Source organism: Fringilla coelebs (genome assembly GCF_963513975.1).
Source record: "Fringilla coelebs genome assembly, chromosome: 7".
Taxonomy (NCBI): Eukaryota; Metazoa; Chordata; class Aves; order Passeriformes; family Fringillidae; genus Fringilla; species Fringilla coelebs.
The window spans coordinates 16,714,240-16,958,032 of NC_140035.1; the positions used below are offsets into that span (position 1 = coordinate 16,714,240).

The window sequence follows — 243,793 nt, forward strand, 5'->3', positions numbered from 1 at the left end:
TTAAATAAACTGTCTCTCACAGAGTAGCACCTTTGCAATTGCCAGGGACACAAACCCACTTCTCTGTTTCCTCATAAAAATTTTCCATAGACACCCCCAACACAAGCATTTCCAGCAAGACTGATTTTTTTTCTTGGCCTTATCTTCTCCAGATGGTTTGTAGATAGTTCTCACAACTCAGCCATCACTTTAAATAGACTTAAAAAGACAAAAGTCCAGTTTCCTTTAGGACTGCATGTGAAACTTGTGGTTGGTGAAATTTCCAATATAAACAAAATATTTTGGCACCAGCTGGAGGGGGGCTGGGGCTGTTTGTGGCTCACTGTAAGGAATGTTTGCTTTCTTAATATCCTCTCCCTTCTTAACTGGGATGGATTATATCCAAATACATTGTTACCATTATTCTCACTCAAACTGACTTTATACTTGTCATACTTTAATGGGCAGGTCTGTGCTCTGAAAGAGATGCAAATAGTTTTGTTTGCAGGTTTTCAATAATCATATGTTTCATGATTAATGAAGCCTCTTTCAAGGCTCTAACAGCCTTCTGCAGCTGATTGTAGAATTGTTGAGGAGTCTAAAAAAAGTAATCTCACTCATATACTATCTTTAACTGATCCTGTAAAATTGTATTCATTGTTTGTGACAAGACTTGCTATTACTCTGCATGCAGCAAGGAGTTGATCAAGCATTGTACAAGCTGTTGGGGATGTCACAGAGGTCACCATCAGCACTTCTAACAGAGTGAGTGCTTGCCAAGGATAACAGAAGAAACCATTTCCCCATTTACAGGTTTGCCAAGACAGACTTCCAGTCCATTCCCAGGGTGAAAGGCTGCAGTTTAAAACACTATTATTCCTTCATTACTTTTTCATTGTATAACTACCAAACATAATTCTAAATCAATCAATAAAATAGTGTGATTCTGGCTCTATTACCCTCTCACAAACATGATGTCAGCTCTTGTACTCCTTGAAGTATAGTCCTTTCCCATGCTCTGTTCTACATGTTTAAACATAGAAAACAAAAATATCCACAAGTTTTGTTCAACCCACAGCGCATCAGGTATTCTAACACCAGGCTTTCTGAAACTGTATCTTCTGTTGGGTTTGTTTGCGGTTTTTGGTATAGATGATTTTGGTTTTTTTAATATTATAACTCGGTCTTGGAGAATTCCTTATGTCCTAGCACAAACAGCACTCTCTACATAAATGATTTGCCAGAAAATTGTGTCTAATATCTTGGTGCATTCTTCACATTCTACACACCATTACGCCATTCTTAAATTTTGCCACTTAGGCATGTAAAATTGAATTATTTAATTACAGAGCCTCAGAAATATTGCTGCTTTAATCTAATCACAGAGAGATTTGAAGGGAAAATTATATACCAGTAGATATGAAAAAAATTATGTGATCTCTTAGCAAGTCAGATCCCTGTTGATCACTTCACTACAAACAAGGATAGATTAGCATGGGGAAACCAGGAAAAATGTAAGAGTCCAATCAAAGCTAGTTTTTACCACTTATGAGAGCCATCCAAGTAATAAAAAAGGGAACAAACCTTGAACATTTTCTTGCACTGCATTACTGCAAATCAATAAATAAAATCTTCTATAGATTAGCACTGGTTAGACCAAAACAATGAGGGATTCGGTAGCATGCAAGAGAGTGCCCTTCAGATTAAACGACAATTTGGAAGTGTTTAACAACATATGGTCTCTTTTCTTTGACATATACAATTAAGAATATATCATTTTTATATAAAAATATAAAATACCATCTGTCATAAGTTCCAACCATGATACTGCCTTTATATATCCAATTAATTCACTATACTTTTTAGTGTAAATATTTCTCCTATTTTTTCATTTTTTCTTTTTCTGTAACTATATTTATTTATAAAATTTCAATAAATGTATATATTTAAAAAGTCAATACTATGACTTGAAATGTAATTAGGAATAACAATGAAAGTCTGTTTCACTTTGTATTTCAAAGAAGGGCCAAATCTTCAAATGGTTTGAAATGCCATTGCTCATTTAAGTCAGTGGGTATAGGCATATTACAAAGATTTAGCAATGTTGTTTTTCCTTATTATACACATTAACCATGAGAAATGCTCACTTTTCACAAATAAATATTTGTGTTTCTTTCTTTTTTCAGAAATGCAGGGTACTTTAAAGACACATGACTGCAGAATGAGAACCCAAATATAATGGGTATTGCTCCTTAAGGCGTCAGAATTCCAGTGAACATGGAGGAATAAATGGATTGCTCTCAAAATCACGGCAAAAGCCAGCAAAATATATAATGCATTTCAATCCAGTGAATTAATACTTTGCCTCATTAATTTAATCCAAAAGAAAAATCTTTGACCACATAGTTATTGTAATGACTTCTGAGAACATTAAGACCTGCACAAGTCTCAAAATACAGTCTCAAGACTATAGGAGCTAAGCTTTGCCAGGGTGAAAGAGGAAGGACTGTAACAGCCTGTTTGAAGCAGGATGCAAGATTTCTCCAGTTTGAAACAAGCACACCCAGATAAACATACACATATAGACAGACACACATAGGTTTTACTCCTTGTTTCTGGAGTCATTTGGCTGTGAGTGCACCAATAAATTACACTAATAGGTTTTGCATTAGTAACGTGAGAAAGAAATTACTGACCCACAATTTAAACCACATTTTAAATCTTTAGCTTTTTAAGAATCTTTTGGAAATTTTGGCTCTTGAGACTCCCTCAGCCTAGCCCAAAAACAAAATAAAAGAGAAAATTATTTTGCTTTTCAAAAACATTGCCCCTCTTAAAAAGCAGAATACCATATAATGGTAATTCCCTTTCTCTTTCTTGGGATTAATTTTGTACTTCGTGGTATAAAAAACTAAGATTTCTGTGTCTGCTGCAGTGTTGTGGAAGTGGTGACTATAGCTGTCTGAGGTTATTCCCATGTAATTTACAACCTGCTTCATGTAGCTGGTCTGTGAGCAGAAAATGCTGATCATCTTCTAATATTACCTTCTTGGTCTTTAAAGAAGCTTTCAAGTAAACCGTGACGTTCTTCTTGGTCATTCATGGCAGAAATTCTGTATAGAGTCCTAATGAATTGCTTGTGTAGGTTCTTAAGCTGTCCCAATACTTTCTAAAATACTTGCAGTATTCCAGTAACTACGTATAAATCAACTTCTAAGAATTTTTATTGTGTTAGCCATAATACGTTCACAAGGGGTACTGAGATCTCTAACGTGCTCACATGCTGTCTGGTAATGTACTCCTTTGGCTTTGGGTTTTCTCTTTTAATTTACAACAGAGTTTTTGATCCAGGGTTAACATACGGGTAATAGAAATTCCAATCTCCTTCTCTGCACCAGAAAAGTTTGCACCATTCATCAGCATGCATGCTTTAATGTGATTACGTCCCTATTGTTTGGCCACAATTCCCATGCTTTTCCATTTCTGCTTGTGCTGGTTTTACACACATGGTCACTCATATTTCTCTTCTCTAAAACCTCGTATTTTCTGTAACACTGTTTTTGAAAGGAGTGCATGTGATACTGTTCCTATTACAGTATTCATTCTTTTATTGATTTGCTGACTCGGTTGTTGGTTCTGCCATCTTATCGTGTCATTGTTTCAGCACTGGTGACATCCGGCTGCAAAGGGACAAAGTTAACCCACAGCACTTTACAGCAGAGCAGCTCACTGCGTTCCACTCCGGCCCGTTCCACCCGCAGGCCGCGCCTCCCCGGCGCTCTCCCCTCTCAGAAGCTCCTCCCCGCCGGCCGCGGGGCCGGAAGCCGCCGCCGGGTGCCCTGTGAACCGGGAAGGGCTCGGTTTGAATGAGATCCGGCTGATTCACCGCGGCCCGACCGGCTCCGGCCCAGGTGAGGGCCCGGCCTTCTCCGCGCCAGGGCGCTGAGGGGCCCCGCGGCGGCCTCTGCGCGGCGGCGGCGGGAACGCGGCCCGGGGAGTCGGCCCGAGCGCCGGGCAGGGCCGCGGACGGGAGCGGGACGGGACGGGACGGGGCGGGGCGGAGCGGGTCCGGCGGGCGGCACCGGCCCGGACGGGGAGCGCGCTGGGCCCCTGGCCTTTCCGCTGGGAAGTCCGAGCGCTTCGGGGCAGCGGGGACAGCTGCGAACGGGCTGGGAAAGGCGGCGAGAGGGGCCGGGGAGCGGCGCAGGGCGGGGGCCCGGCCGCTGGAGCCGGACGGGCCTCGGCGCCGCACGGGCCCCAGGGCCCGGCCGCCTCCGCCCGGCCCGCTGCGGCCGCTCGTGTTGGGCAGCGGCCGGCGCGCGTTCGTGCTGCGGGCAGCAGCGGTGCCCTGTGCCCTGTCAGAGGCGCCTCACGGACGGCAGCGCTGCTGCTCCCCGAGTGCAGCACTGCCCCGATCCCCGGCAGTGCCGCTGAAGTTAGAGGGGCGCGGGGGGAAGTGGAGGCAAAGCGCTGGCTGGGATACCTGAAGGGGAAGGAAGCAGAATTAAGTAGAGAAGAAGCGATAATCAAAAATTATCACCGCTATTTCTAGTATGCAGCTGACTTAAGTAATGTTTCTGTAACAAATTTGTGTCATATAGTTGGATACTTGTAAACAGTGTGCTGGCGTCATGTCTTAAAGTTGCAGCTGTTTTCGGTATGCTGTGGAAAAACAGAAAGCCAACAGGGATTGAGAGTTTTATGCAATAAAAATAGGTTTTATGCAAATGTATCTCAAAGCTATATAGAACTGAAATGGTACTAGGCAAGCTGAAAAGTCTCACAGATTTGTGTTCATCTAAAAGCTGTCAGCCCTGGGAGTCAGAGGTATCCTGTATGCCTCCGGTGGGGAGTAAACTTGGAAGAAGATTCTGTGGAGCAGCATTCACTGTTTGTGACCATATTGAGACAATGAAAAATATCTATTTGTGAAGAAATTCAGAAATTGGCTAGCATATGAATTGCTTCTGAATCACTTAGTGTGACTTGAATGGCAGGGTTTAGCCTGTAGTTTAATGGGAAATGTTGTGATCCATTATCTGTTGTGACGTGCCATTTCAGTGATATTCATTTGAAAACTATAATTTAGAACATTATAAGTTAAAGAATAATTTTAAAATAGTATTTAATCATACCAGTGTATAAATTAATTTGTAAATAATACCAGTATATAAATTAGTTTGTCAACTTTCTTGGAAGTGATTCACTCCTGACAAAAATTATGGAGTATAAACTAATGGTACCTCTAAGTACCTTGTAACATCTAGAATGATGGGAAAGGGCAGGTGTTAAGGACATTTTGAATAATAGAGAGCTGGTATGATGATTACTTGCTGGACTACTGCATAGTTCCACAATAGTTGTGTGTCTGCTTGCCTTTCTGCAGATTTCAGAGAAGGCCATTACTTCGTGTACTACATAAAATTAAAATTAATTCTGTCGGTTTCTGTGGTGGTGCAGTGGTGTTAGTGAATCTTTGGTTGTCTGTAAGTTTTATGTGAATGTACTTCAGTAGCTTTAAAGCAGTCTGTTTGTATCTGTGTTACTGAAGTAACTCCAGCTCAGCAATATATGTAGTAGAATTAGGTTTGCTGTACTTCTGGAAGTCAGAAAGCAGAGTCTAGGAAGCTGACCTGCAAACTACCTAGTCTAGCTTGGGTCTATTGAGATTCAGGTCTATGTGATCTAGAAACAGGGTACAGAACTGAGCGTGTTATGGAAGCAAAGCGAGAGTCATGTAACTCTGGACTTGCACTACTGAGACTGCATTCATGCATGACATGATTAAACTCTAGCTTTAATGAACAGATTACTTAGAATTGATGGTAACATGTGTATTTTTTTCTTCTTTTTGTACAAAATGTATAGGAAGATAGATGAGGCCTCCCCCACCTTTTCACATGTGAAGTCTCTGTTCAGCTTTGATGACTTTAACTGCAGTGAGGGTTTTTTTGGGGTTTTTTTTTGGTGAAGTAGTATTTTTCTGCAATGTGCACTTTCTCAGTTGATTTACCTGTCTAGCTGTTTGTCATCCCTAGTGAAGCTGAAATGGTTGCAGTTGCACCAAAAACCTTGAGCCACTTCTGAGCACTGTTAATAAAATTGTTGATGATCTGCTGCGTGTAACTCCTCAACAGGAGATGTGGAAGTGCTTGTACAAAGCTTGTTATGTAGTCTCAGGTGGAGAAACTGAGTTACTGAAGATGAAATGATTTGCATCAAGTCTCTCAGTGTACAAATTGCAAAGTAAATTGCTGTCACCTGTGTGTTGCCTGATACTCCCTCCACTAATAGGGCAGTTTAGTAGCCATTGTTTTCTATGTATGTCAAAGCTGATTTTGATATTTATTTCTCTACTAACTCAAAAGTTGCCAAACCAGGAGAACCCTCTTTCATTGAGGGATCACATTGCGGAGTGTTAATGCTAGATAAAAATAGTGCACTGTAGTGTGAAACTCATGTGTCTCATGCAAGGAGATAGAGTAATTTAAGACTATTTCAAGTTGATTTCAAAATACATGTTGCAACATGCCAAGTATAAACACAGTAGCTATTGGTTTATACCTATTTGTGCATACACATTTGTACATGATCCTTTTATATAACTTCATCCTTATGCTACCTAAGAAAAAATGTTTTCATTATTAAAAGTCAGAATTTAAGTGACTAGAAAATACCAGTGAACAACTGAGTGGTGAACCAGAGCTCTCCAAAATGGGCAATTCTTTCCAATTATTGCAGTTACCTAAGAGTAGTTTTAGGAGCAAATCTTAGACGTGGGTTTTAAGATTTCTGTTTTCAGATCAGTGTTGAGATGCTCTGTGTATACTCTCACTGCATTATTAATATTAACTATTTTTCCCTTTTGAGGTAAGGACAATTAAATAAAAATCGCAGTAATGGAAGTTTGGATTTTTAAATAACATCCAGTGACCAAGCTTATTTTATGATGTTTCCAATCATGGACATACATACACAGAGAAGCTATTTAATTCTCTTTTTAAGCCATTAGTGATCATATTGATTTCAGTGATGAGTTCATGTCATCCAAATCCTGCAATGCGCCAAAATGCAAGTTTATTATGATAATTGTCCTTCTGCATTTTTTATGATACAGAACTATTTGATACATTTACTTCCTTAAAGTTATGCTTTAAACAGAGACTGTTAACTCTTCCTTGCAGACAGAAGAAAACAATCAAAATACGTTTTGCCAACTTTGGAAGGAAAAGAGGTGAGATTTACTGTGAACTGTTTGTTTACTTTTCTGGCTTTTATTTCTAAGTATATATAATGTAAGTATATGTGTGTGTGTGAGAATACAGGGTAAAAACCAACAGAGAAGTTGCTAATCAGCCCAGCTTTTTGTGCTTTGTAGCAGAGGTAAGATTCTCAGCTTCTTTTGTGTCTCACTGGGGAACAGACCAAGCTCACAGAGATTTGTTTCTTTCATATCTTTGTAGTAAGTGGGGAAGGGAATGCAAGACCACTGGGTGGTCAGGTGGCAAAAGCTGAATAACTCGGGCCCAGTTGAAGAAATAGCTGCAGTTCTGTTGTAGCCTGTGTTACTGGCTCTTGTGGTCTCTCCTGCATCATTTCCTTCTGCAAAGCTGGCAGGAGGATAGTAACTTTGCATTCAACTTGTCAGTGATTTCCACCCCAGCCTGTCAGCACTGAGAAACTCTGACTTGCTCTGTCTCTTCCAACTTTCCTCCTTTGCTCTTGTACTACTTTGAGATAAGCTTCAAAAGGGTCTCTGTTAAATTGCCTCAGTTACTAAGAAAGAAAACAACCCCCCCCACCCAAACAAAAACCCGAAACAAACCCCCAAAACCCACAGACATTCTCTGAGCAGCTTTAGCTTAAAGAATGATTTGACAGAAATGTCTTCTGGAGCCTGTATTAGTGTTACAAGCAATCAGCTTTTCCAAGACCTCTTTTTCTGTTATGCCAAGATAACTATTTCTGGGATGCAGCATGAAGCCTCTCAGAGAAGTGAACAGGGTTAAACCCAGTGTTTTTGATAGCCTCTCAGTTTGCTGCAGGGCTGCACAAATGGCTGTCCTGGCAGTACTGAGAAAGCAGCATCAAGTTGGTGAGCAGCAGCAGCTTCCTCATTGCTCCTTATGTTAACACTGACATTGAAAAAAAGTCTATCAAATCACAGCTACAGATCATTTCACAGATCTGTTTCAAAACACTGCTCTGTGAATGATTGAGTGGAGGCAATTAATGGGCAGTGTTCTCAGGGAGGAGGATAACATGAATTTTACCTCCTAAATTGAATGTGAAGCAGCCTTTCTCTACCTGAATTCAGGCAAACCTAAAGATCGTTGTCACTTTTCCAATCACACCAACCACTCTTGCAGAAATAAACAGGAAAGCTTTCTGCACCCACAGACTGCTCTTACCCTTGGTGCTTAGGGCATCTTAGCTACAGCAAGAGCTTCTAAAGTAGTAAAAAAAAGACCATGGTTTCAGTTTAAAATGATCAATTAGCTTTAAGTTGCTTAAATTAATTATTAAAATATTTTGAGAATTTAATATTAAAAAATGTTGAGAAAATTGGAAGCTTCTTGCAGTATTATGGATACTTGAGTGAGATCACTTCAAGGAATTGTATGGTAAAAGGAAAAAAAAAAGCCCAGTAAACATTCTTTGGGTTTTTCTTCAATGATGCCTTGTCCTTTTTCAGCTTATCAATGTCACATATCTTTTTTACATGTGCCACGGTTTCTGAATTTTACTAGGTTTCTGCCTTTCTCCTTTCTATTTCCTTCTACAGGAAAGAGACCTACTGGTGTGATCCTTACAGTCAAAAAGTGGGAGCTGCTGCCAGATTTGTTCTGTGAGCACTTCTTGCTGAGCACCAGGTTAGAAATGTATAGTTGTTTTATTTGTAAAGGCTAAAGTTAGCTTCATTAATGTCTTAAAATTTCTCTTAAGCTGTTTTAAGGTTTACAAAAGCATTGTTTGAGAAATGGAATTTATGGCTGAAATAATAGATGTATTAGATGTATTAATAAAAATTAAAATCTGTTTTGGCGAATGTATTTTATTAACTTAAATTTTTCAGGTATTTATACATCTCAATAGACAAACATGTTTAGGTCCATATAGTCTATAGCCTACTAAAGCATATTCAGTTGCACATAGGCAAGTAAAGCATTAGCTGCCAAAACTCTAACCAGAATCATGTCATGGAGCTAATGAAATAATTTGCAGTTCATCTAGAACTGTGTTTTGGAGATTTTCTGTTTGTGCTGCTATCTTGAAAATCTGAATATCTCAGTTCAATGACTGTTCTGTGGGAAACGTTAGGTGTCTGTAATACAGTGAGATTTTGTTGTAAAGTTATGCTGATAAGTAGTCAGTTTGTTTAACACTTTAGTCTAATCCAACTCTGATATGGCAAAATATATGGCTTTTATAAATGATGTACTATACTGTTGGGTTAGAAACTGGAATAAACTGTGTAAATGAAATATTAATTAATTAGTACAAGCTATTGCTTTTCACTTCTTTTATAGGATTTGTTATTTATTTATTATTTCTTAAATGTACATAGGCAATGTACCTCATCAGTTCATGGAAGTTGCTGTAGTTGTCAGAACTACCAGTTTTAGGGTTACCAGTTTAGAGACTAAAAGTTTCTTAAAATAAATGAACAACCATGATGGATTAAAATAATAGTTTTAGGAGCTTAAATATACTTCTCAGTTACTCTTCAGCCCTCTTTAGTCACAGAAGATGAATCATTGTGGGTTTCAATGGAGGAGTATCTTCCACAGAGGGGTAACATGAACTGTAGTTGGCGTTAATTTGTGGTAACATTGTGACTGTTTTATTGAAGCCATTTAACATACGCTTACATAATATCTTTAAACAGCAACTTGACCTTTCCAAGGAAATCCTCCAACTTGATTTGGAATTTATTGTAGTTCAGGATAGAAAAGCATATACACTGTGTGCAGCTTTTGCCTCTAAAAAAGAAGCTTGGTGTCAATGGCTTAGTGAAGAAGTGAACCATAACCACTGACCCTTCAGTAAACTCCTTTTAAATTTATATGGTGCCAGTGGAGCTTTAAGAAAGTACTTACTGCTAGCTGAGGCTGCATTTGTTGGATTTGCAGGTTCTACAAAATCAAGAGAGTGAATCATATTAAACTAATAACCTGATAGTTCACTGAACTGGGAAAGTGAATTTAGCAAAACGGGCAGGTATTTCTGATCAATGTATCTTGGCTATTGTTAAGAAGTTATTAAAGCAGGAAGTAAAATGCTGCTTCTTTATGTGTTTAGAAACTTAAACTATTTGTTTTAAGTTTATACTGGAAATAAAACTTGTTAGTCTAGCAAATATCAGAAGAAATTCTGAACATGGTGGTGACATTCACCTTCAGCATGAAGGTTTTTTCATGTACAAAGCAAATATATTTTTGAAGTTCTTTTGCATAATTATTTCAGAAGAAGGCTATTAAATAAGTATTATTAGTGTAATCTGAAATCATGTATATGATTCTCTTATGTGTAATGTGACATCTGCTTGGAGGGTGAATGTATTTTGGTAATCATATTTGATGTTCTCAATTGATTTCAAATCCTGAACAGGCTTTATTGTGTTGTATTAAAACTTGTCCAGTTAAGACCATAATTTTTGATGCTGTGCTTTATATCTTCTATTTCTCAAATAATATAAGCCAGTAAAATTTTCTGATTTCTGTAGGCCTTGGAAATTGCTTGATTTGATGAAAACAGATGTTTAAAAATTAATATTCAGTAGGCCTTTTTAAAATTTTATGGATCAGTTTGTTGTATAGAGTTAAGAAGTTGAAAAAGCCAAGTAAGTGTGGTAAACTTCTGTTAAAGCTGGGGCAGAACCTATACCTAGGTATCCACCATGAAATTGTAAATGTCTTTTCAACAACAGAAAGTGAAGAAACTGTAGAGAAAGAAACAGCAGTGTAATTTTTTAGGTTGGGCAGCTTAGCAGCCTTTATTCCTGGGGATCACCCCCTTGAAAGTTACAAGATACAAAAACTGATGCTTTTTATTTTTTTTTTAAGGAAAACGTTTCATTGATTGGAATAATCTTGCACTAAAGCAATGGCACATGCAAGACTGGGAATGTATTAAATGACTGTACTGTCACTAGTCTTCTAACTATATACACATTAAATGTTTACTTTACAGTATTTCTTTTAGTATAATGAGTTCATTAAAAAAAAGCTTTTGATGCTAATTCAGGGATCCATAATCTGCTTGGTGTCTTTCACATGTAGTTTTGATGATAACTGACAAGCTGTAAGTTAATTAGCACGGAACTTACTAATGAGGATGCTAAAATCCTTACTTTAAGATTTTTATTGATGATTTCTGAGCAAATGAAAGTAAATTCAATTGTATATCTAGTAAGTTTTAGGAACTTTCTGGCTGTAGGTACTGATCATAAGTAACAAAAATCCCCCAATTAATTGACTGATGGGAAAGTTTTGAGAAGTTTGACAAGAGTGTTCGTCTTCAGAAATGGGGATAACCCAAAACCAAAGCAATAAAGCAAAGTCTGTTAATTAGCATGGAAGACAGCTTCTTGAATTAATATGTGGTGTTAATTAACAGGAAGTCTGATGTTGTGTTGTAATTACCACCAATATTTTTGACATACTGAGTGACTGAAGGTGAATTATATAGATAACAATTTAGTAAACATTTCGAGCTTGGGAACATTTTTCCTTTGTTTCTGTTTTTCTAGAAATATGGATAGACTTCTGCGACTGGGAGGAGGTATGCCTGGGCTGGGACAGGTTAGTATATGGCTTGTCAATCTTTTCTTTAAAATTAATAAATTTTGGAGTATTTCTTCTATTATGCTATCATATTTTAAAACAGCATTGAAAAAACATTGTTCATAGTAATAGTCTTTGACTCGAGAGATTTTATGTGTGTATGCATGTCTTTGTTACAACCTGGCCTTTTTTTTTTTGTGAATGAGTACATGTGTTGGCACTAAGTTTACAGAATGTTTACAAACCTTTCTTTTTGTGTCTGAGCATTTTAAAATTTGTATTGAAAATCATTTGAAACACATAACACATTTTTTTAAAAAAACAGTTTCCAATAATATGGAATTTCAGAACATGAAGAGTATTTATTCTAAAGGGCCAAGCACATCCACTGCTCTTTCATAAATTACATATTTCAGTTCTTGGATCACATTGTGAATGGGGCATTATAAGATACTGAAGTATATGTAAATTTCAAGAGGTAATTTGAATGGAGTTTATCACTTGTGGGTAGTTGTAGCTACCTGTGTGTTTTATTGTGTCTCCTCTTGTTGATTGTTCTTACTTCTGTAACTACTCACAGCAAGAAGGCCCCCCTGGCAGCTGTCCTATTCACACTGTATGGCTTCTTCCTCCTCTACAGCAAGTGCTTTTTTCCTTGATCAACTGTAATGACCAGCAGTCTTCAAAAATAAAATCAAATTAATCTTGTTACATTGTGCTGATTGCTGTGGATAGAGGTGAAAAAATAATTAGGAACTTCTTTACTTCTTTGTTTGAGATCTGTAGGAAGAATTATTTCCTTAAGGAATGGGCTCGATTGTAATTTCCTTTGTAGTCCTTTCCTTTGGTTGGCTGTGGTAGCTGGCCTTTCTCTGTTTCCTCATCTGCCTCGTGGTCTCTTTTCAAGTTGAGAATCCAGACTCTTGGTTCTGGAGGACTCAGTTCTCTGTGTCTTGAGCTTCAGGATGTGTGTCCAGGGTTTCTTCTGGGATGGTTGAAATTGCTAGACCCAAAGCTTCTTTTGGTTGTATATAGTGTGTTTGTGTCCAGTGTAACTACAGGAGTAGTTTAATACTGAAGCATTTGGTGAAATATTCTAGGCTGATCTACAGACTCTAGATGTTTCGCCAAATAAGCTGTAACTTTTGGTGCATAATTTTTTTCCCCCTTTTTATAGCTAAAATTCTATTCACGTTCTCTTAGTGAATCTTCAAGCCGCCCTCAGTTATTTTTAGTTTCACTTTCTTAAACAGTTATTTCTCTTGTTCCTCTGAGCTGCCAGCCTGCTTCATGACTCTTCATTTTTTTAACATCTGTGCAGTCTAATCTCTCAAGCTTTCACTTCTTAGTCCTCTCTGAACTTGACGCTTATCAAAGCTGTTTTTCAAATTTACTGTTAACTCTCTGCTGTTTTCTGAATTTTACATCTTTAACTTGAAGCTTGCTAGAAAATTGTGGCAGACAATAGAACATAACATTCAGAGGAAGCTTGCTGAACTCCTCTGGTAGCTTTGGCCTGCAAAGCTGCTCTGTGTTTGTTTAAATATGGAATTGTCTCTTAAATGAGTTGATGAGTATATGTTAGATGGAAAAAAAGGCATAAAACTGAATTGCTCTTTACTCAAGCTGCTGCTTGCACTGGATGTCTTGACTACATTTGCAGTCTTTTGGTTTATTGAATCAGCGGGAAGGCTTTTCAAATAGAATATTTTTATGTCCTTAAAATAATGTGTTTCAAAGGACCTTGAAAGGTCACTTATATTCTGGGTATCTATTGTTGATAATTGAGATTGAGAGAAAATCCAGAGTGAATCAGGTGTCTTTGAGATGGAAGAGAGGAGAAAGGTATTTCTTGGATATATTTTGCAATGCTAGAAAGCAAAATTATTACCATTTGTTTGCACTAGAGTGTTTTAAGCAACAGAACTTTTTGTTCTTATTGCTGTGTCACAGTTGTTCTAAAGGTTGAACATAGTAAAAACATCTGACTGAGTCATTCTTGCCAGCATGAGAATCATCTGTATAGTCTGGTAGAAAAAGAGGCATTTTCAAAGTAATTTTATCACATAGTTTGGAGATTGCTTTTTCTTGTAGCTTGGGGTCTGCTTAGCAAGAGGAATGCATCACATAAAGTCTGCTAAGAGTCTTTTTGGTTTGTTTTGTAATTGATGTTAAAGCACTGGCAGATGCTTGGTGAGCACAGTTTCTGTTTGATCTCTGCCAAGGGATTCCTTCTTAGTGACCTGCCTGAGCTTCTTCAGCAGCAGTTACTTTGCTCTTTCCCCTTGGCAAAATTACCTCTTCTGGTTATTGTCTCATTGAGGTTCTCTTGGTCTTCTTAATTTCCAAACTCAGATACATTGTCCCAAATGCGCTTTAAGTTCACGTGTTTGCAATATGCTTTGCAAGTCTTTTGGTGTAGTGTATGACACTTGAGAACTGTTCTCACTGAATTTGTGGTTCTCTTTCCTTACTTCTTGCTCCTTCCTGCTATTGAGTTGTTGATTGGCCTTCAGGGGTCCAGAGCTGGTCAGTGCTGAATCCCATCTACCTTAAGCCTGTCTTCAAATGGCTACTAAACAAATCTTTAAGGAAGTAATCTTAAACTGATACTTCAGCAATAAACTTTCCTTCCAGTGACATGTGGCTTAGAAATCTTGAGGCATTTCTTCTCTTTTAATCATAGGTGGACAAAGAGCTGTCTTAGTAGGGCAGGAGGTGGACAAGAGAGGAGAAGGGGAGAGAATCTTGCAACTTTTGGCAATACATGAGCCGTTGACAGTGTTTTCTGACAGTGTGCTTGGTCATTAACTGTGTATTCTTTTTATGGTAGGGTACCTGTGTTCAGTTTTGAACTTGATGCCAGAAGTATGACCACCTTTGGGACACTGCTTCATGCAGGAATTGTGTCTTACACGACTGGTGTTGTACCTGGTCCATAAGTTTGTTTTGTCTTGAGTTTATGTTCTTGTGATAAATGCATAAGATGAGTGAATACATGAATGAATGAAGCCTTTTAGAAAAGATGTAAAAGATTGAAAGGGCTGTGATGTCTCAAAGAAAATCTTATGAACTTCAAATTCGCTCCTGTATTTCATGGGAATACAGATTTTGGCAACGCCCTTGTTCTTCTTCACTTACATAGTCTCCTTTCTCTCTCCTTCTGCCCCTTGTCATGTTGGGTTTTTCTACTTATCTTCTCTTTCCTGAATCATTCTTTTCTGTTTGTCCCTCTGGAATACTGCCTACCACAGAATTTCGCTAGTGGTTTAGTACTTTGATTTGCATTGTACATTTGCTGCAGACAAATGAACAGGTTTGTGGGGTACGTAAAAGCATTCTGCTTATGTAGCAGGCAGGAATTTGGAGCAACACTTCTCTTCATTTTGTATGCTGAACTATTGTTTGCTGGTGAAATCAATTCCACATATGCCTCTATTAGGCAATCCCACTGCAAAGGATGTGAGCAAATTAAGTGCATTTGTAGCCAAGCTTTTCTCTCCATCACTTACAGACTAGTAATTCAAGTTAAGCAAGTTCTTGTCCACACTAGCACATGCTGGTTTTCTGAATCCAGATGTGATAGAAAGCAGTGAAATAGTGACACTTTTGAAAGAGGCCTTTAAAGTAATTTTTCATTGCTTGTTAGATTTTTGAAAATATTCATTTACATTGCTCTGTTAGTGCAGGCAACTGTTCTAGTACAATAAATGAAAAATAAAACTGATTCTGTATTTTTGAATTAACGTATTTGATGACAGAGGGGAAGAGGAAAAATTCCAATGGGAAGGAGGGGGACACAGAGAACTGACCTGTGTCTTGTTAGGAGTGTTTACACCTTGACTTGGAATATAGAAAAAGAAGTGCAGATAGCTATTTTATTTGAATCATGGACTTGCCAATTAGCCATCAAGTGCTTCCATCTGTGAAATAGTTGATCAGATGGGTTAGCTGGGATGTTTCCAGATTAGGGCATTGTAAATGGCACTTGAAAACTGTCACTTTGATTAGGAGGTTTCAAATACTGCACTGCTTGGTGCTGTGGAACCTTTTTCCCCTCATAGGATCTTGGGTTTTTTAGAGCATGCTTTCCCTGTTTAGTAAATCTGTGGCACCATTGGAACTTGGGAGACCTGCTGCTGATCTAAAGTTCTGCTTTGTGTGCTGATCTAGTCAGGGTGGCTGTTGGAGGACAGCACAGTGCACTCTTTTGTGGGGCTTCCAAAGAGGAGTTGACGGTCTGGCAGACAGAGGAGGGTCAAGCTCTGTGTAGATCATTCCCAATTAACAATTAGATGCAAATTTCCTTGAGTTACTTCATTAACCTGATGTGTCATTTGAGTACATGCCTTTTTCTTGCATCTTACATCTTCCATATGTAAACAAAAACATCCAACAACAATAAAAACCTCAAACCCAAAACAAACCCAGACACCGCCATTCCTCCTCTCCAAAAAAACCCAAAAAACAAAACAATAAAACAACCCAAAACCAGGCCAACCCAAACAGGAAAAACTGCAACACCTTACCATCTTACTGAAAATTATTTTGGTTCATTGATTCTTGAAACAGCTTGTGTTTTAATTTGAAGGGTGTAAATGTGTTGTCTTTAATTAAGTACCTTTTTCATTGTAAAGCTGTAGAGTGTTCTGGTATCTCAGTATCTGTTTAGCTGTATGACTTTCTCCTTTCTGTGTCTCCTGGGTATGTGGTATGTATGCTTTATGTGGTTTGAATTGTGGTGGTACACTGTTGTCTGCTTCTCATGTGTCATTGAAGCTTCAGATACCCCTTTTGAGATTATTTTGCCAGGGGAATAAGTCTGAATTATAGCTCGTAAAATTATGCATCATTTCTGTGCCATTGCTTCTGAGACATTTTCCAGCAAAGTTCTCAAGTACGAAGAATGTTACTATTTCTAGAACTCAAATGTAATTCCCAGTAGATGAGATGGTGTACAATTTGGATGGGTTATTCCAGTTCTACTTTTTTTCCCCTGGAAGCTGTCAGCCCATTTAAGGAATGAAAGAATTTTCTCAATGACAAACATTTTTCATTTTACCCATTAAAAATATCTAGCATGAAATCCCATAGAAAGTTCAGAACACTTAATTGCCTGCATTATCTTCCACAGAAAGTCTCAGCGTCAGTTTTTCTATACAAAATATATGATTTTGTTTTAAGGAGAAGAAAACCACCTTAGAGATAATAAACTTTGCTGTTTCACTTACTTTCACTGTCTGGTATGAATGTTTTACTGCGTTGATAGATGTTTTAGTACAGGGCTGTTCAATGAAAGCTTCATATCACATTTAGGATCCAGGTGTGGCCTGGGTCACAGGCCAGGGTCTGGTTTTACTGGAAATGGTAACTCCATGGGTCATGTTAGGCTTTTTTAAAAGTTGCTGGGGATGTCAAAGCAGAGTATAGTTCTCATACATTTGAAGTACAGTTGAGTCATTGTAATGTGATTTGTCTTCTAAGGAGCTCATTGGGAGAGGAAAAGAGAAACCTGCTGGAATTGGTTTAGGAGGAACCATAATGTTACTTAAAAACCCTGTGTGTAATTTGTGTTATAAAGGCTGTCTTTAAAGTAGGATGGCTTCACTACAGACATGTCTTACATATTAATCACAAACAGACATAAAGCTAAAACTAAAAAAGCCAGTGGGTTGTGTCTGAGTATTGCAGTTTCCTCTGATCTGCTGTTTTACTCTGGAGAACATTTTTAGCTGCCTCTTCTTGGCCTCAGATCTTAAACTTCCATATTTGTAATAATTAGGCAATTAGATTCACTCTTCTCAATTTAATTGCCAGTGTAGTCCAGCTGACTTTTGACTTTCTCCAAAAGAGACAAAGGAGCTTGGGCAAGGAAATGAGTGTGGCCATAATGAGAAAGAACATAGGGAAGAAAGGGTAAAGAAGAATAAATATGTTTGCGCATTTGGCATTGCACCTATTCTCTCTAACGTTCCTTTCTGCAAGCAGGAAACAGCCGCCCTATAGCGATCAATTTAACTTATTTCTCTTGGAAATTGCATCTTCTTTGTGAAATCCCATGCAATTGAATATTCAAGTTGCAATGCTACTATGCAGCACTTTTGAGTGAGGGTCTTCCTGCTGTGTAGAAGAGTCCTCTTTAAGTTTTCCTATGACGTTGAAAGTGTTTTTGTGTTATAATGGTGTGGTTTGGAGGGGCAGTGGCTGTTGGTTGATTGGTTTGTTTTTCAAGTGTTGCAAACAATTGACCTTGCTGCATCTTGCCACTGAGTCTCCCAGTTGACCTGCTTGTATCCAGAGGACCAGCTCTTCACAACACTGAACCTACAGGCATCTAGAACCCAGTGCATTCTTCATATTGAGGAGCTATCTCTAACTGCTTTGCCTCACAAAGTGTACTTTAGGGCGAGCTTAGGCAGAACCTGCTGAGGCCTACCCTGCCTTCTTGGCAGAACTGTGTTTAGAATAAGGTAATTAAAAATCTGCATTGAAGCAAAACTACAGGAGGCAGACAAAATTACAGGTGCTGACTCGTCATCTGCCTTGAGACTCTCAGTTCTAAATCCCAATACCTTCTGTAATGCTGATGGGAGTAGATTACAGGTTAGTCCTGGCTTTTCTCTAGAATGAAATTGACGTCTGTATTTTCTTTTTATTTCCAGTAGATTGAGGCTGTGAAAAACAAATAGCTCTTTTCAAAAACTTGCACAGTGTTACTGAGAACTTGTCTTGTGTCCCTAATATTATGGCTTTTTTCTATGATGTTGTAATAGAATCATAGAATGGTTTGTGTTGGAAGGGACATTTAAAGGTCATTTAGTCTAAAGTGTCCTTATGCTTGATAAGGAATACTGACTGCAGTAATACAGAACACCTACCCCTTTGAGTTAGGTGTCTTAATGACTGTGTAGATTAAATGGGGTAAAGACAGATGAAACACTGACCCAGGGAAGATTACACTTAAGCCACCGTTGCATGCAGCAGTTGTGTTGGGAACATCGTGGCAAGTCTGGCTATTGCAAATTGAATCAAGGTTATATATCTAAGTAATTTTATATCATGAATACATGTTAATATTGAGTAGTAAATGTTTATTTCTAATAACAGTGTTCTGTAAGCGTCTCATTAAACTAGAGACTGTTTTTGTTTGAAGTTCTGCTTAGTTAAAAACAATCAAATAACAAACAAAAAAAAAACAAAAGACAAAAAAACAACCAAAAAAGCAGAAGCAGCCCCCCTACCAAAACCATAGCAAAACACCAAACCAAAACCCACCCCACACACCCTAAAAAAGAAAACCACAGAACACCGCCCCACAGAAACTAAAATCCTAAATAAGCAGAAAGCTAAGCAGTAAAATTCTGGCTCTGCACCAAAGAGGTGTTGGCAAATTTATGATCCCAACCCGTTTAACCAACTGCTCAATGCTATACAAAGTTCTGTGTTTGTAATTTTGGTTTTGAAGAGGAAGGGAGATGGGAAATGTTATATTTTTCAAGTCCATCTATATTGCTGTTCGTGGAGTTCTGTTGTAAATGTGAACCTGGGTAAACTTTTTTTAGGAGACAGAATTTTGTAAAACATACTGAGACAGTTTTTATGTAGCCTGTTAAGGTGGGGTTTTTTTCAGAGATTTTTCATTTTAAGGTAGCAGTTGATGCCACTTCCTTAGTATCCCTACTCCATTTTGGAGTCTCTGAGACTAAACATATTACTGCAATTTTTATTTCATCTGACATATGGTGTAACAAGACAATGTGATCCTTCAAGAAATCTAGGCTGTTTGTTGAGACTTATGGTATTTTGTGGTCTGTTATGCATGCTTGTTGATAATTGGTATAAAAATGGACCTAAACATACAAACTGTTTAGACATAATGGTACCTTCAAAATGTAATGCTGTTGATGTGGAACTAACTACAAAATTGTGTGTGTAATAGCTTGAAAATAGCAATAAAATTTCAAATTGCTACTAATTTTAGTGTGTGATTCAGAATGCAAAGTTATATATTTTTCCCTTTTTTATTGAGCTTACTGATTTTTTAATATTTTTGTATGACCACAATAATTTTCTCTGTCATGACTGATCATGTTAACTTCCTTTACTGCAGAAAATGCGATACATGATTTCTAGTGCTTGTCATGACAAAGTTGTTGGAACCATTGAGATCCCAGAATATGCCTCACTCCCTTTGCCACTTCCACTGTTGGAACATGAGTTGGGTAATTTCCCAAAGTTAATTGTCTCAGTCCAGGAAGAAAATGCTTCCACAATCCCAACTCTGCTTAGATTTTTAGGCTTAGCAATGTGTAGAAAACACTGTGCTGATCTAAGAAATTTCTTATTCTTTATATCAATATATCAGCAGGTTGTGCCACTTAGTGGCAAGAATTAAAGAGCAGTGGTACTCTGAACTTCTAAGGCCTTACTGTCATTAATGCCTCCTTTGCACACTTGCTCATGTTTGTCCTCTCTGCAGCTAGTATTTTGTAGTGGTTTATTCCCTTGTACCAAGTTATACACGCAAAGTTGAATTTGCCTCCACAAAATAGAAGACTTAAGCTCACTTTAGGTGTCTCATCCTTCCATGCATCTTTTCATATGATAAATTATTATTTTATAATGATTGTCATTGTATTGATACCTCAGTTGCCTTTCTCCCCCTTAGCTATATAATAAAATGTCATCTTTACCTGTAACGCTTGTTCTGGAGGAGGTAGAGAAGGGTAGTGAAGAAAAATTGTGGGATGAATAAATTCAAAAGTAATCCAAGGGGGGTTTTTGTCTTTTTTTTTTTTTTTTTCTTTTTTTAGCTAATCTTTCTCAATTGTCTTTGGATATAACAGCTGAAAATATGTAGTGAAAGGGTTAAGTCGGCATGAAAGAATTCATTTCCACTTTAATGACCTAGCCTTGCTGGGTTAGGACGATGGGGAACATGCTTCTGACTTGTACTCCTATTGCCAATTAACACCTCCTATAACAGGTTGCCTCAGCTAGTCATTGAAGCAGAGGCAGTAGAAATAGTTTACATGCAGCTTGTTTTTCACACTAGTTGTTTAATACTCACGAAATTAAACTATTAAAAGGTTCTTTTTTAGCTTACTGGGAAAGAAATAAAACAGGATAGCAATCATTGTTTGCTTGTGTGTCCTGTGTTTGTGCTTAAATTGTTCCAGTTACAAAAATAAATAGAAGTAGTAATGATTCTTTTATTTTACACAGCAATATGTTGTTTGGTGCGTTAAAGCTGAGATGTGCTTTACAGCACTTAAGTTCACTGCCTTTGGATTTTTATTACTGCAAAACTGGATTTTTTTTGAAACAGGTATGATGTATTTCAAAATCATCTTTTGTGCTATTAGCATAAAACCAGAGCACTGTTTAAGATCCATTTAAACAGTGGAAAGTGTATCCATTTGTAGAATATTTCTCAGTTCCTTGTGTAATTAATCAAGTCTGCTTTCACTAACTATTTGAGTAAATCTAAAATAATACAAATAAAGAGCAGTGCTCTAAAATGACACCTTAGTTCACATTTAATAATAAAATTGGCTAAATAATTTATATCGGTTCACACTAAGAGAAAGGTGAAGTAATATACCTAAAAGTGTTAACAAATTTGCTAAAAGGCCTGAGTAGGTAACACTTCAAGGCGTTAGTTTTTATCCTGTAAGAATGGCAAATGCCTTTAACACTTCGTCAACAAGGGTTACCCAAGTAAAGGACTGCTTTTTATATTGGATCATCTCTTTAACTATTTGAAACAAAAATAGTAACATGCATAATTTAATATTACAATGTAATTTTCTGTCCATAACTTGCATGCGATTCTTTTCCCCTTACAAGTCTTACTAAAAAAAAAAAAAAAATTATTTGAGTAGTGGTAGCCTAATTTTATCAATTATTATTGACCTTGGAATTCTGCCATTCTAAACAAAAACAATCCTAATGCTTGGTTGGGTTTTATGAGGTGGCCATCAGGCAGCTCATTTCAGTGACTGGGAGCATAGAGTTGATTCAGAAGAAGCATCAGTTTTTCAGTAACACATAACAGTATTTTTTACAGCAGTTATTTAATAATTACTGTATCCAGCTTATATATGCATAGTTGGGGAAAAGAATGTTCAGTATTCCTTGCAGTTTTCAAATCTAATTTTTCTCCAGTTCTCCAAGAAAGAATCCAATAAAGCTGTAGGTACGCAATATTCACTGGTTTGCAGTGAGATGGACAGTCTTCCAAAACGACGTGATGAGATAGCTGTCCTTTGATTATGATAATGTAACCAAAAACACCAGCAGCTCTTTTGCATTGCAGACACAAGTGCTTTCTTGTCTGGGTTCCTGATACCAGCTAATTTAATTTGGTGCTCTGCTTCGTAAGGCTGGTGCTTCTTTGTTAAAGTTGGCAGGCAGTGAAGTTTATGAACAGTGGTAATAGCACATGCTGTGGAGGGTCAGTGTAAAATATTTGCCTCCATGTAGAGATTAGCTAATAAAATCTTTCTTCTTCTTTGCTTGATGAAAGAAATGCATAAACTTTTGTGAAAGACTACCAGAAACAGGCCAAAGAGATCTCAAAACACATAACTCCTAGGTGGCTCCCACATACTGTGTAACTAACACACAGAAGCTGGGGCTGTCACTCCAGGGCTGTGTTATGTTATCAGCCATTTGTGGAAATGGAGGTGCTCAGAGATGGAAGAAATTGGTTCCAGTTTCCAAATGTCTCTGTTTTCAAATCATCTAAAGTCAAGTAAACTACTTGGATAATCCAAGTTCCATTTGGCTTTATCTGTTAAATCTTTGAAGGTTTTATGTTAAGAATTTGATGAACTTTGGTTTAGAATTTTCTGTAGAAATACAAATGTGGGACAGTTTATCTTTGATAGAAAAATAATGTGAAACTCGACCTATGGATCATTTCCTCCTCAGGATTCCTGAATTTCAGTACTCTTTTGAGCAGTTTGTTGTAATTGATATTCAAAACAAAAGAAGGAATATTAACATGAAAATTAATACACATAATTGGTATGGTGCAATGAGGACTTAAATTTTCCCATAATCTAGCTGGTAATTAAAATCTATAAGAAGAACAGAGCAGATGGAAAGGAGATAGTGAGGTCACACAAAGAAGCATCAATGACCAAGGAAATACTTGGTATGTGCTGTGTATTTATAAGATGACTGAGAGTTAACAAACCTGCCTTGTGTACTACCATTAGCTAATTTTTACAAGTTCAGGTAAATTGGTTGAACTGCACAGTAAGAGTGGAAACTCATGTTTGATATTTTTACTATGTCTTGCATGTGCTTAAAATGAAGCAGTGAAGTATGCTGTTGATCCCTCTGTAATGTAGTAATTTTTATATCTATTTAAACACATTTAGAATGTAAAATCCTTCACAGTGAATACTATGGCTTTTAAAAAAATAGCAGAAGTTAAGCAAGTTGGCTTGCACCAATGAAGAATTCCTTTATGAATTAGCAGTTTCCTATGCTGAAAATAAATTGTTGACTATGGGTGCTGGCAATGGGAATTCGGTGTAAGTTTTGGAAAAACCCCTATTTTATCTTAGAATGCCTAAAGATTTGATGAAGTATCATATTAGGTATGCTCTCTTCTGCACCATCATCAAGGTAAATGAGCATTTGGACATTCCAAGGAATATAGAAATCATAAGGAAAAATAAGGAAAAAAAAACTGCTTTAGTTCCTAGCTTCTCTTAAACTAAAGGTGATTCATTTGCCTTGTTACAGAAAGAAAATGTATTAATATTGTTTCCTCCCTGTAAGTGGTGAATCTACTGGCTGATCTCTAAAATGAGAAAAGTTTTGAATAATAAGCTTTTATAAGTTGAGGGCACAGACAGCTATAGAGGACAGAGCTTTGATTAATGCCCCAGCTGCAGGACAGGTGTCAGTGTGATTTTAACAATCACTAGAAATTTCATAGAGGAGGACTCATCCAAGAGCCATAGTCTGTGGTGTAATTTTCAGTTCAAGCCTCCTGATTTTTGAGAAGCTAGTCTCAGTCAAACAGCAAGATTAGCCTTCCAGAAATCATGGAACTATTTGTGCTTATCTGGGGGAGATTTTTATTACTCTAGTCTTTATTTTAAAAATTACTGAATGGTGTAATGGGATGGTTGCTTACAGTGAAATGTTAAGCAAAATCTGGAACAAATGTAGAATGCATTTGGTGATCACAGCATGGGTATTAGGGCTCTTCCTAAAGCACAAGGTTACTAGTTATTTTTATCTTCCCTTCAGACCATCTCTGGTCTACAACTGGTGGAAAATTGGAAGACCGTTATGTTTGATAAAAGGGGTTTTGTTAACAAACAAGTAAGTTACTTTTAAAATTAAAACTCGGGTTACCTGGCCTTTTTTCTTTGCATTGAATAATTGGAAACATGAGTCTTTGTGCTTTCCAAATTCTAAGCGGACACTCCTAAGTTAATAGACTTAAAGTAGAAGAGATAGAGTTTAAAAAGTAAACTGACATGTTTATGGAGAAAAAAACATGGGAAAAGCATTGCAAAATGATTGGGCATTTGAAGCTTTGCCAGTCAATTTAATTGCAGAATATTCGGAATAAGTGATGCAGGTGCTCTGTCCATCTGGTTCTGGGAAATGTTCTGAAGAACTGCTTTTACAGTGTTTCAGTGTGGATGCTAGAGGAGCACATCTCAACTGGAGCATCTCGCTTTTGGGCTGGGGCTAGGCCAGGGAAATACTTGATGAAGGGGTGAAGTTGGTGAAAAATGGACTTCTGGTGAGAATACTATAGAAGGTGAAAACTAGGGAAACCTTCTGGAATATTGCTGATGAAAAGACTAGAGTGACAGAAGAATTAGGAGTGAGTAGTAAGAAGTGAGGAAAGGCAGGTATTGAGAGATGATGGTCAGCAGTATCAAAGCTGGAAATAGAGGTTTTAAGCTTTTAGGAAGTGGGTATGGTTGATAGATCCATGCATATATGTGAGTTTCAAAATACAAAGGTTGGATTCACAATACAAAGATTGGATGTAGAACTCATAGATTCATTGACTTTAGAGGCAAAAACCCCACAACTGAATTTTCTTACTTTCTTTAAGGCTTGATTCTGAAGACTGATGTTTTTGTGTGTGTGTGAAAATCAGAGTATGCAGAAAGGATAATTCCTGTACAAATGTAATGTGTTGATTACTTAAGTATCCAGTTTCATCTTCAGGAAGTAATGGCTTGTGTTGATTGCTGTGTCTTGTTTGATGTCATGAGGATGCATGTTGTGTTGAATTTTTTCACTGGAAGTGAAAAATGAAGAATTTATTCAGAAGGGTTTTTTTCCCCAGTTTTTCTTATAACTGTGGACTCAAAGTTCTAAATTTGTAAAGTGTTCAGCAAAGGCGCCGTTTTTCCTTTATTAATTTGGTATGGAGTATCTTTTTTTTTTCTCATAGTTGCTTTGTTGCCCTTCTAAGTTTGTATCACCTCATGCAGAAGTAAGCTATGTCTTTTCAGTGAAATTTGGTATTAAAGTAATGAATGTGCTGTAATTGGCTGTAATGAGGGACGCTCATATGGAATTTTGTATATAACAGCAATATTTCTCTTGTTCCTCAAGAAAGGGACATTTAAACTGCTACCTCCTGTGTTTTTCAATTTCAACAGTACACAGAACCTGTTTCAACCAATCATTCTCACCTGGGACAGTTGTGCTAATTTTTGAATAACTACTCATAAGGCAAAGAGCAAAGTATTTTGTTCACAGCTTTTCCACCTAGGGATCAGAGGTCCGTTTTTTCTCTCACTGTACCAGTGTATCTGCAAAGTACTCCCATAGCCTTTGTCTGCAAGTCCTCTTTAGCTGAAAGCTGATGAAGCAAAGGGAAATTGCTGTTTGTGTTGGTGCCAGTTAATCATGCTAGCCCAGCAGCATTTACATTCACACCACTGTAAGAAACACATAGTTAATTGGAGAACTGGCCATATTTTACAGCTGATGAAGGTTAGCATTGCAGCAAGGCTGACTAATGGAAACTTATCTGACTCTTAGCCTGAATGGCTTGTAACAGGTTTGTATCCAGTGTAACACTTGCCTGCTTTGTATTTGACTGGCTCTGATAAGATTGCTCTTTGGACTGTGTTGTTTGGGGTGGGGGGGTGACAGGATGATGGCTGGGTGACCTATTACAAAATAATGTTAGTGACAAAAAGTGCTGTAAAGAAGGGTTTGGGGATTGGGTGTGCGATTTTTTGTTTTGTTTGTAACAACCACATCTAACTCATTAAGTCACAATTACATATGCATTTTTCTATAAGTTCTGCAATATGCAAAACAAAAGAAAATGTTTAGAAACTGCAGAATAACAATGATGGTGAAAATAATTGTTTATTCTTTTTATAGGGGCCACCAACAGATGCTCCTGCAGTCGATACAGCAGAACAGGTTTATATCTCTTCCCTTGCACTGCTGAAAGTAAGTGTTCTGTGTACATACTACGTCTGAATATAATGCTGGAGTTAGAGCACCTGGCAGCAGTCCAGAGTTAATGGACTTGTGTTGCCTAAGTGCTGGCCAGACTTATTTGAAAAATAAATTAATACTGATTGGAATACTCAGAAACTTATTTTAATTAGTTCTCTTTTGTTGGGTTTGTTTTTGCTATTTTATAGTTTGTTACAGTTTCCAAAAGTGCTACAAGTTGCAAATTAGAGATCAACAAAGGCTGAAAAAACTACTTCAAATCAGACTTGAGCCTTCTGTTAAACATACGGTGTCATTTGGTCTTAATTCCAGATGTTGAAGCATGGTCGTGCTGGTGTCCCTATGGAAGTTATGGGTCTGATGCTGGGGGAATTTGTTGATGATTATACTGTGAGAGTGATTGATGTTTTTGCAATGCCACAGTCTGGAACGGTGAGTTCTTCACATCTGGACCTTGATAATTTTATTTGCCTGGTTTTTTTTTTTTCCTTAAGGTAAATTTATTTTTTAAAAGGTTTTTGTGCTTTACCTCATTGAAGCAATCTGAAGGCATAAGCTGTGAGTTATAATACAAACAAGTCTAATGGTTAAAGGGTTTCAGCAAAAGAAATGTAGTCAACACTTCTTTTTGAGTGAAGGCTAGTACTTAAGTGTGTATAGCAATATATGCAGATATTGTGTCCTTTTTTTATGTATAAATATAGTGTATTACATGACTTGTAAGACTTATAAATTGATAACTTTCAAAACTCATATACTGTGAGCCAGCAGAAATATTCAAAATGTAAGAGGTTTGATTAGAAGTGTATCATGCCCTTAATTGTGGTGGTGCTATATACGTCAAACTTGCTCTCTTTGACAGATCTTAGTTACATGTCTCTTAAATTATAGTTCTGTGATTTGAAAAAAAAAGTGTTTAAATTTTGAGTAAGAATATCCATTTTATGAAAAGATTAAAGAGTTGAAGAGTCAAGGGGTATAATTGGAATTTATGGTGCTTTATTTTGTGTAACTGGAATGAAATGTTTTTGAAACAGGCATGGGATAATTCCTCTGTAACTCAGAGCTGCACTCCATGAAATTTTAAAATTCTTTTGTCCTGAGTTTATTCATGTGCATAATATAAAATTCTGCAAAAAGTCAATATGTGATATTTATGTTGAATAAAACGTGTAGACAAACAACTTGGGACAAACAACGGGCCACTGTTTGCAGCCAAACAGAGGAGAAAAAGGTGAATTCCTATGCCTCTTTAATCATGTTTACTCATAGTGAAGATTACTTAAATAGCAATTCAAAATATTCTTTCAGCATTTAAAAAATCACATTGAAATACATTTCTAAAAAATCTATTTTGTGTTTAAGGGTGTTCTGTCATGTAGTACTAAAGTATTCAGGTTGCCTTTTTAAACAGATGCTTATGAATATTTTTGTTTGTGTGAAGTTACAAGTTAAAAGATAATATTGCTTCATGTACAGCTACTATGATTTTTGTCTGTCTTTTAATAATATTGCTTCATGTACAGCTACTATGATTTTTGTCTGTTTTTTAAATCAGGGTGTCAGTGTGGAGGCAGTTGATCCTGTATTTCAAGCAAAAATGCTGGATATGCTGAAACAGACGGGAAGGTAAGGCACTGTAAAGAGGGCTGACAGTCACAAGTACTCCCTCCACGATTTTTAGAAGAAACGGCCGGCTTTCTGCAAAACTTGTGATCTAAGGGCTGTTAATAATGTTTAAAAATAAATAATCGCCCCAAAAATTAGGTGAGTAGCATAGCATGTAATTCAGTCCCCCTCATGCATTTCAATTGTCAGGAGATTGTCACTCCTGTTAAACCTACAGCTTTGATTATCACCCAGAAAGATTAGAATGCTGCTCAGTTTAACATTTGCGATTACTACACAGCACCTGCTTAAAAAATTGATTTTTTTGATTTAACCCTTTAAATAAATTTTTTTAAATTTTTGAAGTTATAGCTTACTGATGAGCAATTTTAATGAAAAGAAACGGAAAAGAATTTTGCGAAAGATCCTAGTATTTAAACAAATTTTTATTTCACTCCTACCTCTCAACAGTTGTCGTCTGCTTGCTCAAATTCTTTTACTGTGGGAAAAACTTCAAAATTAATGTTAGCAAAAGGCTCAGCAGCTGAACAGAACAGTGCAAATTGCTTTTTGACTGAGTTCCTAGTTCTACTGCTGGTTTAATTGATATTTAATCCTTTCCCACCGTTGGTTCCCGTAGTCCATGTCTGAAATGGACTTTCTGCCGTGAAAATTCAACCTTCGATGCCAAGGAGTTAAAGAGTAGATATTTACTCAAGTGCTGAAAGGGTAAAAACTGGTTCAGGGAAGGTGTGGTAACAGGGTGAAAAACTGAAAGCATGATCTACCACTGCTAATGTGTATCCCTTAATGATAGCCCTCTTTTGTCGCATTTATTCATGTCCATGTTTTCACCATACTATGGTGAGTAATTTAAATATTACTAATGGTGTTTTTTTCACAGCTCATCGTAATTTATGCCCTGATATGTTCCTGTTTCTTCTTGTGATAAGTGTTTATATTTTTAAAAATCTCAATGTCCTCTTTGTTTCAGACCTGAGATGGTAGTTGGTTGGTATCACAGTCATCCTGGCTTTGGCTGTTGGTTGTCTGGTGTAGATATCAATACTCAGCAGAGCTTTGAAGCCTTATCAGAAAGAGCTGTTGCTGTGGTGGTGGATCCCATTCAGAGTGTAAAAGGAAAGGTATAGTAGGCTTGCTTTTTATTTTCAAGGTACTTCAGTAAGATTTAATACAGAAGCACTGTAAATATGTGTAAGTACTTGATTTTTGGAGGCCCATACTGTATATTAAAAAAAAAAAGAAATTAAAACCAGAATCTCCTTGTAAATGAAAAGATCACTTCCAGTTTGTTCTACAGCTTACATAAGTAGTCCTTAAACAGGCTGGAAGTCTTTGATATTGTCAGTACACGTAAATCATCATAATCCTCTCTTAATATTTTGCTATTCAGGTGTCGCTCAACAGGTTTACAACTAATAATCCAAGTATACATTGTTTTATATTTTAAATTTTAGCTAGAAGTTCTGAGATCAATTACTAACAGATTGGAATAAGTTCAGCCCCTTGACACGGTTACTAAGATTGCATTGATTTGCAGGCATTGCATATGATGATTTTTATTAAAATTTCTATTCCAAATGTTTTGGGCAATAAAACTTTAACGAGAAGTTGATATCAAGCATTTGAATTTTTGAGAAATGTGAGATAAATGATTAAATTATTATGAAAAGAGATTTTAACTTGCAAAGCATATTGGGTTATAGTTGTCCTTTGTTGAAATCTCTTTTGTTCTTGTTTAGTTCTCTTTTTATTTCTTTCTAGCCCCATATGCCATTTTCCTATTTCCTGCCTCATGACAGCAGGGAGCAGCTCTATTATCACCTTCACAGAGCTGTCTGCAAATGTGAGAGGCAATTCGATTTTGCTCAACCACGGGGAGAGTGGATTAGAAAAACTACAGAACATACAGAAATTGGCTAGGTGGTTTACTGCTTTAAAATACTGCTGAGGTGTTTTGTTTGAGCATGCACTCCCATTGTACTGTAGAATAATTATTGAAATACATCATGGTATATATGGATGATATTCATGTAAATTTATAAATATTTCAAAAGTGTTCATCTTCTATAAAACCGTAGTATCGTATTTCCTGTGAGGCAGATCTTATTAAAGATACCAAACACTATGAGTTCACTTAATTTCATAGCAGAATGTTCTGAAGCTACAGTTGCTGTTTCAGTTGTTTTGTTTTTTTTAATTCTGAATTTTATAGCAAATACGTTTATGTAACAGGCAATTGAAAAATTACTAGCTTCTGGTTGTTTGGAACGTATTAGACATCTGTATAAATGTTGTATCTTTTTAAATTGCTTAAAGAGTAGAAGAAAATACGGGTAGTATTGTGGTTGGGGTAAGATGCAGTAGGACACTTAATTATTCCAAACTTATTTTTCCTAGAACTTTAATTTTTCCACTCCAATAGAAATGTTGAAATAGGACTCTTTTTGTTTTGTCAAAAAATAATTGTCAAGACTATTACTAGTAATTAATTTAGACCTCACTAGCTATTAAATCTATTAAGAAGAAAAGCCTCCCAATAAGTCACACTGCACACTTGCTCACTAAGTGCTTCTTTTTATAATCATTTTATTGCCACTGTTGTTTGACATAGATGTCTAGTTTTGAAATCTTTGAGATCTTCAATGAAGTAATCTTTGGCATATTTATTTTGAATGTGAATAAATTTTTGTCCATCTAAGCATTTCTCATTTACAGCTGCTCTTATGGCATTGCTGCCAGTACTTGAGATTACTGGAAGTCTTGTAATGTTTGTTTTTCATACACATTTTTAGCTGCTACAGTCAGATTAAATTACGTTCTCAGGTTTCATGTTAAAAAAAATTTACATCTGTCATGTTTCTGGCAAGTGCATACTTTAAAGCTTAGAAATAAAAAGAATCTCCCAAATTATGAATACCACTTGTAATTAACTCCTTGATTTGGAAGATGTGGAATGTGTTTGACTTTTATGATCCTGGTTGGCAAGATCACTTACACTAAAAAGTGTTTGGAATGTACATGAACTGAGAGAAGTACAGCTATGTTATTGTTCAAGGGGGGTTCTCAGGTGAGGTTCCGGTGCTTCATGTGCTTGGCTAACTTATCATGGCACCCAGAGCCTCTTTGTGTGCAACAGAGCTCGGGCTCGGCCTATTTCAGGAAAATATCTGCATTTGCCAGCCTGAAGAGCCACTTGCAGAGGTAATTTTGCTGGTGTAGTAACCATTATACTGGTGAGCTTTAGCTACATGAGTCCAAGATCATTACTCATTATACCTTATACTAGCAGGACTGCCTGGCAAAAAAATATAGTGAACATGTGGCATAGAAGATTTTAATATGGCATGTTTTGTCTGAGATTAGATGTATTTAAAAGCAAAGCCCAAAATAGCACATTAGCTAATTTTAAAGCTGCCTCAGGGCAGGTCCATGCCCATATAAATTGCCATAGTTTATGGTCAGTGAAGCAGTCATGGCTGTGCCAGTGGAGAATAACTGGGGCAGAGGTTATTTTCATGTGTCAGGAAGTTGCAGTGAATTCTGATGAGGAATCTCAGGTTCACCCTGACTAGCTAAAACATTAAAAAGCAGTTTGCCCTGTTACTGTAGAAAATGAAAACTTGTTAACTTCTTTGTTAACTGCCTTGTCTCCATACACATTTTCTACGTAGCGCAAGGATGTATGATTGCAGTTTAAAAATAAATATACCTGTAATTCTCATCAGTTAAAAAAACCCAGTCATTTTATGTCTTAAAGCCAATGAGCAAAAATAAAAAGTCATATAAAATCCTTATATAAAAATAAACCCCCTGATATAGATCTGTGGATTAAATGCCAACTGCTTTAATGACCATTTTAGGACTGGGATATTTTTGCATAAATATAATAGGACACATGAAGGACAAGTAATTCTAAATACCTATCTTACTACTCTACATACATATTCTTGCACACAAATTAGGTTTTTTTCATGTCTGTGTAGCATATTTTGCAATATTTAGGCTAATAGTGCTCTAGTTGTCTGTAAAATAAACTTGCAACAGAGCAGTGAGTTTTAACTGAAGGTCAGTGGTCTCAGAACCCAGAAAGGAAAAGGGTTTTTTTGTTTTGTTTTTTACTTTTTTTTTAAGCTTGATTTCTTTGAATGAGGTCAAAGTAAGCATGCTGAAATATGGCTAGTGGGACAACCTGGTTAGCTGTTGTTTCATTTTATACTTATTAATAAACTTTTCTTTTATCCCCTACAGTTTTCCAATCTGTGCAATGGAAGCCGTAATACATATTTAGAAGTAATACATATTTCACAGAAGCAGTAATTTCATTAAAGATCTGGAATAAAGCTAAATATTGACATTTCATATTTATTTCCAACATACACTTTGAAATGTCTGTACAGAGAACCATAAACCTTTGCCAAATGTTAAAAATAAATGTGGATTTTTGGACCTTAACTTAGCAGCTGTTCATCACCTCTTAAGGAAAATGTAACTACACTAAACCCACTGTTACATAGTAGCTTTAACTCCAAAAGCATTAATTTACTGCATTGCACTCACTGTATTGTTAAATTAATATTTAAAAAAAAAAGAGTGATGTTTTCTTTTTTGACCTGTTTTAAACTTTGGATCTTTATTATAATGAAGTCTCCATTTAAAATGTTTTGTTCTTCTGAGAGAGTTAACTGGTTTCCCTTGATTAATAATTACTTGCATAAGGATTGATAAAATATCCAAAATTGTCAGAAGTCCATTTTGTGCATCTGAGAAACTTGTTGGCACTTATGGTGTTTAGCAGGGCTGGTGGCAAAATCTCTTACTCATACAGTGAACTTTCATTTCTTTAAGCCATATTTTTTTCTAGCAAGGCACTGTCTGAAGTATTTGTAGGAAGATCTGTTGGTTTATGGCAAAATTCTTTTTTTAATTGTTTGCTGAGGAAAATAGTTGTCTTTGCAATAACTTTTTTATAAATTCTGTTTGTCACCTTAGACAGATAGAAACAAATATACTATGCATCTTAATCTTGTGCTTAAAACCAGATCCTGCCACATTTATGAGACGATTTTGCTGTGGTACTTTATCCTTATCTTAAACTCATTCAGATGGTAAGAGAAAATAAATATGTACATTTGGGTAGCATAGTAAATCAAAGTAATTCTATTTGATCTCTGTAGATCATCTAGCCCAACTTTGTGATGAGCACAGTTTCAACATTGAGTTCAGAGCAGCTCACTTAGTGTTTTGTCCACTTGAGTCTTGAGATTCAACAGCCTCATGCCAATTCCTGCTCCAGTATTTTATTTTTCTTGCAGTTGTTTTTTGCAGTTTTTTTTTTCCCTTTGTATGCATATGGTCAGCAGGTGCTCTTTTCAGTTTATTACTACTGTCTCCTGCCACATACATCATTGAAGAACCTTGTCCTGTGGCCCAAGCAACCTCTTCAGGAACTGGAAGGGTTTTTACTTCAAAGGGACAGAATGTGGGCTGAAGTCTGAAACCATTTTGTGCAGGCAGTTTCCTTTTATTGGTAGTTGAAAATTGCTTTATTTTGTTCAGCTTATGAGATCTTAAGTATTTTATTCAAAAAGGAGTAAAAATGTGCTGAACTTTATAATGTGTTATTTTAGTAATTTTTGAAGTATGAAAAAAGTTACTCTTATCGTGCTGGAGACAGAGAAAGATACATGCTTGTTTTGTCCTCCTTATACCAATGAAAACCCTGAGGAGAGCTGGAGGACTTGTTTTAGCAACCTCTTTCCCCTTTTTTGTCCATTGGTACTTGTAAATCTAAGTGACAACCCATGCATAATTAGTGATGTGTATGAGCATTACGGGTCTGTTAATGCCTGGTTTCAATTTTTTTACTCTTCAGAGTAATAGATGGTCATTTTGCTACATGCTGACCATAAAAATAGTGATTTCCAAGTAGTTTTAGTCTCTTGCTACTTTTTATGTTCCAGTTTAGATTAAATTGCCTGTGTATTACACTGTTTTAGATTGGTGACTTCCATTTTTGTGCTGCAAATCTTCCCTGTTTATCAAGACAAATGTGTGTGTGAATGGTTTCATAATTTAGTAATTACTTGTTAGTCTAAAACACTGAAACCAATAGCAGACAGAGATTTAACAATTAATTTCCTGAATATTAGAATTACCATCTAGCTACAAGATTTTCTTCATCTGAGCATGTTTTACACCAGTTTTTTGAAATATTGCATGGTTTTAAAACTCCACTCTTTTATCAAAGTGCTGTTATTTTTCCTTTGAACTTCTCTTTTTCCTTTCTTTGTTTGAATTAACCACAGGATTTAAAGAGGCTTTGTTTTTTAAGAAGGCAGAAAAAGAGCAATCCTTGAAACAAGATGTGTGGAGACGCTAGTGTAGTGCCTGAAATTTAAGATAGCCCATTAAGAATTAAGTTTGTGAGAAGTGTAAGTGGATTGGAGCCACCTAGCAGGACTTTTTTAATATACCTAACTCCTCCCCACTTCATGCACTTGTCTTGATCTTTAGTTTGACTTAGTCTTCCCTAGACACAAATGAATTCAACAGTCTTCAGTGTACAGTTAAAAATAAGTAACACAGTTGAAATTAGTAATTAAAAACAACTAAACAAAACAGTGAATTGACTGTATTGTCACTGCTTTGGAGATGTGTCTATTTATGGTGAATCATTATGCAGATTGCATGTAGAGGAAAATGTATTTTAAACATGATGCCTACAGTTTTGTCAGAATCTTTTATACCTGGAACAATTTCCATTGTTAGAACTGGATTTGCTAATACTTTCCTATTGTAAATGGAAAAATTCTAAAATGGATAACATAACTTTGCAGTATGTAATTTTGATTGATGTATCACGAGTACCTTTCTGGACGTTATGCAGAGTGTGTAATACATTTAGATACTCTCACAGTAACCTGCTGTTTCTTGCCATTGACTGGACAGAAACTTTATGATTTGATCTAGGCAAGAACTAAGTTTCAAAAGGAGCCTGGATTGGAGAGTAAGGAAGTTGTATGTTTGTGCTGGGTTTGATCACTGCTGATTCAGTAAAGATTGATGTTCTTTTGCTCAGAGAAGCATATTTGTGGGAGATGAATTGTGTCTGCATCACAGTATGGGCCACTTGGCATTTTCAGTTCAGGCTGTGTAAACCTAGGCATAAACGACATAGTTTCATTACTGCCAGTGCACCACTGTTTTCTTACATTTTCTGGAGTGGTTATGCATATCCAGATTAACATATTGTGCATATTTTGCCTGCTGTTTTTTTAATGGAGTGGTGAAATTGTTAGTATCAATCCTAATGTTCCAAAATTTGTCCTTTGGACTTATGATTTAATTAAGTCATGTATGTTTACCTACTAAACTATTTACATAGGTTACTTGAGTTCATGCCCTTCCCTAAAACAGAAAGTTCTAAGACTTAATTGAAGAGTATTAAATGTTTAATTTCCTTTTGCTGTGGTAGATGTAGAATAGTCCATTTATCTTCATTAAAGCATATAGCTTTAAAACTTGTGGCTCAGCTACATGGGAGTTATGGATGCATGCCCTCACTTGTCAAGATAAATGTATTATGCTGTAGTTCTCTTCCCCTTCCAGTATGGATATTGAAGTTGTACTGCAGATTTGACCACAAGTAAATAATTCTCCAAGGATTGAGAAGGAAAATGCACATACTCCTAGGAATATGTTTTCCAGAGCTAAAATTGACATTTTATAAATAATTTCCATGTTGCAAACTTCAAACTCACAATCACAGCAATTCAGTGATATGCATTTGGCATGAGTCAGTTTCAGTTCTTAGTGCTTTTCATTGGAAATGGCATAAAAAGTACGATTTCTTTGAATTTTTTATGTTGTGTGCTTGCAGGGGACAGAAGATGTTCTTCACTTGTAGTTGTCTAACAGTGCATGGCAGCATAAATAACGAAATGGTCATAAACCTCAGCTGCACTTCTCTGGTCACGTGTTCCATTTCATTTTTAAAGAATCTAGAAACAAACTAAGCAGTTGATAACAGGTCAGTTGCAGGTGATAAAAGAGGTTTTAGATGGGACATTGCTTCTTTTTCCACACCTGGCAGAACCACACTCTATCCTTTGCAGTTGTCTTTAAGCACTGGTATGTTTGTTCATAAACATATGGCATAAACAATACATCACTATTTGAATTCCAAGGATACAATGCATTTTTAAAGATAGTCACCATATGCCATAGATTCTTCACTGGAAAAATATTGATGTTAGATTTTTTTTTTAATTTAAACAATAAAGACTGACTTACGCCTATCTGAAGTTTATCACTAAAATATAGTGGGACTTGAAAAAACAAAGCTATTTCATTCAGCATTGTTTGGATATTTGATATTGGAGTGATTTAAGAATCAAGTGTGTAAAGTAGTCTTGAATTAATCTTTTTTTTTAAATACCCCACAAAGTTATGACGACTGTTTTAGAGTAACTGATAATATTCAGTAAGTATTATCAGTATCTGATAGTAAGAAACTAAAGAGTGATAGCATTCATACTTTCAGGAGAAGCAAAAAATTTCTGGCTACTAAATACCCTTAATTTTCATCTAACCATTATTTTTAATAACTGTGTGGAGACTATAAGAGGCAAGATTTTTGTGTAGCTAGGAGTTGAGGTGTCCAGTGCTCATCTTAGATTGTGAGTAAATTTTAATCATATTAATTATAGCTGTCCTGAGATTTACACAGAACATAATTGTAAATTTTCTTCCTAAAAATACTTTCTATGGACTGTAGTGTGGGCTGTTGACCCCAGGCAAATGCTAAAAAAATGCTGCATAGTTATTGTTTTTTAGATTATTATGCATTTTGAAGCTAAGACAGATGTACAAAAAGATGCAGTTTTTTATTTTGTATTGGCAGCTTCCAAATATTTAGTATCTATTTCCAAGAACTGCAATTAGTAAAGCATCCATGGTACTGAAATCCACACATCCCACAAGCTAATTATATTTGCAAGGTCAGATTGAATACATATTTTCAGAAAAATAAAGGGTTATATAAATGTGTCTTCTACTTGGCTGTTATATCACAGTTTGTTGATCTGGAGTATAATGTGTACAATTCACAAATTTGTCTGATAACAGAAAGTGGTGTGTGATTGTGTTTATTTTACTAACCAGTATATTCACAGCAATCACTTCCAAATATCTCTCCAGTAAAGATGTGTTAATTACAAAACAGACAAGGTCTTCTATTATATTAAAGCTACTAACAAGAAGACAGCAGGAATCACACATGTAAATAGCATCATCAACCCCTATTTTAGTCCTCTGTTTTGATCTGTGAGTTGCGCATAGACCAAAGGTGCTATTAAAGACTCAGTATATGAAATAGGCAGCATTATATGAACAAAATTTATTCAACAAGAAAACAGACCTTTAACATGAATTTAACAAGCCTGAGAAATTATAAACTCTCATATGCTGCAGATTCATGCAGTGATAATAAACAAAAAAGGAAAGTAAGAGGTTTCCTTAAGCTAGCCAAACTGCTAATGGTTTTGTTATAAGCTGTCTGCTGTTGAAATGACCTCTGAAAAGTCTGGAGACACTTACACAAGGAAAAATTAAATGGTCAAAGTGGTGAAAGAGTTGCACTATGGAAGTGCATTTTAAAAAAAATTACCTTCAAATTCCTGGAAAACATCCCAATAACACAGACTTCTGGTTAACTTTTTAATGTCTTTTTAGGAAAGGAATTTAGCGTGAAGCTTGCAAACAAATTTTTACTAGAAGAGTACATGCTGTATCGTATTATGTAGGTAATATAAGTACAATGAAGGCTTAAAATTTTTAGTTGGGAAATACTGACTTTTTACAACAAAAATCTAAGGAACAGAGTGGTGGTTTGTGCTGGGTTTAATTAATCCTTAGAAGTTCTTGGTTCAAAATATTGTGTCTAAAGATTCCATCATAGAATAGGGGGTGACCATGTTTCTGTCATCAGTCTGCATCATTCTGTACTTCGAAATACACAAATATAGAGAGGAGACTTCAACTTGTACACACCTCCAAGTGCTCACTGGGGCTTTTTTCTTGGATCTTACTGTGGCATAATTAACACCTACTTCACCCATTGCTCATTAGTGCACTGGACATTAATGAGTCTATTTATTTTTATGTAATCCTCTAAAGGCAGGACTGATATATGCTCACTATGAAAAAAGCAGCTACATTTCATAGAAATGAATATGTGAATTTATTGTTATATTTATGTTTTTATTGTGTATTAGGTCTAAATTTAGCCTCCAGGTTGCTGAGCATGTTAGTTTCTTTAAGATGGTTGCTATAGTGATAGCAGCAAATTCCTTTAATCTTAGTGTAGTTAAACTATTTGGTTACCATTGGTCATCAGAGTGCAACTAAGATGAAAAATAGCATTTGCATATCTACTTTTTGTACCCCTCTGAGATTGTAGGAATTGTAATTTTATCCTTTTTAAAAGCATAATATTTGGTGTTTGTGATTTCAATTTTTCATATTGCTTTCTCTTAGATTTATATTTTTTCTACTTAGGAAATGCTTGCATGTCATTCCTTCAGGAGGAGAGATAGAGAGTGCAGTGTATTCCCATGCTGCTTGTACCCAAAATATAATGAAAGTTACTTCTGGTCAGAATTAAGATGTTTGAGCAATATTCAGAAATAATTCAGGAACTTGTTCTCATATTTTAATGTGAAATTTAACTAATCTGAAAACTCTAACCAAAATGTTGAATTTTCTTTTTAAAAATGTTTATTAATTTTTTTTTATTTTGCATGGCTCAAGCCCTAGAACAAATCTATGCAGGACAATGCCATTCTTTCTGGATAAGCTCAGTATTGTCTAGTGAAGTTCTCAGTTAAATTCAGGCCTAGAAGCGGGGCTGTTAGTAAGCTACAAAGCAACTCCTTGTCATTCTAGTATACTGCCAAGTTCATGTTTCTTGCTCCTCAGGGTAAATTCTTACATGCTTAGGTTTTTTTCCATTATCTAGCTGGTCTCTGGAGAACTGCTGGTGTGCTTTTTTTGGGTTTTTTTTTTTGCCTTGCTTTGCTTGACTTTTTAATTTATACTGCCTGTTTGTTATGGTTGGGCATTTCCAGATGTTGATAAATTAGAGCATCTGGTTAAAATGGAATACAAAGATACATAGAAAAGCTTGTCACAAGTGTTCCAAGATAGAGAAAAATTCTAAGATAGGGAAAAATTGTAAAAAAATTGAGAAAAAAACCCAGTTACTTCTTATGTTATGAGAAGGAATGTATAGATATATAGTAACTGTTTTAGATATTTTTGAGAATTATTCTAAATGTAATTCCTTTTTTTGTAGCATTGGTATCAGATGGCATACTTCTGCTGCATTCTAAATGTGAATTGTGGGTTTTTTTGTTGTCAAGAAAAAAAAAATCACTGGTAACTCACTTTAATTGGGTCACAACTGAACATTGTTAATAAAGGAGATCTTTTTTGGAAGGATTTCTGCAAGCACTTTGAAAACATGGCATATGCAGGTGGATCTGGCCAGCAGCTGAGAGACCAAGCAATAGTCCTGAGTGGCACTCAGTCAACACCACTGTCTCACTTGGGTCTCAAAAGTAAATCACAACTGGTGATGTTTGTGGTTTTTTTCTGTTTATACCTGATGATTTTTTTTTTTTGCTATAAATACTTTCCAATTAATTTCATTTCCACAGTAAGGACCTCAATGTTTTTTTCTTCTAATCCTAAAAACTACACATTATTTAGTTATTAATATTTGTGTAAATGGAGAGGAAAATGCTGGAACAAGATGGGAGACTGTCACTTTCTCTGCAGACTTTCAGTGACAGTGGTTGATTTCTTGTTTGTTCAGCATAAACAAGGTTCAAGTCTAATTCCTCAAAATATCAAACCAGCCATGTAAATGCATCTGTTGTCCAACTCACAGTACAGAGAAGAAAAGAATAAAAATTATTATAGAAAAGCAATTAAAAGGAGACTTAAGTTAATAACTCTCCAAACATATGCAGACAAGATGCTTGCAGTGTCTGCCTGGTACTGTTTTAGTGGACATGCAAGGCTGTACCTGCTCTGGTCCAGTTAAAAGACTTGAACCTAAACAAGAATTATTCTTGCAGTTACAAACCTGTGCTGGTCAGCACACAGTCAGAGTGGGTTTGAGTGTATTGTTGGTAGGTTCTTAGGTCTGTCTCAGCTCCTATAGGTTTTGGACAGGGGTGGGAGTTTAATTGCGTGGGACCATGAATTTCCCTTTGCAAAAATTTTCATAGACAAATTTAGCACAAGACAGAGTAAGAATCAGTGATGGGTTTACATTATTTGCAATAAAATAGCACTGAATACTGCCTACCATGTACCTTTAAATCATAAATGACCTTGGTTTTCTTTTACTCTATTTTTTACTCCTGAGCATGACACTGACAAGGACTTTTTAATCCATCAGACAGTTTATAGACCCTTTCGTAGTCACAAGAAGCAAAAAGCATCTGACTAGAAGGGAATACATGGGGCAAGTTCCTTGCTGGCTATAATTTTGTTGTCATTTCAAGTATTGTGGTAGTATAATTGATGTGACAGGACTGGGCTTTAGACTTGGTCCCTTAGCTTGTGCTCACTTTCAGTTTTAGTCTCTCTCTGTCATTCATTTTGATTGGATAAGATCTAGGTGACAAACATATGCATAGTTTTGAGGCTTAGAGTAAGTGTACATAAAATTCAATATTATATGGTGATATAATGTATATAAAACTTAGAGTTCCATGGAAAAGGTAATAATTGGTGTCGCCTTACAATACAAGGCAGTGTAGTGTGCTGATCACATAGCCAGCAGGAGGTTCTTTTTTATTAATATTATAATTAAATGATTTTCTGGATAAAGGCCAAAAACAGATGAGAGTTGATTGTGCCTTGTCCACTGTTGCTTGGCTCTATTAGTTGCATTTTCTAAAAAGAATTGACTTGACATCTTGTTTTTACAGGTTGTTATTGATGCCTTCAGATTGATCAATGCTAATATGATGGTCTTAGGACATGAACCACGACAAACAACTTCAAATCTGGGTCACCTAAACAAGCCATCTATCCAGGTAAACCTGGGGCTGCTAGTCCTGTAAATTGCAAGATTTATTTATAAATTTTTGGACAGGTACTTAAAACAGGTTACAAATTATTTACTGTTCTCTCTGTTGCATTTTTCCACATGCATTTATACTTGATGTGATTCATCAATGGACATATGTATGTGAGGGGTTTAAAATTGAGCCCTAAATTAGCTAAGTGTGAATGCATGTATTTAATGCATACAGCAAAGATTGAAGTATAAATTTATGGAAATGCAAACGTTTTAAAGTGACAATAGATGACATAACGTGATGCAAGACGAGTGCTGTTTTCAGTCCTGCTGAAAAACTGCTGCTTATCAACACCTCATCTTTCTTCAAGTTAAGCTACTCACAAATAAATTATGGAAAAAGTTCTTTCTTTTCTTTTTACTGTAAGTTTATAGAGGTTCTTGCTTATTATGTAATCTAGATTAAACCTTGTGTCTTAAATAATTAATCCCTGATTTTTATGTAATGCAGTAATTTGCTGAAAAAATAGTGGAGGAGGATATTCAATGCATAAAATGGATGCTTGATTGGCTTCTACTGTAATGTTGCTTTTGAATACACATTTGTGAAACTTAAATATTCAGAGTTTGATTTCTGAAGTTGACTTTCACTAAAAAGACAAAAGTTTTGGTCTTCACTGAAGCAAGCCTTTATTTTGAGAAATAGCTTCTATCCTGAAGCAAGTATCCTTTGGAGTGATTAATGCTTTTATCCCTGTCGTTCTTCTGCCTCACTGTTTTTTCTTTTAAAAAACTTTTCTCCCTTACTGTGTATTCTAAAGGCATATGTCCTTGAAACCATGAAGCCCAGTTCCTGCTTGTGTTTCCATTACTGGAACAATAGAAGTAATATCTTGCTAGGTAAACATCCAAGAAAAAGACCATCCACTAGTCAGAGCAGACCTGAAATAATGGCTGAATTTGTGCTCTGAGAGAGCCATCCTTTGAGAGGTCCTAGACCACCATCCCCTTATCTGGCGAAAGATAAGTTTATTTTTTGTTACTACTACACTGAAACTCTAAAAATGCTAGCAAAAAGGCATCTTAAAATTAAAGAGTGTCTGCTTCAGGAGGCTGTGTTTACTTTTGAATTTTGAATTGGTCAAAACTGCGAACAATAATGAGCATGAAATAAGCAGCTAATACTCTTGATTGGATGTAGGCAAGCCCATGCTTCCATGTTTCAGGGCTTTTCTAACTGAGCTTTTCTAGACCATGTGTAATGCTTTCCCTTGGAAACCCCTGCAGTATTGTTCAGCTTCATTATTTTAAGATCACTGTCACTACAGCGTGGCATATTTTGGCCATGCGATTTTGGGTTTCTGTTATTGAAATGGATAGTTTTTGTTTGTGTTGATTTTTTGCAAGCTGGCAGTGAGCTGTTGCAAATGTCACTGTTATGATAAAAATCATTATTTTAAATGGTACTCTGTTCCTAAAGCTGCAAGAGCTCTTGCAGTGTTGTATTACTTTTATTTTAAGCCTTAAATAAAATTCTGACCCAGTTGAGGACAGAAGCAAACTAAATACTGATTTCAGCTGGACTAGAAGCAGGAATTACAAGACATTACTTAAAATTTCAGGAAGAAGAATAATAGAGTAGTACATGCTTTGGCTTCACTCCCTTTTTGTGTGTGTGTTTTTTCCTTGAGTTCCCTTATAACAGCCTTTTTAACAGTTGTTTACCTTTTACATTTGCCCACTCTTTTGAAGGGTAGTTTCTGGAAGAGGGGAGGAAAGAGAGAGGATAGTGGGAGAAGGCAAACCTGTTTGTCAAAGTTTAAGAACTTGAGAAAATTTCCTAAATATCTACACATGAGTTTATACACAAACACCAAAACCTCATATGCAGTCATTTTGAATGGGATAAGAAAATGGCAGTGGAAATTACTTACTGTTAATAGTTTAAACTATAAATTCTGTTATTGATAATAAAACCTGTATTTTACAAGCTTAATTAAAATATGTTGCACAAGTAATGGTTTTATGTAAGTGCTAATTCTCGTAACTTTTCAAGTAGTTTTTTATCCTTGTATATGTGGTTGCAATAGAAATCTGTTTAAAATGTATGTATGAAAACATTCAGCTTTCATACAGATAATTTTGTAATGCTGAAATATTAAGTTGCATAGGATGCAAATACATGTTCATTTTGTATAGCTCTAAATATATATTTAAACTTAAATAGATGGAATGCTTGAAAGAGATTTATCACTAATTCAGCGTACTTTATCTATGATTTATTCTATCTTGTTTATAAATGTAAGCTTCATATGTGAAATTCTATTTGAAAATAGACTCTATTAGTTGTGATGAGGATTGATCATAGAATTTTACCTCCCCAAATATTCATACAATTCACCCTTAAGTCGTAAATGTAAAAGGAAATATCTAATGCGAGTGAGCAAAACAGAAATACATGCATACAGCTATCACTAAAACTAATCTCAGTTGATCAGATTGTATTTGCAGAGGGCATACTTGTAGTGGAAAAGGTGGGGGTTTTTTCCTTCATTTACAGTTAAAAAATAAAATTAGTTTCAATATCCAAGGTTAGTTTGATACACATTGTCTAACTGAGGTTTTTGCTTGCTTCAGTTATTCCCTCTTCATGTTGTACCCTGGAGAATGAACTCAGGAATGTTGACAGTGATTATAAATAAATAGATAGCAAATAGTCTTTTGTTTGTAACAGAATATTTTAATAGGAATGATAACCAAATTTATTGAGAGAGGAAGGATTTGAGATAAATATGTTTGTGCATATGTATCAGTCAAATGTTTGAAGGCAGTTACCATTTTTTCTTATTATAGTTGCTACTGTGTGAAAAAAAAATTGTGGTTTAGAAATAGAAAACATAACAGTCAGTTAATGAACACAAAAAGAGAAATAGAACCAGGTATAGTTACTTCATATCTCTTTGTAATCTCTTTTTTTTTTCTTGGTGTTTCTTCCCTTTATTTGAGTGGTGTTTAAAGATGTTTATATTGAGATAAGCTTTCTCCTTCTGATATTTGTTCTTTTCAGTGATGGGTGATTTTAATTCAGTTTTTCCCCTAAATTTTGCAGGCACTAATCCATGGACTAAACAGGCATTACTATTCCATCACCATCAACTACAGAAAGAATGAACTAGAACAGAAGGTAATTGTTTCAGCTTTAATTCAGAGTACCACAAGCATTATACAAAATTTTGTGGCAATATTCTGATTTCAATGGCCATTACTTTCAGTAATTGTTGTAATTCTCCTGGGATAGGTGGCTTCTCTTCCAGAAAGCACTTGAATGAACAGTCATTGTTATAAAACCGTCCAAAACCACATTCCAATGACCATATGAATAGTTTGACAACATTTTTGTCCGCCTCATGGAAAGTTTTCATGCTGTTCTCTGTAGCTAAGTTTGTAAAAGTTTCAAGTTTTCATTGATGAAGCTGAAAGACATACTAGCTGCCTTCAGTTTTCACAGGCTGGAATTCCTGAAGCTAGGAGAATTTTTAACTGTGTTTTCTAAAATGGAATGTATAACCAAGAGATGTTGGGATTTTATTTGCTGTAATCCCTTTGACAGAAGGTACTTCCAGTTGGTATGATTGCAACTCCCCAAGACATCACTGAGTGTCAGGAAGTAGTGATGTCCTGCATTTACAGAAGAAACATTATGGAGTTACTGACAACAAATGTTTTTTGCTGCTTTTGCATCAAACTTCTTCAGGTTACATGCAAAAAATGTGGCTTGAGTCTCAACCAGGAAAACAAAAAGGAAGAAAAAAAGGCTTATGCATCATCTACAGAAGTTAATTCTTGAAAAGTCAGATTTTATCCTCTGTGTATGTTCTCTGATATGTCTGTGCATTTTCATGGCCTTTTTAGGGTTATAAATTAATCTCAAAGCTTATCATTAAATGGTCAGAACAGTTTCTCACAGAATTCAGACTTTCTGAGTAGCAAGTAATAACAAAAAGACCCCGTTTCAAATAGCGGAGGAATATATGTGCAAATTAAGGAGTTGGAAGAAATGTGTGAAATGCACAACCATTTTTAGTGCAGTATCAGACTTCCAAGACCTCACTGCTACTGAAAAGAGTAACAGCTCTCTCAGGAAACGTTCATGAGGCTTCCAGGGGTTATTGTTTCCAGTCAAATGCAACAATTGGCCAAATCCAGTCTTGTCTGAAGTTCCAAGTGTGTATTTCTGTCAATGGCTTTATATAAGTGAGTTATTACCTTTGCAAGTAGGAGAATAATCTTGACCAAGTTAGAGAGACTTTAATCTGTGAGGTAACAACTCTCTCACATCTTTCATGAGGCAGCTTCATACATATCTCAACCCCCCTCATGGTGGTGGTGATCTGTTATCTCCATCTGTAGTAAGAAGAGTACATGCTTCATGTATTAGATTAGGAGCTTATCACACCAAACCTTAATTTTAAAATCAAGATAGCCTAGCTAAACTGTCCATATGCAGTTTGCCTACGACTCCTTCTGTCAGCAGCTAAGATCTTGCTAACACAAATTATGACACAAACTTTCTACTCAGTTCACATGTTCCAACGCCAGGTTGTTTTGGAAGCTCTACATAGGATGAAACAGGTACTTTTATTCAGGTGATTGCAATTACAGGGATTACCAGTTCTCAGAAATGCTAGTAAATGTTCACAAATGGAAGGCAAGCTGAAACTCTCTGCTGAAAGGGTCCTCCCTATAGTCATCAAGTGTGCAGGAGGTCCACAAAATACACTTCCTTTATTCATGAAAAGAAAGAAATTGCTATTGTAGCTGTTCCTTTGCTCTTTCAAGATGACATGAAAGTGTCAAGTAAAACCTTTCAAATATATGTAATAGTGCCTGCATTTATCACCATCAAATCTCTGCACGTTTTATCCTATGTTTTTATGCTCACTTATTCTGTATGAGGCAAAGACACACAAGTCATGCTTTGGTCACTTTCAAAGTCTGTTTTATCATAACTGTCAGTTGCTTGCATACAGATCAGATAATCATTGAAGCTTGTGTAACTACTTTATGAATTTAATCCAAGCGTTGAAATATTTTTCAACTTCGTCAGAGGCCAAAAGCTTCAACTATTAAACTATATGGCAGCTAAAGTATTCCATTTTCTCTTAGCCCTGCTACAAGGCCATTGTGCATTTTTAACCTGCAGCAAAAGTAACAAATGACAGAAAACGAATCTACATATTCCTGTCAAAGTAAATGTGACCCATGTTTTCATGCCTCACTTTCATATTTAGGATTCAAGAAGTTCAATCTTTAAAAAGTATGCAAATCTATCTTTTACTCTAGTAGAGTAGTTTACTATTGTATTTCCTCTATTTAAACACTGACATTGTAAGATCTATTTTTTTTTATATTCTTCTTACAATAAATGGTTTGCCTGTCAAAGAGATCTTCATAGTATTCTGAAAGGATTTTGTGGTGAATGCTCTAAAGAGGTTTTGTCTTGCAGATGCTGCTAAATTTGCATAAGAAGAGTTGGATGGAAGGTTTGACACTTCAGGACTACAGTGAACATTGCAAACTCAATGAAACAGTAGTGAAGGAGATGTTAGAATTAGCTAAGAATTATAACAAGGTATTCATATCCCATAATGATAGTATAAGTGTAGCTGTGTTTATGAAGTGAAGAAATTAGTTACCTAATTTCAGAAGGAATTGATTGTCACAAGCTTTGTTCAGAATGACTGTAGTTCGTACTAATCAGCTGGGTGTGGTTTCTGTGGGAAGTTGCCAGATTAGCTCCTCTGGCACTGCCGCCAGAATTTTGCCCTAAACTTTTGTCAAAGTGTTTAGTTACATGCTTTGCTTTGAAATGTGAGTAATCATAGTGATTTTGTGGTTTTACTTAGTGACAAGAATATAAGATTTCTGTAGATCAAAATGAGCAGTTAGTCAAATTTTTCAATCCTTCAGTCAAGGACTGTTTGATCACTGTGGCAGAGTAAAGGTTATTAATCTGTATCAGTCTAGTAGATAGGCTGTAAGTATTTAGAATGCATTCCAGAGCCCAACTCAATGTTCTGTTTATATAATAAATTTGTTATTGGTGTTGTAAGTAAGAGGAATCACAGCTGCTTGTACTGTTTTAATACTGACACACTTAGAAATATTTCTCACAAATACCAGATCTCAACAAGCATTCAATTAGTAGTAATCATGTCAGTATTTCTTAGCAAGTGTTATTTTTTTAACTCCTTACAAGTTCTTACAACCAAAATTCAGTATTACATTCACTAGTTAAGTTAGTGGATGAACTTTATGAAGACACTGTATTTGAAGGCAACATAACAGTATCAAAATATATTCAAATAAATTACTTTAAACAGTACAAAAATTGAGATCAAATCTCCAGTAGTTGAAACCATATAGAAATGCTGGGTTAGGTTCTGTTTTTATTATTTTAACTGTTTTCAACTATCTTTAACTATTGATACTGCTCATTTAAGATTTTTGCTTACTAACGTTTTGGTAAATATGTGACAATAAAACCATTCATAAGTATTTGCCTTGATCTTTTGCACTAACACTCAGTAATTAAAACCACGTCTGCTGAAAACCTGAAGTACCTTTCCTTTTGACTTTCTGAAATGTGTTGCTGTTTGATATTTTTTTCCTTTTTCTTTTTTTTTTTTTTTTAAGGAACAGAATTGTATTTTGAGAATCTGTGGCTTGGGGGAAAAGTAAATGAAATCTGAAACACTGACCTTTTCTGTGTTTCTTTCACAGGCTGTTGAAGAAGAAGATAAGATGACACCTGAACAGCTGGCAATAAAAAATGTTGGCAAGCAGGTGAGGTGTGATGAATTAGAGTGAGGTGGAATGATATGCATCGTTCATTCTAAATACTAATTCTTTACATGTGCTGAGGTGGTTTTAGTTCTACATGCATGATATTCTCAATGCTTCAAATAATAAATTTGTTTTTGTTGGGGGTCATGCAAGGAACAGGGCCATTGACTGTAGGTAATTGGCAGAATATCTGCAAGCTGTGTTCTATATGTGTTTTTATTATATGCTGAGGAACAGTGTCCAAATTTAGTAGTTTTCCCTTTTCCATCTTCATTTGTTTTAACTTCTTCTAAGAGACATAAAGATATCCAAGTCTGTGTCAGGGAGACCCAAACTGTGGAGACACTTAAAAGATGGTGAGCATGGAAACAGGGGTGAGGGTGGTGTGTTTGTACATTATCATGTAAAGAGCCAGCTCACCCCTGTCTTCAGTTCATGAACACACTGTCAGTGCTTAGCTCTCAGGCACACTTGGCAGGTAGGCTGAGTTCCTTTGTATTGGTGTTTGAGGAAAACTGTTTAGTACCACAGCTGAAACCAAACACATCCACTCAATTAATTCCATCCCTTTGCAATGTTAGGATATAATGTCTTTTTAAAGACTCAACAAAAAACTATTCCTACATTTGATTTCAACATAAAGGTAAAGGAAATGTGCTCTTGTGAGCAAGGAGAGAGCAAAGGAAATTTGTAAGAGCTTGTGTTCAAGAAGGGCAATGAAAACAAGAAATAGCTTTTAAAATATCTAGTGTGTCCTTAAAGAACCAGTACTTATTGTATTGCTAGTAGCAGTAGAAGAATTTAAAAGATTCTGGATTGCTCTTATGTGTCAGCTTCTAGCAGCAATGTCATAACACATCTGCACTATTGTTCAGTCACTCATGTATTTCTGTAGCATTCAGAACAATGGAGTTTATGCACACCTACACATACATAAATATATACATATAAAATATGTAAGAAGGGTTGTATTTTAAGGGTTATGATGTCATCTCAAACAGAACTTGAGCCTCACTAGTTGTTACGCATACGTGAAAAAAAACTCTATTTTGATACGGTTCTTCAAAAAGAAAAGAATTCTTTTCCTGATAAAATGTTTAAGTTTCCTTTAAATTTAAAATTGGTTTAATGAAGTAATTTTCAAGTGGGGTTTTCTACGCAGCTTAGATGAAAAGCTTTGTAAAAAAGCAGCCACTCACAGTATAGGGATATTATGTTATTAGGTGTATAATTTGTTAGGAACCAAAAGAATATTAGAGAACTATCTGATCTTTGAAAAGGAGTTATTTTAAAAGGGCAGCATACACAGGTTCAGTGGCACTCTTCTGTATAAATTTAGATGGGTTCATTACATTTTGACATAATTCCATCTTTAAAGAAGTTACAATTCCCATGCATGATTGTCTTCCATATTTTAATTTCTTTACACACAAGAATTACTACAGTAACACTATAATAAAGTTTAGACATCTTTTTGAGGTATGCCTGATATTTTTGCAGTATTTGGAGATTAATTATTTCATATCAGTGGTGAAACTGAAGAACTGCATGGGTATGATTTTCAACCAGAAATAATCTTATTGTTGCATGCAGATGCCCACAAATGCCTACATCAGTTGAGTAATAGTGTGTAAAAATATGTATTTTCAGAAAACTGCTCAGGCTTAACATTCAATTCCTAAGAGCACTTGACAGGGCATTGTTCATGTTTCATGTTTCTGTGGGTATAGATACACTAATTTTCTTGCAGTCAACACAACTATTCAAAGACTGTGTTAGATGATGCCTGAATCTTCACAGGATTAGAACACACATTTGCAAAGATATGAAAACAAATTGCAATGTACCAGAACTAAGATTAAAATATTGGCCTGAGTGAGATGTATAGTAAAATTCACATGTTGTGTGTTGTCCTTAAAACTAACTCACAGCTGCCACGGTTACTCTTGATATGCTGGATAGAAATTTACCTCCTAAGCCTATCCTCAACTTAACTGTTAGTATGAATTAATAAAATTTTGTTCATGGAAATTTAGTAGCATTACTGGCCTATGTTCATTAACTCACAGACATCTTAAACAGACTTGAAGTAAATTAAATCTTTCAGAGATGTGTTTCAGTCATTCCTCTCATGGCATCCTTTGTATTTCAGGACCCTAAACGTCATTTAGAAGAGCATGTGGATGTGCTGATGACCTCAAACATTGTCCAGTGTTTAGCTGCTATGTTGGATACAGTTGTATTTAAATAACTGATTTCCTGTTGGTGATACTTCCTGTGTATATTTGTTTATTGTTTCTAATATAAAACAGAGACTGTTGAGGCTCTATTTGATTAAACGGAGACATCTGACTTCATTTGCAATGTAAGTGCAGCACTATAACACCTCTCAGTCTCTAATTGTGCATTTGCTTCAGTTTCTTTATGTCGAGGTCCTCACAGATTCCAAAGCATTCAAGAACACAAGGTGGGAAAAAAATGGAGTATGTTTTCATTTAATATTTGGGGGGGAAAATCAGTAGTACATATATATTTTGATTGTTACAACATAATAAAAATACATTTACAAATCTGTCTTAAGTTCTGGACAGTGTTTTTTGAGAAAGGACAGCAGGAATTAACAAACTACAAAAAGTGTTAGTAAACATTTGTTACCCTCCACTGTAAAACTACTGAGACACTAATTGATAGGAAAGCAAAAATTCTGTACTGGAATTTGGCTCCCATTGATTACCAGTTAGTCTCAAGGAGATTAAAACAAAAAAAATTATAGTGCTGAATTCTGAGGATGTACAAAACCAAAAATGCTGAAAATTCTCTGTCAGTTCCCTTTAAATATTATTCAAACCCTAATATCTACACAAGACAACTGACCTTAAGGAAATTAATTCAGTTGCTGATAACTGAATCACAGAACTCTCACAAGCGGTGTCATAAATAGCAGTATTCTGAGAATAAACATTAAAGTGACAGAGGCTGTTCTAGGTTGCATGAACCCATCCTCCTGTGAGAGAACATACATGAGATGTCCATATATATAAATATGTGGAAAGAGTTCCAACGAGAATACGACATTTAAAACCATTTCTTACCGACTGGAGGGGGAAACAGTTGCAGGAAGGCAGGTGGTTTGCTTGGTTTGAAGCAGGCAAAGCCAAATATCTGGGTTTGGGGAGTGACTCTGAGTTTTGGGCAGGGACAAATTGGAATTTTTCATTAGGATTCTTTTTTTCATGTTGGATGTTGCTTAGGCTGATTTGATTCTTTTGTCTAGGCAGAAGTTTTCTTTTTCTCTTTACTATTGGTTTGGGGTTTTTTTTAATGAAGAGCAACAGTAGTGGTAGGCAAAAATTTCTAAACTATCTGCATCTCTTGTTGAAGATAATTCTTTTAAAATTGACTTCTTATTTGCATACTAAGGAAATAACCTTTAAATTGTCTTTTTTTCTGGCTTATGCCCATATTTACTTCCACCTTACTATTCAAAGATTTTTCTTTTGTTTGAAATTTCTTATTGAGGCCTTTTAATTTACTATTTTAGACTAACTCTCTCTCAAAGTATATTTAGCATGCACTTCAGAGGGAAACATGCAGATTTTTGCAGCTGCCCTCCTTATGGCCTTCCCTCTGCCCCCACAGTAGGCAGTGGAATATCAGACTGGGAAAATGGAGACATACCAAACCACATTTGCCTGCGTGTAGTTAAATGGAAGTTCTTTCAGGAGATTCCCACCGCAAACCTGCGGGTGGTTGTGGAGGGCTGCATTCAGGCCTCGCCTTGCCGGCTGCGCGCGCCCGGGGTGAGATGGGGCAGGAGCGGATCGAGGAACCTGCCCCGGGGCTCGTCTGCCAGGGGGGCTCTGCATCCCTGCCGCTCTCTACTCCCACACACACGTGTAACACCACGAGGGAAGGGAGACAGAGTTTGGCAGGTCGTGGGTAACATGGCACTGCAGAACAGGAGAGGAGCTAGCGCAGTGCTGCAGTGTATACATGCGTGAGAGGCTGGTGTAAGCAGGGAGACAAACCAGTGAGTCTTACATATTCTAAATTAATTTTGACAAATGTACATCTTGCTGAGGGTAGCTGAAGGGAGTCTGTTGGAGACGCAGCTCTCCCGTAGTATAAGCTTGTGCTGTGGTACCCTGCTTTCTATTCGCTCCTCAGTTTAACTTGGAGACACTATTTTCCATTTACCAAGATGTTACATGAATAATAAAAAGGCAGGTTTTTGGGGCATCCTTCCTTATTTTTGTCCAGGGCTTTAGGAGCTACACAGAGGATTTGGAAGAATTGTGTGTACGCCGCAACCTGAAAAGCAGCAGCCCATATATGATGTTGGAGGAAGAAAGAGATTTTCAAGCAGCCACCTTCTGAGCCTCCAGCCGCAATGGAGCAGACCTTCATTAGCAGCATGACCCCTTGTCACCTGTCAGCGTGAAGGACGGGCATATTGTATTATCAAACCTCACTCCATTCTATGACGATTCTGTAACACCACCTGCCATTGCATATCCCCCCCTATTATACCAGTTTAGGAGTTGTGCACTGTAGATTTTTGGCATATATTAGCACTTCCATGTGATTGGCAGTATACCACTGAATTCATTGCAGCTCTGCATCTATGGCTGTAGCTCTGTAATTCAGGGCAGCGTTTCCGAGGGTTTATCTGCATTTTGGTCCATCTCCTCCCTGTATAAGTCCATTACCGTTTTGTTGTTGCAAACGGGGAAAGGGAAGGGTGAGCACTGGTGAAACAAGTGTTGGAAACATTAGTTAGAACTGATAATAATGAAACTGTTTTCTTAACACTGAAAGAAGGTGTGTATAGAAAGTTGCATGTGCTGAACCACTCCAGTAGAACAGTGAACTGCTTGCTTTTTGCGTCATAAATTGTCTTATTAGAATAATTTCCTTGCAGAGAGTGTGTGAATGTCGGCATCTATGAAACACCAAATAACCAAAGTAGCTCACAGTTAAGAAACAGAAAATTAAATGGCCACGGGATTTGAAAGCATTGAAATACACATTCTGTCAAGTCATCCCGGTTCTAGTCTTCTCTGGATTTGAGTTTGCAAAGTTTCAGTCTGGCTTCAGGCAGTTATGCCGTGGTTCAGTTTCTTATGAGGTGGTTCAGGCTGCATTATCTGTCAGTGAAATTTGAAGCCGGCTGCTGATGTCACCTGGGAAGAGATGCGGTCTGTAAAATACCTGAAGTCCAAACCTCTAAGGGGACAACACTAAGAAAAATGGAACAGGAGAGCTCCTGCCCAGTCAAAAAAACCCAAACCTCAAACCCACAAAAAAACCGAAAAACAAACCCCATGCTTTTAAACTCTCGGGCAGGGGCTTCCCTAGGAAGGGAAATTGAGACTGGTGCTTGGCAAAGGCGGGGTGGCGAGCGGGCCCCCTGAACTCTTCAGGCGCATCTCAGCGCCTTGGAGGGTCCCGCTCTCAATAGGCGGGGGCTCGGCCGCGCACAGCGCGGGGCCCGCGGCCGGTCCCTCCGGTCCTGGCAGCGCCCGCGGCCCCCGCCCGCCTGGCAGTGCCGCCCGAGCCCCCCGCGGCTCCCGCGGAGACCCCCCTGGGCAGAGGGTGCCGGCGGCTGCCGCAGCACCAGCAAGGTTGGGGTTTCGCAGCTCCGATCGACCCCGCGGCCGGGGCGGGCCGCGGCCCCTGGCAAGGGTGCTCCCAGAAATCTGCCCCTCCCGAGAGCTGCCCGCGGGACTGAGTCACTGAGGGAAAGCAGGCACCGAGAGGAACGAAATCCGGAGACGGATGGGGAGGTGGACGCCCTCCACGCTGTTTTGCTGATAATCTCAGGCATTACGGCTTCCAGATAAAATATTTATTTACTAAAGAACCCGTAAACATCGCGGCAAATACATTAGGGCACTTCGGCTGTGGGGCTTATGATTATTTCAGAAGTTAAAAGAGATGATACGCGGCCACTGTCAGCGGGGACGGAGGGTGTATTTTCCCCCGCGAAACAGGCACGGGTGGGAAGGGTGGGGGCGATGCGCCGGGGAATCGCTCAGAAGAGCTGGGGGAGAGGGACTGCGCCCCGCCGGGGACAAACCGCGGGGGTGAGCTGAGGGCAGCGGCCGCCGAGCCCCGCGCTCCCTCGCGATCGCTCCCCAAAGTGCCCAGGACCCGCTCTTCTCCCTGACGCACAAAGGTGGGGTACACGCGCGCAATATTTGGGGAATCGCAGGGCTCGGATTTATTTTCCAGCCGTAGTCAAAAAAAAAAAAAAAAAAAAAAAGCTAGAAAGGTCACATAATAATGAGCTCTCACAGCAAACACACTATTCCCTTCCCCCTTTTCCTTCCTTCTATCTCACAATAAAATCATCTCCTTCAATTTGCCATGATCGTCGCGACCAGGAGCCAGGTGATTATCCTAATTAATGTCTATCTAATTAAATTACTGTCAGCGGTTAACCAATGGCAGAAGCCGTTTCATCCTCTCCACAAGCAGCAAGATCAAAAGTGAGTCTTTCCTGATTGCTGCATAGTGTCAATTGGCCAATCTCTTCTCCCTGGGAAGGAAGGAAAAAAAAAAAAAAAAAAAAAAAAAAAAAAAAAAAAAAAAGTAAATCAAACGTTTGGGAAGCATTTGGTAGATGAAGTGCTTTCTGCCTAGTGTGGGTCCCAGGATGTCTAGCTTCTGATACTAGGAAGCCCTTTCAGATCCAGGGACTGAAGGGTTATTACTGTGGTGCTAGAGCTATGCAGCTGGAGCATTGTCTTTCTCCCTCTATCATGCTCTCCAAGAAATTTCTCAATGTGAGCAGCAGTTACCCACATGCAGGCGGATCTGAGCTTGCCTTGCATGATCATCCCATTATCTCGACCACTGACAACCTGGAGAGAAGTTCACCTTTGAAAAAAATTACCAGGGGGATGACGAATCAGTCAGATACAGACAATTTTCCTGACTCCAAGGACACACCAGGGGACGTCCAGAGAAATAAACTCTCTCCCGTCTTGGACGGGGTCTCTGAGCTTCGTCACAGTTTCGATGGATCTGCTGCAGATCGCTATCTGCTCTCTCAGTCCAGCCAGCCCCAGTCTGCTGCCTCTGCTCCTAGTACCATGTTCCCTTATCCCAGCCAGCATGGACCTGCTCACCCAGCCTTCTCCATCGCCAGCCCCAGCCGCTACATGGCTCATCATCCTGTGATCACCAACGGAGCTTATAACAGCCTCTTGTCCAACTCTTCTCCGCAAGGCTACCCCACGGCGGGCTACCCGTACCCCCAGCAGTATGGCCATTCCTACCAAGGGGCACCTTTCTACCAGTTCTCCTCCACCCAGCCGGGGCTGGTTCCCGGCAAGGCTCAGGTCTACCTGTGCAACAGGCCACTCTGGCTGAAATTTCACCGGCACCAGACGGAGATGATCATCACGAAGCAGGGAAGGTAAGCCACCGCGCGGACCTTTCCGGGTGTCGGGGCTGAGCCGCGGACTTCGCCGGGAGAGCCGCCCGGAGCCTCCGCCGCCCCGGCGGAGCCGTCCCCCCGTCACCGGGGCCCCTGCCCTGGTCGCCGGGAGCTCCGGTGCGGGTTCCCGCCGGAGTCGGTTCCCGCCGGAGCCGGTCCCCGCCGGGGCAGCCCTCTCTGCCTCCCCGCAAGTTCCCGCGCCCGCTGCACTCAGCCCTTCCCCGCGGAAAGCTCGGCACTCCGGGAAGGGGGCTTCTTTGGATTTTTATTTCCCAGTCGCTATCGGGAGCCGAGAGGATAAAGCACAACGGCTGGGTGCTCCGCGTGTGCCTGTCGCTGCCGATTGCTTGCTTTCCTTCTTCCCTTTATTTTTCTTTTTTTTCCCCTTTTCTTTTTTTTCCTTTTTTTTTTTTTTTATAGGCGCATGTTCCCTTTCCTAAGCTTTAATATTTCTGGTCTCGACCCTACGGCTCACTACAATATTTTTGTGGATGTAATTTTGGCGGACCCCAATCACTGGAGATTTCAGGGAGGCAAATGGGTTCCTTGCGGCAAGGCGGACACCAATGTACAAGGCAAGTTCCTCCAATTAACACTTTTCCCGACACATATGTAGGTGAGAATGATTAATTAATGCCTTTGCGGACTGGCTCTGGCGACTTCTTAAACGCAAATGGGCCAACGATGTTTTTTTTTTTTTTTAATAGAAAATAAAGAGGGTGGAGGAGAAAGTAAAAGGTGTTCGGAAAAAGCTGTTTTAATCCTTTTCGTTTAAAATGAAGGGAGTTTTGGCAGAAAAATATTGTCCACTTAACGGGGTTCTTCACCTTCGTGTGCGGATGTAGCAGCAGAACCGGGGTACAGGCGAGAACTGTGATGTGGTTGTGTTTTTTGTTGTTTTGCTTAGGAAACCGAGTGTATATGCATCCCGACTCCCCCAACACGGGAGCCCACTGGATGCGTCAGGAAATCTCCTTTGGGAAACTAAAACTTACAAACAATAAAGGAGCATCAAACAACAACGGGCAGGTCAGTGGGGGAGCGCAGACGCTGCCAGAATTATTTTTATTTCTTCAGTTAAAATCCTACCGTTTTCGAAAGGACGTGTATTTTTTTTTTTTTTTTTAGATCGTGTCGTTAGGTGAAAATAAAAGGGGGGTGGTGGTGAGAAAGTCCTCCCATTTCATTTTGCCACGGGCCTCGTCGGCCCTGAGCGCGTTGCCCGAGCTGACACTGCTGTCCGGTGCGGCCGGGGAAGTCCGCAACCGTCCCGGGGAGGCGGCGGCCAGCGGGTATCGCTCTCCTCGTCCTTCTCGCTCTAATTTCTTCTTTTCTCCCCGCGTCCCCCTCCCTCCTTTTGCCATGCCTGACAGATGGTGGTTTTGCAGTCCCTTCACAAGTACCAACCTCGCTTGCATGTGGTGGAGGTGAACGAAGACGGGACGGAGGATACCAACCAGCCGGGCAGAGTGCAGACATTCACGTTCCCCGAGACGCAGTTCATTGCCGTCACCGCCTACCAAAACACCGATGTAAAGATCTCCCTGGTTTATTCCCCTCGCGGTCCCCCCGCTCCCTGCAAGGCAGCCCACCAGGGATGGCCCGGCTGCTGCCCACCCTATCCCGGGTCTCCGGCGCCGGGAGATGGGGCTCCCTGTTCCCCACTCTGTGCCAGCCCTCCCTGGCCATCCCGAGGGCGGCCGCAGCCGCTCGGGCCGCCTTCGCCTCAGGAGCCCCCTCCGGGCGCCCGCAGCGGCATCGCCCTCCCTGCCAGGATGGGCGCGATCCTGCCCCTCTGCCCGGGGCTGGGCGCTGGCCCGCAGCGTTTATCTCCCAGTCGGAAACAGCTTAGTTAGCTGTTAAGCTGTTAGCTTAAGCTTTAAGTCTGCAAAGATCAATTAACATCCTCATTGATTGCGCCGGGGGTGACGGAGCAACTTCCTCAAATTAAAAGCTCGTTAATGCCTGGTTGCGTTTCGGAGTGGTCTGGCTTTGCTACAGACTGGTGCCCCCTTTTCAAATGACATATGTTCAGTCCACATTCTCGCTTTAATTATTTTGCTGGATGCAAATGCAAACTCCTAGTTACCGTTCTGCGGTACGTTTTGCCTAATTTCTGGATTTCAGTATATTCATACCCATGCACTAGGAATGCTGAACACGTCTCAAAATATGGGGTTAAATATTGATTTTTTTCGTACTTTTTACAACAACCTAAATCATAAAATTAGACTGTGATGTCTATAAGCATGCCAGAGCTGATTTTTCATGGTTTAAAGGCAGGATGATTGACTAGAGTAAAGCTTGGTCCTTCAAAAACATGTTGGCTGCAGTAGGGTATATTTTTCAGGCTTTCACAACGTGTGCTCTGCTTCTCTCTTTCCCTAGATCACACAGCTGAAAATAGATCACAACCCTTTCGCAAAAGGATTCCGAGACAATTATGACACGTAAGTAAACCGGATTTTTACTACCCTTCTGCCGGCTGCACACACATGTCAAAGGGGGGAGATTTAGAATGAGGGCTGGCTCATTTCACACCGAGATGTGTAATGTCAGGCTTTGCTAGAGCCCTCCGGGCGTGAAGCACACGCCCGCTCCCGCACAGGGGCTGTCCCTGCGGCGGGGCCCTGCGCAGCCCTGAGGCCGCTGCCGCGCCTGGGGCCGCGCTGCCCGCACCCGAGTCCGCATCTCGCTTTGGCACTTGCGGCGGTTTTGTTGTTGGTTTTTCCTGGCACGTATCTTGGCGCCTCTTTCCAAGCTTCCGTTTCACTTGCGCGTAAGGGCTCCGAAAGAAGCACCGGAGCAGCAGGGGCTCGGTCCCCGGCAGCCCGCCGGGTCTGCATCATTCCGAGGTCCACAGAGCCGGGGTCCAGAGGGAAATGTCTTCGTCTCGTTCTGTTCTTCGCCGGAGTTGATTTTTTTCCCCCCTTCTCCCTTCTGGGTGGAGCTAAGGCCTCGGAAGTTTTAATCGCGGTTCTGCCTCTGCCCGTCCTCCTCCGAGGCGTCCCCAGCAGTCTGACCCCCGGCCTTGACGGCCGCGCCGCAGGCGGCTGGTGCCCCTCCGACTGCGGCTTCGGGGCGGCATCAAAGCTCGGCCACCGCCTTTCGCGGCCCTGGGGACAGAAATGGGGGTACCCGGCCTGCAGGCCCTGCAGGCAGCCTTCCCCTGGCCCGGGGTACGACCCGCCCGGCATCTCCCTGCCCAGCTTGGGGCAGCGGGAGGTGGCGGCCTCAGGGCTGCCCATACAACCCGGAGGAGCAGACGACAGGGATTTCTCCCGTCCCGCTGCAAGCTCCGGTCTGTGGGACGGGCCCCCGGCTTTGAGGAGGAAAACCATTTTCCTCTCCAAATTGTGGCGGGGAGCGGCCTCACTTGGCCTCGAGCGCCTCACCTCTGGGCGTATTTTAGGCGCCCACTTCAGCCTCTGCGCTGGACCGCGGTCCGGCAGCCGCCAGCCGCAGGCTTGCAGGGAAAGAGCGCAAACGACGGCCAGAGCTGAATTAGTGCGAGAGGGGCCCGGGGCCGAGCTCCAGCCCTCCCCAGGGAGCAGCCTAGGGTGCGGTCGCTTTCTCCAAGGGGCGGGGGTCGCCGAGGCTCTGGCGGGGAGCAGGTCCGCCACGGGGAGGGCGGCGGCGGTCCCTGGTGCCACAGAGGGCGGCAGCCGAGCCTGCCTGCTCTCCGGCAGCTCTGCGAGAGTATGTGCGGCCTTGGGAAAGGCCTTCGGCCCCAGCCAAAAGTGCTTTTCCCTCTTTGATAGGAAAAAAACTTTATAGGGCGTCACTTGAAAGGAGACGGGGGGGAGGGGGAAGCTTCAATGTTGTCTAGCACGTTGAATTTGTTTAAGGGCCAAGTTTATTTTGGATAAGAAATTCCAGGAGGCGTGGAGGGTTAATTAAAGCACAGTTTTAGCCTGAATTAAATACAGATAGTAGTTATTCATCCATTAAAGTTTTTATAATCGCAAATTGCAGCCCAGCATGGGAGAATTATATATAGGCCAAGCAGGGAACACTGGAAGTGTCTGGCTTTACATTTCCTACAGTAGGTGTTTAAAGATTAGCTTAATTTAAACTCAGTAAAATGTTGATGGTTCGTCTGTGACTCCCAATAATAAGTGTTAAACAGCCGATAGAATTCCGTAGTCTGCCACTCATGCAGCTCGCGGCAAATGACCGGGCTGGCTGCCTGTTGCACGTGTGGTGGGACCGGTCAACGTGTCACCGCGCGGGACTCCACGCTTTTGGGTTGTGGGTTCGGACCGGAGACAGGGATCTCAGCCCCGTCAAGGAATGGCCAACCGGTTCCGAAAGATTTGTTCTCCATGCTTGCCCCCGTCTTTCCTCTTCCCCGTTAAAGGCCCTCGGCGCTGCTGATGCCAGAGGCCAAGCCCGGAGAGGAGCTCAGGCTCCCGGGCAGGGCCGGAGCGCGCTGGGACCGCGCCGTCCCGTTCGTCCCCCGAGGGCCGCGTTCGGCCGGGTGCCGCGCCGAGGAGGGCGCCGGGCTGCGGCGGACACCCAGCTCTCTCCCCTTCTCTTGGGCAGGATCTACACGGGCTGCGACATGGACCGGCTGACGCCTTCCCCCAACGACTCGCCCCGCTCGCAGATCGTGCCCGGGGCCCGCTACGCCATGGCCGGCTCCTTCCTCCAGGACCAGTTCGTGAGTAACTACGCCAAGTCCCGCTTCCATCCCGGGGCAGGAGCCGGCCCGGGGCCCGGCGCCGACCGCAGCGTGCCCCACACCAACGGGCTGCTCTCCCCACAGCAAGCCGAGGACCCGGGGGCCCCCTCGCCGCAGCGCTGGTTCGTCGCCCCCGCCAACAACCGCCTCGACTTCGCCGCCTCCGCCTACGACACGGCCACCGACTTCGCCGGCAACGCGGCCACGCTGCTGTCCTACGCGGCCGCGGGCGTCAAGGCGCTGCCGCTGCAGGCGGCCGGCTGCGCCGGGCGGCCGCTGGGCTACTACGCCGACCCCTCGGGCTGGGGGGCCCGCAGCCCCCCGCAGTACTGCAGCAAGTCGGGCTCCGTGCTCTCCTGCTGGCCCAACAGCGCGGCGGCGGCGCGCATGGCCGCCGGCAACCCCTACCTGGGGGAGGAGGCGGAGAGCCTGGCCCCCGAGCGGTCCCCCTTGCCGGGCGCCGAGGACTCCAAGCCCAAAGATTTGTCCGACTCCAGCTGGATCGAGACGCCGTCGTCCATTAAGTCCATCGACTCATCCGATTCTGGGATTTACGAGCAGGCCAAAAGGAGGCGGATCTCCCCCTCGGACACCCCGGTGTCCGAGAGCTCCTCGCCCCTCAAGAGCGAGGTGCTTACCCAGCGGGACTGCGAAAAGACCTGCGCCAAGGACATCGGCTATTACGGCTTCTACTCGCACAGCTAGGCGCGGCCGCTGGCCCGCCGTCCTTTTGCACAATAACTCCTCCGCGTTAGCGCACTGACCCCCGCCCCTAGCTGCCCCATCCGTGCCCCGGCCCGGCAGGGAGGCAGGCAGGCAGGCTGAGCCGCGGCCGCCGCCGCCGCCTCCCCGCCCCGCTCCCCGCCCGGCCCGGTCCGGCGGCGCCCCGGGGGCGCGGGGGGCACTGCCGCACCGAAACCCACTGATCAGTAGGATGCTTAGACTCTCAAACCGTTCAGCGCTTCCTTCCTTTTACCACGGATGGATTCTAGGGGAAACAGTAATAGTGGGGAAAACAGCCTGTGAAATGCCTGTACATAGTATTTATTTTATTGTAACAGATTACCTTTCTTTGATTCGGTTTATTTATTTGTTTGGATTTTTTTTTGTTTTGTTTTCATCGTTAAGTCACAAAACTTAGATCCTGTTTAAATTTCTTTATCCCATTCCCTGCTCTTTGCTCCCTCTTCCTCGTGCCCCTCCCCAGGTAAACACTCTTCCTAAATGCCTCTGGAAATGTCAGTGGTCCATAGCTGTAGCAGCGGGTAATGGGTTTCTCACTTTCTCTCCAATTCCTCGCATGAAATAATTACGTGGTGCCCTGGGCTAACACAGCTAAGGAATAGCTCAGCTTCCCCTTCAAAAGAACAGAAATACGTCTCATAGGAAAGTCGATTAAAGGAGCATAACGCCTTCCGGAACCAAAATTAACTGCCTCTTATTTTTTCTTTGAAAGGAATAGCTCGAGATCAGCAATATTATTATTTTTGTGGAATCCCCTTTCCCCTGCCCCCAAGTGCCAAATCCATTACTGGTCCCTGCAGGTGCCAAATATGCTAACAAACTATTTTCAAATTTCTTTGCAGTTCCCCCGTCTTTCTTTATATTGCTGTAAATCTTTGTAATGAATAATCTAAAAAAAAAAAAAAAAAAAAGAAAAAAAAATGAAAAAAAGATATAGACGACTGAATTGTTGGTAACCATAGTGTAGTCCAGTGAAGATGAGTTGTGAGTTGTATATTTTACTGCATTTAGTTTTGGAATTGACTTTTTCATAAAGTAGCTAACCGAGATCTGACTTCCTGGGGAATCAAATGCACATCGAAAGAGTGATCATTCTTGTAAATCTCTTATTATACTATTGAAGGAGAAGTAATATCCCTCCAGGACTCCCTCCCCGGCGAAGCAGAATAATAAGTCTTCGAATTTTGAGTAGCAAATCTATACAATTAACGCATTTTTATATGGAAGAAAAAAAAAACCAATTACGAACTGAAATATGCATCGGGCTAAATATTCAGTCTAGATTACACTCGACGGGGAAATTTCCTAATAGAAATTCAGGGTCATAAACGTGTGTATATTTTTGACTCTTCTGTAAATCGAATGTTGTGATTTTTATATTTGTTCTGTTACGTCTGTGGAACTGAATAATTTATACCAGTACATGCTCCATTGAGAAATGTTTCGGTTTTTGCCCGTTTGTATCGTCTGTGTATAACAAGTAAAATAAACCTGGCAAAACGTTAACGTCGTGTTGGAAAAAGCACTTCGCCGATCTGCAAGTCAGGGATCGGGTGGCACCGCGGGGAAGGGGCTGGCGGGCTCGCTCGCTCTGGGCCCACCGCGAGGCTCTGGAGCGGGACTCCCGCCGCTGCTCTCCCTGACGGAGCCGGTCCGCTCGCCCCGCGTTTGTCCTTTTTTGGGGGGTGTGGAAAAGCGTAGGGGACAGCGCTTATACCGCGTGGCCAAGGGTGGAGGTTTGCAGTGGGTGAAAGAGGGAGATGAAACCCCGTCGGTTTTCAGAGGTTTATAATTATCCCTGTGTTTGACGCCTAAAAACCCTGACAGCACTTTGCAGGCGGGAGAGGCGGCTGGCGCGGGGCGGGAGAGGTGCCATCGCTGGCGGAGCAGAGGCGAGGGACGCAATGCTGCCCGCCTGCAGCCTCCCCTCGCCTTCCCAGGTCGGGGGCTGCCCTGGCGGAGCCCCACAGTGCCCCCAAGGCGGGGCCCCTTTCGGGGGAGCAGCTTGCCCCATGCGCGGGAGCGGAGCCCCCTTGCCTGCAGCACCACCTCTCCCTCTGCGACCTTCCCGGGACCCTGACCCCTGTAGAGACAACCACCTGTGGGCTTTAGGACAGGCGCCGGCCCGGCACCAGCGTGGACCGAGTCCGCAGGGGCTGGAGGGTAACAGGCCGGGCTTACTCTTGGTTCCGCGGTGCGGAGCTGTTCAGAGGTATTCTGTCCTGCCGCGGTATTGACGGGGGGCACCTGAGCACCCCAATTGCGTTCCGTCCCCTCCACGCCCGCCACGGTGCGGGCCCCGAGCGGGGCTCTGCGCGCCCAGCGCCTCCGCCGCCCTCGAGGGCCCGGGCGGCCGCCGACGTGTGCCGGCTGCGGGGAGCGGTGCCCGCCCCGCGGTGCCGTGGGGCTCAAGGCCCTGCCCCGGGACGCCCCGCGGAGAGAGGCCGTGGGGGCACTGCCCCCAGGACCGCCCCTCGGAGAAGCGCGGGCGGTGCGCCCCTTTCCCCGGCCGCCTCTTCCCAAGCGGCGGGGGCCGAGGCGCCGCACGCGTCCCCCCGCGCAGCGCCCGCACCTCTCCGCCTCCGGCGGGCCCCAGCCGCCCCCTCAGCGGCGCCCTGAGGGGCTGCCCGGCGCCCTCCCCGGGGCTTCCGCACCCTTAATAACCCATGGCATGTTCCCGACCCTTCTTCCCCGCTCTCGGCCAGCAAAAGCCGCCCCTTCTCTCCCGGCCGCTGCCAGTCCCGCTGCGCTGCCCCCCGAGAGGGCAGAGGGAGCGGCCCGAGGCACCGCGGCGTTCCCCGCCCGCTTCCCCTCTGCCGCCGCCGTGCCGGGGCTGCTGCCCGCCGGGCGGTCACCCCGGACGGACCGCTCTTCAGGGAGCCTCCGCCGGGTTTTATTTAGCTGGGGTTATCCAGCGAGTCTGGAATAAATACGTAACGTGTGACAGGTCTGAACCAAATTCTTTCCTGTGCGTGAGTGGCTGATGTTATTCCATAACTATTTCGACAGGATAATTCCATAACTATTTGTGCAAGAGACTGGAAGAGATAAGGGCTGCAGAAGTTAAACAGGCTATTTCCTGTCGGTAGGTCACTTTATTACTATTATAATTTTTTAGAATAACATTTTTAGAGGTGCACCTGTATATCTGCTAAACATGTTTACCAACCCGTTAAATTGTTTGCGTCCACTGAGGAGCGAATGCGCGGGTTCTGACCCGGCACGTTTAAATTGAAGCGTGTGCAGTTTTGTTGAAGCAAACTCCCGTGTATGAATTTGTTAGAACAGCAATTAATTGCACGAATTTTACGTGTAGTTTGTATTATTATTCTAGGCATGTTGAATGGGTTTTAATTTAATTATTGTGTGGAATAATCTATTCAATTGCCCTTCCTTTATTTAATATAACACAAAATCAAGCTTCAATCTGTAGAAAGTAATTCAAAGTTCCTATTGATAATACTTTCTATGATGTTTCACATTAATACTATATCAAATGTAATACATTGATTTACGCTCTACAGATTTTGCACGAGTACGCTATGCATATTTGATGACACATTGCATATTTTAACAAGGTTTTTAATGACTGATTGAAATGTTTGCTAAGATATTTTTTAAGAGCTGGAGGAGAAACACTTGTGGAAAATGTGTGTAATAGAATAGTGATAAGGATGGGAGGGTTTTGATTGACAGTATGAGGAAGCAGATGGATGACTAGGTAGGTCAGAGGTAAAGATGCCTTTGACAGCTTTTTAAGTTCCTTTGGCCATTTTGGTCCAATGAATCATGCAAAACATGTGTACATTACCAAACTGATGTCTCTGCATCGTTTACTGTTGGAATCCTCATCTTTTCAAACCCACCCTAACCTTCTTTCATCACCACTTGACGTGCTATGTCTAAACTAGATTGCAAGATCCTAAGAAGGCAAGAATCTGTCTTGTATTACTTGTCAGCATAAAAAAAAAAAGAAAAAAAAAGAAAAAAATTAGGAGGAAAAAAACATGTAAACCTATGGAGCTAGAAGAACAACTGAGACAGATTGGCAGAATAGGCGTAAGGTGGGACACGTTCTTCTTAATTTTCACTGTCTGGTCATCACTCCCCTCCTCTAGGTAGTGCTGAAAGGAGACGTGGCGAACAATGATTTTTCTTTCTTTTTCCCCCAAATGGCATAATCTGAATTTTTGTAAGTCTGATAAGAGACCTAATTGCATAATTTTCCTTTTAATGTTATGCAGTGAGTGCTGTTGCTATAGTTAAAATGGTTTTCATTGCAGTCTGTTTTTTCAGGTGCTTTGCATGGCCCTCACAAATTACTTTGTCAGCTGGAAATGCTCTGATTTTTCCCTGTAAAAAGGTTACTGTTTTTGGAAATCTTATCTAAATTGCATAAGACAATTTAAAAATCTCTGTGATACAAAAAAAGAACGTGTGTGTATTGGGAAAAGCAGAAAGAAAGCATTTTGCACAAAGGTACACTTTCCAGGTACTTTCTGTGCAGAATGGACACAAGTTTTCATTCCAAGTATTAAAACTTGTCATAAATGTAGTTTTCAGCAGCGAATGTGTCACTTGCTAAGATACGGGGGCAAAGTCAAAGAAAAAATATTGAAACAGCAGAGTGATAAGTAGAGGGAAGGCAGCAGACTGCTTGCATTCAGTACCCAGCTCTTTCCAGATAATATATTTGTGGTAGGTCTGGAGAGCCACACAGATTACTGGTAGCATTTCATGCTTTTATCAGAATGGGTATTAATCTGGAAATGCAAACAAAAGCATCGCTTATTTCAGAGCATGGTCCCGTGAAGCCCATTTGTTCAGATATTTATGTCTGAAAAAGTCAGATATTGTTTGAAATATATATATTCAACTCCTAAATTTTTGAGCATATGTAATATTTTACTTCTTGGATGTAGGATAATTATGAATCCATTAGAATCCAAGGCTGCCATTGCTGATTAGATGTAACTTTTGACCTTATAAAATATATTACACAATAAAACCAGCAATGTTTTATTCATGCTATCGCTGCAATTTTTCATAGTTGGAGTGTTTCTAATTCTAAGGGGCTGATATGAGTATGAATGATCTTCTTGGTCTTAAGTTTTTAGGCCAATTTTTTTTTTTTTGAAACCAAAGGCAAAAAGGATGAAAAACTTCAGATACTTCTGTGTAAAACTGTCTATACTATTAAATGGATATTAAGCTTTAAATAAGAAACAGCTGGTAATGACTTTGAATCTGTTTTAAGAGACATTTTAGGTAAAATGTTGATAGCTTGTAAATGTGTATTTCTGCCTTAGTCTCTGATCGTGCATACAAGTTCATATGTGTGAACAACGTAAAGTAAGAGGTCAGTCCTACAAAGACTATTCACTTGTCTAAAAATTCACAGACATAAATGTTTTCAGGATCAAGGCCTTTTTCAATAATTGTGATAGTTGTGTACCTTGAAGTGACTGACTGATTTAGGATACACTTAATAATTTGATTTTTTTTTTAATATAGTAGAAACACTGATGAGTTACCAAAACGCATCATCCAAGCTCCCACTTCAGTCATTTGAAATATAATTTTTTGGCTTGTTTGGGTAATTTTTTTTAAACTGATGACACTGGTACATAAATTAAACTTTCTAAAAGTCATGTCAATTTCTTTGGCCCATGCTATGGAATTCAGTTTTGTAAGTAAGCTTCTTTCTTTAACCATATTTGGTTACACAGTGGCTGCTTTGTTTATCCAGAAAGCAGATAGTGGTCTGGGACTGAAGGGTGAAAGAGCAACACAGATATTTTGAGTTGAGAGAAATTTTATGCTGCTGAAAGGTGTCCTAGTTTAGATGAAGACACCCACCCACCCACTAAGAATTAAACTGAAATCATAAATGTAAGCTAAAATATGTATTTTATGATTGATCAACGCCCCGATTAAAGCTTATTTTCCTTTGTGGAAATGTTTGCTGTCATATTTTTGACTTCCAACTCAAAATATCGCTGTTGCTCTCTCACCCTTCAGTCCCAGACCTCCTGCTTGAGACACTGCAGAAAAATGGTGGCTGCTCTCTGGCCTTGGGGAAAGTTGTGGCTCCTCCTGCATTGTCTGGGAAGTCCACTCGAGGGCCTGGCAGGAGCAGCTCCTGTTTTGCCTCCTGCTCTGCGGTCGGTGCCTGCACATCACCAGCTGAGTGACAGAGAAAGAGCCGCTCCTCCTCGCGCTGCAGCCCCCCTCGGCAAGCCCTCCAGGCATCTCCCCTCTCCCCACATTCCCATTGCTTTCCCAATATGCTTCCAAGGCATGAGGGGCTTGAACATAGGTGTTACTTTAAGCTTTGTGTGAACTCCCTCCTGGAAGCTCAGTTTACTCTTGCAGCAGGAGAAGGAACCTTTCCCTTGAATTAGATGCAGGGTGTTGAGGAAGAGGTAAAGGGCTTTGCTTTCTATTATTGGTTCCTGACTTTCCTGTGGAACCTATCGTGCATGAATAATGAGGGTAGGGACATTTTCAAAAATCTCTGAGTGGTGTAGTCACCTGTGTTTAGAAATTATGAACATCTCACTGAAAAATCTCCAGTGCTTGTTCTAAATGACTGTTCTTGGGCACATTATTGAGCAGTTATTTCAGTTATGCATTGAGCATGGCATTTGGTGCAGGGTTAAGGTCAGAATAGCATGGATTAAATCCTCATCTGGTGTATAGGTATGTCATTTCATGGGCTTCAGTGGTTCAATACTGCTTTGTACTGAAACAATCTGATTGTCTCCTCTTGTGGTTTAGATACTAACCAAAGCAGGTGCTGCTTGATGGAAAGAATGGGATCAAGTACTAATTGATATACAAACTGATGTGCAAATTTGTTTCTCCCGTGGTAACATAATTATGAAATCATCAACAGATATCCTACTCTACTTACATTTTTGTTTTTCACTGTTCAGGTTGTAAGAATAATTGAAGCTTCCTTTCTGCTTATTGTCAAGGTCGATTCTGATGATTTAGTTGTCTTAATGATTGAATCAAAAGCAAATTGTTTGGTGTGTGTAATACAAGAACTCGCCTCCTTTTGGGGGCAATATTTAGGCCAGCTATATTCTTTTAATTTAAAAGTGTTGCTCAGCAATTGAGTGGAAAGGAGTTAACCAGATATTTCAATTCTTCTTCTAAGTGTTTAGGATTTTGTAATGCCCAAATCCTTTTCACCTTCTTTGAAGTGTTATCTAGTGTAGCTCATTTTTCCTTTGTGTTTAATACTAAAAAAAAAAATCTTCTGATGTTAATATTTAGCGTTGTATTTTTAAATATTTCAGTGTTTCAGTGGCTGTATTTCTATATACTGTTCACTTAAAACTTCTTTCTCATCACTATATAAATAAAAATAATTAAAAAAAAAATTTTTAAATTGCAAATGGATTAATTTGTTTAAGCAGATATAAAGTGAAGTAAAATGAAATGTAATGGCAGAAATAAAATATGGGCCTATAAAATTTAATGTAATTTATTTTAGTGACATGTGCAGGTAAGATTTCTTCAAAACCATATTGCCCCATAAGCCATTTAGTCAGATGTAACCTGAAAGGCCAAATCCCAAAGCAGTCCATTACTGATATATGTTTATTTTTTAAATACACTGTAAATGAAGAAACAACACGAATGATTGTCCTGTAACAGTATAAAGTTTAGCGTATATGCGCACATAAGTGTTTGTAGGATCAAGGCCCAAGTCTCTTCTGCTTTGGCAGTACTCTCTGTTGTGGGTTTTGGGGCTTTTTTTTCCCTCCTGGTAATTAAAATGCAGTTCTGTCTCTGCGGTCACATTTCCCAGTTATAGAGGGACAAGGGCAATGCCTGTGCTAAATACACAATGTGCTAAACAGTAGCTATATTTAATTTTGACTTTGTTTTAATATCTACAGTTGCCTCAGGATAAGGATCTAGGAGATTTCAAGTGTAGTTCTGTGTACTCAACCCTTTTCACGAGGGTTGTTTTGCTGTCAGCTCAGCTCTCTGAAGTCACTTGGATGGTGACGGTGCTATTGCATGGGAAAGGCTGCCAGGCTGGTGGGTGCAAGGGCAGGACAGCAGGAAGCTGGTGATCCCTTTCACAGGCAGGTAGGAGACGGGCTTATCGCTAACCCAAAACCTGCTCTCCCAGAGTTGCTCAGGGTAATGCATGCGATCGCTGAATTCCTGCGCGGGGAAGCAGCACAGCTCCAAGCTGATGCACACACACCAGTAGTCCCCAGGCAGCCTCTGGTCTCTTCCCCTGCTCCATCTCCAAAGCTTCTCAGGAGCTCCTTTCTCTCCACCATCCCTTTCCTTACTGGGGGGCACTGCACTGGCTCTTCCGTGGCTTGTTGTGTTTAGAAGCAGGGCACGGAGACGAGTGCTTTCTCCTTTCTCCTGCAACTCCTTCTGTGGAGGATGCTCAAACCAGGAAAGCCTTGCTCAGGATTACTGAAGAGGAGGAGATCCATGCAAGGCTGCGTTCTTTTGTACCCAAACTTCTAAATTTACATTTACATCCATTTTTTTTGTGATTGTTAAGGGTTTACCTCATATAAGACATTTAACATGACATGCGTAATAGGAATCTACAATGTAAAACATTTTTAGCATTTTTAGTTGTATTATCAATGTCCATTTCTGAATTTTTTCTTCAGCAGCGTGTAACAGGTGAAGTCTTATTTTTATGGGTGTTGCATTATAATTTATGGGGCCTCTGCTGATCTAACTTTGATTTGTAATAGCTTTTTGACTAAAAAAAAAAAAATTAGATTTTTAACACCATTTTCATAAAGGTTACTGGCAAGAGAATATCTTAAAATAACCTACTTAAAATTTATTATTTTATAAAAATGTTTAAACTTGTGAAAAATTGTCATCCACTCTGTAATTACAAGAAAAGTGCATCATGTTAAGCCAATATAGAACTAATCTATAGGATTAAATATTGTCTCAAATAATATTATTTCTGAATGATAGATGAACATTCTATAACTAAGATGCATATTTTTTTGGTTACACATATGAGCTGTTTTGCCTGAGAAACACTGAGGTTTTTTGCTTTGTTGGTTTTTTTTTTCCCCATAGAAAAATAGTGTAATGCAGGTTTTTCTTCTGTATTTTTCTCATCTTGGTGTCCTCTTATTATTCATCAGAGATTTAGGAGCAACTCAGCTAGTGCTTTTATTCCATGCTATCATATTTTTATTCCTTTTTATTTTGTGCAAGATTAGGTTGTTATTATGATATTTGCAATATCCTCTGCAAAGTTTACTCTTGTATTACAATGCCTGCAATGACAAACCACAGCTAGTCTGAGACTGGGAATATTTTTCTTGAGTGTCTCCACCATCAGTCTATGGTGTGTGTATGTCAGTTTTACCGAAAGCTTGGATAGGGTATCAGCTGTCACTGAATCTTGTCTAGATTTATATTCTAGCTGTAAACCTCACAACTGTGTGAAGACTAGCCTCTGCAATCTAGGCGATGAAAATTCGAAATTCTTCCTTGCGGCTGTTACTAGTGGCTTTGTTTCTGACAGCTTCTAATTTTCTGTACATAATAAAATCAATTATTTTGCATGTATATGCTAAAGCTAGAGGCTGTTTTTTGACTGTGCATGCTACAATTAGTTATGTAAATAGCAGCATATGCTACAAGTTTTCAGTGCTCACCCTGTCTTTACAGAAGTGTTGGCTCAGGCTCTGCTTCGAAGTTAGTTGGCAGAGGTGTTTGGTTCTCCATGGCTCAGGCTTTGAAGACATTGCTTTCTTCGGCTGCTCCCTCTCATGTTTAGTGTTTCAGTCTATAGAACCTGTGTGTACACCAAAGCCAATGCATGCCTTGAATGCACGAGGGAGTTTGGTGATCAGGCTTTTAAGCTTCCCCATATTTTTCTGAATTCACAACAGAGGTATGCTGGTAATGGTGTGCTATTGAACGCCTCCTGTCTGTGTACATCCATCTTCTCCCTATCCCACTTTGTCTATTACTTCAAGTTTGAACTTATGTTTCTGCTTAATGATTTCTAAACCAGACCCTTCCAGAGATTCTAGGGTATTTAATGAAGTTAAATTATAATTGATTCCCATATGAAACCCTTATTATTTGCTGTCTTTTCAATATCATCAAATGTTTTTGTTTATATTTGCAAAATACTTCATCTGCAGAGTATAACCTAAAAGGCAGGTTGCTCTCTACCAGTGCCTGAAAGTGGGTGGTAGTGAGATGGGGGTTGGCCTCTTTTATCGTGTCCCAAGCAAAAGGATGAATGGAAGTGGCCTTCCTTTGTACTGGGGAGAGTCCAGATTAGATATTAATTTTCTTTTGGAAAAGAAAAAAATCACCGAAAGAGTGATTAGTCATTGGAATAAGTTTCCCAGGGAGGTGGTGGAATTCTTTTTGGAAATGTTCAAGGGGAGTCTGTATGTGGGATATGGTTTAGGGGTGATTATGGTGGTGCTGGGTTGGTGGTTGCAGCAGATGATCTTGAAGGCTTCTTACAACCTCGATGATTCTGTGATTCTGTAGAGCAGGATGTTCCAAGTGGTGTTTGAAATGTGCTCACATGCAATCAGCTTTCTCTGGAAGACTCTTCTGGAGCACAGATAAAGCACCCAGCGTGGAGCAGGTTTTGTCCTCTGGATCCTAAATTACGGACTTTCCTAGTATGAGTCAGAAAACCAGACAGGTTTGTTAAAGTCTACTGTCTGTCATTTTTCTGGTAGCTCCTTGTATGGGGGTGATACTATTTAAAGATAATTTTGGTTAAGGGTTTATGTTGTGGCACCTACTAATAGAGGATATTTGTTAGATATGCACATTCCTCCAGAATTCATTAATAAGGTCAACTTATCACTTAAGTTAGCTCTGTGCTATTACTTTTGAGAATTATCTTTTGCATTTATGTGATAACGCCCCACTGCTGAGGGCATATGATAGTAAAGCCACTATGCAATAGTAAACAGGAGCTTTGTGACTGGTGTCAGTCTGAATTTAGGTGCTGTGAAAAGCCTCTGAAAAAAATAATTCCAACTAGATGTGGAAGAAGCCAAGCCCCTACTGTGGATTGACCAAAGAAGTCATTAGCTATTTTGAAGACTAATTGATATGCTCATATCTAAGGAGTAAATAATTCAGAGTCTGCTGGGGGCATAAGACTGAAAATATGCTGAGTCAATACATGTCATCCTAGGTGAGGAAAGATCCTAAATCTAACACAGCAAAATAATAAAATTCTTTTTCTAAAAAAAGAAGCTGGCATAGTCTGAAATGTCAGAAAGAAAATGCTACAGCACAGTGTAATTGATGAGCTGGGTTAGTGGAAATAGAATTACAGAAGGAGAGACCTATCATAACCAATACAAGCCACAGTCTTCCATCAGAATCCTTTGTCTGCTGTCTTCTACCAGGGTCATTAGCTAGTGATTATGTGCATGGGACCTCATATTTTAGAGAAAGACAAGGGTTACTCCTTGAGCTGAAAATTTTAATTCCTGCATAATGCTAAACAGTTGCATTTCTCTCTTCTTCGAGGGAGGGTTTGTTAGCACACGCCTTCTACTTTGTCATATGTAAAGTATTCACATCTTTCTATTTCTGAATGTGTATGCTGGGTCTTGAAAGAGGAAATTCCAGTGACAAAGTGATCTGTTGGTCTAATAGCAGCTACTTATGAATCACATAGAGTATCCTCAGTTGGAGGCAACCCACAACAACTCTTGAGCCCAAATCCCAAACCCAGGACAACCCCAAAACACACATAATTTAACTAAGATGCTGGTAACTACACTTCCAAAAATTCCTTTTTTAGCCCTTTGTTCAACTTAAATTTATCTTTTAAAACGCATACCATTAAACATGTGCAACATCTATGCATATGCAAATACTTAGAAAACAACTATAATTATGTTAATTATATTATTGATAAGGTAAATGATAAATGTAGAAGTCAGTACACTAATTTGGTCTGATTAATGGCTTGAAATGCTGCTTTTGTAAGTATTTTTTTTCTTTGAAAGCAAACCTATTCTCCAAATGTATTTAAAATGTTAATAAACTATTAAATGAACAAGTAACACTATATTCAACATTTTTACACCATTTCTACAGTGGGTAAAATTGTAGTATAAAGTTGGTGTATACTCGATAACAATTTACATGTTTATTTTACCATCTGGTAAATGTGTAAACGATATTTTGAGAAGCACATTTCAAATTCACTTTAACAACTTATCCCCGACAATATGTATCCTATCTCATGTACTGACTGGAAGGATTTTGAAAACCTCTCAGAGAGAAATGCAGTAACAAAACATTTATTTTTTTTAGTGATGAGTAAGATCAAGCTTAGCATCAAGTTGGAGGTCTTTCAATATTTAGGAAGGATTTTAGTGCATTACTGGTGTCAAAGAGAGATTTCAGACTGTTTTACACACTATGGTATAAAGATATCATATCATCTTCCCTAAAGAAACCATAGGGTGCATAGGTAGTAATAACAAAACAAATACAGTTTGCTATGTTGTTGTATAACTGTATTGTATCCTTTCCAGGGGGTTTGAATTTGCTATCTCTTGTGTCTAAATATGGGAAGCTCATTATTAGAAGTGTTACATTGAACCCCAAGTGAATTGCTTTTCTCATGTACTTTAACAGCACTTTGACACTGCAGCCTTCTGCCTTTTTATTTTAGTCTTCTGTTTATTGGTCTCTCTGGATTAAATTGCAAGCACTTTCTTAAATACACCAAACTAGAGAATATTCTGTAGTAGTTCAGCTTTTATTCACCCTTTCCTAGCTGTTACTAATCTCTGAAAAACAAAAACCCAACAACCCTCCCCCCCAAATTAAAAAAAAAATCCAACCCCCAAAAAAGATTTCCTTTTCTGCTTCCCCAGCCCCCTCCAAAATTTAAAAAACCCTGCCCTGAAAGCAAGTCTGCCTGGAGAACACCTCCACACTAATGACCATCTGGCCAATCTGCAAATGAGGTTTGAGAGCAGATTTCAAATGTAGGCACCAGCTAGTCTGTGCCTTGCATTAGTCCATTAGAATTTAAAAGATTTGAAAGCATTTATGCAGCTAGAGAGCAGGCAGGTACCCAAGCTTTGGGAAATCAAACCAGGCACCTCTTTGTTCCTTCCAGGACCTAAATGCCCTTGCTCTGGTACCTGACCAGCAATGCTCCTTTAGAGTTTGTGGCAGCCAGCTTTGCTTGAGTATATACACCTTGTAATGGGCAGCAGTCTTAAGACACCTTTGACAAAGCATTGCTGGAAAAACCCATAAAAATTATTTGCACAAATTCTAATTAACTTCTGTACCAAAGTTAATGAATTACAACTGTCATATATTTTTATTTATGTGTTATTCAAAACCCTGATTAGTGCAGTCTAATCTAGTTCTGGTCTTGAGTAATCTGAGAAACCTGTGAGCTGCTGTGATTTTATGTGTGCTCCTAAAGTCAGGTTTTAGCCCAATAATAATAATAAAACCAGGTTGTCATTAAATAACAACTTTAAACTTGAAAAGATATTTCTATTTTTGAGGTTAATTAAGCCCACTGAATTTCACGTTACTGTTTTGTTTCATTTGGTATTAAATATATTTCACTAATGAATTTTAGGCTTAGCATGTATTTTCTCTTTTTGCTTACAGATATTAGACAGGACCTTTCCCATTTGCAAATGAGCACAATCAAAGATAATCTACTTCTTAGCACTGTTAAAGAAATATTTTTACTGTTTACCTCACTTCCCTTTGCTGGCTTCTTGTTTTGCCTCAGCTCTTTGATAAGTGCTGTCAACCTTATGGAAAGAATAATTTGTTATTGTGTTTCCAGTGATAAAAAAATGGATCCACAAACCCTTTAAACAAAAGAGCAGTGGTTGTTAAGGACACCCTGCTGCTACAAAAGAAGTTACTACAGGAGCTAATTATTCCATAGGTAAAGCCTGAGCTGAGAGCACCTGGAAACATGCAGAACTGAATCTGAGGTCTGTAGGACCAATAGAAGTTTTAAATATGTACTGAATTTGTCTTTCTTTTAAGATTGGCTGCCAGTGTCTATATTGCAGAAGCAGGTGTTCACAAAATTACTCAGATGCTTAAAATGGTGTATAACTGGAATCACCTGGAAAAAATGAACTACACTTGGAAAATCCACTTGACAGACACCTGGAGAGGCATCCTGAAATGGTACAGGTTTGAAGGTAGGCAGTAAATGGTCAAAACTTTGAATAGTGGGTAACTTTGCTTTTATTTTTCTGTATTAGAATTTTAATATTGCAAGGTGTAAAATGGAAAATAGTTTAGTCTTTAGCTATTTACTGTCAAATATGGTGCTTGCAGTCAGGGGTACCAACCCTAGCAAGGAATCTGCCCCTTACCCCATGATCACACTTATCATGGTGCATTTCAAGAGAAAGGTCTCCTGGCTTGCAAAATGTAAGCTGTTTCTCTTTAAGTGAAAAAATATCCAAGCCCACTTAAGAATGATTTAATAAAAAATGACCTTTTAAAAAAGTAAGTTAAAATTAATATTTAGTGCTTGTATTGTTAATATCTGGTGTTCGCTTGCCTCAGAAAATCCCCTTTCCCATGCTTTTCTGTGTGTCTGCTTATTTAAAAAAAATTTGCAAATATCAAACTATATATTCGGTGCTCTAATTCTTTTAATTGCAATTTTAAAATTAAATGTGACATTTTATAGATTTTGATATTGACTAAAATGGACCTTTTAAAGTGACATAAATACATAAATTGAGATTGATAAATTTATTACAGACTACCATATGGGAAGGCTGATTACAAGGGCATGTGGAGCACAAAGCCAATTAAAGATATTCTTACTTCTTACTGTGGACCACTGCTGCCCATGTTCCTTGGAAACTAAGCTGAATAGCATTTACAAAAAATATTAAGCTAAAGGTATCATAATAAATTCTTCCTTTCTGTAGTCCTGTTCTCTATCAACAGTCCGATTTGCATCAAAGAACATGACACCAGTGACTTGCTGGCAGCTAAAGTAATTGGGGAAAAAAGTGGTTATTCATATGGAAACAGGAGTTGGCTCATTACAGCCAATCACCTGAATAGCAAATGGTATGGTTGCCAATAGATGGAGAAAAAGGCAAGTCTAGTGGAAAATAGGAGCATTTAAAGGCCAAGAAAAGACATATGGTCTGTCTATGCTTGCCTTATACGCCTGGAAATTATAAATTAAGCTACAATATAGCCGACCACCTTAATGTGAAAATTTTCCATTTTTTCCCATCTTAATCTTAAGAAATTTATCAGATTTGGCTAGTAAGATTGACTGGCTCTTGTGTCAGCATTTAACTTCCATATGAAAATAATAGTTGAATTGATACTTATCTAGTATTTAATTCTGTTATGACGTAAAGGATGTACTTTTGAAATAAGCTCTTTCATAGCAATTGTAAATGTGGATCTGTTTTGTCCTTTACAGATGTCTATATTTCCATGAGGGTCGGCAAGAAAAAAAGAGTGAATAGTTCTTGGCAGTTACTTTTTGTAAGGTAAATACTGTGGAGTTGACTGGAAATTTGTCTTCAAGCACTGTAAGCACTTAAATGGCTATCTTTCTCCTTGTTGGTTGTAGTAATAATTTAAATTTATTGTTCTAATGCTCTCGTGCACTCTGTTATTCCTATAATGAAATAGGAGTCCAAGTTTAAGTAACACTGTGCTTATCAAGGTGGCTACCTGACTGCTTTTCTGGTAAAGTGTTAGTAAATGTTGTGAGTATTAAACCTTCTTCAATGTGCTTGTAAGGACACATTTCACTTGAGACATCAAGTTCTTGAACATCTTAGGGCAGTCTCAGTTTTAACAAGATTTTATATGGTCTCAAGACTATGAAGGTGTATAGCCTTTTTCTATATTTTTTGTTTTAATAGATTCCTTAATGATGTTCTAAACCATCCCATGTCACGTGGAGAACAGATGCTGAATTCTTTCCTTTTTTAAATACCATGCTCTGAAACTCTGATGGTTTCTCCTTTTCACTTAGAAATAGTGACAAAACAACCAGCACAGGACCAGGACATGAGCTTCCTGGCCCTTATTTCTCCATTTAATACACCTGAAAGAGTTACTAAAATTTTATTTCTGGTTTTCATTCATGGCTCTGAAAACTTAGTGTATTTTACATATTCCAAAGTTTCTTTGATTGTGGCTGAAAAAAATATAAATCTCTGCTTAGCTGTTAAGTAATTTCTGCCTTCATTGTAGTGCTATAGGAACAATGAAGTTTAAAATTCACTTTTGAAAACAATTCAGATTTAGTGGAGGAACAGTGGACAGCAAAATGATTATAGCTAACATGCATTTAAGATCTGTCATGTGTTAGGTCGTGTCGAAGGCATGGAATTTGGAGCTGCATAAAAACACATATAAGCTTACCTGAAGTAATTGCATCTACTGAGGTTCTAAAATGGGTCCATTGGTGACAGAGCACACTTGGAGTTCTTACCCCACCCTCACCAGTGTTGGGTCCCTTCACAAGTGCCTCTGTTCTCCTCTTTCTCTGCAGGTGAGTGGCTTGCTGGCTTCATTTCCGCATTTCATTTCAGCACAGGCAGAATCAAATCATCCCAACTGGTGACCCTTGTGACAAGCAGCTGCAGAAATGAAGATTTTTAATGCACTTTAAACCTGACACATGTCCCACACGGTTATCTTGGGCTTTCTGAGGTGTAGGGCAGAGTAAATGTCTGCACATTCTGAAAAAACACTGCTAGGGAAAAGTTCTTAAGAAAATATCTCATTATTCTGGGATCACCCTGCACTCATAGTAGTAGAAATTTTTATTTCTACAAGTTCTATCTTGGTGATTTTTTTCATTTAGATCCATAAATCATCCCACAACTCTTCAATGAGCCCTTACCAGGTAAGACCAGACTAGGTAACAGGAATCTTTCCCTACCAGTATGCACTGGCATCACTCATTTACTGTAGCTCCAATTAATGGTAGTAGAAGTTACACTTGTAAATTCCCCCACGCATTAATGAGTGAACAGACCCCCTCTGTTTAGTTAACCATCTTCCAGTTACCTGGCACTTTCCCCATCCCTTGTGAGATCTCAAATATTTAATTAAAGCCTTTCCTTTTTTTTTCCTTTTTCTTTTTTTTCCTCCCCCCACTCTCCTTCATTCAGTTTGTTGAGTTGTAATTCTTGTTGGCCTGATGCCTTGGCAACATTCAGCACTTCTAATTGCCTGTATAGTCTGGCCTAGTCATGGAGCCTTTTAACTTTCATTCAGGCTTCCAGCAGTATCAGCCTCACTGGTCACAAGCTTCCCACTCAGGTTCCGTTCACAGCCCTTTTGCTGATTACTTGTTATGTATTTAAAGAGCTCCATACTGTTTATTTCATTTCCTGTTTGAGATAGTCTGTTTGCTTAATTTTTTTCTATGCTAATTTAATTTTAAACATATAGGGCTGTCTTCCTGGTCAAACAAGCCAGAATTTTTCATCCATATGTTACATTAAATAATAATAAAACAACAAATAATAGTCAATGCTTTCTACTTCTATAATGTCTACCATTCAATGATCTCATAGCATTCTTATTTTACAAGTGGTAAAATGGTGTCAAGAGACATGAACTACTTGTTAAACAATATGTATGACATCTGTTACAGAGCCAGACACAGGATTGAATAGTTGGGTTTTCACTAATAGCAGTTAGTCTAAAAATTGCAATATGCTATAGGAATTATTAGGTTAAAATATGCTTCAACTGAGTGGGCTGTACCCTGGTGGAGACACGTAGAGACTTTTGTTCTCAGAATATCATCTTTATTGGCATATAAAGTGCAGAATGGACAGGGGAATCCAATGGATATTCATGTGGACTCTGTAAAGGTTAGTAACCCATGCAATTATAATTCATGTTGATTTCAGAGGCACTACTATTAATCACAAATGTCCTGGTGCATTTTTGTTTCATTTTCGTTGTCTGTGTGAAGATCTACAGCAACTCATTTATGTCCCTGCAGAAATAATATGCTTATGTTATGACATATGATAATATTTTCTGAATGTGTCCTTTTTCAATGCCGAGCAGCATGCACAGATAAATTGAAAATGGTCACTGTAATTCTTGGTTTTTAAGGTTGCCCATGCCCAGCAGCTGATCGTGGCTCTGTGCTGTGAGGACCTCATCTATGGCAAGGTCAAATTCCTTTGGTCACTCTGCAGGAGTCAATAGCTGATTTAATGCCTGTACTTTGTAGTGCATGCTTATATTCACTATTTAAGTGCACTTAAAGAAAGGTATTACATATGTGTGTTCTTCTTTCCAAGGTCAGAATGCAAGGGCAAAGAAGAACCAGCACAATTGTAGCAAGTGTGAGCAGAGGCCAGGCTTGAAAAAAAGAAGGAACATTCCCTGCTGGCTGGGGTAGGTTCCCTATCACGGTGGTAAGCACAGTGAAATTATCTTTCATAGTTTTCAGGAGTGAAACCAGATTCGTTCTTCTGGTGACACAAAGTTTACCAGGGGCTCCATAGAAATAACAAGGTGAACCAGAAAGCTAACAGCTGAGCTATGTGGAAGTAAAAAAATCTTAAAATGAAATCTGATTGTTTCCTTAAGAACATCTCAAATTGTGATCATGTCTGAAAAGCAGCGATATACCAAACAGCTTGCTCCAAATTAAAAGGGATTTAATTTGTAACACAAATGTATGTCCAATTATTTCTGTATTTCTACTTGTTTGACCAGCATGTATTCTGAGCTAAGTACTAAGCATAACTTGGTGCCCATGGCTGCATCTGGGCTTCCTTTGGATAAGGACTGTGTGGGCTTCTGAACAATAGCGTGCCAAGCAATGTATCATGAATCCTAATTGTTTTAGAAAACAGTTGTTCTTTTTCTTCAGCAAATACTGTCATATCCACATTATTAACATAGATATATATAATCGTTTTGAAAATCATTCTCGGTTTGAAGAATTCTAATGCTTCATACAGTGATTATGCAAAAGTCTCATGTATAAGCAATACCGATGTTACTGGAAGCGCCTCTTACAGAGTCCAAATATAGCAGATCAAATCAAAACTGTGCTACATCTTAAGCAACTGTTGACCCATTTCCATATCAAATTGGTTTCTGTTATAGAAGACTTTGCTTTTTCTTTTGGAGATATTTACTTGCACCGCTCTAGCTCAAGTATAGTAACAGCACATTTTATTCTAAGGTCATTTAATAGTCAGTCAATTGTTTGGTGGTTTTTAACTTGGTTTATTAACAACTTACTAATTAAGAGACTGTCATAATAAAAATCTTGTTTCTGCTCTGTGGTATATGAATGTACCACTGGCTCCTGTAAAATCAGTTGCCATGATTCAGCACACGCAGGAAGCTGGTGCTAGGTGCTATGCCATGTGCAGGATGCCCACCAGTTGGCTTGATAAGCTCAGTCCTAAATATCTAACTTAAATAAACTGAGGCGAGGAAATTCTATTTTAAAATTTTCACTTTGCCCCTTGTTTATCCTGCTTTTTTTTTTGGGAGGCGAGGGGGTGGGGGGATCAGCACAATTAATAGACTATGGTATATCAGTCAAATTCGAGAGATGGCTATAAATACCTAGAGTAGGAAGAAGGTGAGTTGTTAGAGGTGTAACTTGTTTGTGTCACTTTGTTAGAACATTAGCAGTATCCCAACATAGATTTCTTTTTTGGCTTCTAATGGTCTATTCATTTCACCAGGGAGGGGATGGGGAGAATGTGCTGCTGCTGTTTCTCTGGCACGAGCTGCCATTCCCTTTGGTGGCTCCCGGAGTCTCCCTGGGCAGCAGCGGTCCCTGGGGCGGGGGTGGCTGCCAGAGCTGGCTCTCTCTGCTGCCACTGCCTGTGGACATCGGTGTAGGTGACGTTGCTGAATAGTAAATCTCAGGCCCAAGTAACATTTTAAGGCAGGATTTACTTCTTGCACGAAAAATTTATAGCCCAGGCAGCAGGCCAGCTGGGACTGCAGCAGGCTTGCCAGTGCCTGTGCTCCAAATAGTCCATTATGCTGTATATGATCAAGCCACACCTACAGAATTAATTACAATATTTGAATGTTACTAGCAAATTTGCTTTTTTACAATGGTTAGTATTTTTTCATTTCTATGAGTGGATAAAAGTCTAAGCATCTTAGACAACAAGATGCTTGTTTAATGTAAGTGCTATTCACACTATAAATACTACAATAATAATATGATTTGAAGAATAAATGTAATAGATTATTTAGGTGATTTTGATACCTTAACAGTGGTTCTTTGCTGAGGTAATGGATTTTTGTCATCGGTGACCGTGCAAATATACATGAACAATTTATAAACTTATTATATTTGTACTTTTGCAGTCTTTCCTTTGAAAAGTGTTTTCTAGTAATTTGGGAGAGCAGTGCTAACATCAGAGTTTTTAGTAATAACTAAATATCTTTTCTGGGGATATGGTTTTACATGCCACCTCTCAAAAGACATTTCTGGTCTATGTTAGCAGAAGCTATTCTTTCCTCCCCAAGCTCCACATCGGTATGTTAAATATAGAAATGACAAACATGTGTGGTTTTATGTCTCATGTCAAAGCTGATGCCTTCAGAAAGCACAGCCGTTTCCATTACAATGCCAGGGCAGGGTGCAGTATTAGCTGACAGGCATGAGAATCTTTTACAAGGTCTGTCCTGGTGGCAGAACTGGCAGGTTACAGCCTGCTCCAGCCTCCCTGGAGCTCCTGCTCCTCAGTGGTGCTGAGCTCTGTGTCCTCCACCTCTGCAGTGACCTCCAGGAGCATTGGGTCTGTCGAGGGCCTGGTGGGCCATGAGAAAAACTGCCTGTCCTGCCAATAACCTGTAAGGGAACATTTTCATATCAAAGAATGCGAATTTTTGGAAATTGCTTTTTAAATGGAGGAGGTTTGATTGAAGAAGCAAGCAGTGTCAAGAAATGTAGCTGATTCCTGAAGGTTCCTTTCCAGGCTGATATTCCAGCTTTATGTTAACATGTGTATCAGGTTGCTCTCATAACTGGACAGTTTTAGATCCTCTCTGTCTTACTGATAAGTCTTTTAAGGCTGAAGGACTCAAGTTTGTTGTTGACTTGTTCCTGTTAGAAATCCAAACATTCTGATGGAAACTCAAAAAAAGCCCTGTGAGGCTTTGAAGTTACTGTTCAAGCCAGGGCTTATCATCTCCAAGTTTCTCAGAGTAAGTGGCCTATTATAATTCCTTTCACCACTGATTAACAGGCCTATTGTAATATGAATAGTTGTGGTTAATTACAGTATTGAAACTGTAATTTTACAGTGCCAGAGAAACAAAACCTACCTTTGTAATCATGCTTTAGGTTATCTCTGGCTGCAGACTGTGAGTATGCTAGATGTATTTGGGAATTTTAGGGCAAATGCCAGCTAAGGGAAACCTGAATCTAGGCTTAGGTATCCAGCATTTCGTTTCTGTGGATAACAAATTTATATGAAAGCAGGGAAAGAGAAACAAATGCTTTCATAAATCAAAGTGGTATTCTCCAGCTGGAATCCTGTTATATATCATCAGACACTGAAAATACTATTTTTAGTTAGCTCCTCAAATTAATGGCTTTTTTAGAAATGTTCCACTGCATTTTGCAAAATGAAGAAAAGAACCCCATGTAATTGAAAAATTCTTTGGAATAAATAAAGCAGCTGTTATTAGCATTTAGCTTTGTATATCATAAAACCCACTTATGTTCAGGTTTGGTGATTATGCAACTTGAGTCATTCTTAAATCAGAGACATGGGTCTGAATCATAACTAAACAACTCACTTTTGTTTTCCTTCGGGGATCTTCAGCCTGGCTTTGTTCAATGAAACTGAATATGCCACATTAGAGCACAAGCAGATGATTACCAACAATGTTTATTGATGCTACCACTAAGAGAAAATGGCAGACTGATATAAAATAAAGAGACTTAGCAGATGGGATATTGGCATTTGAATTGGTTGAAATAGATTACTGATTTTACCCCAAACCTGCCCTTCTATGAACACTACTGTAGCATTGCTTGTTGTAGAACTGTAAATCATATTCATCCTTATAAAATTATTTCCTATTCCAACTCAGAGTATTTATTATTATATATGCAAACCAGATTTTATTATCAGGGGAATCTAATGCAAGGTTCCTTGTTAGAGCTCCTGTCAGCACTGACTTGAGACATCAGCTGCCAGCAGAGAAAGTTAGATTAAAATAAATGTTTATTGTTTCTAGGCATCCTCTTAATATAAAACCAGCAAAAACGGATCTGCAAACATAATTAGACACATGGCTCTAATTGAAATCAATGGGAATTAGAAGCAACATCAAGGAGCCTGCCTTTCAGTAAGCTCCTGTGACTGAGCAGTGCTGAGAACCACACGAGTCTGAAAAGGGATTCAGACAGCCCAGCTCAGGGGCAGAGCTGAGACCTGCCTTGAGTCTGCTGGAAACAAAACGCAAATGTAGCATAGGCTAGGATAAGTGTAAGAAATTGGGGAGTTTAGGCTCTCTGAATGTGGCTCTAGATGCCTAAATAAGGCTGTAAGGTCTTGATTATGGTAATTCTCATGGACTCCAAGCTAGTGTGAGGAGTCATGTGATGATGGATTAGTATTTTGGTTTTAACCTTGAGCATTTTGTGCTATGAACATCCAGCAAGCCCTGCAGGCTTCGTTACCCTTTGTTGTGGGTCAAGACATGTTCTTTAGGTGTAGGTCACCAAAACAGTCTGGACTCATCAATATTTGTTCTGGAGGCTTTTTGCACTGGATAAGGTTCTTGATGTATTTGAATTAACAATGACCCTTAGTACCCAGGATGATTCATCACAATTGCCAATGCATATTTATAGCAGCAAAAATTCATTCAGTGCTAGTCAAGGAAATCGTGTGTGAATTTAAGTCCAGTTGGCAAGGTAGTACAGTATCTGAAATGTTGGCTGTGCAGCAGCTGTCATTCTATGCCAATCTATTCTATCATACAGTAAGCAGGTGGCTCACACATATTGTTTTTACTACATATCATTTTAATTTTGCAATGTCTCACTGAAATAGGAAATGTGTGCTACTGATTTCAATAAGATTTTCTTTATTGAAGCCAGGAGAGCATGTTAATAGCATGCAGCAATTTACAGTGTAGTTAAAGTAATACAGCAGCTGGTGAACCTGTTTATTCCCTATGGCTGTAGTTGTATATCAGTCTTAAGTGTAGCTAATTAACTTCTATTCATTAGAGATTTTACATAAATTCAAGCAGAAAAGAGAATACAAGCCTCAAACAGTTTGTGTTCCTTCAGCACCCTTTTGTGATGCCATACTGCAGCAGCCCATCTCCTCTGGCAGACATGTGATGTCCTCAGGCCAGCCGAGGGGGACTTTGTGCTCTTCCGTGTTCTGGGATTGGTAATTTTTTTGAGGGCTTAATCTGCTAAAGGAACTGTCTTTATTGTGATGCTGCATGCTAGCTATTGTGTGTGATAATGGTGTCTCCATGCCTTATAAATAACATTTCTCACAAATCTTTGGTGATTTGCCACTCGCCAGCATCAGTGTTCCTGTAGGTCAGGTGAGGCTGGCAGGGCAGGGTGTGACAGCATCCCACCATGGGCAGTCTGAGCACCCCTGTGCAAAATGTTCCTGGTATTTTATGGTCACCTTGGCTTGCTTGGTTCATTTCGTAGCCTCATCTTGTATGGACAAATAATGTTTTTCTTTTGCAATAAGCAGGAACTCCTCCTCAGTTTTAGTTTCTGTTCATGATTTTAGTTTTTGGATATTTATTGACCAAGGAGAAAATATTTTTTTGTCTGATTGTAACTTCTATTTATGTTATGGAAACTTCTTGTAAGACATTTCTTTTTGTGGAAATTACTGTTCATAGAACTGATAATTTTTTTCTCAGCTAGTTGTTGGTTTGCTTTTTATTTAGAAAGGATATCGACAGCAGAGCCCTTATTTTGGGAAGGTGTTTCAAAAGTGTATTATCTGAGGGTTTTTTTAAGTTAAAAAAAAAGAAAATACCCATCCTAAAATAACAAAAATTATTAATGTGAATAATGAAGGAGAAAGAGGCAGAATAAAGAAATATACTATATGGGATTTCTTCCATCTCTTAGGTTAAATTCAAGATATATATTTTGGCAAAGATGAGTTTTTGCCCAGGCGAAGCACAAAGCAGTAATAGCTTACCCAACTTCTCCTAACAGTTTTTTACATTGTCCCATTCTCTTTGTGTTCACCTGGTCCTTCTCCTGCTTCCATGTGTTTGCTGAATGTCCCTTCTTGCTTCCTCTGACTTTGTCTTGTCTTCTATGTCCTGCAAACTTCTTTCACTCTCCCCTCCTCTCTGCTGGCAATTTCTTTACTTGTCACGGCTGTGACATGCCATTTCAGGCTGAATGTCCATTTCCTCTGAAAATCCCACTGCGGCTTTTAAGCAGAAGCATTGAGGCTAAAGATGAGATCAAGGCTCAGCATCAGCCTCTTTTCCAAAACCCGGTATTCCCTAAGAATTAGCGAAGCACCGTTCCTGCTGGCAGCGAGCCCCGGCGGAGCAGCTCCCTGCAGTGCTGCCGTTCGAACACTGAGTGGCGCTAAAGCCCGCGGCACCGGCTCACAAGGCATTGCGGAACGGATCTTGGACTCGGGGGGATGCAAAGGACCAGGTAACAGCTGAGACTGGCTTTTGTGTGACCGGGAAGGGAGGGTTTGTAGATGCCAGCTTGTAACAGGCACATCCTACATATCTTAGACGTGTTGCCTCGCAAGCTACTTTTGAGGAGAAATTTGTCTTAAGCTTTGCTAAGGGATCATTCTAGAATTGCTGAAGAATTCTTATGACTTTTTTTTTTTTAAATTTGTTGACCTTAATTCTTACCTTCAGGCAGGTGCAGTATATTAAAAACAAGTAATTCTTCTGGAAGTCCTATATCAATGTGAAAATAAAATACAACTTCTCCGTTTGTTTAGCTCAGGGAAAGCACGGAGAAAAGCCTAATGCTGTAAGTACTGTTGAACAACCATTATGTTGTTTTTAAAAATTACTTGTGGTCAACACTAAATATTTTGCAATACCCCATGGTTCTGGGGAAATGTTGTACTATTTAAAGTTATCTGAGACCCAGCTCCTATCTGCTTTAAAGGTACAGTTTGACCAAAGGCTTTTAATCTTCCTTCAAAAATAAATAGCTCCTGCTTTTACTGTAGAAACCCTGTTTTTTTAACTAGCCCATGACATGAATGTTGCATTCAGTTTTCTTGAGGTCAAGATCATCTGCGCTTTACTCGAACAGAACATCTGGGACTTGACCTTAGACAGCTACATTCTGTGTTTGACAATTTTTACTGGTGCTTAAGTCGGAGCTGGATTTGGCACTTGGCCCTCAATCACTGTGCTGAGGGCAAGACTAAATTCCCAGCTCTGACCTGAAATTCTGGAGGTGTAGTGCAGTATGTGCTTAAAAGTGGAACTCTAGAGAAAACCATCAGTTTTAGGCATAGTGTCATGGTCTTGTTTCAAGGTGTGACTTAGATGCAGCGAACATATGAGGCAAATGAAACTAACTATAGAAATTGCTTCTATCCCTCTTTTTATTTTCCATCTTTCCCTATGACACTGCAGCCATTCAAACTTATTTAACCTTAGTGCACTTAATCAGTTTCTGAGTGTCACATAGAATTGGCTTTGTCTTCTAATCCTGTCTGAAGGGGGACAGGACACATGGTAATATCAGTATCTTACTGTTTTTCTTAGTCGATCAAACTTCATTTATTAATTTGTGTATGCAAGTGTCATGCCCCATTAATTTAGTTACTAATCAGACTGCATTACTAATTGGAGTGGTACCTCACTTCTCTTCATGGCTGGCAGGTAGTTGTTAGCTGCAGAAGGATTTTAAGTGGGCAGGGAGTGATGGTTAGTGGCATGCATTACTTTTTGTCACCTTTCATCTGCGCCCTGCTGCACTGCCTTGCTTCTTCACACTACTTTGAGGCAGGTAAGAACTACTTCAATTTAAATGAAAGTGGGTCAGCTGGATAAGATCTGGCATTAGCTGGAAAAGTTAACAGTTTCCATAATTATCTACATACACTTTGAGAGGAAAACCCTTAACTTTATGTCTAAGTTTGAGGTGGACTGGTAATTAAAAAATATTACTGTATCTTGTGTTGATTATTATGAGGGAAGGGTAAACCAACTCCATCTTACTGCAGGGTCTTTCAGCTCTGTTTTGTGTTAACTTTTTCACTGTCTCTGTGTTAGAGATAGGGGAAGGTGAGACTCCAGAATTCTGCACCTTGTTCAGCAGTGTGGAATGAGCCTGCTGCACACTGACACCTCCTTTGCTGTGTCTCTCCACTAGCTAGCAAATATCACAAGCACAACCAGTGACCAATATGTTTTCTGTTGGAAACCTCCTATAGTAATGCCATGGAAGAACAACAGGTTTATCTGATGTCTTGCATTCATACACTGCAAAGATTGTATGTTTTCACTGCAATTTGCAGTAATGAAAAAAAAAAAAGCTGCATATATATATACATATATATCTATAAAAATAAATAGCTATTAAAATAATCTTGACTGTATGCAATAGCAGATGAGATTTACTGCAAGGACTCTTTTGTCAAGTGTTCTGAACCTGTCTGGCCTCCATCTGTGGTTACACGATCAACTTATTCTTGTAGATCTGAATGTAGTGTTTCAGATAATTCACCAATATATGGACTTTCAGAGAAATATGGAATTGCCTTCTGACACGACTCTAAAGCTCTTTGCTCTAAGGTTTGTGGCTTTGCACAGTTACCAAATTACCAAAAGCTGTGCAAAGCTGTGCATTTTGTGAATTGAGACAAGCTGCTCTTGTGATGTAATCATGATTGCATTACATGACCATAGATGGTGCCTGTACCCCCGTGTCTAGGAGTTTTTCATTCTTTTTCTACAGATAAAATTTGGCTAGTGGATTCTTTCTTTTCTGACAGCAAATTCATTAGCAGTTGGAAAATCTTCCTTCCTTCCTTGTATTTAATATCCCCAGCAGGCGTTTACTACAGCGTGGAAGGTTTTCATGTATTCGAGCCAGCCTGGCGATCTGTTCCTGAATTGTCCTGCCTGGAAAATGGGCAATTTATTACAGCACTTCGCAAGGGAGAGAAAATGTCTTCCATTAAATTGTTTTTTACTACCTGTAGGCATTCAATTATATTCTTTTCTGATTGATGGTAGCCTTGTGATTTGGACAAACAGTAGCAATTGGCTAAGGTGAAAATGTACTCACCCGAGGGTTTGTGCACAAACTAAAAGAAATGGCAGAACTTGTGACAATCACTCACAAGGGTATCTTGGGCTAGATTTACCTTTGTTATACAAGCTGTTTCCCTTTTTATCTATTAGAAAATCGGTTTAAATTTTGTTATTCAAATTCAGTATTGAATAAAATATTACAATCTGTGATTATATATTTTCACACCCTTATAATTTTTCTCATCGTGGGGAAATGTAAAAGCTTCCATGTTGAATTTGCTAAAACCCTTTTCAGGAATTTTTTGAAGTTTTTGAAGATGACCTACAGAATCATATGGAAATGCATTGGTGTGATGTTCATTGTGTTTGCTCCTTTTGAATGTTCTCAAAACATAAATAATCATAGAAGATCTTATAGAAAGTTGCTCATCAGTTAGGCTGTCATGGTAGCTATCAGGGAAATGGAAGTTAGACTAATTCCTCCAGAGAGGGATGGTTTACAGTGTGCTTGGTGCTTAGTAATTTAGGTGTGGAACAGATATGGTTGAGTGTGCTGCAGTATAAAACTAGAGTTATATTTTCTGGACTTACACCAAGAAATATAGTAAAATATAAACCATCTCCAGTGCTAGGAGCACTGGCATACAAAAAAGTGCTCTTCCCCTAAACATGTTAACCTCCTGTGAACCCTGAATATGATTCAAGTTGTGTAGTTGTAGCTTGGTCTGAGGAACATAAGTCTGGAAACATAAGTTTTCTGTATGGACAGAAAACAGCTCTCAGTGTGGTAGGCAAAAGTGTTCACTGCTGAACACATGCTCTTTTTATGAGGTCTAGCAAAAGGCAGCAAACTTCAAGCAAAATACAGGTTTTGTGAAAGTGGTCCAGGTGTGTTGCCAGACATTAGAGATGTGACTATCTTACAGCTGAGACCTGCAGGATTATCCTGATGACCATTGATTCTTAGAGTAGGGCAAAGCAATTTGTTCTCCTGAGAAGATGCTGACTTCTATGCACTTTCCAGTCTCTCTAATTGCTTCTTGAGGTAACTGGGATCAAGACCTGCACTGTTGGTGTCCCTCTTCTCTTGCCTGTGATGCACTGACAGTTTCCTCTTTTTGGGAAAGAGGACACTGGGGGGAAAATTGTTCCATGGTCTTATTTTAATATGGACATGTCAGAGTGGGAACCACAGGAGATGAGAAGCTATCTTAGTTCCTTTAGCCAGCTTAGATGCTAGTGTCCCACAGTCTCTGTCTGAGATGTTAAGCACAGTTTATATCATAATTTTGGTCAAGGCTTTAATCAGTCCATCCCTGTTTTCTCAACACGCAGCCTGACGCCAAGGCTGAATTTTGTGGCAGTGCCTCAAGGCATGTTTGCAACAGTGCAGTTGTCTCAGTGTGATATTTATGTTTGATGCTTCAGGTGGTCCTGATAACCTCACACTTTCGCTTTAATGTGTTTTCATGTGTGCAGTGGGAGTGTTAGAGGAATTCTGGAAGCTTTGGTGGCTTCTGGTCCTGCTGGCAGGTGGTAAAATATTTCAGCTGTGTCAACGCATTGGCCATGATTTTTAGGAACAGGCAATGATTCCTCAGATTAGAGCATTGCTGGTGTAATGCAATGGCTATGGAGTGGATTTGCAGCTGGGTCCTGACAGTTACAAATCTACCAATAATGGAGTATTTGCAGAAATGTAAAGAGACTCATGTACTAAATGGCTTCTGTCTCTAAAAAAATCTATTAGTGGTTTTAAAGACCCTATAAATAAATGAGATACAGAAACCCTACACTCACTGTCCATAGTGAGTCCATAGACATACAGATAAGATTTCTCAGAACTCAGATAGGAGTTGTCTACTGCTCTGGTAAAAGTTCATATAAACCATTTTATCTATATTTTTAATGTCACAAAAATAATTCCTGAATATTGCCATGTTAGTACTCCTCAGTTTTCTCTTAATAATTGGAATTTTAATGTTATATTTTTTCACCTCAAGGAGGAAACTACAGGAGTGCTTTAGTTTAAACCTTCTTATAATAACCATAAATTTTGAGCTCAGTGATTGGGGTGTTTACCTTTGGTCAAAATTGGATAAACAACTGGAGTTCAGACATCATTTGTAAGCAAACTCTCTTTTTTCATGTGTAATGCAAGACAGCTTGGAGTGGGTTACTCTGACAGTGTTAGATGACTCAAATGTGGCTAAAGGTATCTGAGAAATTAGTGTGAAATCCTTTTGAAGTCTTTGGAGAGGAACAAGTACTCCTAGGTCATGAATCATCTTCAATGTTTACCTTAGGGAGATGTGAGTTATTATAGCTGAGAAATGTCTTTTTCTGTATATAAAATATATATTCTTGTAAATTTAGGCTGACGATGCTGTAAGTATATAATTTGAACAGACAGCTTGTTGATCTTCCTCTGTGTGCTGGGGCCCAAAACCAGAGCATTTTTATTTCAGATGTGGCTTTGTGAGTGCCAAGGGGAATAATCCCATTTCTGCACTTGCTGGCTGGGATTTTGCTAATTCACCCCATAAAGCTGACCCATCCCAGGTACAGGACTCTGCACTTCTTACCAAACTTCATGAGGTTTCTGTCAGCCCACCCCTCCAGTTTGCCATCAACTCTCCATGGGTCTCAGGAGGGCTCATTCTGTCCCATCACGGAGGTCATCAATGTTAAATACTTGAAGCATTAGACACAGGATCCATCCCAAAATTGGCCAGCTGGAAATGAGAGTCACACACTGGCTGCAGTTAGGTTTTGAATCACTGATGACACTTTAGGCCAAAAGTGTCTTCTTAATGAGGCAAAATTCGTACAAAACCAAAGAATTGGCATCACTGGCTTACACAAGGCTAGTAATTCAATGAAGATTTCACTTTCTGTGTCCCCACTACCTGCCTACTGGGGAACATGAGTGAATTTGATCTCTTTGCGCAATTTAAAAGCTCAGCTTTACAGTATTCGTCTTTAAAAAGAATAGTTACTTCTTTGTAGCTATTCTTTTCAAATAGTTCCTTTTTAAATTCCTGCTTTTGAATTGAGTTGGCTACTTCAGTAAGGAATGCACTTTCATCTCATAAACCCCATTTGACTGTATTGGAGCTCTGCCAGTTTATGCCAGCTGCTGCTCTTGTGAAATGGCAAGCTAGTCAAGATCCTGGATTCTGGATCCCAGGTAAGATGTTTTGTCTGGAAATGTAGCATGTGGAAAAATAAGAAGGACGTGTATTTCTATTTCATTAGCAGGTCAGTATAATTACAGCAAAGGTTTTCCCCTCTATGTAGGGGGTTTGAGCAGCAAAATTGACAAAGGTGGTATTTGGAAACAAAATAAGTGTTTTTAAAGCCATCACGCTCATCTTTATTAGTAATGCACTACATGTGGATCTAGTTTTTGTGAAAATCTAGTACAGCACTGCAAATTATGAAAACAGTAAAACATGCTTACAATGACCAATTGTCATGTGATGCAGTTTCTGAAGTATTTGTTTTAAAAATCTTGTGTATGGCAAAAAGGCTGCTTAGGGTGTAAAAAATGTGTGCTTAGAAAGTATAGTAAGTATAGTTCATTCAATTTTATTTGCTATCTCAGAGATGCTCCCAAAAGAGGAGAAAATGATCTTACCTCCTAAGCAAACTCCATGATACCAGGCTTGGGTTCCTGTCAAAGGTGATGGATAGAGAGGGAACTACATTGTCAGCTCCATAAATTACCTGTAGCACTGCTCTGATTTACTGAGAAACTTCAGGGTTATATGCAGTCAGACTGGAATTTTTATTGAAATATCTGTAATTTTTGTAGCTTTGTTTTCAAAATTGTAATTAAAAGATAATTTTCCATGCAGTTTTTTTCCTCTCTCCTTTTTCTCTGTTTAGATTTGAAGTGATTTGAATGAACTTTGTATTCAGAAAACCTGAGGAGGAGGTGGGTGCTTTTCCTGCCAGCAGTAATTGATTTAGCTGAAGTAAGAGATTGTTTGCAACAGTCCCTTCAGTTGCCTGCAATTCCTGACAAAGTTGAAAATCCCAGCAGCTGGGATAATGCATCTTACTCAAGATGTAATGAGAAAAATGGGTACAGCATGACACAGCTTAGTGCTTCTGTTTCTGGGGCTAGCACAGACAGCTTTGCTGTCTTAGGTATATATGCAAAAGATTACTGTTCATGAATTTAATATAGTTATTTCTATAGTTTAATGAATACCTACAGAAAAGCTTCTGTCTGAAGTTTTGTCCTTTGGCTCAGTCACAGTAAGGCCACATGATGGGTCTGGTCTGCTGTGGAGGCTGATGAACTCTCTGCTGAAGTGGTTACAGTCTGAGGCAAGCACCAGACGAAGAGTACCACTAGGATTCAAAAGCTGACAGCAGATGTATGCACTCTGTGACTCTTACTGTAGTGTGCACTCACAAATTTCAGATGTTGCAAACAAGCAAAACCGCAGCCAGCCTCCTCCATCTCTCCCAATAACCATCATCTGACCCTGCAGATGCCCCAGTTAGGAGCTCTCCTCATGCTCAAGGGAACAATCATGTTTCATGGAGTGGAAAACAGGGGATGATCCAGAGGTCAAAGGCGCCTGGTCTGGCTTCCTGATGCTGCACTGTCAGGCCAAGCTTTGTAATGCTGTTCCTGGGCAAATTGGAAACTTCAGAGGAGCCCTGACAGTGGTGCAAAGGGTTTTAGGAGCAGAGAATGAGAAGCACCATGAAGGAAGAGAAGTATTTACACAGTCCTTACCTATATAAGGAAACTATTCCTCATATGGACTTCTTGGCTTCAAAGTAAGACTTGTGGGAAAATCCAACCACTTGAAGCTTAATCTAGGTAAATGTTGTTTTACATCTGAAAGATACATGTTTAGTTATAGTTTAGTGTTAGAGTAACTGGACAAGAAACAATATATTGTCCCCCCTTGCAGGTTTTAAATTAAGATAGCTTAATCTCTTTGAAGGATTATTTAGGTCAGTGACTAAGCAGGGCCTGACTCAACATATTTTATTTACAAAGCAGGATTAAATGGATGATATGTCTGAGGAATTTCTTTCACTTGAAAAATAAACCTAGAAAGAGTGGCTATCTTAATAATTAGCAAAATAATATAATTATTAATTACATGTATTATTTTAAGAGTCTCTAACACATCTTAATTTTAGTTTAGATTTTAAAATAGTATTCTCTAATATTGACCTTATAGCAAAAGTCAGAGGCCTAGTTTAAAGTCAGAATACGATAAAATTCATGACCTTTGGTAGGGGATCCATTTTGGGGAAAATTAAGAAAGTAACAAATATTTGGTGCTCTTTACCAACACAGATTGTCTCCCTGTGTCATAGGAGTTGTAGGATTGGGCTGCGGACACAGACATATTTCATTGGCATTACTTTTTTTGGCTGAACAATGTGAGAAGTTATATCAGTGAAACAATTATTAGAGCACTTTTTTCTAAGTTGAATGCCAATAGAAAAAAGAGATTATGTTGCAATTGAAGAATACATCCCAATAGCACTGAATCTTTTTGGATCATATTTTAAATGAATTAACTTAGAGTAAATTATTTCAGGCAGAGTATATTAGCAAAAGAAAGAGCTGCTAAAGAGCCATTACCACTTTCCAATCAAATGAGAAACATAACTGAGTACCACCTGTCACAAAGGCAGTACAATGATCCAGATGGTTATTTATCTTCACTCAGGGAGGAAGAATGGAGAGAGGAAACACTGCTGCCAGAATTTGTGTTTTTCCCCTCCCCTTTTTTACCTTTCTGTCAGGATAGTTTCTCTAATTACAGAGAAAAAAATGTATTAGGAAGAGGTTATATTGGTGGGCTGCTCCTTTCCATATATAAAGGTAGTTCACATCTTTATTTTAGTAGTATGAAACGCAGTTTGAGAGGTCCACCCATTACTATTTCATCTTCTATGGTCACTAGGACAAAAATAGAATGAAAAGGATTCTGACTGCTTGATAGTTATTTTGTTTCCCTCAGAAGCCTAGGAATTAATTTGCTGTTTTACTTGAAATAGGAATAACCTGTAACGAGCTGAAAATAATTTGCAGTTTTCAAAAAGATTTCCCTTTATTAAAGAAATATGTTTATGATAAATATGCACAGTATGAGCATTCAAATTAATGTGTATTGTGCATGCATTTTATTTACCAGTGTATCTGAGGCTTGAGCTTAGGCAGGAATCAAGAGAGGGCAAATTGATCTAACCCCAGTCCTTTCTGATTCTGAATATTGTGTGAAATTGTTCACTATGTTGCTAAAATCTACTGGCAACCACATTAGGTCTGACAGAGTGCAGGTTCTTTTTGGAATTAAGAACATGCTGAGACTATTGGACATATATGTAAATTAATGAATTGGGCTTGAAGCATATTTCTGCTGTGGGGACATTTAAAAGTAAATAGTTCTCATGTTCAGGTTTGTAACTAACAGCTCTGTGGAGTTCACTCTTGCTTAGTAGCAATTCCTACCCCCCTCCATCCTGGTAGAGTGACATATTTTATGGCTAAACTGGGAGATGAGCCAATACTCCCAGGATGTCTTCCTAGAACAGGAATTGTATTCAGAGATATGGTTTAAATAAAGCATTTCTTTTAAATTATAGCTATATATTGATTACAAAACTAAAACTGACAGAAAGGTATGACAGTAAAAATGTGAGTGGTACTGGGCTAGTAAGTGATGCTAGGACTCTGTGACAGCTTTTATGTGCATATAAAAATACACCCATATATATATATATAGCATCACCTACTATATCAGAATACCTTCTTGGGACTTAGGTGGAGGAAGCGATAATTCCTCCACCTTCCTGATAATTTGGAAGTGCTCTTTAGGCAAGAAAACCTCTCATGAGCTTGAACTCTGTCATTTCCAGGTCTTCATTATTTCTGCTCTTTCTCATCACACATCTAGTTTTGTATGAACAGGGCTATGTCAGTGATGCTCTAGACAGAGGGAATTATTTACACCCCTCACCATTGTGATGTCAAGCCCAGAGAGATGGGTATATGCCTCCAAAACCTGTGCTATATACCTACAAAGCACTTTGAGAGTGTTCTGAGCCTTTTGAATGTAACTCAGCTTATTTACAAAACATGCCTTTTGTGAACAGCTTCTGAGGAACAAAACCTCTCTTCAGAGGGGTTTAACACATTGACTGTGACTTGGGAGAACATCTGAGGTATTGGCTTGCTGCAGGCCAAAGGGGCAAAAGGCAGCTTGAGGAAGGAAAATAAAATTCAACTTTTGCTGTCTTTAATTTCTTATGAAAGATGACACTGGCCACGGATCAAGTCAATTTCTGACATAAATTCAGAATGTTATTGAACAAGAAAAATATTTCCCCTTTTTTCCATTGATGTTTGCTTTAGGAGCTTTATCACTGTAAAAGTAAATGTAGAAACACCAGTTAATTTATCCAATGCACTAGGAAAATATATAAAGAAAAAAAAATCGGCCTGACATAAATATGACACAAAATTATTTCTTTTTATAGCAATTCCTAAGTATTCTTAATCGTACAACTGAAGTGGATCTGTATGTCATGATTTCCCACCTGCTTTTGTGATGAAGTTTCTCCAACTATTGATGATTTGAGAACTCTTTTTTTTTAACCCTTCATGTACAAAAGCTTGAAAATAACACCTAGTTGTGTACTAAAAGTTGAAACTGGAAACTAAGCCTGTCCTTTTTTAAAATGTCAAAATTTAAAGCTTATTCTTTTGGGATGAGAAATGAAATTACTACTGTAATAGAGTAATACTAACATAATTGCTGGACATGGAAGTATGCTTACAATCAGATGAACAGTGAAAGAAGCCAACTTGAAGTAAGGGAAAACATTATAAATCAACTAGAGAATAAATATTACTTTCTCTTAATTCTCTTTTTGGTGTGATATACTGCTACAATGTTACAAAAAAATTAGCTTAGTTATGTTTGATTAAAAACAGAATTTTCAGCAAGGTCCTTTATGTTCTTCCACTTTTGTATATGCCAAGCCCTTGGCTTTGGATATTTGGATTCAACATTTTGGACCTTCATACTGAAGCGTGTTTGTCACAGCTGCCAAAAGAATGATTGCACTTTGACTCTGGCTATCAAAGTGTGGGTTTGTAGCTATGGAAGTCTGTGGTGTTTTTATGTGTGTGAAGCTGGACAATACAGAATAATTTGGAGAGGTTTGTTACTTAACCAACTTTTTCCATATTTCATCTATTATTCCATAATGGTGAACTCCGGACTGTAAAGCACTCTGACAAAAAGCCTTTGCAGAAACAATTACATGGCTGATCCTAACTCTCTTTTCATGGTCCATTCAGTGAGTCACTTGTAACTCCTGAGTGTGGTGCTTGTGGTCTTGATCCTGTTTGTCACTGTGAAGTGCTGGGGAGCAGTGCCATGCACACAGTGTCTGAGTTGGTTCTGGGCTTTACATTTACTAGATGTGTCTATGTGGATGAGTGTGTTTTGAGGGAATATTTTGGGGAGTGAAAGATGTCTAAATGCCATTGAGCTTGAAGAATTGCAGTACCTATTGAAAAAATACTCTTGGACAGGCTTGAGATATTTAGGCAGAGGAGACTAAGGTGCTTATACCAATATTCATTGAAATAAGTGTCTGTAGACTGAAAGCTCTTGGTCTTCATGATTTCACAGGTGGTATATTCACTTTAAATCTATTTTCTTTAAAGGAGGAAAATAACTTTTAAACATACTCTTTCCCAGCTTCATCATGACTTTCATAGCTTAATTATAAGCTCCTACAAATAGGGTTTTACTGTGCAAATGCTGACACAGCCTTACCTCTAGTGACCTGAATGGCCTCCTGTGTTAATTACTGAGATCTGTAATCATGTTATGAAAATACACATCTCGCCTTTGTCTCAGAACCTGGACCATATCTGTTGTCTTTCTGTACAGTGTTAAATGTATGTGTCACTTTAAAGAACAAATTCGCGGTTGTAACTCAGAAAAATAGCCTCCTTCTTTGTAAAAATCAGCTTTGACTCCCCTTTCCTTCTTACTGCTCCCCCAGCTCTGTGTCTTGCTTGGCTGATGTACAAGTAATTCAACCTGGAAGATCTCTGGGAGACTTGAAGAACGTGTCCCATGGCAGAGGAAATTAATCAGATTTAGTGAAGCTGTTTATTGATCTACTTTTAGACTGCAAAGGATATCCAAAATGTAGGGCACGGCCTGCTGCTTTGGCAAGGAAATTAATTTAACAGGGAGATAGAAGTTTACTTGCTAGTTTATTTTCCATAATCAAATCTTTGTCAACTTTGATTTTTATGCACACTAGTTTGGATGGGCTTGTTTTTTTGGAAGATACACACTGGGGAGTGATGAAAATATAAACTTTTCTAGCTCAATTGTTTTGGTAGGAAGTGCCACACTTGTTCTTAGTAGTACAAGTACTGTGGGGACTCAACTTCTTAGTCCCATTTGGGTAGCAAATTTAGGCTTTGACAACCATTTGTGTAGCTTGTTGGGGTTTTGGTATAGCTGAATGTAACCACTGAGATGCAGAGCCAGATAGACTAGAAGAAGCCAAATGTGTAGCAGGCTTGAATGATAAAATTGGGTGAAAAAGAGGGTAAGAATCCTATTAACCCTTTACCGAAAAATATGGTATTCTGATATGTTTGTGATTTGCAGGTAGAAGGGGATGGTGGCGTTGTCGTGCGGGGAGAGGGGCAGAACACTCTTTTGAAGGTGCTGTCTGTACCTAAGGGTCAAAGTGGGGCAGGACCGAGTGAAGGGTCCCTGTTTCCTGGTACTCTTCTGGCGTTGGCTACCTGGCCCAATACTGCCCTGAAGCAGCAGTGCTGGGGAGCCTGCGGCTGAAGCGCTCAACTTCTGAGCTGTGTGCGGTGTTTTCCATAGTCTCACGCGGCGGTTAGCGGGGCCCGCTCCCTGCGCTCCCCGCTCCCCACTCCAGCGGGGTGCCGGTGTGCAGGGGCCAGGCGGCCCCGGCGGGAGAGGCCTCACCCCGCATCCCTTATCCCTTATCCCTCATCCCGCATCCCGCATCCCGCATCCCGCAGGTGGCTCCGGCTCCTGCCCCCCCGCGCGGGGCCGGCGGTGCGCGCGGCCATGTGACTGGCGCGCGCTTCCTGCCTCCGCGCCGGGAGCGCGGAGCCGGGAGCGCGGAGCCGGGAGCGCGGAGCCGGGAGCGCGGAGCCGGGAGCGCGGAGCCGGGAGCGCGGAGCCGGGAGCGCGGAGCCGGGAGCGCGGAGCCGGGAGCGCGGAGCCCGGCGCAGCCCAGCGGCTCCCGCAGCGCCCGGGGAGCGCCCCGGCCCGCGGGCGGCGGGGAGGGGGCGCCGCCGCAGCCCCGCCGCCGCCGCATGGAGACTCAGGACCAAGGGGCGCAGATGGAGCCGCTGCTGCCCACGGTACGGCTGCCGCAGCGCGGCCCCGGCCGGGGGGTTGCGACGCGCCCCGCGGGGAGGCAGCCGGGGAGGGGGCGCGGGGGGCCGCCTTCCCGCCCGCCCGCCAGTGCTGGGCACCGCAGCCCATTTCTCGGTGCGCGGGGAAACAGGTTGGCTCCCTCCGGTGCCGGGCGATGCCGCGGCGGCGGGAGTGTCTCGGCGCCAGGACGCTCGGGGATGGAGCGGTGTGTGTTTGTGCGTGTGTGTACGTGTGTCCCTCCAGGGCAAGCACCCTGCCCTCCGGGCCCCCGCCTCAGGCTTCCCTTTCCTCTCGGTACCCCCTCTCTTCGTGTCCCCCTGCATCCGACATCTCCTTTCTCAGGCTCTCTTGCCCCCCTGCTCCCCGGCGGTGGGGCAGCGCAGGGGAGTGAGCACCTGTGGGCAGCCCCGCGGGGATCCCGCTCCGGGTCCGGGGCAGCATCCCGGGGTCCCTTGCAGACCGCAGAGGAATCTGCTGAGGGCTGGCACTGACACGGCAGGGTCTGCCTGCCGCCGGATCCCGGGCTGCGTTTCGTGCTGCCGTGTCGCAGTCCCTTGTGCTCAGCCGTGGAGCTGGTGAGCCGGGGTTATTGTTGTCTGAGGGGACGCGGTGCACCCTCTCCTCGGAGCACAGCTACGGCTGGGCAGCCTTTTCCGTGCGAGTAGGAAAGAGATTAGTTGATGGGGGTCTTTTAACATCGTTAGATCTGTAGGGTCCCTTTTTCCTGCCAGGCCTTCCCCAGATACAGGGTTGCAAACACCCAGAAGGTTTAACTGTGGGTGTCGATCTGGATCTCATACCGAGATTCTGTTTGTGAATGGTGGTTCCTGCCTCGCACAGGAAATCTGTCTGGGGCAAGGAAGAGTCTCTCATGTACATACACAAGTGTCTGACTGTGCATACACATCCCTGTCAACACGCTGCATAGGTCTGTAGAGGCTTTGCTGCTCCTGAAATGGCTGTGTGTTAGCACGGCGAGCTGCACAACATTGACAAAGCTTGAAAGAGACAAGTCTCAGCTGCTGCAGGTTGATGAGATGCGCTCGTGGCAAGCCCGTTTTTCATAGGGTCTGTTCCCATCATCTGTTGACGTGGTCCATTTTGCAGGTTGGCAGGTTGCTACACAGTGTGAGGTTATCTCTGGCATCTTCTTTCTCCTTGTGGCAGGGACAGTTTTTTCCCATTGCTTTCTGGATCCCTTTTATGAATCTTACTTCCTATTACTGGCTGCTCTCTCAGTTTCTGACAGTGGAGTAGAAGGTCCTGTTGCTTTCGCTGACAGACTGGCTGCCGAGTTCCTTTCTGTAGAGAGACAATTAAGTGTAAACCAAGTTTCCATCTGTAGTTCATGACAGTGATTCCATGGAAGGCTTAGTCCTCAGTGTTTCACACTAATGCAGCAGTCAGTAGCAGTTTTGCTCTCGCTCATTCCTTGCTGGCCTGTGTGCTAGTCTCACTTTGTGTGTTGTCTCTGCGATGGCCACTGCGCAGGGAGCCAGAGGAGTCAGCTTTCAGAAGGCTCAACGTGCAGGATTGCCTTGGGCTGTCTGGCTTTAAATTTTGTTTCTCCAGGGCTGTGCCCAGAAAAAAAAGCTGTTGCTGTGGTTGAGAGCACCAAGGAAGATAATATTTCTTGTGTGCTGATGAGGAGACAATTGTCCCTTGTTCCCTCAAGGAGCCCTGCCTGGTGCAGTACCTCTCTGCAGAGCTGCAGGTCCCTGTCCATAGAGCTGCAGATCTTTGCTACCTTTGTGTTCTCGTTCCCACCTCCATTTACTACAGCTAATTAATTCAGTTGTATTTGCTTCAAGTGGGCACGGGAGACTTCTCCATGTACAAATGCATTGTGGCATGTACCCCAGTCCCCTCTCACTCTTGTGGTTTCTGAGAGGGCCTGTGCACCTCAACAACGCAACATTGATTTCTTGCCTCAATGATGGCAAAAGGCACAGCTCCTTCAAGATGTGTGTGTTTGTGCTGTGGCAATCTCAGCCTGGCTGCTGTCAAAGGCCCTCTAAGGCAGGAATGCCTTTTGCATGCTGGGAGGCTTGTACCTGGAGTCATGGCAGAGTTTGGGGAATGGGAATAGGTGAGAACTGATCGATGCTAAGGTCTGTTAGTCTGGGAGGTAATGTTGTGACATACCTTTAGAGGACTTCTGTTCTGGGGATCTATCCTCATCCTGACTGGAAACAGAACGGGAATGCAAGCTGTAAGATGAATACAGGTCTGTTCCCAAGTGTTGTCCCAGTTCAGTGGGCTCTGGGTATGAAGAAAAGGCTTCTAGCAGAGCTTTTTCCCTTCAGGGGTTAGTCTGGGGGCTTTGCTATATGCAACAGAATTATTTTTTTTTTCTTTTTGGTGAAACTGTACCATACTATATTAATTGTTATTGCTAGTAAGATTGAGAGTGTAGTCCTTTATTAATTTTATCTACTAATGGTGCTCAAAGATAGTGAAGCCTCAATAAAATTTCCCACCAAAATCCCACAGTCTGTACAAAGTGGAATCTACTTTTATTCTAGTGTGAGTCATGAGTTACTGATTTATTATGCAAGCTTTTAATTGAACACCCCAATTCCTAGCAATTTGAAAACTAATAAAGTACATTGTTGCCTGTGGTTCTGAGGAACGAAATCATTTCCTTGGCAATTTCCTGTCACTTTTTTTGAAAACAGGTCTTACACAGAGACAATAGCCTTGTAAGCAGTTGTGCTAATTTTTTTTTTTCAGCATGGATAAGTTTTGGTGAAAATTATTAGAAATCTATTGCTAATTTGCCATAAGTGCAATACTGTATAAATAAATTAAAAAGGAAATTGTTGAAGCTGCTCTTGGAAATACAGTCTTAATTTGTATTGTTCGGTACCTATACTAAATATGGTAACAAAATGTAGTTGTATGCTTTCAGAATCATCTAGTGATTTATATATCAGTCATCAAGTATGGTTTTTTCAGTGATTATTCAGAATGCTTTAAATAGTTGTGAGTAATTGAAAGATTTCTGAGGAGTCATCATTTGTTTACAGAACAGGGGAAACAATCTGCAGACCTCCACAAAGATCTTCTGTTGATTTCCTAACAGAGAACTAAATATTGTGAATTTGTTGTGTACATGTATACCTGATTGCATGGAAATTATTTTGAAAATTGTTGCTTTATTGTGACTTTATTGGCAATTTATTCATAGCACAAGTTGTTCATATTTGTTCCTGTAGATTCTGGATCTCTCATATGCAAGTCAAAACTGGTTTTTGAAATAGGATTGTTATTTGGTAGAGATTTGATATTTTGGATAAAAGGAGGATGTATAGATAAAGCACAGATATTTTTGCTAACTATTTTTATGTTTGGCATTTTTTTTCTGGTGTTTTCTGAAGGTAGCAGTAAAACCCATGCATGGAAAATAAAAGGCACTTTTTCCTTTTTAAATTCATGTCCTCTTGCCCTCCTCATTCAGTCTTAAAATTAAAGAGCTATTTTGTGGTATTTTTTTGTTGTATTTATTTTTAAATTTCTTGCTCCAGTCTCGTAGGTACAAGGCCTTGAAGCATGATGTTGCTGAGCTATATGTGGATGCTGCATATGCACGCACCACAGTGTATGATGTGTATGCTCTAGGTAAGGCAGTGTTTGTATCAAGAGCACTCTTGTGCTGCTGCAAATGGCACGCAGTTATTGCTGCCTGGGACTCTGTATGTGGGAGAATGGTATAACAAGATCTTGGGAAGTAACTATTTTTAATGTAGCAGGTGAGTGTGGGAAGCTGCTCACACTAACAGGCCAAATTCTTTTGCTTTTGTTAATGCTGAGTGGGCCCTTGGATGAGACTTGCAGATGAAATGTATTGCTCATTGTGAGAAGGGGGGGTCAGAGCCTGACCCCGTGGTTTGTATAACAGCACTCATTCCCAGCTCACTTCTCCAGAGTACAGCATTATAGCAACACTTAAGACAAGTTTATAGACTGCAGGAATGCTGTGATTCTTTTGGAAAAATACAGAGGCAGTATTACATTTTCAAGGCAAGAGTGCTGAGATAATGGCAACGTTGAAATTAAAACCCTAAAACTTAATTGTAAGTATAAATTTAGGAGTGAGTTTCTGCTCTCGGTATTTTCTTTATTACTGCCTGATTCCGAGTTGTAAATGAAAAGAAAAAAGAAAACTTTTCCCAGAAATTGCTAGAAAGAAATGAAGTAACAATCACAATCACATATTTATTTGACTCCCCCCAAATGCTCCCTTATATTTGCCAGTGTCACAGTTAAAAAAAAATACATCTGCATCATATAGTGTTCTCTGGTGTTTCTTTATAAGTATAAAGGACAGCCTGAGATATATTTGCACAATAAAAAAAAAAAAAAAGAGTACTGTGTGGAAATCATCCCACCTTAATGCATCTATAACTTGTTTGATTTCTTCCCACAAATTCTACTTGTTAAATATATGCTTTCAATTTCCTCTGTTGATAATTGTATCTTCTCTCTACTTTTTCCTTTGGAAAAAATATAGAATGAATTCTAAAGCAAAATACTTCCACTGACATCTTTTAGTGCTTCTTAAATAAGTAATGTTTACAGTTTCAATGGCTGAGAGGATTTAAGTAGGTGAGGGACTACTTAATCCACTGTGAAGTGTCTTAGTCAATTAGTTGTGTGTCTGATATGAGAAGGGAAAGCCATAGGCATTGCATGTTCCTTTCATAGGTTCAGGTCTGCCTCGTAAAAAGCCCAAATATTTAAGAATTGCATCTATCTGGCTCCTTTTGCCATAATAATGCCATTTTGATGTCATACAAATGTGTTCACCAATTTTCAATGTTGGTGCAGTTTAAAAGTTCTTCTCATGAAATGAAAAAAACTCGGAGCATACTTAAAGATAATTAAAATCCACCCTTGTTCTACAAGGTTGTTTATTAGGATAGGCAAGGTGAGAGTTGGAATAGATGATAAAGGCTATTGCTAAAAATAGAAGAAATGTCTTGGGGAAAAAAGAAGTTGCAGGGTGAAATGAGGGTAAATGAGGTGTGGAGTTTTGTGCAAACTTGGAGAATCGAGGGCATTATGGCTGACTGGTGTGAAAGGCAAAAGGGAGCTGACTAATTTCATGGGCAAAGAAGTGTAGGGACAGAGGCAGGAAAACCAGGGCCTTTGCCTCCTTGTCCAGCAGGCACAAAATAGTGTCCTGGATCCTGCGTCTTCTCCGTCTTTGCCGATTTCCCTGTTTTCCTACCTAGAACCTTTCCCCTTTGTTTCATTAGGTATTTATGAGACGTCACAAAGTTTATAAATAAATACATATTGAAATGTAGTGAAGATGTGAAAGATAAGGTCAAGATTTGCAAGATCTCAATTTTAATCAAACTGACCAGGAACTTGCTGCGAGAAAACAGGCGCAGTACCGTTACGTATTTAGGAGAAATTCAGTGTGCTAGTTACATGATATTACTAATATTTGGCATTTGTAAGGTATTAGCTGATTTGTGCAGTACTATATGTGTGTTTTGAGAAAAGAGTTGCAATTGTACAGCAGTTCAAGAACAACAAAAATGAGCACAGGCCTACAAATATGAAAGAGCGTTTGAAGGAACTGGGATTCCTTAGGCTGGACACGCGTGTTTGGTATGTAATACTGATGCAAAGAGCATCAACCAAGGGAAGGAATCCCTAACCAGGAGAAAGGGTTTGGGACAATTTTAAAAGCATGTTAAGGAAAGCTGTCTAATGCTAAGAGTGGTGTAGTAGTGGGACAAATTGTCTGGTATGTTTGTGGAGTCTATTACCCATCTCTAGGAATAGGTTAGACAGTTGTTGCTGCTTTAGAGCTGACTAATGGACAAGAAGACTTCATGAGATCTCTTCCAGTCCTATCATTCTGTGAAAAGAGCTCACTTTTGTCTTTTTGGCACAAGTATGTTATGGATGGAGGATAGATTAAGTGCAAACTAAGGAGAAAGAAGTAGTGTATCTGGATTATAAATGTTGATACCCTCAGTTAAGTCCACCTAAATAGGGAATTTACTATAAACATTTACATTTACTGTAAACATATTTAAAGAGTATCTTGCAATGATAAATGCTGTCTGTTGATCCATTTTGCTTCAAGCAGGTTTTAAAACCATGAAATGCATCATTTTTTGTTAATTTGTGTCTGCAAAATGCCAATCTGAAATGTAGATTTTTAAGCCTTTGTGGAATCCTCTTGACTTTTTAAAGAGTGTAGGACTCTGTCTGCATTAGTGAGGCTGCAAGAAGTTCCAGGACAAATTTCCCTGGGAGCAATTACTGTCACAGCAATTAGATGTGATACTCAAAATGACAGAAAATATTGCATGTTTGTGAAGGTTTTGGAGAGAGATTAAAAAAAATCTGCACCTTTTCCTGGAAACTTTTATTAGTAGTTAAAATGCTATAAATTCAAAATACCCTTGATCTGAAGCCACTATTTTGAAGTTCCAGATACCAGTCACTAGCAATTGTGCTGGATTATCTCTAGAGCCTTTCATAGTCACTGAAATCATGTAAGGATGGAAAAAAGACCCAACCCTGCTATTAGATCCTGGCAAGAATGAAAAATAGGTACTTAGACTGTAATTAGTCTGGCAAACAATGCCATTAAAGCTGAGAGCAGAATGCCATGTCTTTTCAGGAAGATGGTAGGTATGTGTAAACTTCCCTTTCATATGAATGTGTACAGGGGTTTTACTTTAGAGGTAAGCATGTCAAATCTGAAGACTTTTGAATTCTGAATACCACTGAAAACTTTGTGGTATCAAGGATATTCATAGCGTTGTAAATATGATTAGCAAATAAAGGCACAATGAGAGAGATTGTGTGTAAATTTTAAGTGCTTTAGATTTTTTTTTCCTATGGTTCTGACTAGTTGTCTTGATAGTTTTTATTTATAAAGTCAAAGAAGAGCATACACAGGGGAATAAAATTATTCTCCTGCTATACTCTATAATATGAAGAATGTAACAAAAATCAGAATTTCCTGTTGCCTGTGGAATAGTGGGCATCCATCTACCTTTGAATTCATGAAAATGGGATAACCTGTATCCATTTTCCTAAAAGTGCATTAAGCATTTCTTTTAATCATTTTTGTGACCTATTTAAGTAGCTACTAAAATAGAACCAGCGCGTCCCAGAACAGTACATTATCATGTCAGCAGAAGGGATATTATATGTATTGGTATTTTAAAAGAATTTTTGCAATAAAATTAGTTCCCTTCTGCCCCCTCATCCCCAAGTCTGTGCAGCAGTTGCTGCCAGCCATCTTAATGCTGCTCCTCAGAGACAGCTTAGTTTCCAGTTCTTTTGAGACTGTTGCTGCTTCATTTGAGGCTTGTATGTTTCCAAGGTACCATCACCACAGCAAATCTTCATGAAGTATCTGCAAGTCTGCTCTGGGCTGAGATTTTAACATACTTAACTTTTTTTCAGTAAATTTCATAACTTGGATTGTAACTCATGTTATCTATCTCCTTCAATTGGTGTTTTCCTTTCCCTTTATTTGAAGAGAAGATAGAAATGCTCAAACATTAAGACTTGACTGACTGTATAATTGTCTTTTAGAAAGCTTCCACTTTATTATGTTTTTCTCTTTATGACTGTGCTATAGTGAAATACTTAACTATGTCCACTTGTTTTTATTGCAATCTTATAATAGCTTTTGAAATGAAATGTAGCAATGAGCTGTAAAAGCACTCCTAAAGCTGTGTTTCATACTCATCTGAGAATCTTCTCATGAAAATTCTAATAATAAGTGACTTCCTTGTTTTGGGAGAAGCAGCTGAATGATTTCAGATCAGGTGAATATGCTCTCAGAAATAGCACTGAGCAGTGCAGAAGCCTTCATGCTTATCAAATTTTAGAAAAATGAGTTTTTTCTGTAGTGATCTGTATGGATTTCCCCATCAATGTCAAATGTGCCTCTTGCTTTTGGAATAACCCCTCACCATCAGTCCTCATCTTGTAGGGGAATGGATTGAGAAAAACCCTGCTGTGGAGTATACACTGAAAACTTGTGGAACTCATCTGATTTTGTCTAAAACAACACAGGCAGAAAAAGGCTTTTCAAGGATCTTTTAAAGAAAAAGCCACATTCAGCTTTAGAGAGGATGAAATGTTTTTTCAGTGATCTATACTTTGTGTTGTTTGATTGTGTTCATTTCAGTTGGTCTTGCCTCAAAGTTCAGGGCTCTGTGTCTGCTGTGTCTGAATCGATTTACTTTGGCCAGCAAATATGTGAAAATTTTTTTCTATTTACCCAGTGCCAGGTAGATGAGAGGTTTCTAAATGTTAGCCAGTAGTGCCCAGAGCAACACAACTGCAGTTGTCTCTGGAGTGAAGACCATTTGAAAAGAAGCAAGTAACTCTCCAATGAATATTTGCGAATTATGACTTTTCCCCCCCCAATTCTCTGTCCAGTGCTGGCCAAATTTGGGCAAAAATAACAGAAGCAGCAAAGCCCTTTTTGCCTTGAAAAATATCAAGCTGCTGAAGAATGTGCATGCTTTACCAAGGAGTGCTGCTGACAAGCCAGCTCGTGGAGGACAAGAGATGTTTCTGAGAACTGTACCCATGATGTAGGATTTGCCTTGGACTAACTTCTGCAACAGGAACTGTGTTCCCATTTGCAGATATTGTGGGGCTGTACATGGTAACAGAATTAGAGCTTGCAAACCCCAGTACATTATAGCCAAAAACCACCAAATCCCAAAGCTATCTTACCCTGCTTCCCTCCCCCAAATTTCTCCATGAATGTGAAACTTGTTAATATATGTATGTCTATGAAAAATGTTAAGCTAGAGAGTACAAATTGAACTATGTAAAATAATCTTTTGAAGAAAAATATGGAAATATTTCAGCTATCTAATGAAAGTTATTATCAAAACATGTGAATGTGGAGATATGTAAAACCTGACTAAATTGTTTTGCTTATTCTTCTTTGGGTGATTCAGACTTATACAATCCAGTCTGTTACACATTCATATGACTAATGTGTCCTGGGTAGTTCCACACAAAGGATGTAGGTTTTGATGATGCATCCAATGCAGGATCTGAGAAACTCTGCCGGGAAAGTAGCGTTCTTGCTCTGAAATAACTGTTTTTAAATCTAAAATTGTAGAAATTATGATTCCAAAAGGGGTCTGGTATTAAGATCAGCTCATCATATATTAATTCTGAGTAGTGTTTCAGGCAATATTAGAAACAGCTATCTCTGCAAAACCAATTCTTGGTGACTCTTAGACCACTAAAATTGCCAACCATGACACTCATCAAAAGTTAGTAACTATTTAATATTTATTTGCTTGTGTCTGTCTCTTTATTGGATTGCATATAAAGGATGGCTGTACAGAAAAACTGCTGCAAGGTAGAAAGAATCAGAGCCTTCTCTTCCATTCCCTTAATTGTGTGAGCTGACCTTGCATAAATGGCATGTTTACCCTTGAGAAAATTGGGCTAATCTGCTTTGTGCTTGGCATCCCACAGGAATAAACATGGTAAGAAGAAAGAATATTAAATCATGGATAAGATGCTGTAAAAACTTCTGGTGGTTATATTTTATGTTTATTTGTTTAGGAAAAACATGGTGTGAACTTTTTGGGATGGAGACTGTGTGGGTGCAGGGTCTGTCACTCCCTGGTGCTGGTCTGTGACTGGCCTGTTCAGGGGCTAGGACAGTACCATATGAACAACCAGCCTGCTTGGTAGCCTGATTGCAAACAAATTCATCTCTGGCAATACAAAAATCTACTTATTGTCTCTAAGTTTGTTACTCTCCAGACTGCTCGTGGAAATTACTGAGCTACTGTAGCGTAATTGTTATGACTGTAATCACATAAAGTGCTTGCTCTGAGAGTTCAAATAATAATGGTTATAAATTGTGAATGGACAGAGTTAAAAATACCTCTCAGTTTGTATTTTTTTTTTTTTTTTTAGAATAAGATAACTTCCAATTTTCATGCATGGCAAATAGAAAATTTTATGGAATAGAGTAAATGCTTTTTTATGGATATGAAATAAAAAAAAAATCCAGAGGATTATGATTTCTTTTGTACAAATACTGTAACTCACAGACTTTTATTCTAGTATATGCCATACTTTCACTTTTGAGTTTTTAATTTTTCATTTCTCAGTGATTGCAGAAATAACTGTTTATATAGTGCTTCCATTATGCATATTTATTAAAAAGTAATAAAGACCATTAAAATAAGTCTGACAAAATTGACTTGAGCAAAAAAAAAGTATTGATAGATGGTGTGTGCAACCTGTAATAAATTTTTAATGCTTCACAGTTGTACAGTTTTTAGTAACTCATTCTTAGAGTTCTGGGTCTAGTTCTGCTACTGATATATTATATATGGGAAAATAATTTAAATTTGTAGTTGTTATGACTTATTTTTTTAATGTGCCTTTTTTTTTTTTTAACAGTCCATAATGAACTGATTATTTTCCTGCTAACATTTGATATTTCTTCAGCAGGCTTTGCTTGTATATTTAGAAAGGATGTTTTTCTGTGTCTGTCTATGCAAATATAAAAATACATTTAATTCTAATGGGAATCCTTTTTAAAATTTCTTCCTGGTACATGCAATTCAATTGAATGGTTTCAGCTGTCAAGAAATACAAGGCTAAGTAAATTTTCCTTTGAGTTTGTTCACTAATACTGTGCTGTGTACTTGTTCTACTCCATTTCATAGAACCATAGAGTGGTTTGGGCTGGAAGGGACCTTAAGAATCATCTCACTCCAGCCCCTTTGTGCCATGGGCAGGGACACCTTCCACTAGACCAGGCTGCCCAAAGCCCCATCCAGCCTGGCCTTGGGCACTGCCATGAATTGAGGCATCCACAGCTGCTCTGGGCAGCCTGCTCCAGGGCCTCACACAGCATCATGGAATTATCCAGGCCCAGCCTTGGGTCTGGGTTGGAAAGTGCTTGACATTTCCTATTGACCAAACTTGTTCAAGGCACTGAAATCACATTGAGATTTATTACAATATTTTAAGCCTTAAAGCAGCTTCCAACAAGTATTAGAAATGGTGGTAGAATTAAAAAAAAAAAAGAAGGAAAATAAAAAATATGTCTTTTATTTATGTGGAATTGGAAAATGTGTAAATCCACAATCAGCAGCATGATTCCTTTACAAAATCTCAATTTTCAAGTGTCTCATATTTTCATTTTAGATAATTTTATTGGTGGGGATAGGGATACAGTGATAAGGAAATTTCTAGTATTTGGCAGTGTTAAATTACTGATGTGCCATAAGTGGTCCAAGTGTGAATATAATGCTTAGAGCAAGAAACAAAGAGAATTTTGTATCAAATCATTATTGTTAACTTTTTTGTTTCTGCTATAATCTTGCAATTTTATAACTTTGACACCAAGAAAACACCAATATTCTAGTTATTTATTTGAAAGTTAAAAAAAAAAGGCAAGATTTTGGCTCTCATGGTAGATTAAAAATGTGAAAATATCAGCCTTGATAATCCAGAAGGCAAAAATCGTCCTATGTGTGCTTCTTTCTGTATCTCATTTTTTGAGGCAATATCTTGATTTTTAGGTGCTACTGCTGGCTGTCAATATCCTCTGTCTGGAACGAACTTGTTTTTCCCCTGGAGTGGTTTTCTCTCTTCTGTGCAGCATGCTCATTGTCCAGGATATGCCTCTTTTCCAGTGCTGTGCTATACTCAGGCATTTCTTCCTGCTCTTCTCTTTCTTGTGCTGCACACAAGTGTGTGAGTGTGTCTGAGAGTTAAGTGGCTGCTGATGGAGACTCAGTATAAAAAGATGTTTCAGAGAGCCTTCTGCACATTATTTTTTAATTTCTTCAAAAAAAAAAAAAAAAAAAAAGGGAGAATACTAGATGTTATTTGACCTGTCTGCAGCTTTCATGGGGTAGTGACAGTGACCATCTGGCATGGTCTCAGATAATGTCACTGATGGTAGCCCTGAGGGCTGGCAACCTGAGACTGGGCTTTCAATTTCAGGACTGTAAAGTCTGGATCATATTTTGGTGTTACGTGAATCAGGATTTCTTGGCTAGTGGGGAAATTAATTCTGTTCAAATTGAAGCTCTTTAGATCAGGAGTTGTTCTGGAAATGAGCAATTCAAGAGACAGAGGATGTGATACCGTGAAAAATAAAGAAAAATTAAAAGTGAATACAGAATAAATCCAAATGATTTCATTATAGCAGAAATAGTAAATTTCATCAACATTTATCAATTACTAAGTTGAAAATGAGAGAAACGTTTTTGAGAAAGTATAGAGTTCAAGTGCAGAAATTACAGTGATGAAGGGTATTGTGGAGGCCATGCACGTAAATAGGTTAAAAAGGAATTAGGTAATTGAGCACAATGATCCTAATTCAACAGATGCAATCACCAGCTTAGGAAAACTTTAAACTGCTGATCACCAGAATGATGGATTGAATACCAGAGGAAACACCATTTACTAGTTCCCTTTTTCCCCTTGAGCAACCTGAGGCAAGATACTGGATTTCAAAGATTTCTGTGGTTCTGCTTTTGTTCTCCTTACTGGGGTCTGTGAAATAGCTTTGCAGGAATGGGGTATCTCTCAGATGGTTCTGTGTAAAAGGAAAACATTCTCTTTGGTCTTACCAATGACTCATTCACCTGTAGATGAGATAATTTAAAAATAGCAGGTTATCCAAAATGAGCCTTTCTTGTGCCAAAGAGTTAATTTTCTTTCTGATCAGTTACATTTTTTTGTTGGGTTGGATATTTCAGGAGAAAGTTCCTGGTTGAGAGGTCCCAAACATAGGAAAATGCAGAACCTCAAATGTTTTAGTAATGAGCAGCAGTGATCTAGGAAAGGCCAGTCCGACTGTGTTCTTGCTCAGTTCAGTAGCAAAGGGAGGAGAACACCGGTCTGCTCTACTTGTGCATTCTTGTTTTCACACAAGCAAATGAGACATCTATATGGGGATGTCTTCCTGGGCTTGTGAACTGTTCCCCAAAGCACCTCCCTTTGCTGAATTTTGGGGGTTTTGTTAAAGCCATAGCTCTGGTTGTTATCACAGATCTGATTTTTGAAAAATCCATGTTGCTTGCAAGAAGATTCTATGATCATTGAGAATGTGCTGCCCAGCAATTTATGGGCTTCAGCTGTGACAGACTTGCTTTGTATAAGAAACAAAATGCTTGCTTTTTACAGAGGGCAGATAGTTGTACATTCTTTTGCAGATTCAGGTATGAGCTTCAGAGGGGGGCACACGGCTGCGCCAGGAGGAGCCGGTGAAGGAGCTGATGACGGATGCCAGGAGCTTTGGCTGTAATTGTATTAATGCCAGGCTGTGGCCCCGATGCTCCTGGGACCAGCTGTGTGTAATTCAGCTGCTGGGCCCTAGATGGTGTCAGGCTTGGCTCTGCTGCTCTGTGCTCTTCCCTCGAGGCTTCATTGCGAGCTTTGCTCTGCAGATGAGCAGAGGAGAGCGCACTGCACGCCTGGTGACGGCACATTGCTCTTGGGATGTGAAACCGGCCTTGAAGAGTTCCAGGAGTTGGGAAGTCTGTTCGTTTCAAAGATCCCCACTAATTTTGGTGTTTCAGTATTTGGATACTGAGACAGCTAAGTTGTAGGTCTCCTGTTACTCTATAGTTTCACATAAGGGCATCCTGCTCTGTAATATCAAGCAATACATTCATGCATGCTCTTAGAAAGATCTGTTTTTCAAATGCATAAACACTTAATATGTTGGAGAATCAGCAATTGTTTTTATGTATCATTATGACAGTAACACTCCATGCAAAAATCCTCTATCTTCAGATGGATTAGAATAGACGCAAAACCAGGTTGCTAATTTACACCATGGCAAATATTAAATAAATTAAAGATATTTAAAAATATTTAAATTATTTAAAACAGTGTTCAGAGATGCTAGAACTAAAATGCAATGCTCACATCTGTAGTAAAGGGATGTTCATTAAATGCTTTTCTTGCAGGACTAGAAACTAGATGCTGTGTTGAAACATAAGGAAATCTAATAGAATACTTTCTGGGTCAGGATTAAGGAGTTATATTTTCAGTTTTGGATTGTATTTTGCTGAGAAATAAAATTAAATTCTTTTTTAAAGATTAATTTCCAGGTTTGGAAGTTTGGGCTTAAAAAAAATCTCAAATATTTTACCAATATTTTGGTCTCAATCTCTAGGTTTGGACCTGACTTACAATAAAGAAATAATCAGATACAGAAGGTTTTCCATACATATTTTTTGTTTAATGAGATTGTAAGACTTCACAAATTTTATTTAGGAAGGCGCAATGCATTGCAACTTGATTGGAACTGATGAAGTTGCCCAAGATTAATATTAGAAAGTAAAAAAAGGATTTCTCTCTCTCTCTCAAGTATTTCTGTAGTACTTTTACAGTCTTCACAAACATACACCAGCATCTTGTTTTCATATGCAAACATCTTCATCCTTTTACTCCTCTTTTCTTTTCTTTCTCCGTTTCTTTGGTTCTCTCTTTATCCATTGTGCCCCACCATCAGGAGCAGATTACAACTCGGTGTACAGGCTCTGTACAAAGCCGGTTTTGGAATCCTGTCAGCTGAGAGCTACAGTGGCAGCAACCTGAAATTAACTTAGAGACTCAGGATCCTAATCACTGGGTTTGTGCTGCTTCAGCTGTCTGCGTTTTCAGCCAGCTAAACCGAGTCTGTGTTACTTGCAGATGTGTGATAGAGCAGATGGGTGGGTCACCTCAGGATTCATTCAAAGTTGAGAAACCAGCTGGGAGTAGAAAAGGCAAGAAAGCCTTTCTTCCACATAGTACATGGATGTACTAAAGACGATGGGTTCCAACTTTTGAAATTTAAAGGATACGTACACGAAATTTCAAAGAAATTCAAACAAAAAATCCTACTGGGATTCCAAAAAAAAGATGTGGAACTAGGTTTGGTGTAGTATTTTCATTGAATTAGACTCTTGGGAAACTTATCTGATTAAAAGCCCCACAGAAACAAAACAAACAAACAGAAACTAAACTATCCTTTAAATGCTGTAATTTTCTGACAAAATAATGCAAAATTGACACTGATCAATATGTTACTGCACATGCAGCCACCAGATCTAATGCACCTTGTTTTCCTCTTCAGTATACCTGCATTGTTAAACTAACAATTGAGAATAGCTCTCTATTTTTTATTTTGAAAATATCTAAAAATCTAGCTGTAAAGCAAGATTCAAAATAGACTATTTAACTAAAATTACCTAAAAGCTAATTTAAATAATATTTGTATGAATTTTGTTTTAAATTGATCTATTTTGCTTAGAGCATGGTACAAAGGGGCAGAACCTGGAGAGAGAGAGAGCTATGCAGGCGAGATGCCTTTGGCAAAGTCTGCTGTACATTTGCTTAGTCAAATGCTTAAAGTTGTTTATTTCTCTAGGTGCCTTTTAGCTTTCATCCCCTTCAGCAATGCTGGATCTGTTCTCAAACTGTATTTTCTTTGTGATCTCTCTAATGGGATACTTCCTGCTACTGGTTTCCTTTTGGAGGAGACAAAAAAACCCCCAACCCTGTTCTCTCATTTACTTCTTTCTGTAACAGATTGGCATAGACTAAAATAGGAGTGCATTTTCAACAGTCCATTTATGGCTTGAGAACATCCTCTGGATCACTATAGCATGAATAGACTAATATGATATATACTTAAGGTTCCAGGTAATTAGTGTCTGTATTTCATAATTTGGATTCTTTACGGAGTGTAGGGAGTTTTCAGGTCATATTGCTGAAACGCAATCTCTGAATTGCTGCTATGATTTGAACTGGCTTCCAAAATCTTGTTTTCTAAAACAAGCAGGAAAAAAAGTAGAGGGACTCTTTTTTTACCTCTCAGTATTGCCATAAAGCATTGGTGATATAGCTGCAGTTTCTCTCCAGCACCCATGAAAGCACTTGATCCCAATTCCAAGGTGAATAACTGACCCACCCCAGTGAGTTGCAGCTGGACCTCTTAGTGAGCCTTTGACAGGATTGTGCAGAAAATAGGGATTGCTGGTGCATTGCAGAGGGTTCATGAGGCTTCATGTTGCGTTTGCTGAAGTTTCGTGTGTTGCATAATTTATTGAAGGAGTTATTTTCTTCTGAATTGGCTTAATTAGTTCCTTTTTAATAAATGAAACTTCATCCAGTTCCTATAGCAATTACTGGAATCTCTCACTGAAGTCTTACAGGATAATTGAGTGCTTTGTATATGTATCAATCTGTAAGGTTGTTTTGTGTAGTGTTTTTTTTTTTTAATAGTTTTTTGTATTTTCTTTTTTGCAGGTTTTTGTTATATGAGGGAATGTTGTGTGAGAAATATACTTTTTAGACTAGTTAAACAAGACCACTCTACAGAATTTCATAATAGTGTATGATTCAGCCAGTCTACTGGAGGGGTTCATTCTAGCACCACATTTCTCTCCAGCCACAATTATTTTTGCATTCTTTCCTCAAATACTTTATGATCTGCATTAGGAGATCATAGCCTTCACTATGTTCACAGACTTCCATCTTGACCTGTGTGTACTTGATTTGCTAGGGATCCCAGCCTTCAGTTGGAGTTGATTGTAAATATTTTTAAGAACTTGATCATGGGCTGGGGATGCTCAGCATGGCCCGAATGGGGACCATGGGAGATTGCTGGCAAAAAGGATGATTGCAACCACGCATTATTAATTTCATTATATTACAGTAACCTATTTCTAGATGGCAGAAATTCTTTCACTCTGGGCAAATTTTGAACTGAAGGGAAGGGGCAGCATTTCTAAGTTACTTTTTACATGCTTAACTTGTTCTTTAGCTTATTTTTTAACTGATTTTTCTTTTTGCTGTTCATAATTTGACACCAGTTTATTGGCTGTTGTTTCAAAATAGGAATGAAATGTTGCTTTGATTATTATTTACATTTGGAAAATGTGGTCATTTTGGTGGCAGATATAGAAAGACTTTAAAGGCAAAAAATCTTTGCATACTGAAGGACTTTGTTCACTTAAGGAGACCGAATTTTCTCCAACTAGTTATGATCAGAAAATGGATTCAATAGTCTTTTTCTCTTTCTGGAAGAGATTTTTTAAGGTTGAATGATATAAAGTTTCTGAAAATAGGGCAACTGTTATTAGAATAAATGACAAAAATGTACTGAAAGACATTTATCATCTGAATAATGTATTTTTGCTTGTAGGCTTACTTATATTTAGTCTGTGTTATAAATATCACAGTTGTAATAATTTTTTTGGTAGTAGAATCACGATACAAAAGTAACAGAGCTTTGGGCATATTTCCCAGCAACTCGTTATAAAATTTAGACTAAATATAAATATGGAAATTTTTGTGATGTTGCTGAAGTAATATTGCTGTTCATTGAGTTTTACTGACATCTGATAATCACCTGAATATGTATCTTTATCCCCTTGTTTTTAAATGCTGTGTCCATTCAAAAACGCTTCCAAATTTAATTCTGTTGTGAAGTTGTAAAGCCTCATATAAATCCCTGCAGCAATGTTTTATGATTTTCATTTTATTGTCTTACTGACAAGATAAATTTGTTTTTCTAAGTTATATCACCTATCAGATTTTTCTCTCCTCATGTTGTTGTCTCTTGCTACTAAGGAATGAACAAAGAACTTGATTTTTATGTGATTTGTTCTCTGTACCTGATTCCTTTAGGCCAAAAATGTTCTTACCCTTTACAGTTAAAAGCTAATTTATCTGGGAGTCATTATCTGGGAAATGGCTAAGATCAGCAAGGGTATTTACCTCCTGACAATGCAAATAATTTCATTATTGTTTCTAGCAATTGTACTAAGAAAAAGCCTGTTACCTTGTGCTTTTTCAGTCTAGCACTTCTGGGTGTCTGGAAAGTTGGGTATTTAATTTGATTTAATTTTTTGATTCTAAGGGCTTTAATAATCCCACTTTTAAAAGGATCTTCAAGTTTAACTTGAATTTTACAGTGAAAAACTTACTCCTGTTCATTTGAATTATGCCATCCTAAATAATTCACCTCAATGGTCAGTTTAAGTGATACCTTGTTATCATATCTTAAACCATTTAAGCTTTATTTTCCTAATCTCCTTTCTAAGTGAACAAATTTGTTGACAACTTTATGGATTTCATGAAGCTTTTGGGAAATACACCTCTCTCTACTTGGTTAGGTTTTTTCAGGTCAAACCCAAAAGAAGAATTTTAAGAAATGAAATCCTGGTGTACAGCCTATATGATTCAGATTTGTAAAATGCACTTGGTACAGTTAGAAATAGTTAGCTGTCAAAGCACAGGTAGTGGTAAAATATGAACAGAATGGGAATGATCCATCCTTTACTGGAGAGATTATTTGCCACATTTTAAAATTTTTTAGGTATATTCAAATGTTTATTATCTTCGTACCTGTGTTCCTCACACATTAAAAGTGGCGGTGTTACATCATTGTCTGTCAAAAGCAGGAGCAGCATTGTTCTTTCATCTATTTAACTTATTCCAGAAAGGATGCTAGTGATTCTGTTGGGAGACTCTTGAATTTCTTGGAGTCTTGATGTTTAAGGTGATTTCAGAAATTAAAACAAAAATCTTTTGCTGTTGTTTTGCAGTGCTGAGCAGTCAAATAGTCACTCACTGTCTTCTAGTTTATATGTAATGGAAAATGCACTGGGGAAACACATCCTGTGGAATTGGTTCAAGTTCTGCTGTTCGTGAATCTACAGGTCTTCATTAAATCAATGCCCTTGTTTGAAATAACTATATGCATAATTGGACTCATAATAAATCCCTTGCAGATAACTGTGTGAAGCTTGGAGTAAAAGGACTGGAAAGGGTGCATGTGCCAAGGGAAATACTCAGCCAGCAGAGATATGTGAACTCTGGTTAGCAGTTAATTGCAATTGATGCCGTTCATGTGTTACAGGAAATATTGCAACTTTCTCCTGACAAAAGATCTGTGGTTCCAATGCTGTGAGTTATTCTGGAGAGCAAATCATAACAAATAACCAAACCAAACCAAAACAAGCTGTTTCTTTTTAGACACCTCAGTGAATTTTTAGGATCAGAGACTTTACACAACAGTTCTGGTTCTTGTGAATTTGAGTGCTACTTGTGTTAATATGGTCTGCCCTGCATACTTAGTGTGTTATCCTTTCTAAGTAGGTATTTGTTAGTGCTGGGCAGTGGCACGGTATGTTCTTAAGGAACTTGCGACCACACTTTCTCACAGAGGTCATAACTAGGTAGAGGTGAAAGACCTTGCAGCTGAGTGCTCAGAAGTTGTTTTTAATGAGCTTAGGGTTAAGCAGGGAGCATTAGGGATAATAATGTTTGTGAACCTTGTGGGCCGTGCTGAGTTTGAGCCGGTTCCAGCAGTTCTCTTCAGGCCTGGCATGAGGCACGGCTGCCATCTTGACGTGGAAAAACTTTTCGCACTGTGGCAAAATTTGAGAACCTGGTTCACATATTTTTAACCTCGTGTGGATAAAATAAACCCATAAGTGGAGGCAGTTTTTCCACAGCAGCATGGCACTGTGGCTGTGCTGGCTCCATCTGTCCAGGGGAGCGCCCGGTCAGCCTGGCCGTGCGGGACACACGTGCGGCCGTGCCGCTCCAGGGCTGGCGGGATGCGCTGCTGTGCCTTCGCACCAGCTCACCTCAGATTGCCCACGTGTCTGACATTGGACAGCACTAAAGCTTCTAACTCTCCTGGCCATTTATGAAGGCTTTAGCCTTATTTTCAGTCGAGTCTCCTGAACATGGTGCAGTTGGTGCTCAGCGCGAGGTCTGGGTCAGGTGCCTCGGCGGGGTGCTGGCTGTCGATCTCCTCCCACAGCTCCCTGACCTCATGGCTTTCTGTGTGTCAGTGGTTCAGTGATTAGTGTAATTATGCAGGACATGAGACATGACTTCAACTCTATTTGCATTTTTGGAAGGATAGCCCACTGTTTCCATTGTCCCTACAGAGTATTGCAGCTCCAGAGCAGCTCTCACCTCCCTTCCCAAGGGGGCCATTCTCTGGAGGCGTGAAGGTCCCTCGGTTCTTTCAGGTAGAGATGATAAACTGAACTCTAGGGGAGCAAACAAGGGTGTATGGCTTTATAGAATCTTTAGAGAACAAAGCAGTGGCCATCTCTGTCTTTCAGGCGTTGGGCATATTTTTTCAGAGAGTGGAGAAAGGTGAGTGGACAGATGTGAGGACAACACTGGAGCTCAGGCTCTGTCTGCTGTTAGGCTCTGGTGAGACCTCAGGTTTCTTGGCCCCGTGAAGACTGATGTGTCCCACAGCAGAATTTTAGCCTTAAATGAAACTTTACTATTAGAAAACCCAAACAGAGTGGCCTCTAGGCCAGGTGGCTGCTGATCTTTTTTTTTCGGTTCATAAGCTTGTGTGTGGTGTGTTTTTTGTTTAAGCTTAAGACTTGCTTTGAATTTAAGTTCTCTCCAAATTTCATTGTGAGCTTTTTCTCAATCTCTCTTTCTTAGTCTTTTATACTAGGATTCACTTTTTAATGACTGCCTAATGATATCCAAAATGTATTCTGCTGAGTTTAAGAAAGAACTTAAGTACTTTGCTTTTATCCTGAGTAGTTTGAGATCACCAACTTCAGTCCTCTTTGTTACTGTCATTATTCCAGTCATCTTCTGAAGATGGTATAGGCCTTTGTTTTACTGAGAGCACTAACTGGATTTTTTTTCTTTCCAATAACATACTTCAAGATGCTTTCTAGGTTTGATTAAGCCTTTTCAAATCAAGTGGAAAGTAGGGAAATAAGATATGGAATGAGAAAAAAATGTTTTTTAAGCCCAGAGTAGTTTTTAATTGCATGTAGAGCATTACATGGGCTTTTTTTTTCAGTGCCAGACATATGCATTTATATTTCCCACCACCATTTGCCTGGTGTGAGTAGGAGTTTAATCAATAAATTTTTGCTTCTAAGTTTTTTTTTTCTCCTAGCTAGAGCATTTGATATGAAAGCCTTATTCTGAATTACCCTAAAGCAAATGTGAATCTCAGAAAAACTGGGAAAACTGTTTACATTGTAGAGGGAGAACAGATAACTTGTGCAAATAACATCAGATTTTTGTCTTTTTATTAACATCAGCAATTAAGTATTGCTTCCTAGAAACTGATTATGTAAAATTCCCAGTGACAGCATGTTGTTTATGAGTTTTGAAATGATACTTTCTTTGTTAGAGTGCCAATTCCTTTGGTACGTATTTCCTCTGTCACCTGAGGCTATTTTTCCAACACATAACACATGTGATTTTTTTTTCTGCTTTCTGAATAATCAGCTTTTCCTTTTGCTCATTAAGCATAAAATTACAGCCAAGGTATTAATGCAGTACAATACACACTGTATTAAAAGTGACCAGTCTCTACCACATACTAAGTTCTTTTTGTCTATTACCTAATTAACATTAATTAGTTCACTACATTTAATGAATGTTATGTAAAACTCAACATTTTTTACCTTTAGGATAACTTTGACATTCAATCTAATGTGTCAGGCTGGGCTGTGTGAATAATTAATGCACTCTATATTTAATATTTTAGTGTACGGACTACCTTGGCAGACTGGGTACGGCCACGGTGCTGGATGTGAGGGCCCTGCTGGGAAAGGAGCAGCAGGAGCCCCCTGTGAGAGCTCTGCTTGTGGAGAAAAGAAAGCATGAACCCGAACAGATATCAGAACCTTGCTGATGCCAGGTATCCCTCAGCCTGGGTTCCCAGCTGGAACAGAGAAAAAGACATGCTTGGCTCTGACTTCTGCTTTTTGCACCTTTCACCTCCTTTCACTGCTGGTAGCCCTGGTTCAAATCAGAAGTGCTAAATACTACTACTCCTGCTAATGTTGATGATGAGAATTAGTATAAAATAAAATAGATTTATTTCTCAAGAAAAACCTTACACTTGGGCTATTAAAATCAGGAGGATAATGGTTGAATTCTAATTTCTTAAGCAGTTTGAAAAATCGGTTTGACCAAGAACCTGCTGTTGTAATACTTGTGATAGCTGCCCTAACTTCATTATGTCTTGGGTTAAGAGAAATGCAATTACATATAAGGAAAATGATGGAACTGGAAAAGAGGTCAAGTTGAGAGGAGATCAGCCTTTCTCTTGCAATCAAGTGTTTTCAAAGTGTTTTCTGTGACCAGCATGACCTGTTGTGCTTTGGTAGCAGATGAGAATTTTTGGCTTCCTGAATATGGAGGAGGCTGGTGGTCAGCCTTTGGCATTGCCTTGTGCACCATGTGGGTGGAGTGCCCAGCGCTCCAAACCTTCCTCTGTGATTGACACACATGAAGATGTTTTTACAAAGATCAATATTGTCAAAAGCTTCTTTTTAGAAGACCCAAAGTCTTTGCTTACCTCACCAGTACAAAAGTAATAGACAGTATAAGTTTCCATGTGGGCATAATGCCACGCAGCTATAAATCCCACTGGCTGCAAGGCTTTGCACAAGGTCATACTGATGACCTGGAAAATAGGCTTAGATGTAGGAATGTCAGCTTGGTAGAGTGGCTTGAGTGTGTGAGTGAGGGAAAGCAAAATGCATTTTTCTTGGAATGGATTATGAAGTTGCTAGGAAGTACAGATCCAGACTTTTACTTACAGTGTGGTTTTATTCATTGTTTTCATGGGAGAGGTAATAAAGTGAGTATATGGAGCATCTGTTTGAGTAGAGAGCTCCTTTATTCTAGTTAGACTAATTCTGTTTTTCCTGATAGTGGAAGACATATTTTGGTTTTCAGGGTGAGAAAGAGACAACAGGCCCAGATACAATAGTACCTTAAATTCAAGCTCTGATTTGGTTTCCCTTGCTTTCCTAGTTTTCTTTTCCTTGGCAAGTGATTGAGTAGTTTCTGAAGTTAGAATAGGCTATAGATAAGCCTATGGGCTATCGACTGCTGGAGGCTAAGTGAGGTAAGAAAGTAATTTAAAAAAAATAAAACATTTATGAGAATTTTCTTTTTATGACATGATCTGAACTGCTCTTCTTGGCTTATAATGCTCAGTACTATCTTTTAAATTAGTATGAATTATTTCTATTGCATTTATTTTAAATACTTCTCCTGTTATCATTGAGTGAATTTTTAAATCTTTTGTTGCTAATTAATTTCTTGGATGAGTTATTTATAGTGATTCATGTTACAGCTGTAATATTTAAACTGAGTTATGGTAAACTTGGTTTTTGTATGTGTTGTATGAATAAGAACTTTAGTGATGGGAGGAATTTATGAAATAATAGATTGAAGTCTCTGTTCACCTTGCTAATAAGTGGGTGCTGACTGCCACATGTTTGTTTTCAGAGTAAGTTTGTTTTCTTTGTAGTGTAGGAAGAAGGCTGCATTTAAGATTTACATTACTTCTGGCCAGCCACAGCAAAACACTGTAGATAGTTAAAATATTCAAAACTTTTACTAGTAGTATGTGTCAAGTGCCACATTTGAATTATTCTTTTCATGGTTCTCCTTTTGTATACTATTCTCCTTTAATCTGGCACACAACAAAACATGTTAAATTGTAGAATTCATCCTTGAAGACAAAAATTGGGTTGGTGACTTGAAGTGAATCATTATGTATAATGATAGTACTATGAAAAGTAAGTACTATATAGGAATTTGAGAATAGCCAGACTATTGAAATAACAGATGTTCTTGGATTATATTTGAGGTAGATTTTTTGGTGCAATGTATTACATTGAAAGGTAGTCAAGAACTAACTGAAAAATAGGTTTTGGGGAACTAACAAAAATATTAGTCCTTACATATACTTAATGAAGTCAGAATTCCGGTTATTTAAAACTAACTGAAATCTTAATGTATTTTTTTAAAATATCTTCTGCTTCACTTCAGAAAATCTTAACTTTTAGTAATTTATCTGAAAATTCTTCAACTTAATGTGCTCTGTAACATGTTCTGTAATTTCATTACCTTTTGTTTTTGCATAATAAAAGTAGAAGGGAATCCAGGACTTGGAGGTCATCCATTAGAATGTAAACTGAAATCAAGCTTGACAATTGCAATTCCACTGCAACTGCAAATGATGGCTCCGTGGTGTTACCTCATTACAAAGTTGCAAGCAGCTGGCAGTTAAAACTTGCTTCAGTTTCCCACAAGTTTTGTCATAGTAAACTACATTTATTCTTTTTACTTAAAAGACTCTTCATCTTAAGCCAACCCATGGACCAAAATAACTTAAAGAGTTGTCTGGGTTGGTGTCATTAACAGTGATGACAGAATCACAGAATGTGCTCAGTTGCAGGGATGTGGTCTCATGTTCATGTGAGGTATTTAAGTTATCTGGTATTTGTGACTTCAGTATATGGCACGGTGCAACTAAACAAGCCATGAAGTGTGACACTAAGCAGAATTTTTTAGTGCATTGATAACAGAATCTATGCAGGAGATTTACAGCATTTTATCCAGCTGAGTTTTGAAAGCACCATAGCAAAGGTAGCACTGTTTCCTGTGTGAGACGTTCTACAGGTGACATATTTCAAAGTCAGTTTTTAACCATATCCTATCATGAATTTCATGGTATTAAATGTCAAATTTCTTCTACAAAGAGGAAGCAGCACAACATTTTTGTGTCAAATTTGGAAACATTTTTTTTTCTGAATCTTTTTATCAATACTTCAATGTTTCTCCAGGCCTTCATTTTGTTCCTGAGTCTGGTCTGAGAACCCAGTGATCAGGTTTTAGTTCAAGAACATATGTGATGTCTTTCAGGACACTGGAGACAGCACAGGCTGAAGCCGTGTGGCTTGTGAGAAGTGAAGCCGTGTGCTTCTGAGGAGGAGACTGCTGGACAGCTGTTTTGTGAGGAGAATGCCCTTGCCCTTTTCTCTGAAATTTCTGGGGAAATGGCTCACAGTTGTAATTTAAGAAGAATCCTAAGAAAGGGTGTTGAGTAGGAGAGATTTTCTTTCTCACCTAGCCTTGTTATTTGCTTCCAGACTCATCTGACTTTTTTTTTCTCATCAACTCTGAAAACAGTAAGACTTTAAGAGAGCAGGAGGGCCTGAAACAGGGCTGTGCTGGTGGTGGATGTGTGTGGTTCCACTGATGTTCATGGGGTGCAGGTGAGAGAAGGAAAGAATTGTCTAAGTTGGGAACTTTGTGTCTGCCATCCTCACCCTCTGGGGAGCTGGTCCCAGCACTGTTTTTCTTCCTGATGGAGGGAGAGGAAAAAGAAAAGCCGCTGGCTTTCTCTTTCAGGACAAAGGGGAAGGTTTTTTAGCCTGAGTTTATTTAGTCATGATAGATCTGATCATTTAGGTTTTGGACTCTCAAACAGTAGCTCTATTTTTGTGTGTAATTCAGAAAAAATCTGTTATGCTGTCCAGGTTCATGTGATAGTTTAGGATGACAAGTGATATGCTTTCCTCATGTCTATATGTATGGTGTATGTGTAAACACTGAAAAGAAAATGACTGCTGTCCACAGGAGTGGACGTTTTTGCTTTGTTTTAACTGCTGCTTATCATCATAAGACAGGCAGCAATGAAAGCCCCAACTCCCCTTCAAAAGCAGGAAAGTCTCCATGATGGGAATGCATCTAAGTTTTACATATTCTTCATTTTAGTATTCTTTTATCTTTCATTGTCCTCTACACCTTTACACTTTCACCAATGTCTTCTACCTAAGTAGGTGGCTGAAAGGCAGTTTAAATGGAAAAGCAGGCAATGTCTGACTTTTTAAGCTCCTGTGGGAGACTCTGTATGTTCCAATGACCGTTTTGTCCCAATTTTCTATCTTTGAAGCAATCATTGGCTTTTTTTTTTCCTTGAGGTCTTAACATTTTTATCTCTGTCCTTGTGCTATTGAGCATAAAATTTGGTTTTAAATATTAAAAAAAACCCATATGGGCAATTTAAAACGTTTTGAATTGTCCCTGGAAATGATACGTTTTCTCCTGTTTTTATAAAAAAAATCTATGAATTTGTCTTGTTTAGATAGTTTGTGTCTCTGACTTCATAGTTTATTACAGAATAGCTCAACATCAGCTTTATGCCCTGCTTCTAGTTTTGGGGGGGGCTATTCTTCTCTCCTTTCTTTCTTCTTACATAAACCAGAAGAGGGCTGCCCCCAGCCCGGTGCCTGTTTAGGCTGGGGATGCCTCACTTTGCACCATCATAAATAAGAAGTTTAGCTGTTAGTGAAGTGTGTGCTGCTTGAACAGCTTTTCTGTGTCCCCTCGAAGAGAAAAGATGGCAAAGTAGATCTGGTGCAGTTAATCCTAGCTTGTTTAATCTCCATGGGAAATCCTTTGTTAACTTTGTGAGAATGCAAATGTTTGTTTCAGAGATCACATTTTGGAATTGATTTTGGAATAAACTACTTGTTAATTTTTTTTTTGGTAGCTGTAAGCGTGATAAAATTAGGTACTAATCTTTCTGATAAACTACATATTTATGTGATAAATTGCACTCATAAAGCATTTTTTGCTGTCTTTCATTTTCCTGTTGTATGGTTTTTTGTCAAGACTAACCTAATCCTAAATGATACTCTAGTAATAGCTCCTTTCTCCCATTACCTTCTTTCAAAGCAGTGACCTTGCCTCCCAATCCTTGCAATTCTCATCCCACATTAGTCTTTTAAGATTCCAAAAGAGGGTATTTTACATAGGACCAGTATTAGGTTTGTGCTCTGATATTTAAGCATACAAACTCACTTGTTTCACATGGCTGAAATAAACAGTTAAAACAGCCTGGAAGTTTTGGGGCTAACTGATATATCCAGCAATTTTCTTTTGGATGAGCTTTGACTGAGGAATATTGTCTAAAATCAGTCTTTATTTATTGTCATTCTCTTTAGAATCAGTATACTTTACAGCAAATGAGAATTTTTGAAATCTGTGTGTTGATAGATGAGTTTTTAAAATATCTGTATTTGTATCTATATTTTATAGATAAAGTAAAACTTTCAAAGGACTATGATGTAAAAATGATGTGCAAATAATCTGGTATCTGGGGTTTGGCAAAGATATTCAGACATTTTGATTGCCTAGAAGTATAAGTGAACTAATGAGTAGTGCAAAGCTGAATTTGTATTCAAATTATGTCAAAATTTTTTTAAAGAGAGAAGAAACTATGTTGAACCTGTTCTGTGCCTTTTTTCCTCTTGTTTGAACTGAAGCAGAGTTTTTTTTCTGATTTAGAATATGTTGTAGTTGGGCGTAACCTTTATAGAGCTCTTCCTTTAAAAAAACGTCTGGGTTCCCAGCTCACGATGGGTGTGCTGCTGCCATGGCTCAGCAGTGTGTCAGGGTAATTCTCTTAAGCTCTACACAAATCAAAAAGATTATTGAAGAATGCACAGGCACTTTTCTTTTTGCTTAGTCTGAAATAGAAGGGGCTAAATCCCCAGGGGATAGAAGTTATATAATTTGGTGATGCTATGCTGATTTATGCCTCTTGAGAGTTTGCCTGCAGCAGAAGCTGGAGGTGATGAGAAGAGATTGGATGAGAGAAAGACCATCCAGGAAAAATTCATCAAATTTGTCATTCTTGAAAGGACCATCATAACATATGGTAAGGCATATCATTTACCTCAGGCTCGGAGGAAAATGATTTCTTCTAGGAGAATATTAATTTTATTTCTTGATCAGCTGACAGGGTAGGCTTTCTCCTGGCTGGTCTTCCCCTTCTGTTTTCTCTGAAGGGAAGGATGGAAGCTTGGAAATGTCTTATCTGTAGCAGACAAGCAAGTTGGCATTTTGCCATCATTTTCTGCTAGCAGAGAGGATAATGGTAATCATATGTCAAAATTTAACATTTCTCTTCTTTGAAAGAGAACTTTTTAATGCAAAATATTTAGAAAAGTCAGATCTATTCTGAGGCAGATAAGGAGCTAGGATTAGTGAGCTGACAATTTTTTCTTAGGCAAAAGGAGTTTTTCTTCCTCTTCAGGCACAAGGGGGAGATGAAAAAGGATCAAAAGAAACAAACATATGAGGTGTGTAATGTAACTAGGCTGCAACTTCAGAATTGTGTAATATTTGAGAGACACCCAGAGCAACATAGCCTCTCCTGCTGCTCCTTCTGTGGGAAGGCTGTTAGAACTTGCTTTGCTAATGAGTTCCAGCCCGTTTAATTAAATTGGTATTTCTTTGTTACCAGGAAAGTAGATTTCTCTTGTGCTATACAACATTGAGTCCAAATTCCATCATCATCTTTTTGAGGAAGGGAAAGTGTTTTCCCATAATCAGTTCTAGCATCCCCAGTAGTTGCAATTTAGGCCCTTGGTCAGCCATGTCCTTAGTGAGTTAATAAAAGTAGAAGGGTTTTCCCAGGCTATGGCACAAGTTACCATACTGGTGAGATGCTTAAAACGTGGAAAGCTTCGCTTTCTTTTTAATCAGAAAAGGAAGGCATGGTTGTTTTAGATAGAACCTATTCACCTTCTATTCACACACTTAAAATTTGCCATTTCAGTCTGATTTTACAGAAAATTTTCTAGAATACACGATTTATATAAATATAATTTTGCTTAGAAAATAAATGCATGATTGCAAGCTTTGAGATCTGTATTCTTTATTTTCTGTATTTTTCCAAGAACAAGTGTAAGCAACCATCTGTTATATACATTATAAGATTGCTCCTCAGCAGTCTGAGAGAAAGGAGATGTCAGCCTTCTCCTACATTATCTTCTGGGAAATGTGATGCCAGACATTTTAAAATAGTTTTTGAAGGTAAAATGTTGGAAAGAAATCTTGGTTTGAAGCTGTTTTTTCTAAATTTATTCCAATTTGTCAATAATATGCAATGTAGTGATCTGGATCATCAAGGGCTGGCCAGAGGTACAGGCTTGGGTTTTAAATTTAGGATTCAGCCATACTACCCAGTGGGGTATTTGGGAAGGCAGGTTTTAATACAGCTGCATTATCTGCTAGGCAGATTTGGAACCAGGCAGTTAATTTGCCAATTTTGACTATGCATCCATGGTTCAGGTCTGCCTGTACTTGTTTCTTATTTTCTTTTACAAATGTTTTGAGTTTCCTTAGCCACAGTCATGGTTGTCCACAGATGAGCTGATTAGACTTATATAATGCCTGCTGACATAATCCCAGGAGAGTCTTTGGGCAGTATCTCATTTGAGATGTCCATAAAATAAAACAAGTTTAAACTGAGTTAATAAAAATAAACTTCAATTTCCTAATGATCTTCCTTTTTCCCTAAAGAAGGATATTAATACTTTATCCAAACCCCAGTAATATAATGGGAAAATTGAATAGGAGAGACATATGTAGACTAAAAAAGGTAATAGAAATAGTCCTCTCATCAGGATTAAAGGAGAATGGCTATCATTAATTACTTTTCAGCTTACTCCACTCAACTACAAAGATAAATTTTTAACCTGATCTGAGCAATCAGCTAAAACTTGGATTTTTTAATTTATTTTGGTTAAGAGAAATTGCTGTGCTTTTTATATCATTAATACCATCCTATGTATTGAGATGAAACTTTGGTGTCTTTAGTACATGAGAAACCAACTGTTATCATGCCTTTCTTTTTTTTTTTTTAATTCAGGTTTCCAAACCAATCAGTGTTGGGTCTCATTGCAATCTGTGCATTTTCCTTTAGGTTCTGTCCTTGATATCAATTCTGCTGAAACTTAAATTTCTGCTTTTTTCTTTTGTCAGTGTTTTCATATCTTTTAGAAATAGAGGTGTGCAAGATACATTTTTGTGTGTTTTGATTTCCTCCACTTTCAGGCCTCCAGCCTCTGATAGTTAAGCCACCTGAAATTATTGATGATGTACTATGGATTTGTGCTTGTTACAAATCTATACCTGAGTTTCTTTTTCCTTGGCCCTTCTTTCTTGACACACCTATGCAGATCTCTCTTTTAGTTTTTTTTATGTTAAGCTAAACAAAGCAAATGTTTTCAGTTTCTCCTCAAATTTTCCCAGACCATTGTGGAAATCTTTCTCTTCCAGACAATAGATGATCAAAATAAGAACAATAGAATTTTAATATAATTAATTACTGCATTAATGTTGATATCTATGTACTAGAAATATATTACCTGATAAATTAAAAATTTCATATCATTCCATAGGGACATTTTGATAGCTCGTAATTATTTGTGATCTGCTTTGTACCGAAAATTTCATCCACTGTAATTTTCAGCTGCTGAGGTCTCAATTTTCAGCAGAAACTTAATAATCAACAAGTTCACATATTTTCATTTTGCTGTTAAATTTTACCTCAGTTTTTATTCTTGTGGTCCTAGAGGTAATCCATGTCTTCCTGGTACTGTTCCAGTCTTCATATATATTAGCAGTGCTTTCCCAAATCAGAAATTTCTAAACTATGATTTTTTGGCTGTAATTCATCCTATGCTCTGGTGATTTATAAAAATATGTAGTAAAACTGGTCCTGCAAATGATGGCTGAGAAATATGCATTTGTATTGTTCTTCTAGCTCTTTTGGTGCAGCACTACATAATTTCACCTTTCACAGTCTCCAATATCTTGCACTAATTTCAAATGTTCTTTATCATGATCATCAGTACTAGCAAACACAGCTTACACTTAATTTGAAAAGCTGAGTGACAGAGCTTCTGTTGCTTGCTCCCTCACTGCTTAGGTCAGCTCTATTTGATATGAAACTGATTTGTGGTGGATTCAAAGTGAGAATGATCTCACCTTGCATAATTCACAAGAAATGACTTTTCTTTCTTTTTGTCCTATGAAGAAGAATGAAATAAAATCAAACTATATTTGTGAGTGATTTTTTGTATGACATAAAGTGGTACTTTTTGATAATCTAAAGGGGATGGGTTACACGACTTTTGCTTTAGCATCTCAGAATAAATAGCTATATATTTAAAAATGTTACTGTATTTATACCCTGCCTCTGCTTTAACATTGTTAATGAAATGTTAAAATTTTCACTTCTGCAAAAAAGTAATGGTATTGACATGAGGAAGAGCATGGAATAAGTTCAACGAAAGTATTCCTTTAGCTGGGATAATGTGCACAAAGAAATAATATTATATTTCTGGGTGCACTTGTAATTTGTACTGAGATCTTAACCAAACTCAGGAAAACAGTCTTCTACCTTGTGTTCTGCTAGTTCTTGAACTCTTCAGGTGTCCAGCTGGAGGAGAGACCATGTACCCTTTGTGGGCAGAAGCTCTGAAGTGATGTGTTTGACAGCAGTGGGGAGGGCCCCTAGCTGCAGTTTTTCACTCTCTGAGTGGGGATCATCATGCAGTACAGGATTTGCACAGGGAGAGCCTACATAATATTTATGAAAGGTTGTTGGCAGTCTACATTTTTATATCACTTCTTACCATCTTCCTGGCCTTTGTATCCTAGCAAGAAGCTTTTGGGGACTTGGAAGTGGCAACTTAGAGATGTGGGGTTGTACTCCCTTACATAGTTGTGAGTAGATACTGGACAGAATGAATTCAGAACTCAGGGTTTGTACAGGAAAAAGTAACTTAATATATAGTGCTGGTGTATTATTATTTTTGCAAATTACCTTTGGAAATAAGAATGTTACTGTTGGAGATATTCCTATTCCATACTGATGCCAGGAAAGCTGTTTTCTCCTTTCATCGCTAAATTGCTGTTTGTTTTTTGAAGGGCCTTTTTGTCTTCTTCTGCATATGCATTTATTTTTGTGTGCATAGATTTAGTAATATTTTCTGGTTTGAAAGTGAATCAATGAGTTAATCTGGAGCATGTTGAAAAGTGGCATTTGAGAACATGCCCAGTGTTCAGAAGTGCCTCCCTGACTGCCACTGCCAGCAGCAGTAAAAAGACAGCGTCAGGTTGTTGGACATCAGGATTAACTCTCAGAGAACATAAAAAGCAGCATCAAGTTGGGCCTTATCTGGTTCTCTGCTGCCCTTCAAAGCTTCACTGACTGGCTCTGCCAGGCTGCTGGACACTTCACTGGACACCCTGTACCCTGTGTGGCTGACAGTTCCCTTTCCCTGGAGATGTAGCATCCTTATGTTGAGGCAGTTGCACACTGGATAAAGTAAAACCAGTTAAAAATGGCAGCAGGTAGCTTCTCCCTCTAAAGGGAAATATATGGTATTAAGGGATGAGACCAGTTTGCTTTTATCAATGCCATAATGTGAATGACTGTAAGCTAAATTTGATTAACTCTTCAGTTACACAAAGGAGCGATTACTACAACTGTATAATAATAATGTTAAACTAACAGGATGGGATCTGGGTGAATTAATTTAGAACTACTTGCTTCTACTTTCAGCTTCTGCTTATATTTTGAAGTAAAGAAGGACGTCCAAATTAATTTGAATAACACTTGAAGCAAGCTGAAGTTAAATTAGGGTAAAGTTTTTTCTTCCAAGTTTTATTTGTCAGTAAAATTCAATTGGTAGCAAAGTGTTTCAGTATGTCTTGAGAGAAAATTCCTGTGTATTTAACCAGATGAACTGGATGCCTCAAAATTAGTATCTCACTAAGTGAACACAAATAATTGTTCTATGGATCTGGAATTTAGAGAAATTGCAAAATGATGCTTTTACCAGTTTGGTGGCACTGTTTCATCTTTGGTCTGTGAAGTGTTTTTTTTTTTTTTTTTTGTTTGCATGATTGCTGCCATAATACTAGCAACAGTAAATATAAATAATGGTCTATAAGAATATATTCCACTAGGAAATTTCACTTTGTGTAATTCACTTTGTGTTTTAATAAAAAAAATCCAGTTATTACTTTGTAGTCCTAATAATTTAAAAATTATTAAGGAGGTTGCTGTACATTGTTTGCTTAAAAGGTCTCTCGTATCAGAAGAAATTCATGCATGATTGTTTTGTTTGATATCAAACCACATTTTTGCTGTCATAACACTGGCACATTTTCAAGTCATGCTGTTTTCTGGCTGCTAGCAGGGAGTAATGGAAACAATGCAGTGATCATGCAATTTATTAAAAATAGACACTAAAATACTAGGCAAGTGATGCTTTTATTTCAATAGGGACTAGGATTCATAAGGCTTCATAAAAATAGCTGTTTCAGCATCACAGAGGAATTAAGATACCTTGCTGCCTGTGAGTTGTTTATAATTTATTTCTGATGATTTTCCTTTAGATCAGATTGTGATGCTTCTCGTGAATGGTGACTGTGCTTGCTGAGGAGTGGTCATGCAAGCAAAATCTGATAACCTCGATATGTCACTTCATCTGCCGTTTTTCTTTCGTTAATGCAAAGCTGGTTACATAATATCTAATTTCTCCTTTAGCTGACCAGAGATGAAAACAAAATCTATAATGGCAGTGCTAGGTTTTATAAAAAACGCGAGTGAGGAGTTGAAGGATGTGGCTTGTTCTGTTTGGACGATGCAGGATTGCTTTAAGCAGTAAGCTTACTGTTTTCAGATGGCATTAGCAGCATCAGTGATATAGCTGTGTCAGCCTCCTCGACTGCTGGATGTCTGTAATCGCACCGAGGAAACTATATTTAAGATCTGATATCTTGAGGGTAATGACTCCAGCACTTACTGACGGACAGAATGGCTGTTAATGCTTTCTTCACTAGCCCAGAAGATTTTGAAAGATAGATAGGTCTGTGATGTACTTTGATAAGACAGGAAATGCAATTTTTGGGGGTCTCTGGAAATAGAAAGGTCATGCAGCTTGGAACCGGTGAGACATTACAGTCCTTAAGTCATCAGGTACGACCTCATGATTTATACTAATATTTCTAACACAGGGTTTGTTTTACAGTTTTAGGTCATTTGCAATCTCTTTGTCTGTGTAATTGCTTCATGTTGGATTTGCCACAGGATTTATAGGGTAGACTGTTTACATAAGCAGAGCAATGTATATCTTGGAATTGTAATGTGCTCATTTATATTTGAAAAATGTAAGGCTATTCTCTATTTATTTTCAACCTGTTTTATTGTGAATATGTTTTCTTTTAACTGATTAATGATGAAAGGTTATCCCTTTGCTGTAAAGTAAAATGACAAGATTGTATTGCATTTTTATTTTGCTTTATCTTTACATGACACACAAAAGCTATTGTGATTGTGTTTGTTTGTCATATGAAATGCAGTATAAGGCAACCGTTTACCTACAGTGCCAGGTTATTTAAAACAACGTATCACATTGTGTAACAGGACAGGGCTATTCTGCAGGCACAGATCTTGCTTCATTTTGCAGCAGTAGATTCTTTTTCTTTTTGCTTCATTTCAAATCAGTTTTAAAAATAGCTCACGAAACATAACAGTGAAAGTTTGGCAAGATAACTCTCCTCTTTTTAATTATTACACTCAGTGACGCATACTAATACTAATGGATTGTAGAAGAGAAGATTAATATCTTAAAAATTTAGAATGTTATTAAAAACCAGATTAATTTTATTGAAGCATGTATCTTTTTTTTTTTTTTTTGTATCTGCTGTCAACTTTATTTCAAGACTAATACTTGTGGATCTGCTAATGTGTTGTGATGATGTATAGGAAAGTCATAGTACATGAAAGAAAACAGGTATATGGGTATTTTACATAGGAAGACATTGGCCTAATTTCATATATGGAACACAAAATAGATTTGGAGATACTGTTAGCACTTAAGGTGTTGTAAACGTTAGATAATGGCTGATGCATTCCCTTGAATGCATCATACAGCAATTATATTTAAAATTGTAGGAGAGATTTATTTTAAAAAGGGATATTCGACTCCATCTTAAGAAATTCTACATATATTTGCAGAACATTTCCATGGCAACGTGTTTGACCATGTGTTTTAAAAGCTCAGCTGAAGCCTGAAAGTAGTGGCGATTTTCCCGTCTCTTGCTTTACCCTGTGGAGCAGCAATTTTCATGTATAACTGGACAGTAGAGTGGCAGGGGTGGGCAGTATTTTCTGACCACAAAGCACAGGATTAAGTGATCAAGATTTAAAAATGTTTTTATGTATCCACCTAGAAATGTAACCATGTAAGTCATGGATTTGATTTTGCATTTATAACTATATTCTGGTTTCACCCCATTTAATAACATTTTGCTGAAGCCTATGTGTGTGGGAGACAACAGAAGACCAGACTTAAGTTTGTGCAGCAATGGTAAAAATGTCTGTCTTTTAATTTTTAATTAAAAATATATTTGTAGAAAATACTGTATTACATGTACTGACCATAAATTCCAGTTTCACAGTCTACTTTATTCATCTTACATTCTTATTAATAATGGGCAAAGACTGCCCTGCTCTTAAGCTTGATTAAGTTTGGCATGATTTAACTATACCTTTCTCTTGCTACGAGATCCTTTTAATCTGTTAGAATTTATTTTCAGTATTTTGATGTATTAGTCACAATGAGTACATTCTGTTTCTTGGCATTGGAATGAAATTCCTGAAAGTATTGGTTTCATGGTATTTTGGTGCTTTGCAGAGTATTTATAGACTTTTCAATAGGACCAACCCTCCCCAGCTTCTTTGTTTTCCTTATTCAGTTTATAATCTTAGCTTCATTTTGAAGTTGTTCCTTCTTTGCTCATTTGAAATAATTAGATCTCCACGGAATTTTGCATCTGGAAGCTACAGCAGTAGGTTGTGCTTGTCCTGGACTCTCATCACTTACACTAATTCTGCAAACTGCATTCTGTGGATTGCTTTGGAATGTATCATGGATATAATCTCCAGTAGTGCAGTAGACATCTGTTGCAGCCTGTTGATGATGGAAAATGGATTGGTGAAAAATGCTTGCTTGTGGAAGTTTGTGCTTAGGTCATTCTGTTTTGAAGCAACACTATTTCTGACTATTGCAAGTGAATTTGAATATATTTTTTCACTCAAAGGACATAGTCCCATTAGGACATAGGCCCTTGTTGATTTGGAGAGACTAGAGAGTAATACCCCAGAAGAAGTATATATATTATATATAATTATATATATATATTAAGAAAGTAAAGTTGTTTTGTAAGAGAGAAAATTGCAGCAAGAAAGCGTTAGAAACATGAGAGTAGGGAATTAGACTGAAGTGATCTGAAAACTTAAAACTACAAACTATTTTGCTTGTTTTACTTGTTTAAGTCCCACCTCCAGCCCCCTAAAAAAGAAAAGTTTGAAAGAGCCTTGCTGATATTTGCTATGTACTCTTGCTGCCCAAGAGCAGTCATTGAATCCAGGGCACTGTGTTAGTAGCAACTTCACAGGAAGACATTTTTGTGCCTTCTTTAAAACTGTATCATCTCTCTTCAAGATGATTGGTACTGTCAGTATTTAAAGAATGCTGTGTAAGGAAGGATCTCTCTAAGTAGAGAATTCTTTTCCTTGACTGAGCATAACGAATACACATCCACGAATATGCATTTCCTTATCTTTAAAACATTGCAATTTACAGGACTCTCTGATAAAGATCTTGCAGCAAAACACTGTTTTAAGAACAGTTGGGCAAGAAGCCAAATATTTGTGTAATTTACCAGTTTTGAGCAAGAATACTCTTACTCGTGCACATACACAGTTGTGGTGCTTTTACTTGTTACTGGTTGCTGTCCTGATCCCACAGTACTGGCTTTTTTTGTAGGTTGTAGTGCCAGTTTTTAAGGAAATGAGAACACTGGGACAAATGGGAGATTGTGACCAAACATTTGCAAAACACTAGAAGCAAAAAGTACTTTCAGAGTTTGCTGAAAGAATTAAAGTGTTTTTGGTGTAGTCTCCTACTTAAGACATGACCCTCTTTGGTCAAATTCTTCTCAGTAAGTATTTTAATTCATGTTTCAAGTCATCGGGCCTAATGACCAGAATTAGGGATGGCTTACTATAAGAATATCAGAAAGGTGTAAAATGTAAAGTAACATAGCATATATACAAAATAGGTAACTGCATGGTCACAAAATACATAGCTACACAAGGAGTGTTCTAAGAATGTTCCAATCTATTTAGTGTTCCAAGAATATCATCACATGGTCAATCTGAATAAAGATTATTCAAAGCGGTTTTGCTAAGATGCAGGATGAAAATGTGAATAAAACAAATAATAATAATCATAATTATAATAATAAATTATACCATGGTAATATGTTAAAAAAATTTAGAATAGAGTGATATTTAGTCCCCTAAAATTCCTGTAGAAGTGGAACCACCTAAGATGAAGTGGTAGGGAAGCTGAGTATATTAATGCAGGAAAAGCTAATGGTTATGCATTACTTTGAGTGGAATTTTTGAGAGAAGGAGCTACCTCAGTTCATTCTCTCTCTCTCTCCCTCTTTGTCCAACCCATGCGTCTCTTTTCACCCTCCCATTCCATAATGAGCCTCCTAAAGAATGTGACTTATTCATGTTGTTTCTTGTTTCTTTGCAAGACCATGTTTATTTTGCCTTACTTATATTTTCAATAAATGTTATTAATTAAGAACCCCATTAACATGAGTGCTGTTACACTACTGCGGTCAGTGGCTTTGCTGTCAGAATAACTTCTTTTAAGTAGAAGCTGATCCATAATTCTGGTAAATTCCTATTGCTTCGTTAATAAACTCAAAATTAACTATGGATCACACAGAGTAAACTCCACGCTGCTTGCCATGATGTTCTCAGTGTGACCCTAAAATTGCTTTCCTGGATCATTTAAACAATGTATGTACCAATAAGGAGACCACAAGATGTGACTGGTGATAAGGTGGCAAAAAGCTGCTATTCCCTTATTATTAAGGGCACCAATTTTTTTCTTATGTTGAAGTGATACTTCTAATATTTCATTTGTTTCCATTTGCTCTTACCCTGTCCCTGGGCAGCCCCAAGAGTCGGGCTAGGTCCTCTCTACATTACCACCAGTGAGGGAGTTGTATGTCCTGATAAGACACCTCTGAGCCTTCTCTTTGCAGGCTGGAACAGCCCCGGTGCTCTCAGCCTCTCCTTTGATGACCTTTGTGTTCCTTTACTGGGCTTACTTCATTATGTCCCTTTCACTCATGTAAGAAGGGAATCCAGACCCGCCCAGAGCTCTCCAGTTATGTCTCAACAAGGCTCAGTAGAGGGGCAGAATCGCGTTATCCGGTAAGGACACTTGGATTGTCTGTTAACTAGTCAATTAATTACAGAAAAATTTGCACAGAAATCCTTGAAAAATGAGGACTAAATGAACAGAAAATTAGAATTGGTAATCTTGTGGAGAAGGAAAGCTTTGAAAATAGCTTTGCTTCATTCATAGCAGTCATTTTAGTGATGAAACCTCCTGTTGTTTTGAAATGTCTTATGTGGAATCTACATCCCCCAAACCTAATTGACATAAGCAGAGAATAACTCCTAAAGAGAAAGGCTAGGCTAATGTTTTGAGCTAAGCAAACTTCAAAGTAACTGAATAAAAGGATATTATCTAGTATGATATCACTAATCAAAAAACCCCAAAAAGGTAAACGGAATGAAACATGACCTAGAGGGATTTAAGAGTTGTGGTGTTAGTCAATTTGACAAAAATAATTTGTTAATTTCTAGTTTTGCTTGAAATTCAGAGTGAACTCAGAGTTCTCAAATGTTCTCAAGCAACCATCAACTGATAAAAAATATTCAGCTTGGTATATTGAGTAATGTGAAAAAAAGAATTAAGGGACATGAGGGAGTGTTGAGGTATAGAAAATTTTTCTCATTTCGATAATAGCTTCCCTCTGTTCCCCCAGACTGCTTAAATTAAACAAAAATTTATATAGGAGCCTTCAGTGATTTAAGATCCATCCATTTCTCTCCTGCTAGCATAATGAGTTCACTTCTTTAAATTTTCTTTATTAAAGATTTTATGCAGGCACGCAGAGTCATTAAAATACATGTGAGGAATCATACCCATATGGTTTGTATCCACATTTAATGCAATTAAAATATTCCAGCCAAAGCAGTCTATGTCCCAATACTGTGATTAGAACTTTCTGGGAAAGGCAGTGTCATGTTTATGTCTGAATCCTGCAAGTGGAAAAGGAGAGGAATACCTTGTCCTTATACTGATTAGGGGAGCTCCAGTTGTGCAAGAAAATTCAGATATGTAGTTTGGAGACAGGAATTGGTGTGGTGGAGACCTAACAGCAAGTTTATGATACGAGGGGATGAACTATGCTTCGGGTGAGTTTCTGTCTGAGAGGTAGCCATGCAGGTCAGTTATACCAGCTGATGTCACCTTTCAGTTAATTTTAAAAGGATATTTAAGTGTTTATGTTCTTTTTTCCTGCTAAGGTTATCTGAAATACTTTAAACTTGAAAAACAGCGATCCTTCTCTTTCCCTTTTTTCCTTCCCATTATTTTCTAACTTTTCTAGTCCATTTTGGTGAATAAAGAATTTTAGACTCCATACAAGTATGTGTGTCTTAAGCGGTGGTTGTGCACATCAGAACTTGTAATTTAAGATCAGAGAACTTCTAGTATATAAGAAAGTTGAGATTGGTTGGTGCTACCTTAGTGTTGTCTGCCAGGTAACATTTGTAATGGAGTTCACTGAATGATCAATAGAAAAATCTAATACATACAAAAACCACAAAATGATGATTTCATAGCAGTGATAGTAATACAGTGATTTTTTAAATTGTGTTTTATGTGCTACTGAAGATTATTGCTGGGTGCTTAGATTCCACATGACAAGTATAGGCTAGCTCTGTGAGTACTATTAAGGATGAAGCTCAGTGTCAGATAGCTGTGGCTTGATCTTATCTTTAGACTATCAGTTAAGGTGGTTGTACTAATACATGTCATAAATATGACATCTTAGATTTGCTGGGCACAGGATTTAATGGCAGTGGCTGGATAATGCCAGTGAAGTTTACCTGATGTGTGAAATGTGAAACATATGGAAATGAAAAGCTGTGTTGGTGTTCTCATCTTCCAGAAGGAGCTGAAGACCTCTTTCTCTGGGAACTTGGTTGCTTTGTTGCCTTCGGCAGACTGGATCCTCTGCTGGATCTCAGTGTTCTGTCACCAGTCCTTCTGCATGCAGTCATGAGTGAATTTCTCATTGCTGCTCAGTGAATGTCTCACAGTGACTCACTGGGTTTTGTTATTGCCCAGTCTGCCTTCTCCTCCCCTCCTCCTCTTTCCTGAGTGATTTTCTAGTTTCTAGGGTGCAGATGTGCTGAAATTTCCCAGCCATTTAACTTCTAATGCAAACACGCATATTTGCCATGGATGTCAGTGAAAGATGTAATTTGTGCTGTCAAAAGTAGTTACTAGCACTGCCTTGTGTCCTGAACATCCACAGCAACAGAAACCTCAGCGAAGATGTGAGACATTCACTGAGTCCTTTTCTTGCCTCCTTCAACAGATAAGAACTGTTAAATTGTTTCCTTTTTAGTATAATTTGCAATTGCAGAGACAAGAATTAAATATACGTTTTAAGTAATGTCTGTATCATCAGCTATAAACAAATTTTGCTGGTAATTGCTTAGACTTTATTTCCCTCATGGGCTTCCTTTCATGTTCATAGAAGTGTCATTATCAATTTCTATTTTAATTTCCATTTAATTTTCCTGTCTTTGCTTGGCTACACTGCACACACCTGTAGTTCTCTAATTTAATGTAGAAATGTTAAGACTGTCACCTTTCTCTTCCTGGAGAACTGAAGAATCTCTTATTCTGTTTGGTCAAGTCAGAGCAAACAAGATTCAGGCTCTTTTTGGTCACTTTTGGCAGCTTCTTCCATACAGAGCTGGACAGCAGGGATCCTGCAAAGTAAATTGGTTAAGCCTTGGAGCCGATGCTGTTCCCGTAATGGATGTTCCTGCCTTGCCAGCACATTCATCACCAAATACCTTCCTCTCTTGGTTTGCAGTCTGCCTTTTGGGACAGGCACATAGACTGATCTAGCAGAGCACAGGGGAACAGCACCACACTTCTCAGAGAACAGAACAGGTTTCCAGTTCAAAGGAATGAAGGGAGATTTCAAATAAGGATGTTGCACACTATATACAGTGTTTCACCTGTAGAATTTGGGATTATAAACAGCCTTTTGTTGACTGAAATATATTCTGTTAGAAGGATATGCTAATTTGATACTGCTTCTAGGCTGGCTAGAAATATAAACCAGCATAAGAGTAAGAACAAAAATGAGCAAGTAGGAACTTTCAGGAAGTGTTTAAAACAAGACACATCAAATACAAGGTGATAATATTACATGGAATTTCAGTTTGAAAAATTGACAGATTAAAAATGACATCACATCTTTGCTAATGTTTTGTCATAATTTACCCTAAGCATTACTTTTTGTGATTCAGGATGATGGAAAATCAACAAGAATGAGAATAATCATGAATAGAATTTTCAAGGAGATCACAGCAGTATCTATTAATAGATTAATAGATTAATAGATTTAATAGATTAATAGAACTATGCACAAGATTTATTGACTTGATCCTTTGCTGTTGAAAAGGAGAATTTCTCATCTATTACTTAGGAATTAATTAATAGTCTCTTGCTACTCCCTTTGTCTTCCCCCCAATACTCTTTTTAGCAGATAAATAGTAAATGGGCATAGATAGAGTGATAGTTAAGCTAAATTTGCTGTTCCGGTGCTTGAGAGGTTGGATGATCAGGCTTCCAGAGTGCCCTTGCAAGTCAAATCCACTGCTAAAAGGAGAAGTGGGGACATTTGCTTTTTTTGGTTATCTTCTTTTATTCCTCTACAAAAAAATCCTTCAGTTTAAATGTAGAATGTACAGGGAGAAGCCATTTTAGTCTTTAGTTGTCTTATAAAAGCCTTGTTTGAAGGATAGACAAAGATTCAAGGGAGATACCAGTCCTGTTCTTCTGAGCTCCTGTTGCTTCTCGTCTCTCACAGAATTTTTCTCTGCACTGTGCCAGTTTAAAATATGCTCATTTTAAGCAGAGGAAAGCTCTTGTGATATGCACAGTTTAGATTGTGCTGTTGCAGTCCATGGCAATGCTGTATTTCAAGATAATTTTTATCTGGACTCTCATCTAGCTCCCATTAACTACATAGGAGTTGTGCAAGGTGCAATCTAACATAGGATTTCATACACCCTTTGAAGAATAATGTCTTGGTGTGTTATGTTTTCATCTACTGAGAATTTTACCACTTGTAAATTGATTTGTAATCCTCATGGGTTACAAACCTAATTCCTAGAGTTTTGTATTCTGCCATATTTATATCAGCAGATGAAAATATCTGAGAGAATTCATTTTTTAAAGAAAATAAAATGATTCCGTATTTCCATTTCTAAGTGTGGGTGCCTCTTTGTTTTTCAAGTGTGCATACTTGTGACTGTAATAGCATATCAGAGTCACAGCAAAGGAGTGGTTTTCAATTAAATTTTTTTTTTCCTTTTTTATTTTTTTTTCTTTTTAGAAGAATCAGCTCCTATTTAATGTGTTAGCTGAAATCTGTGGTTGCTATATAGCAGATCTGATTACACTCTTATTTGGAGACCAAAAGCCCTGTGCAACTTTCTGGGATATATCTGGTTTAAAATACATTAGCTGGCCTTATTCTGTTTACAGTCCTTTGCCTTCAGAATTGTACTTGAACGTGATCATTGGTAAAGTTACGTATCACACATATGAGCTGTGATGTTTGGCTGGAAAAGAATAAATAAGCTTAAAATAACAAAACAAGCTCCTTAGGAAAACCTTTAACATTCCTCTGCAAGAATCCAGGCATCTGTATGTCCAAGGATGCATAAGAACCAGTGATGCTATTTACTCCCTTGTGTACTATATCTTGAGAAGAATTAAGCAATTACTATACAATTCTGGTAAATGATCCATAAATGTGATTAAAATTCCTATGAGAATAGGACTCAGATTAGTCCAGTTCCACATTACAAAAGATTTATTAGTGTACATTGGCATGAACCTTTAGTGTTGTTACAGAGTGTACAAGTATAAAATGCTTTGACCAGTAGTGCTTATATGGACTTGGCATGCAGTATTAGCTTCAGGGGATTAAATCTTTCCTAGTATAACTATGTCACAGCAAATCACCCTTATCAACTAGCATTTGAAATCACCATGTTGTTTGTTAAAACAAGTAATGTATGTCAGAGAGTATATGTGTAACAGCTTCAGATAACAGAAGTTTCAGGATATATGAAAGAGCAACAATTAGTATGATGCTGTTTCCTTTCTCTTGAGATTTTTGATTACTTTGTGGGTGCCAATTTATCTCTATGTTTTCTGATGCTTTTCATGATCTTATATCAACCTATGTCTGGATTACACTTTGGTATAATGTCCTTCCCTTCTCCCCTTAAATTACATCTGGCTCTTCTTCAGCTTGTGAAATTCCCTTGTTTCTTTGAGTGCAAAACTCTTTATCTTCTCTATTATTTGGTGTTATTTTAATTTTCTTGGCGTTTCTAGAATGTAACTGATCTCCAAGAATCTAGATGTTTTCTTTCTACCTCCCGCCATTCCCTCCAGCCTACAGAGATTTTTTTCCTTGTTTATTAACACTGTCTCATCTCTGGGCCTTTCTGTGGAGATGGAACCTAAAATATTATCTGCTCTGAGTTTGGGTCAAAGAATTAGGTACTTCTGTGCTGTTCTGAGTTCTTCCTGCTCCTATTTATTATTCATTTATTTAGCAATAGAATTTCCTTCTCTCTGTCTTTCTAGCATTTTTATAGTGTACATGCATACAACTATACCTGTTCCCATCTCTGTCTGACTTTGGCTTCCAGCTTTTTTCCATTCATAATTTCTCACCCTTCAGTCTCCATATGGATAACCATCCAACTCTGTAGCTGCCCTGGTAGTTTCTCATTTGAACTATATACCATGTGCCAAATCAGCCTCATGCTTGAGTTGGTCTTCTCCCTGCACTGTGTTATCCAAGTTCCTTTTCTGTAGTAACTGCTGGAACTTTAAAAAGATTTTTATTCTCTCTCTCTTGGAATGAGACTTTGTAAAACTTCATTTTGTTGATCTTGATGATCTTGATTTCCGTTATTCCTCTTTACTTTCTTCTATCAGTTTATCAGCTCCCTTTAGGCACTATTTTTTGTTCTTCTCATGCAGTTCCAAACCCTTCTGACATTCATGGTCCTGGCTGACTCCCAGTATCCATTTTCTCTGTTCCTAATGCCATCTGCAATGCCTCAGAGATACTGCTGACTATCTCTGGTGAAAATCTTTTGATTCTGCTGACTTTCCATATTTCTTAATCTCTGGGATTTCTGTCATCTGTTATGAATATTTTTGCTTGCAGTTTTGTCTGTTCTGTATTTTTTATTAGTCATACAGCCCTCCATTTAGTTCATCTATTACCCCATCTCTCCATGTGAATTTCTTAAAACTAACAAGCTAAAGTCAAAATTCAAGCTTCCTTTTTGTTTACTGAAACAGAATTTTTTGTTTTGTTGTCTTTGAACCTGTTCCAATTAACTTTTAATGGTTCCTATCCATATTCTGACTTTTAAAAATCTTTCGCTTCTCTCTTTGAATTCCTTCCCTGACACAAGAAGTATGTCTGAGTCGCTTCATATTTTAAAAAAGGACTCAGCACAAGTCAAGCCTCTACTCCAGAAGTTTCTGTTCACCAGATTAATGTCCTAACCCTTGACCTTCTTCATCTTCTCCCACTCCCCACTCTCCCCATTCATATGCTTTGTACACTTGTCTTAACTTCTTGACTTCTGATGCCTTTCTAGAACTGCTTACTTCTGGTTTCTGTCTTTTGCACTGAAATTTATGTCACTAATGTTCCACTTGACTTCTTCCTGGAGGAATTCCAGTCTAATCCTTTATTCTCCTCCACTCCATCTGTCATCTCTCTGTGATGCTATGTTATAATCTTTACTAAATTTTGTTGTTCTTAGACATTTGTCATTTTGTCCTTGTTGATTGTTTCTCTTTACACACTCAGTTTTTTATTGGGTGGGTCTTCCTCTCCCCCTTCTCTTTCTGTATGTAGGTGTATGTTTGAATCTCTCAGGAATCCATCCTCAGCTTTGCATCCTCCTCCACGCCTTACTTCAGATAATTTAGCCATGAGCTTTATGAAGGCACCATTGCTTTTTTTTTTTCCCATGGTTTTCCCCCAGTCTAGTTAAACCCTGCTTAGCTCAGAAAATTTGCTTGGTCTTCAGTGATCACCTGAATGTAATCATGTTAGAAATAATCTTGAATTTTCTTTCCTTTTCTTTCCTGATGTGCTCTTTTTGCTCTGTGTGGCTCTGAAAGCTGACAGTTCCTGTTTGGTCATGTAGCCATAAATCAGATTGAGCTCTGGCTCACCTCAGCACTGTGACTGTTCTGATCTCATCTGTCTGGCTGACGTTAATACTTACAGCTTTCCTTCACTTGATTACTGGTGCTAATATCATCTTTGCTTACCACTCTGCCTACATCACTTGCTATTTAAGGTCTATTTACTCATCTTCTCAAATACAAATACAATACATCTTCTTGTCTTTCTTTTAACAGCTTTTCAACTTGCCTTGTCCTTTCCCTTCCAAGAGAGAGATTTTTCCACAAGGTTGAATCTTGTGTTGGCTTTACTGGCAGTATAGTATCAATTTTGATTTCCCAATTGCTATTCATGTTATAGTCATTAGTGAACTTTCTTTTACAGCACCCAGTCTTTGAAGATCCTCATCAAAACTCTTTCTGTAGTCTATAAAGTGAATTCCAACCTGTTAATGACTTGGCAGTTGTCTTCATCTTATTACACTGAGGTTGCTAAGTAACCTTAACTCATGGCTATTTATTGTTTGTATTCCTGTAAACTGTTATACCTCCTTTAAGAGATGTGATTATTGATTTATAAGTTATTTTTTTTTTGGCAAGCACATCATGCATGTATTTGCAGCATGTATATCAATGGAGCCCATTGACATTTTTTTTATTTCTCCACATATGCACACACATACTTACTTAATGCTAGTCAGAGAAAAAGTAGGCAGAACTTGCAGGTCTGAGGAAGAATGCTTGTATGAGTACATATAAATCAGCAGGTTATTATTAGTTTTTAATACCTACATTAAGATTGGGCTTGAAGAGAAAGCACCTGTTGCACTAAGTCTGAAAGAGTGTTTAACACTGAAAGATTTTAACACTGAAACAGACTCCACAGGGAAATAGTGGAGTCACTGTTCTTGGAAGTGTGCTAAAAATGAGTGAGTGTTCAAAAGCTTTGTGTATAGTTAAGTGGGTATGGTGGTATTAGGTCAAAGTTGGAGGTCTTCTACAGCCTTGATGGTTATATGATAAGCCTGGTACAACTTGTAATAAATCAAAGATGGATCCAAATAGCTTATGGCATGTTTAAATTAGAAGAATTTTCTTTTTGTGTTCACCACAAAAGAATCCATTCTTTAATAATGGAGATGGTGTTGTTTTGACAAGGAAGGGTATGAAGGATATGTGTTGGATAGTATTTTTTGTCATTGTGCTTGTAACCATTTTCACTTTAGAGCAGTACGGTGGGATAGAAGTAATGATATTGAACTCAAAAATTTCATTACCTGTGATGTGCCTGTAAAACTTGATATCTAGTAATTTCTGCTGTTTTCCTAAAGTACTGACCACCGGGGTCATTTAGATAAATACCCTTCAAAGCTCTGTCTGATGGACATTGTTGTGTCCTTCCTTGCTGTTCTCTACATTTGCACAGGGGTCTGTCAATTAAGTGGTATTATGAGAAAATTTAAAATGAAAATAATAGTCTTTTCTAAAAATAAAGCATTTTCATGTAGAAGCACTGACAGAAGATGTACTGCCATGTTCATACCTACTTTCTACCCTGTAGTCAGTAGGAAAAGTCCCTTTTCCTTTCCAAAAGTTACATTCTGTAATTTCAATATGAAGCACACTATTAAAATGATATAACTTGTTTTTAACTTTTAGCTTGTTTTTATTTTCTAGTGTCTTGACTAGAGTAGGACAACCAGATGTTGTTGTCCATCACATGGAAGTGATGATTTTAAAGTTTACAGATTACAACAGGTGGGCAATGTGTGCAAGTTTAATTCTTACATCTGAGAGGTAGGAAGACCAGTTCAACTACTACTTAATTCCTATTTATCTTTGATTCTTTGGCAGCACGTTTCAAATTCCAGACTATTTATGTTGTGCTGTCTAAAGTTTTAAGCTATACAAATCCCTCCTTATCTAATCCACTGTCATGATCATTTTCCCAATATATTTTGAATGAGTCTTCAGTATGAAAATTTTCCTTACGGCGCATTGTTTCATTGCCAGGGCAGAGAGTGACTCGGCATTTGAAATCTGTTCATTTGTCCTGTTATTTCTCAGAATGCATTATCAATTTCATTATCTCACTTATTTATTTTCTGCCCTTTGCTTCCCTGTCCTCACTGCTTCTGTACTGTTTCCTGCTTTTCTTAATGCCTGTGTGAATTAACTAGACCACCTGAGCTTTCAGGGAGCTGATAGTATTGTAAGTGGCTTGGAGGATTTAATTATTTTTTTATCTTGTGAACAAGGGGCTCCTAACTCTTTTCTCTCGGATTACCCTTCCTGGTCACCATGGCTTACTGATGACCTGAGACAGATAAAGAGGGAGAGCAAAGATAATCAGAATATCATTGTCTAACTATGAGATGAAGGTTTCTCCTTATGCTCTGACTGTATTGACGGTGCAAAAGGTCTCTTCATTTCCATGGTGGTAGCTGTTCATTTGCATACAGCAGAGCATTTCTCAGGGTTACAAATTTGCATTTTTCAGTCACGTCAGTTACAGTTGCCTTGATAAAAAATTTACTCATGACAACAAAATCACATAGATCAACCTAAATCTTTGGAGAGCAGAAATACTGGGTCATCAGTTCTAGATTTTCTGCTGAAGTTAGTCCCTGAAAATATAGATGAATTGGGAACTTTTTAGACTAAACCCTACAGTTGAATTTGATCAGGGATCTGTTAGTTTTATTCAAGGAAACTATTTACTGATTTCAGTTAAAAAAAAGCCAAACAAACCAAACACATTCTTCTTTTCTCTTCTGGAGCACAATAAGTCATATAGAAGTCAACTCTGAAGGATCACAAGGAATCTGATTTGACCTTCAGGCTTGTAACAGAAAATTTTATAGTATTGAATATTAATTTTCTCCTGAAAATGAATGACAAAATGGCCATCCTATTTTTAACACTTCAGTTAGGTTTGGTTTAGCCAGGCTACCTCTACTGCTAGAAGGGAAACACTCTCATTGGTGCTGGCATACTTCTATGGGAGATCAGCATGAGAAACCTTCCTGCTGCCTTCACTGATCCTTGTATTGTGTTTGAAGAAAGTGTTTGTCAAATACAATTGAAAGTGGTTTGAGAAGCAGAAGAATTGTTGAACATTATATTGGTGTTTCAGAGAGAGTGATTTAGTTTATTATTGATCTTGCTGGCTTATAATATCAAAAAAGGTGGTTTTGAAATGTGGTTGGCATATATTTGCATCTAAAAGATGCAGTTGCCAAACAACATAATTTTTGTGGCTGGCTGTAAAGGAAGACAAAACTTCTCTCTCCTGTGTTGTAGTTGTTGTCAAAATGGATTCTGAAAAGTTGGTCATGACCCTTTTTCTTCTTTGCACTTGCTATTTCCACATGAGTACCTGCTTCAAAAACTCTTATCTATGATTCCTCTCCCTGACCCTATTTTGAGGTGAAGAAATCTAAAAGCATGTCATAATTTCTGCAGCTGAAAGGAGACCCTTTAAGATGGAGAGTGTATCAGCTTAAAACCAAATACTTCTTACTGCTGATTAAGAAACTAGCAATTACATGCTTTTTTCCCCTTTGCTGCCCAGCAGCTAAAATCCTGTTGCATAGTGGGCTAAAGTCTGCCTGATCAGCTTCTAACTGCCCCTAAATAGGGCTGTTATCCTGGGTCTGTCTTCACCTGGCACTGGGACAAGAGAGAGGCCAGACAAGCTAAAATTAAATCTCATTTGGGCTTTGGATAAAGTCTTCACATCCATCTTCTTGCGCTTAGACTTCTCTGTAGTAGTTGACATAGCCATTGCTATGAAGTGAGAAAAGAGGATTTCAGCTAATGGCACTGCATTAGAATGGCATAAGAAATTGAAATAATAACCACAGAGGACAAAATAACCATCTGTGCTGTTCTCCTCTCTTAAACTTTTAAGTATTTCACAGTGTAGTAAAAAATATGAAGTAAAAGGAATAAAATCTCAGTCATAAAGATGTTACCCTACTTTTACATCTACATAGCAGCAAGGAGTACTGTCTTTTATTTATTCAGACATCTGGCTGAAGCTAGCAGTTGAATAAAGATTAGCTTGCAGATCTGGCAGAAGTGATAGGGTAGAAGGAAAGGAAGAAGTTTTGAGACTCTGAACATGACTAAAAATATTTAAGGAAACACAATAAGTGCCTTGTTCAGGTTTTGTAAGGTGTTTGCATCACTTGGGCAGTCCTGATAAATTTACTCCGAGACATACAAAGCATAGTAAGCAGCTACAATAAATTGTGGGTGCTTTAAAACAGGTGCCAGAACCCAGAAAGAATTTAGCAGTTCATTATTTGATTATTATATCCAGTGCTCTTACAGGTTTATCAAGTGTTTTAAGTGGGAAAGTTTTTTGTCCATGTTCTGTTGCAATTGTCCTCACTCCCCCCCTCCCTGACAAAGTGGGGCACCTGGCCATTGCAACAAACTAAGCTCCAATTTTACTTGATTTTTTGTTTAATCATTTCAAATAGAAATGTTGTCTTCAGCTGGATAGGTGTATGGAGAATAGATAAAAGAGTGTATCATTTTTGCCTTGCAAATGGAAGGAATGTGTTGTTTCTACCTAAAATGGCTTTTCTAAGAAAGAAGATTCCATATCAAATATGAAGGAAATATTTATGTGTCAGTTTATGGCTGCTCTATTGTGCATAATGGTATATAACAAGTACAGGATGCTTCAATGCAGATGAACACAGGAATTACAAGTATTACTGAGACTTAATTCTGTGTAAAACTGCTTTGGTTTATTTTCTGCTTGTGTTTTGTTTTATTTATAGCAATACTTTGTGCTTAGAGTTAATGTCTGAAATGATTCTCTACGCTTATAAGTTACAGAAATTGCATTATAACATTAAATATGTGTTCAGTCTCAGGCCAGTAGCAAATCAGTTCTTTGAAGCCAGTGCTGATTAGTGCAATTTTTAGCAGCATTGCAGAACATGACATTTCATTATTGAGTCATGCTAAACATTATCTTGGCTTTAGCTATAAAAATAGAAAAGAGGAAAAAAAGAAGACAGAGAAGGATGCTTTTATGCATATGACATGCAGCCCTGGGGAGGATGCAAATCTGGGATGAAAACTAATTGCTTCTTACTTTGTTGCATTGCCTGAACTGTGTGGAGCCGAGCTGACCAAAAGGAAAGCTGTGCTTTATGTTAACCAGTAGTGATTATTCCAGAAAGCTGCCATAAAAGCAGTGCCATTAAAGGGACACTTAAAAAAATGATCCTTCAGACCTTACAGAACAGACCTTGCTGCATTATAAATGTGTTTTGATAGGTCTTCTTTGATAGGTAGATAGAGGGGAAAAGGATGATATAACGTAGCTAGTGGAATGGAAAAACAATTATATTTCATCCGAAAGATAAAATGCACTGTGCTTTCCACCTCAGAAGATTGCTGAATATGGTTATATGTAACATTAGCAATTCAACATGATGATATTAAAAAAAGGTTGTTTTTTTTTTTTGAAACCCTGTGTGCTTGTCTTCAGAACAAGAAAAGAATTATAGCACCTAAATTGTGGGCATACCCATTGTGCATTAAATCGGTTTTGTGTGAGCCTGTTTGCTCAAGGACAGTTTAAAGGACAAGACTGAACATGGCAGTCACCAGTGATTTTCCTCCTGCAACAGGGAGGCAGGAGGAAACGTGTAACAGCTTTTTAGCCATTTAGGTTAATTGTCTTTGCAAAATATTTCAAACATGCACTTGGTAGCTCCAAGTAGCTTAATTTTCCATATCTTTAGTAATGCCATCTTTATGAAATGCTAAGCTGAACTCAATCAAAATGACCTTAAAAATACAAATACTGTGTAATGATTCTGTAAAATGAATATAACACAAAACAGTAAGGTTGGAACTGAGAAGATAATCATGTGTCTGGTGTCTGCAAAAATGTTTATTATTTCATTACAGGCCACTGGAAAGGTAAATACACAAGTTTTGTACCACTAACTGTAGGATAATAGGTATAAACGGATATGAACATGCTAGGGTTCCATCTTTTAAGCATATGTAGTTATTGACAATATAAGAGAAATGAAATAATTGTATGTTTGTCATGGTTTAACCCCAGCCAGCAGCCAAGCCCCACACAGCCACTTGTTCACTCCCACACCAGTGGGATGGGGCGGGAAAACCAGAAGGACAAAAGTGAGAGAACTCACGGATTGAGATACAGTTTAACAGGGAAAGCAAAACCACTCACACAAGCAAAACAAAACGAGGAATTCATTGCCTGCTTCCCGTGGGCAGGCAGGTGTTCAGGCATCTCCAGGAGAGCAGGGCACGGTGACTTGGGAAGACAAACGCCAGCACTCCAGATGTCCTCCCCCTTTCCTCTTTTTTCCCCCTACTTTATATGCTGAGCACGATGCCACGTGGTCTGGAATGTCCCTTTGGTCAGCTGGGGTCCCCTGTCCCAGCTGTGTCTCCCAGGCACCCCCAGCCCCCTCTCCAGCGTGGCCATACAAGGAGCAGAAAGGGCCCTGGCTCAGTGCAAGCCCTGCTCAGCAATAACAAAACATCTCTGTACTATCAACCTGTGCTCAGCACAATCCAAAACACAGCCCCCTACCAGCCACTGTGCAGAAAATAACTCTGCCCCAGCCAAAACCAGCACAACATTACAGCTTCCTATTGTTTATGGGAAGGCAGTATTTCATGGTTTATGCTGACAGGTGTTCCTGAGTTCCAGATGGCATTTCAGAATTATGTAGGTTGTCTAATCATCAGTAAGTGGCTTATATGGAGAAGCAATTAATATCATGATTATTTTCCTTATGAGTCAGCAGGTGTGTCATATGCATAATTTCTTGTATGTGAAAAATCAAAATGGCTTCTGCTCTGTTATATATTTTACAGAAAGAAAGATGCTGAAAAAAGGTTCTTTATGGTTATGTTTGTATGATTTATTCTGTGAGTATATTAAGAATGTAATTTAAAAGGGACAGGATTTGACTGAGAGTCTTAAAAACTGTAAAAAGAAGTGGAATATTAATACTCTTTGTAGCTGGTTTTTGCATTGAATTTTAAAGGGAAACAATCATCCAGTTTATAGAAAACACTGAACAAATACCAGGACAGAAAATCAAAGTAGCCAGGTATGAAAAAATTAGATAAAAAGAAGGATCAAAAATTTTGTAGTTTTCCACGTAAAATAAAAATTTCTCTGTTATCCATTTTGACTTGTCTGCTCAAAATATATTAGGTACAGATGTCATACTAGTGGATCACTGAACCTACCAAGGGAAAAAAGTGAGACATACTCTTTGCAAGTCTTAAATACTTTCTTGCTGTCCTAATTTCCTGTTTCCTTATGTATATTTATTGTTATACTAATATTTCATTTCCTGTAGTGATCGACAGAGATGATCTTTAGTAAATGTTTGCCCAGTATCCAAGTTGTTTTTATTATGTATGCAAGTGTCTTTTAAGACAATATATTGATTTTCCTCTTGTAGTAAATACATATAATGCCTGTATAGATAACTTCAAATCAAACATTGTCACCTGGACTTCAGCCTACCTTGTTGTCATCCAGAAGATGTGGAATATGTCCTAATTCCATCATCTGGAAATGTACTGAAGCTCTGCAAGAGTGTGTGTCTACGTTAGCACATACATATTTAAAGAGGTTTGTCATGTGCCTTTGTACAGATCCACCTTTGAAAGTAGTTAATTTCCTTTTTCTCTCCACCCAGTCATCTCCAATGTGATGAAAGCATAGACAGTAACTAAAAAGACACAAAAATATCTGTCATAAAATGATGCTTCTCAGCTTTTCTAAAAGTGTATTTTTTCATCAGCTAAGTTGTTCTGAGGTGTGGAAGGGCACAGTTGTGGGAGGTGGCAGGTGAAGGACCAACCTCTTTGCAACCTGTTATGAATTGTAGTTAAGGCTGTATCATAGCTAAAGAGGGTCACTTTGAAGCTTTCCAGGAGGTCTTTTTTATATTGGAATATCCTGACATTTATTGGAATACCCTGCATGCTGAGCTTTATCAATACATGGGTGGAAAGGGCACTTAAGGCATTTGGCTTTGGTTGCTAAGTCAAGGGCCTTTTATTCCTTCTAACCAATACACTTAAAATTCCTGGCAACAACTGCAGTCTCACTTTATACTCTGATAAGCAGGTTGTTTAAGGGTTGAAAATCCATACTCCAGGACTCATGGTGACCTTCTTCCTTTGTGATTACTTACCAAAAAGTAATGTCTTTGAAGGTGGTTCTTTTCCTTTTATTTTATTAAACTTCAAAGACATATTTTCAGTGCAGTGTGGTTGCAGTGTAAAGCATGCAGAAGATGACTCTATTGTCTGCTTTTCTCTACTTGCCACTGTGTTTGAACTTCTAGTATGTAGAGACAAATATAGTAACAACTTTCATAAGACTTTCATTAAATAGATGTTTTCTGTGAAATATGCTGCTGCTGCATGTTGAAGGTCATTCCAGCATTCATTTGGAAAATGTAAGATATGAAAAAAATCATGGACTGAGTAGGGTTGCTGGGCCCTAGTCGCTAAGGATCTTGTGGTTTCTATGTAAAAAGCTTTGGCTTTTTCTTGCTATTTTATCTCAGATACATTATTTCTTCTACTGTGAGTTTGCTGGTATTTTATTACTGTAGGGAAAGAAATTTTAGATCAACTATTGTGTGATGACTATGTAAAACCATAAGATATTAACAAATATTATGAAAAGGAGAGTGAAAAAATGTTATGTTGTTTATGAAAAGTTTATTACACTCTGATTATAGCTTCACTGAAATATAATTCCACTGACTTCTCCAGCATTGCTCTTAAATTGGGCTGGTATTAAAAAACCCTTACATTTATTCTTATGTGTCTTTGTTGAAGTTGTGCAATGTAAAATTATTGCAAGGTATTAATATGCATTGGTTTGACGTAAAAAAAGAGAAAGTTTATGCCTTAATGTTTTTTGTCAATTTCTTATTTCCTCTTATATCTATTCACATGGGTAAAATTCCTTCAATTGAATGGCTTGGCACTTCTGTAGTGCCTTACAGCTCTGAAATGCTGTGTGAAAATTTATTTTGGCACAGAGCAGCCCAGTGAGGAAGGTAGATGAGTAAGTATTATTGTCCCTATTTTACAGATGGGGAAGCTGAGGCACAGAGATTAAGTGACCTTTCCAAGGCCACACAGCAAGTCAGTGGCAGATCCAGGATTAGCGCTCGGGGACTTCCTGGATCCCTCTTCCATGCTTTAAGCTGTAGACCACAGTGTTCACTGGACTCAGCAAGCAACTCATTGCAGTAATGGACAGTTCCAAGGACTTGCACATGGTCAGTGTGTCCACACATTTGTTTGCAGACTGCTGCAGTCTGTCTGTATGGTTTCACTACTCCAGTCTTTGCAGATTTGTGCCCTATGTAAAATTTTGTACCTTCATTATCTTCAAATGGTGTAAAAGGAAGAAGGGGTTGAATTCTGACGTAAATGTGGCATGGCAATGGGGAGCGTTTAGTTTTCATGCCTTATTCTGAGCCTTCTGAAACTGATGGGCCAAGATGCAGATTGGCACAAGATTCATGGCTTTGAGGATGCTAGTGTGGAGCTGGTTGGCATGAATTCTGTCTTCCATGACTGTATTATGGTTAGTCTTGCCTATACTTTCAGTTTCAAACTCTCATTTATTGCAGCACTTAAAAATAACAAGTTCATGATTTCCTGAAATTCTAATAAAAAGCAGAGCCTTACTAATTGAAATTAGGTTTCTAGTCTCTATTAATCCAGGGCAAAGTGGAGTGAGATCTGGTTTTATTTGTATTGCAACAGACCTCACCGCCCAATGAGTTTAAGCACTAAACTGCAAGTCAACCTTCATTTCACCTCTCCCCTCCTCCAAGGGGGCAGTACAGGAGTCAGAAATCACTTGGAGAGTAAATGCAGTACAACTCTTGTACTGGTAAATGTGAGGTGGCTTTTATGCTGCTCCCTGGGAAGTCAGCGTGTTCAGTGCCAGGCCTGTTTAATTGGACTTTGCTCAGAGTTTGACAAGTGAATTGCTAACAACACAGCACTCCCAATTAAGCTGTTTTTTTCTGTAATATTAATGGAATAAACCCACTTCTGAGAATGAGGCGAGGCTGAGACTTGCTATGACATTACAGGAAGAGGAGGCAGAGAAGTAAAAAGTCTGCCAGAAGCTGAAAATTGAACACATGGGAAAGGAGAAGTCAAAGTGTATGAGCATATTTTGATAAATATTAATGAATTAATTTGTATTTAATTTACTTAGATAATCTGTAAAGGCTTTAAACTGCCCAGCAATTTAGTATTTTCACCATTGTAAATTCACCCTAACATTGCTTCCTTTCTGATGTGAATGTCTTATGCTGGAACAGCATTATTTATGATATGGCTCTAATACTTGGACTTTGACATCCTGCCTAATCGCTCACCCAGGAGCATGGCATTGTTATGTCTAACTGCTTTAAAATAATGGATTCATTTTAGTAAAATGATCAAATGGTTTGTGCAAAGTTATACTTTCCTGGTACATCTTAATGGGTTATTACCTAATTCTAAATTATTAAAAGACAAAACAGTTTCAATAGAAGCCCATTTCTTATTGTAATATTTTAGTTATGTACTATTATCTATGGAAAAGCTCTAATAAAGACATTTTAACACTCAGTCTTTCTTTCTTTAACAGCCCAGATGCTTGGTGCTGACACATTCGTAGCATTTTTCTATGTAAGATAGCTACAGCATGACAGCTATTTTTAAAATGAAAGGAGCCTGAAACAAAAACTCACATCCAGAATGCACCACATCCAGCTATATAAGTGAATCTTTTTGCCTGGGGCATCTGATATTTAAGGAGAAATGCTCAAAGACTTTAATTTCTTATTATATTCCATTGCATTCTATACATAGATGTATATTTATCGTGCAACGCTGGTATTTAAATCCCCTTGCTTTACACTTGCATTAAGATACCAATTTTACGTATTGAAATATAGCAGTTCTAGTCCTAATATCACTTGCTAAAACCCCTCTGCTAATGACAAGTAAATATATTAATTGGTACTTTTGTATAATGCATAATTTTTCATAATAATTTAATGGAAATCGCTCTTTCATGTTGTGAAATATAGACTGTATTTAGCAGCTGGATTTTTTCACAAGTGATGTCAAACTCGTAGTGAACCAAATGCTCCTTTTAGCACAGCATCTAGTTTCTTGTTGCTGAACCCCCAAAATATTTTTATGTTCAGGGGAATGAGTTGGGTTTTTTTCCTTCATGTCAGAAATGACAAAATCACTGATTTCTCTACCTTACCTAGCCTGAGTACAGTACACTAATTGGTCACATACTACATTTACAGTGCAGTAGAGAGTACAGTTAAAATGCATATATGGCTGCAGGATAAAATTAAACATGAAATATATGTTCCTGAGGAACAATAGCTTTTCTGTTTTCTGCTATTACTGTATGTTGCCTGCCTTTATACTAAATTCAGCTTGGTGTTTGTAAAGAAAAGCAAAGGCTTTGCAATTCACCAGTAAGTGAAGCCAGTTGATTTCATGGTGTTAGTTTTATTTCTTACCGTATTGTCACTGAGTGTTGTTGTCTAGCTTTGCTGAAGTATAAGGAATCTTAGTAGAAATAGTTAGGGAATTCTGCTTGTAGCTCCAGATCCTGATTTAAAGACAAAAATACCTGTGCAACCCCTTTCTTAAGGTGCACGAGAATAAAGCTGCCTTGATCAGACATTTCTTCTCTCGTCTTTTTCATTGTCCTATTGGCTCATGTTTTTCTTGGTTTCCAGTAACCAGTGTTTACTCATCATCTTGCAGGTTTTACACGAAGTTTTGCACATCAAAGTTAGCTATAATCATACCTCAGTAAAAACTGATGGAAAAAGATTTAATAAGTAAAATTAAATTCTTACACCTCTTTTTGTTCTTGAGTTGGAAAAGTTGAAATATTAGAAACATATTTGTTTTATAGTACTGTAAAATCTTGCCAATAGTTTCCATATGAAAAGCTTATCTGTCTTTTTTCCTGTTTTATAGAGAAATGATGAAGAGGCTGTTGTGGATAGAGGTGGAACTCGCTCCATTCTCAAGACACATTTTGAAAAGGAAGATCTAGAAGGTGAGGGATGATTTTTCTAAGCTTGATGTTGCCACTTTCTCCTGAAACTACTGAAATGTAATTCCAATGTGTAAACTTACTGATTTGATCAGGGATGCAACGAGACAATAGAGTGGAATACTGTCATTTATTTAAAAAAAAGAAATACTGTTTTCTCTCACAGCAGTGTCCAGAAACAGATGATGGTGGAAGGAGTTTGCTAGTTTTTGGTGATCTATGGTCAAGTCCTGTGAATATGCCTGTGTGACTTTACATAAGTCTTTAAAACTTCCGAATATGCAGCTGCAAGCAGGACTGCTGATTTAGTACTTATAAAGGCTCTAACATTTGCATTACAATCCTTATGTAGTTGCCTAGCCACATCTTCAGCTGAACAAAAGCATTCTGTAGTGTCAGAGATTGATTACATATTTACTGATAGCCACTGCAGAAACCACCTAACTTGACCATATAGAAGAAAGTGAAATTATGAGAACTGTTTAGATACTGGTCTAATGAGTCAGTTGCATTTCTCTTTGGTTAGAGTATCCCAAGCCTTGGTTACTACTGTGCTTAAACTCTTGTACTGAGTTGTGTGAGCCCCTAAGTCCTAGTTATGATGAAAATGAGTTTCTGTTGCACATATGATATCCCTTTCCTGAGACTGGAAATGGCTGATTTTGTTATCTTCTTGTAGTGGGATGTGGAGGTTCCTGTTTTTGTCACACAGATCCACATGAACTAGCCCAAAAGAAATACTAAGATCAACATGCTACATCTGAAAAGTTCCCTGCTTCAGGTCTAAAGAGAGCTATCTCCATCTGTGCAGGAGCTTGAGTTTTCTAAATGCCTACCATTGATTACTTCATAATTTTTTTCTCTGTCTGTGTGAACTTTGTGTTATCTGATACGTATTGATGATTTCATTGGCATACCAATGTTACACAGCAACTCCGTTACTGCTTCCTTCAGCAGTGCCTCCCTCAAAAAGCAGAGGTAGCTGCATTTGAGAGGGCCTGGCTGTGTCTGTGTGAGGTTGTCTCTCACAGAAGGATGTCAGATGTTGTGCAGTGTGGCATGTATGGGGTGGGTAGCTCTCTACTCGGCCTGGGGGAAGTCTGGGTGTGTGCAAGGAGAGATCTCAGGTTAGATGTTTCAGGGGGGCATTTAGAGTTTTGGTGTCTCCAGGGGTGAGAGTACCAGTGGGTCAGGCTGGCAATGCCAGTTTTGGGCATAAGCACAAAACCTCCTATTTTGAATCTCACATTTAACCTGTGGTCTTCAGTCTCTTGATTGCATCCTTGGTCAAAGAGAAACCAATGTATCTGGTGTCCTCAGAGAAACACCCAATAAAAGAGTGGGAGCTCCCTGTCTCTCCATGGTACTGACTCACAGAGATTTTGTGGGGTGAGTCAACCCACAAAAATATCCTTTTGCTGAGTCATTTTATTGATGATAGTGAGGTGGCATTTTAAAGATTGACAGCTTTCTGCAGAATGACATCTTTAACTCGGTCACATAAGCTCAAGTCACATTAAGGTTGTCAGAATTACTGTGATCTTCCACATGTGACTACATGGAACATAATTTAAGAACTGTATTTAATTATTTTTTACCCCACCATCCTATATGTATAGAGTTGCTCCTGTGAAATATCAGTGAAAAAATTATTTCAAAGATATGCTCTTAAGATGTTACCAGAAGAAATTGGAACATGGCAGTGACACTCCCACAAGCTTCCCATCAATTTAAGTTGAATTAAATTTAGAATATTGAAAAATTCTGCAGTTATCAAATGAATCTGCTTTTATTAAAAATAAAACCCTATTGTTTCACAATGTTCTAAGAAAACAACTTTTCAGTGTAGAATCAATCCTTCACGATGCAGTTAGCTTTCTCAGGTAATTTCATGCTCACTCTAACTTCAGATCAGTTTGTCCTTAATTGTATAATCACTATATTCAAAAATACCAAGTGACACAATATGTTTTGAAGACATTGCAGATTTTAAGATGCAGTTGCTGTTAGTAGCATGTCCATCTAGGCACTTCTCCCCCTGCAAACAGAGAATGTGACACACAAATACCTGTCTCATTCCCTGACGTTGTGCTGGGTTCTGCTGAAAAATGTACCTTTTTCCTAATGACATAACAACTATGAAATATGAAATTAAATAATCAGGTGCTAATTGCAAACCTTAGAAAAAGAGTATAACCAGACTATTAATATGTATTACGTAATTAGCTTTTTGACAGACATTTAATTGGGTTTGTGTTTTAAAATGTAAATAGCTAGTTACTGAATATTCTAGGGAAGAATAGCTTTGTCAGGGTGTAAGTTGTAATGGCACCATGTCAACAACATTTCAAAAATTGCAATTCATATGAAGAGCTGTAGGTTTAAATCTGAAAATCAGTATTCAATTTCTTCTTATTAAATCTTATAATTGTTAGTATTTTGTCTTTTCAAAAAAAATTTTTAAACTATCAACATTTGAACTTCAGAAATACAGATTTAAATGTGTGCTAAAATTTCCATCTGAAATTTCAAAGCCTAGTAAATATTTGGACGTGCATATTTTAGGCAGTCATTGTGCAAGTGTATTGCAAGTACATTTCCTGCTGAAAGCATGAAGATATGGTGATTAATCCTGCCTCGAAGAACGGACACAAGAATAGATTTTTGCCTCATTCTCTCTAGATCCATATTTGCTTTCCATGAGCAGTATAGTAAAACTTTGGCAACATAAGACAGGAACTGAAGAGATGTGGGGCTCATCTTAGTGCAATAAATGCTTCAAATTGTATCTTTTTACTTCAGTTTTGTAGTGCTTCAGAGGTGAATTGTTTGCCGAGCTTTGGCATTCAGATTTTCAGCACCAATTATTTTTCCACATTTTTTCCACATAGTTAATTTTTTGTGAGTTTTAAGGTCAGGATCAGTCACTAATATTGAATAGCTCATTTGTCTGACTATTGCATTGATGGAGGGACTGAGAAAGCATTTATAAAAGCAAAAAAGAGATTATATTCCCTGGTTAGAATCACCTGTTTTGCATGTTATCTTTCGATGTGTGTACAGACAACAATCCTACTGAAATAAATATTCTCTCATTTTTATCAGAGGTGGAATTCCTAAATGAGAATTGAGCACTGATTCTGGATGCTTGAGTATTTAATTGCAAAATGACAGGTTGTACATGTACCTGTACTAGGGCAGCCAGGCACGTTTTCCTGGACAGATGTGCACTTCAGCAGCTGCTTATTCCAGTTTATTGCATGGGGCTGTCTCTGGCTGGCTGCCATTGCTTCAATGGACATTCTGAAAGAACAGCTTTGATCAGATACAGGATATATATATTCTGATCAGATATAGTAGGATATACCTGCTGTTTATCTCACAGGTCAGAAGGACTTGGATTGCTCTGGGCTGGAGAGCTCAGATTCTCTCAGGTCACATGCTGACTTTTGGACTATGCAGATATGCAAGGGGGTTGACATTAAATACACTCTGGCCAAGGTCCTTTCCTTATGGCCACTGTTAGCTGAGGGGAAAAGTGACCATTCCTTGGACTCCTTGCTGGAGGGGCTCAACTGTTGATGGAGGATTTTTGTGAGAGTATTTCAGAACTGCTGTGGGTATTACTGTGGCCTGGTTTGAGAAGCAGCTTCAACAGGGAGATGTTAGGTGAAGGTCCCAGGATGAATCAGGGATGAATTCTGGCTCTGTTGGAGAAAATGGCAAAATGATCCTTGATTCAGACAAGTCAAGATTTTGTTTAAGCTTTTTATGTTTCATTCATTTAATCTGCCCAAGTGGCATGGGAAAATTTGCCTGAGGGGGAATCAAGTTTGCTATGTTTCATATCTCTGAGGATACATAAAACACTCTATCCAGTATGTGCATGAATATGACTCAGGATATGCCTCCTGACAGTTTTTACAAAATTCAGATTACGTGGATTGCTTACTGAAAGTCATAAAAAACCCTTCAAGCTTAATTAGAATATAAATGTGACCGGCACAACACAGAATGATGCAGAGGCTGAGACTTTAAACTTAATAAACTAAAAATTAATTGTAAATTTTATAGAGATATTTTGTAATTAACAACCTGCATGAAGGATAATTTTGATAGTCAATGCTGAAAAAAAAAGGTGAAACTCCAGAGTATTTAATTATTCTCTTTTAAAAATAATTATTTTAGTTGTTTTTTTTTAAATTTTATTTTATTCGTTCTAGCTTGTGACAATAATTTAAAAATTATTTTAATGAAATTTTGATTGTATCCTGTTCAGGTTAGTATATGAAAAACCTCATTGTGATTAAATGCTAAACTCCATATATTATTACTTAGTAGAAATTTGAGTTTTAAGTAGCCTTTTATTCTCAGAGCCTGGACCTTTTTTTGTTGAAATAACATCACGGCACACCTGTCTGCCACTGACATTATTTACCTGAAAATTAATAGGACCTAGCAGCTCATAGGACTGACAGGATATAAATTTTAATAACCTGGCCTTGATTCACCTGGGCCTCAATGCAGAAACAAGTCAGACACCGGCTCTGCTTGGTCAGACGGGAGCATCAACCAAGATTTCCCTTCCCCTTGGCTCCCAGGATGCTGCAGCCTACTGCAAATCATTTGTTACGGTGTCAGTACAGATCCCCTGCTCCCAGCTGCCTTGCCCGTGCTTCCCTGGGGTGCCCTGCTCATCCTGACGTGGGCTCTGACCTCGCTCCTGCTCCTTGCAGCGATGTGCGCCGCGCTTCCGTGCAGGGAACAACAGCAGCTGTGGAGGCAGAGTCCAGGGTGATTTGGCTTTGTGAGAGGAAGGTTGCTCTTTCATTTTGTTGCCTACCAGGTATCACACGCTCAGGCTCGTTCCCTTTGTGATTCCAAAGGCACATGTTCCTGTAGTGCCTCTCATCTAGTTTTGTTTTCTTTTTCCTACGTAATTCAATATTGCTTGAGGTCTCACTTTTCTCCTTTTGTCTTGGCCGTCACCCGGTTTGATCCCTTTGCTCCCCTTGTCCCTCCTCAGCAGTTTCTCTGTTGCTGGGAAGGTGGTTCACCTTGAACACTCATGAATAAGTCTGAAGGATGTGTTCACAGAAGCTCTTTGAAATGATGAATAATGAAATAATGGAAGCAAACAAGTGCCACAGTGTTGGTTGAACACCACAGTCTTTAGCTGATGATAACATTTGGTTGTGAATTTGGTTTGAATTTGCTCTGAGCTTCACAGACAGGAAACCTTTTCAGTATTTGTAGGGACTAATATATTCAAATGCTTCACTTTGTGAAATCCCAGATGAAACTGACATAAACCAATTTGCTATTGTTGGTGAAAGCTGCTAAATTGCAGCATCAGAAGACAGAAACATTCATTTTTTAACACACAGTTGTACTGAGGTTGCTTTTTTTTTTTCTTTGGCTTGCTGCTAATTTAGAAATATAGGTCAAATTCTTCCCTCCAATAACCACAGCTTCACTCTCCATCAGTGGAAAGAGTTGTGCATCTGAGCAGGTTCTTTTATATTCTGTGTCTGCTGGCTTTTTTTCTTCTGTCTGGCAAGGTCATGATCTCGTAATAAAACCATACATACAACACCTCTGGATTCCTCTGGAGGAATCTAGGGAATTTGAAACATAAGTGCTGGTCAAAAGGTACTTTTTAGCCCACCTACAATCCTGATATATCTTTTTTTAAAATGCAAGATTTTTTTGGGAGGGCAGTGAATGATCAAGGCTCTTTAAAAGGTCCTTAACTTTAATGACTTTGGTGAGATGCTCTTATCCTCTACATTCAATGTGTCCTTAATGTTATCTTGTCTCAGGGATGTTGTTTTTATTTTATTTTTTCTATATAATTTCTGTTGTAATCTACTCTAGAATATAAATTACATGTATAATCTAAAAGAAATTTTGAAGGTTTTCTTGTCCATTCCTCCAAATTACGGCACAGCAAAAAGGTGAAAAATGGGCTTTGGGCAAACCATAACCACAAACAGCAATGTAAACTGTTGATTTTGGAAGGATTGCTTTTCTCCTTTCTGTTTTTTCTCCAGCTCTGCATCCCTGCTGCACTACAATAACGAATCATGAGTCATGTACTTCTACTCCTACACAATTCACCATAATCACTTTCTTTCCTGTAAGGAAAAAGGCAATTTTTTTAACCCTACATGGACTGATGGTTTTCTGTCTCTACCTCACCATTCATTTTTGAGAGGATGAAAAATTGCATTTGGTTCAGCTCTAGCTGTCAATGCACAGGAGAGGCTTCAAGCACTGAGTGTTTTCCAGAGGAGGGAGAAACCCCTCTGGTCCTGCTGAGGTCAGCAGTCAGCTGAGACTCGGCTTGAACTACTGGCAAAGTGTTCTTTCTCAAGGCATCTTGCGTTGCAATGTGTATCCTCAGTAGGTCACAGAAGCCTGCCTTTGCTCTCTCTGGAGGGGTTTCAGGACCCATCTGTTCCCTTATCTGCCCCTTCCCTCCATGCTTGTGAGCAGGGATCTGAAAGCCTTGGTGTCAGCAGGTGCCTCAGGCAAATTCAGATCATCCCAGGTGGAAGGCAGCACAAGCACATGGACCCTGAGCATCTGGTGTTCGTGGATGTTTGGATCCAGGACAGTCATTTTTGTACAGTTGCCACCAACTGGGCTGGTTCACTAAGAAGCTCTAAAGTACCTACTTGAGTTCCACATTCCTGGTGTAACATGGAGACCTGAAAGAATTTCCATGCTGAGAGAGGCTCTTCTCCATGGTTTATGCTGTGTTTAATTTATGTTACAATTAAAAAAGTCAGAATTGGTTTAGATATCAGTGAGCCATAGGATTTATCTGATCTTCCTGAGTTTTTCTATTAACCTTACATTAGCATCAGTAGTGTTTTATCATAGAAAGACTGTGATTTTGTCCTTGCAAAAACACACTCTGAACTCACATGTTGATTTATTCCAGATGTGCTGCTAAGAAAATGAAACATGAACACATGCATTAATATTTTCAGTAGTAGGATTTAGGAGCAAGTAATTTTTAAAAACAGACTTGCTGAGAAAATACAGTAACACACAAAGATTATTTACAGTGTGAAAGCTTATTAAAGAAATGCAATGTACTGAATTGATCTGCTCTGCCATGATGTTTATACAGTGCTACACATCCACTGGTAAATTGTAAAAAGATTATTTTTAATAAAAGACTATTCTGAATCAAATTGCACATAGCTGGGGAACAAAACCCAGAATATAAAGTTAGTTCAAATGTGTGCATTTATATTATAGGAAGCTTGTGGTTTACCTTCAAAGCATTAAAACACTCCTTGAATTAAAGTATTTAAGGACTGAAGAAATAATCACCCTTGTTGTAAAGCATTCTTTTTAAATTTTTATGGGATTACATTAAATACAAATGATATTACAAAACATTTTAAAAGGGTCCTATTAATTATAATTAACTTTGAGACAGATGAAAGTGCATATAACCATGTGGAAAAATCAGGATCTCCCCTAAACTTTTGAAGGAAAAAGTTATTCTGCTGTAAGCGTCTTCAGTTTGTAGAGGTATGAAATCATTGCCCTAGAAAAGACAGACATGAAACATTTATTATTAATATGAATATGTCTTGCAGAGACATTTCTCAGAATAAAATATAAGTAGAACTGTTGTTTGGGGTTGCTGAGAGGAGAAAGGAGAAATTATTCCTTACACTTAAATTTATTTTAAGAACCCAATAGCAAATTAATAATCTAAAAACCCAGGCTCAGAATAGCAAGAATTTTCTGCATATCCCTTGAGAATGACCAAAGTAACATCTAGAAATGGTTTTCAGAACCTGGCATTCTGGGTCTTTAAAACCAGAAGCTTATCCTAGCTACCTATCTTATGCCTTAAATAAATGGAAAGAAAAAGGAATGTAGGAGGGCTTCTAGAGCTCTGAAGACACATAACCCATTATAATTGATGGTGCTTGATGACTTAACTTGGGTACCTCTGTAAATCCCATTACAATTATTTAGTGATGTGACATTTCAAGGGGAAATGGAGATGGAGGGCAACGATTTGTAAATATTTCCCTTAATTTAGTAGAATTAAGATATTTTTAAAGGAATGCTAAGAGTACATATTTTTTTGCTCCAGTGCCTCCCATTCTTCCAAAAACAATTTTAACACAAAACCCACACCCACACCCATTTGACAGGGAGAGCAACTGTTATGTTCACCTCTTAAACCATGTGTCAGTGCTGTGAGAGGGTGGCTGTTAGCTTGTACCTGATGTCAGTGGTTTGTACCCTGATGTAACCTGCAGTTGTTACTATGTCCCATACTTTAGTGTCTTTGTAGCCTTGCCAAAAACAATGAGAAATTATGATCTAATAATTTCTGCGAAAATGTATGGTAGAGCAGAATTATTTTACAATATTTGAGCAATATTCAGTCATTTTAAGTTGGCATCCTGATGAAGTAAATAAAAGAAGACACAAAAAAGTTCTTAAAGATAAATGAAAGAACTGCCCATATATGATCAGTTATTATCTAAAAGGATGATAGCCTAGATAGTGGATATCCTGCTTGATCTTGAGTTCACTCAGTTGTAGATACCCTTTCTTGTTAGAAATTTTAGTCAGGTTTTCCTGAGATCTGCCCTGCTCTGTCCATGTTTGACCTTCTAGTCTTGGCAATTTTAGAGATCTCTCTGGAAACTCTTGTTTGATAATGCCTTGGACAATTTGTACAGAAAAACGTACATTACATCTGGGCTCTAGCTCATAATGCCTACCATGAAAAGGTTACTTGAAGTAAGGTAATACAGTAATTGGATTTCTTTTGTATTTCCTCTTTCTTTTTGTTTTGCTGCTTCTATAATTCATTGTCATTTTGTCAGCAATTCAGAATTCATTACTCTTTTGTTCCCAGATGGTCTCTTTTTGCTTCACAGTTGTGATCTTTTAATAAACCAGAACTACTTAACTCTCAGATTTTTTGCTTTTTGCTCTGTGATTTTTCTGTAGAGAACTATTGCTTTTCCCCTGTCAGTTTCTTTTCCTCGTATTTGTCTCATCCTTGTTACAAGCATCTACCTTTCTCCATGTGTTTATTGAAATTATGCCTAGGTAGCACTCTTCTGGTCTCAGTAGGTTCACACAGAAAGTGTAAAAATCCACTTTGCTTTTTCCTGATGTCTATTTCAGTTTCCAAGATTCTGGCTCTTTTTCAGTGTGAACTGATTGATTGTGTCTGTATAAGGAAAATTGCTGTGGCATTCAGAGACACAGACCAATGTTCTGGCACTGTATCTCAGTGTACTGAATAAAGAACAGTCTGGACTCAAGTACTGCTTTCAGCCCTGGAAATTAATTGAAATGTGAGTCTCAATCAGCATTTCCTGATGCAGGTACAGTCTGATCATTGATGTGGGAGAAAACTAGGAGAAGCATGCCCACTTCTATCACAAAGCAGCAGGAATGTACTTAGTTACTAAATTTAAAAAGCAATCTATTTGCACCTCTGGAAATTACTAAAGTCTTAGGAGCAGTAAACCCTTCCTTTCAAAATGTTTTGCTTTTTCTTCTACCCAAGGAGGGGAATAAGGATATGTGAAGTACTACATTACTCATGTGCTTCAGTATTTTTGAAATGAATTTTTCCTTGTGTCACGCACTGCTGACTGCAATGCATTTGAAATACACAAAAGGCAGCAGTTCTCTTTAAATCATTTCTTGGGTTAAATGTGATAAGCAAGAAGAAAGAGGTATATAATAAATAAATAAATATTTTTCAACTCGTGGGCATTGTATTAGGAAGATCACCTGACTCTACAAGAATAGTCTCTCAAAAATTGATGCCTGCGCTTTCTAGCCTCCTCTACATGGATCAGTGTTAGGGAAATAACTAGTGTGGTGTCCAGAGTCTTTTCTCCAGATTTTTTAGCTCTGCCTCTGCAGAGAATTCCTGTCAGTATTGAATTTCTTTGATGTTTTGTGATGCATGCTGCCTTGCTGTGTTTTCTGCCTCCTCTGGAGTCTCCATGGGATTAGAGATCACGTGCTACCTTAGCTTAGTGTTCTTGACCTTTTTTAGATGATTGACACTGCTGAATGATTACAGCAAAGCAGCAAATATCCATGAGCTGTGTTATGTTCATTTCAAGGAGAAAATAATGTTATTTGAGATGAGTAATCTGGGCTATGTCTTTCTGCTGAGTAAATGTAGAAGACCTTCCTGTAGTGAGTCATGATTCCTTTCCCATTTGTTCTGGTTAGTGCACATTTCTGCTGTGCTCTCCCCTTTCTAAATGCTTTACTGTGCTCTAATCCTGTTAGCCCACATAGCTAAGAGACCTAAATATTTTGGGCTTGATCAGCAACATAAAATTCGTCAGGCTTGAAGGCAGCAGGCATGCAATATGTACCTTCTTATATATTTTAAAAAATAGAACAGAAGAAATGAAAGCACCCTAAGATACCAGCAACATATTTATGATGTGAGCATGTAAAGTGCTATAGGGATTTTATGCTTTTGCTTACATAGTGTTTTATTGTTTTTTCAGTTTCTTTTTTTTTTCCTTTCTTCTTTGTTTTTTACTCAGTGAATTTCCCACAAGAATTCTGTCAAGGTTTGGCTCATAAATAGGAATGAGTTTGGTAAAGTTCTTGTACACACAAAGCAAACAGCAACTTTACCAAATGTTCAATCCAAAGAGATCCATGTGTCTCTTTATGGTACTGTTTTGGAAGACATTTAACAGAACACCTGTCTGGCTTTAATGAAAGTTCACGAACAAAGATGCAAATTTGAAGAAAAAAAAAATCTGGCACTGCATCATAAGGACTTCAGTATTGGAATTTCTTCCTCCATCAAGGGGTTGTGTATCTGTGATGCTTAATCATCATTATTCAAATCAATACTGTTATGACTATTAACATTAGAATAATCATTATTATATAACTTCAAAATTATCATAAGAATGATACCACTAATGCTTTTAAGAATATTTATATTGTTTTTATAACACAGTTCCTTTCTCAAAGACACCTTTTTTACCTGTAGGCCATCGAACATTGTTCATTGGGGTTCATGTGCCACTGGGCGGAAGAAAAAGTCACCGACGCCATCGGCACCGCGGGCATAAACACAGAAAGAGAGACAGAGAGCGGGACTCGGGATTAGAAGATGGGAGAGAATCTCCTCCTTTTGGTAAGACAAATTTTATTTTTGGATAGGTCTCTAAGTAATAAATCAGTAATAAAAATCAGCATGATTGTGCTGATAATCTGTCCTGTTATCACGTGGATGTTACTCGCAGCAGTGTTTTGGAGAATCCACCAGAACCTCTGCTGGTGGCTGGTTCCTTTGGACAAATCCACTGAGGGGAGCAGCCAGGGGCAGTCAGTACCTGAGAAAGCTCAGTAGCTTCCAGCACTGAAGGAGCACTGTGGGAGCTGTTCCTAAGTGTTCTCACAAAGACAGACTGCAGCCACCACTGAGGGGGGAAGTGCTTCATGGCACCAGCTGTCCTCAGGGTGGGCTCTGGAGTATCTGCCCCTAAAATGCAGCATACAAGACCCGTGGTCCTTTACAATTAGTTTTGTAATAATGTTGATGTTACTGAAGCTGCAGTGTTTTATCAGATTCAAACCATGATCTAGGTTGTGTTTACCTTTTTCCTAGCATGATACTGTAAATGTGCCATTGTAACATGGATCTGCTAAGTGTGGACATGAGGAAAAAGCAGGGAAAAATACCTTTCAGTAAACAAACCTGATATGAAACCCCTGAAGTTCTCAAAATTTTAAGTTAGAAAGCATTACAGAGAAGAGAAGAATGTAGTCATTAATAAATTAGTCAAGCTTTATCTCAAAACACGAGAATATTACATGCTGTTCAAAAATAAAAAGTGCATGTGATGAAATGTCCAAGGCTATGGAAAGTGTTTAAAATATAATGGAAGCATGTGTAGAAAACAATCTGCTACTGTGTTTTTAAATCATTAAGGGAATGCACCATGTGTAATTTCAGGTTGCAGAATAGTAATTATAAGACTTTCTTTTAATCAGAAATTTGTATTATGTATGTGGAAAGCTTTTGAGCAAGTATTTTTAAGTGGTGATGGTTAGAGCTTGAAATTCTCAAATCTTGCACAATGGTTTATTATACTGAGAGTAAAACAAAGTCAAGACTTTTTCAAACTTAGCAGATACAAGTTATGTTTTGAAGACTGAACAGTGAAGAAAAAATTGGCTGTGGTGGTTCTGTCTGGAATGGATTTCAAATGCAAAAAGACCCAATACTGTATTGAAACCAGTTTCTTGGAAAAAAACAAAGTTCATAAATTATTAAAACAGTTTTCAAAAAGAATATGCATATATACATATAAAGTCAGATTAAAAAGAAACAATTGAAAGTTGCATTAGCCAAGAAGTGAGATATCTTGAACTATGAAAGTGTCTTCTGTTGAGTCATCTGGTTTTATTTAAGTGCCAGTATGTGACACATTTTGGCTGAGAACTTAGCTCTGTTCTTTCAACTTCTGGAGACCTAGGCTTGTGTCCTTCTTAATGTCAAAAATAAAACAAAAAGAAATTAACTGGTGAATCTATTCTTAATAGTCTTTGACGTTTGTGCATACAGTAAAATGCAATGTTCAACATAATTCTGTGTTAGGTAAATCAGCCTATGTTCAAAGGATCTCTGAGGGTGAAATAGCAGTAATATGAAAAAAAGATAGTAGTGAAGTAGATTTGTAGCTTGATGTTCACTGCACTCTTCCTCTGGTGTACCTCAAGAAATGAGTAGAGATCTGCAGTTTTTAAAGTCACAGTTTCACTTTTAAAGGTATTATAGTTACCAGTTCAAGGGTGTGTGTAAGTGGTGTCACTTGACAGAAACATGGAAATCTTTTCTGGATTCAGACTGCTGAAGATATTCTTCAAAGTGTTTGGTTGATAACAATTCAAAGAATCCAAAGATAGAACCACAAGTCTGGAAATATCTAGTCTTTTCACCCTGAATAATTATCTGAATAGTAAATTTTGAGGGTTTTCCCCTTTGTCTATCTGACTCCTGGAAGTTGGGCCAGTGAAACAGATTTTGAGCTTTGACATTTGTCCATCCAGGCAGAAATGTGGCATTCTATAGACAAGAGTGAAAGGGATTTGCATAATCAAGGCAAATCTTAAAATGCTACAGTGATGAGGTTGAGCACATACAGAACAGGCAGACAAAATAATACAGAGGTTAACAGTAGTCTCTATACACCTCCTTCTTTCACTGTGGTTTTTCCTTACAGGAGTTTCAGACAACTTGCTGTGCTGTCTGGGGCAAAGCATTGCCTTTAGAGAGAACATAAGCATGATTTTTCTGTGTTTTATTTGCACAGAGGAAGACAACAGATACTTCCCACAGTAAATGTGAACCTAATAAACCTCTGTAAGCTTTTTAGCTGTTCTTCCCCATGACTACAAGTTTCTATCAGTAACCAGAAGCAAAGGAAGCTCGAAGGAAGACAAGTACACTTCCTTTTTTTGATGTGTAACTCGATATGAGGGACTGTATTACCTGAGAGAGTACATCCAAACCAGTCCCTTAATTTATAAATCATTCTGATTTAATTGAGCAAGAAGAAATGCTTAGCTCCATCTTTCTATTGACACCTTTTAATGCTTTTCTGCCAAATAGTAGAAGGCTGTATGCTTGGGAGCTGTGAGGGAGGAGGGGAAAGAAAAAAACATTTTGATGAGCAGGTGCAAGAAGAAAAGATGGAGAAAATAAGCACTGTGAGACCAACTGATGGAAAACAGTGCTTTGAAGTAAGTCAGAAAAATACATAAGGATTTTTATGATACAAGAGAATAAATTAGCAGTGTTTTGAAGCAGTGAAGTATGAAAGGAGATACAATAAAAGCAAAAGATCCAACCACTGAATAATAGAGATTCTGGAACAAGTAAAGACCTGAAATGAAGTGCTCCACAGTGCTCAGTTAACCCAGCATGGGACAAAGCATTATGTTTTGTCACAATCTATAACTCTATGATTTATAACTTGATCTGTGCAGCCCTTGCTCTGCTGTGGCTGCTGCAGGGAGATGTGCAGTGCACCTCGAGCTCTGGGGCTCTGCAGGTCCCATGCAGAGCCACAGGTGCCACCTGTTCCTGTCCAGTAAAAAACCATTCCTTTACGTGTTTTCTCTGTGTCAGCATGGGTAGAAAGCACCTCTAGTCAGTGCAGTGACAGGAGGGGGAAGCTTCCTGGTAATCCCTTTGACTCCTGGCTGGGAAAGCTTTCTTTCTGGGAAGGTTTCTGCAGAGAATAGATTTTTTTAGAACATTCTGACATTGGCACATTAGCTTTTTATTTTATCTCCTCCTGTCATTTTTAAAAAATAACCCAAGTGTTCTCAGTGTACAGATTCAGAGATAACTCCAGATCAGACAAATAATATGCAGGATGTGTACTCAGTGGGATGAAAGAGAGTCCTGTCATTCAGGGGCACAGATCAGTTACTCAGGTTTAGGTTTTGTTTTCCTAGACCAGATTCTTGCTCTCTGTCTGTTGCCTCTTAATGAGATGAGGTTGTAAAAGGTGTTTCCATTTTGCAATAATGATGTGCCTGTAATGGCACAATTTACAGATTTGATGGTTTGCACATTGGGAGGGTTTTTGGGGTAGGAAAATTGTAAGCCAAGTGATTTCACTGGTCTAGGTTTTCCCCAGCTTGTCTCTTAAGTTTCTTCTTTTTGAAGAGAAGGAGAAATTCAGTGAATTTATCCACTCTAATAAAAAATGCAGTAGTGCTGTTTGTTTTACTGGAGAGGTTTACTGTTCTCAGCTGAAATGCTGCTCTTGTAATTAGGGCCCCAGTTTCATTTCTGCCTTAAGCTCCCCTTCTCCACAGTTTTCCTTGTGGGGTAAAGTACTATGACTGCTTGGGAATTAAATTAGGGAATTGATGCAAATTAAGACTTATTTGGTAAAAAAAAAAAGGCTCTTTCTAGCCTGGGGCATCTCCTTGGTGCTGCTTGTGAGGGCAGTGGGTGCCAGCCCCTGTGAGTGCAGGGCCACGAGGCTCCATCAGTGCCGTGGGTCGTGGTGGCACTGAAAGCCTGGCGCAGATTTCCCTTTGCCTGCTGGGGCTGCCCTTGCCTGTGTGCATGTGGATGTTAGTGACAGTTTTCTGTGCCTTTTTTGATGTCTGTTCTTTGCCTGTAGCCAGTGAAACAGCTTTTTGGTACTCATGAGTTAAAGATATTTAATAGCTGTTTTAGAACTGTGGGAAAGGAAGACTTTGGCTCTGAACAGGGTGTCTTTAAGGACAGGCTTTGTGGAGGGTTAAAGTGAACACAGCTGTGGGAATTGAGCCTCATGTGTGTCCATGTATGAGTAGACACTATTGCAGCTTGTGGAAGGTTTGGTTTGTTCTTTTAAGAAATCTGGATTTAGTAATCCCTAGTTTTAAAGAGGCTTAAATTTGTAATTCATGATATTGGACGTGGCAAGGCAGCCCTGGAGGTGAGCCTGACACAGGACTGCACACACAGCTCAGGAAAGGCTCTGAAGGCAATGCAGGCAAAAAAAGTGAGTTGCAAAGTGGGGCTTCTTTTTGTTAGTCAGAAGACCAGAAGAAAGTAAATCTAAAAGACTCAGCTGGATGTATTTGTGTAAAATAGCTGAAGGGCTATTAGGGGGGTAAATTTAATAGTTTGTAAGGAGTATGGATGTTAAGAGAATTCACCTACTCTTAACTATAGGCGTGTATGATGAACAATGAACTCAGAAGTTCAAATCTCTGGGCAGCTGTGGCACAGATTGCTGCAAATCTGGATTAAAATAATGTACCATAACTGCAGTTTTAAGAATCTAGCAAAAAAGAGGATAATTAAAGCTTGGGAATTGTCCATATTGTCAGATCCAAAAGATATGATTATTTGCCATAGCCCGGGGTTGATGGAAATAATTCATGTCAAGAAAATGCTGGGATAGTTCCCTGAAGCAGATTGTACCTGCAGGGATAAATGTCAGAGCATAACCAAAGGAATACTTTCTCCCAACCTGACGCGTGATTTCTAGGGTCTGTGAGGAGACTTTCAGAAGTGTCCTGTATGGCTGTTTGCTCTTTTATGTGGGCTTCAGTGATGCAAATTTAATTTAAACTTTTACTAAGTTTTCTAATTAATAAAACTGAATTTATGATCCTTACCTGTACTGATGGCTGAGCCAAGGACAGGGTCCAATCTGCAAAGGAAGGAGGTTAGGGGAGAGTCCCCTTCCACCACTTCTGTGGTGAGTGCAAGCAGGAGGATGATGAATGTTTGTGTCTGAAATGATCCTTTCTTTTCTTTGCTCCTGTGAATTTTCCATACCATTTCTTCTTGGCTTGTGAGGGATTGTTATTAATGTCAGCTGTGTTTTTCTTGCTGACTCCCAGTCTGCTCTTTGTCCTTTGCAGTGAGTAATTAAAAAATAGTTTGCATATTTAATATTATTTTAATGTGGATGTACAAGAGCACAAAGCATGGATTAAATCTTGTATATGTTGCTTACTATCTTATGTGAATTTCCGTAATGAAAGTTTCATTTTAATAGTTAGCATGTTCATCTGCTGACCCCAGTAAGAAGTGTTTGCCTACGAATTCTACCTTTAAATGCAGGCTTGACAGGCTGAGAAATACAAGGAGTGATACTAGAAATATGTTTTTGCACTCTTTCTAAAGTTTATCAAGAGCAGGGGACAGAATGTAGATACATTTTCTATGTACTGAAAGCTGTATTTCTGCCTGTGACATCACCTGCTGGATTGTGTGCAGTTCTGCCTGACAGCAGGGAGGTTTGTCCCAGTGAAACCCTGGCACTCCCTGAGGAGCTGTGGGTTACTCTGACTGGTGTAGTGGAACAGAATGCTTGCTGGGCTGAAAGCATTTCATTCACATTTATGTGAAAGCACTGAGAGTCATCCTCCTTTGTTACCCCAGACCAAATCTTGACTTTACGTTATTCCCTCAGGCAAGAGGGAGTTGCCTGCCCCAGAGTTGTGGTTCCACTTGGGGATGTTCTAAAAGGGGGAAGTGCCAGTTATGATGACTTTCTGCTTGTGTTTTGCAAGGTGGGATGGTGCTGTGGGATGCTGTTTGCCACTACCTGCCCTCAGCCTTGTTTCAGGGAGCAGCTCTTCGTTCCCCTCTGGGAATTAGGTTATTAGAAACCTTAACTTTCAAATCTGCTCTTTTGGTATGTCTGTGCCCACATCTTGCATTTGTTTTAGGGTTGCTGATGCCTGTACAAGGTGTCATAATTCAGATCAATATATCAGGTTTCTACAGGATCACTCCCTTTCTGCAGCACTGAGTCCCACTTTGAATTTGTGTGTACAACAATAGCTTAACCGCCAGGAATCAATTGTTACCCTTTTATTAGAGCAGTGGAATTAGCCAGATTTTTAAATGTGAATACTCATTTGCATGCATGCAATGAATTTGAGATGTCAGAGGTAGTTTGGATGCAAGTGCTGCACGTATGAAATGAGCACAAGCCCAGAGAAACCCAGGGATTAAACAGAGGGGCTGGTGGAGCCACAGCAATCACAAAGCTGCTTCCATTTTCCTGACTGAGACTGCTCATTAGCCAAGTAGGAGTGCTTGTTGATGGTACTCCAGCTCCTGTTGTGCACTAGGCTTTCTAGCCAGTTCTAGCTGGTCATGGAGGATTTCCTGAATTGGTGATGAGCAAGTTACTTGGGAGAGTCATCAGCTGCTTATTGTGAAACTTTAAATTCATGTTACTTCTGATAACTCCGATATAAAACAATTCCAGTGGTAGAAATACCACTGTAACTGATTAGTCTCACTCAGTTTTTTAAAAAGAGTAATCTAGATTTCTCATTAGTTTTTAGAAGTAGCAATAATAGTATGAAGGATTTTTTTTTTTTTGTTCTGGCTGCGCTACTTGAAGTAGGGATAGACAAAAATAATATTCAAGCCAATTTGTGTTTGCCTAGACTGCAGAAAACATTGTGTCCTAGTTTGCAAATATTATGCTTCTGCAATGAGGATTAAGTTATCACAGTTTGACAGTCAGCAATTGAAGTATTTTTCCATACTGATTTTGAATCACATATTATTAATTTTCTATATAACATATTAATGACATATTTGGTATTTATTACTCCTATGAATATGAGCCAAATCTATCTGGCATTGCTCATGAATAGTCCTGTTAAGTTTTATAAGTGGAACCAACAGATCTGTTATTTTTATTATAATTTTCCTATTTACGTCTTTTAGGGTTTTGTCCTTGAAATAAAATTATTGTATCATCAAGCAAATGATAACTTTTTTTCAGTTTCAGCTTGTTGTTTGAAATGAAGCTGTGACTTGCAGGTTTCAAATATCAATAGAAATCACAGCAGTGAAGAGACAGAATCTAGCAGCTTTTTTTACTGCTTTGTTAACAAGGAAGAAGATAATTTAGCGCATGTTTCGTCATTTCTATAAATGTGGTGCTTAGGGGTGTGGTTTGGTAGTGGACTTGGCAGTGCTTGGTCCTGATGATGTTAGATCTCTCTGAAAGATTCTGATTCACTGTTGTCAGTCAAGTAGCTTGTTACACAGAAGACCCAGTAAGAGCAAATTACTGCAGTGAGGTGATTCCTTGTTACTGCTCACCTGACTTCAAGAGGTTTCTGATCCTCTGCTTTCCTCCCACGCTGAAAGCATGTACTTGCATGAGGATCAGAACTGTCACAGAGCTGCAGCTCTGCTGTGAGACACTGCTCATTTATTACTTAACAGTAGCAGTTGCTGTAAATCAGTTCTGGGGCTGATTTCATCAAGAGTACAGGATGTTCCTGGCAATGCTTCTTCTCAGATTCTAGCTGCAGTCCAGCTCTCTACCAAAGTAGCTTGTTTTCCATGTTCTATTAGTAGTCATATGCACTAATCCATTGTAAATTCATATCTCACTGAATTTTGTCCTTCTGGAAATTAGTTTTAAGAAGTTGCACACTTCTTAACTAGAATGTACTTTCTTGTCTCTGATTTAAAGAAAAAAGTCAACATTTTTAAAGCAAAAAGAGGACTGAGCAGTAAGAGAGGAGAGAAAGCAAAGAAAGGGTAAAGTGGAGGAGTTTCTTGCTGTTCTTCAGTGATTCACCAAAAGGAATTCCTTTAGCTGTATCCCTTGCAGTTCCATGTTCTGGTTCTTTGTCGTACATGAATCCAAACATCTCTTCCTTCTCTCCTGTGTTTCTCCTTGGGTTTAATTTCCTTGCTTTGTGAAGGAGTAAATAGGCTTTACTGCACTAGATATTTGCTTTCTGTTAAAGCAAATAGACCTCAGGTGAAAACTGTCATGTATTGTTTGTGTTTCATTGCTGTAGCAAGTTTAGTACTGCTATCAAAAAGGTATCTCTATTGCTGAATTTAATTTTCTGTGTCAGTGGCCCATTTAATTTGCTTGGATCAGAGCTGTGTTTTCTCTTTAATTAGCATTCAATGGGTGCTATAATCTCATTTTTTTCCAATATTCAAAGAGCTTTAGGACCCTGTGCAGTGATGCTCTTTGCTGTTAGATGGAACACTGTAGCTTGTCTTACAAATATGTTATAGAACTGAACTTCATTTAGACAACGTTCAAGGAATCACTGAGCTGTTCTCCTGGATAATCAGTTTTTCAGTTGACTGGCAGCCTGGCCTCTCTCAGCTCTCACAAAGGACTTTTGGTTCCTTTCAGAAATCTAAAATACATTAGCAGAAAAAGCAGCCATGTATTGCTAGAGAGGCTGTGCTTCATCAGAGTTTGTTCATTTGAGATTTGCATTTAAATAAGAAAATAGGATATAGGATTTTTTAATACAGCACTTGAGTTATGAACATTAAATAGACATGTACTTTAAGACACTCTGAATTTTTTGAGTGAAAAAACCAATAGTATGTATTCAAAAATATATTTAGCCGTCTGCACTGAAAGGTTATGAAGAAAACGAATCAGTAACAGTATTGAAAGGGAAGACAGGAAGAATAAAATGAGGAAGCTGGGACAGATTAAGAAGTTGTGTATTTCAAGCAGCCTAACCAAGTTGAAAGAGTTAACAAAGGAGCAAGGGTCAAGTCTGCAATTGTATATTCACCTTAGGCAGGTTTCATTTGGTTTATTTCTCCTACAGCAAAGATTTCACATTTAGTATTATGTCTTTATGACCTGAGCAAGATCTGCAGATGTAGACTTACAAAGTGGTAAAGTAGATTTTCCTAACGCTGGAGTAAAAGACTTTCATCAGCTTTATTCAGCTTTATCTGTGCTGCTTTCTGTGTGTCTTTTTTTTTCTTTTTTTTCTGGGAGATACCATTCCAGCTTTCAATGCACCATTTCTATATGTCAGGTCATATCTTTGGATGAGTTTTTTGAAAAGTGGACTTGACAACTACAGTAAATGAAGAGATCTCAATCTGAATGTGTTTGTGTGTAATTGGATGTTCTTACAACAGAACTGTAATTTTTTTTTTTTTTGCGTGGCAGTAAGTGATATGCATGAAAACATCTGGATAATCTCATAAAATTTGTTTTCTCAGGGCAAGAAAACTGGTGGTTTGGACTTGATTTTTTTTTTTTTCTCCAGATACCCCATCACAAAGGGTGCAGTTTATTCTTGGAACAGAAGATGATGATGAGGAACACATTCCTCATGATCTCTTCACTGAGCTTGATGAGATCTGTTGGCGTGAAGGAGAGGATGCAGAGTGGAGAGAGACAGCAAGGTGAGCATTTTCATAACTTAAAAATTATCTGTAGGTATTGGTTGCTGGTGTATTGAGGAATGATTTCAAAGCTGTAGCAAGCTCAGGGACAGATTTTGGATATAAAGCTTAAATAAACCCATAATTTTAATCCTTAGTCTGCTAGTACTACAATAGCATTCATCGTTTCCCAGAGCCAAATATTTTCATTTGGATTTATGAATATAGGTCAGAGTTTGATGGAAAAAAAAAGTAAATATACCATATATGTGAATTAAAATCATTGGTTCAAATAATATTTTATCTTCTAATTTAAAGACCCTTTCAAACTCCATATTTTGTTTGAATCCTCAAGAGACTGATAGGGGAACCATTATAAAAGATTAAAGCAAGGAATGAGATTACTTTTGGAGCAATAAAACTTTTACATATTTGAAGTCTCCATGAACAGGTTGAGAATGAGTATTCAGTTTTGGATTATTTTATTTCTGCAAAATTAGTGGAAAAGACTTTTAGATTGCATTTCTGCTGTGAAAAAAAATACCGGTACAGAACTTTTAATTGTGTATTTTTTACCTTGAGCATTTAAATGGGAGATAATTTGCTTAGTTTCATTAAGAATTTACATTTTACAGCAATCTTTATTTTTCATCTTGAAACCTTAGTTCTTCCTCTCCCTCTCAGTTGTTGACGGTGTTCCTCAATGGTGCCCAAAAGAAATTTCTGGAAGGATTTTGTGGGTAACTATGTATGTGGGCTGTCTGACATGAACATGGCTGGTAGTTTTCTTTTTAATTTTACTGCAAATTTCTGCTTTCCCAGAGGGCCAAAAATTTTTCTATGACCTTCCCTTCCATTATCTGTTCATAGGCAGCATAGACAGATGCTAAATATAGATTTTTATGTGTTTGAAAATTCTCATATGGGGATTGTACTGCAAAAGGAAGGCAGTAATGTTCCTAAATAATCTTATTAATATTCAGAGAGAGAAAATCTAATCAAGGTAATCGTCTGCAATGTTCTCATACTGATTAGGAATACATAGAACTTCTCTAGAAGGGGTATCAACTTCTGTTGAAATTGAAAAGTAAAAGTCACTGTGTGTTCTGTTATTTTTAAGCAGGGAAATAGCAACTTCTTTAGCTCAGCTTAAAAAAAATCCCTTGGCAAATTATAAAAGAATTGTGTTTCTGAAAATGATAACAATTTCTGTCAGCAAGTGGTTCTGATGAAGACAGAATTCAAAAGGAGTAGGTGAAATAAATTTCTGTTTTGGTTGATCTCTTTATATGTACAGCCTTCTCAGTTGTTGTTTGTGAAATGAAGAATTTAAAATGTTTAATGTAAAAAAGGCAGGACAAAAACAGCCAAGAAATCTACATTTTTGGAGCTCAGAAAATACAAGAGTGACATAATAGGTGATAGTAAAATTTTCATTAGCTTTAGCAGTAAGATAGAAAGAAAGGAAGAGTGGGGCTGCTGTGTGGAAAGAACTGGTCAAGATAAATGGTCTTTTTCTGTTTGGATCTCCAGATTTCAGACTGCATTTGACTTGGGGTGACTGGTTAGAAAAGGAGAAGATGACAAGGAAATTACCAAATTCAAAATGAAGATAAGGCTCAAAGTGCTTCTCTGTGCACATAAGAGGGTGCAATAGTTTCCATCCCAGAAAGGTGAAAGAACATGTAGGGAATGGCAGGGAATGGGTAGGGTAATTCCTGTCTCTCTGTGAGTCTGTCAGGTGTGCTGTGCTAACCCAAACACAGCAGTATTATTAAAGAGAGGATAAAAATGGCTGGGGCAAATAGAGCCTTTAGAGCCATACAATGCCTGAAGGAAAGAAAAATTATAGACTTGGAGATAAGTGGAAAATTGGATAAAATGCAATACAATGGTATGTCATGTCAGACTAAGTTAATAATGCTCTTTAATCAGGTAATTTATTTTTGTTTTTCTGACAAAGAAAAAAAAAGCGAATCTAAATTTTTTGAAGGAAAGCATTTGATATGGTGCAGCAGTGGGAATGTATTACTTAAACTGCATTCTAGTGTAAAAATTCTATTAGCAGGTCAGGAACTATTTGAAGAGGTGCAGCAGGCCATGCTGAGAGATTATGCTATTAGTGTGAAAGGTAGTGACAGCTAACTTCTGGAGAATGAAGCTTAGTAAATAGATTTATTATTGAATTAAAAAATGGGATTATAATAAGGGAACTTGCTGATAATAAGAAATTATGAGGTATTACTCCTCTAGAAATAGATAAAGGTATCATACACAAAGAACCAAGTGCCTTTGAATAGAGTAATAGAAATTGGATGTTGTTTAATATGCAATATCACGTGCTTAGAAACTAATACAGTGGGTTACTTTCAGTACCTGTGGTTGATTCAGGACTTCAAAATTATTGATTTGACTAAAAGCATGGTATGGAGAAGATACAACCTGAATTTGTTGCTGTTACAGGCTTAATGTATGTTTTTCATGTGTGTGCAAAATGTCACTTGGAAATATTTGTAACTCTTACTGTTTGGCTTTGGATGTAGTTTCAGATAGAGATTAATTACATTTAATGAGAGTGATAGCACCAAGTGGGTATGCATTCATTTCACCAGGCTCTGCACTTGGTGCACCTGGGCTGAAGTCTTGGGTTGGCTCTGATGAACTACATCTGTATCTTGCTATTTTCAGTTTGATTGAAAGTGCACTGGACTTTTCTGTTCCAGGATCTGATTTAGACTGTCCCATCCATGGGATTGGTTAGTGAGCAGAATTGAATGAATAGCTTGGTTGTGCTGATATTGGGATATTTTTTTTTTTTCTCCATCAATTGATTTCAAGCCAGAAGAAACACATACCTTTTAAAATCAATAGTCACTCTCACTGTAGTTTTTGTATGGGGCCCAGCTGTACAGTTGTGCATTCTCTATGGAGATGATGCATAGTTTCTGTTCTGGAAAAAAAAAAAATATCTGGTATAAGTTTGTGGAGAAATGTGCTGAAGTGGAACAGCTGGATTTATTTTATACACCTAAATAGTGTAGCTGCAAGTTGCAGGTGTTGGGAAAGCAATTCATGTGTCATGGGTGGAAAGTGGCACCTGATTTGTAGCAAGTTTTACCCAGACTTTTGGGACTCATTTATCTGCTAGTATCAACCAAAAATATCTTGAGAATTTCACAATCTTTGTGGAGCAGAAGAAATTATGTAGTAAGGAAGAAAACAGAAAGAACCTTGGAGCCAGGAGGAAAGTGCTGAAGCTTGCTTATATTTCAAGGCACAGTTAAGAAAATAAATTTGTGTTTAGAAAGTTTAGAAAGTAAATTGTTAATAGTGACTAGAAAATGAATGGGTTAGGGAAAGTTAGGAAGTACAATGCATTTTCCCTGGATCAAAACTTTCTCCCAAATAAAGTGGGTCACAAGAAACATAAGTTTCTCACTCCTGCTTTGCTCCTGACACACTTGTGTTCTTTGGTTGGTTTTCAAATCAGTGTGGGCAGGCACAAGCTCATGTGGAAATTGATACAGATTGAAATATTACATTAAAACTATTAACTGTTGTGAGTACATACTCCATCTCTCTGGTGCAGACATACCACACTGCAAATTAGATAAAATACAGTCACCCACTTCATATTGTGCAGAAAATGCAGTAACTGTGTCTAAAATGAGGCATGTGCACTCTTCTATTGATGCCTGAGAAAGTGATGGAGATGGTGTTAGAAGCTGGGACACGTGCATAAGGTGTGTGTACACACCCTAGCCTGAGTGATATTTTTCCTCTAGTAACATGCCTTGCTGAAACTCTTCTGGCATATTATTTTCCAGCAAGCATTCTATCACAGGAACTAAACTTTTTTTTCAACAGACCTATGGCAGTCCTTAGCAGTAAAAGAAAGCTGTAGGGTGAAAGTGCTCTTCCATGCAATCAGACAGGACAGAGATAGCTCCAGATGCACTCCAGTCGCAGGGGATGTGTGGGACATGAGCTCAGGAGGGGCCGATGGTGTTTCCCAAGAAAGTAAGAAAGGCTTTTATCTGTCATACCAGTTGAGGGGTTAAACTGCAAAAGTAGATATATTTGAATTTGTCTTTGGGAAACTAAAAGGAGTACAAAATGGGAAAATTGGGATCTATGCCTGAATTTGGATTTCAAAGCCATTTCTGTCATGGAGCCTTGCTCATGAGTTCAGAGGATTGATCAAATGGTATTATGTTTTTTAAAACCACTGAGCACTTTGAGTTGAAAGACTGCATAAGATTAGAGTTGTTTTATGTTTGCTGCTACTGTTTCTCATTTTATATGCTAAATAAGAATTATCTGACATAACAGAAATATTTCTGAAAAGACAAAAGGTGATAAATAGTATAATGATGTTCCCTTGATGAAATTGGTAAAATTATGATATGCTTATTAAAATCAAAATAGAAATTTATTTCAAATGTAGAATGCTCTCAGCTGGACATGATTTAATTCCATGTGCTGGCCTGTTGGCTCATTGAGTAACAATGTATGAGAATGTGTTTAAACACCTAAGTTTCAGCAGGAGTAGGAAATGGGGTGCAACCCACACAGTTGTACTCTTGCAATTCATGGAAGCACAGATAGATGATCACAGTGGCAGGCAGAATTTTTGGAGCAGTAGCAATAGTTTCCTGTGGATTTTTATGTACCAATGGGTAAGCTTTAATGTCTGACACTATAAATTCTAATTCAATCTGTTTTCATGATTTAGACTTCTCTGTGTCCCTACAAGCTCTGATAGTAAGCCTGGCTCTGTCCAGTCACTTGTCTTACATTTTTAAGAACATGCTTGTCTTTTATTGCTCTTTTAAAATCTGTTTACAACTGGTCAGTAGATTTAAATTAGGAAATATCAAGGACAGACTGCAGCAGCATAATCAGATAAGCAATGTTGAAGACTGACTAACATGAACAAAAGGTAATTACAGTATGAGGTTTCTGATGATATTTTGTCAAACTCTATGCTTGGATCATTGTTTTTAGAATATATGGAGCATGGTTTAAATTTTTTTTTCTGAATCAGCATAAAAGATATAACAAGCTAAGCACAAAATTAATAAGATAAATAATAACACTAATAATAATTCATAATAACAGAAATAATTAAGAATACTCAAGCATCAAGGTCTTATAAATCTCCTAAAGAGATAAGAAACATACACAAAAATGGAGATATGAGGAGACAGGAGCAGCCTCTTCTTAGGGAGTTCAAGTGTAAGTGCAAAATGAAAAAAAATTTATTTTTTCTTCTAACATGTTTCTTCCCTGAGTTGTTGTAGACCTCTCTTTAAAAGTATAGCTTTGAATTTGATGGGGAGAAGTGTGTTAAGTTGTGTTTGATGTCCCTTTGGATGTGGTTTTGAAAATGTATTTGGAAAATCTCATTTGCATATGCAAATTCAATTTCATGGTTCGGCTTTTTGGAAGCAAATTTTTGTGCTGTGTCCTCCTTGCTGCTTCTCTGGAGGATGGTAACAAAAGACTTGATCCTTTCATGCCAGTTTCTTATATCCTTTTACATTACTGAGGTTTCTCCAGACTCCTTTTCATACAACTTGTTATTCTATCACAGAAATATCATTGTAGGCCAAAGAATATTTCCTAAAAAGGAAGAATAAAGTGAACTCTAAAGTCATGCTTAACATATTTGTCTGTACTTTCAGCATTCATAGAAGTAATTAATTTTTCATTTCTTATGCACAGTGGAGTTATAACATTGATTGTTTGTGTTGATTGTAGGTGGTTGAAGTTTGAAGAAGATGTAGAGGATGGTGGAGAGAGGTGGAGCAAGCCCTACGTTGCCACACTGTCACTTCATAGCTTGTTTGAGCTGAGGAGCTGCATCCTGAATGGCACAGTTCTTTTGGACATGAGAGCTAACTCCATAGAAGAAATTGCAGGTATGTATCAATATTTCATGAATTGGTTATGAAAATTATTTAATAAACGCTAAATGCTTACCAAGAAAGTTATTGCATAATAATCAGTTCCGTTTAGAAATTCCTCAGAAATGTTTTTCTCAATTTACTAGTAAAGAAACTCATGTCTGGCACAGTTAGTAAATATTCTAGTTATATTTTTTATGTGGAATCTGCTGCTTTAAGAATCAATTTTTGAATAAAGAAGAGAATTGAAATGGAAGAAAGAGGGTAGTTTGGTTAGATTTAATTAGAGCTGGCACGTTCTCTGCTCCTGCCATGCTGCCTCAAGTGAATGAGGCGTGTGCTAACTTTCACAAACTTAATCTACTGCTATGCTAATTGCAGGCAATCTAGCTTAAAAAACCCCCAAAATATAGGGGAGTATTTATTGCAATTAAGTTACATGAAATAGATATGTCTCTGAGTTGAGAATTAAATCAGGAGTAATGATACAGTGTAAGTTTTTAAAAGAAATTTTGGGTACATTAACTTAAGATAAAGTTGAATGCATTTTTTTCCAATAGAAGTTTTTTTGGCACTTGCAATTCTAGAGCTTGTGTGAGCTCCTGAGCAAGACAAAACATAATGGATGTTCTTCTCTCCCAAATGTGTGAGATTGAGACTAAATGCCATTTCCTGCTTTCCTGGTGTTTTCCTTAAAGACTGTAACTAGTTTAGGAAAGATACAAAAGACAAAGCAATAAAATTTCTAACACTCAAGATTATCAAGAAAACTGCTTTGTGAATGATATATAAATCTATCTAAGTCTCATATAAAATTAATTTTACTTACTTAAATTGTAGGGAAGATTTTGTTTGGTGGGCTGTATTTAACAGTAGAATTAAAATTGACTCAGATTGTGGTAGCTGCTTTTTGTATTTACTTTTCCCAAATTGTTTATGTCAAACTGATGCAAGATATTATTAATAAAAAATCTGCAGAAACTTATGTGGGTTTATACTCTGTGCCGAGATCTGATTTTTCCGTGACTCATAGTCTGAATTACACCTTCAAAATTTGCCCTGATAAAATATGGACATGAAGAATAAAAAGCAGCTCATTTGAAAGAACAAAGCTGTCTATCAGTATGCTGCTTTATTATTTATTTATACATAATTAAGGGGTACTTTGGTCAGCTGCTTAATGTTCTTGTATCATTTTTTTGCTTAAATAGTACACTGGGTTTTTCAATATTGAGCTTTACATTCTTAATCCAGAAATCACTCAACTTAGTCTGTAGTCAGCTAAGAAAGCCCTTCCAGAATTGTTTCTTTTAGTAGGCTAAAAAAAAGTAACGATGAATGCAAAAAACCCCCAACTTCAGGGAACATCCTTTTTTCCCCTGTTTTTGAAAGATACTGTATATTTTCCAATATAGTGAGACCCCAATTAATTACTGTTTATGCTCTCAATCCTTAGTTGTAGTGATGTTGTTTCAGTTAAGGTGGCCAAGGGTTTGAGCGTTTGTAATGCTAATGTTGAATTTCAACATGAAGTGAGTTTAAGATGTAAGTTCTTCAGCAGAGAATTTGGGGAGTTACCCTCATGCTACTTTAAGTTAGGCCTAGTTGTACATACCCTGTTTTTTTGATTAGGAAAACCTATTCTGAGAAGAGGTTTTTGGATGACTTTCATTAAATGGAATGTACCATTTTCATTTAAAAGTATCTGTTGATGTGGCAGGTTTGGATGCATTTTATTTGTTGTATTATGAAGTGGTAGGCATCCCTTTCTGACAAGGTGACCTGACACATGATAAGGTTTGCATGAGTTGTGCTTGGTCTCTGAGAGAAGATTATATTTTTCCTCCTCTGCAGATTCAGTAAGCAATGAGCTATTCTTTTTTTAAAAAAGCTTTGCAGCAGGTGCTTCAGGCAAGTGAATCATTCTGTAAATTACTCACGTGCTGTCAGGTTTCTTTAAAGAGATTTATTTTTTTTTCTATTTTCTCCAGAAATAAAGTTGCTACTCTTGTTGCTTTTCTCTGTTGATATTATTTGTGCAATTATTTTCTCTATTATTATTATTTTCTTTGTTAATATTATTTGTAGCAATGCTGTTTAACTTTTCTTCAATCAAGTCCCTTTGTAATTTGTTACTTTGCTGCTATGTGTGTAATTCGGGGTCTCCAGTAATTAGATAATTTTAGCCCTGCAAGAAGAAAAGACTGATGGTAGTGGTAATAAACACACCACCAAGGCCTGTGTCATATTATCACAGGCAGCTCTTTTTATTTAAAAGTGACTGCTGGACCTGCAGCTTAGGCAGGACTGGTACCTCTCGATGTGCTGGTTTTGCATCATGGAAGTGATGCCTCACTCAGGAAATCCTCCCTTGTCTGTTCCAGTCACCTGCTATTCCCTGTTGGTAGTCAGACTCCTACTTGTGCTATGGAAGGCAAATGCTGTTTTCATCAGGAACTGTTGTGTGTTCCAGTTGTATCTGACAGTCCTGACACTTTAGAGTTTAAAGAAATGGTTGCCCTCACTTTTTGGCTTCAATTTTTTTTTCAACATTCAGCCCTTGCTATTTGGCTTGGCAGCCATCCTCATGCCAGGCTTGTCCAGCAGTCCTGGTGATCACCTTTGGTTTTGTTTCCCTGCTACAGTGTATGCCACCTTTAGGAGAGTTTGTGAAAACAGGTTATGCCCTACGGTTTTAGGGGGACTGAATTAAATTTGATTCTTGTGCTTCTGATTCATAGTTTAAGGTTTTGTTTTTTTAATGCAATCTTTTGATAATTTTACTGCATTGCTATAATGCATCATCTTTTGAGAACAAATACATTATTTGTGCACATTTGCCTTTGTTAGCAGAAATGTGTGCTGTGTATTTATTGGTGATGTTTTGCTATCTGGGCTATATTCCAATATCAAATTACATTGCTATTAATGCAGTGCCAATCTTCATATCCTTGAAAGAGATGTACTTAAACTTTATTGCTAAATTGAGACTAAGAATTTGTATTTGTTTTAGTCAAGGCTTTTAATCTATAAACACTTACTCACTAAGGCATTAAACTCTTAGCACTTAGCCCTTGAGAATTTCTATTATTAAAGTCTGTATTTTAAAACATTAATGGGCTTGTGGTAAAATGTACAGATGAAAGGCACCTTTTGTAGTGTTTTCATGGTTTCCAGAACCATGTATTTTGTATTTTATCTCTAGAAACAATGACAGTTCTGCATTAAAATATTTTGGTAGTGTTGATGTGGTGAGAATTTTAAAATCATCCTCTATTCCAGCATGTCCATTCTCTATTAGGTCTTTTTCATTCCAGCTGTCATATTTAAAAAATACTTCATCTACAAGATTGTATATTTCTTTGGACAGGCACACAATTTTCCTTGTTGCAAGAGCTTATTCATACCAACGATGCTGAATTCACAGATAGCATCTTATTATAAGAGAGACTTCTGAGATGAATTTCCAGCACTGTCATCATACATCAGAACAGCATGTTTGTTCCTGCATTTCTCAAATTGTTCTTAATTTTTGTAAGATGGATTTTGCTTCTCTTGCAAAGAGCTGAGTTCCTCTGCTGAACTTTATCCTGTTTAAAAATGCAATTTTTATTACACATATTTTGGGGAGTTATTACTATTTCTAATAGGTGACGTTATTTTTTCATATGTCTTTGCAGTGCCTCCTGTATCAGTAAGTTAGCACTCCATGCACAAGGAATTCCTTTGAACATTATGTAGTAATATTTTATCGATCACTTCTGTATAGAACATATGCTAGAAGGAAGTCTGAAAAATCTATGTAATCAAAACAGTTTATTTTGGAACTTGTCTCTTGAGGATGTATTTGCCAGAATCTGGCGGTACCATTAGAGAGCAGCTTCACTGTGTTGTTCAAGTTGGCAGATGAAAATGTTCTCTTTTGATATTTTCATTTAGTTCCTTTGAAACCATGTAGATTCTCGGATTACCATCTGGTTTTTTGATTATAACCACTGAATGAACCCAAAAGGTTCCTCTATTTAACATATGATGCCATTTTCTGTTGTTTGGTTCAAAAACTATTCAGTCCAGCCTTTAATGGCAATACTTTCTTTACAGCATGAGCCACAGAACTTGAATATTCTTGTAGTTGTGCAGAGTGTTCTGTGAACAAATGTCAAACCTTGTCAAATACAAACTGTGGCCTCACAGTGGAGCTTTGGCGACTTGCAATATTTGAAATATTCCCGTTTATTTAAATGGTTTAATTGTAATAATGGTTTCTTTTTAAAATTAAGTTTGAAATCTACCCTTCCTTTCCAATCCCAAGATCTATTTTTTCCCAAGCAGTCTTTTGTATGTTCCTCACGATTGAATTTTCAATCTGTGTAACAGCTTAATCTTGTGATTGAGGTCACAGACTCTGTGCTCAGCAACTCAGGGCATTGCATCCCAAGTGTGCAGTTTTATTGATTTCGTTAATATCATGTTAAGCTTTCAATCTGAACAAGTCTTCTTTTACCTTTGTTTGCTTTAAACCATATTACTCCATAATAACCACACATTTTAACTGGCTCAAGTTGAGATTTTATTTCACTAGAGCCTTTTGTTTCATCTGCAGCACTCACACTGTGTTGTGTTTCTGACAGTGCTTTTATGGTACATTTAACTTTTATTACAAACACTGTAATAAAGCGTGGGATTGCCTGTGGGTAATCTGCTTCTCTGTTTGACCCTACACCTGTCTTTTGTTCAGCTTTCACCTTCTCACTTACCCAGGTTCCTGCATTTGTTTGCTTTATTTTCAGCTTAGCATGTGGTAATAACCTCTGCAGAGAAACTGTCAGGTTTTGTTCCTTTGTCTGTGGGTAAATTGTAGATCTTCCAGCTTCTAAGTAGCGCTGTCTTTTTGTGTGGTTGTTTTGTGTTTTCCCATGTTAGCCACAACTGTAGGAATCCTTTTAGATTGCACAAGTCAATCTCAGCTTGCAAAATTTATTTTTTATGAGGCATTCACTGTGCCTGCAGTTCTGAACACAAGCTGGGAATTTTGGCCTTGTCTCTGCAATTTTGTGAAATACTTGCTCTTGTTCCTCAGTAAAATTACATACTGTTATTTTAAAAAGCAGACATTTTTCATTCTTTCTTTCCTTTTCAAGTATTACAGACTTGAATATTTGAACCAAATAATTTCAGGCAAAGCTGGAAATAGCATCTGTGTCTCGAAGCACTGGAGTGCTCTGTCCTCTTGGATGAGCTGCTAAACCTGCCAGCTTCGATAGCTTGTTTATAATCACCATTGTAAATGATGTAAGTGGGTCTTGGGTCACAAGTGCAGCCCAGGAATCCTGATTGCTGGGTTTGTGTTGCCCCTCCTGCCTGACTCTCTCGGGAAGGATATGTTTGTGTTCCTCTTTAGAGACTCATGAAGAGAAAGGATGGTGTTCCACCTGATTGTCTTCCATAAAGCGACGCATTAGGGTTGCTTGGTTTCTTCTTCCCTGTCTTTAAGGGCAATGGCCACAAGCCAAAAACTTTTGGCTTTTAAATTAGGTTTTGTAGTCAGCTATCACTGCAATCGTGATGAACATAAAAGCCTGTGTGTTTTATATTTTGTCACTGATCTCTCATTTTGTCCTACAACTGTGCAGTTATGAAATTTGGAAGTCTGATTACCAGCACCCTTGCTGGTATACACTGAATTCAGTTTCTGCTGTAAACTGTCAGTGCTAACATGCATCAGGAGAATATGAGCCCAGTAATTTCTTTTTGGACTTCACAGGTATTTTGATAGACATACAGAATGTTTTCTATAAATGTATTGTATGTTTCATCTGAGCATTCTGTATTATTGCACATGAGTTGGTGAGCACACTGTGGACCTGGTGCAGTGGGCAGCGAGCTGTCACCACACTCCACAGCCTCCTCCTGTCCATTTGCCTGGACCTCTGGGGGCTCCACGTGGGTCTGGCCACGTGCCTCTGTACAGAGCTGCAGGGTGTAACAGATGCCTCCAGAGTGAGGGGAGGCAGCCAGCCTGCTTTTGCATCCTTGCTGACTCTAGAGGTGGGACAGATGGAATTTCCTCTGCTGGGCCACGCAGGAGCCATGCTGCATTTGAACTGATACAAGTTGTCTGCACCCCAGTGCTGTAATTCACAGCCTGGGTAAATTGTTCACAGGTGGTGAGGAGTTACAGCTCAGTTACTGTAATGGCTTGTTAAAGTACTCACATTGCTCACATTTACTCACAAAATTAATTTTATACAGATGATTTATTGTAGCTGAGTCTGAATGGAGAAAATGTCTTGAAATTCTATGAAACCCCAAGTTTCTCTGAATTATTCTTAATGACCAGGTCAGGGAGAATATCTGTCTTTAACAGCTTGAAAAAGTGATTTCATGGTTCCAGTATCAACCAAGATTCCTTACTGAAGAAACATCCTACTTTATCCTACTTCTACTGACTTGATGTCAGCAGAAAAGTTAGTGTGAGCATTTGACAGAATGGGTAACACTGTGCTGCTGGATATCCCACAGGTTCCACATCCTTCTGAAAGCTTCATATGGTAGTGAAGCCTCCTTGAAAAATGGAATGGTAAGCTGTGTCTCTGGCTAGAAGGGGGCTGTGCAGAATTTAGAAAGGCATTCAGGAGTAAAATTCTTTAAAGCAAAGATTCTTTTCTGCTTTTTTTTTTTTCATATAGAATGTGAAGGAATAGCTGCCTGTTCTAGATACAAAAGTGAAGACCAGGGCTTTGAAAATATGTACAGCTTCAACTGATGTGAGCATGTAGGCTCTTCTACTTACAGGATTAAGTGATTACAGTCTATTTTGAAAATTAAATGTTTAAAATGCTCCTTTTGGCCATTTACTCTTGGAATTTACCCGTGCTGCTCTTGTTTTCAGGACAATCTTTGCAATTAAGGGTGTTAGTGATATTACAGGGGCCAAGGCTTTTAAAAAATATTTTGAAAAGCTTGGGAAGAAACTGAAAAGGAATCCCATAATGATAGGAGTGGATGGACACAGTCTATCTTACTCCAGCTCTCATCTGTGCAGGGTTTGAAAAAAAAGGTCAAAATACAGCAATCTGTCAGAAACTTGACTGTATTTAAGCTCCTGCAGCTACTACTGCAACTGTGTCATGTTAAAAGAATGACAGCTGGAGGGAAATACCAAGGCAAGAAAGCACATCTTCACTCTTTCAAAAGCTGAATGCATCTTCCCTTATTACATGTGGTAGCAGTGCTACAGTAAAAGGGAAGCTATTGTGAAAACCCAAAAACTCTAGGTAAGCCACTTTCTTCTTTCTGGCAGGAAATAAAAACTATTGGTCACCACACTGGCACCAACCCTGTGACTTCTGTGACTATTGACAAGCCTAGCAGAGCATCCTAGGGATAGGAAGAGATTAGGATTTTGACTTTATTTTTCCTGTAATTTTCTCTCCTAAATGGATAATCTTAAATATTGACATCATCCTCAGCAGTTAATATATTTAATATTTTATGTGAAATATACTGTTATTCCAGGAATGACACCATACAAGTAGAGTTGCACTTATCTGTAAGCAAATACTGTTGAATATGAAAAACGATTTTCTGCTAGTGCCCGGAAAAAATGGTTGTAATTTCTTAGCAGGGGGATCAGTTTCACTTTCACCTCCTTGAAATTATCCTCTTGCAGTAACATGTACCTCTGGCAGTAGAGATGGACTCTATTTGGTATTGACAAATAATGCAGCAATTTTTCTGTATTGTCTTACCTGAACTTTCTTTGCATTGTGCTGGAGGTATTGTAATTATAGCTACAAGAAAGAAAGACTGTGATCTCCTGTGGTAAGTACAAAGGGAATAAAAAAAATATTTCCCACAGCCAGTCCTTTGTAGGGAATAGAATAGGGGTAATTTGAAAAAAAAAAAAAAAAAAGACATCCTATACACATCATAACCCTGGATTTAAATATGTTATATGTAAGAGTGCTTAAGAACTGACTTCAAAGTCATTGAATAGGTGACCTTAATTTGTGAACAGCATAATTTTCTGAGGATTTTTTTTATATTTATAGCACACTTTTGTCCCTGCCCTTCCCCTGTCTCTCTCCCCCTGAACATGAAACACTTCTGGATAAAACTTACATTTAATTCTGTTGCATTAAAGGAACTGGTGTACTTCATTTGTAATCCTATAGGGTACTAATCATTATTATTATTGCAATTTAAGAGAACAAATTGTTTCCTCTTTCCCCTCTTTTATTATGTTTGTGTATATATTTTCAGATATGATTCTGGACCAGCAGGTGGGTTCTGGGCAGCTCAGTGAGGACGTTCGTCACAGAGTGCACGAGGCATTACTGAAACAGCATCACCATCAGAACCAGAAGAAGCTGAGCAACAGGATCCCAATTGTAAGATCCTTTGCTGATATTGGAAAGAAGCAGTCTGAGCCCCATTCCATGGATAAAAATGGTAATGCTTTATTTTGCATTTTGAGCCTTCAGTGGCATCTGCCTGTTGGGTATTGCATGTGCTTTGTACCCACAGCTTACAGCGTGATTCTGCTCTGGAAAGCTGCCCTGCAAAAATGGTCCTTTTTGCATGACAGTGGCTCCTCTTATGCATTCAGAAACATACCTGCTCAAATTTGAAATCTGGCTACCTTGCACAGCTCAGGGCTGGGCAGAGCAGTTCAAGGGAACTGAGGTGCTGGAAGCTGTGCTGGGCATCCTGAGTACCCAGCGTGGTGTGTCATTTCCAGTGCAGCTTTGGGTGTCCTGTGCAGATTCTCAGACGGAGCTTGAGCACAGGGTTGTTCTGAGCTGTGGACAGCTTCCATCAGTGCCAGGAATGGGGTAGGACTATTTTTGACTTCTGTTGACTATCCAGGACCTATTTATTTAAAATGTAGTGGATTGTTGAACCAGTGTATGCATGAGCTAGAGTTCGGATTTTATAGGTGAGTTTGAGGGCTTCAAAAATGAGGCAAACATTTCAAGACAACACTGTTGGAGAGATGTCACAAAAGCTATACCTTGTTCTTTCAAAAAATCCCTTTGGGGAGAATCAGGATAATGCAAATGAGAAATGTTTGCAGAATGGTTCTAGAGTAAAATGTTGGCATACCTTTTTTTTTCCCCCTTGCTTTTACAGAAGACCTTACAAGGTGCATTTATTGTTGCAGGTCATCATAATCAAAGATAGGCAGGGGCAATAAGAAACTTATTTGCATAAACAAAGGTCTGTGTTGTGAAATTTGCAGCCAAATATTGAAAATATTTTTCAGTTAACTCTTATTCCAGAAATCAACTGTGGGAAATCCCAGTCCCTTCTACTGTCACTGTTTCAGAGCCCTATGAGCTCCCCATCACCTTGGGAAGTGGGGAGTGAGGAAACAGCCACAGCACAGGGAAGGTCAGGATTGCAAGAGGAATCTGTGTGCCCTGAGGCACAGGACAGAAGGCAAAGAGCAGTTGTGTGGCTGATCTGGGAAGATGGGGCTGCTTATATATAATAAAGGTTAACTTGATTTCAAGGAAGAAGGTTTTTTCAATCATTGCCATATAAAGTTTTAAGAGATCTAAATCTAGTTGCTTCCCTAGGGAAGATTCTTGACCTAAAAGGCAACATATAATTTCATCTGATGAGGCTATTACATAGAAAGCTTAATTGTGGCAAAGTGTCACTCTAAGAGTAAGGAAAAATAATATTTACTGAGATGTGTGTGATCATGCATAGGGATGCACAAGAGTAAATGTAAGTAGGATGATTGTCCATCCTTTTTAAGGTAACTTTCTTGTTGATTTATACAGCTTTTGCTGTGGACTTTAAACAAATATTCATGAGACACTAGAGAAAGTTAATGTTATAATGATCCTGTAATTAATTTCCACAGGATGTAGGATGGCACTTGCTTTCCATTAAGCTTTTTGCACTAGATCTTGTGTAATAAATAGGCATTAGTTGCTTTAAGAAGAACCTTCAGGACAAGCTGTGAAATTATCATAAGCTCAATTTTGATAACTTTATGTGTCTGTGAGTGGAACTGCTGCAGTAATTCACCCCAGAAACATCTTGCTTTTGCCTAAGTTTCTTCTGGCAAATTTCCTAGCTCTTCCTAAATTCCCCCCAAAAATAAATTCTCATCAGGATAGCATCTAAGTCCATATTAAACACACTAATTCTATATACTCAGTGATTAAGTGATTCTCTTAAGTAGGGAGACATATTCTTACAGTTTTTCATTTGTCTGTCCCTGTTTTGCAAAATGAAAAAATGCCAAATGCATAGTTCATGTGCTTGTGTAGGAATGTCTCAGAGTGCTCTGGCTTCTGTTAAAAAAATCTTAGTCACTTTCAGTATGTTAATTTAAATTAAATGTACCAATAGACATAATAGAAATTATGTATCTTTGTAAAAAATAGAATAACCTACAGAGAGAGAATAATTTTCAGGAAGCTTATGTGAAAGTATTTCAGATTTCTATGAAAATTACTGAGAAAAGTCCTAAGCATGAACTTTTTGGACAGAGATTTTTTAAAATCGATTTGAGGCATTGTTCTTCTGCTTTTGTCCTTTAAGTGCTACTGCATGTTTGGCTGTCTCATGCATTGACCAGGAGCTTTGGAAGGGACACTTGTTTGTTCCTGCTGAAATGAGACATGGGAACTTGGACACCTTTTCTGCACAAAAGGAAGCTGTCTCTTTGGTTAAATTTGGGGTTGGTGTTAGACAGTTGAGCTGGAAGAAATCCTTAGCAGTTTGTTGATTGTTAAAAAGGTGATTCAGAGCCCCAAGTCCCTGATCTGTGGGTTATGTGGTACAGCTGAGGATTCAAAGTCCCTTCTTTGTCCAAGTTCTTGACAATAGTAGATTATCACTGTGTCAATTTTCAGATGTTCAAGAGCAAAGTCTGAAAATGAATACATAAATTAATTCAATATATGGCAGCACTACTGACAGGCCATTGTGATATCCTTGCTGGAAGATAGTTGTACATATGTTCTCCCTCCATTTTTCTTTGTTTATGAATCTGTCAGACCATCTAATTAATTTGCTTTGTATTTAGTAGTATTATCTTTTGTTTACAATGGCTTTTCTTCACATCCTCTGCAGGGCTAAGATGTCAGGGTGCTATGGATTTACCATGCATTTTTAATGCTGCCATGCTGTGTTTAACTTTCACTTTTCATTAGGCATCAAAACTGTGAGAATTAAAAGCCTGCTTTTGATGTTCCAATAAAAAACGACAGTCAAATTTGGCATAAGAGCAGAAAAAATGATTTTTTTTATGGGCTAATTTGACACCAAATACCCAAAATAGACGGTGGGAAGTGATTTTAGCATAAATACTGTAAAAACCAGGTAAAATTATGAAATTTTTCATTGTTAAATCATCTTTAGAAAGTTTGCTTTATAAGGCAATATAACCAATTTTTATTGAGATGAGTAGGTTTCTGATACCTCAGAGCTGTGTTTATAAATTCCTATGTTGTGGCCTAAAAAGCCAAAGACAACTGCAAATATATGACACCTCTCTGTTTTATAGGAATGCTGAAATAATTTCATAAGCCTCTCCCCTTTTATAAAAGGGGTTCTGAAATTCAGAGTTTACGCATGTGTGGCATGAAAAAATAACTGATTCTGTGAAAATGTAGTGAGGAAAAGAAGTTTTCATCATATAAACATGTAAAGGTTTTGACTGGCTACCTCACTTTTAGTCTAGGGATATTTGCCCTAGAGGAAGGAATTCTGGGGAGGAGTATGACAGGCTAAGTAACTTTTATTTTCCTGCACCTTGCTGAAGTGTTCTTTACCCACAATAACATGATCTTATGCCTGTTTTCTGTTCTGTACTTATGCCATTTATAAGAGTTTCTTCTCCCATGACAGCAGAGCAGGCACATATTAGTGTAAATATTGGGTTGCACCGCACATCATGTCTGATTCTGAGAAATTCTGAAACTCCAAGCAGAGGTTTATTGGTATTCCAAAGAGCTTGAAGGAAGCAATGGCATATTAAATTTGGGATCTCTGGAGTTAATAGCATGAGCTGCTGAAACTGTTCATTTTGACATGTTCTTTTTTTAAACCTTTTCCCAGTTCATTTCAGTCAGTATGATGGGCTGGTTTGGACTTCATTGTTTTGTGGCAGTATGAGCCCAGGCAGAGGTATTGGAGCCTATGTTGTCCTAATTAGAGTAGCATCCTTCAGTAGTCTGGAAAGTCCAAGTTCTCAGCTATGTTATGGTGTTAGTTACCTTCCTCAGTTTCCCAGTCTTTTCTGAGGATCAGTTCAAGGATTTGTGTCATCACTTGGAGTGAGCTTACAGCATGTGAATCTCCCATGCCAATACTGTCACATGGGAAAGCTGGATATGACCTGGAGCCCCATGAAGAGGGTGGGGAGGCATTCCTAAATATATGACCATGCACTTTCATTTTGTGAGTAAATCACAACCAATGCCATCAATATACTCACAAGTTTTCTGAAGTATTGGATCTGGACCAGGGGAATTGCTTCAGCTTACCTTGAGGAGAAGACAAACTCAATGTTAATTCTGCCTTAAGGTTGCTAATGCTGTATTTCTTGTTTTAGATTCTTCTCAAATGTGTATATTTTAATCAGGTTGTATTTTCCACAGGTTTTTATACTACTAAAATATAACTTGTATTTATGAACATTTTCATCTGATATTTATTCTTTCTTTCTCTACATTTCGTTGTACCCATGATAAAATGTGTAATCCGTATGTAAAAGACTGTATCATTCATCTTTGTATTTCTTTATTTTGCTCTGTCTTTGTTGTGTCTGTCTCTAACAGGCTCATCTCATCTCTGTACCTTCCTCATCTCCTATGCTTTGGGTTCTGTAAACTCCCTGAAGGTTCAGAGGTAGTATAAATACCTATTCTTGCTTGGGCTTCAGATCATTTCAAATGTACACCCATGTCTTCATATCAGTTTCCTGTCAGCATGCAACTTCTTGCTATAGTGGTTTAGAAAAACACCTCAGGCCTTTGTCTGCAGCTGTGGCACACTGAAGAGAAGTTTATGTGGAATTCGTGGTTTTGGTGGGGGGACAGTGCCATTTCTTTATTAAGTTCATTTTCCTGCATCAATTTATAAAACTGCAAATCACAGCATTTTAGTTTATACTGCATGACTTCATGTGAATTATGCTTGAGATATTCAGGCCTAGCATTAGAAAAACAGCTGGAGTGACTTCTTCCTCATCCTCTTAAATTGTATATCATCACTGAACACCAAATCTCCCTCTAGTTATGGAGGTACACTGGGAGTGACATGATTCCCCACTGATTAAAAATGTTTATCAGGAGGCCTAAATGCACACACACAATTCAGCCTGCAAAGATCTGTCACTGCTCTGTTATATAGAATTTTATCATGTACTGATGAAAACATACTGTTTTTCAGTCTTTGAGTTTTGATCTGGAATGTGTTGTCTATTTAAATTTAGAAAATTGGTGGCTAGTTGCAGTGAAAAGTCTGGAGATTGAAGAAGTTTGAAAATGAGGATTTTTTTTTTCTTCTGAATGGGAAGAAATATGTATGGTTTAGAAAAAAAAAGCAACTTCTTTTCTGGTTTAGTTTCCTATATTGTGTTGGTTGCATCCAGTTTCCATTAACTGTGATTTGTGTCTGACTACATTGTTCTTAGTTTTTGCCATTGATGTTCTAGAGACATCGTGGAATTTGAATAACAACCACAATATAAATAGTTAAATGTCTTAATTTCTACATTTTAGGGAGGAAGAATATGTTACGTGTGACATTAATTGACTGGGATTATTTTTTTTTTAATTTGGCAGGACTGTCTCAAAAATGGCAAACTGTATCTACAAATGCAAACTTCTATTACTGTAACAAATGTGGACCTTATTTTGATTTATAAGTGGCTTGACTTTTCATGCAAGAGTGCTTTTTGTGTGAATTCTTGCTCTAGTCAAAGCTCTGGCAATTTCACATTATCTAAAAAGACACATTTTTTATACATGCCAATTTTTTAAAACATAAATTTAAAACTGATATTGGCTTTTTATTACATATGAAAGCTGTTATACCAATTATAGAATAGTTTTATCTGTTATGTATTAAGTTCCTTTGTATGTACCCTGGATATTTCAATTATACCACATTTGATTCCTAAAACTGTGTGAATGGCTCTGATGAATTCTCAAAGAATGCAGCTCTTCATGTGCTTTATGTAGGTGGACTGCAGGAAAAATCAAGGCTTCAGCTTTATAGTGACTAAAACTATTACATTGCACTCTTGAAGAACAAAATTCTGTATTTACCTCCTACAATGTGTAAATAACCATTTTGCTTGGAGCTGGTGAGGAGAGGGCAGGAAAGAGTGGAGTGATGAGGCTGTTTCTGCTCTTATGCTCTTATTCCCCCTTGTAGGGAGTTGATGGTTTATGCCTTCATCATTTGTAGCAGCCTAAACCCCATATTTTCAGCTCAAACAAAAGAAGTAAAAAACCATGACAAATTTTTAAAATCTGGCAGGAGTATGGGGTTACTTTGGTGGTGTTTTTTTTTTTTTTTTGTGAAAAGAGATTACCTGTTGTCTCTGCCTTGTATCTTTGATTGCTACTCAATGCAGTAAAAAACCCAAACTTGTTGTTCCATGATCCAGAAAGCTGTCCGAAGTTGTAGAGCTATTTAAACACGTCTTTCTGCCTCAAGGTAAAACTTGTGTTCTTTCAGATTACTCCAGCATATGGGGAAATCAAAGTTTGAGGTCTTCTGTTGGCACAGAAAAAGAACATATGCTATTCTTAAAAACTTCACATCCTTACTGGTGGTGGCTTTTTATTCCTTATATGTATATCTTTACATATTCTTTTAAAAGACAGGTGGACACAACGTTTAAAAGTCCTCTGGACTGTTATGCTGATTGCTTCTGGCACCTCCAATTTTGATGTTAAAACTTCAGTATTAAAACAAGTGGTCCATGCTTTGACTCTTTTGTTGGTCAATATATTTTTCTCTGGCAGATATTTCTGCTCTCATTTTCTTGAATTTTTGGGTCCAGAAAAAAAAAGTGCAAATGCCTAATTAGCAACAGAAAGATAATGAACTACTATTTCTGTTACTTTCCTGTAGCTTCTTTCTAATGTAATATGTATGTTAGTATGAGTAATTATTGCAACTTTTTCCCTTTTCATACATCCTTGGGCATAGAGGAGTGTTTAAAAAGAAAAAAATGAAGAGTCAGCAGGTTTTGTATTACTACTAGATTTAAAGATTTTTGGGAGTAAGTTAAGACAGAAACTTTCCCTGAGAACTTTATGCCTCCTCTATTTGAGTAAGTGGAAGGATTATTTTTGTCACATTAATAAAATCTCCAGAACAGAACAGAAATAAAATGTATATAATTTTTATATTAATGATTTTTAATAGCTGTAATACTACAGGATGATTCCTGTGAAAATAATTCAAGAATGCTAAACAATACAGAAAAAGAATTACCATGTGAAGTAGTGCCTTGGAATACATATTGTAAAGATGATGGTGTAGCAATGATGGAACTCTGCGATGGTTTTTTTTCAGTTCTAATTAAAACAGACAAATTGAATGACTGTTTGTAAATACCTTGCGTATGTCATAATTTCTTGCTTCCGTTTTGCAAAAGTTTTCTCCTGTGACATGTAGGAATTAATAGCCTCTTTTTATAGTCCTTTAGTTTACATTAATATGTGGATTTCTAAAATCAATCCTTTATTTTTGTCATATGTAAATTTGAATCCTGACTTTATTTTTATTCTACTTGCTTAGATTTACATGCTCGTCATGTCTGTTTGTCATTCTCTGTTTATTTCCCTGTAGAGCTGAACAAAAGCCCTGATTTCTATTCTTATTTTGATCTGCCCTTGCCCTGAATCAGAGAGAAAAATGGAAATACTTGCAGTTTAAAGATAGGATCTCTAAGGAAATATTTTTAAGCATTCTGTTAATGTACTACCTAATCAAAGCGCAATATCTGTCTGTGCTGCCAGGATGCGCACATAAGTCTAAAACCTGTTTTGTGTCATGGGAGATTTGTCTAGTGGAAAATGACATGTTGATTTTCATGAAAACCAGCATTTTCCTTGAGCAAGCATTTCAGCCGGGAATTTATGACCAGACTTGGGGTTCCTGTGTTGCTCAGCTGTGACAGAAACTGGATACTTCAGCATCTTGGCAGTGGCTGAGGGGCTCTTGCGAGTGTCTGGTGCTGCTCAGGCGGGATCCTGCGGAGTGCTCGGGGTCCAGGCTGTGGCTGGGGCCGTGCTGGGCTGCAGGAGCGAGCCCCAGCAGGGTGAGGGGCCACCCTGTGGCTTTTGGAATTGCCCAGACAATGTGCCTAGCTTAGGACTTCCTGACTGTCTTCATCTTCAAATATCATGAACATATGGTCTTTGTTACTGTGCAAGTTTAGGTTGATTTTCACCAGAACCAATGTTTTCACATCATCATTTCTCAGTCATATGAGAGACTTTATTCGCTATGGAAACAAATATATGCTGGGCACGAGATGCTGACTCTGGGCCAGCTGGACTCTGTAGTTATTCCTGGGTATGTGTTAGGGCAGTAAGAGATAGTTGGCTCACATATTTGGTACTTTCTCTTGTACTTTATTGTGGTGCTCAGAGCCGTGTGTGGCTTCTGACATGCCAGAGAGGGAGACAGAGTGACGGCAAGCAGGGCATGGCCAGTGCCCCCGTGGGGTTGTGCCCTGTGGGGCTGTGCCAGCCCCACGCCCTTGGTGTGTGCACAGTGGGCTCTGGCCATGTGCAGGGGCAATGTTGGCTTTAGTGAAAATATGATTTATACGACGTGGACTTGTTACTCGACTTTGTTTTATCTTTTTGAGCTTTTGTTGGCATAATTCTGTTTGCCAAAAGACTTGCTCTTTGTTTCCACAAGACTGAGGTGTATTTAAATATTTCTCATCATGAGATATTTTTAAAATTTCTTTTAAAATATTTTACTAAGTCCTCACTGGATTTTTTTTGAAAATATGTTTACTGAAACGTTTGTTTTATACATGTCCATAATCACATTTTTCAATACTGAGCTTATAAATCAGTTATTTTCCAGTGTATTTATTTTTATACCAGTCCACTTTTATGTTGTTTTTTGCAGCTGTTATAATCAGGACAGTCTTATACACGAGTAACTTTGTAAAAATTCGTAATCCTATTTAGGTCAATGAGGATTACTTTTGTAGACGGATATTACCCAAAATTGGCAGGTCCTCAAATTATTTACAAAAGCTATGTGAAGGCAGGACTTTTCCCAAATGTATATCTTTAGAATTGTATGCTTTAATTGGTATAGAAATTCTGTCTTCTAATATCCAACTGTATCTTTTATATTCCTGAAATTTCCTTCTCATGTTCCAACTACACAGGATGAATGTTCCATCTTTTGAGAATGTGCTATTCTAAATAAGTTTTTAATTAAAATGCCATGTTTAGGTGCATCATATATCTATGATATGAAATGTATGCAGAGCTCTAATAATTGTGTCATTGGATGTTACTTTATTTATAGAACTGTAATAATGGTACTTTTTTTAGCAGGTCAGGTTGTTTCCCCACAGGCTACTCCAGCCTGTATTGAAAACAAAAATGATGTGAGCAGAGAAAACAGCACTGTTGACTTTAGCAAGGTAAGTGTTCACTGATGGTGAAGAGAGTTTCCTGGCTGCCAAACAGATATTTAAAATTAAATAAAATGAATCCATGCAAGTCAGGAAAATCTGTAAAGTGTAGATTTTACTTTAGCATTGAAGTTTTGCGTGCTCTGCAGTACAGTTTCTGTATGACAAAACAGAATCTTGCATTTCCTTTCTAAATTATATGTAAGAGGAAATCACAGTTTAGGAACACAGATAAATTTAATATCATAGGTGTACATTTGTAGGGGAAATGTTACAAATTAACAGAAAATTATCTAAGTAGGAAAGTAATTCAGAATTCCTATAATTCACATTTACCTCAGATTTTTACTTTCTGTAGAAGTGATGTGTGAATGCAAACTATGCTTTTTATAACCTGAACTCGTGGATTCCAGATGTCTCAAACAGAATGTGTTTCTGTAAACCTACAACTTAATTCTTCTGGCAAGCCAAGATCTTTCAGTACACTTTACAAAAGATGTTAACTGTTCAGTAGTGGAGATTGCAATGACAGTTCAATGTTAGATAGCAAAGAAAAGCAAACAGCTTCTCAGCTTTAATGTGAAGGAGAATCCTAATTTGTGTAAGAAGTCTGTATGTACCTAAGGCAGTCACAGTGGATACAGATGACAGGCCTGACAGGGATGGATGACTTCAGCTGACACATTAGTGCAACAAAGGTTGAGTAAGTGAAGAAAGGTGATTTAAACCAAAATTCTGAAGAACAGCACTTTGAGTCTGTTGAATTTTAATGTTAGTGCAGCTGAGCTAAAAGTAGAGTTATGTGATTGCTCCATCTGGTGCCAGACTTATTTCCTAGCAGCAGTAGCTATTTGCATCATTTGAATATTTGACTGAACATTCCAGACTATGAATTGTATATGGCTGAAATGAGAGGGGAAACTGATCTTTCTGTCAATGACAATGAGAAAAAAGGAGGCTGGCTGGGAATGTATTATGAACCATATTTCTATAGAGCCTGTGAGAACATCTATAAACAGTGGCAGGTTGTTAAAAATTTAATATGAATCCTTTAAACATATTTCAAACTAAAATTATAATGCTTTAAAGAGTCAAGTGCAATATTGGTTTCATGATATTTATATTAAAGTCTTAAGTAAAACTAATTGGTTTTGCAAGTGTTCTATTATCAATGTAAAAATTTTAAAGGTTATAAAATATAAATAAAGTTGTCTATTCAAAATTAAGCTATGCAGAAGTGAAGGGAATTACTTAAATTTCAGTAGTGCTTTTCTTGAACATTTCTCCAGTTGCTTTGAGTGTTGTAGGATCCAAATCCCAGTCAGTTGTCTAACTGCAATTCTGTTTGTATTAAACAAGGATGGGAGCTGCATCATTTGATCCTTCACTCATTATTTTTGTAGTGCTGCAGCTTTGCTGATCAAAAGAGCTATTGCCATTTAAACTAGCTGGAAGAAATCAACTTTTCATCTTTTTCTAACCTCAGCTGTGATGGATACCAACAAGGAAGTCAGGAATACAAAAGGAACCACTTTTGTTAGGAGGAATGAAATAACAGTAAAGGATTGTAGTCTAATACCTTTATTTTTGACTGACTTTAAATAGATCCATTTATCCTTTTGAAGATGCATAAGTGCAGTTTCCCCTTGAAATGTGCTATTGCAATAACTCCCAACGGTTATAATTGGAATTATATGCACAGATTGAGAGGAAAGTGGAGCAGTACACTAATTTTCTCTTGAGTATTGTGATTTCTTGCTCTAATTTCGTTCCAGATATTAATTTCATTTATCTTCTACAAAAAAAGCACCTTTGACTACCTCACATATTCTCTCCTTGCTAATCTGTCTCCCTTGGGCTACGTCTAATATTCCAAATTTGGAGCTGATTCAAAAAGCTGACTTAATCTGGATACAGCATTGAGACTGTGTTGATTGTATTGGTATCTGTCTATGAAAAATGTGAGACAGGCACTGAAAGCTGTCTTGAGTGTTACTTCAGTAACATGGAGAGATGGTTTGAGCTGTTTGTAAATGTGTCACTCCTCTTCCTCTGCTGCCACCACCAGGACTTTGTGTTCCCAGGGTGATGTGGAGGTGATCTGTCCCAGCACCACTTTGCCCCCAGTCTGAGCAGAATGGGGGTGATGGTTTAAGAACACCACCTGGCTCGTTTCTACTTTTTATGCCAAGGACTGAGGGGAACATTAGTTGTCCTGAAACACCAAATGGATAAAGACAGTGTACCCACATCCCTGCTCACAGCAACATCCCTGTGCTCTGTGTGGAAACATTTCTGAGACAAACCCCTGTTCCCTACCGACAGAGTTTGGTCTTTCAAATACCCTGTGAAGCAACTGACTGGTGTTCAATGCCAGTTGACCCTGCTTATCAATAAATTTGATTAATATGCTTTACTAGGAAGGGATGTTGGGTATTTAGTTTGTCTTCATGTCAGTTTATGTTTGGTTTCAGGTTAGATGTCCACCACTCTTCAGCCTTTGAGTTGCCCTGGAGGGACATGGTCTCTGCATAAGTTATTCAGTTTTATATTGAATTGAAGCTTGGACTGTTTAGGGTCAGGTCAGGAGTGTGACTCTGGTTGGGGTGCAGATTAAGGTGCACATCAGGTCTCTCCAGCTAAAGACCTGGGATAAGAGATGTGTTATGCATACATTAGATGAAGCATTCTAAATATGTAGCTTCTGCCACTGCCATAAATTCACTCCAGGACCACCTCCACTCTCATTATGCAGTGAAAGCAATGCCTTTGGGGTTTGGGTGTGTTTGCTCCTCTGCCAGCTACTTTCCTTTTAATGGGGTCCTCTTCACTACCTAAACAATATTAGACAGTATTGGAATCTCAAGCTGATAAATAGTACAGGAAATATCAGGAAATACTTTCTTGTAGACAGGAGACAGAATGTTTCTTTCAAATTTGAATCTTGTGATCTGTATGTTAAAGGACCTCATCACAACTGTAGCGTATTGTATATGGGACATTAATTATTAAATGCTAAATGCATTTAAATGTTAAATCCATCCATTCACAAGGCAAAATCAGCACAGAATGCAGATTTCTACATACCTGAAAGACTGCCTTCTTCTTCTCAATTACAAATAACCTGTGACACCAAAATTAGGTGCAGAGTTATTATATTAAATATGTAACCTTAGTTATATATTTAATCCCGAAGAGTTATTTCATTATTTGAGTGGACAACAGAATTTACCTCACTTTTTCAATTTCCCTTGAAAAGTATTTGGTCTCCAGCCTTCCAGGTTGATCTGGTTCTTGTTTAACTTCATGAGGTGTTTAGTCCTCTTTGTGGCTTAGGGAAGCATTAGATATCTCTTTGTGATCTCAGCAAACCAAGATTTCATTACACAGGCAACTGTGTTATATCTGAATTCTGATTTAGTGCCAGAGCCATTTGCAAGAAAACAATTTTCTAAATATTACCAAAAACTATGCAAACTAGTACTGACAGATGGCTGTAAGATAGACATTAAAATGGTCCACTTTAACAGTTTATATTGGATTTGGTTGCTGTTGTTGTGTTTAGATTAATAAAAGGAAAGCAAATGACAAAATTCATGCATTTTGAAATGTAGACAATGTTGGTGCATAATTAAATCAGACATACATTATATACTTTATTACTCCATGTCAGTCTTAGTTGCAGGAAGTTTAGAGTCATACAATCCTTCACAAATACCTTGAGCTTATTATAGCAATGTCATGATGAAGCTGTGTCTCTGTTTTTCTATCATCCTACAAAAGTCAACATTGCTGCCTAAAATTCCAAAGTTTTTCTTCTGCTTTGTTTTTGCTCTTGAGACTGTCAATATAGCTTATTTTCTGTTATTTCCAGCAGAAGGGCAACTGTCTTCTGTTAAATCTGAAAACAAAAATGCATCTCAGAGTAGAAAAAGGAAAATTGTGTGTAGTGGAATCTATTGTTCTTCTCAGTGAGATAATAACACAGCAACTATGAGCTACGAATTAATGATTTCCAGAATTGATAATTATGGAAAAATAAGGCATCCTAATTTTTTCTTCTGTTATGATTGTTGTTAAGTATTCATGCTGTTAGGAGTAGAGATAAAAAGCATTACTAGTTGATTTATCCTATTTTCTTAAAAATATTTTGAATTTGATTTGCTGTCTTTATAAATTAATTCTGCAATGCTTTGTTTTCAAGAAAAATCAGTCAAATAATTAATGTCCAGTTTGGTTTAGAGAAACATTTTTATGAAAAGAAAAATATTCAACAGACAAGAACAGTGGAACTGCATAACTGGAATAGCCAATGTTATACTGCAGCGATCAGCAAGTCTCTGTCAACAAAGCAGGGGAAAAAAACCCCTGTGAGTAACTTTTAGGTTGTAATTTAATATACTTTTCCCAGGTTGACCTACACTTCATGAAAAAGATACCACCTGGAGCTGAAGCATCAAACATCTTAGTTGGTGAGCTCGAGTTCCTGGACCGTGCCGTGGTGGCTTTTGTTAGGCTGTCTCCTGCAGTGCTGCTCACAGGACTGGCTGAAGTTCCAATTCCAACCAGGTACAGCTGGGCTGATTCTGCTTTCTGTTTGCCTGAGTACCTTGTGGGGACAGGGTGATGTGACCCTTGGCTTTGCCTTTTACTGAGTGAGGAGTTTGGTTTGCTCTTTAACAAAGACATCTCTCAGCCTTCCACCCCCCTGTAAGTGATGTGTGGGTAAATTCAGACACATGCTAGTTTTGAGTACTTCACAGATGCAGAAATGGAGGTTATAACACACAGTTTATCCTATGCAAATTGGTATTACTCCAGATGAAGTATCTCACTAAGGTGAAATATTCAGCTTCATAGAATATTTCAGCTGGAACTGAAACTACTTGTGTGACACTGCATAATTATGTACAGAACTAAAAAAAAATGAAGGTGGAATTGAGAAAAGGCAAAAAGCAAACTGTTTGATTTGGTTGACTAGGGAAAGTGAGTGAATGGATGGAGAACATGCTGTAAATATATTCTTAAAAAATCTTCTTCAAAAATTTGCTTTGCATGGTACGGAATGTACCAATTTGAACCCTAAATTTTTTCAGATTAATTTTTTCCAAGTTGAAACTTTTTCTGATGGAGTAATTTGATTCTGAAAACAAATTGAGGAATTAAAAAGAAAAAAGAAGTCTATTTTAGACCTTGTGTTCAAATAGAAGAAAATTGGGATAGATCTGTGGTTACACTGTGTCCTGCTGAGGTTAATTCAGATCAAAACTCCAGATTGATTCCCCCGTATCTGTGTCCACCGACTTAAATATTATTGCAGAATCCACCTCTCCCTTTTTTCTTTATTAATTTGTGCATATGTTTGTACACACATTCTGTCTTTCTTTCCCCTTCCCTCTTTTAGATCCTATGAAAGTAGAATTCCAACAGTGGGCAGTAATGTATTCCAGTCTGTGAGGCTCAGGACATTCACATATCACACTCATGTTCTGCTGTGAAATGCAATGCTGGGACTCAAATCTTTGCTTCTAACCAGATAAACATTTTATTTGAACTTTGTAGTTACTTTGGATGTTACTTTTTTGATGTTTTCTAGTTTTTGCATGTGTATAAGAAACACTGAGAGAGTGAATTGGCTTTGGAAAAAGCTTTTCCTTGTAATCTCCCCCAAAATCCCACAAGAAAAAAAAAGGAAAAGGAAAATAACAGATTTCTTGATTTTTTGGTCAAAATAAAAATAGTTACAAATTAGGACAATAAAATGTTTCTGCAAAAATTTGTATGCAATTAAAAAAATAATCTGTAATACATATTCTTTTGCATTTTAGCAAAACTGAGAATTTGAACTAATCCTCTGCCTTTTATAGAACTTTACTTGCCTACAGCCTGAAGTAGAGACTGTCCAGAGCCTTAATGGGAGTAAAAATTATTTTATTTGGGTAAATTTAACATCTCCAATATTGCAATAATTTATGTAATCATAACCATTCTGTTGAATTAGCAGAATTAAATAACTCAATGTGTTCTGTACATAGATTACAGTTGCATACATTTATTATGTAAGTTAAGGTTTGTTATGTAAGGAGGTTTTGGTAGCCTCAATCAAGACTGACTGTTAAGCTTATGACATATTTTTGGAAGCTATTTTCATATTTTTTTTAAGCAAAGCTTCATGTTTAAATGCATGTGTGAGGATCTTGAAGGAGATTATATATAGTGTTTATCTGAGAGATTCTTCTAGTCCACATTTTAGATAAATATTTCTGTAATATTTCTTTTAATTTCAACCATCTATGCTTTATTATTTCTCAAATTTACTTTTAATTTGCAGATTTTTGTTCATTCTTCTTGGACCACTGGGTAAAGGCCAACAATACCATGAGATTGGAAGATCAATTGCAACACTAATGACAGATGAGGTATTTTTATTCATGGTTCAGTTTTGTACTAACTGAAGAGGTGTAATAGGGAATCTCCAATCCCCCAGATGAAATGTGGCTAATCATTCTGGTGATGACAAGGAGCATTCTAACTCATTTCATGATCCTGTGACAGCCCAGATTATGCTGCTGTAAGGGGATAACAAAATGAGAAACAATATTCATAAGCAAAGATGTCTTCACCAAGAGGTTCCATTTTACACAGTTGCTTTCCATTGGATTTAATTTTGTTTAAACTGCAAAAATCTCTCGAATATTTAGCAGCCGTAAGGATGTTTTTCTGTAGCAGCTGGAATTTCTATGAGAACTAAGTACAGGAAGATATTTTCAGTTGAAGCTGAGATTGTTCAGTGGGAACTTTACAAAGTGTGTTCTATTTCAGAGAAGTGGGGCCATTATTTTAGAGAGAGTTCCCTTTTCAATCTCTTTTTCCTCCCACACACACTTCTCAATTTTTCACAGGTCTTCCATGATGTTGCTTACAAAGCAAAGGACCGCAATGACTTGGTGTCTGGAATTGATGAGTTTCTTGATCAGGTTACTGTTCTCCCTCCTGGAGAGTGGGACCCAACAATTCGAATAGAACCACCTAAAAATGTTCCCTCTCAGGTTTGTACAGGGTGAAATTCAGACACTTTTAAAAGTTTGATGAATTTTTATTATGTAGATTTAAGTCTTATTAATTTAGCATTTAGCAGAGTCGCTATGTTTTGCATGCTGTTTTTATTTGAGGTTAATTTTCTTTAGAAGAACCCTTGACTTGCAAGCAGACAGTATAGTGATGACATTTGGTTCAGTTCAGTACTAGTTCTCTCCTGAGTAAATACAGGCAGTTGTATCTAAAGATACTAAATTCAGGGATAAGTGGTCTTAAGCATCCTTGACTATTCCAAATAGCCATGGTTGGCTTTTGTTCTAAGCTTATTGTAAGAATTGATCAAGGCTTCTTACTCTTTAAAATGTTTTCTGATACAAGATTTTTTGTGATCAATTCTTTAAATTTCGCAGAATCACAATTCTTTTTACTATTAACTGTCTGGTAATAGAGCTCCTTTACTGCTTATAAGAAGGTTATGCTGACGAAACTTAAAATGAACTTTTTATGTTTAAGCTTTTAACTTTCAGAGCCTATTTCAGTACTAAAAGCCACGATAAATATCTTTTCCTTCTGGTAGGAGAAGCGTAAGATCCCAGGAGTGCCAAATGGAACTGCAGCCCATGGGGAAGCAGAACATCCTGGGGGACACTCTGGACCAGAACTGCAGCGCACTGGAAAGTTAGTGATAACACATTCAAAATCTTAAGTGTTCAAAGTGATGTTCAAAAGGAATCACAAGGGTCTTGTTCTCTCTCAGAAGTGCCTTGGTGCATAATTTCTTTCAGGCATTTGTCCTGATTGGCATGTGCCATGTAGCTGAAGAGAACAACACATGCTCATTTGCAGAGAGCAGGAGAGGGCAAGAGGGTTTGAGTTTTCTCATTGCATTTATTGCAAGCTCCTTTCTCTAATATTTACAAAGGCCAGACCTTTCTTAAATTTGATTAATGTTTCTTGGTTTTGTACAGGATGAAGGGAAACTTGGTATAGTGTTGTGCCATATATTGTGAACACTTACAGCTCTTTTGTAGTTGAAGTTTCTGGGTTGTGCAGCTCTAGCATTTCTTGTTTACCTCAGTAAGCCGTGATATGTCCTGGTAAATGAGGCTGTGGTTACCCTGGTGGCTGCAATTTACAGAATGAAGAATTTGCCCAAGGAATACTTGTTTTCTCTCCTCTAATATGGTGTGGTGTAAGTGCATCACCTGTCAGTGACTGTCTTAATGCAGTATAGTTGGGCAATAGATGTTTCTATTACTTTGCTGCCTCCTGATATTTAAATACTGTTCCTGCCTTTAGCATGAAGCTAAAGATTCAGCTGCAGTGCTGGTGTACACTGGGGCAGGGGAGGTGATGGCCAGTCTGGCTGGAAGTTGTTCTCTCACCAGAGAATCTACTAATTGACAGCTTGAAGGATTGTTTTAATTTTTAGGAGGTAGTAGCACTACACCTTCTTCTTTGCCTCAGCAGCATCTGACACATGGTGTGCCTGTGAGGAAAAGAGCATTGTGGGGTTATTTACTTTAGCTGTGTGGTATTTTGTAAGGGACTGTCTATTCCTAAATATTTGATTATATTTGACACAGTGTAAATGACAAAAGATGACAGTTATTGTCCTTGAAAAATGGAAGCATATATTAATTTCTATCATCAAGTATATTTAGGAACAGGTTCTCAAATAAAGAATGCAAAGCTGATGTGGGCAAATAGGCACTGTGATACCTCTCTAATTAAACAAATGTAAAGAATTATTTTATGAAATAAACAGTTTGATTTAGTGCATGGAAGCAAGCAACTGTTCACAGCTTTGGTGTCTGCATGATTAGTTGAAGAATTTATAAAAGAGACACGGAAATTAGTTTGTTTTAAAACCACAGTAATTTCCTGGTTGAGGTTATGAAGACAGGCTTCCTATAAACTTTTGGGTTTTTTTGAAGGGTGAAACATAAGAGTATGTATCATTTGATCCAGGAACAGTACCATCTCTGCAGTGTGATTGAAGCAATACTGTAAAAGAAAGTTTTGTGTGCCACCTTAATTGATTTGAGCTCTTCTATGTTTTCTTTAGATTTTTTGGAGGATTAATTTTAGATATCAAAAGAAAAGCTCCCTTCTTCTGGAGTGACTTCAGGGATGCTCTCAGTCTGCAGTGTCTGGCATCATTTTTGTTTCTCTACTGTGCTTGCATGTCTCCTGTCATCACATTTGGTGGTCTGCTGGGAGAAGCAACTGAAGGTCGTATAGTATGTGTTAAATCTGAACTTTTAAAACAAACTTACATTCCTAGTTTTGTGGTTTGTATTTCCTTACTGTTGCATGAATCACCTTTCTATATTGGTGTTTCAATGTTTAGAAGGCTATGGACTAAGACATTGCAAAAGAACCTGTTTGAAAATTTATGGACACTTCTCTCTGTGTCGTATTCAGAGTGCAATAGAATCGCTGTTTGGAGCATCCATGACTGGAATTGCCTACTCTCTTTTTGGTGGACAGCCTCTCACTATACTTGGCAGCACAGGACCAGTTTTAGTGTTTGAGAAGATCTTATTCAAATTTTGCAAGTAAGTGAAGATCGTGATATTCCTCATCCTTCCTTTGTTTTTGGGTAAGAGTAGAGACATCCATCTCAAATTAAAATCTTAAGCAAGATAAATTGTTGTCTTGAACATGTTGCAGAGTCCAAAAATTGTGCAGTGAATTGGTAATGGAGAAAGGTGAATTTTCTTAAATGTAGGGCTTTTGTTGCTTTTAAACTCTCCTTCCTTCTTCCCCCTTCCCTCAGCTGTTTTGAAGGGAATGACTGCTTCAAGATGCTTGTGGGGTTTTTTAAAAAATTTTTATTTTTTAAATTTTATCATTCTCTACTCTGAGACAATGCATTTAAATCAGTGCTTTATCTCATCCCTAACTTGAAAGATGTTGTCTCTCACCAAGAAAGTGCATGCAGTAGAAGTGGTCCCTCTTCAATAGAGGCCATGCCATTCCCTCCCCTGGACAGAGAGGGGGGCAGGTGTCGTGCCACAAGAGCCACGTTTAGGCTCTTGAGCTGTGCTTGTCACGTCTCTGCCACAGTGTGGGTAAAAATCCTCTCCATTTGGAAGCCATCCTGCTTCTCTGCTCTCCAGCCTGCTTTTCTGCCTCGCTGCTGCTGTGACAGGGCCTTGTGTGGCAGGATCTCCTGCACAGCAGCGAGCAGGAAACCCCGCTTAGCGCTCCCATTTCTCGCACCTTCAGACAGACCTTTCAGTGTGCTGTGATCATGTCACACGGTGTGTTTGGAGCTCTATTATCATATGCAGTAAGCTTACAGAATTTTGATGAAAGTTGTTATAGCTACTCTTTTCACAGCTTAAAAAGAAATTGACAGGTGTTGGCTGTTCACAAAGCAGGGTAGGGGATAAAGAGTGAATGGACCTTATACATTTTGTGTGTGACTACTCTCAAAGCTATTCATGTGATGACTGTAACAGAGATAGGACTCTTTGTGTCCTGTTAATTGGGGGAAGAGCTCTGGTCAGGAGGTGACTGGATAGGATCTTCTGTTCACATAAAGCGCATAATTTCTGACTCAGAGTGTCCCCAGAAAGGAAATTTTGGAGCTGCCTTGTCTCCATGTTCTGTGGCTGGACAAAAGGTTGAGTGAGCTGGTGTTTTTTTCCCTTCTTTTTAGAGAGTATGGGTTGTCATACCTTTCTCTGAGAGCCAGCATTGGGCTGTGGACTGCAATCCTGTGCATCATCCTCGTTGCAACTGATGCAAGCTCCCTAGTCTGCTACATTACCCGCTTTACTGAAGAAGCCTTTGCTTCTCTTATCTGCATCATTTTCATTTATGAGGCCTTAGAGAAGCTGTTTCATCTCAGTGAGACATATCCAATCAACATGCATAATAATTTGGAGCTGCTGACGAAGTACTCGTAAGTAAGATTTCTTCTCTTAAACTCTTAGGGTGTTTTTCCATAGGGTGTTTTTCCATAGGTTGTTTTCTCTGCAAGGAGCACAGCAGGAAAAGTTTGCAGTAGTTGTAGCAGGTGGGAGCTACTCAGTCATTATGCTGTCTTACTGGGGGGATGTGTACAACCACGACATATTTACTTAAGATAAGTAAAAAATATATTTCCAGATTTGAGGTTTGGAAAAGCTTCAATATAATTAACCTTGAAATCCTAGAATTAAAAATAGGATTTAAAGGGACCTTGGTTTTAGGTCTCTATTCATTTTTATCTAATGAGACTTAATTCATGGTCTCTTCCTGTAACTTGTACTTATGATTTATAATTTTTAAATGGCACAGGATATTCAGGTAATGTTTGTATATCATATTTATCTTGTTTTGTTTTGTTTTGTTTTCCAAAATCAAAATATTAACCTTTCTAAAAGGTTGTAAGTTGATGTACCTCCTTTATTTTTACCTCTCTGGCATTTAGGTCTGAGCTTAATTTACAAGAGCTGAAGTGGATTTGGAATTGTTAGATGGATCTCAGTAGCTCATAATCAATTTGTTCTTAATAGAAAGATTTTTCATCTAGCTCTATTTAGACAGCTTTACTTTATTGTGAAGTTTAAACAGGTACTAATCTACTTGGGGAATAAAAAATTGAATTGCTTTTATCAATATTGTTTCTTTGAGAAGTAAACCCTCATAGACCTGTTTCTGTGATATGAGAATAAAAATATTGTTCTAGTAAAGGACAAGATCCTAGTCTGTCCTGAGGCCAGTTAAACTTGGTCACATCAGTAAATAAAATTTAATTAAAAAGCATTTTCAATGAAAATCCCTCTTCAGAAATGTCTTTATTTCATTGAACCCATTTGAACCCTCTGCATGAGCTGGGTGGGGCCCTAAAGCAACAGTGCTTGAACAGTGCCACATCTTCTGTTCACTGGAAAAACAGGAGTGTCTCAACCAAATGTCTCATTTGCATTTTAAGCTGGGAAAAACAGAACACAGCAACAGAGAAAACATTTGAGCTTTGTGTATATTACCACTAGAAAAATAGTTAGCAAATCCTGAATCTGAATGTACATTATGTACCTTAATACACAGAACAAGTTAGAGAAACTATAGTTCTGCTGTGACATACTCTCATTATGCTGAAAATATTATTATCCATCTCTAATAGCTTAATCAGCAGACAAAGGAATATTAATTTGAAGAGACAGCAACAGACATCAAGACCATGCATGCAGCTGAGGTTATATCCTCATATAACTTTAATCACCTTCTATGAAGAAGGTATTTTACTCTGAAGACCTTCATATAGCAGAGTCTTTGCAGATTTTTTCTTTTCCTTGAACATGACGTCCTCCTATTGTTTTTAAAATCAGATATTGGAATGCTATACAAAGACAAGAAATTATTTAGAAAACATTTACCAGGTGGAGCTGAGATATTAAAATATGTCATGGAAATCATGAACACAAGTAGAAACAGGGGTTCCTGGGCAGCTGTATTCATGGTTAGCTGAATCCCATAATATTGCTAGAGATTTCAGAGAAATGAGTTTAACAGTCATAGTTATGTCTATATTTTGTCAAAATGTTTTCTCATTATAATCCTTGTGTTAATCAATAAATGTTGTTGGTTTTATTTAGAATGCCACTCAATAATCAGAATCAGGCTGATTTTTGAAGGGTGGTGCTTTATTGCTGCTTTCTCTTGGTAACTGAGCAATGAATGTAAAATGTGCAGAACAGCCTTTGTCATCCTCCAGTTACACCTGTTGACCTGTCCTGGCCTACAGTGTTGGAATACCAGCACAACAGTTTTAGATTTTTCAAACCCAACTCCTGAAAGATAAGTGTCTGCCACATGTTTGGAAGAACGATTTCACCACTGTCTGGTGTTTTCAAACACATATATCAGAATTATTTGATATCACTGATATCAAACTTATTTGAGATAGTATTTTTGTAGTTATTTGAATTTATTATTTCATACCTATATTTTCATTTATTCTCTCACTCTATGTCAATAGTACAAATAGATTGCCTTTTAAACTCTTGTATTAAATCTTTGGCACTTATACTGTATTCTTTACTTGCAGCATGTTCCTGTTTGTTTTCAATCATGCCTGTAGCAACTGACCCCCTAACAGCAAAATGCCTAGCTGTAGACATATAACTCTTATGGGATGGAACTAACATTTTTTTAGCTTTGAAACTGGTTTTTAGAAATGGCAGTGTACTGACAATCAATGCATGTTGATTACCTTGAAAGAGCATATCTGCTGCTATCCACAGATCTGTGCTCTGAACGCAGCAAAAGGCTAATTCTAGCCTCTCCTGTTCTCTCCATTCCTTTCTCTTTCATCTGAGATTTCTTAGTTATTCAGAACCACTCCCAAAAGATTGGGAGAATTGAAAGATGTGGTCAGTGGCAACAACTCTACATCAGGTGCCCAAATCAGCTTTCACAGCAGACTTGATGCAGCCTGAACTCCGTGGGCTTGCTGTGCAAATGTGCAGATATTAGTGTTACTCTGTCCAGATACAGTGGCCTTTTGCCCAGAAGGTGAGATGTCACAATTTTCATCCCCATGGGGTCATCACAAGACATTTCAAGTACTCTCAGTCTCTGCTTAAATGTCTGTATGTGACTCAGTTCTGGAAAGATAGACTAAAAGATGGATAAGCATGAAAGTTTACTCAAAATAAAAATCTCTCTTTTGTGTACTTGAAGCTGGGAAATAATGATTTCACAAGGAATTAGTTTTTCCTACAGTATCTGATTCCAGTCCTTCTACTTGTAGCTTAAATGGGTAACAAACTTGGGCTGAAACTGGTCCTGTCCTTAAAGGACCAGCATAGTCTGTTACAGAAGCTAATTAGTATCTGCTGTTTTGCTAATTAAAACAGCTGTTTGCATTTTCCTCTTTGGGGATTTTAAAGACAAGTTTTTAATTGTTAGTAAAGCCTTGGCAGGTCTTTAATTAGCCATGGGTGATCTTCAAAAGGTTGAGCAACTCATTTATCTTTGAATGCTCAACCAAAGCTTATGTAAAACTTTATCTTGGATCTGCAATTCTATGCTAGAAAACTTGGGTTGCACTGTAAAATTTCTGTGTTTTCTGTTGCCCACTCCAAAAGTTGATGATAAATTGGTCAGAACACTGAATATATTTGAAATTTTTAGTGTATGCAGTGGCCCAGCTGTCCTCTTTTCTCCCATGGGCTTTCTGAGGATGCTCTGATGTCCACAGGCTGTCTGTCTACATGCCAGTACTGTTCCTTTGCCCTGCTGAAGACATGAGTTTGACCCAGGAAAAGTCATTGGCATTCTGTTAGTGCTCTCTTTGGAGTACTAGAAAGACAAAGAGAACAGTAATTTTAAATGGCTGGTGTTTCAGCTAGATTGAAACCATATTTCAAGTAAGAAATAAAACCCATTCTATATTTTTGGTGGGCTTGAATTCTGTTACAAACGGCCTCTGTTCCAGGAATTTGATGTAAAATGCTGCACTGCATGCATCTCTTATATTTGAGAGTACAGGAGTCATTACTAATATCTGCCATATTACACCTTAGAGGACAAAGAAGAATATTCAGAACAGTTGGGAATTTTTTTTTAGTTTTTAATCAAGTGCACCCAAATATTTGAAAATCGACTGAAAGTCCTCCTAAAAGATTTCTTTAAAATACATTTAAATCAGTGCTAAATTGCATTTAGCATTTTACTATTTAAAGTAGAAGATAGGCTTTGAGTTTGTTACAGAATTCTACCTCAAAATGACAAAAATATCTTTTTGCATGATCTAATGAATGTAAAACTAGACATGATGCTCTTTTTGCTAATTTTAATTTTTTTTTTTTACTCTGTATTTAAGTACAGAATAAATACAGTGATCTACTTACAGGCAAATCCATTCAGCATTTGTATGTAACTTTTTCCTAAAACATCATATTTTTCATATGGATGATAAAGAATAAAGCATTTAAGTGATAAATCAAAGGAAGGACAAAGCCTGATTTTCAGTGTGGTACTGTGTTGCACCTGTGCTGTATTTTCTTATTTTTAAATTGTACTGTTTTGAAGGAACTTGAATAGAGTAGCTACACTGTTTACTAAATTAAGTACAAATACTTCTTGAGCAGAGCATTTCTTTCTATTTTTTTTAATGTGACCTTTTTGTATTTGTCATGCCATTAGCATTTGTAGGTTGGCATAGCAACTCTCTTATTTCTGCACTCTCCTCCTCCTGTTTTTATCCTACCCTGGTAGCAAATATATCTCCAGTTAGTGAAACCTGTCTGGAACACTGAAGCCCATCAGTTTTAAAGTGTATATTAAATATTAGAATGTTATTTTTGCTAGAAAAAGAGAACCCCATATTGGAGCAGATAAACCCCCCCGGTTTTAAAAGGAAAACAGAATAAGCATTGTGTAGGAAAGCAATGTGATTTAGAAAGCAATCCAGTAGTCTTTTAAATACAAGCATTTTAAGATTGTTTTCTTAGAATACAGAAGTTCAGTTATTTTTTAGGGTAAGGTTGCTTAGATCTTTATATACCTTTTTGGTATATAAAGGAATTTTATATACCTTTTTGGTTTTTATTAATTATTTTTTCAAAGGGATGAATTCATGTTGTTTTAATAATTCTTTACCAGAAGTTACTCAATTATTAACAGATTACATTGAATAATTTTAAAGTGATTTCTTGGCATAGTAATATGCATATTGCAATCTGTCTTGGTATTGACATGCACTTAAGCATTAGGAGTAGAAAATCCCACTCTGATGTAATTAGGGAGCCAAGATCATGTCAATCTCAGTATCATTTCAGGCTATAGAAACTACTGCTTCTAGAAGGCATTGTGAAGATTGGTTTTGTGCATACCACTGTTTGCACAAGCAAGTTTTGAATCTTCCATTATCTATATAAATTAATCTAAAGACATAATTATTGGATGCAAATTAGGTTGGTTGATACCCTGTATCCCTTAAGCTGCAGGTGGAATGAGAAGAGTCAGTGATGATGAGCACAGTATTGCTCATTATGGTCCCAGGCATGTAATTGAATTTCAGTTCCTGTAATGATTTCTTTGAGGTTAGATATGAATATAGATTTTCTGTTTCCCTTCTTTATAGTCTTTTTCCTACAGTTAAGTAACTGTGCCATATACTGTGTGTCCTTCCCTAAGAATATTCCTCTTCTTCCCAGAACCATGCAAGGGCCATTACTGAGTTGAACTGCTGGTTCCCTTTTGCTTCTTGACAAACTTTGGAATCCAGGCTTTCTTTCTCTTTATTCTGTTTTTCCCAAGACTTCTCTGTGCCTGCCCAACTCAGCTGATTTGTTTGTCTCTTTCTTCTTTATTTGAACCCAGAAAGTGCTCACCTTGTTTAGTTCTTTCCTAGTACTCATCCCCTCCACTTTGGAAATAGATCTCCTTGATAAGCAATTCTCCACAGCATTCAGTTTGTAGTTGAGAGCTGCTTCTACACAATGCCTTCAAAATCTAGGAGGGCTTACATAAAATCTGTGGGTGGTTTTTTACTGTACCTTTATGTGTATTGATACATTGCACCTGCACAGTTGAAACTCAAGCTGCACTGCAATGTATTGCAGTAATAATTTCTGTACCAGCATTATGCTGAACCTCTTCTCCTCAACTATATGCACTCTTAACTTTGGAAGTGGGGTGAAGTGACATCCTAGAAGTATTTCACAGTGAAAGCTTTCAGATGAATTGTCAATATCCCCAGAGTTGCACTACTTTTCTGCACAGGAATTTCTGTGTATGGCAGTTACACACCATAGTGCTGCTGCAAATGCATGGACTGCATACTGCAGCAGATAGCTAGTAAAACCCAACCTCTGCGGTTAACAAAGCTACAATATGATTATAAATCTTTTTTCTAGACTTTCCCCTTGAGAAAACATCATTTTCCTCCTGATGTGTGATCCAAAAGAACCTGATTCTTTGAGATTTCTTCAGGCTAACATCAATTCCCTTTCCCGGTTTTATCTTCATTTCTCTCTCCGTGAAACTATTGTACTGCTGAGTGCATTGTTTAGGTGCTTTAATAGGCTTTTTTATTTTCCTCTTGAACTTAACCAACTAAACTGTACAGACTTGTAAACTTAGAGAATGTTTGTGGATGCCTACTGATGTTCGTGACTGTCAGAGATGGGCCACATAGCAGTGGTCGTAATTCAGGATGGCAGAGCTCATAAATAAATGAAGAAAAAAATCTTGTCTTGCCATGACAGCTGTGCTGTGAAAGGATTTCATGATACTGAGAATAGAACTTAACTGACAAGTCCATTTTTCATCACGATTAATTATTTTGTTTCCAGTCTTTTATCCACTGAGCCTTTGATTTAGTTGGTATGAAGGTTGGCACAAGAAGGAATATATGGTAAATAAAATGCCAGGGATATGCACGTATTGTAGGTATGATAGAGCAGAAAAGATTTCATTTTATGATACTGTTGTTGTCCTCTTCCCATAGAAGTTGTTAGACAAACAGAAGGATTCTGTGAATGCCCATAATTCCCATGAAAATGGTATATTTGGAGAAAACCTAAACATGCATAGCATAGTGCCATTAAAATACTTGAGCACTGTAAATGCAACACAAAGAATACCTCCACCTATACCTTACTTTAGAAACAAACCTAGTGATGCTATCTTCTGTTTCATACTGTCATCTTCCTCTGTCTCTGTTATGTGATCAGTGCTCAGCACGCTCAGAGCGTCCTCTGTGCTAGGGGAAAACCTTCCTACTCATACTACCAAATATGTGCTCTGATATTCAGTGAGACATATTGTTTAAACAAGCACATTTTGCAACTTATTTGTCATACTTGCCTGCAGTTTTTTAAGTATTATAAATATTCATATTGAGCAAATCTCATTCTCAGGCTATCTTAAGTGAGCCAGAAAGGCATTTTTCCCTTCTAGCAAGGGGAAATGGTATATTAACTGATCAGGAAGAAGCTGCAGTTGCATCTTTTATAGATCATATACTTATCTGGTATAAATAGGTGGAGCTTGCAATATGTAAATGCTGGAAAAATAAGAGATCCAAACCAGTGCCTGTTGAATTTTATAAAATTGTCAATAGTAAGTACCTCCTAGTCTTGAAAACCCTCTACTGAAAAACGGCGACTGCCGAGGGATGAATGGTCATGGGGCTTTCAATGGGAGCTGCACTATTTAAGTGTGGTTTATTTACTCACAAAAACACTGTCTGAGGTTCTTTTTTGAGGTGCTAAATTGCACTTAGCATGGTGCCTGTCCAGCTTTTTTGAAGCTGGACAGGCACCATGCTACATTAAAGTCTGTGTGGGGAGCAGAGCATGCATGACGGAGTAAAGAGAAGAAAATGGTGAAGAAGCAGCCTGAAGAATCAGGGGTAAGAGGTGGATATTGTAAGGACTAGACTGAGGGTAATTTGAATTGAACAAATAAATGTAGGTAATAAGTTTCTTGTTTTGCAGTTAACAGAAAATTAGGGTCAGGATGCCAGTGGTTTTAATAAAGAACTTTTTAGTTGCTGAGCAGCCATGATATTTATGTTTTATTGCTAATCTAAAAAGGAGGGGGAAAATATTCCCCACCTTGACATATGAAGTGACAGGTTTTTAATTGGCTAACTAATATTCCCTTTTTCATAGTCCAGAGATAAGGGATCATACAGACAGTCTTTTTGGTGCTATTAAGGATAGTAATAACTGTTCCTTTTGTGGAACAAAGTACACTCATAGTTATCTGAGATTTCCTGAAGTTGCTCCTGTTGGATCCTCGCTCTGCTCTCTGAAAACAGGACAAGTTGTAGATGTGCATGCAGCAAAGTAAGGAGGGCTGTCTCTGATTATTGAAGTGAATGAGATTGAGGCTTGTGAACCAAAACCTAAAACAACTATGAAATTGTGGGGAGTTAGGGGGGGCAAAGAAGGGAAGCGACCTTACACTGCCTATGTGTTACAGTTGAATTGGTGCTGAAGATTAAGCTGAAATTTTGATCCTCCAATAAGAGGGAGAGAGGTACAGGCTCCAGGGGATACCCATCTGTCATGCAGTCCTAAAATTTTTTATTTTTAATCTACCTTTGTTATCCATTCTGATTTGCCAGAGATTTCTTGAGCACTTTGGAAGGTGTATGGGCAATAAAGACTCCTGCGCTGGTTATTGTTTCTAGCTAGCAGGTTCAGGTTATTCTTTGTTACATTCTCATTTTGTTCTCTTCTTACAACAGTTCTCAGTTGTCTGAAGACTATCTGTCTGAAATGGTTTATTTATCTACCTCAGAAGTAGAATCCACTTTCTATTAGCCTGTATTAGATTTTTAAATACCCTAAAAGAAAATTAGCTCCAGTGTCTAGCGGCAAAATATGGACATTTTAAATACAGGTAGGGGCCTGTGACTGGGTATCTAGTGCCATTTTAGATCTCTCAGCCTCCAGCTGCTTTGAAAACAAAGGCATGAGTCAACAAAGATCCTCCCATTTGTGCCGACTCATCACGAATGTCACAGATACCATGGAGTGTACAGTTAACCATGCTTAAACATCTGAATTGCTACTAGGAGATCAGAATGTCTTGCCATATCCAAAAGGGTAAAGATGAAAAATTATTTATTTCTGTCATCAGTGTGATGAAATGGATGTGTTGAGATTGGCAGCGAAGATTGCTCCCCCCCCATAGTGACACCTATGCTTTTGCTACCACAACCAGTGTCAGATTTTTCCCTGCCTTTATTCTAGCCAGGATGAAAGAGAATCAAAACAATCCTTTTGAATCTTTTAGTATCAGGAAGATGATTGCTGACTTATCACTCAAAGACACAAGAGTATGTTACTAAGTTGGTACTGTATTTGAAGATGAATATGTTGCTTAGAAAATACAGGTGTTTGTATAGTCTATTACTAATTTGGTAATAGCATAAAATCCACACAGATCCCTAGTCATGGGCAAGTGTTCAGCACTTTAAACAACTTTACAAGAATGTAAGAGCACTTGAACCTCCAAGAGGAAATAATTTTTTGCTTATTCCAGTGTTCTGAGTAATATTTTATCAGGAAAATAGAAGGATGTGTTAGTGTTAACTATTCAGCGTATTTTGCTTTTTCTGGCAAAACTACTCAAAGTAAAAATGGCAATGAAAGAGACTAAAGTACTAAAAATATTAAAGTAGGAAGCATTATTTCATTAATGTGAGATTTTCCTTGAAGGTCAGTTACGTTGGGAAATAGTTATCATTGAAGCAATTAAATCTGTTATGAAACGACACATTTTGGTAGATGTTTTTATGTTTTGGCACTGAATGGTACCTTCATTTGTGGTTTCTGGGATGAACAGGGAGTGTTTTACTATCTCTCAGTTCTATAATGTTAAGCAATTAGTAGGATGCTGGAAGACAGTAATACCACGATACAATCTCACATCAAAATGTCAGTGTTGCCAAAACACATACAATACTGAAAGCAATGCAATGTTGTATATATCAAAACACTGAGATCATTGTTTGAATGGTCTTCTGAGCAGAAAGAGGATCTGATTTCCACAGTCGGTGATAGAAGCACTGTGCAGGGTGGTTTTGGTCTGCGTGGGTGTAGTTTGCACAAGTCCCTTATTTGCTGAAGTTCGGTCTGCCATTGCTAAATGCCTGTGAAACTTGGTAAAGACCAGACTGGAATGCTGTGCAGGAGGAAAGTGATCCTGCTATAGAAATAAACAGGTGATCTCACCTGAAGGTGATTTACCTGAGCTGTATTAAACTATAGCTTCAAGCGTCACGTTTCTGAGCAAATAGAAATTTTGGCTCCTCTAACCTGTAAATGTAATTTTGCAGTTTGCAGCAAGTGTGGCTGTACCATGTAGTGCTGGCGACAGGCACAGTCTCCCCTCCTAGTGAGGAAGTGAGGAGTGAGCAGCCCAAGGCACCCTGGCCCGCTGTAATCAAACCCGGCGGGCCTGGCCCCGCGTCCGGCCAGTCTGGATCGGCGATGGACACCGGGGCCAGGCAGCTCCTGTGCTCCCAGAAAACAGCAGTAACCTGACACAGCCACCTCTGCACTGCTGCATGAACATCCCATACTCCCTGGCAATACATGATGTAGCCATACTGTTTGTTGGCTTTATTCTGCTACTGTAGCTCACTGGTAGTGATGCGCTTCATTTAACCCATCCTGTAATAGTTTGAACTACGCATTGAACACGCATTCATTCTGCACTTAGGGCCTGATCCAAAGCATATTCAATATGTTTGAAGGATCCAGTCAAGGACTTTTGGCTCAGGCCCTCTACTTCTCTGAATGCAGTTGCTTTTTTTTTTTTTTTTTCCCCTCTTTCTTTTGGAAATAGCTGCATTTAAAATAAAAGCAAGGAATTGCACAAAGGCAACCTGCATCTTTTCCTCTCTATGTATTAAATGCAGCTGTTGTCACATGTATAGTATTGTAATTGAAATAGAATGTCAGTGTTGTGTCCTCATGGTGTAGATGGTAGAATTTAATATATAGAAAATCATAAAAATCTAGATGAGTATTGTCATTTTGTGGAAAGATAAACAGTCACATAGAAAATAGATGGCATAGGTAAGTGAATAAACTGATATTCTGCTACAGCTGTAATGCAATTTACGTTCAGTGGCTCTGCACGATAGATGTTATCCTGTCCCCAGCTACTCCTGAAAACTTTATCAGAGAGTACACAATTTATTTAAAGTCCTCATAAGCACATTCAAATACTAACAGACTAGATAGTGCTATAGATTATTAAAGTAGAATTAATTTAAAGTGCATTGCAAAGAATACTTGACATCTTGGATCCGACAGAGTATCCTGGATGTTTTGAAGGCTTTGTCAAAGAAAAAGCCTCCCACAGTTGCTTCAGAGGCTTTAAAGATTTAATTTTGATTTTAAATTACTTATTTTTAAATTACTTATTGTCCTCCTACACTGCCTTGTCACATTTTGCGTATTAAAATACGCAATTTAGAAAGAAAAGTATGCTTTTGCAGCAGCTGTGGGCAAAGGAGAAACAAGGGACACAGAGTTCAGAGAGCTTTTTGTGCTGGTGATCCTGACATTTAGAGCCCTGACAGTTGACTGGGTAGTTGGGCAATTTTGCATGCAAAGGCACTTCTCCATCTAGGAAAGAAGGAGGACACAGAGAGTTTGTTATCTGGGAAATGGATCAGCCTGGAACTGTACATAGTACATACTAATGTCCATGCAGAAAAGGGATAGGTGTAAGAGGGTGGAACAGGACCAGCATTTTCTCACTGTTACAAACTGTGCTCAGAAGTATCAATAGACAAGGAAGAGAACAGGTGGTAAAACTGAATGTGATCAGTGGTTTGAATATGTCACGTTACGTACTATATATGCACATGCACCTCACAGCAAACGATACTCCGGTAATAGCACTAGCTACTGAACTCCAGACTGCTTCAAAGCATGCATTTACTGAACTCATCTGAACTAAAATTATCTGCCAATGTACAGCATAATTTCAATGGATCATAAAATTGAAAATTTGGATTAATATCTGATATGTCTTATATTATTAAGGAAAAAAAAAATTTCTTTTCAGATGCAATTGTGTGGAACCAGAACATCCTAGCAATAAAACCTTACAGTACTGGCAGGACTACAATATATCTGCATCTGATGTGCCGTGGGGGAACCTAACTGTGTCAGTAAGTAAATTTTGGAACTTAATAAATAAAGGCATAGGCATAAATAATTTTGTCCATCTTACTGCAACAAATATATTTTAAAAAATACCAATTTTCCTGCTCATATTTCTTCAAATAAATAGTGAAAGATACTTAACAAAAATTAACATGAACTTTGTAGCATTATCTCCTTTTGTAAGCTTTTTGCAGCAAGTGTGTGCATTTTATGCCCTGCTTTGGAACCTTCTTGACACACTAGCACAAGAGCTTGGCTGAGATTAAGTCAAACATGTCAAATGACAATGAATTTGTCCTAAATTCTGCCAGATGGCAAAACCAAAGTTCCCTTGTGTAGAAAGAATCAGAAGCATTTATTTCCTCTAAAACACTCTTGCAATAGTTCAGGCTATAAAAAAGAGAATGGGGAGAAATTTTGTAACATTTTCTCTTCAGTGACCACTTTTTTCTCACATAAATTCTGTAATTTCTTTTCCCAGGGGAGGAAGGAGATAATGCCACAATTTAGTGGGGCTTCCATGAATGTGTAACAAGTTTCTTAACAGTACACTTTTCTATGTTTAAAGGATTTTATAATTCAATTTGCCTTTTTCAGAGTGACATTCACAACTTGATTAAAAAGTTGCGTTGAGATTGGGCCACCCTTTTTCTCGCAAAGGGATCATTTCATTACACAGTCAAGAGAATTGAGTGCAAAAGACACCAGACTGAAGAGATAACTGAATTAACCAGATCAAGGGCATTATCACATTGAACACTTAAAAGCCAATCCAGTGGACATTCTCCAGAAGATACTCTTCTTTTTTTTTTCAAAGGCAGGAATGCAGAAGAGCTCATGTTAAGTAAGAGCTATCTTCTGTGACTGCTCTGTCTTGCTTCCATGGCTTTTTCTGAGCAGGGACTGCTCCTCAACTCTGTTGGTGTGGCAACAGCAGAAAGAAAGTTGAGAACTGCTGGCCTGAGGGATTCCAGCAGTCCAGAATGAATATTCTCAAAATTGCAGCACACTCTAAGAGCATCTGTGCAGGAGCAGACTCCTCCTCTCACTTTCTCAGATCTCTGACAGTGTTTTTCAGAGTACATTTGCAGCTGAGGAGATTTAAAATAACAGATTTTGTTTTAACTATAAATGTAAAAGACTGGCTGCATTATATAAAACCCTTCAAAACTTCTGTGAAAGCTTATTACCAAAACTTGAGTTTACATAGGTAGCAGTATAACTGACCAACTTTTCCCACGAGTCACTGTAATTGTCAAAGAAATAACTGATTTTTTTGTACTTTTGTGTCTTTTTTTCTTGCAAGCATCATGAAGAAACTTCTGTTCTAGAGAACTTCAGTAAGAGATTAGACATTGCTGTCTGTAAATATTTGGTCAGACTCACCCCATTATGTCTCTTTTACTGCTCATATCTTCATATATTTCTTGTATCTAGTTGAAATGTTTCAGGTTTCTGAAGATCTGGATTCTCATTCTCTCTTAAAACCCAACGATTTTTTGCTATCAAGACAAACCAAGTGTGAGCAAAGGATTTTGGACCAATTATGAAGAGGATTTTGATGGTGACAAAATCCTCTTCAAGAGGCATATGATGAACTGCACCCCAAGTTTACTGCCATAGCAGTATAAAGACCTTGTGTTCCTTTGTCTCACAGTCATCAAATAGCAATTGTGGTTTTTTCCAAGACAATCTTTTTTCAAAGCTGAAGTTTCCCATAACAGGATAATTGTGCAGGGAGTGTGATGAGCCAATGATACATTGATTTAATACAAAAAGATCCTAATCTGGCAGGATGTTTCTTCCTGGAATCCCTGATTCTGGGTGCTGCATTTAATTTTTCTTAACAAGTGTGGAGGGATTGGGGAGGAGAAAGAAAGGATTGTGAGTCCAGAGCTAGTAGCTCACATTTCTAGAGCTACTCTTTATGGTTTTAGTCGATTAAGGATAGTAGTGGAGAAGTACTGGAAATGCTTTAATTAATTAATTAATTAAATTAATTGTATTAAATATAATTGATGTTAAAGATTTAGGGTTTTCGGGCACTTTATCAGATATTTTTGTAAGAGAAAGACAATTTGCAGGATGTGCTGCCCCCGTGTGGTATTAAATGTATTGGGCTCCTTTTAGGCCAACGCCACACGTCCTAAATAGCTTTTTCTTCAATTGCTGGGGCTGTGAAGGGAAAGCAAAAAAGCAGTTCTTGAGAATGCACCAGGAGCAGACTTTCTCTTTGTGCCTTTTGAACTTTGCTTTCCACACTTGGAGAGTGTTAGTAAGTGTAAATCTGTATTTGTACACAGAAAATAAATCAGAGTACTTGCTAATTTTGAAAAAACCCGTTTTTATGTTAATGACTTCATTTCTGGTATGTCTTAGTGAGTTCATCATTTAATATGGCTAAGGAAGAGATTCCTTTGGGAACTTCCCATGCTGACTAGGCGCACACGTAGTGAGTTTTAAGTTTTAAAAGAATAAATATCTAGAAATTGTTTTACCATTTCTAGCAATACAATTTAGGAAATAAATTGGAAAGAAAATATTAGTGTAAGCATGGATAATTTTTGGAACAATACTATTTTTTCTCTCCCTGACAGGAATGTAAAAAGTTTCACGGCGAGTTTGTTGGGCGAGCCTGCGGTCATCATGGCCCTTACGTTCCAGACGTCCTCTTCTGGTCTGTCATCTTGTTCTTCTCCACAGTAACACTCTCCTCCACCCTGAAGCAGTTCAAAACCAGCCGATACTTCCCAACAAAGGTGTGTGCCCTTATTTCAGTTCAAAAGCTGCCATTAGTCGTGTCTAAGTACATATTCCATCTGCATTGCAAATTCAGTTAACTGCTGCTGAAGTAGGCTGGGCGTCTTTCCTCTGTTGGAAACTCGTATCACAATAAGCATGGTTTTAGCTGAAGGCTCAGGCTGTAAGCTGTACTAAAACAGCAAAGAAAAATCTGAAGTCATAGCTGAATGTTGTAGTTAAAATTGTAATTTCTCTCAATAATCATAGGTACGCTCAGTTGTCAGCGACTTTGCTGTCTTTCTCACTATTTTGTCCATGGTTTTAATTGACTATGCCATTGGAATTCCATCACCAAAACTTCAGGTTCCAAATGCTTTTAAGGTAAGTTGTTGATAAATTGCACTGCTTTATCATTTTGCAAAGTAATCTAATATGATGGGTTTATAATTGTTTATTAACATCATCAGGGAGTAGGGATTGTATTTTTAATTTTTTGTGTTCACAAGGAATTATGCAGCCTCTCTGATTTATGGATCATGTAAGTGAACCTCTCCCATCAGGCTCTTTCATGCTTCTTAATGTTAATTTCCTCTGTAGAAATTAACAGTGTTTAAATCACCCAAATCCTAGACTTCTGTAATGTTCTGGGGTGTCCTCCAAATTTTGGATTTACTGTATCAAGTGCAACCAAGTCTGTAATAATCCAGATGATTTTATTGTATGTAATTTCTTGCTTTGCCATCAGAGGAAATCTACCATGTTTTTCAGTGCTCTATACAGGTTGGTTTTAAAGGAAGTCATATCCTAATAATGTTTTGTATGTATTCTTGTGAAATTGAAATGTAAAGAATCCTTCCAGTTCTGACTGGCTATGCATGACTGTTTTTATAGCCTACCAGAGATGATCGTGGCTGGTTTATTACTCCTTTGGGGCCTAATCCTTGGTGGACAGTGATAGCTGCTGTAATTCCAGCCCTGCTTTGTACTATCCTTATCTTTATGGACCAGCAGATCACAGCTGTCATTATCAATAGAAAAGAACACAAACTAAAGGTATTCAGTCAAAATTTCTACATTCACTGTTGTTTTCTGCTTCAGATTATGCAATGTGCATCCATCTACTTTAGTATGCTAGTTTGTTATATACTATATAGATCCCCTTTAAATTTTTATGCTTTTTTCTTTGTTGGTCTATGTTGCACCTGTGCCCTGTGTCAGTGATCCACTGCCTTACAGAAGACTTTATGAATGTTATTTGGAATACAGAATCTGAGGTTAAAAAGTGCTGCCTTCTGTGCTTTAGTAGAAGGATTCATTAACTTAGAAAAAAAAACCCTCAAGTTAATAATCTCCTTAAATACCACAATATTAATGGCCTCTTCAGGTACTGACAGTGTTGTTCTACTGGATGGATTTTTAGAAACTACTTAGGGGTTATTTAGTAATATAAGATATTTTTTTCCTGCTCTTCATCCTTCTCTGTGGTTCTGCCCATCTTTTTTTTTTAATGCCCTTCCTATGTTAAAGAAAGGAGAAGAATAAAACTGAGCCTGAGAGGCACAATGGGTTCTTAAAACAACATAGGACAACTTCCTGCTCTGTTCTCTAACACTTTAGTTGCCTACAGATGGAGAGAGAAAAAGGGACATCACCCCTCTGAAAAACTGTTGGGCAAAATCTAGCAGCAGGTTTCTGTACATGTATATGCAGCAAGCTTAGGCTTTTTTTTGACATACTTTTAATAAGCAGCAATCCAATCCCAAGTTGCTTTAGCAAATGCATTTGCAACCTTCACTTTGCATTGCCTCTTCTTGGATGATTGTGACATTTGATATGTTCTTTTTTTGCCCTCTTTGTCAGCCTGGCTCTTCATGTCAATCCATAGCATTGCATGTGGTTAACTTGACAGATGCAGGAATTTGCTGCCAAGCTTTGGAATGTGTTTTTTCAGCACTGGCATCTGGGAGTCAGATGGTCCTCCTGGCTGCCCCCTTGTCTTGCTGCGTTTTAGTTTTGCTGGGGTCTGGTGTAGCATCACCTGTTGCTATGCTTCCTTTTCTTCCCATATGTCAGGTTCCTCAGATCATGTATGAATGTGAGGAAATGCTCTCGGATTCTGTATGCATTAGCAGATACATTCCTCATAAATGTGTCAGAAGGTAAAAAAAGGTGTCTCTGTTAGGATTTAGAATTAAACTCTTTCTTTGAGTGCATTGTGCCTGTAACTAATATCTGTGTTTGACACATCTCTGAGTTTGTCAAGATGTGTCTTGGAGATAAGACTCATAGGCACTTTTGGGGAGTGAGGGAAGGTTGCTAGAGTTGATTCTCTTCATTTTCTTTACTTTTCCCCCTTTTTAAATAATGTAAGCAAATAAGATGGCATTTTCATTTTGATATGTGGCTTACATTTTCATAAACCCAGACGCTTCCCATTTTAGAAGTAAAAGTTGTCTTCATAAAGAAATGATTTGTTTGCTTCCAACTCATTTTCCCCTCTTTTTTTATACTTCCCATAGCAAATTCTGGATAGTGCACATTTCAGCTTTTGGCAGCCTCTGTAGCAAACCCTTCCAAGTTTAGTTTAGTTACTTTTTTTATGTCAAAAGGCATTTGCATGGGTTTACAGGCAAAATTATGGTTCAACATATTCACATTGTTTGCATGAACATCGCTGTTTCATCAGACCATGACACTGGATTTGTTGCCATATTGCAAAGTTTTGTGGAGATGGCTAACTACCTGACTTTTTAAAAGAAAATAACTTCAACTGCTGCCTGCAGCTGTGAGGAGGTCCTGGATACTTGCTAAAACTGAAGTGAAATATCCCACTCAGCTGTGGTTCAGCTATGGTAGCAGATATCTATAGAACCCAGCTTGATGCATTGATGCATTTTTCTTTTTCAAGTGAAGATTGTTATTGGAGGTTTTTAAATTTATCTAAGGTTCGACCAAAGGGTTTTATGTTTGAAGGCAAACCATTATCCCCCTGTTGGTAAATTTATGTAACATTTGACCACTACAGAAGGGTTCCAAACCCAAAGGTTTTGCATTGACTTTTCCTGTGGATATTATGATGTTATGTTTGACTAAGGAAACCAATAAAGCAGTTTTAAGATTTTAATTTAATTTTAATTTTTAAATTTAATTTTAATGTTTTAACTTAATAGATTTTGTATTTTAATTTAATGTATCTTATTTTCTAGCTATCTGCTCTTATCTAAGATTGAAAGTACGTTAGTGTAAATGTATATCATGTGCTTGCCATCTTAAAAAACTTTAGAAGGAACACTGTGGTTTTATGGCCGCTTCTAGCACAAACTGACTTTGCAAATGTTGTGGGTTTTTATATAGGGACCAGTAAAAATATATGCTTTTCCATCTCTTTGTAAGAATGGATGGAAGGTCTACTAAGATTAGTGCAGTGGGAAGTGGGCAGCGCAGCTGGATGTTCTGCTTACTGTTATCCACAGAGGAGACTTAGTTAAAACAGATGTATGTATTTTCCAGTGTCTCACCAGTATCATTTTATAAGCAGGAAAGCTGTTCAGTGCCCGCTGTAGAGTGGATTTGTGGTACACTAACTCACAACTGGAAGGAGTCCAGTGACATTGAGCACTGAATGTGAAGCAGTAGGAATTCCCCTTAGGTAACCAGTCTGCCATCCCTACTGACCCAGCCTGGATAACACATAGAAGGAAGCTCTATTTTTCCTACAAGTCTCAAATTTTCAGTTGTCTCTTGCTGTTCATTAGGAATGCCTGCCAGGAGCGTTCTCCTTAACTCAGATGTCATTTTACATCTTCTTTCCATCCGTACTTTCCTTAACAGAAAGGATGTGGATACCACCTCGACCTACTCATGGTGGCAGTGATGCTTGGTGTGTGCTCTATTATGGGATTGCCGTGGTTTGTTGCAGCCACTGTCCTCTCCATTTCCCATGTGAACAGCTTAAAACTGGAATCAGAGTGCTCCGCTCCAGGGGAGCAGCCAAAATTTCTTGGAATCCGGGAGCAAAGAGTCACAGGGCTCATGATTTTTGTCCTTATGGGCTCATCTGTCTTTTTGACAAGTATTCTCAAGGTAATTTGGGGAAGTAAGGGCAAATTAAGGAGTACTGCACTGAACATTTCACTGTTGTTACTGTATTATCTAATGAATGCTCTTTCCAGGCACATTGCTAACTAGTATAATGTGACACAATGAGAATTTAAAGTGGAATTCTAATTTTGCTTAATAAAGTGCCTAGAAATTTTAAAATAAAAAGAGAATTTAAAGTGGAATTCTAATTTTGCTTAATAAAGTGCCTAGAAATTTTAAAATAAAAACCCTGTAATGGAAATCTGGCTTGACTGAAGTCAAAGGGAATTCTGCCATTGAGCTGTATTCACACTTTGTCAATACTTTGGGCCCATGGCAAATTACCATGAAACAGTCTCGTTATACCAATTTAAAATTTATTTAGATAATTTAAAAACATTTTGTGGTTTCCAAGTAATTTAAAAATATTTTCACAGTTGCAAGAGAAGTTCTATGGTTTGTTTCTTGGAAATGAACAGAAAAATTATCTCATGCTTCCTGCATACTCAAGACAGCTCACCAATGTCCTGAAAAAGGGTGTCTAGTTACAGTCAAATATAATACTTTTTAAAGAATTATCTGGCCTGTGTGAAATCAGTGAGAGTTTTGGCACTGGCTTTAATAAAACCAGAACTTAGTCTTGAATATTGTCGCAGTGAGGGCAATAAGCCCTTAGAAATTATACTTCCCAGCAGTATTTTATTAAGGATATCATAAAGCCTTCACCTTGAAAACACACAGAACAGGCATTTTGTGTATTTAGTATTTCTAACAGATTCTATGGGCATAATCAGTTACCTACACAGTTTATGCTGTGAGCCTGAACATTTAAATAGTCTCTTTAAAAATCATTCCATGGAATCATTCACCCATTTTTAAATGCTTAGAGCACAAAATATTACTTTTAGCAGTAAGAAGTATTTTGTGTCTCTTGAACATTTTTCTGAGCTGTCGTTAAAGAAAAGAATTTGAGTTTAAATTAAGGCTTTAAGTTTTTTTCTGTAGTTCTGTTAATTTTATTAATAGGGAATTAAGGATATTGTAATAACTGTCCATAAGAGCGACAGAGCCAGATTCTTCTTTTGCTTTATACTCTGAGAAACATTATTAATTTATAATTGAGTGACTCTGAATTTACAACTTGTCTGATTAATGCAGGCATATGGCACTTTGTAATTCAACTGTTTTGAATGTCTTTCTAGAAGCGTTTAAAATTGTTAAGTAGTATTTAATATGCTCTTCTCTTTCTCTGCTTGTTTGTGCAGTTTATTCCTATGCCAGTACTTTATGGAGTGTTTCTTTACATGGGTGCTTCATCTCTAAAGGGAATTCAGGTAAAATGGACTTATGATGAGTGTCTTATTGATGATGCTTTCTATAAAAAATATTGCCATTCTTCTTATATATTGTATTAGCTTTTGTGTATAATCTTAAAGGAATGTTGCCAATCTTAAATTTTTGAAAGTGACAAAAGGAAAATGGATTCTCTCTAAATATAGTATTCCCTTTAGGCCATGTGCTCCATTTTCCCCCCTATTTTTTTGGCTCCTGATTGTTCTGTTCTCTCTTGTTATCAAGAGAATTTTGCTGAGCCTAAAAACCGGGTAGTAACTATCAGGGGCTCTTCCCTCTCTGCTGCCTGCCCATTCACTTGCTTGCATGCTGCCTTTTCAAGTTCCTTTGCAGGGCTACACTTATCTTGAACTTTGCCTTTAGGGCTAACTTGCCCTAAAACCAACATAAGTGAAATTTTGAAGGTCTTCCCTGTGCAAATAAACACAGGCAGGGAGGGGGAGCTGTTGCGAGCCACAGCGCTTCAGGGATGAAGGGTCAAGTCTAGTGGAAGGGCAGCATTCCTGCAGTGGCCTCAAGTAGGAGTAGCTGGCAGGAAGCAGGCATTCCAGCATTCAGGTTGGGGTTGTGCTGTGCTCTTTTTCTCCTGGCTGACTGCAGCACGAAGTGGCACAGTGTCAAATCCTTTAGCCCACGAGGCATGGACACACCTTCCGAGACAATTGAGAAAAAACAATCCCACAGTGGAAGCACAAGTTACACTGTGCAAAAGGTCAAATACAAAAAGAAAAGAAAATTTCTGATTGCTTTTTTCATTACATTTGGTTGCAAGTTACCTCCATTTATAGGCAAAACTGGGATTTTTTTTTTTTTGACTGGTGGCCTCTATTCAGAGACTCTTCTTTTGTAACGTTGCTTATCTCTTATCCTTTGGGTTGATATTCTCAGAAGTGTAGTTTGGCTTTTACTGAGGTTTAAATAATTTCAATTTAATACGGTTCAGCTGTTTCTCAGAACAGGGGTATGAGAAAGTACACTACACTATTGAGGACTGCTTTCAAGACATGCTGAAATCTGGCTATCTTTACTTGGAAAAGTGATAGCATCCCCCTCCTTATCTTCCTCCCCCATGCTGGGATAAGGAATAGAGATTTGATAAGATAGCTTTTGTGGGAGGATGTGCTTTTTGCTGTTTCTGTGAAAAAGGAATATACTCAAATCTGGCTAAATTATAAGCCTTTAAAAAAATGCAGTTTGCACATGCTCAATAAAAATTTCCAAAACTTGACATTGCTGAAGGCAGTGTGAATATAGCATGGCTCATCCATGCAGGGAGAATTGGTGCATCACCATAATCACTGTGCCATGACATAAATGTGCCAAAGGAGGCAGAGCTCAGTTGTTGGAAAAGGAGTCTAGGATGTATTAGGAAAGAAGTGTGATAGTACACATGCCCAACAGGATCAGCCAGCTTCCATTCAGCTGGAGTCACAATTGATTCAAGACCACTCTGGGGTCTGGCTTTGCCTCATGTTAAGAGGTCACAAATTCAAAGTTGCCACCTCTTTGTGTGTAACATCCAGTGTGGTAACAAAGAACAGAGAATTTCCTGCAGTATAGAATGTATAGAATGTAATTCAGCAGAGTTCAGTATCTCAGCACATCTGCAACACAACCTAGGGAGGCACATGTGTGTTCAAGTGGAAAGGCACTGCAGTGTGACTAACCAAGTAATTAAACTCTGCTTAAGTGACATGTTTCTCATTGGTCCTCTGTGGGTGAGGAGACAAGCCCTTTGCCACTGCTGGACTAGGCTGGATTAAAGGCTTATGGTTGTTACTGTTCTGTGCTGCTGAAATGATGTGGTTTTTGCCTTTAGAATAAGAAGCCAGATTCTTTGGATATTCTGGATCTTTTAGGCAGTGTGTGAATGCCAGTGTAGATGATCCTACACCTCATTTTGATCCAAATGTGTAAAATTTTCTCTTTCAGCTTTTTGACAGGATAAAGTTATTCTGGATGCCTGCAAAGCACCAGCCAGATTTTATTTATCTAAGGCATGTTCCTCTTAGAAAGGTCCATCTCTTCACTATAATTCAGCTGAGTTGTCTTGTACTTCTCTGGATTATAAAGGTTTCAAGAGCTGCCATTGTCTTTCCTATGATGGTATGATTTTTTTTATTTCTTCTAAAAATCCCTAATTATTTTCACTTGTGGATAATTATTATTGAAGAAAAATATACTTTTGGACAGTTAATTATAATGCTTTGATTCTGTGTTCAAGGAAAATTTATAATGTATTAAGTAGTGAAAAATTTGACATTTCACCTGTGCCTTGAATCCTATGTGTGGATATCCCAACTTATATTCTCTTAGGGAAAATTCTTCTCTTAAAGAAAAAATACTAAAATTTATTTGACATTTTTTATTTAAGGAATATTACTAAATCCTGTTACAAAAAGAACATTCACTTGTTAAGGAAGACTGCTTACTGAACTGAGGAGCCTAACAGTTCTGTGTCTTGGGAGAAATAACGGTGGTCTGCTGCTTAAGTGATTTCTCTGATGATTTCACTCATAGAAAATAGGAGATATTTGCTGACTGCAGTGATGGCTAAATGCTTCAAACCATACTTTGTTTGAACAAAGGAATAGCAGCTGTTAGCTCACTCAAACTAAAGGATAAAGTTCTAGCTACAAACTGGTCACTTTTGAAAGAATTCCTCTACAAATGCATTTGTCTGTTTTACTTGCCTAATTTCCTAATTCTTTGAATGAATATCTTTTCAGGTCCTAGCTTTGGTATTTGTCCGAAAACTCATGGATTTCTTTTTCACCAAGCGGGAGCTCAGTTGGTTAGATGATTTGATGCCTGAGAGCAAGAAAAAGAAACTGGAAGATGCTGAGAAAGAGGTGGGTCATGGTTTCAGGTTTCTTTGTGTGTAGCAATTTATCAATTTCTCCTTCAGATATTTAGAGAAAATTCTGTAAGACACATTCCATGTAACAAGCAGACTTGTTGGCAGTATCTAAGTGTAACATTGTCATATTTTGCATAAGTGCTTTTGAGGTTAAAAACCTGATAGGCTTAGGTGGGGATGTAGATTCTTAGGCTGCTGTACTGTCATATAAAATATTATCCACAGTACTTCTGGGGATTGCTTCTGAGAACCACTCAGATGGTGTGCAGAGATGAACCTATGCTTGTAGGAAAGATCCCAGATGCTGCACTGGGCTGGGTCTCATCCCTGCAGGAGATGCTGAGGAAAGCAGTGCAGATTTTAAGGCCTGTGGATGTTCCAGCTGCCTCTGAGCCTTACACAGGGCACAAGGCATCACTCTGTGCCCTTTCTCAGCAATGTCATGGCCCTGTGCAGTGTCCCACTCTGGGCCAGAGCTGTCCTTGTGCTACTGCAGAAACAATTCACTTTGTAATGAAAAGGGCAGGGCCCTGCTAACCCCGTTAACCAAACGCTCAGACTCGCATCCTGTGCCATTAGCACCCAGGTGGCTGTTTCAGATCTGGACTCCTCATCTATTTCAAAGAGTATGCTTTTCAGACCATTCCTTATCAACATGAAAATTATCCTTAAGAATGCCCTGAGACGTGATCCAAGACCAGTGAAATGTGTGTGTTAAGGATTGCCATTAGTAGCTTTATTTGCAGAAATAGGACATGAGCTAATAATTTGAATGGGTAACTACACAAACTAGATTATATTTTGGGGAAAAGATTTTACCTATAAGAAAAAATCCAGAAGATTATTTACTATTTAGTATGTGCCCGTAAAACTACCAGGCTGAGATTAAAATATGTGAGTCATTGTTTCCTCCCTTGAATCAAAGCAGACCAGAGAGATGTTTCATCATGGTGTCTTGTCATCACAATTCAGAGTAACCAGAAGTAACCAAGGTAGCTCTCTTCATGTAGGTCTGGTTATTGGAAAGAATTCCTTGTTATTCTTATGTTTTGGTTATATGTCACTTTCCTTCCCTTGCTTGATAGGATGGCATCAGAAAACAAAACTGGGAAAATCTACTGGTGTTACTTTATTTCATTCACTGTCTATTTTGAGAGGTTATTTTTACATATTTTGGCATTTCTAAATATTTAGAGCTATTATTAAAACTGTTCAACTGTCAAAAACTTATGAAGCTGTGAAGCCTGGAAATGACAAAATTAACTAGTAATAAAAAACTTCTGACATGTAGCCTAAGGAATTAATTGGAGAGTTGCTATCACACAGCTTTTAAAAATAGAAGTATTCTACCCACAAGAATATTCAGAAATGTAGTTGACAGGATCTGAAACTTACTTGATTGGATCCTAATTTCATCACTTAAGTTGTTTTTATATTTTTAGGCCATGTTTTTTCCAGGGCTTTGTACATTTATAGTGGATATGATACGTGCCTTCTTCTCACAGTCCTCCTTTGGAAGCCACTTTGATGTTAATCAATTATGTCTTTCTGAGACAAGAATGAACAAGGAACTTTCACATTTGAAGAAAAAAAATGTTGTGGCTTTTGAAATAGTTATAATAATAAAGCATTGAAGAACCAAATTTCTGAACAGAGAGAACTTAAATTCTACTGTTCTGGAAAACTGCACTGGTGCTTGCTGCTAATACCCAAAATCAGTGCTTGTGATGCACGTGGGGCTTTGGTGATCTGCCAGAAAATTGTAAACTCTCTTTTTTAGCCAACCCATGCTCTCAACAGTGAAAACTGCTACAAAGAGAAACTGTTATGAAGGGAAGAAAGCTGTGGAGGTCTCTGGGCATCTGTGGGGCTCACATAGACACTGCAACAATTTAGAGCAGGATTTGATGCTCACCTTCCTGCCAAGACTTGGTGACCTCCTAGCTGTGCTTATCCCTACCAGGGGTGTGGACACTGGGAATCCTCTTCTGGAGGTTGTTTTCCTTTGTTCTTGCAGGCAGGACATGGTGCTTGAGAGCTGCTCTATTCTTCTCCCCCCCCACCCTGCTAAGGCAGATCTGCTAAATTTGTAATTACTTTACATGTGGTTTTTGGTAGATTTATCTCCTAACTCTCTTCAAGTGAAAACTAATTTTGGGTCACTTGTTTCATTGCCTTTCACTGAAAAATCAGTATTAAAATCAATATTGTCAGTATTAAAACTGTGTGGGCCAACTTAAATAATCTTCCCTAATTTTTGCATGGAAACATCAATCCATATATCCTGTTATTAGTGTTTAAAATTCATCAGACAGTTGTTCACTCACTGTTAATAATTCTTCTCTTTATTGTTACAAAACAATGCTCTATTTGGCATTGGAAAATAGCATTAAGTGAAGATACATCTTTTAAATGTCAACTATTTAAGTAAAAGCTGAAAAGTATCTCACTTTAAGAACTCCAAATAAATACTTAATATTAAAGAAAATGGAAAGATGATTAAAGTACACAAATTTCACTTTTCACAATTTCATATCCTGTCTCATGTCTAAATTCCTTTGTCCTAGGAAGAGCAAAGTATGTTAGCAATGGAAGAGGAAGGGACTGTTCAGTTACCACTAGAAGGACATTACAGGTAAAATATACCTTTCCTCTTTTAGGTGAGTTGCAATTAAATAAAGTAAACATGCCACAATATTTATTCATAGTGCTTACTGAATATCAGGAGAATGTTTGTTTGGTATGGATAGGGGAACCACTGAAGCATTAAACAAGGTCAGACCTTTTCTAGTCTTTCCACATGATCTCACATTCCCTAGGAAAAAGACACACTAGTGGGAAGCCTTCCATTGGACAGGGCTGCAGGATCAGACTGTTCACAATGAACTTTGGCTTCTGACATGCACAGTGAAAAGGAAGATGTAGAGCAGGTCAAACCCTTCACTGATGCAAGCAGGGATCCAGGAAAGATGTTGAAAACGCTGCAGAAAAACTAGGTTCTTACAGTAGTATGTTGTAAAACATTCTGATTAAATCCTGTTATGTAAGATAATGAGTGAATCAAGAGCTGTCCTGGTCGATAAAGCAGGGTTGACACAACTAAAAAAGCATGAACATTATAGATAGTAATAATGTTGCCAGGCCATAAGGAATGAATATAATTTAAAGTTTTCAGAAATAAATTCTTAATAAAAGATTTGAAATATCTGGTGACAGTAACCTCTGCATGAATGAGTTCTTAGGAACATCATCTTTGAGCAGCCTTCTCTCTAACATTTCAACACAAAGTTACTGTAATGTCTCCTAATGCAAATCAGGAGATTTGTAACTGTGTCTCTGAAAATTCCCAGCCTATTCCTTTTAACTCATCACACTACTAGTGGTCTGGTTCTTTTCTTGTTTTGTCCATACCTTCTTGTTGTAATTTATATTAGCAACATGTAGCTAAATTTATCTTGCAGCATGGTCTCTACAGATCTCCATTGTGTTGATGTTGGTAGAGTTGCCTGGGTAATCCCTGACTCTGTACTGAAAGGGTTGCTGTCCTGTAGCTAAAAACAAGAGTCAAGATATTGGTGAATTAAGTGGTTCCCCAAAACAAACAACAAGTTTACTGAGGGCTTACTGAATGCCAAGTAACCATGAAGTCAGGAATAATGTACAGGCAGCTCCTTAAAACACTTAGGGCTTTATTATTCTTAAGTGTGTAAATGCGTGTTTGGAGCAGTCCAGGTAAAACAAAGACCATAATGGCTACAAAGTGCTACTTAATACTGCTGATTTGTTTAATTGTGGCATTTTTTATTAGCTCTAATAAATTAAATATTAAAAAATATTTAAGCATTCATAAATATTTTATTTTGTTAAGGCTTTTGATTGCTTTTAAAATAGCTTTAAAAGTAAGGTGGAGTTTCAGAGCATAAGTAGGACCTTTTGGGATCGTGTTTAATCCAGTGATGCCGCTATCATGCTGTGGGATCTTGGGCAATATTTAATTTCACACTTCTTTATTTTCCTCCTGTTTATTGGTTGGGAGTGACACAATACATTTTATTGATGTTACTGTGATTAATTGCTGTTGGAGGAAGAAAATACTTAAAAAGTGCTGAGATGTTCTAAGAGAGTATTTAAGTAATTGTTCAGGATTTCTGAAGTTTAACACGGTCCCTTAACTTACACTGCACTTAAATATTGTCATCACTATCAGTTTTCAAGGACTTTTATTGAGTTAATAAGTAACAAGACTGATTGCTGATTGTTTTATTGTGTATTTACTTTCATTCTTGTCTAGAGATGACCCATCTGTGATAAACATTTCTGATGAAATGGCAAAAACTGCTGTATGGAAGACATTGTTGATATCCTCAGAGAATGCAAAAGATAAGGAGTCAAGCTTTCCTTCTAAAAGGTCTTAATTTTTTTAAACCTCATTATACTTTATATATTGATGTCAAACCAATATTAGAATATTTTGCTAGGGATTAGAAAGATTTTTAGCATTTTGCAGTTTTATTTCTTATGTCCAGTCGTAATATTCTGAGCTCAAAACACAAATTCACTATTTATTTAAAAACATAAATCACAAATATTTGCATGGTACTTAGTTATGCTCCAGTGGAAAATGAAGCTGAGCATGCCTGATGCTTGTGTAATGAACCACCAGCCTCCACCTGGATATTGCATTTGTTCTGCTTGTTTTTGTTCTTTCCTCTTGAAAAAGAAGTGATCATCACTGCCCTGGAAATAGCTGTATGAAGAACCCAATACTCTGAATGCAATCTTAATAATGTTTGGAGTGAAAATAATTTTATGATTGCATCATTTATTTACATTTTTCTGCCAACTTCACTTGTACTCAAAACAGTTAAATAATTTTAGATTTTAGTCCAGTGAAATGAAGACACATTATTTTATCTGTGCTACAGAGTTACGACAGGAATAAGAAAATATTAAATTCAAGCACAGTGTGATTTTCTAAGAGAATTTTTTCCTCTGCTTCCATAAATTTAAAATGTAACTATTTTCTATTTAATTGTTTTGTGTCACACTTCTGTCATAAGCTCCCCTTCCTAATCACTCTAGAAGCTGATTCCCCAAAGGTAAGACCCCGACCCCAACCTTTTCCTTGATTGTGTCTTCCAATTCAAAATGGTGTCACCTTGGAACCCAAATGAGTTGACTTTGTGTAGTTTTTGGGGAGACAGGATGAGAAAAAATTTCAAATATGAATGTAAAATGTCTTCATTAAAGTCCCAAATATTAAAATTTGAAATTTAGTCTGTATTTAAAATAGTGTATTTCAATAGTGTAGTGTATCAAATGTCAAATTGAATTTATTCCTAGTCATCTTTTTTAAAACAGAGAATTATATTCTGGCCATTTCTAAATGTACTTTTCAAAAGCCCATGTTTGAAACAGCTAGCCATTGTTTCAGGGTGAACAGATGCAGTAAGAGAACGCCTGTACTGATAGTGTTTTTCAATTCTGTTACCCCAACATGGCATGCTGCCTTTCAGAGTTGTTCCTTTCCTTGTACTGCATAGACAAGACTGAGCAGTTGATGACCAGAGAACCTTCCTTTCAGACAGCCATGGAGCAGCCCACTAATGTGCTCATTTTGATGATATTTCACTGAGAGTCAAAGTAGCCTAGTTCTTGTTTGCCTTCCACCCTACACATGGACTGAAAAGGATCATGTCACTGAAATCAGTGTGGTGCTGGGGAGGAGGATCTGCTGGAGGGTTTTCTTATGTCAAGTGCCTCTGCTGCCCAGGCTCTGAAAGCCTGGAGAAAGAGAAGAACCTGATGTGGTACATTCACAGCCCCTGGGTACACAGGAGTTTTAATTTTCCTGGTGGATGTTGCTTTCTTTGGTGGTGCGACAGATGATGTAAGCATGACCCTCTGAACAAAGAGCACCCACACAGACTGTGGCTCAGATAAGAGATTTGCCCTTTAAACTGCCGTGAAATAGAAACTAATGAAATGGGAAATTTTCTAAAGATCTAATTTTCAATTTGTTCTTGTATCTTTGCTCCTGAAAACAAAGACTCAGGAGAAAAGATTTTTCTGGTTTTAGATATTAGTGTCCTATTATAAACAAACAGCCTTAAAGACTCTGAAATCCTGCATTTTCAGGTGCTCTAGCTTATCTCAGATTCTGAGAGAGGAGTAGATTCAACGAGCTTTGACCCTGAAAGACTTTTTCTGATAAGCAAAGCCATAAGCAACTTTAATCTTAAGTCATATTAGGGATAGAACAACAAAAATATTACAGAACATAATGCATGTATCATTAAATGAGGATATAATTCAATCCTAGGTAATTAGTGAGGGAAAAAAAACTTGGAATGGTAGCAGTAGTAAGGATAATTTTTGAAAATTATCAAGATCAGCAGAATTAGATTAACAGTTTCCTTAGTGAAGTGTACCTTATCATAGAGAGGGAAAAAAATCTCATTTTGAAATAAATTTTACTGATGCTTTGTGAAGTTCAACTACATAACATTTAGTATTCTCTTTCTGCTGTCAGTTCTGCTTCCTTATATCTCAAAATATTATTAAATGTGGATAATTACATTATGGTAGTATACTATGATTTTATGTTATGCCTATTATGCAAGGCATTGACCAATTAACAAGAAGTTACTCGTAGTGATTAAATGCTGAGTTGACTTGGTCAGTTATAAACTAAAAGAATCCACAAAAAGAGATTTTAGACAGGAAATGTTTATACAAATGACTTCCCAGTCTGATGCATGGATAACTTCTATCACAAGATGTGCCCTGGCCCTGATTCTGTGAAGTAGCATAGTGTGAGAGCTCTTACATCCCAGGCTCCTGAATTCTTTTACCTGTCTAAAGGGAGGACTTACAAAGGATTCAGTTAAGTTGCCTAGCCATAGAGGTTTACCTGAACTTCACAGTTTTCCAACCTTTGGTTTTTTATTATTTAAATTCCCAGGGACCTAAAGGTCAGCCTTTGAGCCTTTCTTGGTAGATGAGAACACCAAGGCACTTACCTGAAGCACAGCCCTCTTTGGTACATGTAAATAAACATTCCTCTGTCTTTGCTCATACTATTAAGCCCTTCAGAGGGCAATTTCAAAGCATATGCAGATCTGACCATGGACAGGAGACAGACTTAGCTGGTCTTTAAAGTACTGGAGAAAAAGGTATCTGTCACTTTGTAGATGATATAAGTGAGTTTCCTTTTTGACCTGAAGGTATGAAAATCCCACATCCCAGACCTTCCTGCTCAGGTGTGTTAGGCTGCTCCCTTGGTAGGGAGGAAGAGAGCTCCAACTCCTTTACAGATCCACCAGTGACATGTTTTACTGGAAAAAGACTGGACTTGTCCTTTTTTTTTCAAATTTCTCAAGGCATTAAAGCCCACATCTGCAGGAGCTGCTCAGAGATGTGAATCCTAAATAGAAGGAAGACTTTCCTGGTATCACAGAGGCACCTAAAACGTGGAAATATTGTAGACTGTAAGGCACACAACACCTCAGTGTTTGCTTTTACTAAGCACAGGTAACTCCCTGCCTGCTGTACTGCTGCACTTTCAATTCATCCCCCCCGGAATTTGTTTGCATACCCTTTGTGTGCAGAAAGTGTAACGTACCCAATTCTATCACTGTTCTACAGAAGGTGACAGATTTGGCAGTTGAAGTGGCAGAAGTTGGTTTTCTTTAGCTATTTCCATTAACACCTCTGGAAGCTGCCATAGGCATAGAAGTAAGCTTTGGCTGAACTGAATTGTATCCTTAAAGCAATTTTTATGTGAAGAAAAATGTCAAATGATTGTAGAATTGTGCATGAATCGCCTCAAGAATTTGAGAATTGATCTTGCTTTCTTTAAGCCTTGTGTAACTCAGCCTATTTCTCATTCATTCTAGTTAAGGAATTATTCCCATGAAACCTGGTAGGTTATGTGCTTGCTACAGGTTTGTTCTCAGAACCATCTGGTTTTCTTTAGATACCCTGCCACTCTTTGTTGAAGGCTTGATTTGCCTGTGTTGTGGAAGCCTCTTTGCATTTTCATGCTGTGATTGAGACTCATTGGAAGAACATGACTTTTTATTTATTTACGCTGTTGCAAATTAGGACACTCACACACACAAAAAACTCATCTGCTTTGCACGTATATTGCTTTCTGTAGGCAAATCAACATTGTTTTAACTGGGGAAAAAAAAAGCTGAATCCAAATTTGAACTCTGGTTTAATGTTCTGAATGACAGAGCTTGTGTCTGATCTTCCAGGCTTTTTTTTTAATAATTTATTTCCTTATAATGTATACATGAGGAAGAATGTATTACACTCCACATGGGGAGTATAGTCTCTCCCCATCCTCCCCAGACTTCTGCTCTCCCCAATCAAGACTGAAAGCCAAATATTTGTTGGATATTGGCTTGCACTGCTCTAGTTCAGAAACATTCCTTCTAAATGTACAGTTGAAAAAGAGAATACGTTTTAAAGACAAGAAATACTTACCGTGACCTCTTGTTTGTTCCATTTAAGAATGTCCTGGTATTGTCTGAGAACTGTACCATTACCATTATTTAGTAAATTAAGTTGTATTTGCCAAAAAAGTATTAATAAGTGACTATCTTTGCTTGCATGCTGGCTGTCTGTACATCTTAAGTTCTTTACCTACCTTGTCACTAAAATGCTGCCTGATACCTTCTACATCATTCAGCACAGAAATTTTCACCTGCTTTCCCAGTTTGTGCCATGAAGCATGAAAAAAAAAGTATCTGTGCAATGTTGGTTTTCAGGTAGATTCTATATATATATATAGTTGTGTGTGTGATAGTGCTACCTTAACTCTCTTTTTTTTGTTTCCCCTTTCATCTCCTAGTGCTGAAATCAGAAAAGAGAAGAAAGCTGACTCAGGGAAAGGTGTTGACCGGGAGACTTGTCTATGACTCGCTCTTCAAGTAATTTTTTTACAAACGAATTAAAGGAGTGCCACAACCACAAAATATAAATTATTTACCTTGTAACTTTTGTCTTTCATCTCAAACTAGCACAGGTAATGTAGTGCAATACTTGTCTCATTCCACCTTGTCTACCTTGTCTAGTATCAATGTAAATGTCTGCAGTAGCCAATGCAAAAAATCTTTGTGTTCGTTGCTGATCTTGGCCATTTATCAGTACTTGTATCAGAAATGTAAGGAGCAAATTTTCTTTCAAATTCAACTTTCCTGTTAATAGGTTTGTACTGTATTTTGCTACTTTTTCTGTGTGAGAATAATTAATAATCTTGATTCAAGATGAACTTGAAAACCCTTGTTCCAATTTTTTTTTTAATCACCTAACTAGTAAATGATTTCAAGAGACCCAAACTGACAAGCAAACATTAGGAAGTTTATAAAATAACAACTGAATCTGACCCTGTGAATAAACTAACAAGGATAATACTTTCCTCCTTAATCTGTCCATTTGAAGTCATGGATTCAGTTTTGCAATGTGGATTGCAGGGTCAGATTCTGTATTTGTGAAGTTTTCCTTGATTTAATACAATGTATTTAATATTAAAATTTGTATGTAACTGGAACATAGTCCTATATATATATATAAATATATATATATATAAAATTATATATGAAAGCATTTTCTCACCTTAGCTAAAGAACGCCACCACATCCTTTGATGTGAAACATGGGTACATTATTTCTTAAAATGCAATTTGTGATTACAGTATCTTATCTTGTATTGTATGAATGTTGCCATGGTAGGCCAAACAAATGCATTTTGTCATTAATCAATCCATTATTTTATAATAGGGAAAATTTTGTAGATACAAACTATATCCCACATGCAGTTTTATCACCGGCCCAATGATTTTCCTCCTTATTGCCTAAAATTCAGCCACATAAAGGATGTATTTATATTGTCTTCTCTCCACTAACAACTGTAAACTTCTTAGTTTCAGAGATTGTGTATAATAATTAAATGGGTATCCTGCTGTTGTTTTGTTACAGCTCTTTATTATTCCATCAAGTACACATTGATTAAAAGATAAAAACAACACTGCAAAGTAAAATGTGGCTTTAAGGCTATTACATTTTTTGTAATGGATTTTGTTACTGCCTGATCCTTCAAGCTGCTCTTTTGTGTAAAAGACT

The 243,793-nt window shown here is 38.1% G+C and overlaps 3 protein-coding genes across 6 annotated transcripts; all 3 read left to right on the forward strand.

Moving 5' to 3' along the window:
- The first annotated feature begins 3,797 nt into the window (after positions 1–3,797).
- PSMD14 (proteasome 26S subunit, non-ATPase 14) lies at positions 3,798–50,382 on the forward strand. 2 transcript variants are annotated; one of them, XM_084209103.1, is made up of 13 exons: positions 3,798–3,890; positions 7,164–7,213; positions 8,765–8,852; positions 11,732–11,783; positions 26,157–26,228; positions 26,550–26,669; positions 27,796–27,866; positions 28,840–28,990; positions 40,871–40,978; positions 44,072–44,146; positions 46,469–46,594; positions 47,746–47,808; positions 49,961–50,382. In XM_084209103.1, exons 4-13 carry the CDS (start codon positions 11,736–11,738, stop codon positions 50,057–50,059), a joined length of 933 nt encoding a protein of 310 aa, XP_084065229.1. In that variant the 5' UTR covers positions 3,798–3,890; positions 7,164–7,213; positions 8,765–8,852; positions 11,732–11,735; the 3' UTR covers positions 50,060–50,382. The 2 variants fall into 2 exon arrangements, with proteins under 2 accessions (XP_084065229.1, XP_084065230.1); XM_084209104.1 differs by lacking the exon at positions 3,798–3,890 and adding an exon at positions 4,153–4,530.
- A 3,506-nt stretch (positions 50,383–53,888) lies between these two features.
- Positions 53,889–60,641, forward strand: TBR1 (T-box brain transcription factor 1; the record flags this gene model as incomplete). Its single annotated transcript, XM_084209391.1, has 6 exons — positions 53,889–55,231; positions 55,673–55,827; positions 56,160–56,281; positions 56,626–56,784; positions 57,641–57,702; positions 59,798–60,641. The coding sequence occupies exons 1-6, from the start codon at positions 54,540–54,542 to the stop codon at positions 60,639–60,641; spliced, it is 2,034 nt and encodes a 677-aa protein (XP_084065517.1). The 5' UTR covers positions 53,889–54,539.
- Positions 60,642–98,343: 37,702 nt separating this feature from the next.
- Positions 98,344–242,590, forward strand: SLC4A10 (solute carrier family 4 member 10; the record flags this gene model as incomplete). 3 transcript variants are annotated; one of them, XM_084209233.1, is made up of 25 exons in its annotated part: positions 98,344–98,391; positions 155,584–155,665; positions 166,701–166,847; positions 176,261–176,399; positions 182,142–182,302; positions 190,553–190,741; positions 199,861–199,952; positions 204,355–204,512; positions 206,275–206,362; positions 206,846–206,992; positions 207,559–207,659; positions 209,050–209,224; positions 209,409–209,542; positions 210,652–210,897; positions 222,528–222,633; positions 225,226–225,387; positions 225,638–225,751; positions 226,262–226,423; positions 229,202–229,453; positions 230,716–230,784; positions 232,736–232,909; positions 233,533–233,655; positions 236,231–236,298; positions 237,955–238,071; positions 242,524–242,590. In XM_084209233.1, 25 exons carry the CDS (start codon positions 98,344–98,346, stop codon positions 242,588–242,590), a joined length of 3,321 nt encoding a protein of 1,106 aa, XP_084065359.1. The 3 variants fall into 3 exon arrangements, with proteins under 3 accessions (XP_084065359.1, XP_084065360.1, XP_084065358.1); XM_084209234.1 differs by having other exon boundaries at positions 199,864–199,952; XM_084209232.1 differs by lacking the exon at positions 98,344–98,391 and adding an exon at positions 131,982–132,062.
- Positions 242,591–243,793: the final 1,203 nt, after the last annotated feature.

Coding starts and splice junctions, on each gene's coding strand:
- PSMD14 (XM_084209103.1), top strand. CDS start 11,736: ATGGATAGACTTCTGCGACTGGGAGGAGGTATGCCTGGGCTGGGACAG. Junction 26,229..26,549: donor CTTCCCTTGCACTGCTGAAA/GTAAGTGTTCTG, acceptor TCTTAATTCCAG/ATGTTGAAGCATGGTCGTGC. Junction 28,991..40,870: donor TTCAGAGTGTAAAAGGAAAG/GTATAGTAGGCT, acceptor TTGTTTTTACAG/GTTGTTATTGATGCCTTCAG.